Below are 288,358 nucleotides of genomic sequence, written 5' to 3' on the forward strand. Positions count from 1 at the left end.
TATGGGCCACATGTGGGGCAGGCTCTGAATGGGTGTTCCTTCAGTCTCTGTTTTAATCTTTGCCTCTCCCTTCCCTGCCAAGGGTATTCTTTTTCCTCATTTAAAGAAGGAGTGAAGCATTCACATTTTGATCATCCGTCTTGAGTTTCGTTTGTTCTAGGGATCTAGGGTAATTCAAGCATTTGGGCTAATAGCCACTTATCAATGAGTGCATACCATGTATGTCTTTCTGTGATTGGGTTAGCTCACTCAGGATGATATTTTCCAGTTCCCACCATTTGCCTACGAATTTCATAAACTCGTTGTTTTTGATAGTTGAGTAATATTCCATTGTGTAGATGTACCACATTTTCTGTATCCATTCCTCTGTTGAAGGGCATCTGGGTTCTTTCCAGTTTCTGGCTATTATAAATAAGGCTGCAATGAACATAGTGGAGCACGTGTCTCTTTTATATGTTGAGGCATCTTTTGGGTATATGCCAAAGAGAGGTATAGCTGGATCTTCAGGCAGTTCAATGTCCAATTTTCTGAGGAACCTCCAGACTGATTTCCAGAATAGTTGTACCTGGACTGAACCTCTTAACTTGTAAGCTAGTCTCAATTAAATGTTGTCCTTTATAAGAGTTGCCTTGATCATGGTGTCTGTTCAGAGCAGTAAAACCCTAACTAACACACACACACACACACACACACATACACACACACACACACACACACACAAATGCCTAACTGCAATGTATTGAGCATCCCCATGAGTATCAAGCACCTCAGTCTCTCTACGTATGACAGATATCTAGAGAGGAGTATACACTGTGCATCCCTTTGTACCTCTTGCATACACACATATGTACTTACATTATGGAAGCCACTATTCAGCACTTGACAGGTGACTAGTATGAACTGAGTGTGTGTTGAGCATGATATGTAATACCAAATTTCAAAGACAGCATAAAATTAAAAAAAATAGTTCATTAATGTTTGGCAACATGTTAGAATGCTAATATGTTGGATATGTAGAGATAAAATGATACCTTATTCATTACATTAATTCTACTTAAAACGCAGTAGGAAAACTTTAAATTACACATGTCTTCCACTCTGTGGGTGGAATTATTATTTCTGATAGAATATTCTGATCTGTGGTAAATCTGACTTGAAGAGCTTGAGTCCAGCATGGAAAGGGCATTCTCAGGATGGAGGAGGAGAAAGGAAAGGCAGCCCCGACTCTCTTCTTTTCTGTTCTGCAACCATCAGAACCGGTCTGCAGCCACCAGATCTGTCAGAGCTGAGGTGTGCAGGCTGGGGAAGCCAAAGCTGGAGTGTATGGAGCTGTTCACAGGCGGATTCATCTGTGAGCCTCTACTGTTTTGACCATGTGAGAGGGTGGAGTTGGTCACAGGAGGATTCCTGGTTTTCATCTGTGAGCCTCTACCGTTTTGACCATGTAAGAAGGCGGCCAGTCCACTAGGGTAGCACAATGGGCAGGATTCTGCAGGTGTGCTAAGTCTTAGGCTTATCTACAAGACGGTGGTTTTCTCAAGCTTTATCAATTTTTCTGCCTTTCCCGCTAGACTCTAAGATTCTTGAGTAAGTGCTATATGTGTTATCATTACACTGTGCTAAACAACACAAAATGTTTTGGGTGTGAAATATACTCCAGATTTATTTCCTGAATCAAACCAGAATTATTCATACAAACAATTTCCATGGACCCAATAGCTTAATCTCAATCTTTTGGTATAATGAGAAATTAGGACCCTTTATCTTCTTAACTCTGTCCAATATAGAACCTCCCACTGCAAACCAAAATCCAGATTCACTCATTTCGGTCCTGGAGGATACTGGGAGCACCGTTACTACCACAGAACATGAATTAAGAAGCCTTTGGGTATACAATCACTGAAAATGCAAAATGATAATTATAGAGAGATTTGAATGGCTCTGTTACTGGATAAATAGAACCATAACCCTGTGGAAATCTCTTGGGCCCACTTTTCTCTTTATTTTTCTTCCTTTTATACAGCTAACAAATCTACTCACAGATTTCTGGTATTATTAACCATCCACTGAGTAAAGTGTGATATATACCTCAAGATATAGGGGGTGGGTTTTTCTGTCAGCTGCAAATTTTATTATCCTAGATATGTAAACATATATTATATATATTTATATATTTATAAACACACACACACACACACACACATATATATATATACACAGTTTGAAAAAATGGGAAGGTAATGAGTAACATTCATAGCAGTATTTGAAGAGTGTGATATATATTTCCAGGTTATTTAATGTCTCTTACATTTAACTTTTAAACTTTTAAACACATTGATAAGTTCTAGTATCTACGGCCTTCGAAAAAATGCGAGCGAAGCTATGAAAATTCAAGCCTGTCAGACTGCTCAGTAGAAAGGAAATCTTATGTTTTCCTACCTAAGGACATCAAAGTAAATATCCCTGTTGAGATGACATCTGGACCGAGTCACAGATGGTGAGCAGGGTTTGGTTGAAAATAGAATATTAGTTGCAGACGTCTAAAGGGACGAGCTGAGCAGCGGTAAGTCACGGATAAGTCATGGGAGAATGAAGTTTAACTCTTTGAGGGGAGCAGTGGCTCTGAGGTTCCCATGTAAACTTACGTCATGATAATGGTGAGAATTGAAAACTTTGAAGATCTGGGAGCTAAAGCAGCAGCCTGGTAAGTTGCTCAAGTGTTTGTGATGGGAGCTGCAGAAAGCAGTGCACTTTAAGGGAGTCTTGATAGGAGAATTAAGTAGATAATGGGACAAATGTGCAAATCTCGAGAGGGAAGAGAATCACAGAACAACCACCGACGTTTACGCACGTGTGCATTAGGTGACGAGAAATGTGTGAGCCAGGTCCTCTAAACACCGACAAATCAACTCGTGAGACACACACGCTTCCGTTCTCAGCAGCACCACCGTTCTAATTGTCTTTTGGTCACAGACATTTCTTTATCCTTCCTTCTAGTCATAAGATATTTCGTAAAACAGCTGTCATTATATCAAAACGAATTTTGCTTTCAGTGCAGTTTAAAATCTGGTTTCTATTTAGGCGACCTTGCCAGACATTTTTGAACAGAGGTCTTTCATGATTTCTTGGTAGTATACTGGTGTAGATAATTTTTATTACTTATCTTGGGTGGCCTTTTTGATATATTTTGTAATGGAAATTTTTCCACCCCTTTGAACTTTCCTCTATCTTTGCTTCTATCTTCAGGCCGTGGACTATCTGGACATGACTGTGCATTTCTTTCCTATCTGGTCAGTTATTAAAAACAACTGCTCTCACATGGACTGATGTCTGCTTTCTGTTTACAGCTGTTCAGTCTGATATTCTAGTCCACACTTGTATTCTCCTTGTTCCAACCACTGTTTCTAATAGTCTCTGTGTGTGTGTGTGTGTGTGTGTGTGTGTGTGTATGAGAGAGAGTATGTGTATGTGTGTGTATGTGAGTATGTGTGTATGTGTATGTGAGTGTGTGTATGTGTATGTGTGTATGTGAGTGTGTGTACGTGTTGTGAGTGCATGAGTGTGTGTATGTGTTGTCAGTGCTTGAGTGTGTGTTGTGAGTATGTGTTGTGTGTATATGTGTGTGTGAGTGTGTCTATGTATGTGTTGTGAGTGTATGAGAGTGTCTGTGTGTGTGTTGTGAGTGCATGAGTGTGTGTATGTGTTGTGAGTGTGTGTATTGTGTGTGTGAGTGTGTGTATATGTGTTGTGAGTGTATGAGTGTGTTTGTGTGTTGTGAGTGTGTATGTGTATATGTTGTGAGTGCTTGAGTGTGTGTTGTGAGTGTGTGTTGTGTGTATATGTGTGTGTGTGAGTGTGTATATGTATGTGTTGTGAGTGTATGCGTGTTTGTGTGTTGTGAGTGTATGAGTGTGTGTGTTGTGAGTATATGAGTGTGTGTGTGTGTGTGTGTGTGTGTGTGTGTGTGTGTGTGGTGAGTGCCTGTTTGCCTGTTGTGTGTACCTTTGCACCTGCATAGACTTAAGTAATTTCCAGCCAGGCTGGCAGCCACCAAGCCACAGTGCACCTTCTATCTGCTTGCTCTGTGCTGGAGTTGTGGGCTTTAAAAAAATTATTTTCTTTATTTACATTGCAGTTGTTGCTTTCCTTGATCCCCTCTCCTACAGTTTCTCATTCCATTCCTCTTCCCCCTTGCCTTCAAGAGGGTGCTCTTCCTCACCCCACCAGGCCTCTCTCTTCTCTGGGGCCTCAAGTTTCTCAAGGATTAAGTGCATCTTCTTCTATTGAGGCCAGAGCAGGTAGACCACTGCTATATATGGGCCAGGGGCCTCAGACCAGCCCTTGTATGCTCTTGTTTGGTGGCTCAGTCTCTGGGAGCTCCCTGGGGGGTCTGGGCTAATTGAGACTGATGGTCTTTGTGTGGGGTCACTCTCTCTTTCAGATTCTTCAATCCTTTCCCTAGTTCAACTATAGGGGTCTTTGACTTCAGTTCAATGGTTGGGTATAAGTATCTGCTTCTGTCTCAGTCAGCTGCTGGTAGGGCCTCTTAGTGGACAGCCATGGCAGACTCCAGTCTGTAAGCACATCCTGGCATAGTAGTGTCAGGCCTAGTAAAATTCTCACAAACCAAATCCAAGAACGCATCAAAACTGTTAGTCACCATGATCAAGTAGGCTTCATCTCAGGGATGCAGAGATGGTTCAATACATGAAAATCCATCAACATCATACACTATATAAACAAACTCAAAGGAAAAAAAACCACATGATCATCTCATTAGATGCTGAGAAAGCATTTGACAAAAAAACAACACCCCTTCATGTTCAAAGTTCTGGAAAGATCAGGAATTCAAGGCCCATACCTAAACATAATAAAAGCAATATGTAGGAAACCAACAGCCAACATCAAACTAAATGGAGAGAAAATAGAAGCAATCCCACTAAAACCAGGGACAAACACAAGGTTGCCCACTCTCTCCCTATCTATTAAATATAGTACTCAAAGTTCTAGCTAGAGCAACTAGACAATGAAAGGGATACAGATTGGAAAGGAAGGAGTCAAAGTATCACTGTTTGCAGATGATATGATAGTATACATAAGTGACTTCAAAATTCCACCACAGAACTCCTATACCTGATAAACAACTTCAGCAAAGTAGAAGGATATAAATTAACTCAAACAAATCGGTACCTTTCCTTTATATAAATGATAAACAGGCTGAGAGAGAGATTATGGAACAACTCCCTCCACAATAGCCACAGATAATAAAAAATACCCCGGTGTGACTCTTACCAAGCAAGTGAAAGAGCTGTATGACAAGAACTTCAAATCCCTGAAAAAAGAAATCAAAGAAGACCTCAGAAGATGGAAAGATCTCCCATGCTCATGGAGTGGCAGGATTTACATAGTGAAAATGGCCATCTTACCAAAAGCAATCTACAAGTCAATGCAATCCCCCTCAAAATTCCAACACAATTCTTCACAGAAACGGAAAAAGCAATTCTCGACTTCATCTAGAAAAACAAAAAAACCCCCAGGATAGCCAAAACAATTCTCAACCATAAAAGAACTTCTGAGGGAATCATCATCCCTGAGCTCTAGCAGTAGTGATAAAAACTGCACGGTATTGGTACAGAGACAGATAGGTCAGTCAATGGAATAGAATCGAAAATGCAGAAGTAAACCCATACGCCCATGGACATTGATCTTTGACAAAGAAGCCAAAAACATACAGTGGAAAAGAGAAAGCATCTTCAATAAATGGGGCTGGTCTAACTGGCAGTCTGTATGTAGGAAAATGGAAACGGATCCATATTTATCACCTTGCACAAAACTCAAGTACAAGTGGATCAAGGACCTCCACATAAAACTAGATACACTGAATCTAATTGAGAGGAAGTAGGAAAGAGTTCAAACTCATTGGTCCAGGAAAAAATTCCTGAACAGAACACCAATGTCTCAGGCTGTACGAACATCTGCTTATGAAACCAGAAAGCTTCTATAAGACAAAAAACACCATTAATAGGACAAATTGGCAATTTACAGATTGAGAAAAAAAATCTTCACTAGCCCTATATCTAACTGAGGTCTAAAATGCAAAATATATAAAGAATTCAGGAGATTAACCTCCAGAAATTCAATTAACCCAATTTAAAAAATGGGGTACAGAGCTAAACAGAATTCTCAACAAAAGAGTCTTGAATGGCTGAGAAGCACCTAAAGAAATGTTCAAAGTCTTTAGTCATCAGAGAAATGCAAATCAAAACAACCCCGAGATTCCACTTCACACCAATCAAAATGGCTAAGATCAAAAACTCAGGTGACAGCACATGTTAGCAAGGATGTGGAGAAAGAGGAACGCTCCATTGCTGGTGGGATTGCAAATGGGTACAACCACTCGGGAACTCAATCTCGAAGTTCCTCAGAAAATTGGAATTAGTCTACCTGAAGACCCAGTTATACCACTCTTGGGCATATACCCAAAAGACGCCCCACTATACTACAAGGACACATGCTCCACCATATTCATGGCAACCTTATTTTTAATAGCCAGAAGCTGGAAACAACCCAGATGTCTCCCAACCGAAGAATGGATATAAAAAAATGTGGTTCATTTACACAATGAAATACTATTCAGCTTTAAAAAAACTAGTTATGGGTTTTTTCCTGAAAGTTTTTTTTTAAAGATTTATTTATTCATTTATTATATATAAGTACACTGTAGCTGTCTTCAGATACACCAGAAGAGGAAATCGGATCTGTTTACAGATGGTTGTGAGCCACCATGTGGTTGCTGGGAATTGAACTCAGGACCTCTGGAAGAGCAGTCGGGTGCTCTTAACCGCTGAGCCATCTCTCCAGCCTGAAAGTTTTTTATTGGATATTTTCTTCATCTACATTTCAAGTGTTAGCCCCCTTTCCGGTTTCCCCTCCGGAAACCCCGTATCCCATCCCCCAATCCCGGCCTCCATGAGGGTGCTCACCTCACCCAAGCCCCCACTCCCTCCCGCCTCCCTGCCCTGGATTCCCTTACACTGAGGCCTGGAGGCTTCACAGGACCACGGCCTCTCCTCCCATTGAGGCTTGACAAAGCCATCCTCTGCTACATATGCAGCTGGAGCCATGGGTCGCTCCATGTGTACTCTTTAGTTGGTGGTTTAGTCCCTGGGAGCTCTGGGGTGTCTGGTTGGTTGATATTGTTGTTCTTCCTATGGGGTTGCTCAAACCCCTCAGCTACCTCAGGCCTTTCTCTACTTCTCCCCTGGGGACCCTGTGCTCAGTCTGATGGATGGCTGCAAGCATCCAACACTGTACTTGTCAGGCTCTGGCTGAGTCTCTCAGGAGACAGCTCTATCATCCTCCTGTCAGCATGCACCTCTCAGCATTCCCAATATGGGTTTGGTGACTGCATGTGGGATAGATCCCCATGTGTGACAGTCTCTGGATGGCCTTTCCTTCAGTCTCTGCTCCACAGTTTGTCTCTGTATTTTCACCTGTGAGTATTTTGTTCCTCCTTTTAAGAAGGACTGTGGCACCCACACTTTGGTCTTTTTTCTTCTTGAGCTTCATGTGGTCTGTGAATTGTATCTCCAGTATTCTAAGCTTTTGGGCTAATATTCACCTATCAGTGAGTGCCTGCCATGTTAGTTCTTTTGTGACTGGGTTATCATCCCTCAGGATGGTATTTTCTAGTTCCATTCATTTGCCTAAGAATTTCATGAAGTCATTGTTTTTGATAGCTGAGTAGTACTCCATTGTGTAGATGTACCATATTTTCTGTATCCATTCCTCTGTTGAAGGGCATCTGGGTTCTTTCCAGCTTCTGGCTATTATAAATAAGGCTGCTATGAACATAGTGGAGCACGCGTCTTTGTTATATGTTGGAGCATCTTTCGGGTTTATGACTAGGAATAGTATAGCTGGGTCCTCAAGTAGTACTATGTCCAATTATCTGAGGAACAGCCAGACTGATTTCCAGAGTGGTTGTACTGCCTTCAATCCCAACAATGGAGGAATGTTCCTCTTTCTCTACATCCTTGCCAACATCTGTTCTCACCTGAGTTTTTGATCTTAGCCATTCTGACTGATGTGAGGTGGAATCTCAGGTTAGTTCCCTGATGACTAAGGATGTTGAACATTTCTTAGGTACTTCTCAGCCATTTGATATTCCTTAGTTGAGAAATCTTTGTTTAGCTCTGTACCACATTTTTAATAGGGTTATTTGATTCTCTGGAGTCTAACTTCTTGAGTTCTTTGTATTTGTTGGCTATTAGCTCTCTATTGGATGTAGGATTGGTAAAGAACTTTCCCCAATCTGTTGGTTGTCATTTTGTCCTATTGACAGTGTCCCTTACTTTACAGAAACTTTGCAATTTGTCCCATTTGTCTATTGTTGATCTTAGAGCATAAGCCACTGTTCAGGAAATTTTCTCCAGTGCCCATGTGTTCGAGATACTTCCCCACTTTCTCTTTTATTAGTTTGAGTGTATCTGGTTTGGTGTGGAGGTCCTTGATCAACTTGGACTTGAGCTTTGTATAGGGTGATAAGCATGGATCAATCTGCATTCTTCTACATGCTGACCTCCAGTTGAACCAACACTATTTTTTAAAAATGCTGTCCCCCCCCCCAACTGGATGATTTTAGCTCCTTTGTCAAAGATCAAGTGACCATAAGCGTGTAGGTTAATGTCTGGGTCTTCAGTTCTATTCTATTGATTTACCTGCCTGTATCTGTACCAATACCACACAGTTTTTATCACCATTGCTCTGTAATACTGCTTGAGGTCAGGGATGGTGATTCCCCCAGTTCTTTGATTGTTGAGAATAGTTTTCGCTATCCTGTTTTTTGTTTTTTTTTTGTTTTTTGTTTTGTTATTCCCAATGAATTTGCAAATTGCTTTTTCCAACTCCATGAAGAATTCAGTTGGAATTTTGATGGAGATTGCATTGAATCTATAGATTGCTTTCAGCAAAATGGCCATTTTTACTATATTAATCCTGCCAATCCTTGAGCATGGGAGGACTTTCTATCTTCTGAGATCTTCAATTTCTTTCTTCAGAGACTTGAAGTTCTTGTCATACAGATCTTTCACTTTCTTGGCTAGAGTCACTCCAAGGTATTTTATATTATTTGTGACTATTATTCCCTAATTTCTTTCTCAGCCTGATAATCCTTTGAGCAGAGGAAGGCTACTAGTTTGTTGGAGTTAATTTTATATCCAGCCACTTTGATGAATTTGTTTATCAGGTGTAGGAATTCTCTGGTAGAAATTTTGGGGTCACTTACTATACTATCATATCATCTGCAAATAGTGATATTTTTGTTTCTCCCTTTCCAATTTGTATCTCTTTGACCTCCTTTTGTTGTCTAATTGCTCTGGTAAGGACTTTGAGTACTATACCGAATAGGTAGGGAGAGAGTGGGCAGCCTTGTCTTGTCCTGATTTTAGAGGGATTGCTTCTAGTTTCTCTCTGTTTAGTTTGACGTTAGCTACTGATTTGCTGTACATGGCTTTTACTATGTTTAGGTATGAGCCTTGAATTCCTGATCTTTCCAGGACTTTTATCACAAAGAGATATGCTGCACTACCCTTAGCTTGTCACAAGGGGGCTGAGAACTGAACTGCAGGTCTCTAGTTTACAGAATAAGCCTTTTAACCACAGAACTGTTTCTACGTTCAGATACAGTGCTTTTTAAAAGAACTATCATGGGCAGGGATTTTGTTGATGAACCTCAGGGCGGCTTTTCAGCTTTTTCCTGAGCTGTAGTTCCTAGCTGCTCACCAGTTGAGTTAACTTCTTCACACAGACACTTTAATGATAACGTTCTCAAATGGACTCTGCTCAAATTGCTCTTAGTCCTTTATTCCCTTTTTTTTTTTTGAGAACTGGAATGCAGTTCAGGCAGCTAACTATCAATTCCAGAAGCTTTATTTAATTTTGAATTTTGGTGCACACCAAGCAAGACAGCCACATAGAAGTTGTCCTCTATGACGAAGAATTAAATGCTCTATGGAAAGAAATACTAGAAGAAACCTTGTTATTTTCAGTAGAGGTAACTGAAATTTGATAATGCAGATTGGGAACGAAGTACAAACTTTTAGGAGAATGTTATATTTTTATCTTACTTGAGTGTATAGGTTAAACACATGGTCTAAATTTTAGAAATGACAATGTATTTAAATTAAAATATAAATAAATCACAATATATTTTTTCAGAAGTTTTGATTGCTTTCAAGACATTTCCTTGAGATATTGAATAGCCAACATTTAGTTAAAGGATCCCCATTAGTTAAATCATTCACAAACATTTATAGACTAGCTATATTTGTTTGTGTAGCACTGAAGTTTCAATGACTCCCCGATCTGAAGGAGCTCTTTGATTGTAAGAGGCAGATGTAATGGTAGCATCAGGGCACTGAAATAAGCACATCTCAGTTGCAGTCCCTGGAGCCATGAGAAGACCTTGAAAGGGGTAAGCCTGTAAGAATAGACCATTGTGTTTCCCAAAATGTTCTGGGAAGAAAGTACTTTCCTATATCCACAAGCAATTTTGTACCCTATTGTTAATCTTTGCTTGCTTCATATGGTTCAATTATAAACCAGTGTCACAGTTTAAGGGGGGGGAACATTAGAAAAACACAATTGTTTGGCCTTATCTTGATCCTGCTAAAATATTACTCAAAACCCAGCTGGAGGGCTTTCTGATCTGTTTGTCGTTAATCCATGCTTTTGCATTTGCTTCTGTCTTGGTTTCTGTGACAAGGCTATCTTTGTTTCTTTCTTACATATCTAGGCATTTCAGATTTGAAAAATCCGAGTGGGAATATGTATACATAGGTTTCTGTTATGTTGCCCCATGGACTCAAAAGGAAAGTAAACGAAGAAAACTTGAACAAGATTGACGCCTAGCTACAATTCTTTCAATGTTCCTTTCTGAGGATCCAAAGTTTCTTAGGAAGACCAATAGAAATTTGGCCTTGAGTCTACCAAATACGCTAAATAGTTATGTTGTCTTTTCTAAAAGTTATACAATGTTATTTTCTAAGAGTGGGAAGCATGTCATATCACCAAAACCAAGAATAATACCATAAACTCAGAATACTCAACAATGACTACAATATATACTACGTGTATTGTTATAGGAAGCTAATGCACCTTCCGTTTTTACATATTGAGACAAAGGTGCTGTTTGTCGATATCATTTTAAATATCCAGCAAGGAATGACACTCTGAGAACATGAAGTTGCCACAGAAGCTACAACTAGAACTAATTACTTGTGACTAAATTTCGACAGGCTGTTAATTAAAGTCATGAACTTAAGGCTGTCGTGACTGACACTTTACATTGAGATGTTGGAAAGAAGGAAAAATGGTGAAAACTTTAGGGCCAGAGAAAGGTTAAAAAGAATGAAGTCTGAAGGATAAATGCAGACAAGACACTTCATCGTCATTTGAAATATGGTTTCAGGATCTGCCTGCTGAAATGAAAATTCATGTCAATTTCTTAGCCCTCTTTTTCTTTTTTACTCACAGCGTAGCCTGTAGATGTGCTGAGACTCCTCCTGTGTCATTTTTATTCTATAACTACACACATGGAACATCTAAGGGGTGTAAAGTTGTAAGAAATGCAGTCTGGGCTTTGGTGATCTTGAGTGCGGTGCTGCAACGTTGCCCTGTGAGGACGGGGCGGGGGGGAGACAACGGGGAGCAGCATAGATGGTTCCTGGGTGGGCTCTGGGATGTGAAGGTGTCTCTGTGATTTTCATTACCAGGCCGTAACCATTTTAAAAAGCAGAATAGACAAGAATAATGGTTCCCATGAATTAAATTAAAAAATGTTTTGGATGAACCTAGCAAAATGAGAACTCTAATAGTTAAAAAAACAGTAGAATGGAGAAACAAAACATCAAGGTATTTTATTTCCAAACTATCAATGATAGGATTATCACCCGTGATAGGATTATGATCAATGATAAGATCACCATCTGTAAAAGTGGATTGTCTAAACATTTCCATTCAGAAAAGCAATGGTAGCTTTCAACAGTTTTAAAACTCATATGGCCAATAGGTGGCAGTGTCCTCCTGGGTTTCTGTTTAAGCCTCATTTCTCTAGAGGTGACATTTTCAAGCATTTTCTGCCTCTAATGGGCTTTTAAAAGAAAATGCAAGCAACATCATTACTATCACATATACCGAACGGTAATTATAACTGAGTGGGGATGCTTTTCACAAGGACAGTGTTATAGACTTTTTGCACAGACCAATTTGAAATCTTCTGTACGGCACGGAGACAGTAACAACACAGCTAAGGAGTCAGAGAGAGAGGGATAGATGATAGACGATTGGGAGATAGACATTTTACAAACCATTAACCAGTCAACATGCAGGCTTTACACTTTCCAAGGAGTTTGCTATTGTTTATCTTTCTGGGCTTCTACTCATCCCTTGATATAAATCAGTTCGCTGTAACAATATGGGAGCAATGACTGGTTTTCAACTAAGACTAGTCAATGATGGGAGCAATATAAACTTAAACTTTGTGTTCCTGTCAGACAATGCTTTCCCACTATCACGCTCAATTTAGAAGTTTTTTTTCCCCCAAGAAGCAAATAATAAACACTCGACAATAACGAGTAGAATGAAGGCATATGCAAATATCCTTTTCAGAAAATATTGTTACTAATTCTTTGGAAGTTTCATAAATGTTTTGATCGTATTCCCTCCCCTCTTCCAGATCTTTCCAGGTTCACCCTCTTTCCACACCCACCTAACGTTGTGCTCTTCTTCCTGCCACCCTTCAATAGAAATGTGTGCCTGCCCAGATATTCCTGAATGTTCCACTGGAACGTGACTGACTTGCCAATGGCTACATTCTTAGAGAAAACTGAGGCTCCCCTCTCCCAGCTGTAACAGTTGCCATCATTCCTCAGGCTCGGGTAGGACCTTGTATTCACATTTCTCTCTGCACTTGGATTTGGTCTGGCTTGAACTTCCACTGGCCTTGCCTGTGCTGTCACATTGTGATTTTGTATGTGCAGCTGTCCTGCTGTGTTCTGAAAACATTGTTTCCTTGTAGTCATCTGCCGTTTCTGGCTTGTACACTCTTTTTGCCCTCTTCAGCGATGCTTCGGCCTTGGGAGGAAGGCATATGGTACATCCGTTCCATTAGGGCTAAGCATTCTGCAGCATTTGCAATTGGTCCAGTGTGGATCCCTGTGGTAATCACATCCTCTGCAAACAGAAGGTGGGGGTTGAGAGAGCCGTGGCTGTGACAAGGAGTCATTAGAAGTCTGTTTAGTACCATGTTCATTTAGCAGTGTAACAGTTGCATGTTCTCTCTTCGAACCTATGACCTGTTTAGCCATGGGCTTTGGCCCAATAACAGTTGACTGGTATGGTTTCATTTTATGGAGCAGGAGAGATACCTAATCAGAAAGCAGTTGGTTACTCTTATGACACTCAAACTACTGTTACATCAGTGGACAAGCCTAGTCAGGCCTGTCATTATTGTAGCTTATAGAGTTCACGGCCAAGTATGATTGACTACTTTTCTCCTCCCAGCAGCCTGCATAGTGTCTTATGAAAGCTAGCAAGTTTGGATGAAACTTTTTGGAGAGTTGCAGCGCGATTTCTTCATATTCTATGACTTAAACTTGTGACTTTCACAGTAGGGTCTGACTGTCAACTTCTGGAGGGTAGCCACAAACAATGACAATAGCCTGGAATGTTTGGGGGTCTATGAAACGTCACTGGAGAAGTAACACCAAAGACATTTACACAAAATGCTATGTAAACCTACTGCTGTAGACTCTTACACACACACATACATACATACACACACACACATACACACACACAAAGAATAGACACACACACATCCATCCACCCACCCACCCACATCCACATGCACACACTACACACATATATATGTTCACAAAAATAATTAAAAATAAAATTATTCTACAACAGGGCACCTGGGACCTTCCTAGACATAACAGGATAACAAAAGCCTTAGTGCCAGGAATGGGTTACTTCTTTTGTAGTAAATATATTTAAAAAAAATCTTAGTATTATAATAAAAACAACCGAAGGAAATAACTTAAACAAATGATTCTATCCCAATTTCTAAATTTGTTCCAAAATCTTAGATGCTGAAGCAAAATTTAGCCTGAGGCAAACCTCATTTTAAAAGCATTATTCGTCAGAGCCTGTCAGCGTGTGTCAGAGTCTTGCTACAGTGTTGTGAGTCGTCACTATCTTAATTAAAGCTTGGCATCGCAGTTCTAAATCAGCACAAGGAGTTCAGGTTTGAATTTGTCCAAACACCCAGGGACTTTCATTTCTCGTCTCACGCACACGAGGGGAAGCCAAGGATCCTGTTTATTGTGGTTATGTTTGTGAACTTGTGAATTTTATCTACTTCTCTCTACTATATATGAATGGGATAAAATAGGTGTATTTGGAAATCCTAGACAATGTAATCACTGAACTCTTCAAAGCATTTCCAACTTTAAATAAACCTTAAATGAGGTTACCTTGTGCTGGAATGGTAGTTATTTTTAATATTCAATTTTGTGAGAAAGGATCAAGCGCATTCATTTTTTAGTTCTGTGTGCTGGTGACAAAGATTTTTTCTGAGCGATATTTTTATTTTAAAGTCCTTTAACCCCAGAATGTAACCAGCATTTCTAAGGCAGCTCGGGGTAGGCTAGCTTTAATTTTATCTTTCTTCTACTCTTGGCCTCTCAGAGGAAAGAGCCTGAGTGAGAAATTGTCTTTGGTTTGTCAGCGATAGAAAGAAAAATTCAAAGTCAGGAATTGACTCTCTACGTTGGACTCATGCTAGATCCACTTGCCTATACTTAGCATTTCTTAAAAAATTCTTTAATTAAAAAAAGGTGAAACCATCTTTTCAGTTGGGGAGGACTGCATGTTCCATTAGAGCTCCTTCTGTGTATTTGGTAAACCCTGGATAGTGTTGTCATGGGTCACATCGGCAGAAGAAAATGTTTTTGAGATAAATGTTTTGGCTGATTATTTAGGTATAGATAGGATCTTTTCTTTTCTTTTCTTTTTTCCAACACAAGGCTTCTGGATGTCATAAGTGTGATAATACTTAAAGAATTTCATAGACGGGTGTGAAATCTAATGGGACCTGGCAGTATATTTAACCAGGGCCAATTCCCATGCTAAATGTTTTCCTTCTTCTACACTCCCAACTGAAAGTCTTCTCATGCTTCATGGTAAATGACTTCAAATGACCTCATAGTAAATTTTGATTGAAAAATGTCACATATTATATTTCCATGTCACTAATAGTTTTGTTTATCCTAAATGCACAGTAGCATGCTAAATATTTATGATTTCAGTGAAGGTATGAAAATCAAACACCTGCCATGGGAATGTTCTGAATAATACATTACAAATGCAGTTATGGTTGCCCTGTAGTTATAAAAGACTATCCTCATACCGTGTTACTGAGAATCACAATAATCTTCTAAATATATTATTGATAACAAATATTTTAAATAAAGGTAACGGGCGGAGTGATTTTTAGCACATGTAACAAAATAGATGGTAGCAGATGTAGTATATGACCCAATCCTGTGACTCAGAGTGAGTAGAGTCCAGGCCCCCACTGGCCACTATTACACCCTCACTGTCACTTCACTCTATGCATTCGATGTCCCCTTTCCCAGCCCAAAGCTGGTTGTATAATGCTGACTTGTCTAAAGCAGAGAAAATACAGTGTTCCTAAGCTGACTACATCCATCAACGAGAACGGAGAATGTCAGGGCAAGTGCACACTTTAAATTAAACAACTTGTGAGTGATAGAGCAACCTGATAATCAAGTTTTTAAAAATTATTTTCTCCTTTTGCCTTTGCCACTGCACTAGGATTCTGGTGGAACAGATTTGAGATGGACCGTTAAAACTTGTGAGGGAATTTCACGAACGGCTGTTTGTCTTTCAAAAGGTGAGCAGATTGTGCAGAAAGATTACACAATAAAATTCCAGTCTTTTGATACTCACAGACTTGAAAATGTTATCTCAGAGACTGGTATATTCTCTTTCTATGATTGACTGATTAAAAAAGTATAAACATCATCTCTTAGTTTGTTAGTGTAGGAGAATCAATAACAGTAAAAAAGAATTTCAATTTTACTGAGCCATGTACTCCCAGAGATAAGAAATGAAACACTGACACGTAGGAGATAGATTCCCATACATTCTCTCACTGAGTACACTCAATACTCCACAGTAAGAGATTTTTCTCTCATTTTATCTGTGAAGAAGCGGATTCAGTTAAATTACTCTTTCTGGTGACCCTCTCGTTGTGTGTTTCCAAAGACACTCACTCAGAAAGTAAGATGTCAGTTGAGTTTCCTGATTGCAAACATCGTGCAGATTCTTGGTTAAACACTATGCCCTTTACAAGTCCCTTCCACAACTCATGGGTGTGGAGAGAATAAGTAAAAGAAGCAGAGAATTCTACGACATTCTTTAAGCACACATTAAAAACGATAGTTACTAGGTGGGAAGATTCTAGCAGCGTTTGGTTAACTGCAAAGGTAACAGCATCTGTATTACAGATGAGTTTGGTGATCATGCTCTGTAGTTAGTGCTTTGTTTTATCTAAAGGATCTAATATCAATGTATGTGAAAGATTGATATGTCAGTTTGGAGAGGGAATTATGATAACGTGTTCTTGTACTCACCATTGTGGAGCCAAATGCGGTTGACATCAGAAGATTTCAGGACCGGTTCGGTGGCCATTTGTTCCAGTCTGTTTACTGACTATTTTCATACGAATCTTTGTCGAAGGAAGTCTTTCTTACCAATTTGAAAGGCGTTTTTAAAAATATGCTCAAGCCTGGTGGCTAAGTTTATGAATATGGATCACAAGTATTTTCTTTTATGAAAATTTGCTTGTAGGTAATTATGAAACCAAAGCCCTGGACTCGGTTGGTTTAATCTTATCAATTCTTAAGTGAAATTTGTTGATGTTAATGCAGTCATCTGTTTGATATCCAGCTTATAATAGTAAATATCAGCAGCAAAAAAAAAGAAAAACCAAAACTATGTGTAAATAAGTAGTTCCCATAGGGGAAATTCCAGAATGATAGTAGAAACTATAAACAATGAAACTTAATTTTGTTTCCCTAAAAATGCTTGGAAGGTAACATACTATTAATAACCATTATACTTAGAAGAGAAGCTTTCTAGAAAGATATTCAAAAGACTTACAAAGATGTTGATGTGGCACAACAAGTAATTATATTGCATATTAAATTAGAGCCCCGTATTGACACAATGCTCCACCAACAGGATTGAACACGTTGACACTAAGATGCTACACTTCAGCTCAGGGACACTTACTTATTCCAAGTGCAGTCTGCCACTGGCTAAAACTCCAGTCATAGTAAATAATGAGTCATTTCCCTGAGTTTTACTATTTCTACTGTTACGATGTCATTATTTTTATTATTGTTATGACTTTAGCAGTTATTTTTCTAAAGGATTATACCTGTAGCCAAAACCAGTCACCAGTGTTTCTATCCACTTGCAGAGAAGCATCTTAAAAGTAAAGTTTGGGAGAAATCTACTATGAGACCGCAGCTTGGTAACATCGGTGTGGTGCTGAGGAATGTGTGGTTATAGAAGATGAAACGATTCAACGATTCTTGAAGGAAGAAGAAAGAAGGCGGAGAGTGGAATGCCACTCTCTGGGAAGAGGGCTGGTGAAAGGTGAGAGATAAAGAAAACAGTGACACTTGAGAGAGAGTTCTAGATAAGAATTAGAGGGGAGCAGGGTGGAGGGGCTGATAAGGCTTTTAAAATTAGGGCACAGAGATAAAGTTTATTGTAAACGGAGGAACAGATCAAAAAGAGAGAAAATGAAAAGCTGAAAAAGAGAAATAATAGGATTTAAATATAGAAAGTAACTTGAAAGTGAAGATGGGGGAGAGATCCAACGTGAGTGGAAAACGGAGAAGAGACTTAGCACACTATCAGAAACAGGCTCGGACATGCCTCTCTCCAAAACTGGACATATCCAGTACAGGGCACGAAGGTTAGTTTTGTGAGGTCAGATGACTGGTTGTCCAAATGAATTGTGTAATACAAAGGAGGAGGCCTTATGATGTACATGGCAGCTCAAGAAAGAACTGCAAACGAATAGAAGAAAATTGTGTGGTCGACGGATGCCCTTCTGAAAAAGAGATCGATATCTGTATTAGGCCACAGTGCAGACTTTTCATAGGAAACTGCATTATGACTCTGAATTAAGTTTCAGTACCTGAGCAAATCTTTTTACAAGTGCCTGACCTGTAGAAAAACATAGAATATTTATTTTTACAACAGGTCTAGAATAAGCTAATATTTAGCATATGGACGATGAAGATGGTTTTCTGGAATAAACATTGCATATTTACTTGAATAAATAAATCATTTATTAAAAACCATGGAATTTTATTAACAATCAGTGAACAATTAAACAATCTGCCTCTTATTTAGAAACCTTTATCATGACTCTGAAACATACTCCATTTAATGTACAATCATTTACATTCGTTTTAGAATATTTCTTGGGAGTTCTCAACTTTGATTTCATATTAATCATTTAAAGGTGTTAATGTTTGAGTCCCTGTCAAGGATTGTGACTTTCTTGATCTTTGCATAACGCATCATTAGTATTTCTTAATCGACATCCTTGTCTACAAGTGATAATTCTCATATTCAACCTTATCAGAGAGACTTTCATAGGATACAGTTCAAATATTAGTTATTATATGTATTACACAGTATTATATTTCCTAGGATATTGCATATTACAAAGCAAAGCCCATACTCTCTTAATTTCCAGGGGATTTTTGGGTGATATATATGTATATGTGTATGTGTATATGTATATATGATTTTTAAAATTGTTATTGGAGACTTTCTGTGACGTATTTGAGGGTACTTTCTCTATATTTATCTTAAAGCTTTTGAAGAAAATTCTATAAAGTTTTATCACTTTCATGTGTAAGTGTTTTGCCTGTACATATATGAGTGCACCATGTATGTTCCTGGTGCTCACAGAAGCCAGAAGAAGGATCTGGATTCCCTGACTGGATCCAGACACTACACGAATATTGGGAAACCAAACCCTGATTCTCTGTAAGAGCAGTATGTGCTCTTAACCACTGAGCTCTGTCCAGTCCACAGTGAAATATTATGTGTTCACTGTAACAAAAGAAACACTATAGCTATGTATTTAAAGCAATTTTGCACTATGTAATTTTAAATTTTCTTCAAATTGGATCATTTTGGCCATCGATAGTGATGCTTATAAATTTTATTTTCTTCTGAGGATTATCTTGTGGTTAATGGGAATTATTAGGCGGCAACCATACCTGTCATTGAACTGTCACACCTCTGCAAATTTTGAATTGTTCCAGGTATTGGTTAGAGTCAGCCATCTTTAGAGTATAAAGTGTGGGTTTAAGAATGGTGACCTTGTACTCACTTACATGCCTCCTTTGATGCTTTCTCCATGCTCCGCTTTATCTGAGTGTCTTCTGTGCATCTCCACTCTGCTGAGACTTTGCAAGCGATTTTCATTATTGCTGAAATCTAATTAACAAACTGTGGTCATTTTCAGGCTCCTGCATTATAATACAGGCCACGATAACAGCACTGGAGCAAACCATTGCCCTCATCAGAGTTTTGTACAGGAACAGTACGGGTGGAATGAACATTTATTGCAAAGGGGGATTAGTTAGATGTGATTATGTGCTGTGGTTGGAGTAGCCAAACAGTGCCAGTTGTGGTTTGCTGAGGTGGACAACCCAGTGCCTACTTAGTCCACGACATGGTTGGTTCAGCAGTTTCCACTAGACACAACTGGTTTGAGGAGTCCCAGGTTGCTGCTGGTCTTCAGTTCACATTGTAAGACCTAAGAGCTGGGTTTTGGTTGTCAGAAAGCATGGTAACAGCAGCAGCCTCCGTGGAGTAGATGCACGCACCAAAAAGGAGAAGTCAAGCATAGGAAACAGGACTTCGCGGCTACAGTGCCAATCGAAGGTATCGCTCACTCTAGGATAGTTCTTCCCCCTCAGTCAATGATCTAATCGAAGGTATCGCTCGCTCTGGGATAGTTCTCCCCCCTCAGTCAATGATCCAGAAGGTCGTTTGCAGACTCACAGAGAAGCGTATTTCTTAGCTCCCAGATTCTGTCAAGTTGACAACCAAGATTGACCATTCCATAAATAAAACGAGCCATTGTCATTCAAAAGAACGAGGTATCTGTTCACAGAAACAGGTATTAACCACATCTGTCAGGGTTACCATCTTTAATTCAATAGAATTTCAGTGTGATAATATGGCAGAGGGTTTTATGAATGAATGAAACTCACTGCACGACTCTTTTCCTTCTGAGTCAGGGCACTCATTCGATAGAGCTGGAATCTGGTGATTATGGAATCATGAGACTGATGATCTACTAAGAATGTCTACTTTTCAATGGCTAATTGTGGCTTTATTCTCTCAAGAAATAGCTATTATAATTAATATCTACTCTAGTGGACTCATATAAAACAGTGTTAGAAGCATGAATACAAAGCATATTGAAAAATCCTGTTTATATAATCCTGGTTATTCAATAATAACAAACATCTCAAAAGCTTGTTGTTATCTATTATCTTTATTATGTTTCCTAGATTTCCTTTAGTAGCTGATGATCAGATAGAATGTAGACCACCCATGACTACAGTGCCTTTCAGGTCACTGTAAGAAACAAAACAAAACATAACAAAACAAAAACAACCAACCAACCAATCAAAACAAACAACCCGTCAAAAAATGGTTTTGCAGTATTGCTCTGCCTTCCTCTGGACACCGCTGACTCTGTAGATGCCTTCCCAGAATTCTCTTTGCTGCCAGCACCTCCAGTCACCTAAATAGTCTTATGGATACCTACTGACTTTATCTCTTCCAGATACTTTGTTTCTACATCAAAACCCAGCAATAACCATAGTCCAAGAGGAATAAGAAGGATGTCCCATAAAAAATGGGTTACAAATGCTTCAACTGTCTATTGAGAAAGTTTCTTTTGAAAATCTGGGAAAACTGAAATTGATAAATTGGGTATGGTTGCACCACAGATCCAAGAGGGAAAGACATCAGAGTTCAATGAGAAAGGAAACTTTAAAAGAGTAGTGAACTGGAGAGCGTCTTAGCTGGACTCTATCCTTTCTAAAGCGACAAGGGAAGGCGTGGGTCTTTGAGGACGTGCCTCTTGGTGATCTGTAAGAATAATTCTCACGATGAACCAGGTCTTTTCTTCTAACCTTGCTTCTTCTTTCCGGTGTGTGACTCTGTAGCGTGTTTAATCCCTTGTGTAATATGTATTCAGAAATGTGCAGTTTCCCCCTAATTTGTAGATTCAAAATCTACCTTGTCTTTCAAGTTGCTCTCAAACACGTAGGTAGAAATCTATCCAGGAATTGGGATGTGGTAAAGTCATTTACTCTTAATTGAAAGCGATTCTAACTTTTTGCATAGTAGCTAGCATTTCCTGTTTAGTCTTAGGATTTTTTCCTTATTTCTTTTCCCTCCTCATTCATCTTTTGAAAAATCAATGCGGGCTAAATCGAGTCTGTATTAGAAGGAAGTGGGGGTAGAGTAGATAGTAAAATCTGGCCAAGCCTGCTAGCAACTTATTGCCCATACAATGGAAGGCTGTATCCATCTGGGTAAGCAATTAAATTACAATTATACTGATTAGTATTATAAATTACAGTTCAGGAAAAACAGTTTTTGAGGCATGGCATCCAGTCTTATTTTTATTTTTCAAGTATGTTAGAAAAAAACAAATACATGTATATGTAATAAGAACCACTTCTTCCGTCAGTGAGGCTGATTTTACCCTATAACCCCATGGTGCTCCTGAAACAAAGTGAATTCACAGCTTGGAAAATGTACTTTAAAATACGGAGGTTCTCCGTAGCCTACTTGATTCATTTTATAAACACAAGAGTAATTGATCTGAATCTGTACTGATGACCACAATCTGATGTTTGATTTGGATGCTGAGTAAAAAAAAAAAATCTCAGGAATTTTAAAGTTCACACTGTTGCCTGTTGCAGGGGTATGTGGTCACTGCAAGTCTTCATGGCTGCTCTTCCTTGTGACGTCTCTTTTACAACAATGCCCTCTCTGCATGTAGTCTCTGGGCTGCTGTTCTGACTGCAGTGGCATCCTGCAAGGAGGCAGACTTTTCAGTGAGCGGAAAACATTCAACTGCCCTCTCAAGTCTTCCTAGGGAATCTGTACCAGAGAAATGACGTATTCCTTCAGAATCGGAAGCCCCCACAGTCAGTGTCTTGCATTCACTGATGAACTGAAGACCATGAGAAATATGACTGTTTCATTGGCTCAGAGGAAATACGTTAAAAGAAATTAAACAAGAAACGAGACATTTCTCGGCAAAGAAAAGAAAAAAAAATTAGGATTTCAGCACAGCTCTAGAATTGACTGGATAAATTTACCTTGCTATCGGAATGCTGTCCCGGACAATGAAAGCACTGTAAACGCTAAGGTTAAATGCGTGCCTGAGAGGAAAATTATAGCAGGCAGAGAAACCTTGCAGACTTCCAAATTTTAAAGGCATTAACCATTAAGGATAAACACATACTTCACTCATTTCCTTAGATTAGGTATGGCATTTTAGAAAGGTGCACATTTTCTCTATTCTACCCATCAAAGTTCAGGAATTCCACTTCCAATCTGGGTGCAGTCACGCAGGGTATTGATCTTTAGCACAACTGGTGCTTATTTGCACAACTTGAAACAAGTCAAAGTACTGAGCACACGTTGTAATGACTATCTTGTAGTAAGCAAGTCTACATTTCAGTGTAAATGGAGTAAAAGTTAAGAATGATAATACTGTATATAAGGTATTTCTATTTCAGCTGTTGATTTAATCAGAAATAAATATATATTTCTGCTTAAATCTTTTCTACAGGCAATGGGGTTGGAGCTCTCTGATTCTCATCCCTGAATTATAATAAGCTCTTTCTTTGGGGTAGGATATATTTGCTAATGATTCCTTGTCTCCCTTTTTGCTTTAAAATAGCCAGGTGCCCTTAAGAATCAATACGTTTATTCCAATTTTGAAGTTGTCTTTTCAGTTTTTAAGAGGTAAATTTTCATGGCTTTCAAAAGCTAGAAATAATCTCAAGTATGGAACTGAGTCATACCAAGTTAATTTGCTACAACCTGAGACTTAATATAAAAGTGTATTAAATGCATTCCACCAAAAAGAGCTAAAACATTTCTGTATGTCTGGGTGGCAACGTTTTCAGCCTGTTACTTGAAAACTGGCTTTTTATCCTCCCTGGAATGCATACACCCCATATATCACTGTTGTATGTTACATGCATGGCTATAAAACTGCGAAAATGGAGGCTTTTCTGGTAGCGAAAGGGTTAACTTCTTTTTGCTTTACCAGTTTCAAATTACAATGAGAAGCCTCTTCTTTCCAGCAGGGTTGTGCTTACATTTCTCTTTAGATCTCTCTTGAAGAGGGCTGGTACATTTGTGCCTGCTGGAGGTGGAATTAACTGCAAGAAGGAGGAAGAGATTGAGTGGATTTACAGGAAGGATTTCAAGTAAATTCAGGGAAACACATTTACTTGAACATTATAACCTTGGGACTTGTTTTACACTAAGACCACATCATACAAAAGATGTTCAAGTTATCACTAGGCTGCCGGACAAATATAATTCCAACACCAAGGTGCAGATCAGCCTAGATCTGTGATTCAGACCTCAGGATTTGTTTTGGAAAAAGTTCAAGCGTTGAGAAGAAGTCAGAGCAAGTGAAGAGAGCTTGGGAGCTACAGTCTATCAGAAGACCAGCTTTCGTCAGTTCAAATACCAAAGGCCTGATTATCATAAATTCACATAGGAATGCCTAGGTTATTTGATCAAATAATTTTAGCCAGCTTTCGCTACGTCAACACCGCAAAAGTTCTTAACAACTGTGGATAATTAGAAATCTGAATTTCAGCTTTCTTAGAAATAACTACTTTTGACGTGTTCTAAAATACCTAAGGCAGGAGAAGAAAATGGACTAGGGGTGCTGTGTTCAGAAATATCACTGTCATGAAGAATAGGTAAATTTGTTTTTACAGCTACTGGCGAAGTGTACCTCCAAGGAACCTGGATTATTATTTTTTTTTCCAAGTGGACAAGAAGGATTAAAAATATCGACGTTTGCCTTTGTACAAAAATGCATTGGACTGTATTTTTACTTAGGGGTATTGTGGGCTTCCTCTGGAGCAGCTGGGTTCAAGTGGGTTATGCCAAAGGAGGCTTGGGAGACAATCATGTTCACTCCAGTTTTATTTATAGAAGACTACGGAACCACGAAAGACGGGAAATACAGAGGGAAATTCTCTCTATTCTGGGTTTGCCTCACAGACCCAGGCCCTTTTCACCGGGGAAGCAAGCATCTTCTGCACCCCTCTTTATGCTGGATCTGTACAACGCCATGGCCAGCGAAGAAAACCCTGAGGAGTCAGAATATTTAGTGAGGGTATCCCTGGCTGGAGAGGCTAAAGAGACAAGAAAGGGATACCCAGCCTCTCCCAATGGGTATGCACATCGTCTGCACTTACCTCCAAGGATTCCTCTGACTACCCAGAGCCCACCTCTTGCCAGTCTACACGATACCAATTTTCTGAATGATGCTGACATGGTCATGAGTTTTGTCAACCTAGGTATGTCGTTCGTTTATTTGTTCGTCTGTGTTTTTATAAAGAGGAAGTTTTTCTAATGTTAAAGTAGCTTCCTGGTAGGTGGCCACGTTTATATATTCATTCTATAAAACGCCCCTCTGTAGCTTCTGTTTCACTTTTTACATGGATATATGATTTTTGCTTTAGGCTACAGAGTCACATATATTTAACATGGAGAGCTAAAATTAAACGGCCACAATTTGGATAGAATTTGGTCCTTTGAAAGCTTATTAAAATTTAATTTAAAGATGTGCATAAAAGGCAATCTTGTGAAAAGGGAATTTTATTAGGATAGCTATGTTTTGGGCAAAAAGGAAGAAAGAAATGGAAAAAAAAAGCAAGGAACCAGGGTTTATGTGGGAAAATAAAACTAAATTTCCAAACAATTTTTTGTTAGTGATTTAAAGAGCACATGAATAATATTTATATGCTACTTAAAAATTCTCATCTAGGGGAAAAGCCTCTAAATGAAATTAACTAAGATCAAATAAAACTTTAAAATATTAACAATCGAGGGACTTCAGTGAAGAAAATAATAATTTAGAAAAGAAGTTTCAGTCTAACCTTCCCTAAGTGTAGTGGTTAAAATGTGATCATATCTAGCTGCTGTTTGACACAGGCAAGGTAAATATAAAACTTGATTTGATGGTATTCATCTATACCAACTTCTCCTTTGAAATGACATTTTTTTTCCCTAGTTGCTAATTCCTATAAATATCAACAAAGATCATGGGGAAAGGTCTTAAAATTATATTTCATTCAGTACCTGGTGCTTCCTGGTAATTTTTAAACATTGTCCATCTCAAGTGAAAGATCACTACCCAGCATTCCCTCCCCCAAGAATACTAAATAACTTACCTCCTTAAAATGATTTTACAAGGGCTGTCTTAACTTAAAATACTTTAGTAGAAATCAAAGATGAATTGACTATCTTTAGGTGATACAGGAAAGTAACATTAAACATGATTTAGCTTTTAGACTTAGAATTAAGCCAACGAATTTAATAAACTTTAAAGAATCAAGAACCTTATAAAGTAAAACCTTGAAAAATTTTCATTGAAAATGCAATCTGGGTTGACTTCGAGATATCTTACTCTACGCCTAGCAAAAATATCCTTGTATGCTATCTTAGAGGAAATACTTTTTAAGAGGTCAGATAGCAACCAGTCTTGGTGACATGTGGTGAGGTTTGCAATGTATGTTTCTTAATGGGCTGTGCCATTTACCCTCAGCAACGCTGGGCACAGGAGAAGGGGCTTACTAAACCGCATGCTTTGTGTTCCCAGGGACAAAACCCAGCACCGAGCTTTAGAAAGCCATCGTCTCCTACACGTCAGGTGCTCTACAGGTCTTCCACACGACATTTCCTTTTGGACATATAATTAGCAGGCTTCCGTGAGAGCTTTCGAATGAAACCTCAATCTTAAATGGGTCTGATTGTTTCTTTTTAGTGTGAGGGGCATGAACATATTCCTCACTGGACCTTTTACTCTGCAGCTTTTTCAGTCAAGTACATGCATGTCAGTAGAACAGCTCTCACTCAGCATAACTGAATGAGAAGCACAGAATTCATCATATTCAGATGTAAACATTTTATGTGGACTTAGACCACGGGAGCGTCTAAAGATGAAGCAAAATCCATCGTTTCACCTTTAAACTAGTTTAGTGATTTTTTTCACTTGAGAGAGACAAATGTAAATGATCAGACCAACTTATAAGTTTATGCCATCTAAAATGTGACAAATGTAGTTTTAGAGAATTTATTACTAAGAAATAATAGCTCAGACATTGATCTGTCTTAATAATATTTTTCATTAAACTGAATCTCTTGCTCATTTGTAACAGGTACTGCTATTTAAAAATGTTATCAGTTTCTTGAAGTTGTATGCCACTATTTTTACAAATATAGATAAAATAAGAAAACAAACAGAAAAGAATTTATTCAATGATTTCTAGAACCCTGTTGTACCATTAATATTCTTTCTTTTAAATTACTGACATTTTTCTTGTGCTAGTATAATGACACAGCTGTTTTCAAGCTCACTTTCATCAATATAGAATTATTTATTTTATTCTGTGAAATATTAGATTTAAATTTCAGAAACTTTTCTTATTTTGATCCTGCTCAAATACGTAGTTTGGTGTTTTCATCAATAGCAAATCATATATTTTTTCCCTTATTAGTAATCCCTAACTAAACGTCTCATAAGACACGACTAGAAAATGAATTCTGATCCTGGACTAGTTTCTTGTAGTTGTGTTGAAGTAAAACTGAGCTTCAATTTTGTTACTCTTAGAACATGCCTACTCATATAACCAAATGTTGCAGCCAATCACTACTTAGTCTAAAGCTCACTTCTGTGTTTCTTCCATGCATAGGACAAATCAAAGCACACTTGGAAAGACAAGTGCGTAGTATCGTTATAAACCAAACAAAAAATCCTCGCTTTAAACATAACGTTAACCAGCATATATCACCTGCAACTGTGTCTCACACTGTTATGCAGCTCAAGAACAATTTATTTTTTTTTTTAGTATCTCAAAAGAAAAAAAAATGTCAAGGAGACCAAGTCCCAATGAGTGCAGTGAGTAGTAGCAGGGGGTGTGTTTGGAGGAAGTCACCTGGGTGTGTAAGTATGTGGACAGCATCTGTGACATGTCTCATAACTAATTTAACTTAATCCAGATTCAGAATCATATCCAACACAATACTTAGTTTTAAATTGACTTGTGAGTTTGTGTCGTGTTCAAAAGTGAAAAAAAAAGATTATGATTTAGGAAAAGAAAAATGAAATGTAAGTAACAGGACTTGGGCTGTGCAAGGATTTACATCTAAGCCAAACTCCTTGTTTTTACCTTTAAGTCATTTCAGCCCTTCATTCACTTTAAAGAAACAAATCTAGATGGTTTGATCACATTTTGTTCTTGGTATAGCAAGTGACTTACAAGCTAATCCCCTACTTTCAGACTGTTGACTGTCAGTCAAGTTTCTGTTGAATTTGTGGAACAAAATATTATCTTTCTGGTTTTTATTTATTTATTTTTATTTTTTTGCTTTTTATATCTCTTTTTCCAAAATGGTTACTTGGTTTATGTATGAAGTAGTTAACACAAATGAACAATTAGATCGTGTACCTCTAATATTTTAGTACAATTCCATAAAGATGTGCCTGTGGAATATTTAAAAATTAGAAAACAACTAAAATTTTATTTAATTATTTAATGATGCCGAATGGTACAACACTAAATATTTTAGGACAAATCCTAAAAATGGGAAACTTGTGTTATTTATTGCTCATGTATAAGCAATTTTATGAGAGTAAAAACTGGCATTTGTGTTTATTAGCTGGTTTTTGGCTTGTTGATGCATTGACTTCAATTCCTCTTTAGATATATTCCAAGAACATATATTAGCATGTTAGTATAAAGCATAGATGTAACTTAAGACTTTCAAACTTCACAATGTGTTTAGCATGTTAGATATGAAAGGAAAAGTGCAGGGAGCAATAGCTTAAGGCTCCCTCAGTAAATCAAGAAACTGTCCTGATACTGAAAGGATATAATGTCTACGTACCTATTTACGTTATTTCTGCTTTTGGCTGAGTCAAGTGCTCAGTGGAAGGGAACTGACACATAAATAGATATAAAGCTGGTGCCTAAGGCATGGAGTCTCCGTGACAGAGTCATTAACAGGTGTAATATAAACACATCAATAAACGCACACAAGGTTTTAATGTAAATGATGGGTTGGGAGAAAAGATGGTCGGAGACCGCTGTAGCACCTATCCATGGATGATGTCTGAAGCAAGAGATATTCATATTGGGCCAGACAACAATCATTCTTTAAACTTTTTTTCCTGTTTGAAGGAAAAAAAATGATTGCTCAGGACAAAACCATTTCCCTGCTCATCAATGGCCATTCTCGTTTATAGTCAAGACAGCTAGATTATGGTTCTTAAAGCTACTTCATTGCCAAACGACTGGTGCAGCTGCGGGAAGGAGATGACTATAAACATAGTTTAATAAAAAAAAATGGTATCTTAGTGGTCACTTACCAAATAGTTTCAAAAGGCTAATGACAAGTCACTGTGGGTGTAGGGAGGAATGAGGGTATAGATAGAAGGGGTTGGAAAGGCTCCAAGCACGCCTCTAGTTCCTTACTCTCTCACCGTCTATAATTACACACCCTTCCTTCTCCCCCTCTCCCCACTCCAACACTTAATTCTCCCCTTTTTAGTTTTGTAGTTTCTGGAGCCCCGAGGCTCTCTTGGCATGCAGTCTTTACCGCTCCCACCCTTCCTGTGATTTGCCTTTGGTCCTACTTTCTTTATAAGTAAAGGCTTAGATTAGTTGAAAATCAATTAGTTCCAGTTTGAGAGTCTAGGTACGGGCCTCCTGTTTTCTTGGTAGTTGAGAAGGAAAAGGTAATGATGTGTTGGTCAGAGCCTCCACCCACAGGGAGGAGAGCACCCCAGGGCGTTAGAATCCTCAGACTTCTGCTGTCCCACACCCCACACCTCCCCGCCTCCTTTTCTACTCTATTTGAGGCTCCCTTTGACAAAACTTAATTGGTGTTTTTGACTTTACTATTCTTAAAGATAATTAAAATTTTAAAGGAAAAGGATGAAAATGAAGCAAAAGGTTGGAGAGACAACAGCACTGAATAAAACTAATTCGGCATTCACTTCCCACACAACTTTCCTTTATATTATCCTTATTTAAGACTAACGCCGCCAATATTGAGAAATGATTTCCTTTATTAAATTCTCAAGAGGTGACAATGCGCTAGATTAAGGCGCCGTAGACAAGGCTGACAAATAAAGTACTTTTTAAAAAGTACCAAGGAGGACAGCAAGTGAGCAGTTATTCAAAGCTGGTCTTTGAGGTACACAGGTGGAAAATGTTCAGGGAAAAACTCCCGTCTACCTCACGCTGGCACAGGAGCCGTTTAGCATCCCAACCACATTAGCTCTAGCAAAAAGGCCTTTCATCCTTCTGCATTAAAATACTGACTTGGGGAAAAGAAAAGTATATGTCTCAGTATATGTGCATAAGGAACACACAGATCAGCCACTATGTGCAGTCGTAAATAATGTAGTAGCTTGGCCTAAAAAAAAAAAAATAAAAACCCACTGGTCAAAGGGAGAGGCTTCCCTAACAGACAGGGCTGAGATCACGGAGCCACTCACAGGACTGAAGGGAAACAATGAATCCCTTGTTCTAAGTAGTATTTATGAGGGCTTCTTTGCACCTTCAGTTCATATTTTACGAGCTGGGCTGTGGGGTTTCCCCCTTTGCTCATCTCTTAAAATAATACCCGTGACTAAGATATCCTTTAAGCACACCAGCTAGCCTTGTCAGCCAGCTCATTCATTTGGAGGGGGAAGGGGCTTGTTTTCATTTCGTTCTGACACGGGGGAAGTTTAAGGTTCAGCTCATGACGTTTGACAGTAAGATAAAAATAACGATGGGTATATTTATCTACCCACCCCCAGAAATGTTTAAATAATCCACACACACAAGGAGTCATCTTTGTAATTTGTATGAGGGTTGTTCAGACAGTGGTGGATGGATTAAAAAAAAGGAAGAAAGAAAAAAAAATATGTTGACGTTAAAAAGTGTTTAAAGTGTTAGGAAAAGATATCTGTTGATTAATAAGGGTAATGTTTAGTACTTTTGGAAGAATGACACGATATCCCAGGGGGTTGCATTATTCTCAGCTCAGCAGACACATTGCTAAATCAATTTTCTGTGATAGTTAGATGAAAAAGTCGTGGGATTTACAACAGGTATCATAGCAGTTAAAGTAAGAACCTGCAATTCTGTAATTTCTAAGTCTGTGCTGTCGATGTCTTCAGAATATGTCCTTTCTTCTTTCTTTTTCTTCTTCTTCTTCTTCTTTTTTTTTTTTCGGAGCTGGGGACAGAACCCAGGGCCTTGCGCTTGCTAGGCAAGTGCTCTACCACTGAGCTAAATCCCCAACCCTTCTTCTTTCTTTTTATAAGCAGTGGGGTATTAAAGTCCCCCCACCCCCATTTCAGAATGGCCGTCCATGGCAGGTTGCTGTTGTTAAGGTTCATTTGTGAATTCAAGCGCAGAGTTGTCTTTTCTATGACTCCATCACGGAGGTACATGGCACGGAGGAAGTTAGGCTGCCTCATCTGGAAGCCAGTGTTTAAACTGGCAGGCAGTGGAGCCTTGCACAAAGTTGCTTGAGTTCTCTGTGGCTCTGTTCCTGTTACAGGCTGTCAAAGAATGAAATGAATTACTGTGTATATAGCTTCAAGTACAGTGTTTAAAAGACATTAAGGCATGGAAAAGCATCTGGGATTGTTATTTGGGCTGCGTTTGTGTTCAGCATTTATAGCATATTTATAAAAGTGGCTACAATATCTGTGAATCCCAGTGTGGGATAAAACTGCGAGCCCTTTGCAGGGGTGATGACCTCCCCCTCCTCACTCCTTCCCACCCACAGTAGTTGGGAGAGATGGCCCAGAGGTCTTGAGGTCAGGATAACTAGCCCTGCCCTTACTAGCTGTAGCACTTGGGAGAGTGGGCCCTATACCTCACCTGGGCTACACAGCAGAGCTGGTCCTGATGGCGAAGGCACAGGTGAGATGGCTCTGACGAGAGGAGTGCAGGAGAGCGGGTCTAGCCCCTTGCCAGAGTCAGCACTTGGGAGTATGGGCCCTGCCTTGACAACAGCACAGTGGAGGTGGATCTGGAGGCTTGGGTGCAGGTGATCAGGCCCGGAGGGCATGGGAGCATGACCCTGCCTCTCGCCAGCGGCAGCATTGGGTAGCTTAGCTGTTGCAGTGCTAAGAGAGCTTGCCTTGGTGGGGCAGATGAGGGAGAGCTGGTGTCCTGACCAGCTCAGCTCCGTCACAAGCCCAGATCCAGGGCTTTGATTCGGCCCACTCCAAAAATCTACATCACATGTGAACTCTTGGGGCATGTGAAAGGGCTAGGCTTGCGGATCCGAAGCTGCAGGCTCTCCATGACCCAGGACAACAACAGGAAAACCAGGAGTCCCAGTGAGGATCCAGGATTGATGGTGTCACAGAAGCCAGAGATCTCAAACCGGACCAGGGACTCATAGCAATGAATATTTTTGCAAGTGATGATGTGTCGACAGAGGGATATACTGTGGGACACTCTGTGACACATTACAGCTTCCACCATGAGATGCTTTCTATGCTCTGTTAAGTTTGCTTGTTTGTTTATTTATTTTTGTCTTTTGTTTTCTTTTCGTGGGGAGGTTGCAAGGGTAGAGGGCAGACATGAGGGGAGGAGGAGATGAGTGGGATTATGGTGCATGATGTGAAATTCACGAAGAATCAGTAAAAGGTTAAAAACAAGACAAAGCAAAACCAATCAACCATCCAAACAAAACCTGGGAGTCTTTGACTAAAAATGTCTAGCAATTCAAAGAAGGTACCAGAGGAAGGAATATGAGACTAAAAGACAAAGCCCCACTAGGCTTGGTGAGGGGTCTATCTTATCTACACCACGTACACTGGCCTGAATATGGCATTTACCGGTGTTTGAAGTAAGAACCACACCCTATCTATCCCTGTCTTACCCCAATGTTTGTCCAGAATCCCAGAAGGAAAGAGGAAACATTTGTAAGCTGAATCATTTTTGAGGAACATTTGATTAATATTTATATTGTTGTAGTCAGATTGCCTCAACAGAATGTAGGCGATAGTTCAGTAGCCCAGCATAGCTGAGGGCTTCTCATTACCCTTAGGCACATGATAAAAATTGTTACCAGAATGTCTCAGGACAGATATATAGGAAATGGACCTTGAGCAGAACTGTAGCCATGGAAACAAGATGACACCTAGCCAACCCTCTCCTCTGGACACAAACAAATGAACAAAGAATTGGATGCTTGGTCCTTCAGCTTCTCGAAATTCTTTACTTTTAGTATAAGTTACTCACACACATGTTGAATTTTTTTATTAACATAAAATTTAAAGGGAGGATCATATTTTCTCTTGAGAGAGAGTTATTCCAAGAGTTGAAAACAAAGTGGCGAAAGCAACCATCTCATGCTGGGGGGGTGGGAAATAAGGTCTGTAAATTGTATATAGGCTGCTGATTTCAGCATTAAAGAATAAACTGAGTTCTTACAAAGGATGAAGCACACACGGAAAATCCCCAAAAACTGCTAAAGAAGGAGAAATGGCAATATTAGAAAGAGCCTTTGATACTCAGATTGAGTATGGAGCACACAGGAGAACCAGCAGTCAGGGAGGCAAAAGAATGGAGAACATCACGTTTTCCTTCCAAAGGTTTACCTTAAGCCGTTATTTTAAAATGATTCATGTCTGTACATTAGTGCTTGGATTCTGAGTGCAATCATATAATATTCTCACATGCAACATTCACATTCCACAATTAATGTTGCAAGAAAACATAATGTTATGCTAAGGTAAATTGGGATTATTGTCTTTCTGGCTGGCTACCTCTGCTCTCTCCAGGTAGAATTCTTCTGAGTCACAGAAGCAGAATTTAGTAGAACAGCAGACATTTCAGCCATTCGCATCTCATAAATAACCAACCCCTGAGGTTTGAAGCCCAAACCACCTTCCTCTCCTTTAATCATGAAGAAACACACTCTAGAATGCTCACTCCCCGTGTAGGTTAGGTTAGACTTCAAATTTATTAGGTATTATTATTTTACCCCTTAAACTTTTATATTTTGTTTCTTAAAAACGATACATTTACTTTTACTGTATTACTATTTTACCTCTTAAACTTTTTATATTTTGTTTCTTAAAAACGATACATTTACTTTTACTGTATTTTATGTATTTTGCCTGCATGTCTGTGTACTATGTGTGTGCACGGTGCCCCAGGAAACCATTAGAGTCAGAAACTTTGCAACTGGAGTTCCAGATGATTCTTAGCTGCCATGTGGGTGCTGGGAACTAAGCCTGGGACTTATGCAGGAGCAACAAATGCTTTTAAAGGCGGAGGCATTCACCCATCACAACATTTTATATTTTCCTTTCATTTCGAAGCACACAGCAAACGACAGCTCAATTTGAACTTTAATGCAAGTAATTATGTTAATAAACGACACAAGTGAACAGAATGGGAAAAGCAACCGCCCCATCACGTGGGTCAGAACTCCTTAGTGCACTCTTTGAGCTGAGGGAGGAGGGACTATTTCGTTCCCCTTTCCTTGCCAATACTGTTTAAGTGTGATGACTGCAGAGGCTGTAGTAGACAGTTTTGTGTCTGAAAGCTGCATATCTTTGAGCGCACCACTTCACTTTATTGCAACTGTTTTACTTTAACCGTTTAAAGTAAAGATCGTAGGAGAGAATTTGTCAGGAAAGAAGTTGTCAGTTGGACTTATTAAGGTACTGCTGCAGGCCTGTGAACCTACACGAGGTAGTCAATGGGTATTCTCTACTGTTACTCCTACAAGAACAGATGCTAAGGCGTCTAAGGTTCACAGAGAGAGATTCACAGTCCTCCAGGCTTTGGCGAGTAGATGCATCGGATACAAGTAAAACGGAGCCTGGAGTCTCACGGACTGCCTTCATGTTGAAGTGTTAGGGCTTGATGCGCAGTGTGAACACCTGCTCCTGTGTTTGAGCTCGTGCTCCCCAGCAGCTGGTACTGTTCCAGGGGTGTGGAGAGTTCAGATACGGGGACTGACTGGAGGAAGAGTCCTGATGAGGGTGGACACCAATGATTATCCCAATCCTTTGTCAACAAAGACTCTCAGCTTCCTGATGGGAGCTACAAAAGAAGTTGCCACCCACTCTGCAACCAGGAAGCCATTTGCTCTCAAGCTGTCCTTACCCATGAGGGAACAACGGGTCTCTCAAGTCATCAATTGAGCTAAGCCTCTTTTCATACACTGTTTGTGCTACATGCTTGGGTACAAACTTAACTAACCAGTAGGATTCCTGTGCTCCGTAAGCATGGCGGATGAAGTCAGCCTCGAAACTCCTTCAGGAGACCTACGGTGCACTCCCCTTTGAGGCCCATAGGCGTGGATTCTGTGTTAAGCTTCTGATAGGTGCTTTTCACATCACCCTCGTCAGATTCCAGGGACTGTTGTATGATTTTAGCTTTAGCACAGAGATTATGAAGTAGGAGAGAGAAAACAAACCAAAGCTATACAATTAAATGATACTTGATTGAAAGAAAATGGACATTCTCCAAATGGTTCTTTGAAGAAGGGGAAACATAGGCAGTTTTTAATATATGCTTTCCTAAGTCAAATTGTTTTCGATCTTGAGACTTTTTTTTAATGACAGTCTTATGATGAAATTTTGGGCAAACAAACTCTTGACTTTGAAGAAGGAAAGCCCTTGTGCTCAATAATCATGAAGCCCTGAAGGCTTTTATTTTGCCTAATTTCGATTAAGTTTGACTTTCTATTTTCTCATTCAGAACGATTCTCAGTGTCCATTGTATCCTTAATGCAATTTTGTTCTGTTTAGAATTCAGTCTTAAATTTTGTGACTTTGTTAAATTATATGCTTGGAGTAGCCCCACCCCCAGGCCCCCATCTCCAGATAACAGCTAAGTCTTAGGTATTTTAAGTTACAATAACTATCACACTATTTCAAACAGGCTGAGAATTTACAAGTTTGATTCTAAATCACCCAAAAGGCTATCCATGCAGTATATATAACTTAGATCATGGTCAGTTTATCTTGATTCTTGATATTTTATAGTACATTCAGTGGGAAAACATAGATTTGATAAAAATCCTAAAATTAAAATAACCATTTCTAGCTATTAATACATCTCTTAAAATAAAGAATAAGACTATTTATTCAACTTACCAGTAACATTTTCTCTTCCACATTAAATGTTTAAATAAATCCACCATTAAGTAAAACTAAACATGCTAGCAAACCTGTAAAAGAGTGTTTTGTTATTTAAATATCTAGCTTGAATTAATCTCTCATGCATAAAGAAAATACCTTTCAAACCTCAGCCCTTTCTATACACTTGGGTTACCTTGAACGAAACCCAAAGAAGCCTTTTGGTGCAAAGAACAGGAAGCAGTAGAGGCACCGTGCTGCAGCAGAGTTTCTGGCTGTATCACAAAGCTGTGCAGCTAGAGGAGTACACTACTCTGGAGGTTTGGGCCATGCTAAAGCAGGTTTTCATTTCATAGTGGATGGTAACTATACATTCCAGAAAGGCAGAGTTCAAATACTTACTCAAAAGAACATTGGGCTTTTCAAAATTTAGATGTCTGATCTGTTTATATCTTGACCTTTGGTTCTATGTCCTTTGTTTAGTTGTATTTGATTAAACGTTTTAACCCACTTTCTATTGTTAGCTAATTATGATCAATGTTGATTTTGTTGCTTTTATACCATGAACGTGATACAGTTTCAGTTTATAATGAGTCAATGGAAATACATTTCAGAACTTGTAAAACAAAAGAGAGTTCCAAGAATTGGTATGAGGACCTCTTCCTTGTACTCTCTTGAATCTGCTCAAGCTACTGGACATTGAACAGTAATTACTAGTTAATAGTTGAAAAAAAGCTGACTAGTATTCTATGACTGTCTTACTCTTTACTAATGGTTGACTGTTATTGTGGAACAAAATAGCAGCAAATTGTAGATTTAAATGTTTTTATTATTTCACTATTTGTGTGCACACACATGTATGTGTGCGTGTTTGTGTGCATGTATTTTCCTTTTCCCCAAGTGAGACCTGGGAACCAAACTTAGGTATCACAATTAGTAGCAAGGGGCCTTTGTACACTAAGCTACACCATGCCTTAAATTATAGGGCATCACCCTGGTTGTTGGTGTTGACATAATAACTGACAATACAAAATACTGGACTATCAAAGTGAAATGACAGGCGTTTCTGCTCTATCAGACTATATCCAGTGTCTTAAATACATAGCAAGCGTTCTTTGCTTTGAACTACATGACTGACAGTGAGAATCTGAGGTGTTAAGTCACTTGTTGCCAATCATACTTCTAATAGGACATGCTAGACAGAGAGCTCCTACTGTTCCCTGCTGTGTTGCCCTGCCTTTACTAATGCTATTGGAATGGCTGTTGTAGGAATATTGCTTAACCTCTGTGACATTCCATGTGTTTTCCAACAGTATTGTTAATTGGATATGGAATTTTCAACACATCAATAGTGCACATAAAATATTAAACTACAATATAAAATGTTTTAGAAATAAGTCTTTAATTACGAATTTACTGGTCTTCTTGAAGTCTAACTCTTACAGAAGTTGAATAAGTGATGATGTGACTATAGTCTCATGAAGGAAGCAGCCAGTCATGAGGGAGAAGAAAGTGCGCTACAGCCACTGAGGGCAACCACCTTTGTGCCATGCTCTACAACTTGCCAGTTACAAATGATCGATCTACAGTGTTGATTCTGACATTTAAGAGACAAACCTGGCATGGACAAGGAGTAACATTTGGCAAAACAGGAAAGAGCTAGGATGTCAGAGTTGTGAGCAGTAAATCGGCCTTGAAGGGCTGGCTGGAGATTGTGAGGACGGAATAAATCAGTTGGAAGCTGGAAGGGTCCCACTGTGCTGGCTGGTACAGAAGGCCACACAGGAAGAGCTGGTCTGTGGCTAAAGATCCCTGTGGCGTTTCAGTTTCCCTGATCCAGACTGATGGGTGAGTCTCGGGGGAAACCTGCTAGAGTGGAAGCTGAGGGATGTAAGACAGTGGTTGTCTATAAATTAGGAAATTACTGTTTTGGGTAGAAGCAGACAGGCTTGCTCTCATGCACTAGTTGTGCATTGTGTTCTACATAACACTGTCAACTCCACACTTGGTACATCTCTCTTGATTTGTCGTAGTTATAGAGTGGATGCTACTAATATGCAAAGTGGGTTAACTTAGCTTGTTTCTTATCTCTGTACTATACAAATACTAACTTCATTGTCTTTTCCTATCCCTCACATATCTTGTTAACTAAAGGCTGAGATTTAGGGTAATATTTATTTCCTAAAGAAAATATTTCAGAAATAAAAATATTATCCAAAAAAACCAAAGTGCTGACATACTTAAAGAGAATTCACCCATTTGTCTGTAATTCTAATTAGCAAAATGTGAGATGTATTAGTTAATTTTTTAAAATTTTTAAAAATTTTTTCTTTTTTTTCTTTTATTTACCCTAACCCTAACCCTAACCCTAACCCTAACCCTAACCCTAACCCTTGTATTAGTTAACTTATCAACATTTAAAAAAATTATCACCTTTTAACTAAATGTCTGGGAACTAGATGAATAATCTCTGCTTTTAAAAGTATGTCAGGAGAATCTTGGAGGCGGACCTGTGGTCACTTTACTAACTGGTATAATTCCTAGTTATGTTCTAAACATTGTCCTTGTACCATCAGTGTAGTTCCCATCCCTCGTCAAGGAAACTTTTCTTTGAACTTTTTGAAATAACTAAATACAATAAAATAAGATAAAGCAAAACCCAAGACATCAAACTAGGACAAAACGAACAGAGAGAAAAGAGCCCAAGAGACCCGCTTACTCATGTGCTCAGGGATTCAATAAAAACAGTGAACTGGAAGACACAATATATACACAAAGGACCCATTAGGGTAAAGAAGAGAAGAAAAATATAACTAAAATAAAAATAGAAACAGAAGGTAATAAGATAACATTTAAAAAAGGGAAAAGCCATGGCATGGCATTATGAGACAAGGACCCTCCATACATGCTGTTGAGTGAGTTTCTGTTGGTCATGTTGCTGGGCACACGGCCTACCTTTAAGAAGAGTTTGTTTCCTCGTTGGGACTCCCTTGGAGGAAACTAAATTTTCCTCTGCAACTGGTTATCAATTAGAGACAGCTTCTGGGTTAGGGATGGGGGCATGCGTCTACTTCTCCTTTCAGCTCTAAGACCACACCTGGTGCAGACCTATGCAGGCCCTGTGCATGCTGCCTCAGTTTCTCTGAGTTCATATGTGCATGGATCATGTTGACATAGAGGACGGTATCCTCCATCCTCTCTGGAGGTTTTTTTACTCTTCCCGCTTCCTCTTCTGTAGGGATCTCTGAGCTCTAAGGGGAGAGACTTGATGGAGGCATCCTATTCAGGGCTGAGTGTTCCAAGGTCTTTCGCTCTCCATGATGTTTGGCATGAATCTTTGTATTTGTTCTCACCTGCTGCAGGAGGAAGCTTCTGTGATGATGGCCGAGCAAGGAACTGATACATGAGTATCGCAGAATGGCATTAGGAGTCATTTTACTTCTATGTTATTTTATTTATTTTTTAGAAGAGTAGTATTTGTTCCTAGGTCCATGGACTGTGTAGTCCATTTCTTGGTCACCCAGGCCATGTTGGGTATGGATTTGATCTCACAGAGTTAGAAATGGGCCTTTATGTCAAATCAGACTTAAAGGTTGTACCACCACTGTACTTTTCTATCTTGAAAGCAAACACCATTGTAGATCAAAGGCTTTGTGTTTGGCTTCGTGTTCATTTTTCCTTTGGTTGCATTTAGAGTACCTTCCTGTACCCAAGATGGTAGCATACAGAGGTGAAGGTTCTATGTAGGCACCAGGTCAACTTCTCCATGTTCAATGAGTTGCGTAGGTGTTGTCTTCAGCAATGGGGTCTTGCTGTCTGTCTGTGAAGAGCAGCCTATATTACTGGAAACAGCTCGGGTTGTTTAGGGGTTCCCTTTGGCCAGCAACTCAATCAGATATAACCCAGTCCCAGTACTGGAAGCTTCATTTGGTGACAAGAAATGTTCAGTTTGGCCTCTGTCTCCCCCATCATTTGGTGACTTCATTTAGATGTCTTTATTTATGTATATTTTAGGAAACGTCTACTGCATTAAGTCTTCATACAAACCCTCAAATGGCCCTTAGCTTTATCTGTCTCTTCCTGAATTCCCTCCTTGCTTCCCCTCTTCCCTTCCCCTCTCTACTTGATCCTCCCATTCCAATCCTCCCTCCCAAATCTATCCAAAACTACCCACTCTCTTTCCCTTTCTTAGAGAGATCTGTCTTCTCTGCTCCCAGACCCATATTCTATACCTAACCTCTCTAGTTCTATGTACTGTAGCTTGATTGTCATGAACTTATCAGCTAATATCTACATGTAAGTGGATACATAACATGTTTGTCTTTCTGGGTTGCCTCACTCAGGATGATTTTTTTCTAGTTCCATCCATTATCTGTGAATTTAATTTTTTTTAAATGGCCGGGTAACACTGCATTGTGTAAATAATACACTTTCTCTATCCATTGTGCTGCAGAGGGACCTCTAGGTTGCTCTCAGTTTCTACCTTACAATTATAGAAGCAATGGACACGGCTGAGCAGTGTCTCTGTGGCAGATGAGGTATCCTTTGGGTGTGTGGCCAAGAATGGTGTAGCTAGATCTTGGATAGAGCCATTCTAATCGCCCTGAGGAAACATCACATTGATTTCCATGCTGGCTGTTTTCACTCTCACCAGCAATGGATGAGTATTCCCTTATTATGTGTCCTCCTCCTCACCATATGAGCTGTCTGTCATTTGTTTTGCTGGTCTTTGCCATTCTGATGGTGAGATGAAAAGGATTTTTGATTTGCATTTTTCTAATGACTCAGGGTATTGAGCATTTAAGTGTTTCTCAGCCATTTGAGTTTCCTCTTTTGAGAAGTGTCTGTTTATATCTGTACCCCATTATTAATTGGGCTATTTGTTTTCTTAGTATCTAGTTTCTTGAGTTCTTTCTATAGTTTGGATACTAGCCCTTTATCAGATGTGTAGTTGATAAAATCTTCTCCCATTCTGTAGGTTGCCTGAGTGACGGTACCCTTGGGTATGCAACAGATTTTCAGTTTCATGAGGTCTCATTTATTAATTGTTGATCTTAGTGCCTTGCTAAGGGTGTTTTGTTCAGGAAGTTGTCCTGTGTCAGTGAGTTCAAAGCTATTTCTCATTTTCTCTCCTATCAGTTTTATGTTGAGGTCTTTGATCCACTTGGTCTTGACTTTTCTGTAGGGTTAAAAGTACGGGTCTATTTGCATTTTCATTCATGAAGTCATCCAGTTTGACTTAAATTATTTGTTGGGCTATTTTTATAGCTTCCTTATTAAAAATAGGTGTTTATATAGGATTTATGTCTAGATTTTCAATTTGGTTAATATATGCTTTTGTGCCACTGTCATGCCATCATTATTACTATATTTCTGTAGTATAACTTGAAATTGGGAATGACGATACCTTCAACCGTTCTTTTAGTGAGAATTGCTTGAGCTCTCCTAAATTTTTAGTTTCCAGATGAAGCTGAAAATTGTCCTTTCATGGCCTGTGAAAAATTGTGCTGGACTTTTGATGGAGATTTCACTGAATATGTAGATTAATTTTGGTAGGATGGCCACTTTTGCTATGTTATAGCTGCTGGGAACCAAACTCAGGACCAAGCATGCACTTTTAACAGTGGTGCCATCTCTCCAGTTCTTGTTTTTTTTCTTCTTTAAATTGTTTCTAGAAACTTTCAAATTTTCACATTTGAAAATATTCCACTAAAATAACTTCACTAGAAAATTTATCAGAATTTTATTATATTTGATTATAATTTCATAATTATTTGGAATTTTGTGGCTTATTTATATTACTGGTTGATTTGGTATAAATGACTAGCATAATGCTTATTACAAAAAGGTGTAACTGAACTTAAAACTTTCACTATCCATTGTGTCATTGTGCTGTGTTGTGAGTGAGTTTCCACATTGTGTCATAGTGCTGTATTGTGAGCTTTTACAGAATCCAATGTTCATTAGAAGAAAAAATGATAAAAATGTGCCAACTGGCAATTTTTGAACTTGTAACAACATATTTGTTTATACTGGAAGGGATGTTTTATCACTGACATTGTCCAGAGTTATTGAGGCATGATAATGGTAAAAGCAGAGTGAATATAATTGCTTGTGTTCTTGTTTTTAAATTCTCAACAGAAAACAGACCTCTTTCCTGGACCCAGAGTGGCTCATAGGCTAACCTTCTACTCATAATAATCTTAATAAAAATGTAATGGCATTCATTAAAACTTAAAATTGGGTAGGGAGAGGGGGAAGAGTACATATTTATTTATTTTTAATCTTTGAGATTATAATTTGACTGAAACATTTCTCCTTTCCTTTTCCTCTCTCTAAACCTTCCCACGTTCCTCTTCCTGTTCTTCTTCAAGTTCATGGCCTTTTCTTGCTAATTGTTATTGCATACCTATATAAGTATATGTATATACATTCCTAACTATAACAACAGCAGACATTTTAATAGTAAGTACGTGTCTGATAAAACATTCATTTTGAAATTAGAATAAAATTCCTATCTGGAAGAAGAAGGCATTTATTAATCTCAATTCAAATCTTTACACAGACTGTTGTAAAACTATAAAGTCTTTCAATGTCATTGCAGCATATGCAGTGTAGGCTTTGAGTATAACAGGATATTCATGAAGCAGGGTGGTCAGGAAAGAAATGCTAACGCATACAGAAACTACCGTGTAATACGTCATGCTTACAACTAAAGGGGAATTAAGTATTTAATTAATATTTCAATGAATAATATTTGTTTTAGAGTGTTCACTAGGGTAAGTATGAGCTGTTAACAGAAATGGTAAAGTTTTATTAATAGGTTAGATTGGACTAGATCATTACTAAACAATTCCCCCTCCCCCCAAGAAAAAGGAAACCCTTAAAAGGCCAAGGCCAAGTGCTGATCTGATTAAAAACAGAGGATACTTTTAGTTATGTTTGGTGGCTCAATCTTATAATTTTGGGACTCGAGTATTAAAGAGAAGAGAATCAAGTCCAGTGGTTTCTTTATTTTTGATATTATGTAAGTTCTACATATTTTTGCATGCTTTCTTTTTATAATTTTGTTTTCTTTTCACCAAGCACCTAGCATGATTTTTTTCTTTTTTTTCTCCATCTTTATTAACTTGGTATTTCTTATTTACATTTCGATTGTTATTCCCTTTTCCAGTTTCCCGGCCAACATCCCCCTAACCCCTCCCCCTCCCCTTCTGTATGGGTGCTCCCCTCCCAATCCTAACCCCATTACCGCCCTCCCCCCAACAATCACGTTCACTGGGGGTTCAGTCTTGGCAGGACCAAGGGCTTCCCCTTCCACTGGTGCTCTTACTAGGCTATTCATTGCTACTTATGCAGTTTGAGTCCAGGGTCAGTCCATGTATAGTCTTTAGGTAGTGGCTTAGTCCCTGGAAGCTCTGGTTGGTTGGCATTGTTGTTCATATGGGGTCGAGAGACCCTTCAAGCTCTTCCAGTTCTTTCTCTGGTTCCTTCAACGGGGGTCCCATTCTCAGTTCAGTGGTTTGCTGCTGGCATTCGCCTCTGTGTTTGCTGTATTCTGGCTGTGTCTCTCAGGAGAGATTGACATCCAGTTCCTGTCAGTCTGCACTTCTTTGTTTCATCCTTATCTAGTTTGGTGGCTGTATATGTATGGGCCACATGTGGGGCAGGCTCTGAATGGGTGTTCCTTCAGCCTCTGTTCTAAACTTTGCCTTCCTATTCCCTCCCAAGGGTATTCTTGTTCCCCTTTTAAAGAAGGAGTGAAGCATTCGCATTTTGGTCATCCTTCTTGAGTTTCATGTGTTCTGTGAGCAGCATGATTTTAAGTATCATATTTTCTGTATTGGAGTTATTCTATACAGTGAAGGTAAGTAGAAATATAAGTAATAAAGATCAAAACTGTTGAACTATTAAGTAATTGGTACATAAGAACGCATAGCTTTTTCGGTTTGTTTGTATCATTGGTGACAGGCATTCAAAGTTGAGTTACAACTACTCTTTGAGTTTACTAAAATTATTATGAATTCTTTAACTGCGTTTTAGAGTCACGCATTCAAGATATCTTTGTAATGAAATGTATTTCTTAAAGCATAAAGTTTTAGAAGGCTGTTCATTCTTCTGACTTTTGTAGGAAATACTTCAGGCTTCCCTGTTTCCTAAGCCCCCAGAATTCTCTGGAGTCCAGTTGCTCTGATGCCTTCTTTTCAGTGATGCTCTGGTGGCGTCTATGCTGACGTTTCCCTCTGTACTACTTCCGGGACTGCCCCCTACTTGGTGAAGAAAATGACCCTGCAGGGTCGCCAGCTCTACTTACTGCTCCTTCCTATCTCTTGCTTGAAACACTCAGTCAACTCTTCCCTGTCCCTGATGTGTGTACAGTGCAATCTGTCCTAAAACATGCTAGAAGGATATTTTGGTTTGATTTTTGCCTTGTTTGGCTTTAATAAGTAGCTTCTGTTATAAAACATAACTATCTCCTGAAAGAAACAACACAAAGACCTCTTAAGTTGCTAAGGACGGGAAAAGGAAAACCAAGGAAAACAAACAAACAAACAAACAAACAAACAACAAAACAACTTTCCTTTTCCTTATTCTATTGAAGTAACAAAGAAAGTAAGCAAAACATGGAAGTAAAATTTGATGACGTGGTGCCCTGGCTGTAAAGATTGTACAGAAACGACAGGGAATTTCTTCAGAGAAATGCAATTTTTTTATCATAAAGTTAAAACAAATGTGGAAATAACTATGACCTTTTAAGATGTCTGCGGCAATCCATACATTTCTAATGTATGGATTATACACACACACACACACACGTGTGTGTGTGTGTGTGTGTGTGTGTGTGTGTGTGTGTGTATCTTCTTATTTAAACCATTTTAAGCCCTGTAAGGTAAGTTGACAATGAGAAACTTGTAGTTTGGACTTGCTAGTATTATACGACTAGTAAGAAAAGGCATTGAAACATATTCTCTGAGTATTATATTTGTATTTGTCATATTAAATATTAATATAACATGTAACATGTAAGATATGATATACTCATATAACATGTGCTAGTATATAATTATATTCTATCAGAGAATTTTTTCAGAGAGAGAGACAGAGAGAGAGAGAGAAAGAGAGAGAGAGAGAGAGAGAGAGAGAGAGAGAGAGAGAGAGAGAGAGAGAAAGTGAGTGATTACGAATACATATTTGCTGAAGGGATTTCTAGCTTGATCCAGGCTAGCAGATGACACCTGACATTTGAATCCCAATCACTTTGAATCAGAAAGAATAAATGTCTTTTAAAGATAAATACTAAGTTCTGCTCTAGTTCGAGATAAAAATATAACCCTAACAGTCCTTGAAAAGTAATGTATGCAAAAGGTTTAAAAGTTGACTGCACATTCAAGAAAATACATGTTTCACCAGAAATGTAATTTGAATGCAGGCTTTGTCGACACGAAGATTATCAAGAGTAAATGGAAATCATTCTGTTCTCCTGGTTTCAAAGAAAGATCTGAGATTATTTTCACTTACTTTTGGTCACCATGGTTTTAAAATATGTGTATGGAAAGTACAGTAAGTTAATAGGGACTGAATGAATGCAGATTGTGAGTCTGTTTCAAATCATTTAAGTGGTTTAGGAGCACTTGACAGAAGCCTTTCAAAGGTTTTCCATCATTAAAAACATAACATCCAAGCTCCTTGGTATGTTGTACATAGACCTAGACCCTAGGCAGCACTCTTGTCTTTTCTCTCCACTCTGCTGATGGGCCACAGCTCCAAGTGACATATTCTTCAGAAAGCCAACCGCTCTCCTTCCTTGGGACCTATGCACCTGCCATTCGCATTGCCCAAGCAGTGTGGTCTCCTCTCACTTGATTAGACCATCATTACCTCAGAGAGTTCCTCCCTCATCACCTTACCTGAAACAGCACCCCTGTTGCTCTCTTTGCTTTTATACAGCCCTGGATGTGTGTTCGTGTACAGAGGATGGCTCCAACCAACATGGGATACGTATGTTTGTCAACTATTCACTGCTGTGACTGCAGATTTCCACGGGAGACAATGATTTCCATAACAATAATTCATCACTGTCTTCCCAATCCTCAGAAGTGTGCTGCCCACTCAGTAGGCTCATGATAGAGATCAAATGGACAAATAATTTACCTTTTAACTTAGAAAAGGGGAACAACAGTGGTGATAATTGCTGTCTCAAAATATGTGAGTTATTGCCTGGGTGTGCATCTGGGCATCCTCTAGGATGCAGTCAGGTCACTGATGGTCTCATTTGGGGTTGAGGCAATGTGGATACACAGGTGATATTCACTCTGCTACTGATTCCTTCAACTTTTTAGGTACAATTTAAAGGGACCCACAGTTGGTCTACATGAAATTAAAAGATGTGGTTTTTTTTTTTTGTTTTGTTTTTTGTTTAATGATTGGAAAGAAAAGGAATACAACCATGTGCGTGTATTAGTTCTTTGATAATTTTGTAAATTGTTTTAGTCATATTTATCCCTCCCCCAACTCTTCCCAGATCCACATCTCCCTCCTCCTTCCCCACCCACATAACACTCTCTCTCTCTCTCTCTCTCTCTCTCTCTCTCTCTCTCTCTCATCACATCAAATTTGTGTTGTTTATATATTCTTTTTTTCAGAGCTGGGGACCGAACCCAGGGCCTTGCATTTGCTAGGCAACTGCTCTACCACTGAGCTAAATCCCCTGTTTATATATTCTTGAATGTGTGACCTTCTACTGGACCATGGTCAATATACAAATTGCCATATTCTTAGAGAAGACTGATCCTCCTTCTTCCACTATCTGCCCATAGCTCCTTGGCCAGTGATGGGATTCTACTAGCTCTCCTATTAGACGTGGGACTCAGTGCCTGACTCCAGCTTTCAAGGTGCCTGTCCCTGTTGTCACAACTGGCACGAATTCCTATGTGCAGCTGTCCTGTTGTGTCCTCATTCTTTATTGTTACCAACTGCTTTACACTCTTTGCTTTCCCTCTTCTGCAAACATCCGAGATCTGTAGGGTAGGGGCTATAATATAGATTTCTCATTTAGGTTTGGCCTGCTACAATCTCTTATTCTTTACTTGTTGGCCAATTGGAGTTCCTTTCTTAGTCTACTGAAAAGGAAGCTTCCCTTGGGTGGGTTGAGAGATGATTAACCTGTGGGTATAAAGATACATCATTAGGAATCAGTCTAATAATATGTACATTTGCCAGAATATTAGTTGTAAGTTCTTTCCTAAGGCCTATGATCTGTTTAATCACAGAGTCTTGGTCTGTTAATGGTGCCATGTGTGAGTCTCAGAATAGCACTCGCTGTCCTGAAACTTGTTATGTCAACGTAATAGCCTCAAATTCAAGAGACCTGCTTTCTTCTACCTCTGAAGTGCTGGGCTTAAAGGTAGGCACCACTAGTCCAGAACTCAGAAAAGCTTTCCTGGCTGAGAATCCAGCTCAAACTGCTTAGTTAGTCTTAACTGCAAGTGCCCCAGAGAGCATCAGTTTTCAACACAGATGTCACAGAAGCAAACCAAATTACCAAGGACCTCTTTCCTCTTTGGGATGCCGTTTACTCTCCAGTAGCAGAATATGATTTGATTTGTGAGCTGTATGAATATATTGAATTATGAGCGGTGTGCCAGTCAACTAACTCATGTGTGCCACTGCTAAGTGAAAGCAGGAAGTGAACTGCAGTAGCTGGGTTGCGGTGTTTTTGTTTTGTTTACATATTTGCATTCTTTCGGTGATTGAGTGATTATAACAAACCCGCCACAATTGGTCAGCCAGAAACCAGGAGTCAGCCAGATGTTTGCAAGGTGTTTATTCTTGAGTTCGGGTGGTCTTCCAGGAAGCAGGGCAGCAAACAGCATTTTACAGGCAGTGCGACGGAAGTATACACAAAGACGGTTCTGGATTAAATAGAGACTTTGACCTCGTGCAAGGAAGTGTAAACACACCAGTGGTTTTCACAGAGTAAATAAGAGTTTTTAAAAAGTAGTTTCATAAAGTCCTAACTATCTGCGTTAGAAGCATTTATCGGTCTTACTCCCCGTGAACTGGAACATGACTAACATGGCTGTCTCCAAGAGTGTTCTGGTTCAGATAAAAAACACAGAAGTCCTGTGATTTACTTTGGGAAAGTTTGTAGTGATGTTTCACTGTTAGGATATTACGATGTAGCAGCAGTATTTATTTCCCAAGAAAAGTACCATAGGGCCGGTGAGGCAGTTCATCAGGTAAGGATGCTTGCTGCTATGCCCTTATAACCTGAGATCCATCCCTGGGACCCACATGGCGGAAGGATAGAACAGGCTCCATAGAAGATAACAGAAAGTTATCTTCTGAACTCCACGTGAGTGTCTGGCATGCGTGTGCGTAAATGCGTGTGTTCTTGAGCATATACATGCACAGACCCCCTTCCTCCCCACACACTAATTTAATTTACAAAATAAAAAACCCCTTAAAGAATAGAAACTGTATAAAAACAGACAGTTGATACAAGGAATCGTCTCACATAAACATCTAAATGTCTGAGTGGCACGGGAATATTGGAACAGGATTGAGAAAAATGGAGCCTTTCTCATTGCAGGGAGCTAGGTCTCAGAAAACTCAAGGAATACCAAAGCCAACCCTAGCCGGTGGCTTTGGGGTTCTCATCTCACAGATTCGAAGAATCAAATTCTCAGGCCACAGCAGGTAGGAAGTTAGGGAAAAGTTTATTATGGCTTCATAGGTGGAATCTTAGGAGGGAGGGAGAGGAAAAGAAGAGTTCCTACAGACAGGGGTTCCAGGAAACAATGAACCAAGGAGCTGCAAGTTTGGGAGACTTTTAAAGAATTTAGGCCTGAAACTGAGGTGAAGGATTGGGAAGGAGATGGGTGGGTGAGGCCATTGAACTAATCAGGTGTCTAGGTGCCTCCTTGAAATTCCAGCCCTCATATCTGGCCTTTAATGCAGAAGTTTTCAGTCAGCTAAGGAAGAAAGAAGAAGCAGGAAACAGACCTGTCTTTGGGCATCCTTGACTTCTACCAAGGACAGTGTGTGTGTGTGTGTGTGTGTGTGTGTGTGTGTGTGTGTGTGTCTGAACCTCTGTCCTACATGGTAAATTTTTATCTCTTGTTCTTATCACAAAGGGAAAATCATGTATGTATCCTGTTTATTGTTACATGGTATCCATGTAACACTATGTTTAATAAATATGCATAAATATCATGTATTTAAAAAAGTAAAAAAAGGGTCACAAATATCTGAATGTATAAATTGAGAGGAAAATAAATAACCAGACACTGGATCAGCTACACGTGGACAGAGAAAGAGGGTGGCAATTACTATGTAGAGTGCAAGTTTAATGAAGACAGAGATAAATGACAGGGCAATGGTCTGCTACTGCAGGGCAGAGATGGGTAGCGGTTAGTGTCTGAAATGAGGGCGGATATAATGCTCTGGGCTGCCACCTCGTCCAAAATGCTTTGAGTCACGTTTTCTTTCTAATGGTATAACAAGGACCATCTGCAGCCATGATCATGTGTCTATAAAAATAAGCCGGCAGCAAGTAAGAGCTACAAAACCGACAGCTGAGTGTCCTTTTCTAAGTTATTTATTGTCCGCATACAGCATTTAAATCGTTCATTGGGAACAGGGAGGAGAAAGTAACTAAAAATCATAAGGCAATGACTTAGCTCCTTTCCGGCGTTTCTTTCCTTGTTGAACTTCCAGATCAGCTCCCACAAAAACCTCTTCATTGCTACTGAATACTAAAGGACGAGCGACTTGTAGTTACGGGTTTTAATCTGCTGCCGAGACATTCAAAGACAGTGTAGGGCCCACGACAATTCTTCACTACAGGGGACTTATATTTCAAAAAATCCCTTGCTTTTCCCATAGAATTCTGATGCTCCATGAAATTTGAAACTGTTTTACAGGACAGCACTACTGCTTCTGACTTTTTTTTTTTTTTTTTAGCAAGAGATGACAGGTAGGGGTGAATGTCAGGGAGACATCGGGTTTGGTGTTCATGCTGGGTTTGACACCTTATTCTACATCAGTAAACAAATGGAGACTTAAAATAATCAGCTCTTGCTTCTCTATGGTCCTGGGAAGGACTCCTGTAATACTTTCATGGTAGGCTGTTAGCCTCATCTTTAACCAAGATGAACAAACATAAGTGGTTTTGTAAGGTCTATTAAAATCAATAGTTGCTATTGCTCAAGAATTTGCACAGTAATGAAAACCATGATAAAGCAGTAGTAGACATTTCACAGTCAGTGAACAGATGGGAACTAATTGACACGATCCAATCCATTAATGCAAGCTGCCTTCTGATGACGTCATCACACCAAACCTCTCACAGCATCATTATCTTGTAGGCGTTGCTCCACAGACTCATTTTAAAATTAGGCAAGTTTTCTATCAAGTTTCTCATTTACTTCCTGGAGGTAGCAAGTAAATTGTATTGTAAAAAAATCCTACCTTGGAACATACAGAAAGTTTCATGTTTGTCTCCCATTGTCTCAGCATACCTGTGGTGAAACTCAGACTTCTTGGCAAAAATATAAATCTCATTATAAAAGTCCGTTGAACTAAATATGACAGCTCTGTTTCCTATTATGTGCATGTGCAGCGTAAAGATATTAGCCATAAAATTTGGTGAATGTCCTCTGGGGGATTTAAAATTTTACTATGCTGCAAATAACTCGCAGAATAGAATTTGTTTATGGGCTTTCATGTGTATAGGAAATAATAAATACAATTGACAGTCATGTACATGGTGAATTAAACTGAAGCTATGTGATATATATATATATATATATATATATATATATATATATATATATATATACAAGGTGTCACTCTTTTGCCTTTGAAATAAACTCGAATTAAATGTGACAAAGTCAATATTTCAAAGTGTACATTTTAGATAAACATCCTAGTCCTTTGGAAAATATTTGGTTGGTGTTGATTACCATTAATATTTTTGTCGACGTAACTTTTTCGACTATTTCATTTACATAAAGTCTTCGTGACTAATTTTGTGGGCATCCAAGAGAACTGTGGCAAAAGCTAAAGATACCAGATTTAAAGGAACAAGAAAGTAAACTTTCAGAATGTATATCTAAAAAGAAAAAGTGAAAGTATTGGCTTTCTATTTATTAAACACACATTGAATTTTAATGATTGTCTATGACCTGTTTCGGAGCCTCAAGTTTGGATAATACTTGTATATATTGATTTATAAAACTCATGAGGTCCAGTTCAAGTAAAGAGTTCATCAAAAACTCAAATTAGTTCTAGCTTTTATACCCGCCTTCAAAAATGTATCAAAGATTCACAGTCTAATTATAAAACTGCACTTTCATAAGATATCTTTCCTACAAAACCACCATTGGTTCTGTTTTTTTTCCTTAAAATTTTATTTTCCTGATGTTTCAGAAAACTAGTGTTGGCATTGTTTCCATCTGATTGATGAATTGAGATTGAGATTTATGGAGTCTGATGGGAGCCACACAATTAGCAGTGGAGGGCAGCCATGGCTGGGTCATCTCCAAACTCGGATTCTTGCTTAGAGTCTAAAATCCTTTTACTGGGAGAAATGACTTAATCCAGGAGGCAGAATAATCGGCTCATATGCCCAAGCTGCGTTAAGATACATAATCTGAAGTTTTATCTAGAGGGTGGGCAGAAAGCACTTTAACTCTGAAGGAATGCCTCTGGAATGTAGAGGCAGATTCAAGGAAAGTTATTGGCGGCCGTTTCTACAGCGCATGCGCTATTTACAAACCTGCGTTCAGACAGACATGACTTATAAGAAATCATGATTGATAACAAATTATAATTTAAGAAAATGTCCTTTTAACCAAGTAAAACTGCACTATTTCAAATTTAAAATTACGTAGAGAATTCATCACTCTGTTTGGTTCTGTTTTGTTTTGCAAGGAAGTGTAGTAAAAGAATTTTTTTTGGGGGCCAGGCAGTCCTGCATTTGACTCTCAGCTCAAGAACTTTGAAAAGTCTTTTTAATTTATTCACTGTGTGGTTGTTAAGGGAATACTGGGCATCAAAGGTTGTATCTGACAGGATAATATACCAGGTAAAATGCTTCTGTCACTTCAGACGAGTATTCCTGGTCAAGGGCAGATCCACTGTGCAGTGAGAATCGGGTTTCTTCTATAACATTTAATGAAATAATTCCACAAAACTTTATTTTATAAATTGCCCAATTGTTAAGTTATTCTAAGACTTCAACATCTGCACAGTAGAAATTAGATTACAGTTTATTTCTGACTTGCACTTAACATTGAAGTACTAAAACCTGAAGCTCTCTAAATGAATTTGTCAGATCTTTTCCAAAGTATCTTTAGATAGCAGCTTCTTATAGACCTTATTATGGCAGACTTTATCTTCATTCAGTCTTTTCCTGAATGTTTATGCTTACTGATATTCTAGTTTTTCCACTCAAATCCTTGTGAATCAGCCTTTCAGAATTAAATTAACTCAGAAAACAACATAACTCTGAATTGGGGCAAAAAGAAAATTCCAAGCAAAATCAAATGAAAGATGTGATATGCAGGAATTTAGTTCCAATGGACAAAATAGAGATAAGCCATTGTTGGTTAAATTTACTGACTTAAAACGTAGTTTAGTTTATCTAGCTTTAGAAAGGCTAAATATTTAAAAGAAACTGAAAGTTTTTATGCTTTTTCCAAGAAGCAAACAAAGATAGCCTGTGTATGTTAAAATTTAATTATTTACCTAAAGATGATTTAACGTGGACTGAGGATGCAGCTCGGCTGGCTGCATGCCTCTCCGCCCTGCACAAAGTCCTGACTGGATCCTCAGCATCCCCTCAACTAGTGTGGTGGGTCATAGCCCAGAGAGGAAGGAGGATCAGAAGTCTAAGGTCCTTCTCAGTTGCATACCAAGTTCTAAGAGAGGATGTTATTCCTGAGACACTGTCTCATAAACAAACAAACAAACAAACAAAACACCAGAGAGGTGGTGTCTTTAGGAGAAAGAATGACTAAGATAGGATCATGACCTAGAACTAAAGAACTTCAGCAAATTCATCCTAAGAAATTATATTAATAAAATATTCTGAGGTATTGAGAAGAATCAGACATTTATCTCAACCAGAACAAAGTTTAACATCCTTTAAAGAATGGGAACCGGGGCTGGGGATTTAGCTCAGTGGTAGAGCGCTTACCTTGGAAGCGCAAGGCCCTGGGTTCGGTCCCCAGCTCCGAAAAAAAAGAACCAAAAAAAAAAAAAAAAGAATGGGAACATACAGACTCTCTCCCATTGTCTAACTAAATGAAGGAAAATGTGGCGTAGTCATAACCAAATCAATAGAAATTAACTCAATGATGCCATACCTTGTCACATCAACCTTAAGCCTTAAAAACCACAGGTGAAGGTTATTGAAAGCAGCCAGAGGAGAACAGATACACTACAGTCAGTAAGAGAATGATTTGAGAGATGCCTGACTTCTCATCCCACGAAATGAAACACAGATGACCAACGAATAGAATCTCTAAAATAATGAACTAAGTCAAACTGGCATTTCAATATCAAAACGTGGTTAGAGTAAACACATTTGTTTTGTATGAGTGAAAACCGAGATTCTTCAAATAAGGAAATATAACCTGTAACTTTAGGCACAGATAAGATGCTTGAGGATGTTGGGGATGGAGAGATGGTTTAGCGATTAAGAGAGCATATCGCTCTTGCAGAGAATACAGTTGAAGCACCTCTCTCAGGTGGTCCATAACAACTCCATGCAATCTTTACTCATCACACACACACATACACATACACACACACACACACACAGAGAGAGAGAGAGAGAGAGAGAGAGAGAGAGAGAGAGACAGAGAGAGAAATAAAAGCAATAAATTTAAAATTTCAGTATATTGAATAAACATACCAATATCACAAAAATGTCTACATACAATTTTATACCAGAAGATTAGGCAAGAAGATAGGCAGATGAGAGATAAAATGAGGCAAACTATGGCCACTGCCAACTCAACATTGCACTGGTAATCCAAGCCAGAAAATAAATCAAAAGAAATAAAAGGCATAAAAATGAAAAAGGAAGTAAGATAGTCTTATTTTTGATTAATATACATACGTAGTCTCCAAAGAAGTTCAATAAAATCAATAAAAGGAAGAATAAAATTGTACTGTAAAAACTATAAAATTAGTGAAAATAAAGACTTGAACAACTGAATAGGTATATCAACTTTAGGACTTAGATAGCCCAAGGCTCTTCCTTGAGTTGACTTGTAGATCCAATATCAAAATTCAAATATTAAAAGGTTTTAAAGAGATGTAAGTTGATGAATGGCTCTTAAGTGGTCTATGTAAATGTGAGCACTCTAGAATATTCAAAATAGCCTTGAAAAAGCTAGAAGAGTTTTCTTATCTATTTTCAGAATTTTGAATAAAGTCACAATGACCAAGAGAGTGAAGAAACAAAAAGAATAGATGGATGTATCAATGATGTAGAACAGAGTCCCAAAATAACCTCATAGAACTGTAATGGTTCAAGGAGGAAAGAAACTTGCATGTGTCAAAGAAGTCCTTCTCAACAAGTGACTGGCACAGCCGGACAAACACACACAGAAAGAAATGGCTTTCAACCATTAGTTTCTACTGTATGTGTATGATACTAAGAGATAAATGGAATGCTCAAACTATCATGCCTAGTAAATAAAAACACAAAATTGTCTTCATGACTTAGAATAGAATAACCATTTTAAAAATAAATGATTGGATTTCATTAAAATGAAAAATTTCCAACCATAAGTTAGCATTAAGTATGTAAGTAGGAGGTTGGGGAAATGGCTTCTTTGGTTAAATGTTTGCTGCACATGCACAGGGCGTTGAGTTTCATCTCAGCACCTTTGTGACAAGCCAAGAGCTGCAGCATTTACTTCCAATCCCACACTAGGGAGGCAGAAGCAAGAGGATACAGGTGCTAGCTATCCAGACAGCATAGCAGAATAGTGAACTCCAGCTTCAGCTAGAGATCCTTTCTCAAAATCAAGAAGGTAGACAGTAATCGAGGAAAACACTAGATGTTGAACTCTGACCTCCACTCTCATGTACACACGACACATCCACAAACACTCATGAATACGAGTGCATGCACATATATACAAAGAAATAAAAGTAAAATGTATGTTAATTTTATAAGCATGTTTATCAATACAGAAATTAAAATTGAGTTGTTACTTCAAAAGTCACATGATTGACAAAAATATGAGGATGTATTCCATACTCAATGGGGGAAATATAAGTTGTAATTATATAGAATAGAATAGCAAATTCTAACCAGAATGACAACATCAATGTTAGTCCCATGACTGGAACTCTTGCTGACTGCTGGAAAGACTATAACATGGTTTTACTATTTTGGAACACTGTCAAGTAGCCCTTCCCCCAAATTAAATATGTACCTATTAGAAATTCATTCAACTTAGGCATCATTCAAGAGATACAAATAGCCTATGCTTACAAAAACATTTCAAATAAATGTATATAGATTTATAGAGAAATTTTAGTCCAGCAACATGACTGCTCTGGAAAGTGATCATATCCAAAGTCCTTCTAGGTCTATATGATCTGACCAGAGTGCAGACACATCCTAGTATACATCTTTAATCCATAACATCGAAGGTGAAATTAGTTTGAAGAAGGAAGCAGCCATGTTTGAAAGTGATGTTTACTTCAGGGGCAGACAAAGTGATGAATCAGAGAAAGACTTGACAGAATGAGTGTGAGATAGAATACAGACAACACTCACATAACAGCACAGGAGATGCTGCTTAAGAGCATCAAGAGAGAAAGGTGTGTGTGTGTGTGTGTGTGTGTGTGTGTGTGTGTGTGTGTGTGCGCGCGCGCATGCGCGCATGTACATGTGCGTGTGGGTGTGCATGGTCGTTTTTACCAAGACAGTTTTACAGATATAAGTTACAGAGAGAATAAGCTAGACACAGGTAAAGACAGAATACACCAGAGAAAGAGAAGGAGCCTGAAGATTAGAACATATCGCCAGAATTAGCATGATGCCAAGCAGAGCAATTCAGTCAGAAGCCAAGAGAAGCTGGATTGAATCAGTCGCCTGTGTATATTAGTTGTATGGGGGACTAGAAGCCTAGGCCAAATGATAGTTAGAACAGAGAAAGAAACACTTTGGGCTCAGCTCAAGTCGTGTATTGGCACTTTTTGAGTACAGCTCTCATCTTATCAGCATCTGAGGAAATAAAAGTAACATTTGCATAGGTTAATTCATCTCAGCTTCCTGTTTTATATGAGTATAGGCCTATCACTAGGCTTAAACAGCTCCAATGTGTTTAACGTATTCACAAAGTGAAGTTGAGTAAGAGCACTAATGCATAGGCTTGAATGTATGAACAGGACTGCATTTCTCTTTTTTTTCTTTTTTTTTTCTTTTTTTTTTTTTCGGAGCTGGGGACCGAACCCAGGGCCTTGCGCTTGCTAGGCAAGCGCTCTACCACTGAGATAAATCCCCAACCCCAGGACTGCATTTCTAAAACACCACTGAGCAGCAGCAAACTCTGTCTTCACTGCTGTTTCCCTATCGTGACTGTACTGATTTGTTCAGATTCATCAAACTGTATGATTAACAACTGTGTTTTTTGCTATATTTAGGAAGACAGAAGCATAGACAGGCTTGATTTTTACCCCAAACCATCTAGATGCTATTTCATTAGATATTGCTTTAAACACTTCTGAGAGTATTTTTCAAGTCTTGATCTTCTCCAAGTCATTTGTCCCATTAAGCTCCATTAAAAAGCTTCAGTATATGAATTCGAACAACATATTCCTCAGTTCTCTTTACAACCCTGAAAGCAACATAGTTCGGTATAGATAAATAGGCCAGCATGTAGTTTATGTGTGCTATTTAAATGTGGGTGTCTCCTAGCATCTGTAAGTGCCTCACAGCAATGTAAAGCAGGCAAGCAGTTTGGGTATACCAAGGGAGCCTGCCTGTGTGTCTGTGTATATGTAGGTGGTTGAGATGGGAGTGTTTGTTGTTTTTTCTATTTTGTGTAAATCATATGGACAATAGATTCTGTTGGGTTGTTCTTCTATTCTTTTGAATTTTCTCTGCCTAAGCAGTCCAATACAACCACAGTCTAAGTGAGGTAAAGAATTGTCTTAGGCCTTTTCTGCTGAGAACAGACACCATGACCAAGACAACTCTTACAAGGACAACATTTAATCAGGGCAGGCTTCCAGGTTCAGAGGTTCAGTCCATGATAGTCAAGGCAGGAGCATGGCAGTGATCAGGCAGACATGATGCAGGAGGAGCTGAGAGTTCTGCATCTTCATCTGAAGGCCGCTAGGAGAAGACTGACTTCTAGACAGCTGGGATGAGGGTCTTAAAGTCTATGCTCACAGTGTCACACTTCCTCCAACAAGGTCACACCCACTCCAACAAGGCCACACCTTCAAATAGTGCCACCCCCAGGCCAAGCATATTCAAACCACTACAAGAATATAATCAATTATTTCAAATGCATTGTTTAAATATATTCTATGCTTATTTAGATACATTTAAAAGTTAAAGTTTTTTTTCTTGAGATTTGGTGAAATTATAAAACACAGCCACAGTGAGAAGAGATACGGATTTTATTGTTTATTGCTTGATTTAATGTGCGACGTGGGTGTGGCTTAAGCATCCCAGGACACTGTGACTTTAGAGAAGTTTCTCTAGGGTAATAATGGGTCCAAAAGAATGTTTCAAAAGATATAAATGACTTGGAGAGGCTCCAGATGTGAGAAACAGTCCCAGAAGGGTTTAAAACAATATTTAATGAAATAGCATTAAAAGACAGATGATTTTAAGTAAAATCAAGTCTGTCTGTGCTTCTGTCTTCTTTGCTCAATTAGTTGTATTTTATGAAGGCATAAATGCTTATTTTAAAACTTTAAAAAGCTCAGGACTTTGTTTAGTGGCTGGGAGAGTTTTCACTGTATGCCGGGCAGTTTGTCAGTGAAATCTACTTTACATTTATTTTTATTAATGTATATTTGACAAAGGTCAGGTGTTAAGTGCTTCACAGCCTAAAACCTGTCAACTGGCAGTTTACAAAGTCCGTAATCAAAGATGACATTCTTATTACTGATCCCCCACATAACTCAATCAAATCCCAGGCTGCTGCTGGACAAGAGAGAAGAGTTTACTTCTAAGTAAGTTTCTCTAGGGTGATGGAGAAAGTTTTGTTTCTTAAATTTTACTTTTTAAGCAGACCTTTCTTTTTTAAAAGTATTTTCACACACATAAATAAGCAACAAACTTTTAAAAACTGATGTTATACTCTTTGGTTCACACTTAGTACTTAAGGCAAGCTCTGCTATTGTAGAAATGAGGTAACTGTGGTTTTTGAGATTATTCTGAACTGTGCCAATTGGTTTTTTAGAAATATTGTGTTAATTAAGACCGTGCATTTGCAGTCTTTATGGTATGGCATTTTCGAACTTTTGGTGGATACCACCTACAATTAAATTATTTGTTCATTTTTCGGATGTTTTAATGCTGATTATGTTGCTTTGTTTGGAGAAATTAAGTCATGCAGCTCATGCTTAGATACACATTTATATGCTCATAATTTAATTTGATATTTAAGAAAGAAGAAAGTCAATACTTCATTATGCCAAATCAAAACACATTGAAAACATACACTTGGTGCTATTGATTATGTGCCGGCTTTTCAAAGCTCTAAAGTAGGGCTGCTTAACTTCAAGTTCATCTCCCACTCTAGCTTTATATTCAAATTGGAAAGTGTTTGTAACTCCTTCTTCTAAATTGTTTCTGACAGAAAATTCCTTTCTTAGTCCCTTGCCATTGATGGGATTTTTCAAGTGTTGCAAATTTCCTTTATCTGTTGCTTTCCCTCTGAACAAAATAAAAGCTATAATTGGCATTCTGGAAGGGAAAAAATGGGTTGGTGGAAACTGGACAGAATCCAAGCCACAGAGAGAGAGAGAGAGAGAGAGAGAGAGAGAGAGAGAGAGAGAGAGAGAGAGAGAGATATGGAAAAATAGAAGCATGTCTCCCATGAGCCCTAAACAATGTGCCTTAGTATGTAGATCAAAAATAGTGTCTATAGATTGAATTCTTGACAATACATGCTGTCCTCTCCTGGCTTTAGTGTGAACACTTTGCATACAATAGGTAGTCAGCGTGAATTACGTTATTTAGTTATTTGCCATTTGGGTTATTTGCAAGTTGATGTGCAGAGCAGAAGATGTGCTAATTTTGCACCACTAAGCTTTTCACATGCACACTGGAAATCAAAGCGATTCTGTCTGTTCACTCACCCTGGCCATTCATTCCATCCACAGTATTCAATTGACTTTAAGTTTTAAAGGACCTTTTAGGCATTACTTTTTCTTTGCTCCGAATTTGATGAAAGTTTGAGACAGGATCTTGGCTTCCATAAAATTAATTGTGAAAAGTATTTCCAGAAATGAGGTTCTCTTTTACCCATTAAATATATTATGCAAGGCAAGATTATGAGTGTTTACATAATTCTTATGAATGTCACTCATGATTTCTGTAACTCCTTTTAATATTTTTATAATTCAGTGAATGTTGTTGGTTATCTCAGTAAGTATGCGCCATGCATTCATTGAGATCCCTTTATCCCATGATTGAATCTGGGTTTCCGATGAGAGAAAATGTTACAGCGGCTACCTCTGGCTTGTTCTATGATTCTGGTGAAGTTAGTTTGCCAGGAAATTACTGAAAAAGGTTTTATGATTTTTATATGTCCATGTAAGGGTGCACTTTTGTTTTATGTAATATTTGGCAATACGGTTGAATAGCCAGTTCTCGTATAAAAACATTTTGATTTTTTATCCCTGCCTATGCATTTGTTTTTCATTTTGGTTTCTAGAAGCTTGTGGAATCTTTTGTTTGCCTCCAGGATCCTAAATTTTCAAACTGTGTGTCCTGTGGGCTAACCATGCGACAGACATATTTACTTATAAAATTCATTATTTCAAATCAATGACTCAAATGATTTTCTTTTTCTTTCTCCTCATTATTAATTGCAGAGACATTACTATCTGGGTGAATTTGGAACACCATTTCCCTGTCTTTTAATCGCACTTTACCATTTTCTTCTTTTGTGAGTATTTTATTTATTTTCCCTATTTTATTAAACATAGATTCTTTTCTTATACAATATAATCTCAATACACTTACCCTCCTTCTCTTCCTCCTCGGTTTTCCCCATTTCCTCCCCCATTTGGATCCACTGTTTTATTCTTTTGCTGAAAAATATTTCAGTCTTTCAAACTGAGCTTGATAGTCATTGTATTCTTCTTCCAAGAGATCAATTTTGTCCTCCCTCTCTCCCTCCCTCTCTCCCTCCCTCCTTCCCTCCCTCCCTCTTTCCCTCCCTCTCTCCTTCCCTCCCCACCCTCCCTCCCTCCCTCCCTCCTTCCTCCCTCTCCCCCTCTTCCTTTGTCTCCTTTCCTTTTCCATTTGCGGTATGGATACAGTAGTTTCTTAACACATGAAGGATACTGATCAGTTCTTCAGCTGAGCTCGTGTCTATTTAACCAAACATCTATACCAACTGGACTAATATTAAATAAATAAGGGATATGTGTAACTTCAACAACAGTGTCAGAGCACTTTCTGATAGTACTGAGTTGTCTCAGAGATTTAAGAAATAAATAAGTTTGAATACATGAGGAGATCATGTGCAGATGAACTTTGTATTTTCTGGTTAACCTTAAATTCCAGCATAGAAGTGCCTGGGAATGTGAAACCAGATCAGCCCACGAGGATCCCTTGGCCCCTTTACAGTGTAGTCTCCTTTGATAAGATGTAGGGCAGTCATGTGAGTGCTTTTACAGATTCTGACACCTGGTGTATTTTTATTAAACTGTTCTGAAGTTGGTCTCAGATTATAGAAAATATCTATTAATACTGATGCAGTGATTTAGCTCACCCATAATTTTTTAAAAAATGTGCCAACATGGATTGTTAACCATGTCATGTGCTATGAAGCCAGTTTTCAGTTTTAAATATAAGTGCTGAAACAATAAATATTCACTCTCAACTTAAGACAAGTGAAAATAGCTAGACAAGTTACAATACCATTCTTTTTGGCATTTTTTTCTTTTCCCCTTTTATTGAAAATAGATTATCTTCTTATATACTATATCCCAATCACAGCCCCCCGGTTCTCCGCCCACCTTCTCTCCCCTCTGAATCCGTTCCCTTCTGTCTCTTATTAGAAAAGAACAGGCAGGCCTTTAAGAGAAAGGAAAATATGACAAAATAAAACATAATAAGATAAAACAAAAACTGTCACATCAAGGCTGGACAAGGCAACCCACAGAAGGAAAAGAGCCCCGAGAGCAGACATATGAGTCAGAGACCCAATTGTTCATACACTCAGGAGTCCCATTAAACACTAGGCTGAAAGCTGTAATATATGCAGAGGGCCTGGTGCAGACACAAACAGGCTCTGTGCTTCCTGCTCCAGTCTCTGTGAGCTCATGTGAGCTTTGCACTGTTCTCCTGGTGTCCCCCATTCCCTCTTGCTCCCATATTCTTCTGTCTCCTCTTTTGTGCAATTCTCTGAGCTCTGAGGGGAAGGATTTGATAGAGACATCCCATTTACAGCCGTGTGAAAAGCCCCCACATTTTAATAAACAATTTTCAATAATTTAAAAGGAAGTTTAAAAGTTACAATTATACGAACATATCACACATATATCATGAAAAAATTAACTTAAGTATTTTATGTATATATAAAGGACGGTTAAGGAGAACATAAGGCATAGATTATTTTCAAAATATCTTATCTTCTATAAACTATTCTGTATATGATTCAGAATTTCATTAATTATTGTAACATAAAGGAAACACATTCTTTCAAATAGCGTTTTCTTATCTCCAAATGTAATAAACCCGTAAGGTGTCTTAATGGTTCTACCAGTTTAGAGTAAATTATTAAGTAACAACATAGTGGGAAATATGTATGACATAAGCTACCATTATTTCAAAAATTTCCCAGCAAAAGAAAGGGGAGGGGGATGAATATACTATTTGGAATAGTGTTATTTCCTGAGGCATGAACTCCACTGACTTAAGCAGAGGTGATTGAAAAGCTCTCACTGCCTGAATTCACCACCGTTACGTGATAAGACGCCCCAATTCCAGACCACACATATGCATAGAACAGTCACTGTGGGTCAGGGGTAGAGGAAGGAGCAGAAGGCACACAGTGGGGCTGTCAGAATGCTGTGAAGCCTCACGGTCTCCGGGGTGGGAGGTAGCGCAGGTGCGTATTATCACCTGCAGTCACCAGTGATGTTTGCCTAGACAGAAGTAACAGGTGGGTACTCCTTCGTTTGAGGGCATTCATTTCTAGTATGTTCTTATACTGCATATATCTTCTTTTCATTTATTTACTTTATCTTATTGAGTGCATGGTGGAAGAGGGAAAATGAGTCAAGAGGGAGGGAGGAAGGGAAGGAGGGAGTTAGGGAAGGAGAAAGGGAAGGAGGGAAGGAGGGAAGGAGGGAGGAAGGGAGGGAGGGAAGGCCATCTTCCCATGCTGGGATAATCTATGCCTTGGGAAGGAGGACAGTCAGTCTTTATCCAGTGTATACATCTTAGGGATTTATTTATTTTAATTTTACATGTGTAAGTATTTTTTTTCCTGCATGTATGTAAACCATATATGTGGCTGGTGCCCACAGAACCCTGAGGAGGGTGTCAGAGCCTCAAGGACCAGAGTTATTACAGATCATTGTGAGTCATCTTGACTGCTGAGCCATCTCCCTAGTCCTCACTCCTACAGTTTTATTCCTTATTTTATAAAGCATAGACAGTTAGGTTTGATAAGGGACTCGGGTTGAAAACCCTTTAGTTTCCTGAAAGAAAATTGGAAATAAAATGATAGGAAAACTAGATTTATTTTCCGTTTGGCCAAGCTCAGAAGAGGGAAACCAGGTTTCTTGCTGTCTTTTCTGTAGACCAGTGGTTCTCAACTTTCCTAATGCTGCAATCCTTTTAATACAGTTTCTCACGTTGTGCCCAACCATAAAATTATTTTGTTGCTACTTTGTAACTAATTTTGCTACTGTTATGAATTGTAATGTAAATATCTGGTATGCTGGTTATTTAATATGTGACCCCCAAAGGAGTTGTGACTCATGGGCTGAGAACCACTGTTAGAACCATTTTATAGGAAAGACGAGACACAAGACAAATATGTAAATGTCGTAACTGTGAAGTCTTTTCCTCTAGGGCTAGCTAGTTCCTCCTCTGACTCGCACCAGGGATTCGTCCCTTCTCCCCCCAGCATGGTATACTGAGGGAAATTTTATATTACCCTGGAATCCTTTATATTACTTACCCAGTATCCCAAAGTAGGGCACATGTAAATCTCTTTAGAATATCTCTCCCTGCACAGGGATGTTACACTGTGAACTTTAGATGTCAGTGAGAATAGTCACATTTCTCTGTGCCCGACTATACTGAAAACACAGAGTACACTTTAAAGAAATACCAGCCTGAATTGTAAGTTGAGCTTGAATAAACTCCATGAGTGTTATCAGACAGATTTAACAGTTGAAGTAGCGAATTTGAGAATGGCATTCATTTGTTTGCTTATCTAAAAATAATATACCCTTTAGCTATAGAAACTCTGCCTTACAATTACTTCCTTTATCCCCTATAGAGAGTCTGAACACATTTAACAGAATCGTGAACTATTTATTTTTTCAAGGATTCTTTCATAGGCTATGAGTAGAAGTTCCTATTTTTTTCCCCTAAATAAGTACTGCATATAGTAAAAATGTGGTGTGGAAAGTCTGGAGATAAAGTGCACAAACCCTAGGCACTGACAGAGTCGCAGTGTGTGACTCCACTTGCATACCACGTGTGATAGCCCACACCTCTCGATCGTAACCAAAGGAAGTAAGAGTGGAGGAGTTTGGGCTTGAGAAAGAACTGTCTGGGAGAATGGAATTTTACGTCTAATTTTTCACAGTAGCACAATAGCTACTAGGTCTTGTAACTCATGTAACTAAACATGAGTACTGAGTCAGGGGCTTCTCTATCACTCACCCATATGATGCTCCTGTTCTGCCTTTACAACGTCAGCTTATTAGAGAAGCCACAGAGTGATTTTAGAAGAAAACGCACCAAACTTTTATCTGTGTTTGTCAGACCATCGCAAATATTCACTATGGATAAACTGCTATCTTATCATTTTCAAGATGTAAAACAACTTTTTTTTTTTGGGTTCTGCATGACCTTACTATAAGCCATATCATTTTCAGTTGGTTAAAATGGAATGTTCTATTTTAAGACTTCTCAAGGTCATTCTGTGGAATTCAGTGGAATCATTGGTGACCTCAAGGGACAGGCAATTTATCAAAGGATACAGTTTTTCATCAGAGAGACTATAGGAATTAAACTCTAAACATTTGCTAAAAGGTGCCTATAAGAAAGCTGTGCCTTTGTGCTGTTCTCAAATATATTTTGCATACTGATACCATAGTCCCTTACTTAGAGTAATATGGTTATTGATTATTATGAAACCATTTTATTATATAAAATTTGCTAATCAAATATTTTGTATTATTTTTTATTAATTTTCATATTAGTATTGATATAAGGATTTAATTCATAAATATGAATATTTGTCTTTAATCTCTAATTAATAATTATTTTTATAAAATGTTCACAATTTAAGAAGAAAACAGTTTTCATACACTAGACTATAGTCACATTGTTATTTTTTTCTTATTTAACAAAATTTTATTCTTTTTAAAGAAACCATTATTCGGATACTTAACTTTAATTGACCATTTAATGTTGGTGTAAATCAAGAAACATATCAAGAAAGCAGAAAAATAGAAAGCAGAGATAAATCTTTTGAGCATGTGATAGGTATAAGGCAACATAATAATAATGCAGGAGGAAAGATTCTTTTGTGAGAACTCTCCCTCCATCCTTCTCTTCCTCTGCCCTTCCCTCTCTCTCCTCCCTTCTTTCTCCTCCTTTCTAACTCTATATTCCATTTCCCCCTACTTTGTATGAAAAAAAATGGCATGTTATTTTTATAACAATACATTGAAAAAGACCATTCTTCTTAATTGTCCTGGGGTCTTTTCTGATTTCTTCTGTCTCCTTGACCATTACGGTTTGTTTTAGAATATGTCAGGAGTGATTATTCTCTAATTGGATACACACATTGCATACAGTAGCTGTTTTAGGAAAAGCAGGATGAATGAGGGGAGTGGGAAAGAGGACGAAGTGGCAAAGTCAGGACTTAGCCTGGACCTGTGAGCTCAGACGGCAGTTGCTGTGTGCTGCTGGCATAGTTCAGGTGAGTGGAAACAGAACCACGGGACAGCAGCAATGGACAAAAGTCCTCGGTGACAATGAGGGAGGATGAAGGATAAGAGGTTTGATCATATCTCAGAATGACTGTGCGTCATATCCCATTGTAGACTGTAATACTAGGTACTGTTTCCTTACCAGCTGTAGCTCTATTGTGTCTCCCTAATTACTATGTCAAATGGTAAAGTTGCTTGTTCTTCTAGAAAGGAAGAAGTAATTGAGTTGAGCAAAGGGGCTTCCATGTGTAGTGTCGGCCCTCTGGAGGCTAAGCCAGGGTCATCATGAACTAGAGGTCAGCGTGGGTTACATTGCCCAGACAGGGTAACAAAACAAAACAAACAACCTCCTGGAGTCTTGTCCCAAATCATCTGTCATACATCCATGAGACTTTTCTAATATTCCTGTCCCTGTATCATTTGCCTACTACATATATTGAAAAAAGTCAGTAAATCCAACTTTGTTCACATAGAAGTGTTTCCAGGGCTTTGCTGTGTCCTGGGCATTGATAAAAAGAGGAGGAAAAGGCTGAATGCATAGAAGGAGGAGCATGATAAAAATGAAGACACGAGCACGTAGACATGTTAGTCTTGGAAAATTTTAGGCTGAGTCAGAATTAGTCATCATAATTAGGTGAAACTGTATGGACAGGATGGTGCGGCTTACCTGTATAATCCTTTGGGCAGGAAGATTACAAATTTCATGCCAGTCATGTCAGAAACTCAAAAACTAAGCAAACAGTAACACAACAACTTCAGGAGCTTCGGTGCAAAGAATATCAAACAAGGACTTATAAGACTTACAGACTATTCTTTGCTCTGTGATTGGCTAACATTTGAGTGTTGAGGAAGTTCGTAATTTACCTAAATTACAGGAAGAAAATGAAGATGCTGCTTTGTTGTTTCACGTAAGGGGGAAGCAAAATTTGAAACATTAATTTTACTAAACCAGTCATCAGTTTGTTTGTTGCTTTCATTGTTTATGATCAATTATTGAGGCAATAATAGATGTTTATAGCATATTGTCACAGTATTCTGTCAACACTTTCCTTAGGATTAATCACTCATGCCAATAAATTGTTAACAGTTTTAAAACAAAATATTATGTGAATATTGGATCATTAATTGAGTGTTACTTTTCAAAATTTCATTCATCTAAATTTGCAGGGGTTATCTCTTGTGCACTGTGTGCAGGCATCACCTGCCAATAAAAAGCCGAAGGCTATGAGCGAAGGTCAGGAAGGAGAAGGTGAGAGCTCCTGTAGAGAGACTGGAATTCTGGTAGACAGCCAGAGGTGGGAGCTTTGCCCTGGACTCAGAGGAAGTTGGATGGGTTATATAAATTGCAAGCTAGTCACGGAATGAGCCAAGGCTTGTGGTCAAGGCATTCATTCTTAAATAAGCCTCTGAATTGTAATATGAGAACTTGGGTGTGGGTAGGAAAGCCCAAGAGTACATGGAGTCATGAGCATCTAGGATTGCAAGCATCAGGGAATATGAGTGCCAACTGATAGTGTGCTTTGCAGCATTTAAGGAGACAACTAATACTTGCAACCACATAACCCAGTGGTGCTAAGAGCTCCAAGGGCTCTGTCCTCTGGGGTTTGCCTCACCTCTGGAATCATTGTCCATTTGTTTACCAACAAACAGGTCTTTATAGGGTCCATTTTATGCTTCTTAGTGGACCAGGAAAGGGATTCTTGTACAGTCATGAAGGTTAGCATTTTCTCTTCCATACTTTCAACATGTGGCCGCCCTCTCGGAGAGTGTTGTCTGGGTCTTGCAGCTACTCACGATATTTCTGTCTTCTCAGGTGTAGCTCATGAGCATGAGATTAAGGCAGACTGCCCAAGGGTGTACTTTTCTAAAACTGTAGATAAATTATTAATAAACTGTTATCTCTTGTCAATCAACTTCAGTCATCGTTATCACAGACATAAAAATATGTAGACCAGGGCTCAGTTTTTTTCCAGTGTCCATCAGTGTTGAAATCATTAGGCAACAATAAATGTCTTTGGCATGTGTATCTTGAGGAGAAGCAGCTTCGTATTTATTTCAGAATCCTGACAATTTACAATTTTAAGCTATAGTATGGTCTGAAGCTTAATCCTGGCAATCGAGAGGCAGACGCTAAGCGGAGAGCCCTGCGAGCTGAGGGCAACTTGGTCTACACAGTGAGCCTGGTCTCAAAGGAGTGGTGGCAGTGGTGAGATTTGTAGGGATGGCTCAGTAATTAAGAGGACTAATTGCTCTTACAAGACTGGGTTTGGTTCCCTCACACATGATGGCTCACAATCACCCATAACTCTAGTTCTAGGAGATTCGGGCCCCTTTTTTGTCCTCTGCTGGCACCAGGCATGTGCATGATACATATGAACACATGCACACAAAACGTTCATACACATAAATAAATAATAAATAAATAAAAAATAATTAAAAAATCTTCTTGTACTATAAGCTCATTTTATCATGGAGTATGAATCTATTGATTTGTATTTTATCTCCTATACACTTTTTTAAAAAAAAGATTTTATTTACTTTATGTATGTGAGTACACTGTTGCTGTCCTCAGACACACCAGAAGAGGGAATCAGATCCCATTACAGATGGTTGTGAGCCACAATGTGGTTGCTGGGAATTGAACTCAGGACATCTGGGAGAGCAAGCAGTCAGTGCTCTTAACCGGTGAGCCATCTCTCCAGCCCCCTCCTATAGACTTTTATATCATCACATTTAAATGTTTGGCTTTAAAACCAGGTATAATAAGAAGTGATTATATAGCATAAGAAGCAGCTTCATATTTGGTCTGGAGTTTCATGTAGATAAAAGTGTTTGGAGCACATATAAAGTTAGAAGCTGAATGATTCTGTGTGTGTGTGTGTGTGTGTGTGTGTGCGCGCGCGCGTGCGCACACACACACACGTGCTCAGTAAAACGAATCATTGGACTTTTTAAAAGATCCATTGACAATCATGATCTCAAATAAACAATTCTATGTTGATGAATTTATTGGTAATTCCTTATGTTACCATGTGCAATTGCCTACATAGGAACACATAGGGTGACCTCTCTGTCATATACCACACGAGAGCCTTTTTTCAATTTGAAACATTCCTGTGACTTGAGTGGTAAGGTAACAAGAGAAGAATGTGTCACAAAGTATAGTCCATATGTGATTGTTAGTCAAATGCTCTCTGCTGAGTTTTGACATACATCATCAGACACAAACATTTACAAAGGCTGCAGTGCTCTTTTCAAATAAAATGATCTAGAAGAGCTGACTGATACAGTGGGTTTTAAGTGGAGTTATAGTTCAATACACTGATACAATGCGCTTCAGATGTAGTTATGTTTTTCCTAATAGTTTCAATTTTGCTTCATACAAAAGAAATAATATGTATAAGTTTGGGGAATGGAATTGTTTTCTCTAGGACATAGTGTTATATTATGTGTTCTCAAATTCATATTGACAAATCTGAGTTTGGCTTCAATGAGCTAAATCCATTGATGTTGGTGGTTTTGTTTTAAGATTTGATGCTTTCATTATCATATATTAATTATACATAATAATGGGTTTCAGCATTGCAGTAAATGTACATGACATATATGATCAGTCATATTTACCTCAGTTTTCTCCTGGGTGCTCTTTTAACTCTAACTAATCTTCATAAACCTCCTGACATTCATGTCTCTCTATCTACTCATGTCTTTTAATAAAAGCTTTATTTTATTTTGACACTTACATGTATAAAGCACATATATTACATCTATACTTATATTTATAATATATTTTTATGTATATATATATTTCTGCATGTGTGTGTGTGTCTGTCTGTCTGTCTGTGTGAGAGTTTGTGCATGGAATTAATGTCTGCCGAGGCCAGAAGAGGTTGCTTGATGCCCTGTAGCTGAAGTTACAGACGATTGTGAGCTACCCAATATGGTTATAGGAACCAAACTCCACAAAACCCCTAAACATGCTAAACCCCTTAGTCATCTTTCCAGCCTTCTTTCATGCATGTCTTTTTCTTTCTCCCACCTACCTAATGACTGAACAAGTTTCATCAGACATCGAGATTGCTTATAGGAGCAAGGAGCTTATAGGTAAGAGTTTGTTTACAGGATCATAGGTATCTCTCCAGGGAAGGAAATGTTTCTCTTGTCATTAACCATCATTTGCTGGATAAATCACAGAGTGGTAGGGTGCTATGAACCCTCCAGGTTACATAACAGGGTGTCAAAGTGCCCAGTTTTGTGTGGATCATAAGGCAAGTAACCACAGCTTCTGTGTGTTCAAGAATGAAACATCCTCACAGCACCCTCAGCTTTATTCTGCATTAACTTGAAGAAGACAAAGCACATAGTGATTGAATTGTTGCAATTCACTGGTGTCCTGGAGGTGCTAGGAAAATGTCTATGTTCCTTAATGTGGTTACTGTATTGCAGTAAAGTCCAGGAATTTAGAATTGAGACAGAAGTGTGGGGGAAGAGGATGAGGTACAGAAAGGCACAGCATTCAAAACTGGCCTATGGCAGATACTTATTGGCAAAGAAGTAGTGTGGAACCCTAGCCAAGGCGTCAATATGCAACATATGCTCAGACATCTATGCAAATGACTTATCAAAGTTCCAATATTTTATGAACTGGACCTTTGAGATCCCAAACTTCCTCCAAGCTCCTGCTTGATGTCTCCTTGAAAGTGTGTTCTTCCTTAGTCCGTTGCCTCTGCTTCTGCTAACACTCACCACCGACAGAAGCACACAGCAGAAGTCGGTGTCCCAGCCCTCTCCTTTCCTTTTACCTTCCCCTCCCCATCTATCTTTGCTGTGATCTTACATTCCTTCCACACCTTCTTTAATATTTCCTGAGCTTTGGAGGGGATTATATAGATGAAAGAACTCCCTTTCCTCAGCAAAATAGGATTATGGATTTTATAGTGATTTGACCTTTTTATTTTAGTGAAACAGACTTTATTAAATATGATAGGATGAAGGGTTAAGGAAACACCTTGCATTTAGTTGATTCAACAAGTATAGGAAGAAGCAAATGAAAGAAAAGATTTTGTATAATACAAATATAAAAGCTAACAACAGAAGAATTATTTCTGATTTTTGCTCTTGCTTACTTTTCCTTTCAAGTTTTCCAAGCCATTTAACATATAATGTGTTGTGACCCATTAAAATGCTTAGTATGTACTAAATTGTTGTAACATGAAGAGGTAAGACTTTGCCTTTAAGAAGCTTGTGTCTGAGAATATTAATTGTATATATACTTCTGTTAAAAACTACTTTGGTTTTTCAAAGGGATCTCATGAAAAAATTAGAGATACAGAGCAATCCAGCTAAAGAGTTACACATTATTTTAAAATTGAAAGCAGTTACAACTCAAAATATAATTATCCAACAAAATGAATATCCAGCACAAGTGTAGTGTTGGATGTCTTTATTTGGATTTCTGAAAGATGTAGAGTGATGTTTGGAAGACAGAAGCTTGATACTACCTAGTTGTCATTATCTAATTTCTTATGTACAATTTAGAGATATTAATATTTGCCACCTTTCTAGAATTACTTTTTGTAGGAACCTGAATCACCATGTTGGATTTTTAGTGGGCATCATTTCGAGTTGAAGGCCATATAAATAGGTCTTCCATCACTAGCTTCGATGTCTCCTGGAATTTCTATTGCTATTCTGATCAGAGAATCTAGGAACATTTACAATGCAACTTGACTCTGTGTGGTATACTTAATACAAATTTTATTCAACTCTGAAAGTTTATCTTTTTGAGGGCTAAACAGACTAGACTCCAGAACAATAGATGCTTAAACATGAGTACAAATTATCTGCAGTTTGGAAATGCATACTGTAGATTGGAATCTATAAAGGTCACATATCAGCTCTCATATCTAGGATTATGGTATGAGTTTTGACATAAATTTCAAAAAGAATATTTGATTATGGTTAACACTGAATACAGCCTCCTTGAAGAATGGAATAAAAATATTTGTGAATGTCCTGTGGGCACTTATCATAAATAGAACTAATTATATAGAGTCTAAGAGGGGGTTACTTTGGTAAATACATAAACTTACTATAGAAAAACAATAAAAATCTAGATGAACCGGGACAGGTAGAGACTTTATGTCATTTTATATCACTTGATTTCCAGTTTAGTCACCAAATGAGGCCAAAACAAATCTTCATTTTACAAATTTTTTAGAGTTGTTAATTCTGGATTTTATTCCAAATCCTCATGAAACTGAAAAGCTTCTGTAAGGCCAAGGACACTTTCTTTTTTTTTAAATTTAATTTAATTTAATTTTTTTAATTTATTTTTTATTAACTTGAGTATTTCTTATTTACATTTTGAGTGTTATTCCCTTTCCCGGTTTCCGGGCAAACATCCCCCTAATCCCTCCCCCTCCCCTTCTTTATGGGTGCTCCCCTCCCCATCCTCCCCCCATTGCCACCCTCCCCCCAACAATCTAGTTCACTGGGGGTTCACAAGGACACTTTCAATAGGACAAACCAACATCCTACTGATTGGGAAAAAAACTTCACTAATCCTGGTAGAGAGCTAATATCCAAATTATATAAAGAACTCAAGAAGCTAACCTCCAAAACAAACAAAACAAAACAAAACAAAACAAAAAAAACCCCACCACCAACAAAGCCCAAAAACCCAAACAACCCAATCAGCAAATGGGGTATAGAACTAAACAGAGAATTCACAAAGAGGTATCTTGAATGACTGAGAAGCACTAAAGAAATGTTCAAAGTCCTTAGTGATCAGGGAAATGCAAATCAAAACAACTCTGAGATTCCACCTTTCACCAATCAGAATGGCTAAGATCAAAAAGTCAGGTGACAGCACATGTTGTTGAGAATGTGGAGAAAGAGGAACACTCCTCCATTGTTGAGGGGATTGCAAACTGGTACAACCACTCTGGAAATTAATCTGGAGGTTCCTCAGAAAATTGGAAATAGATCTATCTGAAGACCCAGCCATATCACTCTTGGGCATAAACCCAAAAGATGCCCCACCATGCCACAGGGGCACGTGCTCCACTGTGTTCATAGCAGCCTTATCTGTGATAGCCAGAAGCTGGAAACAGCCCAGATGTCCCACAAAGGAAGAATGTAAACAGAAAATGTGGTTCGTTTACACAGTGGAATACTACTCAGCTATTAAGAAGGAGGACATCGGGGTTGGGGATTTGGCTCAGTGGTAGAGCACTTGCCTAGCAAGCGCAAGGCCCTGGGTTCAGTCCCCGGCTCAAAAAAAAAAAAAAAAAAAAAAAAAAGAACCAAAAAAAAAAAAAAAGAAAAAGAAAAAAGGAAGGAGGACATCATGAGTTGAGTGAGTTATCTCAGACCCAAAAGGATATGCATGGATGCACTCACTAATAAGTGGTATAGACAAAAAAGTACAGCTTACCCAGGATGTAATCCACAGGACCCAAAAAGGTTAACAAGCTGAAGAGCCCAAGTAATGTTGTTGTAAAAGTATAAAAATAAAGAAGTAGAGTTGTCTTTTACCCTGCTAGGTCTGCACCTTGGTGCCCCAAGATATCTGCTAGATATCTTGGCGGAAACTCACCCAACTCCACGGCGGCCCAGACCAGTCGCCACACACTCCATTACATTACTTAAATCTACACATTAAAGAACACACAACACAATAATCTTTGATCCAATTGATAAGATATAATTGCCCACTTAAACATACAAAGCCGGGTACCATCCATCCCTTAGGAACACTGATAACAACCTGTAAATACACAGAGCAGAATCTTAACATCACCTGTCATGGCTTCTCACCCTCTCCGCGTCCTCTCTCTCTCTTTCTCTCTTCCAGTCTCCTCCTCTTCCTTCAAACTTTTCTCCCGCCCATCCTTCCTTCTCATCCAATGACAGGCCTCCTTTTATCTTGTGATATCACATGTGATATCATCCTACAAAGTAAGGATGCTTCAATCCCATTGGGAGGGAGAAGAAAACATAGGGCAGAGAGAGGGAGGGACTTAGGTGGGAGAGAGGAGGGGGAGGGAAAAAGGGGAACATGATCAAGGTACTGGGGACAGAACAGGGGTGAAGCCCTGAGGGACAGTGGTATGAATGGAAATATGCAACTTCAGGAGGTGGGAGGTGGAGACACCCCCTAGAATGTACCAGAGACTTGGGAGGTGAGAGACCCTCAGTACTCAAAGGGAGGGACCTCAGATGAAATGCCCAACAGTGGGTAGAGGGAAGTTGTAGAGCTCACCTCCAGCAGAAAGACAGGAAATAGACAAGTGGAGGGATGGGGATGCCATCCCACAGTCAAAAACTCTGACCCAGAATTGTTCCTGTTTAAAAGAATTGCAGGGACAAAAATGGAGAAGGAACTGAGGGAAAAGAGGTTCAGTGACAGGCCCAAATTGGGACCCATATCCAGGGGAGGCTCCAAGGCCTGACACTATTACTGATTCTATGGTGTACCTAGCATGGCTACCATCAGAGAGGCCCAACTAGTAGCTGACTGAGACAGATACAGATACTTACGCCCAACTAATGGACTGAAGTCGGGACCCCTGTAGTTGAATTAGGGAAAGGCTGGAAGAAGTTGAGGAGGAGGGCAACCCCTTAGGAAGACCAGCAGTATCAACTAACCTCAATCCTGGAGATCTCTCAGACACTGAGCCACCAACCAGGCAGTATACGCTAGCTGGTCTGAGTCCCCCGACACATAGACAGCAGAGGATGCCTGGTTTGGCTTCAGTGAGAGAAGATGAACCTAACCCTTGAGAGACTTGAGGCCTCAGGGTGTGGGGAGGTTTGGAGGGGTGTGTGTGTGTTTGGGTGGCATGGAGATAGCCTCTTGGAGATGGGGGAGGAGGAACGGGATGAAGAACTATTGGGGGGCAGAATGGGAGGGGGTAAAGACTGAATTGTAAAAATGTTTAAAGATAATAATGATAATGATAATAATAATAATGATAATATAATGTATGAAACTGGTAAAAAAGAGGATAATATTTTAAGAGAACAAACTTCATTAGATCATGTTAAGTAGCACTAGTGTGAGTCACACAGCCCCAAATAATCATTCTGGCGAGCTCCAGAGCACAGGAATGGCTCTAAGTCTCTCTTATTTTCAGAGGCTAATCATAGTGCCCGAGCAGGCAGAGGCCCCCTCATTTCCTAAATCACCTACTTTGGTGGAAAATAAACAGGAAATTCTTTTGGGTAAGGAGGGCAAGGGATGCTATGTGTTTTAGTCGTGACTCTGACTTTGGAGCACAAATATCTCCATATCTCAATTCCTCAGTGTCGTAACTAAACAGTCATGATTTCCTCTACCAGTTGTAAACCTTCCTCTGGCTTAGAGTCCCGTGTTTTGACTATTTACAATAGTATAGGGATCATGTCAACTAATCCAAAGAGCTTTTTGTAACCTAACACAATTTTAAAAATTTTAAGTCTAGCACGTGTGTGTGTGTGTGTGTGTGTGTGTGTGTGTGTGTGTGTGTGTGTGTTTAAACCTTTTTGTAATAAAATTTTAGGAATGAAACAAGTCATTTTAAAACATCTAAATTACTGTTGATAATTATAAAGTGCCTTGGATATTGTGTATTATAGCAATTTTTTCATGGTACTATATCATAGTATCCTAAATAATTAAGATTTTGAAAATTAAAAAAAAAAACAGAGAAGCTAAGCCATTAAGTAACAGCGAATGTCTCTAACTGAATCCTTGATATAGCTAGCTCACTAGGAACCCTGAGGTTGCCACTAGGAAGAGACTGTCAGACAGTACACCAAGTCATATCATGTTGCAGTGTATTTGAAATGTATTGTTCTAAATCCTTCAGAATTTTTTACTATTCTCAGGAGGGCTATACCTTTTATTTCATTTGGTAGAAAGGCATTTGGAAGGGCAGAACCTGGTTCTCACTTCGCTCTGAGGAGATGTTATGCCTCACCAGAGCAAGGTTACGCATCACCAGGGCAATCATCCATGACAGAGCCTTAGAATAGAGGCAAGCTATTTCATTCTCATAAAATAAATAAATAAATAAATAAATAAATAAATAAATAAATAAATAATTCTCATCTGGGGCAGTCACTTCAGAAGTGATTTTTCTTGTGGCATACGTTGTAGTCAGGTGGAGAAAGCTGTCCTGGTACGTTGTCCCACTGAAGTACGGATGTTGCTTATTCTATGCTTCATAATCTGGAAGAAGGAATCTTAGGTGACTTGCTCTAAAGGAACGGTCCCCATTAGAGGCCGTGTATTTAGCCTGACTGAAACATTAGACAGCGTATACCTCAGAATTGCACAATCGAAGCTTCATGCCATGATGCAAATTCTGCTTTGTACAGATCAGCAAAGAGCAAATTTGTCTTAAATCAGAAAAGAACTTGCTTTACTCATTTGCCTACAAAAATGACACATGGTGTCCTGTGTTACAGACCCTCAGCCCTCCTCCCCTCTTTGCTCTGTGGCTTCCTCCTTCCTCTGACTTCACTTGAAACTCTGGAGGCTTTTGTAACATCTTTTTTATTTCTGTATAAAGCCTATGTTCTGGTACTTGATGCATATTGGAAATCACTTTACAACCTTCACTTTAAAAAACATGTTTTGGATAGTCTTCCCGTTTAGGATCCAGGAATTTGTATAAAACCAGACGGTTATACTGCATTTGAACCAAAAGGCTATTGGTTTGTGGAATTTCCTTTAACTGGAAACACGTATGAGTCTGTGGTTTTAGTGTTTTCACAGTTTTATACAATCCTACTTGTTTTTACTTTTAGAGGCGGAGAATTTATCATTAATTTCCGTATTTCATAAAGAGCTAACCTTTTCTTCATTCCTTAATTTTTCTTTTCAGTTGAAAGAGACAAAGACTTTTCTCATCAGAGAAGGCATTACAAAGAATTTCGGTTTGATCTGACCCAAATTCCACATGGAGAAGCAGTGACGGCAGCTGAATTCCGGATTTATAAGGACAAAAGCAACCATCGGTTTGAAAATGAAACAATTAAGATTAGCATATATCAGATCATCAAGGAATACACAAATAGGTATCAACTTTATATTGACTATTTAACCTAACAAGGACTGAATTTTAGTTAAAAAGCCGTTGATAGCTTATACAATTTCCTGGGTGAAGGGAGATTCTGAGGCAGGTAAAGAATATTGAAAAGTAAGAACAAGGGGCTGCTGAAATGGTCCAGCAGTTGAGAGCTCTCAGCCTTGTAGAGGACCATAATTTGGCTCCTGACAACCATGTCAGGCAGGCCACAACCACCTTTAACTATGGGCTCTCTCTTCTGACCAACCTCCTTTGGCACCTGATATGCATGTGCATACACACACACACACACACACATACACACACACACACACACACACACACACACACACACTCACACAAATAAAATTTGAATATAAGTCTAAAAATGAAAAGAAGCCAATAAGTATTAAGTATTCCTCTTACATTTTACAGAATTTTCTACTATTGACCAATCCGTGTATGAATTGGCATCATCATGTCTCTCTATGTTCTTTCTTGGTCTTTTGTCTCATTTTTATGAATTTGCCTTTCAATCCAGAAAGTTTGCATTTTATTATACCTACACTAAATTTTATATAAAATTATTTTTATGGCATAGTATTGTGTAAACAAGAGAAGTTTTCTAGATAAGGTGTGAGTGGTTATACGACTAGTTAAGTGTGTTTTGAAAGAAGATGGTTCTACTTATTAGAATCTGACGACCAGTACATATCCATTCAAAAGATATTTGAGAAGGGTGTGAAAACAGATGATAGATTGAAATGTTCGAAGTCTGAAAATGTTAAAATAATGGATGGATACAAAATGAATCAAGTATGAACTATAGAGGGACCTTAAACATGTCCTCTGACCTTTAATCTAACACAGAATTCTTTCAGTTGGTCATCTTTGTGGTGATTAGTTATTTTTGTTGGACAGTTGACTTGTTATAGCCAGACGCTCTTCTGTTGCCAGTAGCTTCTATTCATGGGACCAAAACTTTCTTATGGTGAACTTCTATGGACCTTGGTAAATTCTTAAGGTTTCGTGTTTAGTCACTCTTTACCTTGATAACTCTTTATAGTTCCCCAATGTTTAGGTTTTTCTTGATCTAATTGTAATTGTTTCCCAAAGAACATTCTACTTAGTCTCTCACAATACTCACTGAAGATAAAAAACTGAGGTCAGATACCTTTGTTCGACAACCTGTAGGAGGCTTATGATGCAAGACAGAAACTCACATGGTTAAAAAGGTCCCAAGGGTAAAAAAAATGTTTTAGCTGGCCTTCTTTAAAATTATTTGTTGACTGGGTTTTAGACGTGTAGCACTTATTAATATCCCATGAAACACCAGTTAAGGAGGATCATTTCAATAAATTTTTGCTCTATATGCACTGCTATTTTAAGACAACTAATAAGAAGGCAGAAAGATCTGTGTTATTTTTTTTAATAGTAATTATTGGTCACAGGTGAGTTGTATTTTTAAAAAGTCCGGCTATAGTGGTGCTTTCCATCATTGATTTTCATTGTTGTTCTTATAGTTACAATGTCTTGCCTGTAGTCCAGGCTAGTTTAGAACTTACGGATCTTATGTCTCTGCCTATCAAGTGATGGAATTTCAAGGGTGGCCCATAATGTCTAGCTAGTCGTTCTCCTTACAATGGAGGCACAGGACCTGCATATATAATTAGACCTAAAAACATTTGTTTGCATTAAATAATGGTATACCTTTCAAAGCTACGTGACATTGAAAATAGTATTTTGAACATTACTTAATATTTCTACAAGTATAATTTTATTTTACTTATAACTAGTTTTTTCTACAGTGGAAGGAAGAATGTTATAAACATTTCTTTTTATCCCTGGTTTACTAAGTTGTTTGATCTGGATTAATATTTTGACATCACTGTTATTTATGATTGAGGAGAGTCTGCTGTATTTTGATGGACATTAAGTTGTTTTTGGCTATTTACCATCTCAAGTCATTTTCAGAGGAATCTTTGATACATCTGGTCTTCCTCATTTAGAATATTTTTATTGAATCTAAATATAAAATTTTATATTGACCAAAATAAAAAAGATACCTCATTCAGGTCCTGTTATAGTTTTGAGGTTAAATGCTTCTTAATGACCCATATGTTAAGGTGTGACCTTCAGAAGGGAACAGTTGAGGCTCCCCAGGTGCTCCAGGCCTCTAAGAGGTGACAGGAACTTTGTCAGAGATCCTTAGTCTACTGGGGGTGGAGTGGATGTGGCCTCTAAAGTTTGACTGTCACCCAGTGTTTGTTCATGCTTTGCCTCATGACTGGTGGGTACTTTGTTCAGCCACAGAACCCTACCACAATGTGTTCCTTCATACAAGGCTCCAGTGACCTTTTTTGGGCTACTTGATCAGGACTAGAATTGGTAAAACCACAAATCCAAATATCTTTTTTCCATTTATATATTCATTATTTTAACTATTTCATTGTAGTAATGGAAATTCGACCAATACAAGCCCATTATTCTTTGTGCGTATGATGTTTTTGTACACACACACACACACGAAGAGAAAGAGGGCTAGAGAAAGGGATAGAAGGAAGTAACTTTATACTGTATATATGCTATGTAGAATTCCCAACTACTCCTCCATAAGGATGAATGTCAAAATATTAGGATTTAAAAATAAGTTTCTCTTATATTTTTAAGCTATGGAAGGAATTTTCCCCAATGAAATTTAAGAACTAATATTTTCTCTTTATTTATTTTATTGAAATTTTTAATGCTAATTTGACTTTAATTCTATGAGACAGAAACCAAGGTAAAAAACCACATTCCACAGTATATGATCACAGTTAAAAGAGAAAGAATTGCAATACAAAAAAGTAATTTTAAAATTTAAATAAATCTCCAAAATCATTTGCTGTGTGTAGCTTCTCATATATATGCACATATGCATAATATATACATGCTGTCCCTTAAATAACTAGAGGTAGGAAAAGAAAATAGTCATTTCTTACAATTTCAAAATGTATGTCACTCTCAAAGCTTTTCAGAAAAATTTACACCAGAATTGTACATTTTTAAAAAAAGTAATATTCATTTATTTTATGTATATACTCATATACATACAGTGCTCTGTGACTGTCTTCAGACACACCAGAAGAGGGCATCGGATCCCATTACAGATGGTTGTGAGCCACCATGTGGTTGCTGGGAATTGAACTCAGGACCTCTGGAAGAGCAGCCAGTGCTCTTAACCACTGAGCTATCTCTCCAGCCTCAGAATTGTAAATTTTTAATGTAGTGTTTCAGAAGCAGTTGGGATTCTTATTGGTTGGACTTTTTGGTTCAGCGCATTTAATAACATATATGCACTATCTCCTATGGGAGCTCACTGTACCTACGGTCCTGCCTCCACATGTGTGCGTGGAGAAACTGTGCTATCACTTAGACTGATGTTTGATATGTTTCACGTTTGAGACCTTAGCGGATATATGAGCCAGCTAGCCTGCTAATCCTCTATCCATGTTGAGCAATCAGATTGAAAAGTGGACAGAGCCATGATGTCATCTCCATCCTCACTCGTTTCATGTATATAACCTCCAACTCTTTCCAGGATAGATTTTATTCCTACCGTCTCTGACATGCCTGATTTATGCTTATGCCCATTTAAATGTGTGCAATTTAAAGTCTTCTGATAGGCATCCAAGTCTTTATTTTTCCTGCTAAAGAGGTAACACATTTTTCTATCATTTCATTTATTTTAATCATTTTATATAAAACCAACAACCCCGAATCTCATATAGAATGCACCGCTCTTCAGTCACACCTCATATATTGACATGATTGAGAAATGAGGTTTCCACACTATTAAATTTTCCAGATCATGCAGCTGAGAGCCACACGCACGCTTTTGTTGAGCGAGCACAGAGGACCTAAGGCAGAGTAAATAAGATCTCAAAAGCTTATAGCCTGGGGGACATAGGATGGAGACAGCTCGCCTCACACAGACTTTAATAACAATAATACAATGTGCTAAGAGCTATGACGTAAGCATGCACTAAGTGATGGGGAAATGTGGATGAAGGGAAATGACTTCTTCATGTGGGTGGGGGACGGGCTTTGGGGAAGGGCTACGGGGCTTACTCTTCAGGGTGTATAGTAACTTCCAATAGGCAGACAAAGGGTGGAGTTTAGCTTTAAACTACTATACATTAAAATGTTCAAAGCCTAAATATGTTATTAATTAAATCATATTATACAAACAAAATGATTAACAGCAACATAGGTAGTGATAGTGCATTTAAAAGACACACGAGTCTGGTGCTGTACTAAAGTGATACATTTGAATTAAAAATTGCATACATACATACACACACGAATGGCCTTTTTAGTAGTCTAATGCTCTATGGGCATACATTTCTGTACTCCGCTGCACAAACATTTAGGCTAGACTGCCCGATGTCATTAGCTGGCTTCCCTCCTTGGTGTATTTAGCTCAGCTGTCATCATTTCAGTCCACAGTCAGCTTCCATTTACACCATCTCTCCCCGTTTTTGCTGTTTTAAGATTTGAGATTCTTCTGTAGACATTCTCCCAAATAAATGTATGTTGACAGTTTCTACACTGGAAGATTTCCTGGCCTCATGAGAACAGCAGAACAGAGAAGGACTCTCGAAGGAGACTGAGTTGATTCTGCTAGTGCAAGATAGCAGTCAAGCACAGCTTACATTTCCTGGTATACAGGGATCAAGCTTTATTCTGTCAGCGGTTCTCAACTGGGACCACATGGCTCCCTAGGGAACATCTGTCAATGTCTGGATGTATTTTTGGTTGTCGCGTTGATGGGGATGGTGTGGGATCTGGGTGGATACTATAGCATTGAATGTGTGGTTATGCTGAGTTTGTCTAGTGGGTCCTGCTAAACCTTCTAAAAGACTCAGGGCATCTCCTTTAACCAACAAAGAATGATCTCATCCCAAGTGCTCATTTTTTAAAATCTCAAAATTAAAAATATGACACAGAATCAGACATTCTGGAATATTGATACTCATGATTTTCAGAATTTTAGAAGTCCATGTTTGTTTCATATGAAATAGTAATGGTCATCTAAGAACATCTAAAAAGAGCACACAGTCTAAACTTTTATTTTCCCCTCCATGTGTTTCTTTAGTCTTTGAGATTATAATATTAATTAGATCATTTCCATTCCCTTTCCTCCCTTCAAGTCCTCCCATATCCTCCTTCTGCTGTGTTTCAAGTCCTTGGCATTTTTCATTGTTGTTATATGCATATATGTAGATATATCACATGTGTATATATAGGTTGTATTTAATATATTATATATAATATTATAATAGAAAATATAAACACACAAAAATTTATATATAAATATATGTATAGTACATATCATTATATATAATATATTCCTAAATACAACCTACTATATCTATAACTATATATACAATGCATATGTAGAGCATACACACATATATATGTATATATATACACACATGCATATATATTCCTATATACAACCTACTCAGTGTGCCTAATGTTACTTGTGTATATGCTTTCAGGGCTGACTATTTGATATTGGGTAATCAACTGTGATACTTTTCCCCTTAAAAATTATTTCTCTTACTCTCCCCCTATTTAGTTGCCTGTTCTTTGTGTAAGGCTATGGGGCTTCACCCATCCTCGTTGGCTCATCCGTTTGAATTATCCTTGTTTGGCTCATGTTTAGGCAGTCAAATTGGTGCGATTTCAAGAATGTAGCCTCTGGCAATACAGCATCTCAAAAACAAACTTCATGATCCTCTTATGATCTTTGTATCTTCTCTTCTGCTGTGTTCCCTGAGCCTTAGGTGTTGGGGTATCTTGTAGATGTATTCATTGGAGACTGGGCAAACTGCTAACTTTATGACAACGTTCAGAAACTGTAATTTATTACTGTGACATGTTTAGTTAATGAGCTCAGTGCTAGATTAATTCCTCAGGAGTACGGTGGGTAATATTTATGTGACGAGACAGATGAGAATTTTTTTTTTGGTTTGGTAACTAATTATCTCACCAATTTTGAGTTCCTGACTCAGTAATTTCCTTCCCTCGTAAACTGTGATATGTATGTCATGTAAGTGAATTATTATTTTTCTAGAATTGATAAGTTATTCAAAGAAAAATAGTCAAAAAGAAAATGAAAGAGTCTCAATTCAAGAAAGCCCGGGTGGTGTGGATATGTGACTGTGCCTTGTAGAGATGCAAACTCTTCTTGGCTACTCTGTTGCAATATAAAATGTCCCTCTTAGAGTCATGCATTTGAATATTTGTCCTCCAGCTGGTAGAGTTCTTTTGCTAGAATATGAAATCTTTATTCTGAAAGTTTCTTTTGACCACAGTGTTTTATCACTGCAATGGAAACTTTAACTAAGACACAGAGAATCCAAAAATCTTACACTCCTGCTTTAGGTTGTGGGAAAATATCATCGTAAAATGTGTGTCAGTCACATTGAGAAGAAAGCAAGAAAATACATTATCCGAGAACCTCTCTTACTTGATTCTGTTGTCCCGTAGCCCCCAAAATTACATGGCATTTTTCTTCTTTAATCCTGCCACTTTCCCATTCACTTCTCAGCCAATTGCAATTGGATTTCTAAAACTCCATTAATGTTTCCTATCATCCACTGATAGCCTCACTGTCCAAGGGTCTTATAGACATGCTTTCGTTCTTCTTGTTTCCCTTAGTACTTTATATTTGTGAATTCTCTGTTTCATGTGGGAAGTCTTCCAATTCAATGAGTGTGTGGATTCCTTGAAGTTGCTATAGCAAACTACTCAAAGTGTGGGTACCTTAAAACAACAAGAATTTCTTCTCTTTCAGTCAAAGTACTAGCACAGTGTCAGAGCTCTTGACCAGCAGGCATGAGGTCCTAAATTCAATCCCCAGGAAAAAAGTCAAATGTAACAGGTCTATCGTATACTGTTCATGGGAAATGATAAGGCCTTTAAAAACTATTGTTAGTGATAAAAGTTCTATGTAGAGAAATTTTGTAATCCATGGAATTCACACCCAATTTTGTGTGAACTTAGAGAGGGCTTAATTTAAGTTGCAATTGTGAGTAGTGTTACATGAACGAAGTCCCACGATGGTTGCCTCTGTGTTCATTGATAATTCACGTTATTACCCTAAAGCAACTTTTTTTTTGTCTGGAGATAATGTGGAAGATTTTATATAAGCAGAAAAAGGAGAAACAAAAGACATGATCAGAATAAAATAGTTTTGTTCAAGAATAGGAAAACATGTTGATACCTACGAAGTCAGTTGACTGCCCAAACCCTTCAGAGGTAAACTAGAAGGGATGGCTGTTCAAACTACCCTTGCAGTTTGTCACTGAAATGCATATGTTTCGAGCTTGCACAAGTTCTGTGGCATGATTTACCCACCTAAACATATGCATTAAATCTATACTTATTAACTACAATGGACACATTAGAAAGATTTGTGACTTGACCTTAGATGTTTTCTCATTTATGGAAAGATGATGTAATACAGTTTTAAAATAATAGAAAATATACGTCTAATTGGTTACCTATAGAACTTCGTTGATGTAACCTATCAAAATTTCCCTATTGTGGGTTCTGGGGCGACATCATTGTTGGTAAAGTGTTTGCCCGAAGACTTGAGTTGGGGCCTTCATACCCACGCCAAAAAAAAAAAAAATAAAAATAAGAAGCCGGGTGAGGTGATGCCCAGCAGCGATTTCAGTGCTGGGGGCAGAAGCAGGACAGATTCCGTCTCAGAAAACAAGAGGGGGTGATCGAGGAAAGTACGTGATATGAAGTTTCAGCCTCCAAATGCATGCATGTACACTTACATGGACATATGCACATCATCATGTACACGTACATACACTGTACATACAAAGCTACCTCTTTGTAATCCACTGTTTCTCAAGTGCTTCAATGATTGGGGCCATGGGCTTTGAAGAAATGATTGGGAAACTATATCATATTTCAAAAAGCAGCCCGAAAGCTGTGTAGCTTTTGAGTCTTTTCCGACTTGTGTTTCAGAAGTGAGTAGAGTGGTTAGTTAAAAAGATTACAACCTCGGAGATGATTAGCACATAGCTGAAAACTATGAGGAATCCTAACTGTTTTATAATTTACTTAGTCTATATATTTAGTGGCCTTCCCAAGTTAGGAGATGAAAAAAATTGATGATGGTTAGTGTGAATGAATGAAATGGGTCCTGAAAACTTGTGTACTATGTGAATCTTCCTGCCTCACATTTCCTGCTCATCATAAGTCTGTAAATGTGAAGCTATATCCTGCATCAGACTTCATTATGTCGGCAGCCTTTCTCTGCTAAGCACTTTGAATTCTTATGGTGCAATATTTGGTAACTAGATGATTTGATTGTCCTATTCACTTACCTTAATTTCTCTGATCACTCAGTGAGTGGTATAAACCAAGTAAAATTAACAAGATGACTATGAAGTGCCTAAAATATTTATTTAGAGTTTCACTTTCACTTTTGCTAGAAATACTTCAATTTTCGATTATTCTAAATCCATCTCTGTGATGTACTTAAAATTTCGTATTTTTGAGACTTCTTTGAAGAGACACGGACTTCATTACAGCCTAGCTCTACATTTCTCTTCATATAATATGTTCTCTAATAAAAGCATTCAAAGCAGTAGAAAAGTTCATTTAAAAAATGATACTACTGGATTTTTTTATGTTGGAAGCATTTCAGCATTTTACAACAATTAATTTGAGCCCCACTTTCATTAATGTAAAGGTATACTTGAAAGATAAAATACCAGGACCAGGCAACATTCAGTTTGCAGTAGTAGGAGAACACACTCCACTCTTCTCTGTAATTTGACAAACATATGTTCATAAACTTAATTAGGAGTCGACATGCATTCACAAATGCTAATGATCACGACATTGTTCGGATTGTTCTAGTGCACAGGCATTCCTGTTCACTGCCATGATCGTTCCAAGGGAACGTAAGCTCACAGGGGAAGGACACGCATGTCACTGTGGGTTGTGTCTCTCCACTCACAAGATTTGCCTTTTCATGGAGTGGTACACTTAATGACTCCTTCTGGACCTCACTATCCGCAAAACTATTATATTGAAAATATAAAGTACAGATCAATGATCCCAAAACAGATGCCGACACCTCCCCTGCCTGCGCTCCTCCGAGAGTCCGCGGGCGTCCAAATTGGAGCCGTTACTTCCAGTTCTGTCTCAATTCATTTTCTTTTCCTTTTCTCTTTCCGCTAAGGGGTGCATACTTACAGATGTTTGTTGGAGGGAGAGCCCTGATGACCAGGGACCAAATTAGGGCCATTAAGTTAGCATGAAATGACAATGAGAAACAGAAAGGTGGAAATGACTTTCAGAGAGTCTTACTAAGTCCCGGGTTTGGCTCGGGAGGTGAGCAATGGACTTCTTACTGCTCGTTGTCAGAATCACCCGTTTCTCTGTTCCTTAATTAACTCCTGTTGCTTTTAAAGCGCTTTTAAAAATATATTCACTTTCTTATGATACGTTATGTCCTTCGTTCAAACCCTTAATTTATTTTTCATTCCTCTCTCCTTAGGGACGCAGATCTTTTTCTGCTAGATACAAGGAAGGCACAAGCTTTAGATGTGGGTTGGCTTGTCTTTGATATCACCGTGACCAGCAATCATTGGGTGATTAATCCACAGAACAATTTGGGCTTACAGCTCTGCGCAGAGACGGGGGATGGTAAGTCCTGACCTGAATGTTTTTAATGGGGCTTTGCTTAGACCCATGGCTTTTTGTGTTGTTTCATAGAAGCTTTATTACTTAAGGACAAGGCAACACATTTCTCAGGATAATGCAAAATATCGATAAATCAATACATAGAATTGTATTTATCTTCTATATATGAACTGCCTGGCTTTGAGCAGGGATGGGAGAGCATAGGTACCACTTCTGCCATCAGGATGTTAAAGCCGCACGTGGAAACTCATAGACTACTGCAATATGACAACATGACAAGTGCTGTGGACCCTGGCTTGGTTGTGGTTTTTGGGGACACACACATATTTTTATCGGAACATGTGTCTAAAAAGAAAATGTTTATTGGATGTGGTCAGGAAATAGAAGAACTGGCAATAAATAATACAAGGGAGGAGAGAGGATGCTGATGTCACACAGTGTAATATCAGGGACTTGTTAACAAGCTGTGATATTCGGTCAATGATAATTGCTCTAGCGTCACCCGTGGAAGGGGTCACGTTAGGAACCTTGGACAAAATTCTGATTCTGCTGCACACAAGTGTTCACCAAGGACCTAGTATGTGCAGTATACTTTATGCCAGAGATACAGTGGCAGTAAGCAAATGCAGAAGCGGCATCCCAAAGTGATGTTACTGAGTCTGCTACGGTGTGGGGGAAGAATACAGTGAGTGGAACTGAGCTGTATTTCAAAAGACAAGGAAGGTGGTAGACCTTGTAGGGATGGACTTTTCAGACAAATGGACTGACTTCTGTAGACTCTACAGAAAAACACTGGCACAATCCAATAAGGGAAGGGAAGCCTTAGACACTATTTTTTTCAGAACCTTGTCAGCCCTTGATCATATAAAGTCCATATACTATGATTTAAACCCATACTTTTAGACTGCTCAAAATTATATCCGTCATGATAGGAGGGTAGAGCATAATGATTCAATAGTATGTTACCTTGTTTTGTAATTTTTAAGAATTTCAGACTACCCTATGTAGATGTCTGTTATCTACTGCCCTACGTCTTTCTAGTGTTACACATAGGTTCAGAAGGCATGAGGTTCAAAGTGCTTACTGAGCAGATGATAGCTTTATTAAAGCCTCACTGCCCTTAGTGCCTGCCAGAATCAGGCACAGGACATTGCATCTAGAATGTGACTCACCTAGTTCTGTAGTACTAGTCTCTTGCCGTGACGGACTGCACACTTAAACCCAGTTAGCGTCTGTCTGGGGTCTCTCAACGTAAGTAACAGCTGCATGCGCTAAGATTTCCTGATGATCCTGTTTCTCCTATAACCAGCTTCATAGCCTGTCTGTGACACCATAAACAATGTCGTGACTCCAAGCATTGTTATCTATGGAATGAGGTTGACAGTCACAAATCAAATATGTTACAAGGTTCATCAAACAGATGTTTCATGTGCCCCCAAATCCTGATCTAAAACAAAACAGTTCTCATTGGAAGTGCTATTTATTAGATAAAGTCCTGGGCTCTCCTGCCCCCAAGTAAAAACTTTCCTACAGATTTGTCATTTGTGATACCGAATTTAAAAATTTTGAAAGCAATTCCATTAGGTTGCATTGTAGGATGCTTCCTAGTTAAGGAGTTAAGGATTTGAAATTACTGTTGAAAATCATCACGTTTCAGCATCACGAATGTAAACCAAGGGAAAAATGCGTTTAAATGAGTTTCCAATAATTCTCACAATCTTAGAAGACTGTATACTTATGATCAGAATTGTGACTGGGAGATCAGCTTTGTGGGGGTGGAGTCAATTGTTTCTTCCTTGGTATGTGGCCCAAAGGAGAAGAAATTAAATTAGTGGTGTGTACTTATCCCAGTGTTCTCCCAGGGGACACGCCTGAAATGTCTAACTAAACAAATCAAGAATCTATGAAACATGATCAGCCTGTTTGTTTCCTTTAATTCCTTCCCCTTCTCACACTGCACACACATTTTCTGAAGGTTTGCTCTCCCCCCCCACCTTCCCCCACCACTGCCTTTCTATTTCTTTCACTATTTATACAATTTAATTTTGTTTTACTGTCGATTTCTTCCCTCTCCAAGAACTCTCTTTTTCATTCATTCATTCATTCATTCATTCATTCACTTTACATCCCTATGACCTGATCACAGACCCCTCTCAGCACCCCTCACATCTTCTTCCCTATGCCCCCTTCTCCTCTGAGAAGGGGAGATCTTCCCCTGGGGATCACTCCACCTAGGCACATCGAGTCTCTGAAAAACTAGGCACATCCTCTCCCACTGAGGCCACACAAAGCTGCCCATTTAGAGGAACAGGATCCATCGACAGGCAACAGATTCAGGAAAAGCCCCCACTCCAGCTGTTGTGGGACCTGCATGAAGACCAAGCTGCACATCTGCTCTGTATGTGTGGGAGTCTTAGGTCCAGCCTATGCTTGCTCTTTGGTTGGTGGTTCAGTCTCTGGGAGGCCCTTTGGGTTCAGGTTAGTCGACTCTATTGGTCTTCTTGTGGAGTCCCTGTTCCCTTCAGGTTCCCCAGTCCTTCCTCCAACTCTTCCAAAAGACTTCCCCAGCTCCATGTAATATTTGGCTGTGGGTCACTGCATCTGTTTTCATTGGCTGCTGGGTGGAGCTCTCAGAGGACAGTTACGTTAGACTCCTGTCTGCAAGCATAACAGAGTATCATTAATAGTGTCAGGGATTGGTTTTTACCTTTATATATTGAGTTTCTAACTGTCCCTGATTTATTTCTCTTATATTTCATGAGCAATTATATCTTAAAACCATTAAAGTGTTTATCATTTGAGCCCAAAATAAACTAGCATTAACCTCTTCTCAAATACTTCAAATTTTTAGAATTTAAATTTAGGTTTGGATCTTACCTTCTGTGCTTTTCAAAATTTCTCTAGTAGTCAATTGGGAAGATATTAAAATAGTCAAATGTGCCAGGCTAGCTTCTCTTTTGTGCTCAAGTAATTTTTTAAGCAAGATTTTTAAGATAACAAAAGCCAGAAAGGAAAGATTTATTTGATGTAGCCACAGTGGCAAGAGGGACAAAGACATCCAGTGACTCCTGTCCACTTCAGTCTATCGTCAGGGTCTTGACATGAGGATAAGATTTGATTTGGAAACAAGAGGTACACTTAACGAAGCAGGATCACTAGGTGTGGTCACCTGCCCAGCACTGTCTCAGATCCAAGTTTCTTTTTTGAAGTTATTCTTTACTTCAAGATCCTCTGACAAATTTCTTCTCTGGCTTCAGCCCTTTCTTCTCAGAACTGGAGGTTTTTTCCTCATGTCCATTCTTTTAACAGTATGATAGCCAAAGAGGGGAGTGTAATGGCCTATTTAGATCATATATTAATCCCACCCCTATACAGGTTAGATATGTTTTTCCAATTTTGAAGTAAACAGCCTGTGTCTGGTGTCTGGAGAGATGGCTCAGCCATTTGCCATCACCCACATGACAGCTCACAGCAGTCTGTAACTCTCATTTTGGGGGATCTGATGCCCTCTTCTGTGTACTCCGTTCATGTGGTACATGGACCTACATGCAAGCAAACCAACCATACTCACAAAAACAAAAATAAACAAGTCTTTAAAGAAATATGCCTCCGTCTTAAGCAAATATCACGAACAGAGTATAAGTAGGCGTCAACATGAGAACATGTTCAGGTAGTATCAAGCTGCCCTGCATAAGAATCATGTTTGCAGAAGCTCTTGGCTGGACCATCTTGTTAGTGTGACATAGGGTCTCCCAGTGAAGTCTAGGCTACCTTTAAACATATGGTCCTGCTTCAGTTCCCAGTGTTGAGATTGCAGGTACGTGTTCCCATGTTCAACATGACTTCATCTCATTCTAGCAACTTCCTTCCTTGTGTCTGATCGGTATTCACAAAGACTTAGCAGGGATTAACTCTGGTAGCTTCTTTTCTATGGTCCCTCATAGTTGGGACCAGATTTGATCTTAACGAGAAGTGAGATATACATGACCTTGAAGACTGACGACCTTCATGTTACTTTAGTTTTAGTCACTGCATCCTCATAGCAAATATGCATGTGATATTATTTTTTTATAGACAGAAATAACCAGACCTTTTGGATCTTCAAATTTTTGCTCATCCCCAATGAAGATGTGTGTTCTTTTATCCTCTCTTGCAAAAAAAAAAAAAAAAAACCAAAAAAAACCAAAAAAAAAAACCCAAAAAACCTGAAAAACAGGATATTACTTCAAACAGAGTCAACAGATCACTTTTTATTTGCAGCATTAGATCATGACTGTACTTTTTAAAGTAAAAACCTATGTTTTGTTGGGGCCAGACCTTTGTGTCCCACTGACCTCCGATGAGATGCCCAATGAGATGTTCATCATCTCGTCCTCCTGCCTCCACTTTAATACCTAAAGTTGAGATCAGAGAAATGTGCCACCCTCCAGGTATATGTGGTGTTGGATTAGAGTTCAGGGTTCCCCGTATGCTAGACAATCATCTACCATTGGCTGGCAGCTACACCCCTGGCTTTGGGGTAGGATCTTAAGAAACGGAGGTGAAGAGGAAGAGAGAAAGAATTTTGGGGCTGTGAGGAGGAGTCGCCATGGAAACTGGAGGGGTGATTTATTCCTGGAAGGAGAAACAATGTTAGTAAATGAAGAGAATGACCATGATGGTGTGTTTAGGGAAAAGTTAACCATCTAGAATTGAGCAGAACAACTTTCATGTATAAAATGGCTACAGGCACTGTTAAGAAAGTGAAGAGAGTTGTGGAAGGAGCATGGAATCTGAGTTAAGTATAGTATACTGTTGCAACTGGATATGAGTCAGAGGAAATTATAGTTGTTGTTTTAATCAACCACAGGAACCTATCTGTGATTGTTCGTTTGAATAAATGTCAGTTTCATGGTGTCAGGAATTGTGTATCTCTCATTTTCAGTTGTATCTACCGTGCTTGGCACAGTGCAGGACACATGTATTAAAACAAAACAAAACAAATCAAAAACTGCCTTGAGGGATAATGAAGTGATTCAGTGGGTAAAAGTCACTTTATGCCAGACCAGTGGCTTGACTTCAATCCCCAAGTTCCCATGCCGGAGAAGGAATGAACTGATTCTTGCAAGCCGCTCTCCAACCTCCATGAATGTGCCATGGTATGCACAGCCCCCCAAACATATACATATACACCCAAAAGTAAGTGAATAAAATGTAATAAGCTATACTTAAAAAACTATCTTGAAAACTAAATAAGGCCTTCGTATCCCACATGTCAACAAGAGTAAACCACAGTCCAGTGGTTAAATAGCTTCAATCACAAAATGAGGAGAAAGTCAGAGAGATATATTATTAAATTTTATTTATTCTCCCCTGTAAAGAAAAAATGGAAACCAGGTCTAAATATATCTTGGAAATCAAAAGGCTATTGAAATAAAAAGCAGCATTGTGACTCAGAGAAACTGTGGAAAATAAGTCTGTCTGTGACGACATAGTCTTAGAAATTTGACAAGTGAACTGCGATGGATCTGTCATGAGACTTTAAGGATATTTTACTGATATTTTTCATGCTTTATGAATGCTTTTCCATTTGTTTGTCTCTACAAAGCAAAGCAAACATTTCAAACACGTCTCCCTTTTTTCCTTGCAAAACCCAGAGACTTCAGATAAGTTATTTATGCAATGTACAAAATAATTTTCAAAGTCGTCCAGCATTCCTTCATGATGGCTACTTGCCTCTATAATGAAAAGAGGCACTATTTTTTAAAACAGAGTAAATAGGCTTAGATATTTTATTACTTAAAGATATTCAGTCCTCTAAATTGTAAAGATAGAATTCTCAGACTTACTAGGTAGTCATGAGCATTTCTAACACGTATATTAAATTTTTACACACATGTGTACATAGTTTATTAGATAGTAATTTCATCTAACTTTGAAGACTTACATCTCCCTCCAACATCCCAGCCTGGTAATTTTCCATTGTTTGGTACTTTGTGTGTTTAAATCTTCCAAGTAAATTAATTCCTTCTTTTTAAAACACACATTTATAGAATAACTTAAGGATGAAAAAACAAAGTTAGTATTTTGGTGTTCATTAGAATGTTGGTTTAAAAGCCCCCCTTTTTAGCATTTTATATTTGGCAATACTCAGGTTGAATTTTGCCAATGACTTTTTCTTTTTTTTTCAAACCTGTTTGTGTGTCAAGAAAAATCCGACCCATATGTTTCTGATTCACTTGTATTCAAACCATCCAAATGCTGCTTAGTTAGTATACTGTTTAATGTCCCAAAATAATATAAAGTGCTTTTAAAAATAAGCCCATAAAGTCCATTGGCTTATGAAGAAAGTCATTATCCATTATGTCAAAGTAAAACTTTGGGCTTACAGTAGGAATTTACAAACATCCCTAAATTTTGTATCCCTATCACAAAAAGACCACTGGAGTATAAATCAAAAATTAAATTCTATTGTGATCGATTCATGGCAAAGACAGAAATTTAGTGATAGCTTATAGATGAGTTATAGTTTTAACTTTTGACAATTAATTTATAGAAGATGAAAACTGAACAAGCTAACTACTCCATAGATAGGGACTATAAGAAGAAATTAGGAAAATAGATGATATAGTTTGGGTTTCTGTTGTTGTGATAGACATGAGACAAAAAGCAACTTGGGGAGGAAAGGATTTGTTTCAGTTTGTAGTTCCACATCATAGCTGATTATTGATGGATGTCAGGGCAGGAACCTGGATGCAGAAGCTGATGCAGAGGTCACGGAGGAGTACTGCTTACTGGCTTCCTCCTCATGGCTAGTTTGCTCAACCTGCTTTTTTATGCAGGCCAGGGCCACCTGCCTAGGGGGCGGCACCACTCATAATGGACTAGGCCTCCCATGTCAATTGTTAATCAAGAAAATGCCCAACAGGCTTGCCTTCATGCCAATGTACTGGGGAATTTTTGTCAATTGAGGTTCTTTTTTCCCCCTAATGACTCTAGGTTGTGTCAATTTGCCAAAGTTCTAGCCAGAACAACTGACCTCTTGTCAACTTCATACAAACACACACACACACACACACACACACACACACACACACACACACACACACACACACAACTATTCAGTTACAATCTTTCCTTTCTCACTGGTTCCCAAGGTAGTTGTTAATATTAATATTTTTATATAAAATATTATCTTAAATTTTAAAAGTCATACAGTATTTAAAAATGCAAACCCTTTAAAAGGCCATTCCCTTTAAAATATACAAAGTCTTTCTAATATGCCAAAATCCTCCGAAAATTGCAGTCTCTTTTAAGGGCTCCAAGTCTTTCAACTGTGGGCTCTTTCAAATCAAAAGTAACAAGCTGAAGACTTTATTTCAAGAGGAAAGGTACAGTCACAATCAAATAAAAGCAAAGCCACACTGTAAACACTTCAAACAAAACTGTAAAAACTTCAGTGTTGAGGTCTGGACCCACCCACAACCCTTGGAGCCCAAAGAGCTCCATCTCTCCACCGTTGCATTTTGCAGTACATGCAGTTTGTCTGACAGTCCCAGGGTGGCCTCACTCCGTGCCTGCTGCTGTCCTTGGAGGTCATCCCATGGTACTGGCATCTCCTATATGTTGGGGTATCTGCTGCAACTGGACTGCACCTCACTGAGAACCTTTCACGGGATCTCTTCAGAGACCCTGCCCCATAGTATCAATCCTCAACTTTCCCTGACCTCTTCAATTCTGGGGCTTTTTACTGTAAGCGAGACTGCATGTTCAACAATGGCCTCTTACAGTTCTAAGCCTCAGTTGATGTCCAGGAACCCTTTATGCCTCCCAAGGAGTATGCCTTGGGAGATTCTTACACATTGCCAAGTTAGGCTGCTTGTCCAATGTATAGCCTTGTTGTGTGCTGACCCCAAGGACACACACACAGACACACACAGACACACAGACACAGACACACACACACACACACACACACACACACACAGATTTGTCCTCTATTAAGTCGGTCTATTCTTAATCACAGCTGATTCTCAGCCACAGTTATCCAGTATCAATTTTCCCAGCAATGCAAAGTAGTTCTGAATTCAATATCTATCTATCTATCTATCTATCTATCTATCTATCTATCTATCTATCTATCTATCTATCTACCTACCTACCTACCTACCTACCTACCTATCTATCTATCTATCTATCTATCTATCTATCTATCTATCTATCTATCTATCTATCTATCATCTCTCTCTCTCTCTCTCTCTCTCTCTCTCTCTCTCTCTCTCTCTCTCTCTCTCTCTCTCTTCCGGAGAGTCTTTCAGGGACTCTTAAACTTCCCTCTGAAGCCTCACCGGTCAGTTGTCCATCAGCTTCAGTAGTCTCAGGACTACTAAGTTCCCACAAGAGCTCATTAAACTTTGAACACTCAATGGCCTTTCTAGCCCCAAATTTGAAAGTCATTCCATAATTCTCCCTGAAAACAGGTGGTCAGGTCTGTCATAGGAGTATCACAATCTTGGTACCAATTTCTGTCATAGTTGAAGTTTCTGCTGTTCTGATACAACACCGTGCTGAAAAAGGAACTTGGGGAGGAAAGGGGTTATTTCAGCTCAGAGTTCCACATTACAGTCCGTCGCTGAGGGGAAGCCAGGGGAGGGATCGGATGCAGGAGCTGATTGATTCAGAGCTCACGAAGGAGTGCTGCTTACTGATGCTCCTTGTGGCTTACTCAGCCTCATTTATTTTCCACCCAAGATCACACCAGCCCAGGGGTTGAACCATCCACAGTGATTTGGGCCTTTCCACATCAATCATCGTTCAAGAAAATGCCCCCAAAAGGCTGGCCTACATGCCAGTCTGGTGGGAAAATTTCTCAGTTGAGATTTTCTTTTCCCAAATGACTAGTTTGTGTAAAGTTGAAAAAAAAACCCAACCATTAGCCAGCACCATAGATTAAAATATTAACCATGACAACAACAATGGATTAGCGGGGTGATGATCCCTCTGAAAGACGTGTGGAGCTGTGTTCGATGGGAGTAGCTGGCACACAGTAGGGCAGGAATCAAAGTTCCTTGCTCTGCATTTGGGTGGAGCTAACTGTCAGTGGCGTGACTTTATGGTAGGGAAAGCTCTTTCATTGCAGTGGTAGGAAAGATTAACCAAATGTGTTTTTTCCTTGGGTAAATTTACAAAGGATAGCCATTCCTAGAGGAACAGTAGCGTTGGTAACATTGATCACACAGACACACATTTGTCTATTCAGATGTTACCACTTTCCCTGGTTCACAAAGCTTTCCTTACAATTTTACCTTAATAGTAAAAAAAGAATTCGTCCCCCAAGATTACTGTGAAAACTTAAATGTCTTTAGCTTCTCAGACAATAAAGTTGGAATATCTCAAAACTTTTATTTCCTAGGATTTTCCCCTGTTCTCTAGCCCTTAACTTATAATTTTTATTTTTAATCACTGTGATTCCACAACTATTATAATGATGCCAATAAGGGCCAGTATTTGTCTCTTTCTGTAACCTTGAGGAATTTAAAATATTATATATTAATATATAATATATGCAGGATATTGCTAATCCTTAATATATGCAGGATATTGTAACACACCAATAAATTATTTCCCCAATACTACATTGTCCTATATCTTCTAAATATGTTCTGTTAACATTAGAATTTTCAGAAGTTTCATGGTGACTTTTGGTATGTATCTTATTAATAATCAGAAACAAATATGACAGCATCTAGTGGTTTCATGTGCCTCAAGCCAATGTGCAAATTATCAAATTTACATTATAAAATGTAAGCAAGTTTGTGTGAGTCAAAATCGAATCTGTTTTTTTTTTCTTTCCTGAATCTATTTTTTTAAAATAGAATTGTCTGGTTAAGAAAATTACCCTTACCATACATGGGACTGTCACTGAAGCCTCAGGCGAAGACATCCGTCTATTATTTTGTGTTGCCAAATGACTATTGATCTGTTTCAAGGGCCAGATGATCTATGTCACTGATTAATATCTTGAAATATCTTTTGACAGTGCAAATAAGTAGCAGAAGAAATTATAGACCGAGGGTGATGGTTTCCTTTTGACCCCATTGTTTTGAATGCAGTATGTCCCTATCAGTTAACGAAGTTCAAACAGTTGAATTATATCCACTGAAGGATTTTAGAAAACATTTTAAGATTTAATAGCATTCCTATCCATTATCTGAATCTTATCTTAGAAAGAAGTCACAGTCATTTAGAACCTCTCCCCTCTGGTAAATTTATAGTAATGAACATGACTGCTGGCCTCAAATAAATAAATAGGGAGCCTCTAAATCTCAGACCTGACACAAATCACACATCCTGCTCACTGTTCCAGATGGAAAAGGAATATTTACGACCGTGCTTTGTTCTAGATGAGTATGATCTCTGTGTATTGTCTAATGTTGGGATAATTAGATTGTGAGTTTTGAATGAATATATAAGAACAAATGAAGAGGGTAATTGGAGACGATTTATCTTTAACTACTTTAAGAAACAGAATGTATAGACAAAAGTAGACATTTTCTTTATAGTCCAGAAATTAACATGTGAAATAAGCAGATTTTAGGGCTCAAATACTAGAAAAAAAGTCTGAAAAATAACAGCTAATGCATGGGGTTGTTCTGTTAGGTAATGAACTACGCGCTACCGGGGATTCCTTCCATTGAGTTGACCTTTATTTACAATATAAGTCACTAAATCACAAGATCAGCACTCAGGCCTTTCTAAGATCATATCAGATAGCAACGAGCCAACTGTAACCTTACCTTTCAGACACCACGCGTGCTTAAGTACCGTACACAGGAAGAACGAAATGCATAGACACCCATCATCTTAAACAGGCCACATTAGTCAAAATATTTTCTTGTATAAGTCAGTGATGGAGACATCAGTGGAGACCATGGAAGAAAGAAAGGTCACACAGCCTTTCTTGCATGTTTAGAGGAGAACTACCAAGCATACACACATTCTCAAGTAGTCATATAAGAGACCGCATAGACGTTTGTAATTGGAAATCTAAATCGTTAACATTTCTAGAGAAACCTTACAGCATCCACCAACTTAATATTCTCTTTCTTCATAGGATCTTAGGAAAGCTTTCATTGGCAAAGCAAAACATAAAGTTCAGCCTAAAAATTTCCAAATTTCTGAATAGTTCGTATCATATTTTTATATCATTTAAAAGCCACTAAGGCACGACCTACCATAATGCATTAAGTTTTGGAAATGAAATTTTTGTTTGAGTGAAGTCCTTAGATATTTTAAAGGCAGTCAAAGGACACAAGCACACTGCTCATTTTAACATTAATATTTGTAAACTTATCCAATGAGAAAAACCCATGTACATTCATGGTAAAAATGGCAAGATTTCTCCTCAAAAATAGATATGATTGAGATTTTCTCTGACGTTTGAGGTCAGTATTTTTTTTTTAGCTTCTCAAAGCCATGTAAGTTGACACTCAAGGGTTTTACAAGTGGGATAACATCTTAGAGCTCATCACAGAGTACGGATCTCTCATTTTTGTTTCAATTGCCCTCTGTCCACTGCAAAAGAATGAATAAATCTCAGTTTGCCTTTTGCTTCTTATGAATATTTAAGGAAACCTGATGATTACTGTTAAATGTCTGCATCGTCCAACCAAACAGCACATTGTGATTTTCATAAACTACACATGCTTTATTCTATTAAATCACATTTTTGTTCTTTATAAATCTCTGCTTCTGCATGTTCTCATCCCGGGCACAGCTCATACTGGCACCAATCATTCTTCTGTGCTAATACTCCATATTTTTTAATCCTACAAAGCAATTAAAGGTTTTACCTCCCAGGACTACCTTGAATTCATTTACAATTATTACGTTAATTTGTTTCTTTTGTTTGTGTGTGGGGTGTCAGGGTAACATGTCTGCCACTTTGTGAGTGTGGAGTCACAGGACGCCTCGCAGGAATCCGTTCTGTCCTTGCACTGTGTGGACCCTCAGGTTTGGCAGCAACTACTTTTACCCACTGAGAGTCTTACCAGCCTATTAATTCATCTAAAGTAAATATACAAATAAAATAGCTGAGATCCTATTAATAATATTAATGAACCTTAACATTAGCCAGGAGTTTACTAATAGCAAGCATTACGTCGAGTTTCTAAAATCAGGTTTTTAAAAATCTCATTTGTTCTTTGCTTCTGAATATGAGGATACTTAGTTGTAGGTACAACAAGAATCTTGCTCATTAACTAAAACCATTTTCAGATCTAGTTTCTTTGTCTTCAGCTGTGCACTTTAGAGCATTCTTGTGCAAGATCCAAAGTGAAAAAATAATCTTCTAATAAAACAGTGGTATTGAAATAACCATTACAGGAGAATAATGAATTTTAGACGAGCTCTACAAGAAATGGCCTCTGAGTTCTTATACTTTCTCCCTGTATTATGATTTGTCCCCTGCAAAATGACAGCATTCCTGGTATGTTTTCTTTTTCAAAATTAAACTACTTCAATATTTCTTTCAGCTTCTTATATCATCATGATTTTCTGAATTCATAAATTAGAAGAAAAATATTTTTCTTCTGTCAGTCATTCACTCCAACGTTAAATAAAGCCTAATTTAACTTATTACCAATTTGATAGTGAGCCTCTCTCATTTTTGTGCTGATGAATAATGTTTTTTGATTGATTTACTTTCTTTTTTTTTTCTTCTTTTTTTCGGAGCTGGGGACTGATCCCAGGGCCTTGCGCTTGCTATGCAAGTGCTCTACCACTGAGCTAAATCCCCAACCCCTTACTTTCTTTTTTTAATTTAAAGGTTTTATTTTTTTGAGAATTTCATGTATGAGTATGGTATTTACATAATTTCCATCCCTCCCTCTCCTTACTACAATTCCTCCCTCATCTCCCTTTCAAATTATTTATTATCACACATACACACACACATACGCACACTCACAACACACAACTTACTGAGTCAATTTTAGTGTTGCTTGTGCATACAAGGGTATAGGATGACTACTTGGGATTAGGTAATTTATCAGGGTGCAGAGTTGAAGAAAACTGATTTTCTCTCTTAGCAACCACTGAGTGCCTGAAACTCATCTAGGAGTGGGGCTTTGATAAGTTCCCCCTTTTTGTTGGCATGTTTTCTGGTGATGTCACATAGGCCTTGTTTAGACAGCTATAGTGTGAAGATTCCATGGGTGCCAGCATCCCTGTCATATCTAAGATACTGTCTTGCAGCAGGAATCCTGGTTCTCTGGCTTTTATAATCTTTCTCATCTTTCCACCATGATGATCTCTGAGTCTTAGGTGAAGGGGTTGGATTGTAGATGTATCATTTGGGGCTGGGCATCCCATGGTGCATTTCAGCCAGTTGTGGATCTTTGTAATAATTTCCATCTGCTGCAAAAGAGATCTAGGAGGTCTCCAGATCAGTACAGGATACTGACATTGGCTTTGGTCATCTCCCAGAACTTTCAGATAAGACTTTCTGGCTGAAGGCTCCATGTACTTCAGAAACAGTTTAGAGAAATGGAGCTGGAACTGACCTGCTCTCTGATAACGAGTTTTCAGAGTATTTAGTAGCAGAAGATAGAACAAACACGGATAACATGCTTGCAGAAAACAACCAGTCCTATCCAGATGAAAAGCCAAGAAATCTCAATGGTGCAGTACTGGCATTTCTGCCTTGGGGTCAACAATGATAGTCTAGTTGGATTTCAGTCTTGTTCAACGAGAGGGATATCATGCCTGGTGTTATAAGCCCAGACAACTACCAGTGGCTAGAGAAGACATGTGCCCTAGAACAGAACCTACTATTACCATTCTCCTAAAACACCGTAATCGTATTATTTCTTTTGAAACATCCCTTCTAGGCTGGCACATTTATTACTGGTGAGGATCCTACAAGGATTCACAGTTACCCATAGATTACATTAAGTCTCACTTTTAGTTTGTAATCTGTGGATTTGAGAAAATCTTATAATGAGATAAATCTGTCATTCTATTATCAGAGAGTAGTTTACCCACAGAGTCTATGCTCTGTCCAATGACTGCCTGCCCATGCATTCCACAGTGCTGGACAGTTGTCGATTTCTAAATTTCACCACTGTTTACCTTCTTAGGCATGTAACACAGTTAGAATCACGCAGGACATAGTCTTTTAGTGTAGCTTATTTCACATAGGACCATGCATTTCCATTGGTTGATACCTCATTTCTTTGTAATCACTGAATATTATTCTACCGTCTGGATATACTATAGCCTATTTACCCATTCATCTAACGAAGCATATCATGGTTGCTTCCAACTTCAATTTGGCACATTTAATAAAGCATCTGTAAATTTTTTTTTGCCAAGGTTTGTAGCATCATGTAGTAAAAGCACGTTTAGCATTGAGATGGACTTGGTGGCACAGGCTTGGGATCACAGCCATTTAGGATGCTGAGGAACTACCATGGTAAGTTCAAGGATTGCCCGGACTGTGCAAAAGGCTCAAGACTGACTAGCAAAACTCAGATAAGCCCTGTCTTAAACACAAACAAAGGGGCTGCGAATATAGCTTAGCGATAGTATGTTTGCACTGCCTGAGGGCCCATGTTCTATCCTTATAAGCTATGAAATATTTTGTAAGAATTTACCAAACTTTTTCCAAAGGTGTTGTACAGTTGTACAATTCTTTATTGCCACAAATGTGGCATAAGTGCTCTCCTGAATCTGGCTGTTCTAGTAAGTGTGCATATCTTGAGGGCACTGGATGTGGACATCTCTTCACAGGCCTCTGATTGCCCTCTTTGGTATAGGGTCCACTAAGGCCCTCTTTGGTATAGGGTTCACTAAGGCCCTCTTTGGTATAGGGTCCACTAAGTCACTGCCCCGCTTTTTGCTTCTGTTTTGAGACAGAGATCCTGAACATACCTCACAGTGTCCTTCACCTTCCGATCTTCCTGTTTCCATGTCTGCAGTGCTGGGTTGCAGTATATAACACCACTCCTGGTTTACATTCTTTCCTTGTTGACTTTTAAGGAGGTTATTTTGAATTCTGAATGCTAGTCCCTGAACATTTTCTCCATGTCCGTAAGTTGTCTATCATTACCTTGACAGGAGAGGAAATTTCTTTTTAGATTTATCTATTTATTTTATATATGTGAGTACACTGTCGCTGTCTTCAGACCCACTGGAAGAGGGCAATGGATTCCATTACAGATGGTTGTGAGCCACCATGCGGTTGCTGGGATTTGAACTCAGGACCTCTGGAGGAGCAGTCAGTGCTCTTAACCGCTGAGCTATCTCTTCAGTCCATTAGAGAAATATTTATCCTAATGAAGTTCAGTTTATCAGTTCTTTCATTTTATGGATCCCACCACTCCACATTCATGTAACATACCAATAAACACTCAGGCTTGTGGTTTATCCAGTGAAAGAAATTTCACTCTGAAAGTGGTCCAACATGCAGTTTCTAAAACGGATAATCCTTCCACAAAAAGTCAACCTTGAATCTACCCTGTTCCCTCTCTCACCTTCCATCCACCCAACACCCAAGCTAAGAGGCAGACAGTGACATCCCTGGTCTTGGGATCTTGGCTACTAAGATTATGTTTGGGAAAGCAACATATCAGAAAATGTTTTCTGCAAAAATGTTGAAAAGAAAGTTCTGATTTTACTGGTTAGCATGCTTGGATATTTTTATCCCCCAAGAAGAATTGTTGTTTTGAAATCATCTTATTCTGAGCAGGATCACTGATGATATAGAATCATGATTCTAATTTTTAAAAATCTGTGTTTTGCTACGTATTCTTTTTATTACCCAATACTTGTAAACATACTGTATTTGTGGTCTGTTTTATGTATATACTTTTTTCTAATAGGAAATAGCTTATTCTTTAATTTTTGAGGTTATAATTACAATTCACCCTTCCCCTTCCTGCCTTCAAATTCTCACACACCCCTCCTCACTCTCTTTCATAGCTTCTTTCATTAACTGCTATTGCATGCATACATACTCATACATATACATATATATATGTGTGTATATATATATGCATATTTGTAAATGGATGTAAATTTGGTCAGTTAATACAATGTTACTTGTATGTATGTTTCTAAGACTGACCTTTTGGCACTGGGCAACCAATTAGTATGCTCTTCCCTAGGGAAGACCTCCCCTCCCACTCCCATCTTTCCTCAGTTGTCTGTAGATTTTGTGTAGAGTTGAGGCCTCTGGGACTGTCCCCCGTCCATAATACTCATTGGTGCCAACCTTGTTCAGTTCACATTGAGTAATCATGTTCATGAGACTTTGTGGGTGCAGCTCCTGTCATTCTTAGGAGACACAATTGTATAACAAACTCCCTGATCCTCTGGCTCATACAAGGTCTTTGCCCCTGCCCCCACCCCTTTCACTGTTGCCTGAGACTTAGGTGTGGAGGTGTTTTGCAAATGTATCCATTGTGAATAGATGTGATAGAATATATTTCAATAGTCTATTAAAACTGTGAAGTTGCTGGGAGTGGAAGTACATACCTGTAGCGACAGCATCTGGGAGGTGGAGGCAGGAAAACCAGACATTTGAAGTCATTCTCACTTGTGTATTGAGGCCAGCTGGACCATATGAGACATTGTATAAAAAAACAAAACAAAATAATTGAACAAGCCAAAAAAGGGAACATCTCTAGCTATTTTTATCATGTTCATACAATTTAACAGCTAGATTTTAAAAGCAAAGTCTTACATTTTAATTCATAATAGATTTATAATTGAATGAAGGCTATAATCCACATTTACTTGCCCAAAGTTTAGCATCACAACTCAAGAACACACAAGGAAATAGGTTTTAAAAGCAGCAATTTAAAGATAAATGTAACTTAGCACTGGTGGATTTAAAAAGCTGTTGAAAGGTACAGTTCACTATTAAAATTTATTTTATGTGTATAGGTGCTTTCTGCATTATGTCTGCCCCACAGGAATTCCTCAAGCCCATTCAGGCAAGAAGAGGTTGTTGGGTCCCCTAGACTATAGTTACAGATATTTGTGAGACGTTGGGTGCTAGAAATTGAACCTGAGTCATCTGGAAGAGCATTTAGTACTCTATACCACACTGAGCCACCTCTCCAGGTCATTTCAGCATTTTAAAGCTTTCATTTAATGAAAATGGATATGAAGGTATTCTGCTAAATCTCTATTTTGTGTTTTATTTTCCAAAAATTCAAAAAAAGTAGCTATGGAGCAACATGCTCGACAAACAGTATGTCAAGACCATCTCCCTGTGCTTCTCACGGCCCATCCTGGGCTCTTCACTATGCTCTACTGAAGCTCTGACGGGAAAATGTTTTTCACAGTAATGCCATCTCATAAACGCTGTGAAATAGTTAAACAAGATACCACATCACTGAGTTTCCTCTATTCTTTACATGATTTTAACTTCTTGATGATACCTAAGATTCCAAAGTAAATTATAAATTAACTACAGTGCTGGTGTCTGCATGCTTTACAGACAGCACACTGGGAAGAAGAAAGAAAAATTTCATCAGAGCCAGACTTTTCAGGGGTTCTGCGTTGCTGAGTTCAACCTACAGCCTGCCGCAGGTTCACAAAGTCAAGGGGGAAAATCTCAAAATGTTGACAAACAAAAAACCAACATGAGAAGTCAATAGCATGATTATTAATACTTAGAGTAGAGAATAGTGATTGGAAGCTCACATGTAACACACCCATGCAAAGGGCTATTATTCTCTCTGTAGAGTGATGTGTTCATTTCTAAGAAATAGACATTTGGGGAAATAATCTGCCTTTCTAGGACTGGTGATTTTTGAATTATAAATGTTGTTAATGTTGTCATTTACATGGTCACTGATAGACTGTGATGAGAGTTGTCATTGTTCTTCACAGTGTGGGAAGTATTTTTATAGAGAGACGTGAGAGAAAAACATAAATTACTAGCATCAAGTGGGGAAAAGATGCTACTTTAGGGTTAAAAGTGCTCTTAGAATACGACCTTGCTCTCCATCCACAATGGAGGAGCTATTTATTGACAGTGATGGCTACTGGAGAGAGTCACTTTACCCTAGGAGTGTGGCTGTTGGTAGGAAGCCCATGCCTAAGGGGGTGACATACCACCATGTATTAGCGCCACCATTGATTAGCACCAATCAAACTCAGTGGGTAAATTATAACAATTAATTACTAATAATTAATTTAGAAGGAGGACACGGTCTTAGGAGGGAGACGTGATGAGAGTATCTGAGGAGTAGTTGGAGGGATTTGCAGAAGAAAGTGGACATGATCAGGATACCTTGTACACATGTGTGAAAATTTCATAGAATAAATTATAAGTATTATTTTAAAATCTGACCACTCTTTGAGTCTTATTTTAGTGATTTTAAAAAGATGCAACCATTGCTTTGTGAGGAATAGATATGGGGATGCTTGTTAAGGAACAGATAAATTACCGGTTGCTTTTGCTTTAGCACCAGAAGTGTTAAGTTGACTGAGTACAGAAAAACTGCCTGCGAAAGTTTGCGTCTTCTTTTCCAAGAAGAATACTTGTTATCTTGCTAATTCACCTTTATGAAGGAAATGAAAGAAATGGCTTCTAAAAGCATTTCTGTTCACGTACTTGTTTGTGCTGGAGAAAGCACATTGCTGTGTAGCTCAGGCTGGCCTCAAACTGAAAACAGCTCACACGTTTTGGGTCAACCCTGAATCCTAGATCCCAGGAATGCATCCCTATATCTGGCTTTCTGGGTTTCAAGTCACTGTGTGGGCAGGAGTTAAATGTGGACACTTACTCTTCATTAGGTATTTGGTGTCTGTTCTCTTCATTTATTTTGTTTTCTCATTGTTAAAATGTTTTATTGATCTTCTACCCTCATGGTAGCAGCTTATAATCGTGTATAGAGTGTCAGATTAAGGTCAAATCTTTAACGAACTCTTCTGCTCTCCGTGATAAAAGTGTTCTGGATAAGTGAGTACAAAGTGACGCTTTCTTCAGACACTCAGTTTACCATCACGGCATTGAGTGCTTTTCCAAGACCGTTGTCACCGTGTAAACCAAACACCAAGCATTAAGCAAATCTTACGGCGGATACACGTGAACATAAATAAATTCATTTCAATTCTAAAAGCACGTCTGTATGGATACCACGACTCATCGAGAGTTTAAAGACCTTTGTTGATCCTTGCTAGTATGTGGTTTACTGCGGCTTTATTCACGTCTCCTATTCTTTTTAAGGAAAGAGTTTTCTCAGTGTAATACTTTTTTTTCTTAATATAAAAAGTCACGTAATTGGAAAGAAGACTAAAAAGAATTCATTCTTCTTATGGTTTGGTGAAAAGAATGTTTCTGCTTTCTTAAAATAAAGGAGGGCCATAAGACAAAATGCTAGCCAGTCTTTCTGGGGTATGAGAGGGATGATGTCTGCAAGGCTCATAGGACCCCAGGGGAATGGAGCTATATAAAGACAAGAGCTATTAAAAGCTAAGAGCTTTTGTGAAGATAAACTGCAATTTTTGGTCTGAGATTCATATTTTCATCAGATGAAAATTGGGGCCAAGGAAGAAGTATTTGGTGGGCTTGCCATGCGGGAGGAAGCGTCCCTCTCATTTCAGGCTGAGCTCATGGAAGGAGACGTACTTGATTTTCTACTACCACAGCTCTGCTCTCCAGACTGTAAAATATTTGAATTTGCTGAAAAGCATCCACCATGGACACAGACCTCTGGCTCTAGTCCTGTGTGTCTCAGCCTTTCTTTCCCCGGGTCTTCCTTTCCTAGGGTCTCCTGAGCTTTGGTTCTCAAGAATTGTGTTTCCGGCCACATCCCAGTTACTTGCCAATATTTCTGCTCACATGCATTAACGTCTTTTTCCAGCCCCCCCTCACATCTCAGAACGAAGGCATCAGATGCAAAGTGCTTAGTGATAGAAGTAACCTCTGGTGAAAACTCATTCCCTTTCAGGCTTCTCTGAATGTGCCCAGTCACAGAGGGAAATGACTTTCTTCAAAAGTGTTATGTTACTTGGAATTGTAACTATTTCCCTTTCAATTAAAAAATTTTAAGTTAAAATATTATTATATAATTTTCCCCCTTCCACCAAATGCTCCATGGTGATTGAGTGTATCCTTCCCTGTGTGAATGCGTGTTGTTGACACATGTTAGTCCACCAGCAAGTCGTTTCATGGAAATGGCATGACTCCCCCCAGGTCAGGCTGGTGTGGGGGATTGGGGAGAGAATGGCAAGGTCTTCCCCAGTCCAAGTATGGATACTGATGAATGGTTAACTTTTGGTTAAAAGCAGCACATGCAAAGAGTACTATCCACACAAGAACTACCACTAGAAAATTCCCTTCTTCAGCTGTGTGTCCTAAACCTGCCTCCTTGTCTAGCTGTGCATTAGAAATGCAGTAAGTTTCTGGAAGCTGGTGCATTTCTATTAGAGTATCCATCCACTCAATTTTCTTGTAAACTAGTCTGATGATTCTTCTTTGCCAGGTCAATCCCAAAGCTGTGCAGGTCTTGGCAATTCCTCCCTCCAAACTTTCTCATGTCATTTCCTTACTTCTAGAAATCAAGACTATTTTCCCCATGATTAATGTGTGTGTTTATGTGTAAATATGTAAATAAAATCTGCAGAGTCAGTTATGCATTGCTAGTATGTATACAATTTCAGGGATGACTAGTTGGTATCGGGAACCAGCTAGGGATCTGATTCCTGGGGAAGACTAACTCTCTTGCTTGCAGTAGTCTTTGGTTGCCTGCTGTTCTTTGCTGGGGCAGGCCTGGTTATGGTCTCCCCTCTTGTGATAGCATGTTCATTAGTTTTGTCTTAGTTCGGGTCTTTCCTAGGCAGCTATACTACTGTGGTATCATAGATGTAACTTTCCTATAATTTCGAGGAGACACAAACTTACTATGAATTCCTGGTCTTTTGGTTCTTATGACATTCATGCCCTTTGTCTGCAACATTCTCTGGTGTATGTGTAGTGTACTAGATGTGTCCGCTGAGCCTGGGCATCCCCAAATCAGTTGATCTCTGTGTTACTACCAGTTGTAGATTTCTGTAATGGTCTCTGTGTGATGCAAAGAGGAGATTTTTTTGATGAGAGGTAAGAGCTACCCTTACCTGAGAGTATGAGGATAATTATTTAGAGCACAGTTAGAAACTATACTGGTTTAGTAAAGGAGCAGTAACAGGTTCTCCTCTAAGATCCATAATCTTATTAACCCTGAGTAGTTGCCTAGGTTTCCACTACCAGGCAAAGTTCTTCTTTTGTGGAGGAGCTGTTGGTTACGGCCATGATATGAGTGCCACTATTGCACCTTTGAGTACATCATGGCGGTCTAGTTATCATTGTGGTTCAGAGGCATCGCAGATCGATGCTTGCAGCTTGGCAGCTTGCAGAGTACCGTCTGGTACTGTGAAAGGTAGACCTAAACCTCAGGAAGGAAGCCTTCAGTTCTGATCCGTTTCAAATCTTCTGAGTCTTACACCCTAAGTGACATCTCCAGTTATAGAAACGTAACTTCACCCTCTGGGAGGCAACCAAGGGAAATAGAAATAGCATATATTTTTGGCATCTCTTAGACTATCCTGATCAACTTGAAAGGAAGTTCCTCATGCCTGGTACTTTTGTTGATGTTAGCATAGTTCTTGTGTGGAACATTATCAGCACAAGTAGGCAGCATAACTTCATTTAAGTGATATTATATATATATATATATATATATACATACATATATATATATTAATTTTAGGTGAATACAAAAATGATTTTCTAAGGATTTTCATCCCTCTCTCTCCCTCTCCTTCTGTGTTGATTTCCCTTCTCCCTCTCCAGTTGAAGACCCATCTCTGCATTTGCTTCCCCTCATCTCACCTAGATCTGATGAGTTCCATCTCTAGTTTCCTGCTCCATGCTCCTTTCCACTTGACTGGATTCTCTGGTCACTTCAGGTTTTATACTCACATCTCAAGCTGTGAAGCTTTGAACCATAGATGGGAGAACTCGGGGCATCTGCCTTTCCTGATCTGGGTTTCCTCTGTCAAAACCATTTTCCCAGGGAGGGACCCCCCCCTTCTCAGAGATGAAGGGGGATGGCAGAGGGGCCATGTGAAGGGGGAACTGGGAGGAGAGGGGAAGCTGTGATCAGGATGTAAGGGGAATAAATAAATACATGGGAGAGAAAAACTCCTAATTTTCAGTTCTATTCATTTGCCTGAAAACGTCATGATTTCGGTTTTCTTTATTGCTGTTGTGTATATGTGCTACGTGTATATGTATTTTCATATAATGTTCTTCTGTTGCAGGATATTTAGGTTGCTTCCATTTTCTTGGTATCATGAATAGATTAGCAATTAACACTGAGAGCAAGGGGCATACAGTAGGTTTATTCTCAGCTTCTTGAGGATTCTTTATAGTGTTCAGAGTAGCTGTACCACTTTGTATTCCTACCAGGCTTTTCTTTTTGTTTTTACCCTCCTTCTATCTTCTTTGTATTTACCCCCACCCTCTTCTTTAAGAGTCCCTTTTCTTTACTTTATAACTACTTTTGTTGTTGTGTGAGGTAGGGGCTTGCTATGCAGCACTTGCTGACGTGATATCGACTATACGGTTGACCTCAACTCATAGCACATGAGGAGGGGGTTGGTTTGGCCCCTAAAAGTCAGTACAAGACATACTCAGACACCAAATTCTCAGCACAGGGGAGATTTATTACCCTAGAGGAACAAGTCGTGGTGAGGCCTCTGGATTGAGCAAAGGCAGGCAGCAGGTGCTTTTTTTTTCCCCCTTCAGGAGTGGGTTTTTTTCCATTAAATCATTTTATTTATTTACATTCCAAAGGTTGTCCCCCTTCCCTGTCTCCCGAGTTCTTCACCCCATTCCCCACCTCTGAGAGGGTGCTCTCTCACCCACCCTCATCTCACCCCTACCAGCATCCCTCTTCCCCATGGCACCAAGGTTAGGAGAATAGGTGGAGTCTGTGCTAGGGTGAACTGGTAAATTCTGGTTGGACATGTTAACTAAATAATGAATTTTGATTGTTGGAGCATGATATTTTGTCTCAGGAATGAGTCAATGGCCAAATAAGGGAATGGACTTTGGGGACTAGCTTTAGGAATGCCGTCTACAAGTTCAGCAAACTGGAGAAGAGTAAAGGACTCAGCCTGTCAGGTTCAGGCCTGTTAAGAGAGTCCTTCCTCTTAGTCTAATCTTTCTTTCCTCCTTCCTTCCTTCCTTCCTTCTTCCTTTCTTCCTTCCTTCCTTCCTTCTTCCCTCCTTCCCTCCCTCCTTCCCTTCCTTCCTTCTTTTTCCTTCTTTCATTCTTTTTCCTTCCTTCCTTCCCTTTTTGAGATAAAGTTTCACTATATAGCGATGGCTGTCCTGGAACTCACTATGTAAAACAGGCTAGCCTTGACTTACAGAAGTCTGTCTGCCTTTATCTCTCCAGAGTGCTTGAATGAGCCATGCACCACCACACTGAACATCCAGCTGTCATATTTATTAACCACAGGCAATTTCCACCTCTTAGGACATTTCAGGGTGTCAAGACATGCTTGTCAATATTTTTGAGACTTCTGTATTATGAATATTTGAAAATATGTGTGTGCTTCTGTGACTATGTTTACATGTGTGTGTGTATGTGTGCATGTGCATGTGTGTCTGTTGCCTGTTCGGATACATGTAAAGATGACAAACAGGTAATCAGATCCCTCAGGATGGAATTACAGACATTTGTCAGCTATCCTACATGTTAAATAAGTACTGTGAGGTTCCTAACTCTGGTCCTTATGGTAACACAGAAAGAAATCTGAACCACTAAGTTACTTCTCCAGCCCCTCGAGAGGCCGTTTTACCTCACAGAGTCCTGCACCTGTTTGGCAGATTAGTCCATTCATTCCATCTTTTGCTTTTGATGTATTTGAAAATGTCACATAATTGTAAATGTATAATACATAAAGGAGAATGATTAGTTTAAAATTGCTCCTTTAAATGTTGCTCTAAAGATGATAGCCCAAAGTTTCTGGAAAGAAATTATTCTTTAACTTTACATATTAAGCAACGTTGCGAAGTAATATGAAGAACTGTTAAAAGAAATTATCTTACCTTGTGATCTAAAGTTAAAAGAAAATTTGAAATACCACTTACCTTCCAGGTTCCAGTAACATCGAAATAGTTTAAAAACTATGCTTTTTTTGGTTTGTGTTTGAATTTATGAGTAAGTGTGAATCATGTGAAAACGAGAAGCCATGTTAAGTCATGTTTGTATGTTTATATCTGGAACAAGGTCTGCATTTCTGTCATACAACTCAAGCTATGCATATTTTCATCAAAGCTGAAGTCTGTAGCTAGATTATAAGATTCATAATTTAAGGCCACACTGACTTTACATATGTATGGAATTCAAATAGATAAAATTATATCTTTTTTTCACTTTTTACTCTTCTTTATTAATATAGAAAAGAAGCCAGAGGCAGCTGAACCAGTAGTATAAAATTATATCTTGACTATAGTGCTTAGAATGCAATGTGAGCATAATTTAGTGTATATGGTAGGCAGAAAACTCTTTACTAAAAATTAAATAATAATTAAATAAAAATAACTCTTTATTTAAAATAATTTGTTTCCAAAAATGGCAAAATTCGAGTCTATTTTAGAGTTACTGAGTCAGCAGTAACAGGTGCTGTATGTCTTGCCCCAAAGAAAGGGAAGTTAATTGGTTCATATTGCATCACAGGTGTTCTGGGTTAGTCGGTCATTGGCAAATATGTTTATAGGAAGACTTAAAGAATTCATCCCAATGTCTCATAGTGTTATCAACACTTACACTCTGATAAATTCCTAAATGAATGCTTTTCAGATTGTGTATCCTCCAGGGGAACGGAGTGCACTGATTGAGAAGCACTTAGCAGTGGACTGGCCTGATTCTGCTTTCCGTCAGAATATCTTTAATAACCCTGTTTTGAAAGAATTAAAGATGTTTGACTTTATTTATTTTTTTTCCAGAAGGATTCATCCAGAAATACAAGGCAGGAAGTTTAGGATGGCTCTTTGGTAAAGTACAGTGTCTAACTTCTCTGCCACTGTAAGGCTGAAATCGCCTCAGCTGGGTTCTTGGTGAATTCGCCTTAATCCTCTGTTCTCAGAACTTACTCAAACCAGTAAGGTGCGAGTGGTCCAAGCTGAGATCTTAAATTTCCATTCTCAGTTATAAAACAAAATTTAGTAGAGTGGATTTCAGTCTCATTATTTTTCTAATAATTTCTATTTGAGGGCAAGAATGCGTCCTTTAGTAGACACCTTTATTCTGGTTTCTTTGCCCACCCTGTAATTAATAAAGCAATGAAAAAGGTCCATGTATTTGCTAACAATTTCTCCTTTCTTTTTTTCCTCACCTGAGACCTGCATAACAATTTTAAGGTGAAAAAAGGATGACTTTTTGCATACAGACATTGGGCACTCTTTATTCTACAGTCAAAAAGATAATACTAGTGCCATCATAAAATTCTAGGCTCCTATACTTTAAAAAAATTAATTACTGTGCTTCATAAACCAAGTATTTTATTAAACATCAGCTGAGTTTCTTCTTCACAAATGGCATCCCTTTTTTTCTAGAAGGCTTTGGTGAGAGCACTGGAAGGCTGCCACATTCCTCTGTGAGCCTTCAACCCTCTTAACCCCTCTCCCCTTCTTCTTCACATGTGGGAGAGCACACGTGCATCTAAACTTGGACAACTCCTTGCAACCCAGTTCTTTCCCTCCCGCTACCCTCTCATTGCATCCCTGACCCTTCCCAGCACAAAGCTTTGCTACACGGTAACTCACAAGGGAGCTATTTTCTCACTTAGCACTATCTCTTGCATTAGTACGGAAGCTACTCATGTCTTCTGATGGTTGCTCTATTAACCTAGAGAGCACCTCTGATTCTTTGAGGTCTCTGTTGACTCTGATTCTGATGCAGAAGACTATTTTAGACCTCATTCTGTTGTTGCTGCCATCCCTCTCACACTAATATGTTTTCTCTTCTGTGTCACTCTGCTAACCAGGTCCCAAAGTAGGACTACCTCCTCGTGTTTTACAGAAACTTGTGTTTAAAAGGCTTGCTGCATTTTTCTCTTCGTTTCTAGGATTAGAGATGAATTGACTGTAGTAAAGCTAGAAACAACCCTGACTTACAGACTCAAAGGCCACTTCTTCTTTACAGTCTTCAGTGCCCTCTCTAAATCGCTCCTTCCTCCCCAATCCTCTATAGAAAGTAAATGTCTTTTCATCACATAATATATCCTGATTGTGGTTTCCCCTTCCTTCACTCCCAATTCTTTCCTGTTTCCCCTCCTATCCAGATCCATCCCCTTTCTGTCTCTCATTAGAAAACAAATGGGCTTCTAAGGGATACTAATAAAATACATTAAAATAAGATAAAACAAAAACTAACGCATTGGAATGGGACAAAACCAACAAGCAGAAGTAAGAAAACCCAAGAGAAGGCACAAAAAAACAGAGACACAGTCATTTGCACACTCAGGAATCCCATAAAAACTGGAAGCCATAATGTATACGCAAATATATGCTGCAGTGTATAAAGAGGAAATATATAAAATATATAACATTCTTTCAAGAGGAAAAGCCCTGACATGACACTAAGAGACACTATGACATTTGGGGACAGGAGCCTCCGAAGATGCCCCTGAGTTTGTTTTCTATTAGCCATCTAAGGCTGGGCATGCACCTTGCATTTAAATATAGTTTGTTTTCCCTAATGAGTCTCCCTTGGAGGAAAGAGAAAATTTTATTTGCAAGTGGTTGTCAATTGGACATTGCTTCTGGGTTAAGGATAGGGACCTGTGTCTTCTCCTTTCAGCTCTAGGACCCCATCTGGTGCAGACCCCTGCAGACGCCTGCAGGCCCTGTGCACACTGCTGCTTCAGTCTCTGAATTCATTTGTAATTCGATCATGTTGACTAGAGAGCCTTGTTTCCTTGGTGGTCTCCATCCCCCTGGTTCTTACACTCTTTTTGTTTCTTCTTCTACAGGTCTCCCTGAGCTCCAAGGGAAGGGTTTGATGGAGACATCCTGTTTAGGACTGAGAGTTCCAAGGTTTCTTTCTCTGCTGTGTGGCTGTTGTTCTTTGTGTTTGTTCCCATCTGTGCAGGAGGAAGCTTCTTTGATGAGGACTGAACAAGACACTGATTTATGAGTAGAACAGAATGTCATTACGAGTCCTCCCCGGCTACTTTTTAAACAGTGGCATTTGGTTTTAAACCAGGTCCCTGCGCTCTCTAGTCTCAGGTTCTTGGTCACCCAAGCTGTATGGAGTATGGGTTTGAGCAGGGCCTTACGTCAGATATTGGCTGGTTATTTTCAGTTTTGTGCTGTCATTTCACTAACATATCTTGCATGCAGGAGACCATTGTAGATCAAAGGGTTTGTAGCTGGCTTGGTGTTTACGTTCTGTCTGTTGGAAGTGTGCAGAGTACCTTCCTGTCCTAAGAAGCTAGAACACTGGGGAGAACGCTCTGTATAGGCACCAGGTCACCTTCTCCATGTTGGCAACATCCTAAGTTGTTTGGGGGATTCCCATGGGGTCCTTTTGGCCAATAACCAAATTTGATACAACCCAATCTTGGTACTGGAAGCTTCATTTGGTGACAAAAGAGGTTCAGCTGGGGTTCTGTCTCCTGTTATTTGGTCATTTATTTAGATTGCTTTCATATATGTGTATATTTTAGGAAGCTTCTATGGTAGTAGGTTTCCATACTACCCCTCAAATGACTAATTTTTAGCTGTTTCTCCTCATATTCCCTCATCTGCCCCTTACTTCTCTACTAGATCATCCCATTCCAGCCTGTCCCAGTCATTCCTCAACTATGTATCCTATTTTCTTTTCCTAGGGAGATTTATCTGTCTTTCCTAGTCTCTTACCCTATATTAACATCGATGGTCCTATGGATTCTAGCTTGATTATCATTGATTTGACAACTAATATTCATATAGAAGCTAATACATACAGCAATTGCCCTGGTTCTGGGTTACCTCACTCAGGATGATGTTTTCTAGTTCCATCCACTGTCCGGTAACTTTCACGATTTCATATTTTTAAGGACTGAGTATTACTCCATTGTGTAAATGGACCACATTTCTTTACACATTCATTCGTTGAGGGACATGTAGCTTGTTTCCCTGGCTGGCTAATATAAATAGAGCAGCAGTGAATACAGTTGAGCAAGTGTCTGTGGTAGGATGAAGGGAACTCTGGGTATCCTCTCAAGAGTGGTGTAGCTGGATCTTGGGGTAGAGCAGTTCCTGTCTTCCTGAGGAGCCATGGATAACTGACTGTACAAGTTTGCACCCCTATCAGCAATGGGTGGATGTCCCCCTTTCTCCACATCCTCGCCCGCATGAGCTTTCTTTTGTGGTGTTGACCTTAGCCATTATTTTAGGAGTAAGGATGGAATCTCAAGTGGTTTGATTTCTATTACCCTGGGGCTAAGGATAGCGAACATTTTAAAAACGTTTCTCGGCCATTTGAATATCCCCATTTAGAATTCTGTTTAAATCTCTATCCCATTTTTAAACGGTTTCATTTGTTTTCTTGCTATATAATTTGGTGAGTTATTTATATAATTTGGATATTATCCCACGACCATATACATAGTTGGTAATTATTTTTCCTCTTCTATAGGCTGTTGCTTTGTCCAAATGGATCCCTGTTTGATTGAACCTGTTAAGCTCTTGCTATTGAGTGATGCATGTGTGAGGCCTAGTGTGCCTAACTGTGGATTAGGGCTGATATCTTTACCTTGCCTATATTAACGGTCATTCAATTTCACATCCCAATTTAATTTCCATTACACATTCAATCTGTTTTCCTGTCATCGTGTCTATCTTTTCTAACTTGGAAACAACTACAAGCAAGGACAGCTTCGAAGAGCCTTGGTGACATAAAAAACACAGTTTTCCTAATTGAAAATGGTCTAGGCTTCATCTATTCCACATTTCTAATACCTAACAGATACTGCACATTTAATCATGAAACAAAACATGATGAAATATATTTTAAAATATTTTGTGCCACATACATTATCTTCTATGGCAAACCCCAAGAAAACTGTTATTTGTAACACACTTCACAATTTTCAAAACATAAATCTTTACAGTAGTATGATTTCTCTATAGCTAAATCCAAAAATACTGAGAATCTCAAGAAACTTTGCAAACCGAAGGAAGCTTGGAATGTGGAATTAAGTGCTTTTTTAATTTACAATGCCTAGTGTAATGACTAGAAAACCAGTTTTTTCGACTGTGAAATCCTTGCAGCAATCTGTTTCAGAATGAGAAAGATCATATATTAAAAATGGTCCCCGCAGTCATCAACATATACAAGTAAAGTCTAAGCTACTGTTAAATTAACACTTCGTTAAAATATCAAAGTAAAAGTTTCAACAAATACTTTTTTATGTTATATTTCAAAACAGGACAAAAAAAAATGAAGAACAGATTGCCAGTTCTATTCCACGGCAGTCAAGTTTCTCGGTTTGCATTTTCTTTTCTTTTGCCGAGCTCTCTGTTGCTGGAAACTCTTAAACCGATTTCAAGGGCTACACCTGAATAAACACATTGTAAAAGTGTTTATGTATTGAAGTGGGTCAGTTCAAGGTATGGTATTTGGCTGGAACTTCTAATTTCTCTTTTTACAGCACAAGGACTGCCAGAAGGAGGAAGTCTGAGCTGAATTAATACATTTGTTACAGTGGAAGTAAAATGGAAACTGCTCTAACCACAAATCAAACTGCCTCTTTCATTTATGCCAATGATCAAGTTTTTCTAAGAAGTATATACACTCTGGCACACAGCCACCATAAGTTTGCATTTGAAAGGAAACCTCGTATGCTTATTTGTTTAAGGTTTACCGCTTGGGTTATTTGTGAGCCCTCCTCCCTGGTAGGACTGACTGCAGAGGGGCTTGGGAGGCAGATGCCCATTTTTGTTCTCATAGACGACTTTTCTCTGCTGTAGGACAATTACTGACAGTACCCCTGTTGCTTGGATTGGTGCAAACTTTCTTTTAAGAACTAGCATCGCAGCACGTGAAGGACCTCTGTGTCCCTCACGACAGCTGCATGCACTCTTGCAACACACGCTTATTTTCTGATGGTAGAAAGTCTCTCCGTACAATTCACGTGCGCAGAAAAACTGTTTATGCTGCCAAAGTACACTCTGCTAAAAACAAGGTCTTATTTTGGTCGAATGCCACGGATGCCATCTCAGGGATTTGCTTCCCTTTTCTTTATTCTATGGTTAGTTTGGTCTTGAAGTGGACCTCGTAGTGGAGGTTGCTTCATAGTCTTGGCTGAATAAATATTTTAAGAAAACATGCACATTTCTCAAGGGGCAAGCCGGAGTCAATCGTGCACATATTTCAAGCCATGTTATATATTACCCTTACAGGATTAGTAACTTCATATCTATACTAGTAACTGCAATAAGTCTGAGTAATTTCCATGTAAAGTTGCAGGAGAAAACTAAATAGTTCACCTTTTTTGGGGGTGATTTCCATGGAACTAGAAACTAATCAATGGTTTTCTTTGTGTATAGAGGTATAGAATATATATTAACTACATATATTATATACATCATCTAGTTACATAATATATAAACATATAATTTAAAGTGACAATTACTTTAAATGGGGAGCTTAGTAATAACTAACTCCTATAGTGTTTGTGAAACCATATCTAAATAATGCATAGGAAGCACCCAGCAAATTATATAGTATACTCAGAGGAAGCACTCCAAATATTGTAGTACAAATATACATATTATTGCTACTCCAAGGGGAGGCAGTTTAAGTCACCTCAGTTTCTAGAGACTAGGACATCGGTTTCTCCCTCTTTCTTTGGTGTGCAATCCCATGTACAGACTAACAAGGATCCTTAGATGTAAACTAAGTACAAATCAAGCAAACATTAATAAGCTCATGGAGAACTTTCTTCTCTGTATTGAAGAGTCACCAGACTTCATTTGAGTCTTCTGAAATCTCAGGCAACTTTCAGTTTATGGAAACTCGCTGGGAGAGGAATTTAGAAATTTCCACATTCCCGAGGCCAGCTTTCTGGCACTGACCAGGCAAGATGCAGGGCTGCTCTCCTGAGTGCCCGTCCAGCCCCTCACCTGGGCAAAGTCAGGGAACACACCCTGGTGCTGTGGGTGTAGGAGAGCTGGTAGGTTGACCAAATTCAGCTACTGCCTTGGCCTAGATCCAAGGCTTTGTTGGCCCACTCCACTGTCTACCCCATCTATGAACTGCTGAAGCATGTGAAGGGGCCTCTCCTGCAGATCCAAAGTTGCAGGATCTCCATGACACAGATTAGCAACAGGATATCCATGAGGAGTCTCAGTGAGGATCCCGTATTGGTGGTACAGCAGAAGTCAGAGGCCTTGAACCAGACCAATGACTCATTGCCATGAACATTTGCAAGATGTATGGACAAAGGCTATACTGTGTGACACAGAGACACACAACAGCATCCACAGCAAGATGTTTATCTATCTGTCTGTCTATCTGTCTGTCTGACAATTTTGTTTTCTTTTGGTGGGGAGTCTGTAAAGGTGGAGCGTGGGTATGAAGCAATGGGGCGATAAGTGAAATTTGGGTGCATGATGTGAAGAATCAGTAAAAAGTTAAAAAATTCCACATCTGTTCAAAAATATTTTACAATAAGAACGGAGTTCACAAGTTCTGTATTTCCAGAAGTCTCCCACAATGATGGGAAGAATGTTAATGGTAGAGAAAGCAGCTTTGGGAAGTTTACTGACATTGGCCAGAAGTGAGGCGGGAAAGGCTAGTGGTTATCGATTTACCTGAGAAAGGCTGAAACTGGCTGGAAAAAGTAGAAATCCCTTTCAGGCATTCAATCTTTATCACTTAGAGAAAAAAATTATAGGGCCTTTAATACAGAAAAGCCCAGAGTTGACTTTGGAAGCTGTATATGATGTGGGAATTTCTAGACTGATGGATAAGCAAGTCTATCACTTTCCTTGTACTCTGTAAAGGTGTCAGTGAACTAGGACAGTCGTGGGATGTCACCTTGTGTGCCTCTCCTCTGTGTGTTCTATGCTTTGGTGGAGGAAGAGGACAGACAAATATACCTAAGTATTTATTCAATCATAAATATTAACGTTCATGAGAATCTAACCCTGAGTTTATAAAGTCTATAGAGAAAACATTCTGATAATGCTTAAACTGTTTTCTCCTTTTTGAAATACTACAGAGCTCATTCACGCCACTGTACTCTCTTTCTCATAAACCAAATCTTTATGTATTATGTCCTAGGACGCAGCATCAATGTAAAATCTGCCGGTCTCGTGGGAAGACACGGGCCTCAGTCAAAGCAGCCGTTCATGGTGGCCTTCTTCAAGGCAAGTGAGGTTCTTCTTCGATCTGTGAGAGCAGCCAGCAAACGGAAAAACCAAAACCGCAATAAATCCAGCTCTCATCAGGACCCCTCCAGGATTCCCAGTGCTGGAGGTAAGATAGAATGAGAGTGACAGTTGTGGTCCGAGAATTATTGGGTCATATGTTGCAAGTCAAGTTGCCACAATAAATTTGCCAGCTGCATATACCTTCGTTTGGTCTATTAAATCATCTAAGTGATGTTTCTAGCATCCCCAGAATGTTTCACCAGTGAATCACTCAGTAATTCATTTAAAAATAACTATGATGTGCCTTCATGTGTTGAAAGATTCCATTCAAATTAAAATCAAGCTGGCAGTAATAAAGTTATGAAATGGCTAAGTCAACAAAGTCTAGCCAAAATGAAATGACACAGTTTGCAGGCTGACTTCCTCAAGGAATGGTGAACCAGGTGAACACAGCATACAGCTCTTTCTTTAGTGTTTAGGTGTGAATCATGTAGCTCTTTCTAGAAGCAGGAACAGGGCAGACTGTCACGTAGTCAGAATGTACTTGTTTTTCCCATAATTATCGGGCGGGCTGATATGTGGACTATCCAATCTCAAGCATACATAAAACTTTTCAGCAAAACATTGCAGATGTGCAGCTGATAGCAATCTACTTTGGTTTTAATTTAATCTCCTTTTGATTGGAAGAGGAGATTAGCCTTTTGATCACTAATGAGAAAGTAGGCAACTGCCCATGACTTACTTTATGTCAAGAAGGACCTTGGTTAGTCTAGGCTACAAGCATGTTTCATATGAGGTGAAATTGATGTCTATATTATTAAAAGAATCTATTTCCATCTATGAAAAATAGATTTGGAGCTTGACTAAGCCTAGCACATGTTTACTGATGTATATGGGTCTACGTCTACAGCCACCATATATGTACAGTACTTGGCAAGGCACAATGGATAGGCAGATGCGCCGGATAGCCACGAGTCTCACTAACAGCATTTCAGCAAACTAGAACTCTAATTTCAAATGGCCTTTACTAACATTTTTAAAATCTTAAATTTGTGAGGTTTACTTCAATGTAACAAATCTCCCAGAACCTGAGAGTCTCAAAAGATGAAATTTATTTGCCCTCCTAAAGTGTGGTCGCCAGATTAATCATGCTACGCAGAAATTAGTTTGGTATGTCTAGAAACAGAAGCTATAGGAGAGAATTATATATGGTACTATATTTTGTTGGATTAAATGCTACATATATAAAATGAATCTTTCAAAGAGAGTTCTATTGAAGAATAATGGTAGTTTTATACTACTTTGTTAAAGACCCTCACAAAATATTTAGCTTGGCAAAAAACTATAGTCTCTAAATATGAAAATGGAGAAAAATAATCTAAGCCCCCTTTCCTTGCAAATACTACCTTGTCAAAGTTATATATATATATATATATATATATATATATATATATATTCAGATAGAAAGTTTCTGAATTTGACTGAAATGCTTTTAGCTTAATGCAGCATTGTACATCAAGAAAGGAGTTTTCTAAAACTGAATAAATAGTCAATAATTTCTGAGGAATCTGGAAAGCACAAAGGACAGCCACACTCTTGTTATTCAAGCTTCTAATTACTCTGGCAGAAGTTTCCAGCAACCAGAATCATCAAAGTCCTTCTCCCTGCAGGCCAACTCTATTTATCTTCTCCTCTGACCACAAAGTAACAAATATCCTTCTATCACCATCGATGAATAAAACATATGGCGCAGGTCGGGAGCCTTTTCACCAGTTTCCCAACACGTTTAGTGTGTGCACTTATTATAGTATAGACCAGTGTTTCTGCTTTGCAAGGTTTGTCCTTGGCAAGCATCTCTGTAAAATATGTGGTAGATGGTTGAAGCCCATTCCTATTTTGATAATAAGAAAGTAGCTGGTTTTCTGGGAGGCTTAACCTTTCAATAGGTAATAATCAAGCTGACTGGAAAAGCCTCTTAGGATTTGGGCTAAAAGGTGGGGCTGAAAGGGAGGGAATGGTAATATAAACAGAACACTTGATACTTGGGAGGCTCGAAATGCCAGGGAAAATGTAAAATTATCCAAATATAAATAATGGATGTCATAATAGTACCAAGCTTTTATGATAAACGAAGGAACGAAGGCTCCCTGACTAATACACGCTAGAGGCAGGTTAAAGAAAGTAATGATAGGAGTTTGTCAAATTGCAGTTTTAAATGTATCTCATAAAATGCTGGAAGTCTGCAAAAGCACTAGGCATAGGAGAATTAAAATCCAGGACAGGCCATTTTGACTATTTTAGTTCACCTTTGTTCTGTTTCAGAGTCATATACTGGACCTCATGGGGAAGTTGTGTAATCCCTTTACTTAGGAGGCTGGGGCTAGAAATCCAGAATTCCAAGCCAACCTGAGTTCTCTAGGGATTGCGTAAAAAAAAAAGAACACAAAGTGGAGGGAGAAAGGGAGTAGAGAAGCAAAGAGGGATGATAAAAAGAAGGTATGAAAGGAGGGAGGGAGGGAGGGAGAAAAGGGGAGGGCAAAGGAAAAAATTAAGATTCCTTCCTTAGGACTTCTCAACGTTTTCTGTCCTGTACATAGTCCTACAGGAGAGCCTAGAAGAGAATCTAAAACAAATATGTGCCCATCAGATACTTACTAGACAAATGAACATGTTGATTGTGTCTGCAAAACCAACTTCCTAATTCAAATGAATATTTGTAGAATTATTGCTTTCAGAGTTTTCAGAGATTGCCAGTCTCAGGTCCTTTGGCAAGAAGGTTGGACAAGGATCCTGCAGAAGATAGGGATAATGTCACATTGACCATACACAATGAATTTCTATCTTTGAAATTTGGATGGCAGAGGAAAGAAGAAAAGACATTAGCTATGTTTTAAGTCAGCCAATCTTGAGGATACAAAGACTTTAGGTTGATAAGGTTTTCAAGGAACCCGGGGACCATGATGTTGTTTCAAGAGTTACATAAAGTGCTCCAAACAGCAGACTATTAGGAGACTGTGAAAGCTAACAGGAAATATGCCAAGTCGCAGCTCATGCCAGAACTCTGGAAAACATTTTACCACATGCTTAGTAAAAGCGTCCTTGAAAGCGGATCTGGTCGTGTGGTGGTCCTGCCTAAAGCTTTGATGGTGTCTCGGGGTCATTCTCTCACACAGTTAATCCTAACTCAAACCTTCTGCATGTATTCTCAAATCAAATAAACATTACCTCTTGTCTAATGTATACAACGGAGGCATACCTTTTGAAACATCAATCCAAACAAGAGGCTAGAATTGATTAAATTATCTAGGATGCTTTATAATATGTCAGCAGTAAAACATCACAAATGATACATTATATGTGTTTTAGATGTAATTTAGTCATATTCCTAGCAAAATGACCTGATTCTTTTAAAATGTCACAGCGTTTTTAATAAAGCTAGAATTAGTATAGTTAATCATATAATTTTAAGTGAACATTTTGCTTGTTTCTGAATGGAGTCTCTAAAGTAAATACTGTACTGAAAAATCTCACAGTGTGGGTGAGCCAGCCCTGAGGGTGTGAGTGAACCACTTGTCTGTCAGATGATGACTTGGGCGAAGGATAGATGCCCCCCGCCCGCCCTTGCTACCAATGGCAGGGAGGAGAGCTGACTCCAAAGATATCAGAGCAGGACTGGCTGTACCCCTCACCTGCCTCAGCACTTGGGAGAGCAGGACTGCACCTCACCTAAGCAGCACAGTATTGCTGGCGCTGAATGTCGATGAGCCAGCTCCTAGGGTATGAGATGGGGAGAACCAGCAGGCTGACCAGCTCAGATAACTGTCAAGCACAGATCCGGGTCTTTGAATTGGTCTCCTCCATTGATGAACTACTGGATCCTACAGATCCAAACTACAGGGTATCCTATGTCATAGGGCAGCAACAGGATATCTGTGAGGAGTCCCAGTGAGGTTATAGTAATGATAGAGTAGCAGAAGTCAGAGGCCTTATACTAGACCAATGAGTCAATGAATATTTGCAAGCAAAGGAGTGCGGACAAAAGGGTATACTGTGGAACACGCTGTGACACACTGCAGTTTCCACAATGAGGTTTTTTTTTTTTTGTCTATAGAGGGGGAGGTTGCTAGAAGGGGAGAGTGGGTAGAGGGCAGGGAGGAGATGAGATTGCAATTGAGATGCATGATGTGAAAAGAACCAATGAGAAGTTAAAACAAGGAAAATCCCACAAGGCTACTTACATAAAAATGTTTCTATCGACATGAGCTGTAGAGATATTAACATTCAAAATTGATTATTCTGTGAATTGTGAAAGGTTTTAGAAACCTTTCCCAGGGAGTTACTCTGGCATATCCAGTACGTCATTAGCTAGTCCTATTTCTTTTTCTTCCTTTCTTTATTTTTTCAAAACACTTTTATTGGATATTTTATGTATTTACCTTTCAAATGTTATTCCCTTTCCCCCTCTCCCATCCCCCTCCACCTGCTTCTATGAAGATGCTCCCACTCCCACCCACTGCCACCTCCCCGCCCTGGCATTCCCCTACAGTAGGGCATTGAGCCTTCACAGAGCCAAGGGCTTCTCCTCCTGTTGATGCCAGACAATGCCATCCTCTGCTACATATGCAGCTGGAGCCATGGGTCTCTCCATGTGTACTCTTTGGTTGGTGGTTTAGTTCCTGGGAACTGTGGTAGGGTGGGTTGGTTGGTATTGTTGTTCTTCCTATGGGGTTTCAAACCCTTTCAGGTCCTTCCAGTCCTTTCCCTAGTTCCTCTATTGTGGTCCCTGTGCTTAGTCCAATGCTTAGCTGCAAGTATCCTCATCTGTATCAGTCAGGCTCTAGTAGAGTCTTTCAGAAGACATCCACATCAGACTCCTGTCAGCAAGCACTTCTTGGCATCAGCAACAGTGACTGGGTTTGGTGGCTGCATATGGGATGAATCCCCAGGTAGAATAGTCTCTGGAAGACTTTTTCTTCAGTCCCTGCTCCACTCTTTGTCCCTGTATTTCCTCTGGAGAGTATTTTGTTCTCCCTTGTAAGAAGGACTGAAGCACCCACATTTTGGTCTTCTTCTTGAACTTCATGTGGTCTGTGAATGGTATCTTGGGTTTTCTAAGCTTTTGGGTTAATATCCACTTAACAGTGAGTGCATACCTTATGTATTCTTTTGTGGTTGGGTTATCATATTCGGGATGATATTTTCAAGTTCCATCCATTTACCTAAGAATTTCATGAAGTCATTGTTTTTAATAGCTGAGTAGTACTCTATTGCGTAAATGTACCACATTTTCTGTATCCATTCCTCTGTCAGAGGACATCTGGGTGCTTTCCAGCGTCTAGCTATTATAATTAAGGTTGTTATGAACATAGTGGAGCATGTGTCTTTGTTGTATGTTGGAGTATCTTTTGGGTGTATGCCCAAGAGTGTTATAGCTGGGTCCTCAGGTAGCACTATGTCTAATTTTCTGAGGAACCGCCAGACTTATTTCCAGAGTGGTTGTACCATCTTGCAATCCCACCAATAATGGAGGAGTGTTCCTATTTCTCTACATCCTCACCAGCATCTGCTGTAACCTGAGATTTTGGTCTTAGCCCTTCTGACAGGTGTGAGGTAGAATCTCAGGGTTGTTTTTTGATTTGCATTTCTCTGATGACTAAGGATATTGAACATTTCTTTAGGTGGATCTCGATGATTTGGTATTCTTTGGTTGAGAATTCCTTGTTCAGCTGTGCACCCCATTTTTTCATAGGGTTATTTGGTTCTCTGGAGTCTAACTTCTTGAGTTCTTTGTATATATTAGATATTAGCTCTCTATCAGATGTTGGCTTGGTAAAGACCTTTTCCCAATCTGTTGGTTGCCCTTCTGAACTTTTGACAGTGTCCTTTAAATTGCAGAAGCTTTGCAATTTTATGAGGTCCCATTTGTCAATTGTTGATCTTAGAGCATAAGCCATTGGTGTTCTGTTCAGGAAAATTTCCCCTGTGCCTATGTGTTCTTCCGCACTTTCTCTTCTATTAGTTTCAGTTTGTCTGGTTTTATGTGGCGGTCTTTGATCCACTTGGACTTGAAAAGTCTGGAGGAAATGGAAAATTTTCTATACAGATACCAGGTACCAAAATTAAATCAGGATCAGATAAATCATCTAAACAGTCCCATAACTCCTAAAGAAACAGAAGCAATCATTAAAAGCCTCCCAACTCTAAAAAGCCTAGGACCAGGTAGGTTTAGTGCAGAATTCTATCAGACCTTCAAAGAAGACTTAATACCAATACTTTTCAACTCTTCCACAAAGTAGAAACAGAAGGGACACTACCCAATTCATTTGTTGAAGCCACACAAAGACCTTACAAAGAAAGAGAACTTCAGACTAGTTTCCCTCATGAATATTGATGCAAAAATAATCAATAAATTTCTTACAAACTGCATCCAAGGACACATCAAAATCATCATCACCCTGATCAAATAGGATTCATCCCAAGGATACAAGGATGGTTTGATGTATGGAAATCTGTCAACATAATCCACTATATAAACAAAATCAAAGAAAAAAACATATGATCATTTCATTAGATGCTGAGAAATCATTTGACAAAATTCAATACCCCTTCATGATAAAAGTCTTGGAAAGATCAGGAGTTCAAGGCCCATATCTAAACACAGTAAAAGCAATATACAACAACTCAGTAGCCAACATCAAACTAAATGGAGAGAAACTTGAAGCAATCCCACTAAATCAGGGACTAGACAAGACTGCCCACTCTCTCCCTATTTATTCAATAGAGACTCAAAGTCCTAGCCAGATCAATCAGACAACAAAAAGAGGTCAAAGGAATACAAATTGGAAGGAAGAAGTCAAAATATCACTATTTTCAGATGATATGATACTATACTTAAGTGACCCCAAAAATTGCATCAGAGAACTCCTAAACCTGATAAATAACTTCAGCAAAGTGGCTGGATATAAAGTTAACTCAAACAAATCAGTAACCTTCCTCTACTCAAAGGATAAACAGGCTGAGAAAGAAATGAGGGAAATGACACCCTTCAAAATAGCCACAAATAATATAAAATACCTTGGTGTAATTCTAACCAAGCAAGTGAAAGATCTGTAATATTAGAACGTTAAGTCTCTGAAGAAAGAAATTGAAGATCTCAGCAGGTGGAAAGATCTCCCATGCTCATGGATTAGCAGGATTAATATAGTAAAAGTGGCCATTTTACCAAAAGCAATCTACAGATTCAATGCAATCCCCATCAAAATTCCAATTCAATTTTTCATAGAGTTAGAAAGAACAATTTGCAAATTCATTTGGAATAACAAAAAAAAAAACCCAGGATAGCACAAACTATTCTCAATAAATGAACTTCTGGGGAAATCACCACCCCTGATCTCAAGGTGTATTACAGAGCAATCTTGATAAAAACCCCATGGTATTGGTACAGAGGCAGGCAGGTAGATCAATGGAGTAGAACTGAAGATCCAGAAATGAACTCACACACCTATGGTCACTTAATCTTTGACAAAGGAGAGAAAAACATCCAGTGGAAAAAAGACAGCATTTTCAACAAATGGTGCTGGTTCAGCTGGAGGTCAGCATGTAGAAGAGTGCAAATCGATCCATTCTAATCTCCGTGCTAGCTCTTTTTTTTTTTATTGGCACATTTTGTTTTCTATCATCTATCCATTATTGGTGACTACATCACTTACTAGTTGTGTATGTTTTGGGTATGACCACTAGGCCTGTGTTGATTCTATTTACTCAGAGTTTGCATGAAATCAAAGCTGAGACCAGATGTACGAATAGTGAGCGGGAGACATTTGGGAGGTTTTCATCTAGAGTTTAGCAGATAGTCGGGATCTAAAGGTTGTAGATAAAATTTATGTCTCTAAGGACGTGGTTCTCAACCTTTCCAGTGCCTCAGCCTTTAAATCAGTTCCTTATGTTATGATGACTCTCAACCACAATGCTATTTCATAGCTAATTTTGTCATAGCCTGGAATCATAATTTAGATATCTTATATGCAGTATATCTGATGAGCAGTTGTGAAAGGGTCACTGAACTCCTAAAGGGGTTGTGAACCACAAGTTGAATATAGCTACGCAAAGGTGAAGATGCCATTTGTATGGTTACGGCAATGCTTGGCTAAACAGAATTAAGGAAACATTTCAGGTAGCTGTTAATTTATTGGTTACTGTTCTGTGTCACAAATTTATTACGTCCCCAAAGCTCATATATCCCTGTATAAACCAATGGCAGCAATCCCTCTGGGTTGGGTTGTACATATTCAACTTGGTAGTTCACATGGTGTAGCCTGTCTCTCTTTTCAGGTTTATCGAAAAGTACCCTGAAGAATATATAAGATTCACTTTATTGAACAGTCTATTTTGAGCTTCATTAGGCTGCATCCATCATTTTCTGTGAATAAATTAATTTTTGTCCCAATTCTCTGCTTACTTCCTCCCTTTGAAAACTAAAAAAAAGAAAGTTAGAAAATTATCTTTTGCTTTGAAAGAAAAATTTTAACATCTTAGCTCATTTAACCTGTTTTCAAGCTTAAATATTGTTCTGTTTTGAATCTCTCTCTATATAAAATATGTCTACATGTTGATATCTTCTGTCTACTATTAACTATTTGTAGCATCTACCTGCTATATATCATTTAGAAGAGTTATCTTTCATAACAGTTAAATGAAACATTGTTGATTCATATATAGAATTTTTAAACTTAATTTAGTCAATTACCATTTAATTTGTATACTCAGGCCAGTCTATCTTGATTTACAATTATATATATTCATATACAATTATACATATACATATATATATAAATAATTTGGGAATATCACATCATGCACCCCGATCACTCTCATTTCCCAGTTTTTCCATGTTTGTCCTCCTCCCTTGTGACCTCCCCCCAAAAATTAAAAATTAAAAACAATAATAATAATACAAAACAAACAAAACAACAACAAAACAAATCCAATATGTGCTATCCATAAGCTCACTGGAGCATGGTCAAACTCTTAGTGGCCTCCCTTAAGTAAAACAGTCCTTTTCCTCCTACACCCCCACCAGAAGCTACCAACTGTGGGGAGCTGACCTCAGCATCCCTATCCTACTTCCTAAGGGTTCTCTAAGACGGGTGCCTGTTTAGACTCTGACTCTTCAGCACGGTGACAGATATAGCCCCCAGATGCGATAGGACCAGGGAACTAGGCAAGGCCCTCGGAGGCAGCCTGGACCACGGACATCAGTGCTGTATATCAGTGCCACTATCGCACTTTGGGGACTAACTTCCCTTGAGGTTTGTTGTGATGTTATAGGCTTGACAGCTAGGTGTGACTATTAGCGCTTGCTCCCTTGGCAGTTTACTAGACTGTGGAAGTTAGTCTCCAGAGAGGTGGCTCTCTGGTCAGATCCAGCTTGCGTCTTCCAAGTCCTGTGTCCTGCATGTGTAGTGTTATCAGTGTCAAGGACCTACCTTCAACCTCTGGGAGGCAACCGAGGGTATAATTGGATTGACCAACAACTCAAAAGAGGGTTTCTCATGAGTAGCATTGGGGTTTTTATTAGACAGACTAGGGCTATTCAGGAGCATTGTTGGCCCAAGAGGCTTAAATTCATTTAAAATGCACATCTATATGTAAATATACAAGTGTATGCAATTTAGGAAAAAAAAATAGCATGTTTCCCTGTGGCTCTACCAAACATCTTTAGTGGTTTTTGTTTTTTTTTTCCTTTTACCTCCTTCTTCCCACTCCTTCTGTATTGACCAACTCACCACTCCCCAAATAAGTCCTTCCTCGGGTCCTTTGCACCTTACGTGTCCTGCTACTCTAGTCTCTAGTGGTCCTTCTTCCTTCCTGTGTGTACCTTTTTGATCTCCGAGCTTCTATGGTTTTTTCAGGTTATGAAACAGATGTGACACTATGGAGCCAGGAACCTCAGGAGGGACATGTAGCATTTGTCTTTCTGAGTCTGGCTTATCTCATTCAGTAGAGATTATTTTCTAGTTCTATTCATTGCCTTATTCTGCCTGGGATGGTATAAAACCTCAAGCTGCTTTATTTATTTGATTGCTTTTGACCCATTCGTTATTCAAAAAGTGAGTTTAATTTCCATGGGTTTGTGCACTAACTAGAGACTTGTCAAGTTTTATTGCATTATGGTCAGATAGGATACGGAGGGTTATTTCACAGTTTCTGAATTTTTGAACAGTTTTCTGTCTCAGCATGTACTTTTTAGACAGAACCTTCCACTGGGTTTAGGATGCAATATTCTGTAGATACCTGTTAGCTCCATCCAATGCATGTCATTTAGTTATGATGTTTCTGTTATTTTTTCATCCAGATGACCTATCTATTGGAGAAAGTGGGATATTAAAGTCACATACTATTAATAGTTTGATGCTAATCTGTTTCTTTAATTCCAGTAGTAAACTCTGTAAATGAAGTTGTTTTCACCAGAGCTTGGTGCACATGTATTTGGGATTGCAACGGAGTGTCCTGTCTATCTACTCTGACACGTCTTCGTTTGTAGTCTATTTTGTCAGCCATTGGGAGAGCAGTGCTTGTTTGATTCCTGCTCCCTTGGTACTGGGATTTTTCTTTCTATCCTTTCGTTTTGGGGGACATATCTATCTTTAAACCTGAGTTTCTTGGGGACAACAGAAAGGTAAAGTTTTAAAAATCCATTCAAATAAGCCATTATCTTTTGACTAGAGAGTTAAGGCCACTAATATTTAAAGTTATTATTGAAAGATAAGTGTTGATTGTAGTTATCTTTTTTTTTTTTTTTTGCTGGTTTTAGTCACACTTTGTGTCTGAGTAATTATGGGAGTTTCTTAAGTCTCTTGGTTTTGCTTACTCCTTTCTTCCGTCCAAAGTACTTCTTTCCATATTTTACTTAGAGTTGTCTGATGGTTATGAATATCTTAGCCTATTTGGGTCATGGAAAAATTTTCTTTTTCCTTCAGCTCGGGCACATGATTTTTTTTTTTTTTTGGGTGCAGTAATCTTGACTGACAGTTGTGCTATTTAGATCTTGGAATTCATTGCTTCAGGTTCTTCTGGGCTTCAAAGTTTCCACTGAGGAGTTTGCTGTATTTTTTTTCTAGTGGGATTTCCCTCTCTATGTGATTTGTGTTCTTTCTTTTTGCACCTTTCAAGAATCTTTTCCTGTGTATTTAGTGACATAACTATGATTTACCACAGGGTCCTCTCTGGCATGTCTGTTGGGGTTCTGTGTGCTTTTTACATTTCTATGAATATGATTTCCCTTAGTTTATGGAAATCTTCTATGATTTTATTGAAGATCTGGTTTTTGCCATTGACCTTTTCTGTGGTTAAAAAATTGTCGTTCTCTTCTAGTTTTTTTTCTAGCTCCTCTACCCATCTTCCAGTCCTAACATTCTATCTCCTACCTGCTCTACTCTACTGATGGAATCCCCTGACTTTTCTAGTTGAGTGACTTAGTTTCTCAACTTCCATTTCAGCTCGCGTTCTTGCCAATGGTTTCTCTCTCTTCATTGAATCCAGTCATTTCATTCAGACTGATGTTTGTGCTTTCTTGCATATTCTTCATGTGCTTTCTCACTTTTAGTTTATTCTTTATAATTTTACTGAACTGTTTGTGTCTTCCTTAAATTCCTCGTTTTTTTTTTCTTTTTTGGTAAAGTTATTTGTATAGGCTTGTGATCCTTTGCTGGTTATATCTGACGTGGACACAGTAGGTTGAGCTGGGGCTTACGATGTGCCACCTGGTCTGTAGCTGGAGCTTTGGAGAGATATCAGGCTGTGAGTTCAGGTGTAGGCCTTGGAATTGAATAATGTACAGGCAGGATAGGGTCAGGCATACTCACCAGGCTTGCCCTGTGCACAGGATGTGTGGGCCTGGCTGAGCCTGAAGAGGGATCCGGCACAGATAGCTCATGGTGATCAGAACTGGGAGAGGTTGTGAAGGGGAGCACAGATGTGTTGCACAGACCTTCATGCAATGTGGCCTGGAGGGTCTGGGTCTGGTGATTTATAATGTGGGGTAAGGGGTCTCAGGAGAATGTCAAGATTCCTGGCAATCTGTGGTCATACTGGAGTTGGGCATATGACTTCATCTGTAGACCTGTACATCAACAGCAGGATTATGTCCATTTTATTTAATCTCCTAAGGACTGCCAGTTGGTATTTTTAAAGCTATGAAGATCATTTCCTAGACCTTCTTCCTGCAGCTTACTCTGCCAACTATTGAGAGGGAACCTAGCTGTAGATTTTGCTGATTTGGGTAAAATATTTACTTCACTCAGTGCCCATTAATTTTTATTTCTGACAGAATAAGCATACAGGTATAACTCTATGACATCAGACTCTCGGAACAAGAATCCATTATAAATTTAATTGCTCATTACCTTTATGTATACACACACATATCACTTAGTCTTTATGAAACTATATTAATGAAACAAGATATTTGGTCTTTAAACTTTTATTCAGTTTCTTTTTTATAAACATAGAATTCTAATAACCATACGTATAGTTTATATTTATTATCTACCTATATTCTTCCTGTTTGTATCATCTACCTATCTATCTGCCTATCTATCTATCTAATTTATAAATGTGTGTATGTAATGTATTCATTTTATATTTATGGTTAAAAACATACTCATTCACTGCCTGAATAAAACTGTTTGGATTATTATTCAGATTAAGGTAGAAGTTTCCCTGAAAATGAGAGGACAGAAACGGAAACAAAATTTTCTTTATTTCTGACTATTAACATATATTTCTTCAATTATGACATAGGGGCAATTCTACTACCTCATTTTCTAATCAGATATCAAACAAATAGTCATTGGAAAGAACATAGATAATAGAGTCACCCTTTGTTTTCTGGTTCAAGACTATTTCATCAGCAACTCAGTCATTAAGTTAGAAGGTGAAATAGCGACACAAAATTCCTTTGAAGGAAGGTATATATATTTCTCTTTCGTTTCCCTCTTTCACATTGGGAATAATACAAATCTTTTAGAATGTGTTTGTAAAAAGTGGGAGAGAATTTCAGAGACAATATAAAAAATGTTCTGTAAAGTTTTGCATTATAAATGCGTTTTACTTCATTTCAGATGCAAAATAGAATTTTATGTTTATATTTAATTTGTTAAAGCAATTATACAAATTTTAATGTTTTTAAAATACATTGCAAATTATATAATATAAATAATGTATGGCTTAAATTACTCACGGAAAACTGTAGGGAATAAGTACATTAATTCTCCAAATATTTATGAAGTGTATATTATTTATCGATTGCTATTTCTAGTACTTGGTATACATCAATGAACCGGATTTAACAGGTTTTCTGACTTGGTGAAGATTTATGCTAGGGGGAGAACAGAGATGAGAAGTAATACATGTTATGAATAACCCATGACAGAGGAAGTCACAGAGTGTAAGTGAAACTTAAATTGCTTGTTTATGTGATCAGAGTAATGGGGACTATTGGAATCAGAGTTACAATACTAAAAGTGCTAGTTAGTGAACAACCCATTTAGAGAGATGGTGCGTGAAAATTACTGGACAATACAGCACTTAGCGGTGTTGATGTCTGTGCAAAGAAAAATGCCAGGAAAAGAGCAGAGCAGTGTCAGGGCCCTGAAAGAGGTCCAAATTCAACTGTGTGTACAACAGGAGGAGGTGTTATAAGTAGGGCAAGGTACAGGGGGAGAAGAATTACCGGAAATGATGAGCAAGGCAATGGGACCAGCTCACAGCAAGCCTGTAGCCATTCTGCCGATGTCTCATGTCTGGTGACTCTAGAACCATAGCAGAGCTTCTTTCAGACAAATGCATGGCTAATTTGATAAAAGCCCACTTACCACTTTATTGTAGGAGTACAAGGGGACAAAGACTACCACTCACGATATGGAAGTAGTCCTGGCCAGTGACGGTGACTTGGTCCAGGAGCAATGTAGGAGACTGTGAGAAAGTGGGTTTGAAATCTATTTGAAAGTTGCATGGGAGATCTCCTGACAGATTGGAGGTGAAGTTGAATAGAAAATGGAGTGGGTTGCCTGAGCTATTCATCTGATTAATTTGGGGGGGGGGGGCTGAGTATGTCCATTAGCCATGAAAAAAGATGCCTAAAGTGAATATGCATTTGAGTGATGATCAGAAACTCAAAATGGAGTCGCTTATAATGATGACACTTATTTAAGTAAACTCTCCAAAGACATTTGGCATCTGCTCCAAAAGTATCATGCAGAAGATATTGTGAAAATATGCCTCACATAGTTATAGAAAGTGCCACCATAGTAGGAGTGAATTAACAGATGATCACACAGCTACTAGGACTTGGTGAATGGCAGCACCAGCCTACGCCTGACACACAGGTGGCAATAGAAATCTCTTCGGAACTTTACAAAGCCAATGATATTATCTATGTGCTTCATATGAAAATTGATCGACAGCCAAAATCCTCAGTCAAGTGTCGAATTCATGTTTTACACCTTCAGATACAATCTCCTCCAGAAACTTTATCTATGTATCATCTCATAACAGAAATTGTATTCCTCCCTACCTAATGGGCAGTCGTTTGTTTAAAACCTGGGTGTTTGCTTTTCTTTGATCTGCAGATTATAATACCAGTGAACAGAAACAAGCTTGCAAGAAGCACGAGCTCTATGTGAGTTTCCGCGATCTGGGATGGCAGGTAAGATCGCTCTACTCGGGCACTTCTCTCCTGTTTTATCTTAAATCCGTGGTAAGTCCAGTATAATAACCGTCTTGAAGACCATTCAGCATGTGGTTCACACACATCATTTTCATTTCCTTATTATTTTCCCCTTATTGGAATATAATGAGTTGGCTTAACAACCATCTAGGGAAATATCAATTCTTAAACGTAACATTTAAGAACGGATTAAAAACAACACTGTCCTTTAATTATCCCAGGTCTTTTGTTTTGCACGAGTCAGAATCTCACTGTGCAGCTCAAGATGTCTTCGATTCCTTCTTCTGCTTCAGTGTCCCATGGACTAGGACTCTAGGCATGTGCCACCATGCTCTGCATATGTAATAAACATTTACTAACGTGTTTATTTTTGTATCCTTGAGCGCGGTTGTCTGTGAGCATATGTATAGACTAGAAGAGACCGTCGTGTGTCCGGCCCCATCGATTTCCACCTTACTCTTTGAAATAGTTAATCTTTCAACCGAGTCTGGAGCTTGTTGGCTTTGGGCTATGATATTTGCCAAGAAAGGCCAGTGATTGTCATGGCTCTCCTACTTCAATGCAGAAAACGCCGGGATTACAAGCAAGCATGACTGTAGCAGTAAATTGTTAAACAGCTCTGAGCTCCTGGTGGACGGTCACGCTTCTTGCCACCGCTGGAGTTCTCTGGATTTGCTAATGAAAAGACACACATGCGCGGTGTTATTTTTAATATGCCTTACTGGCTCCATGACTGGGCCACTGCTGAACCTCCGTGTGGCTGTCACACTCCCCTCCGATATTCCTGAGTTGATACTTGCCAAATCTATATTTCATCTCTGCTACCCCAGACCCAATAGGGGGAGTGATTCTTGGGGCCACTTTCCTGGATTCTTACTTGTCCGAAGGCTCCCATCTCTGCTTCCCCTTCATGGCGATCCTGCTCCTTCTTCCTCTACATCTCTTTCCCAGGAATCCCAAAGGTCCCACTTCAGTCCCTCTGCCCATAGCTGCTGGCTCTTTATTGACCTGTTAAAAAAAACAACTGTTGGCAGGGACCTGCAGCAGACGTGTGAACTTCCATGTAAGCACAAATCAAGCCCCCAACACATGGCAGACTTGTCCCTCGGCTCCCTGGGTGTTGGGTGTCCAAACTCAGGCCCCTGTGCGTTCCCAGTCAGTGCGCTTACACACTGAGCCTTCCTCACAGCATCTCTAGAGCTTTTAATTTTATGAAGATAAAATGCGTTTGGATTATTATAAATATCTACATTAGCTCTAATACCATCACAGTTCTGTTTAGGAAATTCCAACTATAAAGTTTAAATCATAAGCCAGGTTTGCAAGAATGCTTTTCTTTTACTTGAAACTCCTATTTTTTTTAATATGAGGTAAAGAGGAAATTTAGAAAAAAATTTTTTACTGGCTTTGAAAAAAATATGAAGTTTTCAGATGTCTTTTGGTCTATTGTCTGTCACAACAAATTCTCAGTAGATGAGTCACCTTCGTAGGATTATATTCACAGAATTAAAATAATGACACAAAATAATAATGAGATGAAACTATTTGTTTTTATTGTTTTTGTTTTTAAATATTTTATTAGTTCCTTGAAATTTTCATTAGCATATTTTGATCATATTCACTCTCTTTCCTCAACTCTTCCCAGGTCCAACCCACTTCCTTACTCTTCCAACTTTCGGTTTCTTAAAAAAAAGAAACTAAGATCAATTTATGCTGCTCAAATATTTTAATAGCAGCTTGTTTCAGGGTGGGATTATGTTCACAATTCCCTTCTCCATGATGAGAGTTCCTCTTGCTTTGGGTCTTGTTCATGCTGTCACAACTACTACAAATTGTGTCTTTACCCTACTATGTCCAGAAGACAGTTAGTTTCCTTGTAGTCGTCCACAGCCTCTGGCTTTTAATATCTTTCTACTCTTACTTCCACAGCGTGAGCTTTGGAAGGAGGTGGCCACAGTACATATGTTCCGTTTAGGGCTGGCCATTCCACAGTCTCGTGCCTAGTATGGGACGTCTGTGTTAATCACTATCTACTGTGATACAAACTTTTGTAATGAGGAATGAGAGGTACAGTAGCCAGTGGGCATAGCGAGTCAGTAGGAATTGGTTAGCATTGTATCCACATAGCAGCACGTTATCAGTAGATCTTCCCCTAGAGACAGGTAAATTTCATCTTGCAGAATGTGGCAGCTGGAAAGTGGTTGGTCATTCCTGTAGCGTTAGGACCACTATTGCACCAGTGGGCATGTCTTGGCAGGCCAGTCATCATTGTATCTGATACAGTTCACAGTTGAGTAGGATGAATGATTTCTTTTATCCTTCAGTAATATGGATAGAACCTTCTAGCACTAAGCTAGCCAGTAAAAATGAAGCATTTAGGTCAATCGCACTAGGTGTCTCAATGTTTTATGACTTATGTGTGTGGTATTTGCAGCAACAGAGTCATATTGTCAAGTTCTGGAAGGTAACCAAGAGTACTGATAGAGAATATCTTGTAATGTTCAGAGCTCCTTAGGATCTCACTGGTGACAGCTCTTAAAGAAGCCGCCCACCCCTGGCCCTGGGCTTCTTTATTTGTTAGCTTGCCTTGTTTAGTAGGGACATTGTTTAAGGTAACTCCATTTTAAAACCTTCTGTATATATAAGTATATATACATATACATTGGGAGATTCTACAGTGATATATTTCTATATGGCATTTAAGAAAAGGTCTTTAATATTATATATATACCATCTACTACCCTGCCATCCTCACTTCCACTCAAATTCAACATTTTCTGTTCCATTAATCCCATTTAGCACTTTATACCAATGCACTGCATCTCATTTTTCTTAAAAGTTCCTCCCCATATCTCCTAGTAATTTCCTGGCTTCTGTGGATATTTCAAATAAAACACACGTATCTGAAGATTCAAAGGTAGCATTCATAAATAAGGGAAAACATGTGATACTTGTCTTTCTGGCCTGAATTACTTCATTCATAGCGATTGCTTCCAGACTCATCCATTTACCTCTTAATTTCATTTGTCTTAAAAGCAGAATGATATTCAATAATATAAATATACTACAATTTTATTTTCCATTTGTCAGTTGGTGGGCATCTAGGCTGTTTTGATTTTATAGCTATTATAAATAGTGAATATTGATGAGTAGACATCTCTATAGTTGGATATAGAGTTCTTTGGTTTTATGCCCAAGAGTACTATGCTGGGGTTGGGGATTTAGCTCAGTGGTAGAGCGCTTGCCTAGCAACTGCAAGGCCCTGGGTTCGGTCCCCAGCTCCAAAAAAAAAAAAAAAAAAAAAGAAAAAAGAAAAAAGAAAAAAAAAGAGTGCTATGCTGAGTTATGTGGTAGATATGCTTTAAGTTCTTTGAGGAATCTCAGTGATGATAGTCACAGTGATTGTATCAGTGTCTTTCTCACCAGCAGTGAATAAATGTTCCTCTTTCTCCCCATATATGTCAGCATTTGTCGTTTATGTTTGCTTTTTACTTTAAGAATTATAGCTACTATAAGGTGAAATTTCAAAAAATTTTCATTTTCATTTTTCTGGTGGCTAAGAATGTTGAATATTAAAAATAGTTTAAGTATTTGTGTTTTGAGAACCAAAGTTTTTTTTCCCAGTTTTTAATTTGAGATTCTTATGTTCTTAGTGTTTAATTGTTTTGATTCTTTATACAGTCTAGATATTAATCCTTTGTTAGATACATAGCTGATAAAGACTTTTCTCCATTCTGTAGGTTGCTCCTTTAATGGAGTGATGATGTCCTCTGCTACATAAAAAGTCAATTTTTATGATTAAAATTTCATTTCCCCTCCTCTGGGAATGGAGAAATCATAAGACACCTGTTGAAAAAGATTTATTTATTTATTTAACGTGAGTGCACTCTCACTCTCTTCACACACATCAGAAGAGGGCATCGGATCCCATTACAGATGGTTGTGAGCCACCATGTGGTTGCCAGGAATTGAACTCAGGACCTTTGGAAGAGCAGTCTGTGGTTTTTTTTTTCTTTTTTTTTTTTTTTTTGTTCCTTTTTTTTCCGGAGCTGGGGACCGAACCCAGGGCCTTGCGCTTCCTAGGCAAGCGGCAGTCAGTGTTCTTAACCACTGAGTCATCTCTCCAGCCCCATGGGACACTTTTTGACTTCCTAACACTTTTCATGTACACTGTTCAGGAACTTGCTCTAATTAATTTTGTCTAAAAAGATTGTAGATTAATATAAGGATGAAAAGAAAACCAGGAGATAAAACAGATGGCAAAGCTTCATCAGCTTGCAAGATCCTTAACAGTAGGAACGAGTTGTGGAGCAGAGCTGAGAATGAGCTCAGTTCTATTCTCCATGTCTTTTCCCACTGAAGCCTGCATGGGTTTTGGATTTGACCCAATTAGGACAACAGGACAATGAAGAAATGACAGATGTGCTCATTGAGAAGTCAGGATCAACGTGTGAGCTGTGAAAACGTGTGAGCTGTGTGCTCTGATGGAGACACACCAGCGGCGGTCCAGAAACTCAGCCCACTTACGAAGCATGAATGAAGGAGGGGGTAGCTAATTCATGCGCGTGTGTGTGTGTGTGTGTGTGTGTGTGTGTGTGTGTGTGTGTGTGTGTGCATGTGTGTGTGCGTGTGTGTGTGTGGTCTCTGTAGGGAAGCTGACTCAGGCTGCAGTTATCTTTGAGGAGGAAGCTGCACCCGATGCCTCCTGCATAAACTGCAAACATCTGTACTTATACCAACAGAAGGCCATGTGCTTGTTAGTAATAAACATTCACTCCGGACTTCATTTGTCTCTCATGTCTCTTCATTTCTTATTACTTAGAAGTTCAGGGTGTCTTTACTTTTAATCCCAAGGTGTTCTGTTGAATGCTCAATACCAGACTCTAAGGGTGACAGAAAGAAAGAACAAACAGCCACTATGCTCAACAACAGCCTTGAAGCTCACCATCAAGGATAGTTCTTGTAATATTAGCAGTGGGGATAATTTGCCCCTAAGACTTTTGGATTTCTAAGGGTGTGCCAATGTAGTTGGCAATGTAATCTGAAGTATTGCCTTTCAAACACCCTGGCAGTGGGTTTCAATTGATTACCAATTATATTTGCTTTCAGTATAAGAGCTGCTGTCACACATATGTATTGATAATCTGTATAACATATCAAATCTTGTCTGGTCTCAGGGCTGCAACCCTCCTTTATCTACACTGAGTGCACTGAGATCAGCAATTGACTGGTAATATTAAAAAGGTTGGTGACAGCTACCGATTTCCATTGTTTCATACAGATCCTTTGTCTAGATGAGATTGGGTGAATGCCATCATAATGTACCATTACTTCTCTGGAGCCATTAGTGGACTATTGAATGACATTATTGTCAATAATATTTGTGTGTGTGAGTGGTGTCAATAAGGAATGTCTTCAGGAAGCATAGCCTGGTGCCTGTTAAAAACTAAGTTTTCTAGGGTTTTTCAGTGAGGGTGTGTGATGAGAGCCATTATATACTGTGGAGGTCTCAAGTTCTAGGGTTTCTGTTTTTTTTTTTTCATATTTAACATGGCTACCATTCCATAGCAGGGTGGCTTTCCAGGTCTCTTTTAAAGGAATGCTCCAAGGGGATGATAAATGAAAAACATTTGGGCAAAGTTATAGCCCACTCCAAATAGTTGAATGGAGCTCATGGGGACTTCCTGTTGTTAGAGGAGTGTCCCCAACAAATGTACAGAGTCATCAATACAAACAGGTGACCAAGCCACTGGGTGGATACATAGATCCAGATGGATTCTCTTGGAACTAGAGTTATGTGCATGGGCACAATCACTAGACATATCAGAAATAAAATAAAATAAAATAAAATAAAATAAAATACCCTTGGGATATTTCCCAATCCCAGACCTCATGCTCCTTCCTCTGACATTGACATTTGGTTTTGATTCTGTGGATCAGGTTGCCCCCAAACAGGAGAGCAGTTAAAACCATTAGCATCTCCATCTGGATCTCTTGCCCTAAAGATCTTGCTGTCAAGGAGTAAGTTTACTCTCCTTAACCCTTGCTGCAACCCACATCCTTCAATTCTGTCTTGGGTTTGAAGAATGAATTGTCATTGTCCCTTTCCTCAGTAGGAGTGTCTGGGCATGTCTTCTCAATATAGTCTAAACATGGATGCAGTCATAATGTTTTTACCTTTTCCCACAGTTCCTCAAAATCCACCTTAAAGCACAAACTGTCTTATCTCCAGGTTCTCCCCATCCTGACTTACAGAGATGTTTTCTTTATGCACTTGCACTGGCCTCTGCAGTTTCCCCTGGCCTGACCAATGTGTGTTCCCTGCAATTGAGGACCCACACTGGATATCACTTGCCTCAGCCTGCAGGGCTTTTGAATGAAGTGACAGGTGTATAAACAGAAAAGCTGGGATCGGGTGGGTCATGTGCTTTGATGGAGATGTACCAGCAACAGCCATCCAACTCAGAACTTGTTATATCCAGGTGAACTAGATGGAGGTGTGCTAACTAATCCTGACAGGAAGGGTGCAGTCTCAGCCTGTATTCATCCTGGAGGAAGAAGCTGTGGCTGATACTTTCTGCACATGTTGTCAACATTCATACTTCAACTTGGGGAGGCTTTACCATTCCTCTAAGGTTGACGAAAGGGACATCTTGCCACTCCTCTAGTCTATCCCAGGGAAGTTCGTGCTATTTCCATGAATCACTGGGGTCCTTGACATGGCTGTGCTCATGTCAGTAACACAGGTTCCCTCAAGACTTCATCCACTCCCCACATTTTCTGGTTCAATTGAATGCCCCAGCGTTGATCATTCCCAGTTTAAGCAATATTCAGAATGCTATTTTGTGATTAGAGTTTTATTCTCAAATGCAGAGTGATTAATGCATACTAAGTTTTATATAGTAAGCTCTTGGAAGATTAGAAAGGACATTTTTTTGTGAAAACATTTATACTTCAGTTGAAAATGTCAACTAAAAAATAAAAGATGTAGGAGAAGCAGAACTTTTAGAGTAATTGTTGGACTAAGAAAGGAAACATATTCAGGTTGAGTATCTTTGAGTGCTACTTAAGAATGATCTGTCTTTATGCCATCTGAATGATACGATTTTTTCTTGCTTTTGTACATTTCAGGACTGGATCATAGCACCAGAAGGATATGCCGCATTTTATTGCGATGGAGAATGTTCTTTTCCACTTAACGCCCACATGAATGCCACTAACCATGCCATAGTCCAGACTCTGGTATGTTATATGCTTGTGGGACAAAAAAATGGCTTATAATGCAAACAAAGTATAGAGTTGCTTTAGAGAAAATCTAATTATCAACCTCAAGTTCTTAAATTCCTTTGTAACTTGTAGCTGGGGTAACAATTGTGGGTAGAGTAAGAAATTAAGATTGACCTAAATCAATAATCCTGGTCTCGGAATTGGTACAAATTCAGCTGGGAAAACTGAAGTAATTAAATAGTGTTGCTGCCCTGCATAGATTTTATTACTACATGGTGATTAGCCAGATGAGTTTTTAAACTAGAAATTCACTCTTTACTGAAAGTACTCTTTACTGAAACATTGAATAACAGCTCTGTGATCTTCATCTGAGAGATCTTGATATAATTATTTTAGGCAAGTTCTTGATATACTTTTGGACTATAGTCACTGAAAATACTATATAAACAATAGAATAATTCCTATTGCTTTTTTCTTATCCTTACTTCCTCTTCTGTTAGTTTTCAAAGGAAAATTACCTTCCTGTTTTCTTCTTCCACACTTCCAAATATTTAGAAACGATTGAATTTCTAGTATCCTCGGCATATACTTGTGCATAAGATAGGGACACGTTGACTCGGTGACATATCCAGCCTTTCCAACCATCCTGATGTGTCATTGGGATGGTCTCTGGAAATCAGCATCTCTTAGGAGGTGCACTAGATGATGTTATAGGATTGCTATTTAGTGTCTGGGTCAACATGAAAACCATGATTATGTATCTTGGAGAAAAAGAAGAGAACACGACTTTAGAATCATGAAGCTGTGATAGAAGTACGGTTGTTTTGCTGATGGCGGAATGACGCTATCGTTTGAGAGGGGCTTATTTAGGAAGTTCTGCTCCAAACTCTTAGAATTTGCAATTGACCTTGAAATTTTACTTTTTCCCTTCATCCGTTTAAGCTCAAAAGCTGATGGACAGAGTAGCTAGTTTCTAAGTAAGGATTCGTATAGATATAATATAAAAATATAATATATAAACAAGCATATCAAGTACTTAAATACATTGATGCTTACCTGGGATTACTCTCCTTTTGAAGATTCATTTTTACTCAGGGAAGATGTTCTGCAGTACCCTGGAGCTGGGCTTACAAGTGGTTGGGAGCCTCCCATCCTGGGTTCTGGGATCTGAACCCCTGCAAAATGAATATGCTCTCTTACCCACTGAGCCTCCTCTCCAGTCCCATGCCCAGTTTCTTCACTTGCGTGCTTGTTTTGAGTGCTGAGGAATCAAACTCAGGTCTCCATGCTTTCAGAGCAAGCGTTTTACCAACTAAGCCATTTCCCTGCCCCCTCTCACACTTGTCTGCTAGGTCAGTTCTCTCTTTTAGACTTAATCCTCCTTTGCTTGATCCTTACATTGGACTGAACCTCCTACTCTGCCTTCTCATGAACTCAGCATTCACCATTCTGCAAGCTCATCACGGCAGCTGATGGGTCTGGCCCTCCCAGTGTGCCTTTACCGTTCTTTGGTTTGTCACCTTTACCCCTCTCTCTGTACACTCACAAGTGTTACACAGGTGGCCCACAGTACATGTTAGCTGAGCTCGGGGGAGCCAATGGTGTATTTCCTGGGAAATCCTTTTCATTTCCTGGGATCACCCTTTACTTAAAGACACTGTAGACTAGCCTGTCCTGGAGTGCTTGTCTATGGTGGGTAAGCATGAATTTGATTAAAAATTTTAGAAACAAAATTGGGGAGAGGAAAAGAAAGCAAATTATTTCGATAGCCACATATAAAATGTTCTTATCATGGGATAGGCTACTTTAATGATAGCATGTGAGGCATAAAGTAAGTCCCTGGGGAGATTGAAAGTCAGATGCGCCTTCTCATAAATACTTTCATTATGGGTTAGTATCCTTGAGCTATGGAAGCAGGCAGGCTCTGTGAAGAAGCTGTACCCAGACTTCTGTTGGCAGACTGTGAGACATGCTACCGATCCAGCTTTTGAAGGGACAGTATGGCCACTATGTACGTAGTGACATAGAGGAACAGCTGCTTTCACTTTATGTGCTGAATGGTCTTATGTCACCTCGACACAGCTAGAATTGTGTCAGATTGCCTTGTGTCAAAGCCAGGGGTGCATTGTCTTGATGGATGATTGACATGGCAGGGTTCAGCTCAGTGTGGGTGGGCCACCTCTGGGCTGATGGGATGGGGTGCTAAGAGAGAGCAGGCTGAGCAAGCATGATGGGCAAGCCAGAAGGCAACATCTCTCTATGGCCTCTGCCTCAGCTCTTGCCTCCAGACTCGTGCCCTGACTTCCTTGGATGGTGGACTACAGGTTGTAAAATGCAATAATCACTTTTCTGTCCAAGTTGCCTTGGGTTCACATTGCACTGGTGCAGCAATAGAATCTCTAATAAGACAGTCTATAAAACAATGCTGCTCGATTTCTCAAAAAGGTCTTGATGTTTTTGTTTTCATTTGTATGCCTGAGTAAGAAGACTGAATTCTGCTTCTTTAGGCATATATTCAGTGTATCAAAGTTCTCTCAGGCTAAGCATGACTACTAATAAAAAGTCTTTTGTCAAATCGTCCTCTTTCCTGATTTACTTGATTTTTTTTCTTGTAAATATATAAATAAGTCTTTTTGTTTTTATGGTTATAGTCTAGAAGTATTGAAGGAAAAGCAAAAGAAATCTTGACGTGGAGTTTGAACTGTTCTCTGTCTCGATTATTGCCCTGCTATATTAGACACATCATTATAAAACTCGAGTTCATGGACAAGCTTCACTTTAGTGTTTCTGGCATTGGGAACGTTTCTACATTTGTTCTGTGAAAGATATGGGACAATACAGGCGTGCTCTTTGTTAAAGACCATGATAGCGACTAATACATTCAGAGAATCATTCGAGAACAATCCATTTTGTTTGGACGTGCTGCTTATTAAGGCTGCCAAGGCCACCAAAACCTGGGGCTTATCCGTCATGCCTGTGAGGGTTATGGGCGATAAGGCTGATGAGGAATATGACCCGCATCTGAAATCCGGAAAGGCTCTCCAACTTTTAGTTTTATGAGGTCTTAGGAAATTTCAAGGTCATGTGGGATCATTCATTTGTCCTGGGTTTCTGCTCACACGTAGGCCTCTTAGACTATTTCAGCCAGAACACTGTGAAGCCAAAATTTTAAGAGGCTGTGTGTGCTCTTTTGTAGATCCCTTAAGGCTCCTCATGGGGACTTCCCATAAACTCCTTTGGGGAAAGGGCCAGAGTAGGTGGGAGCCATATTCTGACTTCTAGCTCAACTAGTATAACTTAAGGCAAACTTCCAGTGTGATTGAAATGAGCCCCAAGTTTTTATTTAAGCATTGCACTTTTCCACGCGGCTACATTTTCAATCTCTCAAGGAGAATGGATATTCAATTTGTGAACTATCTGGATCCCTTGCTTCAGTTTCAGCTTGCTTTTTGGCAGTTTTCTGCGGAGTGTACAGGGAAAGGAAAACAATGTTAAACTCCCATCAGTCTTGAAATCATGGCTCTAAGACAAGTACTAGATTTTTTTTTAATTCTTTTCCTCTCATATATAACATCAACACCATAGTTCTCCTTCCTCACAGCCCTTCCCCCACCTCTTCCCTTCCCCCACCTCCTCTCTCCCACAGATCCACTCCTTCTGTTTCTCTGAGAGAGAGAGAGAGAGAGAGAGAGAGAGAGAGAGAGAGAGAGAGAGAGAGAGAGAGAGAGATCCCAGGGATATTCATTGAACCTGACCTAACAAGACTGGGCACGAACCCACACATCATGTTTGGCTATAACAATCCAGTAGGAGGAAAAGGGTCCCAAGTTCAGGCAAAACAAATATAGATTTTATTTCATTGTGGTTTTTAGCTTATCTTTCCCATGGAAGAGTAAAAGTTGGCACAATGTTTACGATGTATCCTTTAACTATCCTGTTACAATATTTTGCAGACTTAGAACTTTCTGTAATCCAAGTGTGTCTTCACCGGCTTGAGCCTATAGCTTCTGTTACTCTGGTAGTGTATGTAGAAGAAGACACTGGGTCAATTTCAGGCAGGACAATACAAAATGCTATGCTTTTCCCTCAGAAAAATTCTGATGAATATTACTTACAGAGATCGCGTTATTTGATGAACTATATTTCAAGACCCCCCACCCCCCAGCTTACTTAGAGCTGTTTGTTTGATTCTTATTGACTGTTGATTGAGGATAGGTCCTGTCTATCAGTCCCCAGCCCAGTCATCTATTGGGTGTAAAGGAGGAAGGCAATGATTCCCTCGTCAAAGAGTTGTGATATCAACATCATATTCTTAAAGATGTAAATAAAATGCTTACCCCATTTCTCTAAAAGACACATTTTCTTTCTTTTTTTCTTTCCTTCTCTTTTTGCCAGGTACACCTGATGTTTCCTGACCATGTTCCCAAGCCCTGTTGTGCTCCAACCAAACTAAATGCCATCTCGGTCCTGTACTTTGATGACAGCTCCAATGTAATTTTGAAAAAGTACAGAAATATGGTAGTCCGTTCATGTGGCTGCCACTAGCTGGACGTTCTAGTGATAACAATGAAACAGATCTGTGTTATGTTTATGACCGCAATAAAAAGCAGGGAAATGGGGAATTTCCTAAAATCGATCTGGGTCATTTCATCTCTATGTATGATAATCATGTATATACACTTCTTATTTATTTAAAATGATATATTCTCTTTCGGATGCCTTACCAGTAAAATCTGTTAAAGATCCCCATATTATATAATAGATTCCTATTCTAGCTTTCGTTGGGGTGTGATGAGTCCAGTTTAATTCTATGCCAACATTTTTCTCAATGCTAATATAAATGATTTTCTGATATTAAGTAGAGCTCCTCTGAGAGTTTAATGTTGAAGGGAAATGAATGCATTTGACATGTTGCACTAACTCAAACTAAAATGGAATATCTAGAAAGAAAGTTGCTAACAGCCAAAATTATAAAAACCACATTGTTTACCATTTGTGCTTCTTTGGTAAAGGTAAAATGTTGAACTGGATTTGAATTAGTGAACGGTAGGCTGGGGACAGAGGTTGGAAGACTGCGTAATTCTTTTAACTCTTCCCTTTGATGGCGTTGGTGGGACTCTCGCAGCGTGCTGCTCCTTGCTTCTGACCGGCAGATTTTGTTATGTTTTTGCAAGAAGTCGGAAGCTTCAGGCTTGGGTCTAGGTCCACCTGGTTCCAAACCGACACTCCAAAGTACAATACAACCTTACCTCAATGAACCGTCTGACCATTGTCTACACCACTACCACAACAGTGGGTTTCTTTCTTGTTTCAAACGTAAGCCAAAGTTAAAGAGATAATCGCATGTGCTCCACTTCACTCCCTACAGACAAGAGTCACTTCATGCATAAAATGTGCTGGGACTCGTCACGCCAACACAGTCTCTTGCTGTCCTTTATAATGGACGTTACCAGTTGATGTGCTATAAGGGACTGTATTCTGGGTGAGAGCGTTGACATTAAGCTGAAAGAAAAAAAATCACCAAATGGCTTTGACAGAACCATCATTTTAAAACAGCTAAATGCCATTTCTCCATGTTTTTTGAGAAGAAGCTCAGTGAAAAACCCAATTTTACAAAGGGATTTTGGAAACCTTCCTCCTAGCATGAATAAGTACGATAGGGACAGTTCTGGGGTGGTATAAAAGAGAGAGAGAGAGAGAGAGAGAGAGTGTGTGTGTGTGTGTGTGTGTGTGTGAATATGTGTGTCTGTGCATGTGTGCATGTGTGTGTGTATGTGTGAATGTGTGTGAATATGTATGTCTGTGCATGTATGTATATGTGTGTGTGAATGTGTGCAAGTGTGTGTGTATGTATGTGTATGTGTGAATGTGTGTGTGTGAATATGTGTGTCTGTGCACGTGTGCATATGTGCATGTGTGTGTATGTGTGAATGTGTGTGTGAATATGTATGTCTATGCATGTATGTATATGTGTGTGTGAATGTGTGTGTATGTGTGCATGTGTGTGTATGTGTGAATGTGTGTGTGAATATGTATGTCTATGCATGTATGTATATGTGTGTGTGAATGTGTGTGTATGTGTGCATGTGTGTGTATATGTGTGAATGTGTGTGTGAATGTGTGCATGTGTTTGTGTGTGAATGTGTGTGTATGTGTGTGTATGTGCGTGTGTGTGTGTGTGTGTGTGTGTGCACATGCCCATGCTTTTCTCTCTGATGTTTATTTATTTTATCTCTATTGGAATGGTGACTGGCTACTAAGGTCTTTCTCCAGCCCACACTGACTTTCTGAGGAGTGGGTCTCTAGTTAATCATTTACTACTGTTTGTAAGTTCCATGGTAAGGCTTGTAGTAGTCGACTGAAAATGTCCACCACGAAGCACCATTTCCAGTATATCGTTTATAGCTTTCAAGTGAGGACCCATTGTTAATAATCTCCAAACATTGTGGCTTGTTTGTAATTCAGATATTTTACAATGTTGTTTTAAAACAGTTTACAGTATAGAAACTGTGGTATTAATGATATTGGGGGATGTGTTAAGTAATATATTTTTAGTTAATAAGTTAATAGTGTACCAATGAGGATAAGACTAGAGATTAAGAAATAGAATTCTATTATATTATTCTTTAAATGTACTACTTGAATATATGTTTACATTTAAAATATATTAAACTCATGATGCCAAACTCTGTTGCGGTTTGTGTGTGTGTATGTGTGTGGCATAGTTCTTTATTAAAAAATGTAAATGCATCCTAGACTAAAATATTTATCAGATACAAAATACTTTTAATTACATAGGTCATTAAATGCTTTCAGTTGATGATGCTCTTTTGTACTTCTCATAATTAACTCACTAATAAGTGCACAAAACAATCTCTGATTTATAGCTGTTTAAAAAAATTGTCTAAACTTTAAAGACATTTAAAATAGCAAGAATAATTAAGAATGGGAAAACATCTTATTTTTTCCTTGTTAATATTGAACAAGAAATTAGGAGGGGATAGTAGGGACCATGGAGATGACTCAGTGGAGTGCTTCGTGGATGTGTGTGGCGCTGAGTTCAGTCCCCGGAACCAGCTGGATGCTGTGGTGTGCACGTACATTCTCAGTGCTGGGAAAATGGAGAATCACCGAATTCCCAACCCACCCGGTTGGTGAGACTCAGGTCCCAGTGAAAGATCCTGTCTCAAAAACCAGCATTGGCGTCTCCTCAGCAAGGATGCCTGAGTTGACCTCTGGCTTCCACATGTACGTGCACTCATGCGTACCTGAAAACACAGGGGGCACACACACGCACACATACATAGAAACACTCTAATTGACACCGACTCTGCATCTTCCAAAACTTACGTGTGTGTGCATTCACGATGGTCTCAAATAGTTGTCTCAAGTTCTTAATGCTATTTTAGTAATATTCTAGCTATTACCAGAAACAAAAAATTTAGTTTTTTGGGTTTAAGTCTTTACAAGTAGCTAGGGTGCTGGTGTTTCTGTGCATGTTGGAAATGTTTCTACTTTGCACATGTTCTGCTTCATGAAAGAGCTTTATCCAGTTTGGAAAGAAGAGGACATAAATCATAAATATTCAAGTTTTTTTTTAAAAAAAGAAGCCAAGGCTAAAAAATTTCTGCATCGAGCTAAAGAAAACAGACTGAAAAAAAATCAAAATTATTTTTCAGCTGAAGAACCATCACTTCATATTCCCTGTATCATCGTCATCGAATCTGAGCCAGAGCCTGCTGGCGACTCACCAGTCTGGCAACTGTGATCTCTCAAGACATTTACAATGAATAATTAGCTTACGCTGTAGTGCTGCTCAGAGCAGCAGAAATCCTCCTTCTCAAACACAGGCAGCCACCTCTTAGCTGTCCAGTCTAGTGCTCCATCTATCTTTCAGATTCCGTCTTGAGTTACATGTTCTCTTGTGCTTTCCCATTCCCCCTGTTTGAGGGGAGGCAAGCTGGAAAGTTTGAAATGAGGAGTGAAGATACAGAGGCTGATAAAGCAGGCACATCACTGAGCCTACATCTGTGTTATATCAAGTTGGAGAAGATGAAAAGAGGAGAAAGCATGAAGAATTGTGAGCAATGCCAGTATTTCCTCTTATTTAGGTATAAAGCAAGGCTACCCTTGCCTTAGGGATAAAGGTGGCCGCTGCAGAAGGGACCAGGGCGCTCAGAAGATCAGCTCCACTGCGATACCCGTTGATGGCATCTGAACGACAGTGCTCTCAGAGAGGGAAATTAAGAGAACCCACAGCTTTTATAAATCACAAAATTTCAGAAAAGTAAAACCCCAAATTAAATTTTGCCCCTTGACTTTCAATTTTAATAAAAAGTCAATGTTTATACACAACCGAACTACACCTTCAGTTCTAGAAAGAGTGTGTGTGAGTGTGTGTGTGTGTATGTGTGTGAGAGAGAGAGACAGACAGAGAGACAGATAGACAGACAGAGACAGAGAGACAGAGAGAGACAAACAGACAGAGACAGAGACAGAAAGACTACACACACACACTCACACACACACTCACACACACTCACACACACTCACACACACTCACACACACTCACACACACTCACACACACTCACACACTCACACACACACTCACACACACACTCTCACACACACACACACACACACACACACACACACACACACACACAAGGATACTGCATTAGGTGCTTCACGACATTGCCAGTGCTGAGATAGAAGTTGCCCTGACTTAGGGGATTGTGAGTAATAGTTTGTCCTTTCAGCATGCATGGCTACTAATGAATAGTGAAATACAGTAAAAGAGAATTTAAATTGTAGATTATATTTGTTTTCCTGAAAAATATCCCGGAAAGAGCAATTTTTAAAACTTGAGCTGCATGATCAGTAAGGTAGCTTAAGTTACAGAGTAATCATTATTCTGTCTGCAATAAGATATACCCACTTCCAGACGTACGTGTGTGTGTGTGTGTGTGTGTGTGTGTGTGTGTGTGTATTACTCTTTTTAAACATATGTATTTTGTTTAAAATAATTTTAAATTTAAATATATTTTGATAATATTCCAAGTCCTTCTAGATCCTCCCTCACTCACCCCAACTTGAAGTTCTTTCTCAAAAAACAAACATAAACCCAATAAAACAACAAAACCCCCAAACCAAGAAAACAAAATAAGACCACCTCTCCAAAACAAAAAACAAAAAACAGCGAACCGTAATCAAATAAAAGCACACATTCACAAAACTGTGGAGTCCATTGTATGCTGGCCAACTCCTGCTAAGCAGGAGTGCCCTGGAGTGGTAGGAATACCGAGTCTCACTTTATTGGAGAAAACCGACTTTTTTTCTCCCGGTCGGTATAAATGACATTTCAGTTGTTAACTTTTCCCCTAGTGGCTAGGCAGCTATTTCTCTAATTATTCATTCATTGAAAATATAATGAGATAAAACGAAAACCATCACACTGAGGTTGGACAGGACAAACCAAGAGAAGGAAAAGAACCCAAGAGAAGACACAAGAATCAGAGATTTTATTAGTATGCTAGGGAATACCATAACGAACACCGAATCGGAAGTCATAACATCTAAGCAGAGGACCTGATGCAGACTGGGGCAGGTCCTGCACAGGCTGAGTTCCTGTGAGCATTGCTCATGTTGATTTAGAGGGCCTTGTTTTCTTGGTGTCCTCCGTCTCTTTTGGCTTTTATGCTCTTTCCACGTCCTTTCCCTCATGATTCCCTGAGCTCTTAGGGGAGAGATTTGAGAGCAACATCCCCTTTAAGGCGGAGTGTTCCGAAGTTTTCAACTCTCTGCACAGTGTCTGGTCTCTGTATTCCTCTGTCTGCTGCAGGACGAAGCACCTCTGATGATGGTTGAGCAAGGTACTAATCTATAAAACACACTCTTAAACGCATTGCAAGGTTGTAAACAAAGGAAAGGCATTGTTAAAAGCAAGGTATAAATCCATGGAGGCCAGATGTAACAGGCTGATACAATCCAGTGAGTGGAGCGTCCACTGTGGCCTGCAGCTTTGGTCTTTAGCCACCAAGCCTTCTAGGCAGGAACAAATGCTGCCTGTGCAGTCAAAGGGGCCGTATCAGAGACTACTATGGAAATCCAAAAATCAAGCAGAACCAGATAGCAAAGAAATTTGTTCTGTCTCTGCATGGTGACAGGAAAAGAGCCTTCTGGGATATTCGTGGGAACTCGTGACCTGAAATCACACTTGTGAATTTTCACGATCCTCTGGTGAATCAGAAAATGCACTGGAGAAAGAACAGGAGGATCCAGTCTGGAGACGGCAGTGCCATCCCAGGTCCTTGAGGACCACCCACCAGAAACAGGAGAAGCTCATAGCCAGAAAGGCCTGCAGGAAGTTCTCTGAGGGTTAATCGAAAGAACAAAGGTAGCACAAATCCGAGAGTTATCGAGCTGTTGAGTATATACTTGATAATATGTTAGCTGTTATGTGCTTTTTGAGGAAACCAAAATCTTACATATGAAATATTTTAAATGGACTGATAGATCCAAGAAGGAAAAAAAAATGAAACTTCATCAGATGTGCTGGTTTAGTGAGTTAGATGAACTAGAAGTTAGATCTGCAGACATCTTCCCTAAGACGACAGCGAGATAGATGAAGAGAGGGCAGTTCACCAGGGAACTGAAAGTGCTTATGTATCCAAGGATACCCTGCCATGTGTTTATTTCAGAGAACTGAAGGTACATTCTGGGCTAATAATTGGCCCATCAATCAAAGCTTGATACTCAAATTGGAAATCGGTCAACATATACTTCCTGTCTTTGAAATTTTGTGAAGAAAAAATAGTCATTTAGAGTTATGAATTTAGCCAAAATTATCTTCCAAAACCTTGGGCAATATAAAAACATTGCAAGGCAAATCAAGCAGGATGCTAAAAGAAAAGTTAGTATTAAAAGCAAAGCTGTTGCTAAAAGATGTACCTTAAAAAGAAGGAACAATTGTATTGTTTGAAATAGAGTTGAGATAGAATGAATAGCACTATCATCATAAAAGACACGTGCTGTGATGCCGGTGATTGAAGAGGATTTTTGTCATTTGCTTGCCACAGCAACTATCCTGAGATGGTAGATTATATAGTTTTGAGGTTTATCTAATGATGGCTAAATAAACATCTTCAGTTTTCTGCCCACAATTCACAGTGAAGTTTCCAGATCAAATCAGACCTGAAAACCAAAATGTACCATCTAGACCAGAGTCAGACATTTCTATACAAAGTGTGCTGGGGCTGCAGAGAGGGCTCAGGGGTTAAGAGCACTGACTGCTCTTCCAGAGGTCCTGAGTTCCATTCCCAGCAACCACATGGTGGCTCACAACCATCTGTAGTGAGATCCGATGCCTTCTTCTGGTGTCTGAAGAGAGCAACAGGGTACTCACATACATAAAATAATTAAATCTTAAAAAACAGAAAACAAAGCTAATGACTTTTTAGGCTTTCGTGTTTCTGACGTAACTACTCAAACTTGCTTCTCTATTTTCAAAGTAGTTAAGGAAATTACTTAAAGGAAGGAAGATAGCTGTGCCATAGCAGAAACAAGGTATGGATGATGTTGGTCTCGAGCAAATTATTCTAATAGCCATTTTATATCAGCATGGGAGGTAGTCACAGTGTCATACAATGCAATCAGCTCACACAAATATAATAGGAAAGGAGAGGAAAGAAATGTGTGCAAAGGGTAAAACAGTACATACAGAAGCAGAGCAGAAAGGGGTCCAGATGATAATCATATAATGTTGAATGCAACCAGACTAAAGCAACCATTGCTGCCCTGGTTGTTTATGATGTGCTATTAAAAAGAAATGTGCCTAAAATTTAAAACTACAGGAAAGACGAGGATAACACAAAGGGACACACAAATACTAGAACAGTATCCACTAAAGGAAACCAGGTAATTATAGTAATAAAATATATTACACTACAATTTTAAAAATCTTTATTAGAGGCAAGGATATCACATCATGGTTTTCAACATCATCTCCTCTTAAAAGTTTAATGTGCCTAATACTATAAAATTGGGGGCTGGAGAGAGGGCTCTGTGGTTAAGAGCACTTGTTGCTCTTTCAAAAGATCCCAAGTCCAGCATCTCTGTTTGGCTAGATGTAGGAGGATTTGACTCCCTCTTCTGGTCTCTTTGGGCACTGCACTCATGTGCGCAAATCTGTGCCCAAACTATGCACACATAGTTAATTGTAAAAACTTTAAATAAATAAGAAAGTTATTAGATTAACAAAGACAGAATGTAACCTTTCACTGTAAAACTTTTAGCAAATTTCTTATAAGAATTTATAGACTAGCAAGAAAAAAAGTATAGGATCACTTGGAAGAGAGCAAATGTACCTGGTTAGCAAATATGATTTAGTAGTCAAGCATAGAACAACCATGATATATAGTGCCTTCAACTAAATGTTTTACCCAACTTCAAAACATAAATTCAGCAACTTAAAGAACACTTTTGGCAAGAATATATGAGTATACTGAAGCAATTTATCTTTTCTTTTGTCCCTGAAATGTATAAATAAAATCTGAACAAAGTTTGTCCTGTAGAAAAAACTATAATTGTAGGTAGTGTGTTTCCTCTTAAATGTGAGGTATATGGGTTTTGGTTATATAAGGTCATAAGGCATTGCCTATATTGACGTTACTATCCAGTAACAATAAGCTGGGTGGGGTCATACACTTATTGCCCAACAGGTCAGAGGCAGGAGAACTACAAGTTCAGGGTCAATTGACCTTCATGGCAAGTTCCAAAAAAATAAATGTTAATGTTAGCATCATCTCAGGATATATCATCTAATTTTTAAGGTTACTTGCACTCTATTTATTATTTATGTTTCAAGAACCCATGGATGTAGTCAAGGCTGTCCTCTTTCTCTCATCGGACTTCCGGCTCACGTGCTGGCATTATGCTAACTACAGCATCTTGTTTTAAAGTCAATGTAAGCCATTGGCTGCTGGGCGGAGTCTCTTAGAGGACACTTATGCTAGGCTCCTGTCATAGCGTAACTATATGAGGTATATGTCCAGCATAACAGAGTATCGGTGATAGTGTCAGGGGTTGTTTCTTTCCTGTGGGATGAGTCTCAATTTGGGGCAGTCATCAGTTGGCCATTTCCTCAGTCTCTGCTCTGTCTTTGTCTCTGCACCTCTTGTAGGCAGGACACACTTCCAGTTGAAAGTTTTGTGATGGGTTGCTGTCCTTATCCCTGCATTGAGAGTCCTGCCTGGCTACAGGAAGTGGCCCCTTCAGGATCCATATCCCTAGCTCACTCTCTCTTCTCTCTTCTCTCTTCTCTCTTCTCTCTTTTCTCTCTCTCTCTCTCTCTCTCTCTCTCTCTCTCTCTCTCTCTCTCTTCATATATATATATCCCTATTATTAGTTTCTCTGTGTCGCCCTGGCCATCCTGGAACTCGCTTTGTAAAGCAGTCTGGGTTAGAACTTACAGAGCTCGGCTTACCTCTGCTTCCTGAGTGCTGGAAATGAAGGTAGGTGCCACCGCACTGGCCCTTTTTAACTAGTTTGTATTCACCAACCCTAATACATGGAAACAGCTTGTGGGCCTTGAGAATACTATTTATTTACTGCAAATGCTTTCCTAAGGTCTGCTTGTCTTTTTAATTAGTTCCTAGGGATCCTTCTCATTTCCCACTACCTCCAGAGAGAGTAAATAAGAGTTATCAAAGGGACATGCCTGAGCTTCCAGATAAGGCCCTGCTGCCCATAGAGTTAGTGCTGAGATTGACTAGGGAAAGAATTTCTGTTAAATAATTCACTAATTCCTCCATGGCTAAGGAAAGAAATTCTGCTGTTAAATAATTCACTAATTCCTTCAAAAAGTCATCACAATTGATGCCCTCAGAGTGGAGGCAAATTAGATAATTTGCAAATGGATACAATGTAGATTTACTTGTAATTTTTATAGAAAAAATGTTACACTTGAAAGGAATGCTGTCAGACTGGAAACAGCCAGGGGACTACATTCTTATTTTAAAATCTATGGCCCCAAAGGGCAGTTCACAATCTGGGCAGGTTTCCTTCTACTGAGGTGTTTTTTGATTCAGGTTTTTACTGTTTACTGAGAAAGGTCAATAGTAACTTTCAATTTAAGAGTTTCTTTTTTACAATGTTTTCTTGGAGTAGTAACACTTTTTTAAAATGATTAATTAGTTTATTTACATCCTAAATGTCCTCCTTTCCAGTTTCCCCTCATTAAACCCCCCTCCTCATCCCCCTCCTCTTTGCCTTTAAGACAGTGTCTCCCTGCCCTACCCCTGGCTCACCCCTACAGTATCCCCCTTCCCTGGGGCAACAAGCCTCCACAGGACCAAGCACCTCCCCCTCACTGATGTCAGATAAGTCAATCCTCTGCTACTTATGTAATGGGAGCCATGGCCTGGCCCATATATACTCTTTGGTTGGTGGTTTAGTCCCTGGGAACTCTGTGGAGTCCGGTTAGTTGATGTTGTTCTTCCAATAGAGTTGACATCCCCTTCAGCTCCTTCAGTCCTTCCCCTAGCTCTTCTGTTGGGGTCCCTGGGCTCAGTCCAATGGCTGACTGTGAGTATCTGCATCTGTCTTAGTCAGGTGCTGGCAGAACCTCTCAGGGAACAGCCATAGCAGGCCCCTGTCACCAAATGCTTCTTGGCATCAGCAATAGTGTCAGGGTTTGGTGTCTGCAGATGGGGTGGATCCCTCGGTGGGACAGTCTCTGGATGGCCTTTCTTCCAGTCTCTGCTCCACCTTTTGCCCCTGTGTTTCCTTTAGACAGGAACAATTCTGGGCTAAAAATTTTGAGATGGGTGGGTGGCCCCATCCCTCTACTGGGGGCGGGGATATCTATCTACTGGAGGTGGTCTCTTCAGGTTCTATCTCCCCACTGTTGGGTATTTCTGCTACTGTCATCCTCACTGGGTCCTGGAGCCTCTTGCTTCCCTAGCATCTGGGACTTTCTAGTAGTTCCCCAAGTTCCCCGCCCTCCACTGGAACACACTTCTATTTCTTCTCCTGGCCCTCTGGACTTCTCTTCTGTCTCTTCACATACCTGGCCCTGTCCCCTTTCTCCTTTCTCCCTTATCCAAACCTGGTCCCTTCCTCCCTCTACCTCTCATGATTATTTTTTCCCCATTCTAAGTGGGATTGAAGCATCCACACTTTGGCCTTCCTTGTTAAGCTTCATATCGCCTGTAAGTTGTATCATAGGTATTCTGAGTTTTTGGGCTAATATCCACTTAACAGTGAATACATACCATGTATGTCCTTTTGGGTCTGGGTTTCCTCACTCAGGATGACATTTTCTAGTTTCATTCATTTGCCTACAAAATTAATGAAGCCGTCATTTTTAATAGCTGCTTAGTATTCTATTGTGTAAACATGCAGAGAGCCATATTGGATTTGGGCCTGGCCGTTTTGTGACTGCATAGCTCAAGGTGGCTACTTGACTCTGGGCTGCATGGCCACAGAGGTTCAACCTTGAAATGACTGCCATACAGACTTGAGATTGTTGAACTAAGAGCCTCTCCCAGGAAGACCCTGGGAGCAATGACAGGATGTTTCAGCCTGAGGAAAACACCGGATGTCCCTGAGCGGATTCCTAAGAAGGGTTCGACCTTTTGAAAGAACAGGTCCCCGGAAGACTGTTGCCTCTTTGTTATAGGAGGATATCTTGCAGTGTAGTGATTCACCTTATATCCTTGGGCGCTTCCCAAACTCCCCCACCCTAAGCTTCAGTTCCTGCTTCTATTCCTGCCTCAGCACTTTAAATGCTGTACATTTCTCTCAATAAACGAGACCTTGACAACAGAATCTTGCTTGGTCTCCTTCTTCTCTTCACCCCCATTTTGGCCCACAGGTAGAAAGCCTCTTCGGGACCCTGAATAACTGGGTCCCCGCTGGCGGGGACATAAACATACCATTTTTTCTGTATCCACTCTTCCATTGAGGGAAGAACTGGGTTGTTTCCAGCTTCTGGCTATTACAAATAAGGCTGTTGTGAACATAGTGGAGCACACATCCTTGGTATATGTTGGAGCATCTTTTGGGTCTATGCCCAGGAGTGGTATAGCTGGGTCTTCAGGTAGAACTATTTCCAATTTTCTGAGGAACCACTAGATTGGTTTCCAGAGTGGTTGTACCAGCAAAGGAGGCGTGTTCTTCTTTTCTGTACATTCTTGCCAGCATGTGCTGTCACCTGAGTTTTTGATCTTAGCCATTATGATTGGTGTGAGGTGGAATCTCAGGGTCATTTTTTTTGTTTTGTTTTGTTTTCCGGAGCTGGGGACCAAACCCAGGGCCTTGCGCTTGCTAGGCAAGCGCTCTACCGCTGAGCTAAATCCCCAACCCCTCATTTTTTTTTTTATTTGCATTTCCCTGTTGACTAAGGTGGTTGAGCATTTTTAGGTGCTTCTTGGCCTTTGGAGATTCCTCTGTTGAGAACTCTTTGTTTAGCTCTGTCCTCCATTTTTAATTGGGCTATTTGGTTTCCTGGAGCCTTTGTATATTTTGGATATTAGCCCTCTATCAGATGTCAGGTTGGTAAAGATCTTTTACCAATCTGTAGGGTGCTGTTTTATTTTATTGACAGTGTCCCTTGCCCTATTGTTTATACCTAGTTGTTTAATTTGTTTCCTTTATTAAATAAGGAAAGATCCTTATATTTTGTGTTGTATGCCCTTGTACCTAACCACGTGAGTTCAATATTTAGTATTTACATTTGTGGGGATTTCTTTTCTTTAAATTTTCAAATTTTTAATTCATGATCAACCTCTCAATTTTTATTTCCTTATACTACTTACACTGTTTCACAACACTGGAAAATATTTATGACTCAATCATGCATACGTTGTTTAAATATGCCCTCAGAGGAGGGGAGAAACAATGTAAAAGATATAATGGAAAATATAACCACTAACTTAAGTGTGAAACAAGGAATTAACAGACCTTTCCATATTTCTAATAGGTTTATTCTGGGACTTCTCAAACCTTGGCCCAACTGACTTTTTTTTTTTTTTTTTTTTTTTTGTGGGTGTCTGTTCTCTGAAGGATGAGATATTGGTTAACATTAACCACTTTTACCCATGAGATCCTACAACATTTCTCACAGCCCTGACAAGTTAAAATCTCTCCAGATCCTCCCATGTACTTCCCATGGGAAGATTATCGTCAGAAATGCTGGCTTTGTTCAATGAGATAGATGGGAATTTTACATCAAGAAGTTAACAGCAGATCATAAATAACTCCTCCCCCAATTACCTATGAGTACACAAATAGTAAGAAATAAACATTATCTCCAAAAGTTGAGGCAAATCTTGCAAATGGAATACATGGATCGGGTGGAAATGGTAGCTAATGATACACGATTAAGAAATAAAGACCTTCCACCTAATGCAGAACTCAAGATAGACTTAGGGAAAAGTCGGCAGATCGCCATGACGACCTAAGACATCGGACAGCAGAGAAGAGGGAAGAGGTTATGGAAACCAAATAAGCAATAAAAGGAAATGTCCCTAAACTACAGTAAGATACCGCGAGCTGCCAAACAGATGGACAACAGGATGTCTGTGTCTGTAGCACAGCTGAAGCAGGGCAGTGGAGGAGGCTGCAGAGAGTAGGAAATACTCAGAGGGGGTTTTGCAAGGCCACAGGGAACGTGTGGTAGCTGGCTGGATTAAGTCGTACTTACCAGCTCCTAACAATCCATAGCAAGTCACTATCAAGCAAGGGATTTTATGCTAAGTGGCATCAGCACTGGTATCCTTAGCTTGCATTGTGCTTCATGGGCTCTGCACGCAGCATCAGAAACATTGCCTTTCACACACAAGTAGGGAAGCAAGTGCACCACCTTGGGAGTAGCTCTTGTGTACCCAGATTCCAGTGGCCTTCAGATGACAGACCAGGCTTGTTGTTGCTGCTTTTATTTGCTAAGACAACGGTGTAAAATGCCTACTTTTGTCAATAGTCATGTGAACCCTAATGGTTTTTTAGTAAAAAAAGTAGAATTCCAAAGTCCTTTAGCCACGATGAAATCGTTCATAAAGGAACATGCTTAAGGCATCAGGGGACCAGGAACCACAGCTATGCTGACATCCAATGTCATCCAGTCAGAACAATGTTATCAAGGAAATAAAAAACAGCAAATATTTGGGAGCAATTTTTAGGTACTGCTAATATCAACATAAACCACTACAGCCATTCCATAATCTCAGAGCACAACTGTCACATGACCTCAGCACAGCATCATCTGAAGGGGTTGAAGGCAGCACAAAGGTTTAGTGGCATTGTCCACAGCTGCTCTTACACAACTAGCCTTGTAGCTCAAGTAATGAAAGGATAAAGAAAACGAGGCAAGGGATTATCAGTCAACCGTTAGGAGAACAAAAACCACACCGTTTGCAGGATCATGAATGGAACCATAGATCACCAAGGCTAAGCAAAATTAGCCAGCGTCAGGAAAACAACTATCAAGTATGTCCTCCTGTATGTAGAATAGAAAACAAAGCAAAGCAAAGACAAAACAAAACCAATATCTAAAAAAAACCCCTATAAACAGGTATAGCCAGAGTAAACCATCACACGTACACAAACGTGGACACAGGAGGGGATGCTCAGAGAATAGGAAGAAGTGGGGGAGAGTGTGTTATGTTCAGGTACCTAATGTGTATACATAAAATACCTCAATGAAACCCACTGCTGATTTCAATTATTATGTACTAATAAAAAGACCCCTGACCTATAGCTGTACTACAGAGCAATAGTGATGAAAACTGCATGGTATTGGTACAGAGACAGGCAGGTAGATCAATGGGATAGAACTGAAGACACAGAAATGAACCCACACACCTATGCTCACTTGATCTTTGACAAAGGAGCTGAACGGGACACACGCAGCGGTAACACTGAATGCAGCAACAGCAACATCTCTGTGATGACAAAAGATGAGGGGGAATCTTCCATCTTCCTCTCAGGGCAGAGGAATGACTCCAGAGACCCGAATCACGAGAGCTGAATCTTCATGCAACCAGGATCAGCAAGTCTCAGCAACCACCTCTGGCAGCTGGCATACTCTTATAGCATCCTGTAGAAAAGACACAAAGATTCCCTCTTCCCCATATAAAATACCTGAACAGGATCATGCCAATATGTGGATCTCTCTATATCACCTAGGCAGAAGTATGCCTAATGTAGGGTGCCATAAACTCAGAGTGTTCCTTGGCACCCAAATTTTAAAATTGAAATAAAAGGAGCATTATTTAGCATACAGGGATAACTCCCCCTTTTTATTTATTAAGATATAATAAAGATATTATTTATTAAGGTAAGTCCTCGAGGATTAAATTGAGGACACTGAGCACTTGTATTTATAAATTGACTTGTATATCAAATTATTGTCTCCAGCATTATTGTTTTGGATATATAAAGAATGAGATTTTTTGACTAATTGTTCTTATGTAAGGCCTATAATCTGTCTGGTATCATTGCCCTCCCTTGTTAAGGAGCCCAGGCAATCCAGTTTGAGTTCTTAAAAGGAACAGTATTTAGTGTTCTTAACCACTAAGCCATCTCTCCAGCACCTCACAAACTTTATTTACCTAAACATAAGCATTAAATAGAAATGTCAAATCCTGTAAATATTGTCTAGATTCAGTCATATTAGAAATCGCTGAGCTGGCAGGGCGAGGCTGGGAATTTAAAGTAAGCAAATGGAGTCTTCCTCTTTTCATATCAACTCTATTACCATTTTCAAAGAGCTGGGTCTATGGTTTTGTTTAGTTGTCTGAGCAGAGCACTGAAAGGATAGTGAGTTGTCAGACAATTTACACTGAAATCATCACTCACTGATTTCATGTAGAAAACTTGCCTCTAGTAAAGTATTAAGTAATTGAAATCAATTGTAAACCACAAGCCACACATTGGCTAACAGTATGTGAATTGAAAGCTTGATTTAAAAACAGTGGCTAAACCACGGAATTTAATAATCTGTGTTGAAGCAACAGAAACTCAAGAGAATAAACAAGTGATTTAATCATATGTGTAGCCTTTTTATTAGATGAACCACCTATAAATATAGTAAGCGCATTTCCTATGGGTTGTATGTACAAATATACAGGAAGTACAAAAGCACGTAAAGAGTAAAATTATCAATTTTGTCTGAAAAATTTTGTATATGTAATAGGCCAAATATCAGTATTTTGTAATAACCAATTAACTGTTGTTTGGCTTTTTAAAATACTTCCATGACTCTAGCCTACAATTCTGTATTAACACAACTGAAGCTTTATCTCCAATGAGGATAACAAACAAAGACCTAAGTCCTCTGGTAAGGTGAGGTACTTAGCCAACTAACATATCCTTAGTAGCTTAAAATTAGTTTTAAATATTCTTTTCTGGAGTAGTCTAACAGCTACTCCCCAAATATTAAAGCTCATTTTGAGAGCAAAAGTTTGTAGTAAAAATTTCTATATACACTGAAAGATTTAAAGTTCTAACTTCTTACATTGAAGAAGCGACAAGATTATATAATACAAGGCTGTTAGCCATTTTTTTGTAAAATTTTTAATGATATCACTTTATGGGCTCTCTAAAATTATAAGCAAGCTCACGAAATGAAAACTCACAATCGCCAGGACGTAAACAAATTGTATAAAAATAATCCTCTAAATCTATCTTGAAATGGCAGTTGGAGTAAGCAAACTGGCTGTAATGCTCTCACAAGTTCCAAAACCTCATCAATCCTTCGTAAATCCTGTAACAATCTCTACCTGTTTGATTTTTTCTTAATTACAAATAAGTTTGAGTTAGTCAATGTAACACTGGCAATCCTTAATCACAATCTTTAAGTTCTCTTTGTAACACCAGAACACAGCCACAACTTTGGAAAGTCACCTGAGTTCTGAGTACTGACTAGCAGCTGTTCTTGGGGCAGTGAAATTAGCATCAAAATATAGATAACTTCGGGGCAAACCACAACTTTGGAAAGCAAAACTCAACCTCTAACAAGCTAGTCTCCAAAATCTAGTCTCCAAATCACCCCAAGTCTATCTTTTATGTTACAAAGTTTGACTGTCAATTCTTATATTTGATGAGGTCTCTAATACCTCAAAACAAAGAGACATTATCTTAAATTCTTTTAGAAGCCTGGTTTCTAGAATAAGAATTCCATAAAAAATATTATCTCAATTTAGACCTGTTTCCCTAGGTTGGCCCATGTCACATGTTGTCTAGAATGACTTTATCCAAATTACAGTTTTAAGCCAACTTTCTGTTACCAATGTCATACCTTTTTAACCATATCTAATAACTTAAAAGCCAATAGTACATAACCAAGGCGTGTAGAGCTTATTTATACATTTAAAACCAATCAGAAACAAAATTGAAGTGGCTACACATGTCTTTAATATTTACACCAAGCACCATTTTTAGTTTTCTAGCTGTGATTTTAAGAGAAGCACCTTGTCACCTGTTGAGTCTAATAGTCACAGTCAAAGATTTTTCTAAGATTAACAGCCATCAGTTTCATTACCATAGAAGCTTTGAAGCTCCTGGTGCCTTTAGGATTGGCTAGTATAAACATTTAGCCACCCCCTGGGGTGCTTGCCCAGAGGACTTAGGCTTCTAGCTACAGATATAGGCTCTAAAACTCAATTGAAACTGTTTTTTATTTATTGTTCCCTTCTTGAAGCGAGTTAAAACCAAGTCAAGGTGTGAACGACTGGCAGATAATGTTTTTACCATTTTTTCTTTTGAATACGAAACATAAAACATTTAAACAATGAGAAACAAAAATCACAGACATAAACTGACAGACATGGACAGCTTGGTGCACCAAGGACAGACAATAGACAAAGAGGGAAAAAACTAGATGGTGTCCCACGATAGGGACCCACATATCCTACCTATGGAACCCAGAACTAGAAATAAGCATTTCTCCAATAGGAGCCAGCAGAGCTCTGAAAAGTTTTTCTTTCTCCAAAGCATCTGCGGAGAGTCCGGCAGGACTGTTTCTCCCAAGCCCATTCTCTCTCATGTCTAGGGTGTAAACTATCTCTAGTCGGGGTCCAAAGACTAAAACATGACTCTAAAAGAATGCATATGTAAAAACGCTTTACTATTACCTTGTCCCATTTATATGACAAGTTTTACTCAGGCTAGCCCAAATCATCCAGGCCTTTTCTGGCCCATCTTACCCCAATCCGTCCCTGCTTCTATGACGGCCGGGCTCCCAGGACGTCCCAACAGTACTCCTTTCTTCTCCGATCTCGGGGGAACCTCCACTTGTCGGCGCCTGCACTGACACGGTACCGAGAATCGAGAATCGGGGGGAAAGCCTGTGGGATGAAAGAAACACACACACACAGGTTATTCCTGTCAAGCCAGAAGAGGAAGAGCACCTCTGGTTTCTTTGTTGACCAACTATATATCCCAAGTACAGCACTTAGCAGGTATCTGCCAAGCACAGTGGGGAACCCTGGCTGAGACTACAGTAACAAAGGACTGTGTGGCCTGAATAAATTAGGGAAATAACCAGGAATGCCAGCCTAATTCTGACTCAGGTGAGAAGTACCTGGCCAGACTGCCAGTTGGGAACAAAAGGCTTCCACATGGAAGGGCAGGGCTCAGCAGGGGTCAAACCTTGCTGGAGACCCAGAAGGGTCTTGTAAAACATTCTGTGAATGCAAACTTCTTGTGCGGTAAATTACAGGGAGAGGCTTTTGATCCTACAATCTAAGACTAAGGCCAAACAGTGATAAAGCAACCAGGCCCAAATCCAATATGGCTCCCACAGAAACCACCCAGTGGAAGAAAGATAACATTTTCAACAAATGGTGATGGTTCAACTGGAGGTCAGCATACAGAAGAATGCAAATTGATCCATGCTTATCATCTTGTACAAAGCTCAAGTCTAAGTGGATCAAGATACACTAATAGAAAAGAAAGTGGGTAAGAGCTTCAAACACATGGGCACAGGAGATAATTTCCTGAACAGAACACAAATGGCTTATGCTCTAATATCAAGAATCAACAAGTGGGACCTCGTGAAATTGCAAAGGTTCTTTAAGGCAAAGGACATTATCAATAGGGCAAAACGGCAAACAACAGATTGGGAAAAGATCTTTACCAATCCTCCATCCAATAGAGGGCTAATATCTAACATATACAAAGAACTCAAGAAGTTAGACTGCAGGGAGACAAATAACCCTATTAAAAGTGGGGTATGGAGCTAAACAAAGGATTCTCAGCTGAGGAATATCCAATGGCTGAGAAACACCTAAAGAAATGTTCAGCATCCTTAGTCATCAGGAAAATGCAAATCAAAACAACCCTGAGATTCCACCTCACACCAGTCAGAATGGCTAAGATCAAAAACTCAGGTGACAGCAGATGATGGCAAGGATGTGGAGAAAGAAGAACACTTCTCCATTGTTGGTGGGATTGCAGACTGGTACAACCACTCTGGAAATCAGTCCAGCAGTTCTTCAGGAAATTGGACATAGCTGAGGATCCAGCTATACCACTCCTGGGCATATACCCAAAAGATGCTTCAACATGTAACAAGGACCCATGCTCCACTATGTTCATAGCAGCCTTATTTATAGTAGCCAGAAGCTGGAAAGAACCCAGATGTCCTTCAACAGAGGAATGGATACAGAAAATGTGGTACATCTACACAAAAACAATGACTTCATGAAATTCTTAGGCAAATGGAGGGAACTAGAAAATATCATTCTGAGTGAGGTAACTCAATCACAAAAGAACACATATGATATGTACTCACAGATAAGTGGATGTTAGCCCAAAAGCTTGGAATATCCAAGATACAATTTACAGACTACATGAAGCTCAAGAAGAAGAAAGACAAAAGAGTGGATGCTTCAGTCCTTCTTAGAAGGAGGAACAGAATACAGGAGGAAATACAGGGACAAAGAAAGGAGCAGAGACTGAAGGAAAGGCCATCCAGAGACTGCCACACATGAGGATCCATTCCACATGCAGTCACCAAACCCAGTATCTATTGGGGATACTGAGAAGTGCATGCTGACAGGAGCCTGACAAATACAGAGGCAGATACTTGCAGGCAATCATTGGACTGAGAACAATGTTTCCAATGGAAGAGTTAGAAAAAGGACTGAGGTAACTGAGGGTGTTTGCAACCCCATAGGAAAAATAACAATATCAACCAATCAGAGCTCCCAGGGACTAAACCACCAACCAGAGAGTATACGTGGAATGACCCATGGCTTCAGCCACATTTGTAGCAAAGGATGGGCCTTGTCAGGCATCAATGAGAGGAGAGGGCCATGGTCCTGTGAGGGCTCGATGCCCCAGTGTAGGGGAATGCTAGGGCAGGGAGGCAGGAGGGAGCAGGTGAGTGGATGGGGGAACATCCTTATGGAGGCAGGGGTTGGGGGGATAGGATGGGGAGTTTCTGGAGGGGAAACCAGGAAAAGGGATAACATTTGAAATGTAAATAACAAAAATATCCAATAAAAGAAGAAAAAGAAATGTCAAAATAAAGATATTGACAACAACAGCAAAAGCGGATAGTAGGAGAATTTAAAATTATTACTGTTTCTTTTTAAAATATTTGAAATTTATAACTCTATACTGATCTACCATCAAGGAAGTGAACATAAGATAAAGACCTTAAAATTTCATAATTTAGAATATTTCCCCCTTCAGCATCCTTAAAATGTTAATTTAAGAATAGTGAAAAAAAAAGGCACTGTACAGAGAGGCCAGCAAGATGGCTCAGGGTTTTGGATGCTTACACCAAGGCAGATAACCTGAGCTCAGTTGCTGGTAACTGTCAAGTGGGAGAAAACCAACTCATGCAAAGTGTCCTTTGATCTCCACAGTGTGCTGTGCACACACACACACACACACACACACACACACACACACACACACACACACAGACAAATGAGTAAATATCAAACGTCAGAATAATAGTAGCTAACATTTGTGAGGACCTCAGTGTGGAACATTATTGCTTTGCAAGATTTCATGACAGACGACACTGGGGTTTTAATAATGTCTCTTAATTTGTCACGGAATTTTATTTATGCACTCACAATTCACTAAATCCTGCTTATGTTTAAAATATTCAATATGAAAAGATACAAAGTAACAGGACAGGGCATTCTCATTACTTTTGCTTGTTTTAAGCACACCCAGTATTATCCGCAAGGTATTGGCTATATACCTTATTGAAAAAAATAATAGCAGAAAAGATGTAAGTATTTTCTAACAGCTTTGCTTCTTCTGTTTGTTTGGGGCACTGAATTCATCCAGCTATCAAACTTGGGCAAAGCTGACTTAATATGACTAACATCAACGCAATATAGAATTTTGCCAAGCCGACAAATATATAAAACTCACATTACTTGGTCGTGACGTCAATCAAACAGGGAGGCAGAATTCTGATGCTCCTTTTGGGAGCTTTGAAAAATATTTTTTTACAAAATATACTTTATTTAGAAACTCAAAGATGGGAAAAGATGAAAAAGATTCAAGATAAACCGTTTAAGATTTTTTATAAGCATAAATAAATGTAGACAGAATGCTGAAATAATAAAATATAACAATGTGGACAAAATGCAGCTATAACATATTGCTGGCCCTAAACCTAGCAATCTTAAGCAACAACATTGTTCTGTCTCCTGCTTCTGAGAAATGGCTGGGCTCAGCCAGTTCTTCACTCTGGGTCTCTCCTGTGGTTATAGGCAGACAATGGCTGGCACTGGAGTCATCACGGAGACTTCCTCAGATGTCTGGCGGTTGATCCTGGCTGTCAGCTAGGACCTCAGCTGGATCTGTTGGCTGGAACATCGACACATGACCTCTCCTTGTGCTCTGGGTTTCCTCAGAGCACGATGGATACATTCCAGGAAAGAACATCCCCAGAGAATCATGAGAAAGCTGTTTTGTCTTTTATTGCCGACCCTTAGAAGTCAAGTAGCGTCGATTCTGCTGTTTCCAAATGCATGTGAGAATCAGGGGAGGAACAAATATTCCATGTCTCAACTAGAAAGAAAGTTTTGCTGTGTCTGATGAGGGATGGGATAGCTTAATGCAGCTATCCTGAAAAAAGTACAATCTGACAAGGTCACCAATGTACTGGGGGGTAAGGAAGTGGAGAGGGTGATGAAGTGTGGCTTGGGTAAATTCTTTTCTTCTTAGGTAGTTAAGCAATGGATACATTCTACATCAGAACAACGGCATGAAAATGTACTATTTAAGTAAGGATGAAAAAAATCAGGATATAGCAGTTTGATGTGGGCATCTGGGGATAATGAAATGAATGACAATAAGGTTTGTGTTTTAAACAGTATTCTTTAAGGATGCTATATTAATTTGTATTTTAATGTAAGATTAAGTGTAAAAATAAATGACTTTTTACTAATATAGTTAAAAATAAAGCTGGAAAGAATGTGACAAGTCAAACGTTTAACAATTATAGATATTTATCAGAACTGTTCACAGAGCTCCAGCTGTCTACGGGCCTCTATACTAGAGACGTGGGGATAGCTAGAGAAGGAAGCTGGCATTCGTTTGCTGTGCAGGGGAAACTGTCAAAAGAAATGCAAAGCAGAGGCTTGTTTTGCCCAGCACCACTCCTGTCTTCGTTAGTGCAATGGCTCTAAGCACTAAAGATGTTGCTCTAAGACTTCCATTCTGTGCAGTAATTTAAGGACTACTCAGGGCCTCATTGTGGGATCTTAAGATAGAATTTGGGTGGCTACTCAGATGACTGTAGGAAAGGGAGACGACCTGGACCATCTTGATGGATCCAAGTAATCACTTGAAGTCTTAAAATCAAGCGGTGGAGACAGAAGAGCCGGAAAGTCACGTGACTCATCACCATCGTCATCATCATCGTTGCGGTCTTCGTCGTCCGTGTCAGCAACAGTAACAAGAGCAGCAACAGCAGCAATGGCAAAATGAAAAGGTGAAGCCAGAAAGGAGATTAAATTGTGCAAAGGCAATGTTGGTTCTGAGGACGGAGGAGTAAGACAAATTGGGTGAATCCGAGAAAGAACCATCAAACCCAACCGGTGAGCAACGAGAACCCCATTGTTTCTGTAGCGAGAAACTGGATGCTGCCGAGGAGAACATGGAGCCAGGATCTCCTGAGTCTCTCAGTACTGCTGCTCATCGGTTGCCTTATGAGGCTCAGAGGCGCTGGTTGAGCAAACCCAGACTCCTGAATTTAGAGCTAATAAGTTTGTGGGGCTAATTGATGTGTGTAACAACACAGTTCTCAGCTTTTATAAAAAAAAGTGTCCCTTTCTCTTGCTATACAGATGCTTCTCTTTGTTTGATATCACATATAAACTGAATCTGTATCTATATTAGTAATGTAAGTATGTTGTTACTAGTTTTTAACACACAGGGAAGAAAGTTACATGGAAGTTTTAAGCAGCCAATGTCAAGTGTTCAGAAGGTCTGTGGACACTTAATTAGTCTCTCCGTTTTCTATCAGCGATTTCATTTGTACCTTTTACTTCTAAACAGATGGTTCAAAGGTAAAACGGTGCCTGCTACCTCTTTTGTTCACGTTGAAATTTTCCTTAGAACAGATTAAGTGTTTGCAAAAATCTATATTAATGCTCCTGGGCTGTCTCAGCCAAAAGTATAGAGTCCCAAAACATTATGGTCCGGATTCTTCCGTCCTTTTATTTATTCCAGCACCTCTCCCTATAAATCACCTGTGTGAGCTGTGTGGCAGCTCATTATTTTGTCCATATGGGAAAAACAAAATAAAACTAACAAACAAACAAAAGTATCAAGTACTATCAGCCTCAAAACTCTGAAACTTTAAGGTGGTTTTCTGTTCACACAGACTTTCTAAGAATCTTTCAAACTCACTCTGTTTAGCTGTATAGTTAACTGATATTTCTTGAATAAGTAAAGATACTTGTTTAAATTTTAAGTATTTTAATTGATTAAAACATATCCTATTTAAATCAATTTATTCATTCGCTTTCCTCCCTCCTTCCCTCTTTCCCCTCCTTTCTTCCTTCTTTCCTACCTTCTTTCTTTTTTCTTTTTTGAGACTGGTTCTTACTTTGCACCAAGGGCTGACTGGAGCTTGGTACGTTGCCCAGGCTGTTGTCAATCTGTGCCAATCTCCATGTGTCTAAGACTCCAACGTATGGGGACTGTAAGTGTGACACAACACCCCTATCTTAAATAGTTCCTTTTAGTTGCTGTTTTGAGCGTTCAACACTCATCAGTAAATTTATTTAGAAATGCCACTGCCATGGCTGCCATGTGAAGAATCAAACTAATCTGAGTGTGAATTGTGTTTGGTATTGATATTATCAACTGAAAATTATATCCTCCGGAAGGATTCTGAGGTACTTTAACAGTGAAAAAATATTACTGTTATGAGTATATTTTTCTTCAGGAAAAGAGAGTGTGAGAATTGAAATTGAAATTTGAAAAATAAATTTTGTGCTCAAATTGGAGGCCAAAAGTGAAGAATTGTGAGTGAATCTCTTCGGAACTGGTGGTTCTTTCTGTGCGTAGGTTCAAATGTGGGAATTATGATAGCAACCGGACACGATACGTAATGTTGTCTTAGATTCATAAGTTCTGTTGACTTAATTTAAAGCAAATATTTTATTTTTGTATTATAGAAATTCTCTAGCAAGCTAATTGAAGTAAAGAATTTCTAGATTATTACTACATAAATTGAAATTACCATTTCAATAAGCTGTTAATATGTGTATAAGTGTGTGTACGAAATGCTGAATCATAAAATTAATTGTTAGTACAATTGATTCGTTACCATTTGCTAACCTGTATTCAATGCCTTCTGTTTATCTTCACAACCCACCTTCTTATATCTGTCTTCTACCTGTGTCAAACACCTTCCTTTCCCACAATCATGTCTTTTAGCTTTGTCTTATGCCCTACCAAGTTTAACCAGGGCTGTAGGTTGACCACAGGCATGGGATTCTCCAGTGGAGGCTGGTGGGCTCATCAGTGTCTATTACTACTGAAGAAACGACTCTGCTTCCCCTACACATATATCAACAGCCAAGAGCTCCCTGGGAAGGGTATGTCCCGTCAAATCTCAGCCTGATTGTTGGACTATTATGTTGAAAGGGTGGCAGGAAATAAGGAGAGGAGATTGCATACATAGGTGGGAAACATAGGTAGAAGTCCATTAAGTATATAATTAATGTATAATTAAGAATAAAATTAATAATTAATAAGAAATCCAACCAACTAGCCAACCAACCATACCACCCAACCAACAACTAATCAAACCAACCAACCAAACAATGAAACAACCAAACAACCAATTAAATAGCTCAGCTCTAAGTATGTTCAGATATAAATTTCTGTAACGATTGCTGTGGATCGTTAATCCTTGTATATAAACCTGATGACTATGATGGTCCTCTTGTCACAGGTATCATTGAAAGTCAGGAATGAAAAGTTAATATTTCATGTGATGATAGAAATATATTCTAGACCACTGATATTCCAATGTTTAAAAAATTATGCTCTTTGATTTTATAGCATGATTATAAAATATATGCACTTTTATTTATGTGTAAATTATATATATACATATATATGACATTCAAATAAGTAGCAGGCCATAACCATTGTGCAATGAATATATATATATATATATATATATATACACACATACATATATATGTGTGTATAATTACATATATAAAATATGTTAATATGTTTAGATGGGTGACATAACTGGAAACACTTGCAAATTGGTAAGAATTTTAATGAAAAGAACTAGTATACTTGAAACAAACTTTAATGAGTTCTAAATTTTTGCTGAAATTTGGGCATAAAGTTCCATCTCCCTAAATACCAACAGTTTATTATGCTGTTGATGTTGGACTACTTTACTAAGTTTTGCATTAAAAATACACTTTACTACGTTTTTCTGGAAAAGGTTTAAAGTACCTTATCATTGGCCACAACATTTCTTTTGACAAATGAAACATTTTCTAGGATGAGGTTTACAGATTCACTTTTAGCACTCTTTCCTATTAGTAACACGTATTCCATCTACAGATTACAGGTCGCAGGCTTCATTGGGACATTTTCAAACTTATGCATCAAGTGATGTGGTCGTGCTCAACAGCCTCTTGACCCTCCACCACCCCCGCAGCTCTCTTTGCAAATGATCATCCTCCTTTCACACCATTTTTATACAATCTTGTTCCACACATAGGAAAGAATATCTGGGTTATTTTGCATAAAATGACAATTTCCGGTTTTCTACTTTCTTGAAAGTGCTGAAATTTTGTTCTTTACGGCTGTGTAAACTTCACTGCCGGCATGTACACACATCTCCTTTCCTTGCTTCTCTTTTTATCTATTATTAGTGTGTGTACAGTGTGTGCGTATATGTATGAGTGTAGCATGTGTGTGAGGCACACATCTGGAGGTCAGAGGACAAGTCTCAGGAGTCAGCTCTCTCCCTCCTTCTCAGGTTACAGGGATCAAACTCAGGTCATCAGTCCTGCACAGCAATGCTTTTACCCATTGAGAAAGACTTCCTTCATTATGTATCAGTGGGCATAGAGACTAGGTCAAATTTGGGCTGCTGTGGAGAACGTAACAATAAATAAGAACTTGTCGGGGTGTCTGGTGTGCTGACCCAAGAGTCGAACAGCTGGATCATACAGTATTCCTGTTGTTGGTTTCTTGGGAAACCTTTTTACTGATTCCCTTAGCAGCTGCAGCCTGCAGAAACTTCGAGCCACAGTGCACACATTTTCTTTCCCCACACAGCCTCAGTAGCTTTTGTCGAGGTTTATTTCTTGATGGTATCTGATTTAACTGAATGACCTAGACTCACCCTGCAGTTTAACTTGAATTGGCACATATCTAAGGATTTCAAACCTCTCTTTTTATATTGATTGACCATTAATACCTCTTCTTTAGAGAGTGAATTTATTTTATTTTTATTTATTGCTTAGATGATTTGGCGTTTGTTCTTGATTTGTTTGATTTCTTCATATAATATTGTTGAGAAATAGGCTTGCATGAGGTTTTAAAGCTTCTGTACAGCAATGGAAACAAAAGGCAGAGTAAAGACACAACACAGAAAGGGAGAAAAATGTTGCCAGCTATGCATCAGATAGGGAATGAACATGTATAACCTATAAAGAATTGTCAATGTTTCTTTATAAACGCCTCCCTCGCCTTGAAAGCCATTTTTGATGGTTCTATCTTGGCTGTCCACTTGACTGCTCCTGGAATCAACTGAAACATGTAGCTGCTGAGCACCTCTGTGAGGGATTTTCTTAATCAGATTATCTGAAGCAGGAAGACATGATCTGAATGTGAGGGTGGCATCTCCTGTGAACAGCCCAAATGAAAGGACTTAGAAGAAAGATCTTTGATTTTAGTGGCTAACCTCACTCTCATGGGCAAGTTCACCTACCTGCTGGTTGCTGCATTTTTCTTCCCCAGTGTTAGAAACATCTTCAGGATTCTATCATAGACAAAGGACCAGCAGCTCCCCAGGAATCCTCCAGGTCTCCAGTGCCAGATTGGGACTTCTGGGACACTCAGTCCTGTGGACTGAGAAAATACTGGATTCTCTACCTCTCCAATGTGAGACAATGGTTAGATATACTAAAGAGTATATTTGGTATATATGTACACACACACACACACACACACACACACGCACGCACGCACATTTCTGTCATTCCTTTTGGTAATCCTAATACATGATGTAACTGTGTTTCCAGTGTCTATGCTCAGATGTCTTTTGTAACACACACACATTTGCTGGTTATAGCAAAAGTTGTGATTTTTTATTTATTTTTATTTTTTATTAGATATAATTCTTTACTTATATTTCAAATGTTATTCTCTTTCCTGGTTTCCTCTACATAAGCCCCCAACCCCTCCCACTCCTTGTTTGGAAGAATATCACTTTTTGTAATTATGTAATAGCTATTCAAAGTGAATAAAATGCACATCTAATTTTAAAGTAAGTTTAATGAAAATGAGTATATACACACTATCAAACTGAAAAAATAAAATGCATTAGACACATATCTAACCTCCTTTCAGTGACATTCCCCATCATAGTCAACCTTGATATATTTATATATTATAATATCATAGTGTAAACCTCAGAGGCAAGCAAAAATATGGCATTTGGGGTAGTTGATGAAAATGTTTTTGTCTTTGTGATATATTCTTTTAAATATACAAAGTCATTTAACTTAACAGTTATAAAAGGTTAAACTTTTAGGGAATAACACTGTATCTCAAGAAAAGTTTTTTAACAAAGAATTAAGCAGATTCTGGAGCAGAAGGGCATTAGAAGGGCAGAGCTCCAGTGACAAATGTGAGCTGTGTGGGAAGGATCGCTACTCTTACCTCAGGCTTCTGATTTGAGCATCAGTGGTTGTGATACAAGTTATATTGAAGATAGTTAGTTTCTTTCATGTAATGTAAAAGAATCTTCTTCTTCTTTTCCCTTTCTCTCCCTTCCCTTCCTCTCCCCTCCCCTCTCTTCCCTGCCCCTTCTCTCTCTTGTTTATTTGTTTTGGTTTTTGACACTGGGTTTCTCTGTGTAGCTCTGGCTGTCCTGGAACTTGCTCTGTAGACCAGGCTGCCTCAAACTCAGAGATCTCTCTGCCTCTTCCTCTCAGGTGCTGATATTAAAGGCGTATGCCACGACCACCCAGCAGTCTTTCTTTTATCTTTTCTTTTAAAAATTTGCTTATTTATTTATTCATTTAATTTTACACTCCAGACTTTATTTCCCTCCAGATCCACCCCCGAGAGTTCCACATCCCATACCTCCTCCCCGCCCTCCCCTACTTCCCCCCCATCTGCACAAGGATGTCTCCACACACATACACACACGCTTACATTCACACACACACACACACTTACACTCACACGCATACTCTCACACACATTCCATAAATCACATATTCTGCATACACTACATATATTCCATACATATATACATTCCATATATTATATATTCTTTCTATACATTATATGTATCACATCCATATATATAATAAACATATGTTTTTTTAAAAAAATCTGTAAAGGATTTCTCTTTTTCAAAAAATTTAAGCCCGATTGTCCAATTTTCCTTTTGTATTCATTTCCTTATTGAGGGAGCTCAAGCATTTCCATGTGTGCAGCACATTACAGAAAAGAAATCAAAACATGCCTTGAAACATGAATTGTATTTAGGGAACATGTACCTGCTGCTATAGCTTTCAAGGCCCAGGAAAAACAGATTCTAACCCAGTTTCCCTGGGTTCCGTTCTCCTGTTACCCCTGTTTTCCCGTCTTCTGTGGGGGTAGGAAGCAGCTCATTGTCACCCAGGGCCCTTGTCCTTGCTGCTTTGTCTGTGGGGACTGCTTCAGCTCAAAGCTTCTTGGTGATGGATTAACTCTCAACATGAAGTGCTAGGTCTGGCAGCACCGACACTCGCGACTTCTTCCTTGTCCAAATGTTAATAGTCTGCTCACGTCGGTCACCCTCAATTGCTTTGTTCCTTGTCTGTTTAGTAGCAAACCCCAAATGAACTTTGTCATTTCTCAGGAGCATCCAGTAGTCTTCACCTGAGCCGGTAGAATCATGGATTCTCTCGTTCTCTCCATGCCTGCGCGGAGAGTCCGATCTTAAATAATATTGATTGAACAGGTCAAAGTTCCTCGTTAGATAAAAGCAATTAAAATGCCAACTAAGGGTATGAAATTTTATATGTAATATTGTGGTGTGCATTATTTTCCTAAAATAACAGTAATACTACAACACGAAAATGAAAAATAACAAAAAACGTGAACTAAAACATTTAACAAACTACTTCCAATTTTTCTTTGTAACAGTGGTCACCATTTTCTTCCGGGTGACCACTGTTCTTCCGTGCGTCAATACCAGGCCTGCGCGGAGAGTCCGATCTTAAATAATATTGATTGAACAGGTCAAAGTTCCTCGTTAGATAAAAGCATTTAAAATGCCAACTAAGGGTATGAAATTTTATATGTAATATTGTGGTGTGCATTATTTTCCTAAAATAACAGTAATACTACAACACGAAAATGAAAAATAACAAAAAACGTGAACTAAAACATTTAACAAACTACTTCCAATTTTCCTTTGTAACAGTGGTCACCCTTTTCTTCCGGCTGAAACATTGGGCATGTTCCTTGAATATTATTATTCTTTTCGTGGACAAATTATTGAAAAAGTGTACTAATACATATGCGCATGCGCAGCTCTTAGCTTTTTCTGTTTGGTGTCCGCAGATGGGATATTTCCTTTCTCTGCACCTCGGCGTGCTCGGCCCTGCTTTGCTATTGTTTGAAATTCTGAGACTGTTTTACACACATTTACAAAGAAAAATGTTTGGCCCCCGATAAACTAATGACAAGCTGATATGCAGACAGGAGGACGGTCAGTGAGGTTCTGGGCAGGGAGATCTGCATGTTTGGCCTCAGCTGTGCAGCTACTCATAAGAAATGACTAATCCTGACTTGGCCGAAGTCAGTAATTATTTTTACTGTTGATGTGAAGATCAAAGGCTATTCCAGGAAGTAAGGCTGGGACAGTGTACTTTGCTATCTGACAACACCGGGATTTATCAACGCTATCATTTGGGTCATGGTTTGCACATTATCTTGGTGCCGTTGCCTGTGGGTCATGGAACGATGTAAACATCCTTCCCGTGCTACCACTGTAATTGGCTAAAAGTAAACAAATCTATTGCATTGGGGTCATCTCTGTCCTTTTTGCAAGCATCACGTCCCAACTCTAAATGTCAGGGAAGCAGGGTCATCCTTTTAACAGTGTGTCATTGTTTAACATTATCACTACTGAAAAATTCGACCCTTTTACCATTAATTCGTTTTTCACCAAAAATTTCTTTAAGAGTTGCCTCGGGTGAGAGTAGACTAATGCTCGAAGGGATTATAACAATTGAAAATTCACTAGAAATCTTAAATGTGTAAGTGTTCAATGATATTCATTTATGTATACATTTCCCCCCAGACACGGATGAACTCTCAACTGGGACACAGTCCTAAAACGTACTGCTCCCTCCCTCCATGCTTCTCTCCACTTCTAATACGTGTGCAGGTCCTGTCTCCAACGGAGTGTCAGGTTGAGCCTAGAGGATCAAGAGTGAAGACAGAGAAAGTGTTGCCTCCGAATAAGAATTTGGTTTCTAAATCCTAGACTCCACCTTGGACATGTACGATACATTGTCTACTCAGTGTCTGCTATTCAAAGCGAGCTTTATCATCTTCATTTCTAGGTAGGCGAACTGCAGCTCGCTAAATGACATGTAAAGGCTGCCTTACAATAGATACCTGCTGTAACTCAAAACGAGTCTTTCAAAAGAATACACAGCATGGTCCTTAGCAAGCCTATCGGTGTTGACGTATGTGTGTTTGTGTGTGTTTGTGTGTGTGTTCAGTTTGTTGTTGAATAGCTGACATTGGTATTTCTGAGAGATTTTGACAAGTTGTTTTTGCATTTTTCAGACATTTTTATTTTACAAGTCTGGTTCCTGACCCTATAGTATTTGTTCTTTATCCTAGTAGGATATATTAAATACATGGCAATGGACCTAGACAAGAAACATCGATATTATTAAGATATATTTCTACAAGGATCTGTCAGTGACCAAGAAGCTGCAAGACACTGAAAAGAAATGGGAACATTTGAAACATGACTGACTTTTGGCTACACAAACACTCTGAGTAAAGTCTGCATATGTAACATTTATTATCTTTTATTTACTATTGTGATTTTAGACTTTGTATTATGTATGTTACCCTACATTTTTAAACTAAGAATTTACATTAATATATTTTTCAAATAAATCATAATTACTCCATTTCGGCTTCCCTTCTCTTAATCTCTGCCATATATGCTTTTGTTCTCTCTCAAGTTCTTCATTTTTAATTACATTTATAATCTACATATATTCCTCAATATATAAATACAACCTGATTAGCTTGTACAATATTATTTTATGTACATATGTAGGTGATGCACTCTCACAGCACACTTCTGGATCCTCTGGTTCTTACATTTCTCCTTCTCCTGCTTGTATGATGATCCCTGAGACTTTGGTGCACAACTTATGTTGTAAGTGGATCAGCCAGAGCTGGGCACCAACAACCATCCACTCCCTGTATTTTTATGGGTTTCTGTTTTTGTAATGCTGTTTGTCCTTGGTAAACAGAAGTTTGGTTGTTTTTTTTTTTTTTTTTTGCTTTTTTTTATTGATTTATTTGTTTACTTTACACCCCAATCTTCCCTTCCATCCTCTTCCCCGAGTCTCTCTCTCTCCCCTACTCTACTCTATTTCCCCCCTCTTTCTCTTCAGAAAAAAGGAGGTCTCTCATGGATATCAACCTGCCTTGGTGTATAAAGTCACAGTTGGATTAGGCATGCCTTCTCCTATTGAGGCTAGACCAGGTAGAGCAGTTAGGAGAAACTGATCCAAGTGCAGTCAATAGAATCGGACACAGCCCCTGCTCTGGTTGTTAGGGATCCCACATGACGACCAAACTGCACATGTGTTACATATGTAGAGAGGTGTAGGTTCGTCTCATGCATGCTCTCTGGTTGGTGGTTCAGCCTCTGTGAGTTCTTATGTGCTCAGGTTAGTTGATTCTTTTAAGTGTTCTTGTACTGTCCTTATTCTCTTTGGCTCCTTCAATTCTTCCTTCCCTTGTTCCGCAGGGTTCCCACAGATCCACCTAATGTTTGGCTGCATCAGTCGCTGGATTAAGCCTCTCAGATGGCAGTTATGCTAGGCTCCTGTCTGTAACTGTAACAGAATATTAATAATAGCGTCAGGGGTGGGTTCTCTCATGTCAAGGGTCTCAAGCTGGGCAGTCATTGGTTGGCCATTCCTTCAGTCTCTGCTACATCTTTATCCCTGCCTCTGTTGAAGGCAGGACTGATTGTGAGTCGATGTTTGTGGATGGATTGGTGTCCCCATCTCTCCGTTGGAAGTCTTGTCTGGTTACAGGAGATGTCTGTTTAAGGTTCCATATTCTCCATTACTATGAGTCTTAACTAGGGTCACCTCAAAGATTCCTAGGACTTTCTATTGTCCTAGGCTTATAGTTTGTCCCAAAGATGTTATCTCCTGGTTAGTTTTCTCTCCCAGTTCTCTCACCCTCCATTCTCTTCACAGTTGATTCTTCCTGGTCCCCTCCTTCTCCCCTCCCTACATCTGCCCCTGATGTCTATTGTATTTCTTCTTAGTGAGACTCAAGCATCTCCTTTCGGATTCTCCTTCTTAGCTTTTTGGGGTCTGGATTGTAGCATGGCTATCCTGTACTTTATAGCTAATATCCACTTATAAGTGATTACATATCATGTTTGTATTTTGGGGGCCTGGATTATTACAATTCTTTTCTAGTTTTATCCATTTGCCCGAAACGGAAGATCTTTCCATCTTTTGAGGTCTTTCTCAATTTCCTTTTTCAAAGATTTCAAGTTCTTATCATACAGGACTTTTACTTGCTTAGTTACACCAAGATATTTTATATTATTTGTGCTATTATGAAGGATGTTTTTTCCCCTAATTTCTTTCTCAGCCCTCATAGTATTTGTATAAAGGAGGGGTAATGATTTTTTAAAGTTAATTTTTCAATCCAGCCACTTTGCTGAAGGTGTTTAATAGCTGTAGGACATCCTAGGAAGAATTATTGTATAGTGACAATGTCATCTGTGAATAGCAATACTTTGACTTCTTCATTTCCAATTTGTATCCCCTTGATCTCTATTATTGTCTTATTCCTCTAACTAAAACTTTAAATGCTATACTGAAAGATGCTGAGAGAGTAGACACTCTTATCTTGTCCCTCACATTAGTGGAATTGCTTTAATTTTCTCTCCATTTAATTTGATGTTGGCTATTGTTGTATTTATTGCATTTATGTATGTGCTTTGTATCCCTGATCTTTCCAACACTTTTATCATGACGGGGTATTGAATCCAGTCAATGGCTATTTCAGCATCTAATGAGATGATATGCAATTTTTTTGTGGTGGATTTCATTTATGGAGTTTCATATGGAGTTTCATTTATGGAGTTGAACCATCTCTGCATCCCTGGGATGAAGCCTACTTGACTATGGTGGATTTTTTTTATGTGTCATTGAATTTTGTTTTTGAGTAATTTATTGATGATTTTTACATAAGATTTCTAGGGAAACTGGTATGAAATCCTTTGTTGAGTCTTTGTGTGGCTTAGGTATCAGGTTGACTTTGACCTTATAAATCAAATCTCAAAATGTTCCTTCAGTTTACATTTTGTGGATTAACTTAAGGAATATTAGTATGAGCTCTTCTTTGCAAGTCTGGTAAAATTCTGCTCTCAAACCACTTGGCCCTGTGCTTTTTCTTTTTTCTTTTTTGGTTGAGAGACTTTTAATGACTACTTACATTTCCTTATGTGTTATATAGGTCTATTTAAATTGCTTACCTAATCTTGATTTAACTTTGGTAAATGTTATCTACCAAGAAAATTGTCCATTTCATTTAGATTTTCCAATTTTGTGGAATAGAGGTTTTTGAAGTAAGACCTAATGATGTTTGGATTTCCTCTGTGTCTGTTGTTATGTCCCCCTTTCCATTTCTGATTTTCATAATTTGTATATTTTCTTTCTCTGCCTTTGAGTTATTTTGGCTAAGGGTTTGTCTATCTTGTTGATTTTCTTAAAGAACCAGCTCTTGGTTGCATTGATTCTTTGTATTATCTTTGTTCCTAATTTATTGGTTTTAGCCATGTGTTTGACTTCTTCCTGCCATCTACTCTTCTTGGGTGTGCGTGATTCTTTTTGTTCTAGAGCTTTTAGGTGTGCTGTTAAGTCGATAGTATAAGATCTCTCCGATTTCTTTATGAAGTCCTTTAGTACTATGAACTTTCCTCTTTGCACTGCTTTCCTGTGTCTCGGGAGTTTGGGTATGTCATATATTCATTTTCCTTGAATTCTCTGATTTCTTTATTTCTCGAACCAGTGGTCGTTGAGTAAAGAGTTGTTCAGTTTCCATTAGTTTTAGGCTTTCTGTTGTTTCTGTTGTTATCGAAGTCCAGCTTTAATCCATAATGGTGAGATAAAATACAGGGAATCATTTCAATTTCTTTGTATCTGTTGAGACTTGCTTTGTGACCGATGATATGGTCAATTTTGAAGAAGGCTGCATGAAGTAGTGAGAAGAAGGTATATTCTTTTGTGTTTGGGTAAAATGTTTTGTAGATGTCTACTAGGTCCATTTGATTCATAATGCCTGTTAGTTTATATAATTTCTCTGTTTAATTTCTGTCTTGATAACTTGTCCATTGATGAGAGTGGGGTGTTGAAGTCTCACACTATTAATGTGTGGGTTTTGATGTGTGATATAAGCTTTAGTAATTTTTTTAAACAAATGTGGGTCCCCTTGCATTTAGGGCATAGATACTGAGAATTGAAATATCATTTTGGTGGATTTTTCCTTTGATGAGTATGAAATATCTTTCTCCATCTCTTTTGATTAATTTTGGTTGAAAATCTATTTTCTTAGATATTAGAATAGCTTCTTCAGTTTGCTTTTTGAATCTGTTTGCTTGGAAAGTCTTTTCCAGCCCTTTACTCCGAGATAATGTTTGTCTTTGATGCTGAGGTGTGTTTCTTGTATGCACCAGAATGATGGATCCTGTTTTCTCATCCATTCTGTTAGCTCATGTCTTTTTATTGGGGAAGTGAGTCCATTGATATTGAGAAATATTAATGACCAACAATTGCTAATTCCTGTTATCTCGATGTTGGTAGTGATAGTATGTGTGTGTGTATGTGCATGTTTCTCTTAGTTTTGTTGGTGTGGAATTACTTATCTCCTGTGTTTTTGTGGGTGTAGTTAACCTACTTCGGTTGGAGTTTTCCTTCTAGTATCTTCTTTTGGGCTGGATTTGTGGACAGATGCTGTTTCATTTGGTGTTTTCATGGAATATCTTATTTTCCCCATCTACAGTGACAGGAAGTTTTGCTCAGTAGAGTAGTTTGGGCTGGCATCTCTGGTCTCTTAGAGAATGGGGGACATCTGCCCTGGCCTTTCTGGTTTTTCAACTCTCTGTTGAGAAGTTGGATGTAATTCTAATAGGTCTGCTTTTATAGGCTACTTGGCCTTTTCCTTTGCAATTAATATTCTTTTTTAAGTTTTTTTGTTCAGTACACTTAGTATTTTAATTATTATGTGGCAGGAAGAGCTAATCTATTTGTTGTTCTGTAAGTTTCTGGTATGTTTATAGGCATCTCTTTCATTAGGTTGCAGACATTTTCTTCTATGATTTTGTTGAAAATATTTTCTGGTTCTTTGACCTGGGAATCTTCTTCCTGTTATTCTTAGATTCGGTCCTTTCATAATTTTCTGGATATTCTGTGTCAGGAGCTTTTTAGTGCTGACATTTTTCTTTGACTGATGTATTTCTAGCATATCTTCTACATCTGAGATTCTTTCTTCTATGTCTTGTATTCTGTTGGCGATGCTTGAATCTATGGTTCCTGTTCTCTTCCTAAGTTTTCCATCTGTAGGATTCCCTTAGTTTGTGCTTTCCTTATTGCTTCTATTTCCATTTTTAGTTCTTGAACAGTTGTACTCGTTTCCTTCACCTATTTGATTGTATTTTCCTGTATTTCCTTAAGAGATTTATTAAAAGGGATTATTTCCTCTTTAAAGGTCTCTAACGTCTCCATAAGATTAGATTTATGGTTCTTTGTTTTGTGCTTCAGCCATGCTAGGATGCGTAACACTTGTTGTAGTAGGATAGCTGAATCCAGTTATGCCATGTTACCCTGGTTGTTGCTGATTGTGTTGTCAAGTTGGCCTCTGGCCACGTGGGGTTTGTGGTTATTTTAGGCTCCGTGCTGATTTCTGAGTTTATCTTTGTTGGATAAGCAGTCTTTGAATGTTTTCTTCCCTTGGTTTCTGTTTTCTCTCAGTCTTCTGATCTGGGTAGCCTGGAGTTCTACTGACCAGAGAATCATAAGAACAGTAGGGTGTCTCCACTGGGGGGTTTGTGGCCTGTCTGGGCTCTGGTTTTGTGTCCTAAAGTTGCTCTGAGGTCCCTATTACCAGCATGATCTCTGATCCCTGGGGCCTGTGTGACCTCCAGAAAGAAGACAGGGTTGTGTGGCAAGAAATGGAGTGCAGGGTATGGGGGCAGTTTATTAGTCTTGCGTGTGCTTTCATGGAGTTAGTGAGAAAGGGCTTGGGGCAGAGTTTGCAGGTGGTGTCTCTGATGCAAGCAGGCCTCCAGAAAAGTAGGCAGAGTGATGGAGCAGAAAATGGAGCTCAGCCAAAATGATGATTTTAGTTCTATGTATACCCTACATTATGTTAGAAAATGTGAGTTAGCCTTTCCAGAGTTGGTCTTAGAACTCCGCACAGAGCAGGCATTGAACAATTTCAGTAAATATTTATACAATGAATAAAATTTCTAGAAGAATTTTTAAATATACCAAGTATTTAAAGGCCACTTTAGTATATATTTTTAATGCTCCTAATTGTTTACATGGTAGTAAGCACATTTGGACATGAGACTCTCTTCTTTGTTCATTCTATAATTTAGTTTTAATCTCTTTTTCAAAGATCCCTTCATAAAGATTTTCTTGACTTAAGTCAAATGAAATATGGTACCTTGTAAAAGTTTACAAATGTCTTTCATGAGGACAGGACTCATGGTTGATGGCAACTAGACACAACTGACTTAGGCATATATGAGGCTGCATGAGAGTCAAAAGTGCTTGCAGGGCATATTTCCTGGAAGTGCAGTGAGGAGCTACACCAAAGCCTCTCTTTGTCCTCCACAGAACCATCTTCTACTGAGACAAAAATTGTTTAGAGACTACAGAACCTATGAAATAACAAATATAGCCTTATATTCATTTTCATTGCAGTCAAGTAAATGTATGAAGTGTACAGACATTTACCCGTTTGCTTAAACCCATTCAATAATGTCTATTGTCCTTAAGATGAGGACAGAATTCCTTCAGATGGCAGACAGGTCATTCTAATCTGGTCTCTCTCTACCTGTCGAGTCTTAAGTAGCACCATGGTCCTTCACATCCCACCATTGAGATTATATACCTTCATAAGAAATTGTATTAATCGTTCTCTTGGCCAGAGAGACTTTACACATATCCTCCTTTTTTCTTGTCTTTTCATTTTCTAGGTCACCGGACCATTTCAAGCACTGTTTGGTCATCTTCTTTTGAATTAGGGGCAAAGAATAAAGAATAAGTGGAAAGAATATGACAACTTCTATCACTGCCACACTACAACCATATTGGCCAACACAGCTTCCCTTGCAGACATAGGTCATGAATTAGCTAATATTCACAGTAAGCTTGACAAGTCAATAAATAAAAGGTCATGAATTAGCTAATATTCACAATAAGCTTGACAAGTCAGTCATTTTATTTATTGGAAATTAAATCTCAGGTTGATGCAATAATTTAGGTAGTAAAGTAGGAGGGACATGGTTCAAACTAATAAGTTAACCATCAAACACCCAAGATCTTATAAGATGTAACTTTAAAAGTTCAAAGTCTCACCAACATGACAGCCTATACATGAGCTGAACAAGGACAACCACAGACATGACAAGATAGTCCGGGAACTCTTAACTCTACATAAAGAATTGTAGGCAGCTAAGGGATACTGAGGATAGGAGAAACAGTGTTCTACAGGGAAGAGCACATCAACTGTCTGCTTATCCAATACCAAATGGTAAACCCAGGAAGTGTACATACAAGTTACATTATACTGACTGAACAGGTAATATTTATGCATTTAGGAATATTCTTGCACCTACATGTATGTGTGTAAACAATTAATAAAAAAAGAGGCCATGACTTTAAAAGAGAGCAAGGAGAGGTATATGGGAAGGTTTGGGGGGATGGAAAGGGAAAAGAAAAATGATGTAATAATATTCCAATGTCAAATAAATGGTAAAGGAAATAATTTTTTAAAGCGCAAATAAGGAAATCACATATATCCTGGGTGCCAAGGTATTGCTGCTGTTCAAATTCTGCTTGTCAAAGGCAACATGTCTGATGCTATTTCCGTTTCTTGTGTGTGAGACAGAGGCAATGAGAGCAACATATTTCTTAAAGTATGAAGATCATACAAGAAAACAGACTACAATGGCTGCCTGTTTTACCAGCATAGAATATTATAAACTTCTGTCAAGCATTTAAATTTTCATAGTAGGCTCTTTTAGATCTAGCATCTATTACATCATCACTTGTCGCCATTATCTAATTTTTCCTTCTAAAAGTACTACAGATATTGAAATCTCATATGTTCAACACTCCAAACAAATAAAATAAGAAAAGAAAATTAAAATTGGTTATGTTGTGTTTCTTAAAAAGTCAAATAGTTTGACTGGCCTAACTCCAGCCTTTTGCTCCTGAGCCAGATTTGACTAAAGAGCACCTCCCCCAACCCCCTTGGGCCCAGATCAAATCAATAGTTCACGTATCAGCTCTACCTGGTCTGCTGTGGCCAAGAAGCTCCTGTAGGTTAGAATCTCACATCGCATGCGCAATCAAAGAAAGAAGTCCATATGCCCAGAGCAACGTGCTCATATTCTAAAAGGCCATAACCACTAACCTAGACTACAGTATTCATCAAAATTATCAGCCGTAGTTTGGGGGGTAGGGAGGGAGGGAGGGAGGGAGAGAGAGAGAGAGAGAGACAGAGACAGAGAGAGACAGAGAGAGAGACAGACAAAGAGAGAGAGAGAAAGAGAGAGAGAGAGAGCATTTTTCATGATTCAAAGAGACTATAAAAGAGTTTATATCAGGCAGACAAACTAAACATAGTGGAAGCAACATTTCACACAAAGATCTACAGGCTACTGAGGAATTAATCTTCTCCTGGGATAAACTTCTCAACTTGTTGTCCAATACCAAGTGGCCAGCCCTGAAATTATGCACATATAAATAACATGAAGACTCATCAGGTGGTATATATAGTTTTACAAATATAATACACACACACATACACATATATCAAAAAATAATTTAAGGAGTGAGGTAGGAACATGAGCATGGTGGAAAGAGAAAGGGAAAAGATATTATTATGTTTAACTTTTAAAAATGTCAAACAGATAGCTAGATGATAAAACAATTAATTGATATAGCTTTTTGATCATCTGATTTTTAAATTCACATTTACTCTAATGGTAGATGAAGTACAAAATCTCTATACCATGGACTCTATATTTAAATGACACAACTAGCCAAGACTGGCATTTTCAGGTAAACTTTTGTTAAATATTTTTTAAACATGTAGGCTATTATTATATATAAAATTTACACTATGAAACTAATTTCAAACTTTCTCCTGGATCAATACTCACATATATATCTGGGGATTATACATCTTTAAATAAATGTCATGGAGTTTGAAGATTATGCACAATTTTTAATTAAGAAAAATTCCGAATTGCAACATAATCAATGGCTGGTTACTCATGAATTTCTGGTTAGAGACAGCTTGTAGAAAGACATCTGCTTCTGGAAAGAGTATAATGGTGAGGGAACAAACAAGAAGCGCGTATGAGTGAGTTATGCAGTCCAGAATTCAGTTTTGGATGAGAAGGGAATTTGGAAATATCTAGGCTGAGGAAACTTTTAGTACGACTATGAAGTAATATGTTTTCATAATGAAGATGTCCAGAGCTTCATAGCTTTTAACCTAGGAAATAATAAACAGGAAGTTATGATGGCTTGGTACTAACACAGTAGTTGAAAACAAAAACAGAGGGAAAAGATTACTAAGATTCCAAAGGTTGGGTGTTTGCGCTGTTAAAATAGTCTAACATCATTTGGGTATGAAACCAACACACTCATTAAACAGGAATAAAGGCTCTTACTGTGAATGAAGTTTATGGAATAACAAGGTTGGAATTCCCTGAAATTATCAACCATTCAATCTTTTATTTCCGTCTTATGAGATTTACAGACAACAGGTGTGATTCTGCCCCTTTTTCTGGCAGTTTTATACCTAGAACTTTAAGCATAATGATAGCTCTTGTTTTTTCCTTTTAAATACAAAACGTTTTCTCTATTGTGTCTTATAAGAATGTAGAGAAAGGGGTCATAGTGACTTAATTTCCTTTAATCCCCCCTTTGCCATCAAATCAACTTCAAGCCATTCAGTGTTGTTTTATGTTGTTGTTTAAGGGCTCAAAGGATACAATCATAGGCTTGAATTTTATAAGAATGTTTTGCTGGTTTTGGTGCTTTCTACTTTTATTTGTTTTTGTTGGCTTTTACACATTTGTATTATCATAATACTTTGGGGAATAAAAAAGAAATTTGTACCAGGAACCTGAATGATAATTTAAACCTTGCTTTTTAAAAAACCAAAACACCAAAAAAACCCTTTAGTTCATATGCTAAGGTTTAGGCCTAGGGAAGCCATGATTCTTACTAAACAACCCCCTAGCTTCTGAAATCTAGAAGCATTATCTTTTGACTGCAAAAATAGCCAATAACATTGTTTATATTTTAATTCAAGCTGTGTAACAGTCTTGTGGACATATTGCTTACATATGAATTTATTTTTCCAATATTACTTTCTAAACCTCTACAGTTTCATTTTGGAGATGTCCGAAAAAACTTTGAGGTCAGGATGCATGAATGCCAGTGGATGTATAAGCAAGGAAATATGATGACTTAAGAGGTGGGTTTTGTTCTCAAACATTCACATTAACCACTTAAACTATTCATGGCCCCTGGATACTTGCCACTTTTCTACTTAGTTATAGGAAGAACTTGCCCATGAGTTTCCTCTTTAAACATTTACGGAAAAGGTCTTTGGGAAAGTTACTTCAGTAAAAGTTACTACAGTTTCAGTACAACTAGTCCTCAATATTCACAGATAGGGTGATTTTTTTTCTTTTTTTCTTTTTCTTTTTCTTTCTTTTTTTAAATTTAAGATTGACTTGAGGTGATACGTGAATATCACATTGAAGGACTCAGATAATAAAGTCGATAGCCTCTTATGCGTCTCACTCAAACATAATGAGTCTGAGATAGCAGAGACCTGTGTATTAAGGGTAACCATCTCTGAGGATGATTTGACTCCACTTCAGATGTTGAATATATCTGATGAGTTTTAAAGTCAGAGTTTCCTCTCACTCTTTTCTCAGGATTGATAATTTGCTCACAGAACTCATATCTGCCATCAGTTTTTTTTTTTTTAATAGAGGATACAGATTAGGAAGAGCCAATAAGGGTCAGACATATAGGGCAGACTGGGGCTTGTGTGCATGTGGGGTCAAGAGGAGGCACAACAGTCATCATGTCCTCTCTGTGAAATCATTTCTCTTTTAAGGCTATCAATGTGTCCAATCTAGAAGCTCCACTATAGATCAAGTCAAGAGACTGATGTTGATCAAAGTATTGACCACAAAATTGGATTCAGGTTTCAGGCTTTCTTCACTTGCCAAAGTTTGGGTTGATGAAAAGTCCCAGACTTTTAAGCACTATTATATAGTTTAGTCTTGTCCAGTGAGCATCTGCCAACAGGAAGTACTATTATCATGTGAGTTTTTATAGGGTCTTGTAGCTCCTCGTGTATTTTATATATTTATCCCATTTATTGTTTGCTTCCTTCTGCACACTTAGCTCCATACATCAGAACATATTTATTTTGTTTGATAGTGTATTCTCTGTACTTAAAGCATTAATTGTCAATAAAATGGATTACAAACAAATTTACTGAATCAATAAATAATCATTAAATGATTCATAAATGATCATTGCCACAGAATACACAATACAGTTCTAGCAAACATCAGCAAATTGAATCAGTTTATGTCACATTAAATGGCATAAAAATAAGTGATAACTGATACAACTTATCATAGACCAAGTTAAGGGCAAAATAAATAATCAATCATTTCCTTAAAATATTTTGTTTAAGTTAGCCATTATAATTAAAATAATTACTAAAGAGAAAAAGATGATCAAGTACAATGATTGATTATTATAATTCCACAAAATTAATAAACTTTTAAGGAATCAATAAGGAATAGAGTTTTTAATTAATATAATCTTATTTATGATGAAATGCTATTATAGACTGTAATACATGAGTAAAAATTGAAGTCCTAGGGGCTGGAGAGATGGCTCAGTGGACAAGAGCACTGACTTCTTTTCCAGAGGTCCTAAGTTCAATTCCCAGCAATCACATGGTGGCTCATAGCCATCTGTAATGGGATCCCATGCCCTCTTCTGGTGGGTCTCAAGAGCTATACTATAGCCACAGAGTACTCAATACATAAAAGTAAATAAATAAAGGTAAAGAAACACTAAGTTCTAGAAAATTATAAAGATTTCTCTAAGTTAGTAAAGAATTAGTAGAAAAATGGAGAAAGAGTTGCAAAGGCAAGCTGTAGAAGAAGAATCAAGAATGATAGTGCACTGTTGATAATTTTGATATTGATACAGGATATAATTATATTCGAGTGCACATAGTCAATGTGATAATTTATTAAAACTTTGAAATATGCATATCCTATGATCTATCTTTTCTATGAATGAAACAGAACAGTAAAGTTTACATGGTTATAATTTTGTGGAGGTAATAGGGAGATGCATTTTGAATTGGGAAAGCTGCAATCTATTTGGTTGTATTGTAGGCCAATTGTGAAGCCTGTGTTTTAAGACATCATAAACAGAGCATATACGGAAGAAACATAAGGACCCAGACCCAGTATTAATGTCTGTACTCTATCCCATTGCAAAGAATGATCAGCGGGAATCAATGTGTCACTGGGCAAATTTATGTGTCATTTGCAGGTTTCTCCATCTTGTTCTACGAATATTTGGGGCTAGATAATTTTGTCATTCTTTGCAATGGAGAAAGGCATGTGAGAATTGCATTTTATACGATGTTGAGCAGAATCTCTGATTTCTACTATCTCCACAGTATCTCTTCATTGTAATAATGAAAAGTGTCTTCAGACATAGCTGGATGGCAGCCATAGAGAGAACTTTGTATTGCTGAGAAGAAACTTATTTTTTTTCCTCATCTTTATTAACTTGGGTATTTCTTATTTACATTTCTAGGTCCACTCCTCTTCTCTCCCTGATTAGAAAAGGACAAGCTTCTAAAAAATGACATTTAAACATGACAAACTAAAATATATAAGATGAAGCAAAACTATCATACTGAAGTTGGACATGGTAACTCAGGAAAGCAACAGGAAGAGTCCAAAGAGCAGGCATGAGTCAGTGACCCACTTGATCTCATAGTCAGGGGTCCCATAAAAATCCTAAGCTAATAGCTATAATATTTATTCAGAACACTTGGTGCAGTTCCATGGAAGACCTGTGCTTGCTGGTTCAGTCCCTGTTAGTTCATATGATCCTTTCTCAACTTAGTCAGAGGGCCTTGTTCTTCTGGTGTCTTCTGTGCTCTCTGGTTCTTACAATTTCCACAGGCTTCCCTGTGCTCTGAGGGATTTGATGGAGACCTCCCATTTAAACTCTCTTCCCCCCAATGATATGTTCTCATCTGTTGCCAGAGAAAGCCTCACTGATGATCACTGTATAAGGCAGTGATCTATGAGTTTATCAGAATACAAATAGGCATCATTTAATTGATATATTTTTTAAAGAACTGTAGCATTTGGTTTTATTCTAGGTCTCTGGGCTAGCTAGTTTCTGGTTCTTGGTTGGGCATGAGTTCATTCTCAAGGGATGGGTCTTGAGTCAAATCAGACATTGGTTGGCCACTTCCACAAGTTCTTTACCGCCATTGCCCTAGCATATTTTCCCACAGGACAGATTTTTGGTCAAAGGTTTTGTGGCTGAGCTGGTATCCATGTTTCTTTTTTCATAGTTTAAAGACTACCTTCGTTTACCAAAGAGACTAGAAGAACAAAGGGGTGAAGGTTCGATGTAGGCACCAGCTCAACTTCTCCATGTTCGGTGACTTATATTATCCTTGGCAATGGGGCACTACTGACAATTTGAGGAGAGCAACCCTTTGTCTTAGTAACAGCCTGATTTATTTGGGGAATTTCATGGAATTCTTCTGGTCAGCAACTGAAATGCATGCAACCAAGTCCTGCCATTCAAAGCCTCACCTGGTAACGTGAGATGGTCAGCTGAGACTCTCTGTACCCCTACTACTAGGAGTCCTCCTTAGGATGACTTTCATACATTATGGGTAGTTTCCCACTGCACTGTTTCTGGAGATCTCACTATTTCCAATTTTAAATTGCACCACAAAAGTATAGTAATGAAAACCATATGTTATTGGCATAAAAACAGACATATTGATCAATAGAACTGAAGACCCAGACAGAAATCCACACACCTGATTTTTGATAAAGAAGCCAGAAATACACACTAAAAAACAAACAAGGCATAATCTTCAACAAATTGTCCTGATGGAGCTAGATGTCTACATGTAGAAGAATGCAGTTTGATCCATACTTATCTCCTCACCAAAAACTCAAGTCCAAGTGGCTCAAAGACATCAACATAAAATCGGATATACTAAACTTTCTAAAAGAGAAAATGGGGAACACTCTTGAATGCATTTGGTGCAGGAGATGACTTTCTGAACAGAACACTGGTAGCACAAGTGCTAAGATCACAAGAAATAGGATCTCATGAAACTGAAAAACTCTCTTGGATAGCAAATAGCACTGTCATTCGGAGAAAGCAGCATCCTACAGAATGGGTAAAGATTTTTACAAACTACACATCAAGTAGGGGACTAATATCTAAAATAGAATATCCATAAAGAATGCAAGAAACTAGACATTTAAAGAATCCAATTTAAAAAATGGGGAAAATACCTAAACAGAGAATTCTCAATAGAGGAATCTCAAATGACTGAAAAACAAATAAATGATCAACATCCTTAGCCATCAGGGAAGTGCAAATTGAAAGGACTTTGAGATCCTGTCCGGCACCTGTCTGAATGGATAAGATCAATAATACAAGTGACAACTCAGGTGAGGGTGTGTAACAGGGAACACTCCTCCATCCATTGCTGGTGGGAGTGAAAACTTGTACAAACACTTTTGAAATCAATATGGCAGTTCCTTGGAAAGCTGGGAGTCCATCTACTTCAAGATCCAGCTATACCACTCTTGGGTATACACCCATTCTACCACAAAGATACTTAATCAACCATGTTCCTTTCAGCTCTAATCACAAAAGCCAGAAACTGGATACAACCTAGATGTCCCTCAACAGAAGAATGGATAAAGAAAATGTGGTACATGTACATGATGAAGTATTACTCAGGTGTTAGAAGAATGACATCATGAAATTTACAGGCAAATGGATGAAACTAGAAAAAAATCATCCTGAGAGGTAACCAAGATACATTTACACATAAGTGAATATTGTCTGTTAAGTAAATGATAACCAATGCATGGCTCTCCCTGGGAGAGGAAAGTAAAATAGAAGGTGGATTGGGGCAGGTGGGGATAGGTGTGAGGGGATCAGGTGGGAATGGGTGTGAGGGGATCAGGTGGAGATGGGTGTGGGGGGACAAGTGGGGAAAAAGGGTGGAGGGAGAGAGTACAAGGAGAGACAACTGAAACTGGGGGGCATTTGAGATGTAGTGTGCAAATCTAGTACAGTACAAGGTAATTCTAAATGAACTATTTAATGTTTCTCACTTAAGCTGGCCCTAAAAATGCGAAGAATCACTGTGTATTATGGGTTTTATAATTTTACATTTAGAATGTTTTGAAAGAGTTGTAGTCAAAATTGTTTCTAGTAGGTGACTTGTTTGGTATAACTTGAAAATTTCAATATTTGTGTGAATGCCTTACATATATTTCACATATAAATGGTTTCCTTTTAGGTTTCAGATATAGAAAAGGGGCTTTCTACATTGAGATGTTCTACTGTTATATGTTAATCTCTCAAAAGTTATTCTGAGATAATATATAATGATTTTTCTTTACAAACTCCTCGTAATAGAAATATTTTAAAAGTATCAAATGTTAATCATATGAAAGTTAAAAAACATTTTTCTCTTTATGAAAATCTGGTCAATCATCAAAAAGTCAAGGAAATATTTTCCGTAAAATATTGAAATGATGTATGGAAAATCTGAGAGTAAAAGCCCTGTACAATATAACTAAAGTAACTGTATTTATTTATGTAAAATGAAAGTGACTTTTAGAATATAGGCAGTGCTCTTTCTTTTGTTACTGTGGCTTTCTTATATTAAGGAACGCTCTGTGATCTGTCTTCTACTTAATTAAAACATTAATGGGTCTTTCCAGATGTTAGGAGCAGGAGCCTAAGTGTTTTGACATCAGCTGAATGGATGAAGCCACCTGCTAGCTCCGCTCTTGGCTTCGTGGATGATTTGCATTCCTGTGGCCTAGTACTCCACATGAACACTCTCAACACTTCATAGCCCTAAGGTCTGTTTAATATCACCAGTGCCTTCCAGTTATGAGAGCTCTCTTCTATGTTAATCTGAGCACATAACAGCAAGGACCTACTCCTTAATTTCTCTCCTTAAAAATGTTGTGCTTTCATATGATCTCATAGAGGCGGCGGCAGCATGCGCGGGGCCCGCACAAGTCTGGGCCTGATGGGCTTCCAGTGCTGAGAGGCTAAATGGACACAAGTCATCATCCCTCACCCACAAGCTATATCCAATTTGTGAGATAATCATTCACGGATGGAAAAATAATTTTCTCTTCAGTGGAGTCTCACTGGTCATACAAACCATTCCCGTGCTCATCAATGGAAGCCCAAACAAAACAAACTCTATGGCATTTTTGAAGGTTCTTGGTCTCATCATGCTTCATCAGGGCTTTTCTTTCTTTCTTTTTCTTCCCTCCCTCCCTCCCTCCTTCCCTCCCTCCCTTCTCTTTCTCTATCTTTATTTTCTTCTTCTTATCCTCCTCTTTCTCCTCCCTCCTCTTCATTTTCTTTTTTCTCTTATAGGTCTTCAGCACACACACACACACACACACACACACACACACACACACACACACATATACTTCTATGTTTGTATCCTAATGAGAGAAAAAGAAATGGCATGGATTTGGTGGGTGGGGAAGTAGAAAGGATTTGGGAAGAATTGGGGTAGAGAAAACTATAACCAGAATACATTGTATTAAAATCTAATTTCAATGAAAGTATTGTGTTTTTCAAACATCCTGAGTATTATTAATTTGAAAAACACAACATATTATTTTATGTTTACTTAAAATATACTAGTGATGTACTGTTGTATTTGTGTTTATATACAAATAGTTTGCACAAAGTAATACTGGTTGGTGTGACAACGTTCCCCACATGAGTCAGAGACTATCTAAAAGCAAAAACAACAACAACAAAAACCAAAAACCAAACAAAAACAAACAAAAAAACCCCAAAAAAAACCAAAAACCAAAACAAAAACCGCAGTATCTGTTAAGGGGAAATCCTCTTTGAATATGTCAGAAGAGTCTAGGAGATTCACAAAGTAATATAGGCTGTTACTGTGGCCCTTAGTTGACTCTCAGAACTTGAAGATAAGACTCTATTGTTGAAAACATCACTCACTTCAGACACAGGACATGGAACTGACCTGGAAGCCTCCTCTCTGAGGATTAGTTCTTATCATTTCTAAAAGTGAAAGACAAACAGCTGAGCGAGAAAAGCCATCTTACCCATGTGTGAAGTGTACAAACTAAAGTGACGACCAGCTTGGGAAGATACTCCCAAGAGTAACACAGTGGCACTTTGAGGGGTGTCTAATTGCAATTAAGAGGAAATTAATAGGCAAAATGTATATCTGGTTCTAAGTCTAGCCAACTACCCATGCTGGTAAGGCAATGGACCCTAGAGAAAATCCTACTTCTGCCACTTTCCTAAATGAGTATAATTCCTAACTGCATTCTAAACACTTATCTCGACATCTACAGAGAAGTGTAGCACTCACCTCTCATCAAAGAAGCTTCATTTTGTAGCTGACAGAGACCATTACAAAACTCAGAACTAGTCAAATTGCAGGGGCCATCCAAGTGTTGGGTACCCATCTCCAATCCATGCATAGATAATACAACCCCTAGACCTAAGGCTCAGAGAGCAGCCAAAGGACAAGGAAGATTTTAGCAATCAGAGGACCAGGATATCTGCTGTGAGATAATATGTTCTCTCTATAACACGAAAAACACATCCATGAAATCTCAGCTGTATGGTCCTCTGAACAAGACAGGTGTAATGACAATACCAGTTTACCTGGCAGTGTGGATAGGAAAACCACAGAAGGGTGTGTTCTTAGAATGGCCTCTGAGACAGGGAAAATCTTTTTTTTTTTCCAGAAATGAGCCTTCTGATGGGTTAATCGACTCAGCAGGATATGTGCGTGCATGTGTGTGTGTGTGTGTGTGTGTGTGTGTGTGTGTGTGTGTGGCACTCACCTCTCATTCAAGAAGCTTCGTTTTGTAGCCTGCAGAGACCATTGCAGACATACAATAATTAAGGGAGGTCATAGATTGTGGAGGAGGGAGTTGGGATGCGGGGTGATACAGATGCGGAGGAGGGGTACAGATACAGTGCACTCATGCATGAAGTTCTCAAAAAAGTAAGTTAACTTTTTGCTCGATTTAGGCCAACATAAAATAAAATTAAATGCTTTCGATGTGCCAAATTAAGATAAAATAAATTTATTCTTTCCCTAAATTATTAACACGTTATTCTTTCAGAGAGTCAGTGTTCTGTATTTTAAATGAAAAATGATGTATGGGGCTATGCATCTTGACACTGTTATGCACGGCATCTTCCTTTGTCGATTTAGACTATACTGTCCACATGCGTTAAGTTTAAACTTCATGGACCAGAACCAAATTAGTGCGTAAACTTGACATTTCCTGTCCCAGAGAGGGTGGATAGTGGTATAAGAGAAGTTAGGGGAGTGAATTACAGCTCTTTCAGTTGAGAATATAGTACTATAAGTGGAAAAGAAAGACACATTGGGAAGAATTTAATGAACGGTTTATTTTAAATTAGGCTGACACTATTTTTAACAAAAAAATTAAAGTAAAAATACAGGCTGAGGAAATTTCTTAGTGAGTCAAGTACTTGCTGTGCATAAGCATAAGAGTTTGGATTTCCAGAACCCACATAAGCCTCGACACAGTGGCATGTGTCTGTAATTCAGTTTTACAGTGACGTAGGAGGTGGAGACAAGAAAATCCCTGGAAGCTCAAGGGACAACTAGAAAGGTACTCAGTGGTGAACAAGGAATCCAACTTTATATAAGGTAGAAGGTGAGGACTGACATCTTAGGTTGTATACACACACACACACACACACACACACACACACACACACACACACACATACACACATACCTCTCAAAGAGAGGAAGAAAGATAGAGATAGAGAGACAGAGACAGAGAAAAAGAGAGACATAGATAGTTACAAACACAGATACACACACAGACAAATATACAAACACACAGAGACATATATAAAGAGATACACACACACACACACACACACGGACACGGACACACACAGTCACACATCGACACACACATGTAAATATATCATGTGTTAAAAACACGACCTGTGACTGTTGGGAGACACTGGAAAGAAAAACTATTTTAAAAAAAGGAAAACTATTCTGGATTTTCAACATTGGAAAAATAAAAGACAAAAAGCATCATAAAAGCAAAGTGTGAGGAAAAATAAGAAAGAGTGCAGCCAACATCCATAAAATAGAAAGTGAAGTCTACGTAGACCATCAGGACTTAGCACCAGCTGACTGCAATTACAAAGTTGATACATATTTCTTAACAAATTAATTGAGAAAAATTTTTAAAAAGTGAGACAAGGTGCATCTAGATAGGAAACCAACACCATTAGAAAATCTAAAATTATTGATAGTCACTAAGAGAAGGTTATGAACTACTGCATATCAACAGATTTGTCAAATTAGATCAAATAGTCAAGATTTTAATGATATTAGCAATCAATGTTAATCCAAGAAAAATGTTTCACTTCGATACTATGCCCACCAATGAGATGGAATTCAAGTAATAGTATCTTTTACGATGAAAGTCCAGGCCACTATAGCTTTAGAGATGTTCTACAAACGTACAACATTGAATTATTGTTAATTATACACATTCTTCCAGCTCTATAATAGCTCCAATTTAGCTCTCGTTTTAGTATAGAATGAGCAAAACTAAAAATAACTGAAGAAAAAAACATCATAGGCTACTGTTTAATGAACACTAAAATCATAAATTACAAACCAAATTTTAATTTTAACAAAATTTAATCAATCAAATATATATTAAATAGCCACATCTGTATGTATATATGTCTTTATGTATTAACATATTATAACCAATCATATTTTATCCAAAGAATGAAAAGTTTATTTAACATGAAAAAATTAGTGTCATTAACCATGGTAAAAAAAACCCACTAACATGATCATCTTAGCAAACTTATCAAAAGTACGTGACAGAACCAAACTTCGACTCCAAATTTCCAAAATGCCATGTAGTTGACAAAAACAACTCACGATAGATTTTTCAAGTAGGAAAAGACGGAACCATCCTAAAATTGGTAAAGGATGTCTCCAAATAAGTGACTGCTAACCTCATCTGGATGCTCTTTATGCTAAACTCACCGTCAAATCTCGAAAGACAAATGAGCGTCTCACGTATGGTGCTTAACACTGGGTCGAAGGTCCTAGATGTTGCAATAAGGGGAAATAAGTTTGGCCAACAAGCTACAGAAAGGAAAAAAATGAAACCAGAACTCCTGAAACATGCAGAGGAGTAAGAACACTAACAACAAGAAGAAGGGCAATCAATACACTTATAAATACTTTTCTGTCGGCGCCAGCACTGACACGGTACCGAGAATCCGGCAAAAGCCTGCGGGATTAAAGAAACACACACACAGGTTATTCGTGTCAAGCCAAAAGAGGAAGGGCCTCCTATAACTTTATTCACCAAAATATATACCCCAAGTACACCAGGTAGAAAATATCTGGGAAGCACAGTGGGAAACCCTGGCTCGAGACTTCGGTAACAAAAGACTGACTATGTGACCTGAATAAACTAGGGAAATATCCAGGAAGACCAGCCTAAATCTTAAAGACAAAGACCGAGAAGACAAAAGGCAGGTACGAATTGACCACCACCCAGGTGTGTCCATACCAGGCCGGACTGCTCCTTTCTTAGGAACAAAAGGCTTCCTTTTGTATCAGCAGGGCTCAGCAGGGGTCAAACCCTCCAAGAGACCCAGAAGGGTCTTGTGCGGGCTGAAAGCATTCCGCGATTGTTATCTTCTTGTGCCTTAAATTCATAGGAGAGGCTTTTGTCCAACAATCTCAAGACTTTATGGCAGTCATCTTAGGGCTGAGTAACTGTGGCCATTCATAAATATTAATGGCCTCGAGCCCCCAATTAAAATACTTGGGTTAGTTAAACAGGTGAAGTAGCAAAATGCAACTTTTTTCCTTTTTAAAAAATTTTTTTTAAAAAAAATTTAAAATGCATCTCATTTTCAAAAAATGCACCGCACAGGAGTGAAAGGCTGAAAAAGCACTTCTAAGCAGATGGGGACAGGAGACACTCAGGCATCTCTATCCTAACAGCTGATAAAATAGACCTAATAAGTTAATCTGAAGCGATAAAGTAGGATGCTTCATTCTGATAAAGGAAAACTGTTCTAAGATGACATCACCACCTTAAACATTCGTGCACCAAATCCTGGCGTGCCCAATCTTATCAAACGCTTATTACTCGACTTCAAGGCACAGACGAAAATCAACTCAGCAGTAGGTGAATTCAGGACCCCATTTTCTCCTAAAGACTAATCATACAGACAAAAAGAAAGGCAAGGAAAACATCTGAAATAAATGACATCACACATCAAACGTACCTTACAGACATTAGAGACATTCGACCTAAACACAGGATATTAAAGAAACTCAGAATACTGTAAGGGGATGCTTCAAAAATCTGATTCATATTACCTCAGCTGTAGTTCTTCTTTCTTAATGTTCTGGCAATCCAAGAGCTAATGCCCAACCATGGAGGAGTTAATTTTTCTTCACATACGGTAGCTGCCTAGTTATTAGACATCACAGCGATATGCCTGGTTTCAGCAACATACTATGGGAATAGTCTAGTCTCAAGCATGTCCACCTTTATTATAATTACATCACATTAACAGCACCTCCATAGGCAGAGACTAGTGTTAAATGGTGAAGCAGCCACCATACGTAAAGTAGTATGTCTTTATCTTGGCCTCATTGAAAAATGTGAAAGTTAAATGAATATGGTAGCCCTGAAAAGAGGTGTCTATGTCAATATTACTGTTTATATGTTGGGTTTTTATTTCACTTATTCTCAGTGGATTATAAAATTGAACTCCAGTTAGATTGGAATAAGTTATTTGTCAAGATAAATACCTCTTTACATGATAATTTCATGTCAGCCATAGGTTTATGGCAGGAATTTTAATATTCTGCAATTCCCCTATGGCCAGCTTTAATTGCAGAGTTACTCCAGTGGAATCTCTACCCATTAGTCTCAGTGGATTGTAAAACTGAACTTCAAGTAGATTGGAAAGTCATTTGTCAAGATAAGTACCTCTTTATGTGATCATTTAGTGACAGCCATAGGGTTAAAGCAGGAGTTAAAATATTTTGTTACACATTTAAGGCCAGCTTTAATTAAAGAATTACTTTAATGGAATCCCTGGTGAGAAATATAAAGAATTCAGTGTGTGTGTGTGTAGGTTGTGGGGGGAAGAGGGTGTGGGTAATATGGGTGGTGTGGGTGGGTGTGGGCAGGTGTGGGTGTGGGTGTGGGTGTGGGTGTTGTGTATGGGTGGATGTTGTCGCTGGGTATGCGTGTTTAATTCCTCAGTTGCTCCTCCTAAATCGTTTAGATAGGGTCTTTTATACTGAACCTGGAACTCACAGATTCACAGACAGGCATCCTCCTGTCTCTGCCTTCTCAATGCTGAGGTAATATGAATGTGATCGAATGCCTTCCTTGTTTCTACTTCTCTTTTTAAATATGGGTTGAAGGAGATGGAAGTTATGTCCTTGTGATTGTACGGTAAACACGTTACTGATCAAAATCTACCCTTTTGTTTCTTCTATCCTCTACAACAGAAGTCTTTATGATTTGATCAATTTTTACGATTATAAGGAGGACAAATGTGCCATCCCCGCTAAAAGCAATTTGTAGATTCAATGCAATCCCCATCAAAATTTCCACACATGTTTCACAGATCTTGGAAGGCCAATTCTCAACTTTATATGGTGGGGAGTAACTGGATGAAGTAGATGGAAGAGAAACTGTCTTTGGATTATGTGGTATGAGAAAAGACTCTAGGTGTAATAAGAGGAAAAAATGGAAACCTACATCTTTAGCTTGTGAATTCTTACTATACCTCTTTCAGATAAGAAAACGTTAAAATTTCTTTTTGTACCTCATCTTATTAGAGTTTACTAATTATGCAAAAATAGAGTAAATTTATCTTTATTTTTTCTCAAAATGTATAGACTATCAAACAAGAAATATTCATACATTTATGTTCTTTAACTTTCCTATTCCGGAGGCTTGAGAAAACCTTGAAACAGAAGTTATATGATTTTTGCTTCACTCATATATTGAGTATGATGTCACCTTTTTGTGCCACTATAACCATGAGCTAACCTCCCTTGTGTCTAAGTTTATGAAACATATTCGATTGTCAATAAATCTGAAAGCAGGAGTATTTGCCCACACATGAAAACCATCTCATTGTATTTAAATTCCTCAAACGTAAGCAGTTTCAATTGTGTCTAGATCGTCTGTGTTAAGAAAGTCTTTCTTTTATTTTGATTCTTACTTGGAAACCGCACAAATCCTAACATCTTAGAAAACTGGGACTTTTCAGTGAACACTATTTCAGAAATTTTTGAAAGAACCTGTGTAAGCGAATTCCGAATATTTTAAGTACTGCAAAGATTGTGGTCAACATTACCGTCTATGCTGTCCTTGAACAGACAGTTTTCAGTTTACGCAAAGTGAAGGGAGTGCTTGGAAACTGGCCATGGAGCAGGAGTGAGGAAAGAGGAGAAATTTGGATACCACGGTGGCTATCAGCACTTCCTGAATACAGAACAGTTTAATGAGCTGACCATTCATAGACTGGCAGCAGTGTGGAGAAGCTGGAGGTCTGTACTGGAGTAGCCACCTTGCTTTTCACAGTGCCATGTCTTATAAAGGAGTAGGAAGAAGACAGAAGAAGCGTTTGCTGCTGTATTTCCCTAGAACCAGGGCTATACAGATAACAACCTGTCATCTGTGTATCTTTGTCTGCTCTCATGCTGCACATTGAACATGAATATTGATTTTGTGATCTGCCAAGCTTTACTGTATTGATCCATTTAGGATGATATTGGCTTTGGGCTGCCTGTATATTGCCTGTATTATATTGAGATATGTCCGTGGTATCCCTACTCTTTCTAGTACTTCTGTCATAAATTGAATATTGGATTTTATTGAAGAACTTTTATACATTTATTGGGAAATCCTTTAGAATTTATATGGTGGATTACATTTATTAATTTACATAAGTCAAGCCATCCCTGCATCTCTGGGATGAAGCCAAGTTGATGATGATGGATAATATTTTTGATCTGTTCCTAAATTCAATTCCCACATACTTTATTGAGACTTTTTACATCTATAGCCATCATAGATATTAGCCTATAATTTTCTTTTATTTTATTTGTTTTTCTTAAATGTATTGATTCTTAGTCTAGTTTTGGCATCTGGATAGTTCAGACTTCATGAAGCGAATTTGGAAATTGTCCTTCCTTTTTGGTTTAGAAGACTTGTTTGAGGAGTGTGAAGTGAACTTTTTGAAGGGATTCTAGTAGAATTCTACACTGGCTCCATCTAGGACTGGGCAGGTTTTTGTTTTTTTGTTTATCTTGTTTTGTTGTTGTTTTTTGTTGTTATTGTTTTTTAAATTTGGAGATTTTTAATAATGTCTTCTTTCTTACTGAGTATTTCAGGTCTACTTAAATTATTTACTTTATCATGATTTATATTTGGTGGAATACATTTATTTAGAAATTAATTTCTCTCTTTTAGATTTATGTGGTTCAGTGAGATAGGGATTTTTCAAATAAGTTCTCGCGATTCTCTGAATCTCCTCAATGTATGCTGTGATGCTTCCTTTTCATCTCTAACTTTATAAATCTGCACTGTCTTTCTTTTGGTTAGTTTAACTAAAAGTTTGTCAGTCCTTTAATATTTCAAAGGACCAACTTTTTACCTAATCGATATGTTTGGTATTGTTTCCATCTGCTTCATTAATTTCAGCCCAGATTTTGATTATTTCTTCCCTCTACTTATTTTGGACTCTGTTGTTACCCAAGTCCTGAGGATCCTCCATGTGATAAAAATGACCCATTTACGGTCTTTTATTCCCTGCACTTTGTCTGTTTGTGGGTCTGTGTATTAATATTCATCTACTTCTAAAAGATGCTTCTCTGATGAAGACTGAGAGCTGCACTAATCTATGGATATAATGATAAACCTTTAGAAGTCAGTTTAATACTATAGACATTTAGTTGAATAATGGTAGTAAGTTCTCCCCTAAAGTCTATGATCTATCTAGCTGCAGGTTCTTGGCCCTAAAAGTGTTGCTAAATGTGGATTTTTGTCTTTCAGCACCGGCCTCATATCCAATCACATATGACGTTTGTGGTAGCATTGCACCAGTGGGCAGGATTCTCACTGTCACTCCAAAGTTAACGGTTGGATAATATTGCATATTAATTTTTTTCCGCCAGTAGCATGCATAGCACGTTCTAGCACTGTGAAAACTATCTGGAAGGGGTGAAGCTTCCAGGTGAGTGCCAGCTTGATGTCTTCATGTCCAGTAAGTCATCGCTTTAGTGATAGGGTTTTACCCTCAAATTCTGCGGGAGTAACAAGACATTGACAACAGCCTGCTATATTTTGGGGCTCTGCGGGACCTCAATATCCAAATAATAATGAGGTAAATGTGACATTTTCAGATACAAGCATTTCAGATACTTGAGATATTTCAGGTAAAGTATTTGGTCATATTCACCCTTCATTCCCTCGTTGTCTAATGTAGACTTCTGATGGTCATCCTCTGCCAAGCTAGTCTTCTTACTGTAATAGTCTTTTTTCTTTTCTGTGACAGAACAAGTATAGTTTTGGTTCTTTAAATGAGCATGAGAGAGGGGGAGGAGTCATTTACAGAAGCATGGGTAACTTATCAGTGACTGTGTCACTTATACAAATGTCCTCTACCCCAGCAACAATTAGCTGGCTATTCATCTCAGGGCAGAACGGTGTCTAGTAAGTCACCTCTCAACTGTCACCACCCTCCCTCCATCTATGACAGAATATTGACATGCTTGGCTTTACACAAATCTTCTTCAGATAGTAGTCATAGCTCCTGTGAGTGAACATCAATGCTTTGAAGAGAGTTCCCACCACACTCCTTCCTTGTTCTGTCTCTTATGTTCTCTCTGTATCTTCTTTTCCAATGTTCCCTGAGTCTTGGATGGAGTAATATAAACACTCCATTTTGGTCTGAGCAAACGACAGCCATTTGTTTTAGGTCCTTCAAACAATTATGAGTCAGTCCGTGACTCACATGGGTTCAACTATGACTCACTACAGAGGGAAGTTTATCTGACCATAGCTGAGAAAAGTACTAATCTATGGGCATAAACACAGTTATGAGGAATGCAGTCTAACTAGTACACCATGTCCATTTAGCAAAACAACAGAAATAGTTTCCCTAGAAAGAAATATGACTTCTGTAGCAGGCCTCAAAACCAATCATAAAGTGGTTGGTGATCGCCATAACAGAAGTACCACTATTTACCAGTGTGGATACATTTTACTCAGTAAGTCAGTAATACTGCACAGAAAGTTCATACTTGAGTGAGAGAGAGGATGATTTTTCCTACCCTAGCAGACTGCATGTCACCTTAGACATGATGAAAGCTAGCTACCAGGGAGGTAGCTTCAAGCTCGGTTCCAGCTTGATTTCTTTCTGTCTTGTTAGTGATGTTTGTTGTTGATCTTTTACCATGATTTACTGTGAATCATTTCCTGGGCATTTTGAGGGTTATGAAACTCTGGGTTTTGTTTTGTTTAAATTTTGTGAGGTTAATTAATATTTTTGGCTCATCAGGTAATTGACCAATTTTGACCCAGGACACATGCATCAACTTGTTTTGCTTTTTTGTTTGTTTGTTTGTTTGTTTCTTCCTTCCTTTCTTTTCAGTTTTTTTTTAATTTTATTTTTCTTGGATATTTTATGTATTTACATTTCAAATGTTATCCCTTTCCCAACTCTCCCATACCCTCTCCTCTGCTCATCCACCCACCCACCCACTCCCACCTACCTTGGGGAAATGAGCCTTCACAAGACCAAGGGCTTTTCCTCCTATTGATGCTGAACAATACCATCCTCTGCTACATATGTGGCTGGAGTCATGGGTCACTCCATGTGTACTCATTGGTTAGTGTTTTAGTTCCTGGGAGCTCTGGTGGGGTCTGGTTGTTTGATACTATTGTTCTTCCTATGGTGTTGCAAACCCCTTCAGTTCCTTCAGTCTTTTCTCTAACTCCTCCACTGAGGTCCCCTGCTTCTAAGGAAAAGGACACTGTCAATAGACCAAAAACAACAACCAACAAATTGGGGAAATGTCTTTACCAATCCTACATCTGATAGAGGGCTAATATCTAATATTGAGTCTAACTCAAGAAGTTAGACTCCAGAGAATCAAGTAATAATACTATTAAAAAATAGTGTATAAAACTAAACAAAGAATTCTTAACTGAGGAATACTGAACGGCTGATAAGCATCTAAAGAAATGTTCAACATCCTTAGTCATCAGGGAAATGCAAATCAAAACAAGCCTGGGATTCCACCTCACGCCTGTTAGAATGGCTAAGATCAAAAACTCAGGTGACAGCAGATGCTGGTGAGGATGTGGAGAAAAAGGAACACTCTTCCATTGTTGGTGGGATTGCAAACTGGTACAACCACTCTGGAAATCAGTCTGGAGGTTCCTCAGAAAACTGGAAATAGTACTACCTGAGGACCCAGCTATACCACTCCAGGGCATACACCCAAAAGATACTCCAACATACAACAAAGACACATGCTCCACTGTGTTCATAGCAGCCTTACTGATAATAGCCAGAAGCTGGAAAGAACCCAGATGTCCCTCAACAGAGGAATGGATACAGAAAATGTGGTTCATTTACACAATGGAGTACTACTCAGCTATTAAAAACACTGACTGAATGAAATTCTTATGCAAATGGATGGATCCTTCCTTCCTTCCTTCCTTCCTTCCTTTTGCCATGCCTGGTAATGGATTCAAAGAATGTGCATTATACTAGTGATTCCAGGAGTTAAAAAGCACTTTCTCAGATTCTCTTTTTGAGTTCTTCCTGTTCCATTATTTTCTTGGAATTCTGTTTCCCAAAGTTTCATTTGTTTGTTTGTTTGTTTGTTGAATGGAAACTGTCCATTTCTGTTACTGTGCTTTGTCTAAGGCTCTGAGATCAGAGTAGAAGTAGGGAGAAAAGCCTTATTTTGTTGTCTGCCCTTTTTTGCTGTGTACTTTTCTGTGTAAGTATTTATTGCACTGTGCATTCAGTCTGTGCACAGTTTATGGCCATGCTTGGTGACAGGTACAGACTCTCTTGTGTCCATCTTATTCAAAACCAGAATCTCTTTTGGAATTCTTAGAACTAAACAATCCAAGCTGACTTCGCCTAATGAAGAAGCAAATCTCCTTAAAGACGTTATGGAGTCACTTGCTGAATTGGGGGGTATTGAAGACTGGGAGTAGAGGCCACATGAGGAATGATGTCATTAACCCTGTCACAGAGCCTCCTTGATCATGGGACAGCTGTCAATGACAGGAACTGGCATCTACCAGTCTTTCCAAGGAGCCACCGCTGTCAGCAGGGATTTTCCTCCAAAGTCAGAGCTCAAAGCCGTATTCACTTTACCTCCAAACGCTAGTTTGCTACAGCAGTTGTCTTGGAAATCAGTTGTTCATAGATGAGTGCAGTTTGAGCAATGCAAGCACATATCTGGTGTTTTGTTTCTAAGTTGAAAGCCTGTTGAAGTATATTTTATGCATTGTACTCCATGAAAAAAATTTCTAGATAACAGTATTCAAATGGTTCTGGTCAGCCAGGAAACGGGACACAGGTCTGCTGAACATACAGTACATCACATATGATGAAACATATCATCATATATAAAGCCTGAAGAAATACATTTCATGAATTATACTCCATGAAGAGAATGCTTCTAGCATAACAGGGCATTCAAAAGGTGTTAGCTAGCCAGAAAACACGACACAAGTCTGTTGACCTTACACTATCTTGCTTTATTTATTAATAATACCCAGAATTAGTATAACTATGTGGCATTCAAGTCCTGTTGTGTAGCATTGCTTGGAAGCGTTTGAAGAAAACATTACATGCATACCGTCCTCAGAATTTGGACTTCGGATTCTTAATGACATATTTACTTTCTTCTCCCACGAAGGAAACGCAAACTAGATTCTTTCCACACAGGTCACTTAGCGTGTAGCGGTTAAGTGTGTAGCCTTAGCGTGTAGTGATTAAAGATGCAAGCCTCAGGGAAGGAAGCAAGCTCTACTGATCACATAGTTTGTCCTCCACAACACTTACTCTGAAGTGCAAACGCATGCTTTCTTTCCTCGGAGCCACTAAGTAGCTTTCCCTGGGCTACCAGCTTAGTGACCTGGGCGCTCCTTATCTTTGAAATGCAGATAAGGACGGGAGCTCCAAGCCCTCGGAATTGCTGAAAGGATTCAGTGGAGTAAACACAAAGCCTGCTTTGGAATAGACATTTGGTACATTTCAGTTACACTTAGTTTTGTTAATATTGTAAAGCACGTTAATGAAATGTACCTATTTTATCTTCCAAAATTTTCAAAGCTGTTTGTGATTTTGAGTGAGATAAATAGGAGCTGTTTACAATGAATACATCTTCCGTGATTAACGATCCTCTTGGTCTTGGTAAATGATTAGAAAATTGAACAGCTTTCCATTTAAGGCATTCCTTCAACTCTGCTTCTTCAGTGGTCTTAACAGTTGATTAGTATCTGGGCTATCTCTCCTAGATGTCCTTTTGGTTTATCTTAAAACACACTGCACAATGCTCTTTGGAGTTAAGAAGTTAGGGCAAAGGTTAATGGGAACTCAGCTCATGACTTTAATGACCTTTTTCTTTTCTTTCTTTCTTTTTTTTTTAAAGGGATGGTGTAGAAAAGTTTAAACTTTTGAAAAAAATTCTGAAAAAGGGGGAAGGGAATATTTCTTGGCTTCCACATAAAACCCTTTAAAGAAGAAATGGTTTGCAGGGATTCATGACAGTCTCCTGTCGTGTCTAGAGCATGGTCCAGAAAATGTTTTTCAAGACTTATGAAATGTTTGACTAGTACTGCTTTCTAAAGTGCCTGTTACGCATGCAGGATGATTCATTTCCTTTATGTAGAAACCAACCTTTAAGATGATAGGTCTGAGAAGGTGATTTGAATTATATTGCTTTGGGAAAAAAAAATCTGTGTGGGGCCTTTATGTTCTGTGAGTTACACAACACTAAAGGAAAACAAATGAGTCCTGCTGTAAACCATAATTTATGGCTTGTTCCTTCATAATAAAAAGTTAAAACTATAATCTTTATAAGGTTTCAGCATGCCGTATGTAACGCTGTGCTGTTCCCCTGTGGGAAGAAGCGAGGAGAGAGAATGTAACTGTTCTTGCTCAAGGGCACAGAAACAGTACCAACCCTGACAACCCTGGGCATTTTCTGAAGAACAAGTTACTGATCTCTGACACTTTGCGTGTGGTTTTCCATTCAGAGGTTAACTGATTACTGACTATCCCGGGGTTTAATTCTTGAAACACGATCCTGTTGGCATGCACAGGTCTGCTAATGTTTTTTGGTTCTCTTTGGGAGATTATGGCGTGGCTGGGCTAGGTTGGTTCCATTGGTTTTTAGCATACAATTGGGGCTTGCATCAGCGCTTGATCCAGAACCAAACCAACCAACTAAACAAACAAAACAAAATGGTTTATAAAAGTGTATTCCTGCGGGGGAAAAAAATCTGTGAGAAGAAAAGTTATGAGCCAGGGATTCCTGGCTTAGCCTGTTTCTGTTATTTCATTCTCAGAAGTGTATGCTCTAGGCAAAAGAGCTGGTTTTTATGTGGTTATTGTTGAGGCAATATGTGGTCCTTATTGTAGGTGTTAATAGTCTGACTAATCATTTTCCAATCTACCCAACTTCATAGTAGATATATTATGTTACATTGTATTATATTTATTATGTCTTTTAATAAAATGTAACAGAGCTCAGAAAAACAAACGTTTCAATTTAATAACATATCTCACCTATTTTTGCTTTGAGAAATTTTAGGATAGGTTGCAGTAAAGATTTTAAACAATGGTCTAAACACATTTCCTCTTAAAACTAGTTCAGTTAACATGAAGGTATTTTTTCATTAGTGCTGAGATTTGAGGCAAATGACTTTACAATATTGTTTGCATTCTAATTACCTAACCCAATGGGATTTCCAGGGAAAAATAAAAGAAAAGATTTGGACTGGCCTTGGGAAAGGGAATCCATGCTATAGCCTGGAACTTGTTGCAAAGTGGTAGTATTGGGAAGATGGTTGACAGTGTGCGCAGGAAATTATCCAGACACTTGGTCTAGCTTCTCAATCTCTTCCCAAGTCTCTTGCTCTCCCTCTCCCCTCCCCAATTCTCTCTAAGTCAGGATCTTGTTATTAGTGCTGGCTGGCCTTGACTCACTATGTAGACCAAACTACAATGCTTATTTTTAATATTTAAAAATTAACTGTGTATGTGCACACATGTGTGCCTGAGTAATGTGAATGTATGCACCTGTGTGCATGAGACCATGAAGGGCAGAAAAGGTGTCAGATCCCCAGAACTAGAGTTACAGATGGGTTCGAGCCACCATGAGAGCACAGGGAGCTGTACTCAGTTCTCTGCGAGAGCAGCCAGTTCACTTAATTTCTGAGACATCTCTCCAACTGCCCTCCCTAAACCTAATAATCCCCAATAAGCTCTAATCCTACTAAAATATTAATGTTTAGAAGAGAAAGAAATGGGCTTGGAAGGAGCTGGGCGTGTTTCGGTTTGCATGTCTTTAACTACAGGATTTAGCATTAAAATCCCGTTACCTAATATGCTCGATGAGCATATCCCTCAGGTTCTTCTTAAACAGCTATTTGTCAGCCTCTAAAACCTCAATTAGCAAAAATGTTGCTCGAAAATAAACTTAGTGTTTTCACATATTATTGAGATGCAGGTCTATCTTTGGCATATTGATATTCAAAAATATAGAGCAGGAAATTGTTTTTGAGACTTAAATATTTCCATTTGTCTTATTCGTGTTCTTATATTAGCTTGTCTTTATCTCTCTCTGTTTCTGTTATTGTCTCTTGCGAATTCCCTGTACCCCTCTCTCTCCTGAGATACAAGAAGCAGTTGCCATGGCGTGAAGATTTGCTTAGTATATAGAGAAGCTAAGAATTCAGGGCGGCCAACATTTCTATGACTGAGCTTGTAGCAGATGCTTAGTCCTGGTGTCATTTTAAGATGACTACAGCTTGGCCAGTAGATAGACTGCATCTTATGATGCACCAGAGGCCTAACCATTCCGTGTCCAGATTATTGACCAACAGAAGCAGTCAAATCATATGCGTTATGTGCATTGATAAATGAATTTACTTCAAAGCAGTAGACAGCTAAATCAGTATACTTGGTTATTTAAATATATAAACTCTTACTTTATAAAGTTTTAATACTGTTTATTATTTACACAAGTAATTTGTCTTTTAGTTCCAGTGAGTTCTACCTTGTGAGACGGCTTCATACAAATCAGAAAGTAGTTGATTAATTACCCCCATAACATTGGTGTCCCTCTTGTACCCATGGGCATATTTTGTCAGGACAATTCTTTGTGTAGCTCTCAGGGTCCACAAATGGGTGATGCTCTGGGTTGTTTTTATTTTTATTTTTTATTTTTTGGTTCTTTTTTTCGGAGCTGGGGACCGAACCCAGGGCCTTGCGCTTCCTAGGCAAGCGCTCTACCGCTGAGCTAAATCCCCAGCCCCTCTGGGTTGTTTTTAATCATCTAGTAGTGCACAAAAGACCATCCAGAACTATAAAAGCTATCTAAGAGAGAGAAAACTTCCATATTAGTACCAATGTAATAATTCTGTGTCCCATGACTCTTATATGTGGTGTATTAGACATAGAGCCTTATAATCAAGATCCAAAGGGTCTCCAAAAACAATGTCAGTGGCTGGTAATACCCGGTGAAAGCTCACTGGCCAACCACTCAAAAAGAGGTACCCACACCCAACTCTGGGCTTTTTGATGGTCTTTCTAAAAGAGGCATTGTCTTTCATTTATAGGATATATATGATTATATCTTAGGAAACTTTAAAATAGTAGCTTTCCACATGGCTTTTCAGAGAACCTACTGCTATTACTGTACCAAACACAGCGTTCAGCTGCTGTTTATTACCTTATATTTATATATTAATAAAGTCCTCAGTCCTCACTGGAGAAGCTTCCTTCCCCCAACAAATGGTTGTTAATTAAGATCCACAATAAGAGAATAAGACATTTAGATTGCTCAGGCTTAACTGTGGTATATGCCATGTGAATTGACAGCAGCTGGAGTATAGCATAATCCCTGCAAAAGAGAAAATCCCAGCTCAGAGGAGGAGAGGCTCACAAGGTCCCACTGCAGTTGAGGTTCTATTGGCAACTTCTGGCCACTGGGACAGGAGTGCATCAGTTTTCTTTAGGGACGCAAGCCGCCGAGAAGCTACCAATGCACCAGATGATGGCCAGATACCTATGTACATCCTGATATCACAAAGTGGGGAGAATATGGGAAGAACAGGAGGGGAAGGAGTTAGGAGTTCTTTGTCAAGGACATAACACAAAGAAGCAAGCTAAGGAATGGGGACTTGTTGCTGAATGAGAAGTTTACATTTAACCCCGCACAGATGGAGTTATCTCGTGTCCCAAAACACTAGTTTGAGGTAAAGTATGATTGAGAAAGAGGAAATCTGGCAAAGAGAAACTCTAGGAATTATGAAACACTGTTAGTAGATGTGTCACTTTCATGGGCATTAAACCATCTAGGGATTGTTTGTAGGGAGAATATCTTTACTGGAGGGAAAGATGTAGAATTCCATGCTGAAGTCTTCCAGCAACCTGAGTCAGGTCCTAGAGGAGATGTGTGCCCATGAACAACATGTCATGCTACACAACATTTAGTTTCCCCTATATGGAGAAATAACTTTGAAGTTTGGCTCCAAAATCCCATTGAATATGGATTAGAAACTTTAGTAAAATAATAAGTTATATACTTACATGTTTTTAACACTATGATGTTAAATACGTCGTGAGACAAATACTAAGTTGGTGCAGATTCAACAATTTCAATATAAGTGAATCAGCTTCAAAGTGGTGCTCTTTGCCCTCCTGTTCCCTCTACTGGGTGACGGGATGTTTTGTCTCTAGGAAAGACACAATTGGTTTGGGTTTATCGGAATGTTCTCTTGCAGGCTCTGTTGAAGTGTACAATACGATGGTTGGTTCTATGGCCTGGCACATTAACTCATACCCAACCTTGCCATGCTCACCGTTTGGAATCTCCCTTCTTCTTGTTATTTTGTGATTTCTTTTCCTCAGGATGTGAAACATCCTCAGCTGGTCCCTTGTATTGTTGGAAGTTTCCTGAGAACACTGAGGATTTCACAGGTCTTCTCTTTCCCCTAGATGATCCATCACTAAGGATGTACTTGAGTGCCATGCTAAAAACTCAACCCCTAGGAGGCCAATTCTTCCTGAATGTTTTTTTTTCCTTTCATAATACATGGCAGGAGAGGTCATTTTACTCAGGGTCCTCTGTACTCTCCCTTCTCAGGCTTCCATTTGGTTATTGTTATCATAAGGGCTTTGTCTGTGGCCAAGATGGGCAAACATTTACTCTCTCTGACTTAATCAACTACACTGGTCATGAAGATATTCCAAATCATTTCTTAAACGATCTAAATTATAAAGGTGGTTTGAGGTTGCACTATTATTTGAAGGTAAGATTTCTGTATTAAAATGGTAATATACCCAAAGACTATACATGGACTGACCCTGGACTCCAACCTCATAGGTAGCAATGAATAGCCAAGTAAAGGCACCAGTAGAATGGGAAGCCATTGGTCCTGCCAAGACTGAATCCCCAGTGAATGTGATTGTTCAGGGGAGGGCGGTAATGGGGGGAGGATGGGGAGAGGAACACCCATAGAGAAGGTGAGGGGGAGGGGTTAGGGGGATGTTGGCCCTGAAACCGGGAAGGGGAATAACAATCAAAATGTAAATAAGAAATACTCAAGTTAATAAAGATGAAAAAATGGTAATAAAAATATTTCTCTAAGATGTTTCTGCTCTGTGCTTCATGGTTGTATTTAAAATTATATTTTTATTCCTTAATATCAACTCATTCCATTGTTTACACTCATGATAGCGTTTATTCTTCTAGAGCAGATTATTGTCATGCAATACACATGGTGAGGGAGGAAATTATTAGCTTAAAATTTGATCTTGCTACAACAGAAACAAAGCAGTTTATCATGTGAACCAAGGCAGAGCAGAGTTTTCTGGTTTCTGGTTGTTGTTTTTATTATAACATTGGGGCAAAGAAATTAGGGCACGAAGGAAGCAGAATTGGGAACTTGGATTTGGATTTCATTATTTTTCCTTCAGAGTGTGGGATTTTGTCTACAAGAGACTTTGGGGGAAGATAATGATTTCAAAATAAAACAGTGAATCAAAGCAAATGGTTAAAAAGTAAGGCAGGAGATGGCTGTTTTATTGGCTGAGCTAACAGTAACACCTTTACCTGCTGGTAAGTGAAATGGTCTACTTAAAAGTTTACATCCAAAATATAGCATGGACCATGAAGGCTAAGGTCGGCCTTAATTTATTCCCCATCGTCATTTTTTCACGAGTTTCCCATTTTTATCATGATTATAGAAGTTTTTCTTTTGTGAGATTATAATTTAATATAACATTTCTCATTTTCTTTTCTCCTTCCAAACCCTCCCACATAACTGTTCCCTTTTCAAATTCATGGACTCTTTTTAAAAAAAAATTTAAGGGTTGGGGATTTGGCTCACTGGTAGAGCGCTTGCCTAGCAAGCACAAAGTCCTGGGTTCGGTCCCCAGCTCCGAAAAAAAGAAGAAAATTATTTTTGACATTTTCTAGTCAAAGTTTAAATTATACATCGTTTCCCCCCTTTTATTGAAAATAGATTTTTCTTGCATAAATATCCTGATCACAGTTTTCCCTCCCTCTACTCCTCCCAGTCCCTGCCCACCTCCGCTCCCATCCGGATGCACTGTCTTGTCTTTCTGTCTCTCATTAGAAAACAAGCGGGCTTCTAAGGGGCAATAATAAAACAACAAAGTGAAACATAATAGATAAAACGAAAAAGGTCGCACTGGCGTCGGGCAAGGCAAGCAAACAGAAGGAAGAAAGCCACAGAAAACACACAAAAATCAGAGATGAACTCGTTCCAACACTCAGGAATTCCATAAAAACACTAAACTCGAAGGCATACTATATGTGCAGAGGACCTGTCACGGAGCTGAGCATACTGCCGCCGTCTCTGTGAGCTCATGTGAGCTTAGATCGTGTTGGTGTAGATTCTAGAGGGCCTTCTTGGTGTCCTCCATCCCGTCTGGCTCTTAAACTCTTGCAGTCCCTTTTTCCCCTCTTCTTGAGTTCCCTGAGCCCTGAGGGTAGGGATTAGAGGGAAACAGTCCCCTTTAGGGTTGAGTGTTTCAAGGTCCCTTGCTCTGCATGCCTGGCTGTGGTTATCTGTATTCCGTTCCCATCTGCTAGAGTAGAAAGCTTCTCTGGAGCAAATCACAGCGGTGATCTATGAGGATAGCAGAATGTCATTAGAGGTCATTTTATCTCTATGCTCTTGTTGTTTGTTTATTTTCTTCTTTTATTGGTTATGTATGTTTCACTTTTCAAATGTTATCCCCCTTCCAGTTTCCCCTCCTCAAATCCTCTATCCCATCCCCCGACCCCCTGCTTCTATGAGGTGCTCCCCCACCCACCCACGCCTGCCTCACTGCCCTAGCATTCCCCTATGCTGGAGCATAGAGCCTCCGCAGGACAAAGGGCCTCCTGTCCCATTGATGTCAAATAAGGCCATCCTCTGCTACATATGCAGCTGGAGCCATGGGTCCCTCCATGTGTACTCTTTGGTTGGTGGTTTAGTCCCTGAGAGCTCAGGGGTGGGGCGTTCTGGTTAGTTGATATTGTTGTTCTTCCTATGTGGTTGCAGACCCATTTTGCATCTTTAGTCCTTCCCTTAACTCTTCCATTGGGGTCCCTGGTCTCAGTCCAGTGGTTGCCTGTGAGTATCTGCATCTGCCTTAGTCAGGTGCTGGCAGAACCTCTCAGGAGACAGCCATACCAGATTCTTGTTTGTAAGCACTTCTTGGCATCAGCATTAGTGACTGGGTTTGGTGTCTGGGAACGAGATGGATACAAGGTGGGGCTGTCTCTGGATGGCCTTTCCATCAATCTCTGCTCCATTTTTTTTTGTCCGTGTTTCCTTTAGACAGGAAACATTCTGGGTTAAAAAATTTGAGGTGGGTGGGTGGCCCCATTCCTCCACTGGGGGGCCATATCTATCTACTGGAGGTGGTTTCTTCAGGTTCTGTCTCCCCGACACACATTATTCAGGGGAAATCAAGACAGGAAGTTAAAGCATGGAATTTACAGTTATGGGGTGAGAGAGAGTACAAGCATGGATCTGGCTTGCTGTTTAGTGCTCTCTTTCCTCATTCACAGTCCTGGGACCAGCCCATGTAGTGCCATGCTCAATGGGTGCCTTCACACCTCAACCAAAACACTCTTCCAACCCAGACATGCCCCAGGGGCCAGCGTGGGCAGTGACTTACATAATTCCTCATTAAGACATCCTCGCTGGGCGATTCTAGGCTATGGCAGGTCGCCACTAGAGCTGACTGCACAACTTCAGTAATCCTGATCCTCATGATTCCCATAAGGTCTCTAACAGCTCTCTTCACAGGTTATCTGACTGAAACAAAGGCTCCATTGGATTGTCAAGGACCCGAAGAGGAAGAAGAGATTCAGAGATCATATATATATATATATATATATATATATATATATATTATATATGTCAATGTATTTGTTTTTTAAAAGTTGGCTTTTTAAGAAATCAATCTTCAAATAAACTTTTGTTTGAGAAATAATTTTGTTACCCTCATCTGTCCTTGGAGGAACATTAGATGAAGGTTTTTCAGTACCACTGGAACCTTCTTATATGGTCCTACACTCCAAGTGGTTATATCCTATTAGAACGATGATAAAGGGAACATATTTTACAATTCATCATCACAGAGCTTTTCCCATTCTGTTAAACTTGATAAACATCTATCACCTTCTCCTCTAAGCTTTTATCTTTATTATTGTACAGATTCAAAAGTGATAACATTTTTGCCTATAATTGTAATGATAAAATTGCTTTGGAGACCCGAAGTGAGGATGTGACATCACCTTTGTTAAAACTGTAGAAATGCTCTTGTGTTAGTGTGACACGTTACTACATCCCTAAGGGGAACAACTCTCCCTAGTGTTGGGAAATAGGAACTCCTACACTAATCCATAAGCTATTTAGCTTATCAGCAATTAAATTTAAAAGATTGTTTCTGTGTTCAACTATAACATGCATTTATATATGTGTTATATATAATATGCCTATAAATGCATTAGAAACATGCATTTCTAATAATAAGGGTATATATAAATTTGAATGATTACTAATGACATAGGTGAGAAAGCTAGACACTTTGTTTTTGTGAGAATATTTTGTTCTTATTTGGTTGGTTTTAATTTTAATGTCTATGAATATTAGGCTGAATAGATTTATGTACAGCATGTGTGTGCAGGAGCCCCCAGAGATCAGAAAAGCATGTTGGAACTCCAAGAACTGGAGATACAAATGGTTATGAGCCACCACACATTCTAGGAACTGAGCTCAGATCCTCTGCAAGAGTAATAAGCTTTCTTAACTGCTCTTCTGTGTCTTCATTACCCTTACTTGGAGACTCAATGATATTTGGTCAAAACTGTTTCTGAATATGTTTATGTATATCCCACTGCAGTTTAGCAATTTCATTCAAGATAAAAGAACCCACCTTAGAGGGAAGCTTAAGATGCAGGATACTAAAATGAGGTGAAACAATATGATGTTGAGGTGAAACATTTCATCCTATATAGATGCACTTGAGTTGTCTCGTATGGACAACTCATAAGTTTTCAGGAAGTCCCTGAAATTGAGCAGATTCACTATTCTCCAATACCTCTAAAACATACACAAACAGTGAAAGACATGGACTGAGAGACATGCTTAAAACACTTGAATTGTCTGGAAGAAACAGAGATCAAACAATCTGCCAGCAAAAGGCCTCAGACTCATCAAGTTGCATTGAAATAAAACCCCAACTGGATCAGCTGTGCTATAACCCCCAAATTTCTTCCATGAGCTGTTATAAATGTTGGAATGATCTTGGTACTATTGCTGTCTTTGAGTAATTCTGCTCCTTTAGGTACCTTCTAATCTACTATATCAGGTTTTTGTTTGTTTGTTTGTTTGTTTTTAATTGATGTGATAAAACCACATGACCAAGGCAGTATGTAGAAGGTAAGATTTATTTGAGTTTATGGTTTCAGAGAGATAACAGTTTTGTTACCATCAGGAGAGAGAAGTATGGTGGCAGATGGGTGTGATGGCTGGCTGGAGCTGGGAAGGTCAGCACTTAAACTACAAGCAGGAGAGAGAGAGAGAGAGAGAGAGAGAAACTCAGAATGTCATTTGGGTTTTGAAACCTTAAAGCCCACCTCCAGTAACATAATTTCTCCATCAAGACCACACTTCTTAAAAACTTACCCAAACACTACTACTAATTAGAGAGCAAGTATGCCAATGCCTGAGCATTATGACTAGCAAAAAATGATCGCAGTGAGGTAAGACAGAAACTCGGTTAAGCTCAACTCTGTTAGTAGGCACTGCTGCAAACTTCTGGAGTCTGATGCCAAGAGGTTTATTTTTTATGTATTTAAACACAGCAAAGCTTTGCGAAAAATTTCCTTGTGACAACTATCAAAACAAAGCTTTAGGCATGGCTACATTGAAACTCTCTTGCAAAGGACATCTCTTTAGTTTTGCAAAGCATCTGTGACCATTCCCATAAGAATGAGTTCTATTGGCTAATAATCAGTTCTCAAGATAAGGTCTTAGGGAGGAAGGGTTTATATTAAAGATGGGTTCTGTTGATTGAGAGATAGTACTCAGGACTCTGGGTCTAGAGAGAAAGTGTTTGTAGTAAGTGTAACAGCAAACTCCTTTTCAAACTCCATGGAACCTTTTACATGAAGATAGATTCTATTGATTGAGAAATAACACTCAGTATTCTGTGGGATTCCAGTTGGGGCTGGCTCCATAGACTAACAAAAGATCATCAGGTTATCAAACAGCATCCAAGGGAACAGGTGTCAATTTTTCATTAAAGGAAAAAGCCTATGTGTTTAATAATTCTAGTTTTTCTAGTGCTTATTTGCAAGCATGTGGACTTTTTGTCCTTCTACAGGGGATATCCCATTCAAACCACATTCTACTATACTACTTGGCTCACATAGGCTTGTGGACATATCATAATGCAAAGTGCATTTTATCTAGCTCCAAAAAGTATCATAGTCTTTTACAGTTTCAATAGTATTTAGAAATCCAAAGTCTTTTCCAAGGCTGTAGGAAATTTCTTAGTTGTAAGCATATATAACATTAAAAAAAAAGCAAATTATATGCTCCCAACACATAATGGCAAAGTATATATATTACTTTTTCCAAGGCAGAATTAGGGGTGGAAACAAGAAGAAACTGTGTCTGCAAAGACTGATTGATTAGAGCTTCAGTGGTTGGTGAGATTGGAATGTTTCAGGTCCAGAGGCTAATCACCTTATCTTGGGCCAACTAAACCCCATAAATAGCCAGTCCTTGCCTATCCCTGTGTCAGAACTAACATCCTGCAACTGATAGATAAAAGCCTTTTTTTGAAACTTATTGACTTATCAGTTAACTAGCTTCCACTAACTGAAGAGCTAAGGGTGTATCAGACAACACATGAGGTCTCTAGAAAAGCTTCCCCCACATTGCTGAAACCACTTCCTTGATGTACCTACCAATGTATTTATACTTGCTTTGATTTATGACTTTTTTGTTTGGTAAAGCTATACAACTTCATGAAGCCAACTCCACCTTGGAACATGGAATTTGGAATAATCTAAATCTGTTAACCGAGGGCACTCTTATTCCCTTCAATGTAAATGAGGGTGTTGATTTGTTGGATTTCTTCCTTCCTTTCTTCCTTCCTTCCTTTCTTCCTTTCTTTCTTTCTTTCTTTCTTTCTTTCTTTCTTTCTTTCTTTCTTTCTTTCTTTCCTCCCTTCCTCCCTCTCCCTCCCTCCCTCCCTGTCTGTCTGTCTGTCCAAAGCAAGACTGGAACTTATGAGGTCTAAGGCTGGTCTTTCAGGGTCTTCAAAGCCTGTCCCCAGTGACAGCAGCAGGACCACACCCCCTAAACCTACCCAAATACCACCAGCACCTGGAGATGAGGTAATAAAATGCTTTAGATTTGGGGGAAATGCCATTCAAACCACTACATCCATATCCCTATAAGAATATTGTTTTTCTAAGTTGGATTTGGTGGTATCCGTACTTTGGTCTGTTGTCCAAATTAGCTCAATAGATTACATGAGAAGTGAAGTTGTTTGTCTCCCCAGGAATAGTATCATACAACACCTGCATGATACTTAACAGACTGTTATTGACAAAACAGTATTTTAATGATGCCTTCAAATGATTTTTCCCAACTGTAAAATGCCTCTTCATCACTCTTTGATTATATTTCTTTTAGTACAGTCTTCCTTTCTTTCTTTCTTTCTTTCTTTCTTTCTTTCTTTCTTTCTTTCTTCCTTTCTTTCTTTCTTCCTTTGTTCCTTCCTTCCTTCCTTTTCTTTTCCTTCCTCTCCTTTCTTTTTTTTAAGATAGGGTTTCTCTGTGTAGCCTGGCTGTCCAGAAACTCACTCTGTAAACCAGGCTGGCCTTGAACTCACAGCTCTATGCCTGTCCCTGCCTCCTGAGTGCTGGGATTAAAGGCGAGTGCCACCACTGCCTGGCACCTCCATTCTTATTAATATGGGATAAAGAGTAGGTTCTGTGTGATGCTCTATGCTGTGAAAATTAAACAAATGCCCCACAGCCAGCGGTTCACTTGAGTAGGAGAGTTACTGTCTTTCAAAACAGAATCTTTTTTTTTCCTCTCTAGTCCTTTAGTATCTTAGACTTTCATTTACTTCTGATATACTAACATCAGGGTCAGATCATGGGTGGTACCAGCAGAGCTGTGTTACCACCAAAACTTCAGAGAAAAAACTACGTTTTGGCCGTATAGTTTCTCCGGAATGTTACGCTCATCTTCAGATAACACTTTTTTATTAAACACCAACGTTCCTTACATTCAGAAATGGCCCACATAAACAGGACCCACACTAAGAATTTCCCTATTGGTTTCCTGTCCTCACAGCTTTCTCAAAAACTCCTGTCCCCAAAGCTTTGTGCATGATTTCCAGCCTGTTATTTTCCTGGTGACTAAATAAAGAGAGAGATCCATTCAGTACCTGAGAAATGAACCAAAATAGTGCAATTTTAGCTAACTTATGCAGAAAAAGAAACATGCAGACACTCAGCCTCATAATGTTTGAAATTTTTGTTATAGCAACTGTATTCTACTAAGACAAAGGGACTTTTTCTTAGCTAAGAGTTTTTTGGTCTTTGGTCAGCAAGTTCTTTGCTATAACTTCATGTTTCGTGTGAAGTTATGAATTTGAACTTCTTTCAGCTTTACAGTCACATAAAATGTATAACCGTATGAAATATACTTTACCCTTCATTTTTATTTTATTTATTTCAATTTTACATTTATACATTTTTCTCTGTTTTGTCAGGGACGTATGGTCTTTTTATGGAAGCTACTTGCAGGCCCTAGGAATGTCATGGAAAGTATTAGCTGGAATTTAGTAATTTTGACCATCCATTTATTTGGAGTTTTGTTAACTCGGGATATGTGTGTCTTAACAGGTAATAAATTATTAGCACTTAGAAATCCTCACTTTCAAAATTTCTCCACAGAATGTAACTTTATCTACACATGCATGAGATTGAGTTGACTTTATTCACAAAAGGCCCAATTAGGAGGTAAGCTAAGGAAGCAGAGCATTCTATAATCTAAAACTCCCCTCTAAGGAACCCTCCTTCCTCAGATATAAATCCAGTATCCAATACGGGGGATTCAATGTGCCACAAGGGTTCTTATTATTTCCAACCAGTAAAATTTTAAAAATTGGAAAGATAGCAACCGATTGATCTACATGGAAGGAAATTTGAAGTGTTCACATTCATTATGGTGGGCACCCATATGTAAGGACACTGCAATTTTTAGTAATTTTATAAGTGCCATTTATAATTCCTTATTACATAGAGTAAAACATTTGCAGTCTGTCTTGGGTGCTTTTCACCCCTCTCTCTAAACTTGACACGGCTAGAGTTATCTGAGAGGAGGGAATACAACTGAGAAGATATCTCTGTAAGATTAGCCTTTGGGGATTCTCTTGGTTTGTGATTAATGTGGAAGGATCCAGTTCACTGTGGAAGGTGCCCGGCTTGTGCCATGTATAAGAAAACAGGCGGAGCAGGTCGTGGATGAGAACCAGTGAGAAGCATTCTTCTACAGCCTCTCCTTCAGTTCCTGCTTCCAGTTTCCTGTCTTGACTTCCTGCCTTGGCTTTCCTCAACTGTGGTCCAGGATGTGTAAGGCAAACAGACCTTTCCTCCCTAAATTACTTTTTGCTGTGGTGTTTTATCCTAGCAGTCACCTTGGAAGAAAGCGTTAAAGTAGCCCAAGCTTACTTGGAGAACCTGGGAATGAAACTTACAGTTGCTTCTGTGTCTCTCCTTCCTGTTCATTTCTCCTCTTACTCTAGTTGGATGCGGTGGCTGAGCAGATGTTCCAGCAAACAATCCATTTCACGATGCACACAACTTTTCACCAAATATCTAAATCTACTGCTAATGTCTGTCTTCCGGCTAGACTGTGGTCTCTGTTCCTAGCTGCACTTTGAATCAAGGGCACCATGCTGTAGGACGTCAACATCGTTCTCTACGGTGGGTGAAGCTCAGAGCTGTCTTCAAAAAAATTCTCATCTTCTTTTAGCTAAAATCAAGTGATGTTCAGAGTACAAACAGGAAAAGCACAGATCCTCAATGTGGGTGAAGAGATTAAATATAACAAGATACATGGGTGCGTAATTGATTTGCTAGATACTTTTTATCACAAGTGAAAAGGTTGGAAATTTACAAACTGGCTCAGAAGGATGTTTATGAAATCTGCGCAAATTCAGTTGAGCGATATGTTTCTTGTCTTTATTCGCGTTTCCATATTCTGTTGGGATTTTGAGCAATGAAACCATTTCAGTACCTTTGAGGTTTCTATCTTCCTCTTGACTTCCTCTTTGCTGCTCTAGTCATTTCATTTTCCTGATGATTGTTCCTGCTGCCACGTTCTAATCTCCTTGGTACGTTAAGCTCATCAAGGTGGGGTTTGCCTTGTGGAGCAAGACTGCGTGCTTATAGCATTTCCAAGCTGGAAAACCAATTGCCTCCAGGATGAATTTCTCAAATTACCATCGATGTAGCTATGGTTCTTTTTAATAAAAATAGATCCTCTATAGTTTCCTGGCTTTGGTTTTAGATATATTTTAGTTGTGTTTGATTTTTTTTTTGCTATTTTTTGAGTATTCTTAATTTATCTTTGAGACTACGTGATACCCACATTTATGATTGTGAGTCTCTCTTTATTCTAGTACATGCTTTTACAGTGCTAACTAAAGGCATATTTTCCATGAAGAATGAAAAGATTTATAAAAAACAATAAGTGGGTTTATTAAATATCGTAACTGAAAGGGACATGTGAGTTGTGTTAGGTCACAGATATTCTTGTACTTATATTAATGGTTTTTACTTTTTTGCAAGAACACAAAAATTTCATACATTTTTTTTCTATATAAGTTCATGGGTGCTACATAAATTTGAATCACACATAACTTGAAGTGAATATAGGCCAGTTAGAAACTTACTGGTAAGTACATGGGCTAGCACATAACTTCTCCAGTGTGTTCACATTTACAGTATTAAATGTAAAGTATTAAACTTTTTTTCTTATGTGAAACGTAGCATCCAAATACAAGCGCTTCCCTATGTAGAGCTACAAATGGACTCTCAGTGATTCCTTTAGAAACGTCAGGGGTGTACATGCAGGAGTTATATGGCTTTCCTACTGCTTTATGCATCACCATCTCTTATCCCTGGTCAGTTCATAAAAATCATGAGAGTGGACCAGCATTGGACCTATCCCTCAATTCTTGTAAAGTTCTAGAAAAATATGATTATGACCTTACTAAAGCAAGGGCATACATTGCTTACTAACTATGGCATTTAATACTGTAAATATCTCATCCAGCTTCAGAGCATGACTGTTCCTTATGATATATGATACACTTAAGCACAAAGTTCACTTGTTTCTGAGTTGATAAGATACATAGATACATTTGAGTATGCTATTACCCTAACCTAGATTTTTGTTATATAAATCTAAAACTAATTAAAGACTTGTTTCAGTTGTGTGGATCAAAATTAATGTCTTTCCTATTTTGAGATTTTATTGGTAAGAGTAACCTATTTTGAATTAATAAAAAGTATTGACTATGCATAATTGCATATTAAGTATTTGTTAACGAATGCTAATTGATGATGAACTTTGGTAACCTCTACTGATTCAATTGGATATCATGGCTGTATCTGAATTATTTTGGTTTATAATGATTAACTATATTTGTTTGACTTTCTTTCGTCATCTGAGTACTTACATTTGACAGTAGACATTTGTTTTCAGGATTATTAAAGCTATTATATTTTTGTTCTGGTCCTCTAACTGCAATGTATGATGCTCATGTTGGCTATGTTGTACTTTGGGTTTTCTGTTCTTTGTCTTTATCTCTCTGAAGGACTTATTGATGCTTTTCAGTCATGGCTTTGCCTCGAATTCCTTTTATGTAAAGACTAGAAGGGAATCCAGGTATATTGGCATGGGCCTGTAATATTAATCAGCAATTGCCAGTTGTAAGTTGGAGGGTCAACTGAAAATCATCTCAATTAAACAAGAAGCTCCAGGCTGGCCTCTAATACATAAGGTATAAGTAAGACTGTGTCTCAAACAATAACAACAAAGAAAATTAAAAGAATGAAAGGAAGTAAAAAAAAATAAGGAAATGAAACAAACAGAAATTACAAAAATTCACCATAATTCACGGTAGGCCATTTTTTCCTCTCTCCTTTTTTTTTTTTTTTTTTTTACTTTTTTGCTTGGTTCCCAGCCTCATTTTATTAGGCTTGACAATGGAAAAATCGGGATCAGACCATTATTTAACCAAACTTGACCATACAGATGTGTTCTTTTATGTACCATGTGCTACTTGGGACTCACCAGTCTCACAATGAGGTAGGACGTAGGCCTGGTAGTTGTATGGAAGAACAAAAAACATTATTATATTCCTGAAGCAATAGATGAGAAGATTGACCTTGATCTTCTCAGAATGCTCTTCTAGGAGCAGGAGACTTCATGGGACACGCACCATGCTGTGGGGAGTTGTGAATACCAGAGGAGGTCACAGTCTGTTCTTGGGTCAGACCTTACTGATTTTCTAGGATTAATTTTTGTCTCTAGGGTTGATGGGGTAAAATAATTATTATGAAATATTTACTTAGTGTGTTGAAGAAACGGATGGATGTAATTGATGAATTTTAAAGATAGCCTATTGCAACTTCCCATTCTTATCTTAGGATTCAGTTTAAAATATATAAAATCATTAGAATTTAATTTTATCTCTTTAAAAGTAGTATATATTGAAAATAAATAATAGCATTTTCTCAAACTACTTTTTTTTTTAAGTCCCTGGGAACTCTGGGGGTCTGGTTGGTTGACAGTGTTGTTCTTCCTATGGGGTTGCAACCCCTTTCAGCTCCTTCAGTCCTTTCTCTAACTCCTTCATTGGTGTCCCCATGCACAGTCTGATGGCCAGCTGGAAGCATCTTAATCTGTATCAGTAGGGATCTGGCAGAGCCTCTCAGGAGACATCCATATCAGGCTCCTGTCAGCAAGCACTTCTTGGCATCAGCAAGAGTGACTGGGTTTGGTCACTGCATATGGCATGGATCCCCAGGTAGGGAAGTTTCTAGATGGCCTTTCCTTCAGTCTCTGCTCTACTCATTGTCCCTGTTTTTCCTCCATGACTATTTAGTTAGCCCTGACACATCCACACTTTGGTCTTCCTTCTTGAGCTTCACATGGTCTATGAATATTATCTTGGGTATTCCAAGCTTTTGAGCTAATATCCACTTATCAGTGAGTGCATACCATGTGTGTTCTTCTGTGACTGGGTTAACTCACTCAGGATGATATTCTCTAGTTCCATCAATTTGCCTAAGAATTTCACGAAGATATTGTTTTTGATAGCTGAGTAGTACTCCATTGTGTAAATGTACCACATTATCTGTATCCATTCCTCTGTTGAAGGGCATCTGGGTTCTTTCCAGCTTCTGGCTATTATAAATAAGGCTGCTATGAACATAGTGGAGCATGTGTCTTTGTTCTATGTTGGGGCATCTTTTGGGTATATGCCCAAGAGAGGTATAGCTGGGTCCTCAGATAGCAGTATGTTCAGTTTTCTGAGGAACCACCAGACTGATTTCCAGAGTGGTTGTACCAGCTTGCAATCCCACCAATAATGGAAGAGTGTTCCTCTTTCTCCACATCCTCACCAGCATCTGTTATCACCTGAGTTTTTGATCTTAGCCATTCTGACTTGTTTGAGGTAGAATCTCAGGAATGCTTTGATTTGCATTTTCCTGATGACTAAGGATGTTGAACATTTCTTTAGATGTTTCTCAGCCATTCAATATTCCTCAGCTGAGAATTCTTTGTTTAGCTCTGTACCCCACTTTTTTCATAGGATTATTTGATTCTCTGTAGTCTTAACTTCTTGAGTTCTTAGATATTAGCTCTCTATTTGATGTATGATTGGTAAAGGTCTTTCCCCAATCTGTTGGTTGCCCTTTTGGCCTATTGACAGTGTTCTTGCCTTGCAGAAGCTTTGCAATTTTATAAGGTCTCATTTGTCGATTCCTGATCTTAGAGCATAAGCAATTGGTGTTCTGTTCAGGATATTTTCTCCAGTGCCCATGTGTTCGAGGCTCTTCCCCACTTTCTCTTCTATTAGTTTGAGTGTATGTGGTTTTATGTGGAGGCCTTTGATCCACTCAGACTTGAGTTTTAATAGGGAGATAAGAATGGGTCGATCTGCATTCTTCTATATGCTGACCTCCAGTTGAACCAGCACCATTTGTTGAAAATGCTGTCTTTTTTCCACTTGTCAAAAAACAAGTGACCATAGGTATGTGGGTTCATTTCTGGGTCTTCAATTCTATTCCACTGGTCTATCTGTCTGTCTCTGTACCAATACCATGCAGTTTTAATCACTATTGCTCTGTAATACTGCTTGAAGTTGCAGATTATGATTCCCCCAGCAGTGCTTTTATTGTTGAGAATTGTTTTCACTATCTTGGGATTTTTGTTATTCCAGATGAATTTGCAAATTTCTCTTTCCAACCCTATGAAGAATTGACTTGGAATTTTTATGGGGATTGTATTGAATCTGTAGATTGCTTTTGGCAAAATGGCCATTTTCACTATATTAATCCTGCCGATCCATGAGCATGGGAGATCTTTCCATCCTCTGAGATCTTCTTCGATTTCTTTCTTCAGAGACTTGAAGTTCTTACCATACATATCTTTCATTTGCATGGTCAGAGTCACACCGAGGTATTTTATATTATTTGGAACTATTGTGAAGGGTGTTATTTCCTTAATGTCTATCTCAGCCTGTTTATCCTTTGAGTAGAGGAAGGCTACTATTTATTTGAGTTAATTTTATATCCAGCCACTTTGCTGAAGTTTTTTTAATCGGGTTTAGGAGTTCTCTGTTGAAATTTTTGGGGTCTCTTAGTTATATTATCATATCATCTGCAAATAGTGATATTTTGACTTCTTCCTTTGCAATTTGTAGTTCTTTGATCTCTTTTTGTTGTCTAATTGCTCTGGTTAGGACTTCAAGAACTATATTGAATAGGTAGGGAGAGAGTTGGCTAATCTCTAATTTTAGTGGGATTGCTTCAAGTTTCTCTCCATTTAGTTTGATGTTGGCTACTGGTTTGCTGTATATTGGTTTTACTATGTTCAGGTATGGGCCTTGAATTCCTGATCTTTCCCAGACTTTCACCATAAAGGAGTGTTGAATTTTGTCAAATGCTTTCTCAGCATCTAATGAGATGAAACTGTGGGTTTTTTCCTTGACTTTGTTTATATAATGGATTATGTTGATGGATTCTGTATACTGAACCACCCCTGCATCCCTGCTATGAAGCCTACTTGATCATGGTGAATGATCATTTAGATGTGCCCTTGGATTCGGTTTGCAAGAATTTTTTTTGAGTATTTTGCATTGATTTTCATAAGGGAAATTGGTCTGAAGTTCTCTTTCTTTGTTGGGTCTTTGTGTGGTTTAGGTATAAGTGTAATTGTGAGCTCAAAGAACAAATTTGGGTAGTGTTCCTTCTGTTTCTATTTTGTGGAATCGTCTGAAGAGTATTGGTATTAGGTCTTCTTTTAAGGTCTGATAGAATTCTGCACTAAACCCATCTGGTCCTGGGCTCTTTTTGGTTGGGAGACTTTTAATAACTGCTTCCATTTCTTTAAGAGTTATGGGGTTATTTAGATGGTTTATCTGGTCCTGATTTAACTTTGGTACCTGGTATACATCTAGAAAAGTGTCCATTCCCTCCAGATTTTCCAGTTTTGTTGAGTATAGGCTTTTATAGTAGAATCTGATAATTTTTTGAATTTCCTCAGTTTCTGTTGTTTTCTCTCCCTTTTTATTTCTGATTTTGTTAATTTGTATACTTTCTCTGTGCCATCTGGTTAGTCTGGCTAAGGGTTTGTCTTTCTTGTTGATTTTCTCACAGAACCATTGTGCAGGCAATCTACATTTAATGCATAAACAACATATTTTTAAGACATCTTACTCATTATTGTGTTTGTTTATATGATGATGTATATGTGAGCATACATGTCCATTCATGTGAGGTCAGGAAACAAGTCTGTGGAGTCAATTGCCTCCATTTATATTTATATGGGTTCCAGGATTTGAACTTAAATCTCTGGGTTTGTACAGCAAATACCTTTACATTCTGACTTATCTTTCTACAGAGTGACTTTCTAAGCCAAAGTGATTTTCACTAGAAGAAGTTCATGGTTTTAACCTTATACATGCATATGTGCACATACAAAGCATGGGCATTCTTTTTCTTTCCCTTCTATACTATCCTGGTATTCTTTTTCTTTTTTTTTTTTAAATTTCTTTACCCTCCAGATTTTATTCCCCTCCCAGTCCACCCTCTGACTATTCCACATTTCATACTTCCTCCCATGCACCCTTGTCTCCATGAGGATGTCCTCACCTCCAACTCCCACCCACCAGACCTCTAAACTCCCTGGGGCTTCCAGTCTATTGAGGGTTAGGTGCATCTCCTCTGACTGAACCAAGACCTGGCTGTCCTCTGCTGTATGTGTGTTGGGGGCCTCATATCAGCTGGTGTATGCTGCCTGGCTGGTGGTCCAATGCCCTAGAGATCTTGCGGGCCCAGGTTAATTGAGACTGCCGGTTCTCCTACAGGGTTGCCCTTTTCCTCAGCTTCTTCCAGCTTTCCCCTAATTCAACCAGAGGAGTCAGAAGCTTCTGTTCATTGGTTGGATGCAAATATCTGCATCTGACTCTTTCAGCTGCTTGTTTCGTCTTTCGGAGGGCAGTCATGATAGGCCCCTTTTTGAGTTCTCCATAGACTCAGTAATAGGGTTGGGCCTTGAGGCTTCCCTTGAGTTGGATCCCACTTTGGGCCTGTCGCTGGACCTTCTTTTCCTCAGTCTCTTCTCCATTTCCATCCCTGTATTTCTTTCAGACAGGAACAATTGTGGGTCAGAGTTTTGACTGTGGGATAGCAACCCCATCCCTCACTTGATGTCCTGTCTTTCTGCTGGAGGTGGATTCAGTAAGTTCCCTCTCCCCACTGTAGGACATTTTATCTAGGGTTCTCCCCTTTGAGTCCTGAGAGTCTCTCACTTCCCAGGTCTCTGGTACATTCTAGAGGGTCCTCCCAACCTCCTTCTTCCTGTGGTCTCCTGTTTTCATTCTTTTTAATGACCCTCACCCAATATTAGATAATATTTCCCTGTCCCTCAAGTCCCACCCCCTTTCCCTCCACTGTCTCTCTCTCTCTCCTCCCTTGTGGTTGCTTTCTTGTCCCTCCCAAGTGAGTCTGAGGTGTCCTGCTTGTTCTTGTTGACCTTTTTGAGTTTGTGGACTTTATCTTGGGTATTATGTACTTTTTTTTTATAATATCCACTTATTAGAGACCATACTGGGCATGTTCTTTTAGGTCTGAGTTACCTCACTCAGGATGATATTTTCTAGTTCCATCCATTTTCATGCAAATCTCAGGATGCCCTCATTCTTAATAGCTGAGTAGTATTCCATTGTGTAAATGTACCACATTTTCTGTATCCATTCTTCTGTCATGGGACATCTGGGTTGTTTCCAGCTTCTGACTATCACAAATAAGGCCACTATGAACATAGTGGAACACTTGTGCCTGTGGCATGGCGGGGCATCTTTTGGGTATATTCCCAAGAGTGTTATTGCTCGATCTTCTGGTAGACCTATCACGGAAATGCAAATCAAAATGACCCTGAGATTCCACCTTACACCAACCAGAATGGATAAGATCAAAACCTCAGGTGACAACACATGTTGGCAAGGAATTGGAGAAAGAGGAGCACTCTCCATTGCTGGTGGAATTGCAAACTGGTGCAAGCAATCTGGGGATTTCTCAGAAAATTGGAAATAGATCTATCCTGGTATTCTATTGGTGTTGTTTTTTTATGTCCTTTGAGCTCCTTCTGCCATCCAGTTGGCTTGCTGACTTGCAGAAGGTTTCTGCAATTCTGTAATGGGGCCATTTTTTCCTGGAATACATCTCTTCGGCCTTGATTTTCCTTTTGATTCATTTTTTTTCTTTTGACGAACTATCTCCTGTAGTGACTTCCTGAGAAAAGATGTATGGACAGTAAAAGCTTTAAAACCTGCACAGCCGAGAATCTCATTAGTAGCTCTCATATTTGATAACTTGATTTTCCAGTTGGGAATTATTTCTCTTCGAACTTTTTAAGGTGTTTAGCTTTTGGTGTCCTTTAGTTATTAGTTTTAGTTATTAACATTTGTATAACCAGTAAGGTGAAATTTGTCCATAAACCTTGATAAAAGGCAGCTAGGAATTTACCCATTCACAGTCCCACAGATGGCTCAGTTTAGGTGCTTTGAATAACATTGTCCTTTCTTTTCCTTTCATAAGCTTTTTCAGTTTTGCCCTTGATTGTCAACTTTTGAAACTTCAAAATCATAAATCTTGTTTTGGTTTTTGAAACTAGCATAGGCATTAATGTTTTCTGTTTCTTAAAAAGAATTATGTATTGACAATTTCTTCTCTTTCTCTGTTCTTTCTGAAATGTTGCTCTTCATATTTAAATTCTCAAACTGATAAATAAACGTTCTTATTATTTTTAAACTTTTATTAATTCTTTGTGAATTTCATATCATGCACCACAATTCCACTTATCTCCTTACCCCTTTATATCTACCCTCCACTCAGACAACCCTTTCCCCAAAAGAAAAACCAAAAAACCAAAATTCCTGCCTTGAAAGGTGTGGTGTGTCGCACAGTACACCCTCTTGCCCAAACAGCTTTTCCTGCAAATGCTCCCTGCAGTGAGTCATTGGTCAGTTCAAGGCCTCTGGCTTCTGCTACTCTATCAATATTGGATCCTCACTAGAACTTCTCTGGGATAACATGTTGTTGCCCTGTGCCATGAAGAGCTTGCAGCCTTGGTTCCAAAGACTAGGGCCTTCAGAGGCCTCAGCAGTTCACAGATGTGTAGAAGTTGGGGTGTGCGAACTCAAAGCCCTGGCTCTGGTCTTGAGTGCTAACTAAGTTGGTCAGCCTGACCTCTCTCTGGAAGCTCATGTCACCTGGGGCCAGCTCTCTTCCCTTCCTAGGTTGGGGGAAGGTTCCTCTCTCCAAAGTGCTGGATTTGGTGAGGGCTGGGGCCAGCTCACACCCTCAGGGCGTCTCACCCATGCCCACTCCAGGTTCCTAATGTTTTTTAATCTCTGTTTTCCTTATCTATTTTCGCATTCAGATCTTGTGACAGTGTCCTCTATTTTCCCATTTCTACAATTGCATTTTAAAATCTCCAAGAACTTTTTGTTGTGGTTGTTGTTCTGTTTACATTTTTTTAATAAACTTATATTGTTACAGATTAAAAAAATCATGCCACTCTGACAGTTTGAAGTTTCAAAAAGTTTAATCTTTGCATTTTATTGGCTTTGTTTTCTACTAATTCTTTTAAATTAAAATAAAAACAACCAGTCTTACTCTTTTGATTTTTCTTTATATGAGTTGAGTGCATGTGATTATTTTTCTAATTAAAAAATGACAATAGAATGGCCATGTAGAGAAATTCAAAATAAACAGCTTAAATAAATAACCATAAAATATGAGACAAACAGTTGTTATTTTAAGCTATCTATCTTAGATTAGATTCCCCTACAACAGACTCTACAGGATACAGTAAGTGGCTGTTTTACAGTAATAACCACAGTGATTTCGATGAGAATCATTCTTGAACACAATTCCCCACTTATAAAATAGGATCTGGTTCTTAAAGGACTCAGCTGATTTATTTTGTCTCCTTCATACGTCTGTAATCAGCAGCTGGCAGGTGGATGGTCTAGGACCTCATGGGCTGGAGTTGGCAGTGTGTTGTCCAAGACACTTTGCTTTTTTTCTGTTCTTGCAGGCTTGGGCTTATTTATATGATATTCTTAGCATCTCAAGTGCAGTTGGAGAGTAAGTCCTAATGCGCGAGTGGCTTATAAGCATCTGTTTTGTATTGTGCTTATAAATGTTCTTTTGGCCAAAGCAAACTACAAACCAAGCCCAGATACACAGGGTGGAGAAATTGCTCCCATCTCTAAGTGGGAGTATCTGTAACGTTAGGCAGCAAGATGTATGTGCAGACTCTGTGATTGTGTTTATCATCTGCAGAGGAATGGCTCCCAGCTGTTACATGGAGGATTTTCAAATATCATATTCCAGAAGTATTTCAGGAACATTTTACCAAGAGTGAATTTTAAAGGATGTAAGTCTGACTACCTAAGTCCAGTTGAGAGAAAGAGCTGGAAAAGCAACACCACTCACTAATAATAAATTTCTTGGGAACTCCCTGCACCTATTTGCACCCCCATACTCTTTTTCCTCTATTGATGTTAGAGCAGTAGACCCTCTCACTTAACATCTCCAGGTAGTAAGTATCTGATCTTCTGCTAGTGAGATGTAGCGAATAGATTTGGCTAGCAAAAGCCTTAAAATGAGAAATAAAAAAAAAAAAGATGCCGGATTTCAGCTGATACTGAAATGTGTTAAGACTGAAAAACTGACCTAACAGGTAAGAGCAGGTGCTGCTCTGGCAGAGGACCCAAGACCGGTTCTGAGAGCCTACATCAGACGGATCACAAGAACCTATAACCCAATGCTAGGCCTGTTTGCCTTCATAGACACCTGCACTAATATACTCAGACTCCCACACAGACAAAACCTCACATACATAATTAAAAGCACAATAAATCTTTATTTTGAAAAATGAGCTTTGAAGTAAGATTTTCCTGATGATATTATTCAGAAATATTTGGGGGATAAGTTTTTCTATTATTGTGCAAAATCCAAGTGCTGTGGGTTTCTTGCATCAAACACTAAATTAACACTCAAGCTAATCCACCAGCATCTCGCCAGTCATCCAATAATGGAGTTGGAAGCGCTCATGATGGTGGCCAGCAAACCCCTCTGTCTTTCGCTTTCCTTGTATCCACTTTTTCTTTTTGAGACAAGGTGTGTTGGTTTGAATGAGATGTCCTCTACAATCTCAGGCACACGAACACTTGGAACTTGGTTGGTTACTCTGCTGGACGAGGTTGAGGAGGTGTGACTTGTTGGGGGACACATCATCGGTAAGGGCTTTGAGTCACTTGCCATTCCTGCTTGCAGCTTAAGATGTGAGTTTTCAGTTGTTCTTGCCCCCATGCCAACTGATACCAGGCTTCTTCCCAGGGATGGTGATAGATTCGTAACCCCCTGGAATCACAAGCTCAAAGTAAGTATTCCTTCTGTAAGTTGCTTCAAAGGTGGCGTTTTATCACAGCAATGAAACGTGGCTAACATAAAAGGCCTCAGTTTAGTTCTGGCAAGTCAAGAACTCCCTGTGTGGACAAGAATGGTGGAAAACTCACAGAGTTCTGCCTGCCTCCGTCTCCTGAGATTAAAGGTGTGCACCACTGCAATGTCGCATACATTTTAAAAAGTGCATCGAATACCTTTCAACTTTCTCTGATGCTTCCTTAACGTTAGCTCTGACTTGGCTCTTCTCAGGTTCTGAGATGCAGTTAACATCCATGTGTTTGCTTGTTTTTTTCTCTCTCTCTTTTTTCTTTTTTTCGGAGCTGGGGACTGAACCCATGGCCTTCGCTTGCTAGGCAAGCGCTCTACCACTGAGCTAAATCTCCAACCCCCATGTGTTTGCTTTTTAACCTGCTCTGGAGTCGTCTCTTCTGCTGTTTCGTTTTTGTGGGTTTTAATAATAAATTTTAGCTAGGAAATAGAGGGTACAGACAGGTTGGTAGGCTGTTACCCTTTTCATTTTATCTTATTTCTTTGAACGATTTAATAATTATTTCCACATCTCCTGGTGTTAGAAAATTATTTTGGATATAGTAAAAACCACTTAGAAGACCCAGGTGCTTTATAAATGCAAAATTCAACTCATTGATATTACTTTTACACACATATTTAATAGACTACAGATTGAATGTTTCCATTTAATAGAACAGTTGACCACTTTTAGGGCTATCAGTTGCTGTTGGTTAAACTAAATGATAGTTTTCTCAGTATAAACATTAATATTCTATAATGATAACCTTAATTAAAGTTCTGGCAAATTGTAGAATTCGAAAATAATACTTTAAACTTTCTTTAAGCAACAAGAATTAGTGAAAACAAAAATACTGGCCGCATTATTTTTTTAAATAGCAAATTAAAATTTTTCAAAATTTTGATTATAGTCATTCCTCTCGCTCTGTAGCTCCTGCCTTTATCACTGTGTCCACTCTTGCATTCCTTCCCACACCACTTTGAGATTATTTCTTTTTTTTTCATTTTCCATTGAGAACAGTTTGTATTGTCCTGCTATGCTTGCCAGGGGTCTGTGCTGATGTGGGGCTACCCTACCAGGGGTCATTTTATTAAAGAAAACTGGGGCTGGAGAGATGGCTCAGTAGTTAAGGGCACTGCCCTCTTCTGGTGTGTCTGAAGACAGCGGCAATGTGCTCACATAAACAAACAAATATTAACAAACAAACAAACCAAAACCCTTGTTCTCACTATCCAAGCAACTGCCAAATGTCAGTATCTCCTCCACTAGTGATAATGTTTTATGTCTGCCAACCCCTCTATGCTGAGATCGCAGGACTTGTACAAGTCTTATGCATTCTCAGTGAGTTCATTTGTGCAATTGCCCTGAAGTGTTTGGAAACTCTTTTACTTCTTACAATCTATCCACTCTTCTGCAGACATCTGTGAGCCTTTCGGGAATGGATATTGTATGAATATCCTATTTGGTGACGAGCACCATAGGCTTAATTCTCTTCATGTTGACCAGGTGGGATTCTGTGTTAGTTGATATCTCCTGCAAAGAATGTTGGGAGTGCTCTGATCCATGGGTGACAATAAGTTATTAAGAGTTATTTTAGTACTATGTCTATTACCAGAATACTCTTTGGTTCTCCTTTAAAGCTCTAAAGCATATATATCTATATATAAATAAGCCTGTATCTTCAGGTTCTTGGAAACCTTAATAGCTCCAGATACGGATTCCATCTCATGGAGTGGGCCTTAGATACAATCAAAGAATGATTGGTTAATTGTAACATTCGTGCCACAGTAGGGCCAGTGGTTAAATTTTCTCAGATCAGTCATTGTTGTGGTTTGCAGGGTTGGTTCACAGCTGGGAGAGATTGAGTAACGCTTCTCTTTTCTAGCAGTGTGCATAGCACCATCCGGCAACAGCAAACATGAGCCCATATGGATGAAACTTTCAGATGAGTGCCAGCCAGATGTTTCCAGGTTTTGTGTCTCAAGTATGTAGTATGTTTAGCAATACGGTCTTATTGACAAATTCTGGGTGGTAATGTTTAAGGGTCTATGGGGTCCCATTAGTCAAAGTTTTTTTTTTAAATCTGTCTGTCTGTCTGTCTGTCTGTCTCCCTGTTTTTGTTGCTGAGGCTTTTATTTCCTTTCATAAAGTGTTTAGTTAGGGTTGTGCCCCTCTAATTGTAGGGTAGCACCATTAACACCCTCCTCCTCTCTCTGTCTCCCTATGCCTCTTTGTCTCTCCATAGTTCTCATTCGAGCACTTATTCATATCTTCTTTAAGTTTTTTTGAAAATATTTATAATTGCTGTTTTGAAATAATTGCCTGTATATTAATTAAGTTGCTTCTCTCTCCGAATAGGACAATGTAGCTGCTAATTGCTGGAGGAGAAATATTGTATTCTTTTTCACTATTTTTTTTTTTGCATTTGGACTTAAGTATCTAGAATTAGGCCTTTGAAGTGGCTCTTACTATGGACATCTGATAGCCCCTTTGTTGATATTCCTCAACCTGAAAAGTTGTGAAAGAATTGAATGGTACTTGGTTTTAGTGTTCCTGCCCTGAGTCCTGCTCTAGCTTACCTCAGTGATGGAGTGTGACTTGAGAGCTGAAATAAACTCTTTCCTTCTCAAGTGGCTTTCTTGTTCTTGGTGTTTGATCACAGCACTAGAAACCCTAATTATGACAGTCTTTCTAATGCAATTTATTTACATATGCATCAACATATTTCAGCATATAGACACATATCTATAGAGTGACTAGAAAAACATTACAGAGAATAAAATTTTAATAATTATTCGAGTAGATTTATTCTGTAGGCTTGACAGTGTTTTAGAAATCGTTTTACATAAGAATGGAAAGAAATCATTTTTCTATATTTCTGCACATGCAGTGTATGGTAAAAGATTAGAAAAAGTCATGAGAGCAGGGTAAATCAAACTTATTCTGTAGAGTTTACTGCAATTTTATGACTGGTCTTCTTGGCTGCCCTAATATCAACTTTCTTTGAATCCGATTAGTTTAGTGCCTGCTCCTAAATTTTGTTCTGAAAATTTTATCTAAAGAATGTCTGATTTCCTTAGCAAAGACACAAACCTTGGCAAGGCCCGCCCCTAAATATGGATTAGGGGAAAGAGAGAAATCAAAGCATTCACATATTTCCCTGTCGCCACTGTCTTATCCATCCAATAAACTTTTTTTTTTTTTTATTAACTTGAGTATTTCTTATATACATTTCGAGTGTTATTCCCTTTCCCGGTTTCCGGGCAAACATCCCCCTCCCCCCTCCCCTTCCTTATGGGTGTTCCCCTCCCAACCCTCCCCCCATTGCCGCCCTCCCCCCATAGACTAGTTCACTGGGGGTTCAGTCTTAGCAGGACCCAGGGCTTCCACTTCCACTGGTGCTCTTACTAGGATATTCATTGCTACCTAAGAGATCAGAGTCCAGGGTCAGTCCATGTATAGTCTTTAGGTAGTGGCTTAGTCCCTGGAAGCTCTGGTTGCTTGGCATTGTTGTACATATGGGGTCTTGAGCCCCTTCAAGCTCTTCCAGTTCTTTCTCTGATTCCTTCAACGGGGGACCTATTCTCAGTTCAGTGGTTTGCTGCTGGCATTCGCCTATGTATTTGCTGTATTCTGGCTGTGTCTCTCGGGAGAGATCTACATCCGGCTCCTGTCGGTCTGCACTTCTTTGCTTCATCCATCTTGTCTAATTGGGTGGCTGTATATGTATGGGCCACATGTGGGGCAGACTCTGAATGGGTGTTCCTTCAGTCTCTGTTTTAATCTTTGCCTCTCTCTTCCCTGCCAAGGGTATTCTTGTTCACCTTTTAAAGAAGGAGTGAAGCATTCACATTTTGATCATCCGTCTTGAGTTTCATTTGTTCTAGGCATCTAGGGTAATTCAAGCATTTGGGCTAATAGCCACTTATCAATGAGTGCATACCATGTATGTCTTTCTGGAATTGGGTTAGCTCACTCAGGATGATGTTTTCCAGCTCCAACCATTTGCCTACGAATTTCATAAAGTCGTTGTTTTTGATAGCTGAGTAATATTCCATTGTGTAGATGTACCACATTTTCTGTATCCATTCCTCTGTTGAAGGGCATCTGGGTTCTTTCCAGCTTCTGGCTATTATAAACAAGGCTGCAATGAACATAGTGGAGCACGTGTCTTTTTTATATGTTGGGGCATCTTTTGGGTATATGCCCAAGAGAGGTATAGCTGGATCCTCAGGCAGTTCAATGTCCAATTTTCTGAGGATCCTCCAGACTGATTTCCAGAATGGTTGTACCAGTTTGCAATCCCACCAACAATGGAGGAGTGTTCCTCTTTCTCCACATCCTCACCAGCATCTGTTGTCCCCTGAGTTTTTGATCTTAGCCATTCTCACTGGTGTGAGGTGAAATTTCAGGGTTGTTTTGATTTGCATTTCCCTTATGACTAAAGATGTTGAACATTTCTTTAGGTGTTTCTCAGCCATTTGGCATTCCTCAGCTGTGAATTCTTTGTTTAGCTCTGAACCCCATTTTTTGATAGGGTTATTTGTTTCCCTGCGGTCTAACTTCTTGAGTTCTTTGTATATTTTGGATATAAGCCCTCTATCTGTTGTAGGATTGGTAAAGATCTTTTCCCAATCTGTTGGTTGCCGTTTTGTCCTAACCACAGTGTCCTTTGCCTTACAGAAGCTTTGCAGTTTTATGAGATCCCATTTGTCGATTCTTGATCTTAGAGCGTAAGCCATTGGTGTTTTGTTTAGGAAATTTTTTCCAGTGCCCATGTGTTCCAGATGCTTCCCTAGTTTTTCTTCTATTAGTTTGAGTGTGTCTGGTTTGATGTGGAGGTCCTTGATCCACTTGGACTTAAGCTTTGTACAGGGTGATAAGCATGGATCGATCTGCATTCTTCTACATTTGACCTCCAGTTGAACCAGCACCATTTGCTGAAAATGCTATCTTTTTTCCATTGGATGGTTTTGGCTCCTTTGTCAAAAATCAAGTGACCATAGGTGTGTGGGTTCATTTCTGGGTCTTCAATTCTATTCCATTGGTCTATCTGTCTGTCTCTGTACCAATACCATGCAGTTTTTATCACTATTGCTCTGTAATACTGCTTGAGTTCAGGGATAGTGATTCCCCCTGAAGTCCTTTTATTGTTGAGGATAGCTTTAGCTATCCTGGGTTTTTTGTTATTCCAGATGGATTTGCAAATTGTTCTGTCTAACTCTTTGAAGAATTGGATTGGTATTTTGATGGGGATTGCATTGAATCTGTAGATTGCTTTTGGTAAAATGGCCATTTTTACTATATTAATCCTGCCAATCCATGAGCATGGGAGATCTTTCCATATTTAGAGGTCTTCTTCAATTTCTTTCTTCAGTGTTTTGAAGTTCTTATTGTACAAATCTTTTACTTGCTTGGTTAAAGTCACACCGAGGTACTTTATATTATTTGGGTCTATTATGAAGGGTGTCGTTTCCCTAATTTCTCTCTCGGCTTGTTTCTCTTTTGTATAGAGGAAGGCAACTGATTTATTTGAGTTAATTTTATACCCAGGCACTTTGCTGAAGTTGTTTATCAGCTTTAGTAGTTCTCTGGTGGAGCTTTTGGGATCACTTAAATATACTATCATATCATCTGCAAATAGTGCTATTTTGACTTCTTCTTTTCCGATCTGTATCCCCTTGACCTCCTTTTGTTGTCTGATTGCTCTGGCTAGAACTTCAAGAACTATATTGAATAAGTAGGGAGAGAGTGGGCAGCCTTGTCTAGTCCCTGATTTTAGTGGGATTGCTTCAAGTTTCTCTCCATTTAGTTTAATGTTAGCAACTGGTTTGCTGTATATGGCTTTTACTATGTTCAGGTATGGGCCTTGAATTCCTATTCTTTCCAGGACTTTTATCATGAAGGGGTGTTGAATTTTGTCAAATGCTTTCTCAGCGTCTAATGAAATGATCATGTGGTTTTGTTCTTTCAGTTTGTTTATATAATGGATCACGTTGATGGTTTTCCGTATATTAAACCATCCCTGCATGCCTGGGATGAAGCCTACTTGGTCATGGTGGATGATTGTTTTGATGTGCTCTTGGATTCGGTTTGCCAGAATTTTGTTGAGTATTTTTGCGTCGATATTCATAAGGGAAATTGGTCTGAAGTTCTCTTTCTTTGTTGTGTCTTTGTGTGGTTTAGGTATAAGAGTAATTGTGGCTTCGTAGAAGGTATTCGGTAGTGATCCATCTGTTTCAATTTTGTGGAATAGTTTGGATAATATTGGTATGAGGTCTTCTCTGAAGGTTTGATAGAATTCTGCACTAAACCCGTCTGGACCTGGGCTCTTTTTGGTTGGGAGACCTTTAATGACTGCTTCTATTTCCTTAGGAGTTATGGGGTTGTTTAACTGGTTTATCTGTTCCTGATTTAACTTCGGTACCTGGTATCTGTCTAGGAAATTGTCCATTTCCTGAAGATTTTCAAGTTTTGTTGAATATAGGTTTTTATAGTAAGATCTGATGATTTTTGGAATTTCCTCTGAATCTGTTGTTATGTCTCCCTTTTCATTTCTGATTTTGTTAATTTGGATGCACTCTCTGTGTCCTCTCGTTAGTCTGGCTAAGGGTTTATCTATCTTGTTGATTTTCTCAAAGAACCAACTTTTGGTTCTGTTGATTCTTTCTATGGTCCTTTTTGTTTCTACTTGGTTGATTTCAGCTCTGAGTTTGATTATTTCCTGCCTTCTACTCCTCCTGGGTGTATTTGCTTCTTTTTGTTCTAGAGCTTTTAGGTGTGCTGTCAAGCTGCTGATATACGCTCTTTCCTGTTTCTTTCTGCAGGCACTCAGCGCTATGAGTTTTCCTCTTAGCACAGCTTTCATTGTGTCCCATAAGTTTGGGTATGTTGTACCTTCATTTTCATTAAATTCTAAAAAGTTTTTAATTTCTTTCTTTATTTCTTCCTTGACCAGGTTATCATTGAGTAGAGCATTGTTCAATTTCCAAGTATATGTGGGCATTCTTCCTTGATTGTTATTGAAGACCAGTTTTAGGCCGTGGTGGTCCGATAGCACGCATGGGATTATTTCTATCTTTCTGTACCTGTTGAGGCCCGTTTTTTGACCAATTATATGGTCAATTTTGGAGAAAGTACCATGAGGAGCTGCGAGGAAGGTATATCCTTTTGCTTTAGGATAGAATGTTCTATAAATATCCGTTAAGTCCATTTGGCTCATGACTTCTCTTAGTCTGTCTACATCTCTGTTTAATTTCTGTTTCCATGATCTGTCTACTGATGAGAGTGGGGTGTTGAAATCTCCCACTATTATTGTGTGAGGTGCAATGTGTGTTTTGAGCTTTAGTAAGGTTTCTTTTACGTATGTAGGTGCCCTTGTATTTGGGGCATAGGTATTTAGGATTGAGAGTTCATCTTGGTGGATTTTTCCTTTGATGAATATGAAGTGTCCTTCCTTATCTTTTTTGATGACTTTTAGTTGAAAATTGATTTTATTTGATATTAGAATGGCTACTCCAGCTTGCTTCTTCTGACCATTTGCTTGGAAATTTGTTTTCCAGCCTTTCACTCTGAGGTAATGTCTGTCTTTGTCTCTGAGGTGTGTTTCCTGTAGGCAGCAGAATGCAGGGTCCTCGTTGCGTATCCAGTTTGTTAATCTATGTCTTTTTATTGGGGAGTTGAGGCCATTGATGTTGAGAGATATTAAGGAATAGTGATTATTGCTTCCCGTTATATTCATATTTGGATGTGAGGTTATGTTTGTGTGCTTTCATTCTCTTTGTTTTGTTGCCAAGACGATTAGTTTCTTGCTTCTTCTAGGGTATAGCTTGCCTCCTTATGTTGGGCTTTACCATTTATTATCCTTTGTAGTGCTGGATTTGTAGAAACATATTGTGTAAATTTGGTTTTGTCATGGAATATCTTGGTTTCTCCATCAATGTTAATTGAGAGTTTTGCAGGATACAGTAACCTGGGCTGGCATTTGTGTTCTCTTAGGGTCTGTATGACATCAGTCCAGGATCTTCTGGCCTTCATAGTTTCTGGCGAGAAGTCTGGTGTGATTCTGATAGGTCTGCCTTTATATGTTACTTGACCTTTTTCCCTTACTGCTTTTAATATTCTTTCTTTATTTTGTGCGTTTGGTGTTTTGACTATTATGTGACGGGAGGTGTTTCTTTTCTGGTCCAATCTATTTGGAGTTCTGTAGGCTTCTTGTATGCCTATGGGTATCTCTTTTTTTAGATTAGGGAAGTTTTCTTCTATGATTTTGTTGAAGATATTTACTGGTCCTTTGAGCTGGGAGTCTTCACTCTCTTCTATACCTATTATCCTTAGGTTTGATCTTCTCATTGAGTCCTGGATTTCCTGTATGTTTTGGACCAGTAGCTTTTTCCGCTTTACATTATCTTTGACAGTTGAGTCAATGATTTCTATGGAATCTTCTGCTCCTGAGATTCTCTCTTCCATCTCTTGTATTCTGTTGGTGAAGCTTGTATCTACAGCTCCTTGTCTCTTCTTTTGGTTTTCTATATCCAGGGTTGTTTCCATGTGTTCTTTCTTGATTGCTTCTATTTCCATTTTTAATTCCTTCAACTGTTTGATTGTGTTTTCCTGGAATTCTTTCAGGGATTTTTGCGATTCCTCTCTGTAGGCTTCTACTTGTTTATTAATGTTTTCCTGTGTTTCCCTAAGTGTGTTCATGTCTTTCTTGAAGTCCTCCAGCATCAGGATCAAATATGATTTTGAAACTAGATCTTGCTTTTCTGGTGTGTTTGGATATTCCATGTTTGTTTTGGTGGCAGAATTGGGCTCCGATGATGCCAAGTAGTCTTGGTTTCTGTTGCTTGGGTTCCTGCGCTTGCCTCTCGCCATCAGATCATCTCTAGTGTTACTTTGTTCTGCTATTTCTGACAGTGGCTAGACTGTCCTATGAGCCTGTGTGTCAGGAGTGCTGTAGACCTGTTTTCCTCTCTTTCAGTCAGTTCTGGGGACAGAGTGTTCTGCTTTCGGGCGTGTAGTTTTTCCTCTCTACAGGTCTTCAGCTGTTCCTGTGGGCCTGTGTCTTGAGTTCACCAGGCAGCTTTCTTGCAGCAGAAAAGTTGGTCTTACCTGTGGTCCTGAGGCTCAAGTTTGCTCGCGGGGTGCTGCCCACGGGCTCTCTGCAGTGGCAGCAACCAGGAAGACCTGTGCCGCCCCTTCTGGGAGCTTCAGTGCACCAGGGTTCCAGATGGCCTTTGGTGTTTTCCTCTGGCGTCCGAGATGTATGTACAGAGAGCAGTCTCTTCTGGTTTCCCAGGCTTGTCTGCCTCTCTGAAGGTTCAGCTCTCCCTCCCATGGGATTTGGGTGCAGAGAACTGTTTATCCGGTCTGTTTCCTTCAGGTTCCGGCGGTGTCTCAGGCAGGGGTCCTGCCGCTCCTGGGCTCACCCGCACGGGAGCCCAGAGGCCTTATACAGTTTCCTCTTGGGCCAGGGATGTGGGCAGGGGTGGGCAGTGTTGGTGGTCTCTTCCGCTCTGCAGCCTCAGGAGTGCCCACCTGACCAGGTGGTGAGGTCTCTCCCAATAAACTTTTTATGTGATAGAGACTCATGTAGGTTGCTAACTTCTTTAAAGATGCACATACTATATATGTTACACAGAAATTTATGAAAGAAAGGCATTTTCATCACATCCCCGAAGAAGGGGAAGAAACTAAGTAGGGAAAGTCGGTTCTAATTGACGAAGAACAGGGTTTTTTTTCTTTTTTCTTTTTTTCGGAGCTGGGGACCGATCCCAGGGCCTTGCGGTTGCTAGGCAAGCGCTCTACCACTGAGCTAAATCTCCAACCCCGACGAAGAACAAACTATATAATACTTAAGAAAACTGAGGAGGGACTCATTGTTTATCATAAATATTTACTAATAGTATGAGAAATAAATTTAATGTGTTAATATGAAAAGCAATGGTCTTGTAGTATCAGGAAAGAAAAAAAGATTGGGATTAACAGCATTAAATGAACAGAAGTGAGCCATAAGTAAGCAAAGAATGGTTGGGTGGTTGTACATTCTTATAGTACGGGCATACAGAAAGCTGAGTCAGGCGCCTCAGAGGATGAGACCAGTCTAAGCTAGTGAGATCCTGTCCTCTTTCCATTCAGGTACTTCAATGCTATCTTTCATATGGGAGAATAAAAGTTAGAAATGTACCTTTGTAGTGTGTGTGTGTGGGGGTGTTGGTGCTTTTTTTTTCTCTTACAGAGTAATTAACTGATGGAAAAGAAAGTCATTCTGCAGCTCACTAACATTCAACAGCAAACAAGGAAGTAGGTTTCCATGAATCCTGTCTCTTATAAATTGGATTCTGGAGCAAGCGGGTCCTTAGGGCAGAGTTTGGCATCAGGATGTTAACTAAAGTAGGCATTTGAGATCAACACCCGAGAAAGGCAAAATGAAGTAAGAGTGACTGGAAGAGAAAGTAGTCCTAGAGATAGCCACACTGTACTAGCTACAGACACTATCCAAAGTGGGGCAAAAATACCAGCCCTTTGTCCGCATGGGCCATGCTGGAAAGGGCATAGTCATGGTGGTTCTCTGTAGCTGATGTTGACAATAAATGGTCTATAAGCTGCAATTGTCTGTTGTCCTCATCCTGGAGCCTAGTGCAGCAATCTGTTTCTGATGAATGATTTGAAAACATAAGCCAGTGTCTTCCACACTACCCTCTCTTCAAACTCCCTTTTGCAACCTTCAGATGATGGAGCCACTTCCCTTTATGGTAATGATTTATTTTCCAAGCTACGGTAGGGAATGCATTTGAGTACAAGGGGTAAGCATTATTCTCTCATAAACATTGCATGGCAGTATTCTGCTATAATATACAAAGTTTAACTTCATATGCCACCCCATTAACAGGTAATATTAGCACTAAATTTTGTGGATCATAAAAAATATTCATATCTCTACTCCAAGTATATGAGGAAAAAATGAGCCACTCTAGCTCACTTCATCCCTTACACCTGAAGGAGTCTGCAGAAATGCAAGCACAAAGTATATTCTTTGTTGCTTTATAACTAAATATTAGAAGCTTAATTTCTATCAGCTTCAGAAAATTATATTATAGTTTGTGTGTTAAAATCTCAAATGAGTCACAGTTGGTTAAAATAAGTAACATATTTTCATCTTTCTCTGTCTCTTTTGCTCTCTCTCTCTCTCTCTCTCTCTCTCTCTCTCTCTCTCTCTCTCTCCCCTCTTGTTTCTCCTTCACCACCACCACCTCCTCCTCCTCTTCCTTCTCCTCTTCTTCCTCCTCCTCCTTCTCCTCCTCCCCCCTCTATTGTCATAGTTCCTTTGATTTTTGACTCTTCTGCTTCTTCTGAGTCCCTCTTTAACACTTAATCTATGATAATCATTTCATTCAAACTCGCAATAGCACATGCAAATCTTTGTCATGTTAAGGGGACATATTCTCAAGGTTTGGTGATTAGTGCATGGATATTCTGAGAATTGGCACATTATTCTCTTTACATCCTAGAGAAAACCTGATTTTAGTGAGACTTAGTTTTGGATCATAGAGGACTCCTTTTAGGGAAATGTGCCAAGAAGTCCTTACAAGTATTTACTTAACTGTGAGTATGACAGATTAAAAGGACTGTGAGTAGTGTAAATGTTACTTTCATTCACCAGACATAATTGTTGTCTCAGAGGCTTACTGCTGAATAAATTTACACTTTCTAGCTCTTTCTGAACTCTGCCTGGCTGCTTCAATTCAGCTGTTCTGGCTGAAACTCCTCTCCAAGTAGACGGATTCAAATTGGTTCCTTTCAGCTTCTCACTGAATTGCTCTGCTTGGCCTCAAACTAACTCTGGCAATTGGTTCTAATTTTCTGGTTTCTTCTTATTTTCTGACTCATTCTGTCTTCACCTGCAGAATGGAAGTCCAAAGGTAGTCAATGAATTATAGAAAAACAGGTACCAAAATGCATTATTTGAAATTTTGCTTCTGCCAGTAACTATTAAAATTATATCTTAAATAAATTGTACTAGGATTTCTATTGCTGTGATAAAATACCATCACCAAAAGAAACCTAGGAGAAAAAGCTGTACTTCAGCTTACACTTCCTGGAAACAATTCATTACTGAAGGAATTTCATTACTGAAGGCTGTCAGGGCAAAATTTCAAAACAGGAACCTATAAACAGGAACTGAGAAGGAAGTGTTGTGTGACAAAACTTTTCCTGGAGAGTCACAACACATGTCTACTCACCCCAGGTAGGGGACTCAGAACAGATCAGGGAATGGGTATTACTCACGTCTTGGTAAAACGATGGGTTTTATTGGGGTTAGTTGTAGCAATAAGGGGGAGGAGTTACTTATGGGGCAGAAATGGCTCAGAGACTGTTGTATCACCAAAGCCCACACCAGCATGGGCAAAAGTTCACAAACTCTTCCAGGCATCTTGGCTTGTTTCTGCTTCTTCCAGGTACCATATTGGGCCTCACTGCTATTTTGAGTTGTTTCCTTCTTGTTTAAAGAGTTTCCTTGCAGGATATAGTATTTTACTGTAGGAGGAAACCATTACACAAGAGGCAATGAAGAAATGCTGCCTCCTGTCTTGCTCCTTATGGCTTGCTCAGCCTGCTTTCTTACAGCATCCAACACCACCAGCCCAGGGATGGTACCATCCACAGTGAGCTGATCCAGTTCCCACATGAACTATCAATCAGGAAAGTATACCTTAGCTTTGGTCACGGGTCCTTCTGGTGGGGGCATTTTCTCAGTTGAGATTCCCTCTTCCAAAATGACTCTAGTTTGTGTTAAATTGACATAAAACTTGGCCAGCACAACTGACCCCTTGTCAACTTGACACCCAAATGCATCAGTTATACCATTACCTTTCCTTTTTTAAAAGTCCTCATAGCATAACCAACTCATCTCCAAGCGCTCAACTCTTTCTCCAACTCAAATGTCCATGAAGCATGATCGTCCCCAAAGTGGAGTTAGATCCATTACAGCAGTATTCCAGGGCCTGGAGCCAGTATCTGTCTTAGAGATTCTATTGCTGTGATTAAACACCAGGACCAAATGAAACGTGGGGAGGAAAATGTTTCTTTCAGGTAACACTTTTACCCTGAAAGCAAGTCACAGCAGGAATATAAGGTGGAGATAGAGAGACAGGAACTATGCAGAAGCCATGGAGAAGATGCATTGCAGACATTGTTTGGGGGACATTCTCTCAGTTGAGGCTCCCTCCTCCAACATAATTCTAGCTTGTTTACACTTGACATAACACTATCCAGTATGCTAGCCTACCCAATAATAAAATGATAAAAAGGAACACATTGCTCTATTTCATCTCTTTCAAAAAGAAAAATAATATAGGACAATATATTGCTATTTTGTCAGAGGAGAATTATAATAAACCAATAACACAGGGTTTATATAACAAATATGAGTTTTGAAAAAAAGAAGTGGTATTTGAACCACATCTCTCTGGAGTTAGAGAGTTGACATGGAGATAACATTTATTGGACTCTCTCTGTTACTGCAGAAATTGACACTGTTGAAAATGGAAATTGATCTACAGTTTGTAGTGAGACTTTAAATTATAGTGTTATTGTGAATATATATTTTACTATGTTAGGAAAATCTTCAGAAAAATAGAATCCTAAAATCAAGAAATATTAACCACCAAGTAAAATATATCATCATAACCATTTGAGTATAAATTTTTATCGATGTAAATAAACACAAATGCACTTATGTACTACGTGGACATATCATTCATTGCAGGCTAGGTTTAAGGCAGATGTTGAGATGGAGATTGGTAGGTGAGACATGTATTATGAAGTATTCTTGGGATCCCAGTCTGTGGAAGAGAGAAGGAAACAGGAGTGACTTGAGCGAATTGTCAAATTTAGGTGTTAAGGCTGAGTATAGCCTTTGGCGCTGTGGGTGGTCAGATTTGGGCGATTTTTAAATGGAGTAGCTAAAGTGTTTAACCTTTGTCCCCATTATTCATTGAATGAAGTGCTTCCCGCGGAGGAAACAGTTCTTTATACTAAAATAGACAGCAGTACCAGTGCTGTCACCGGAAGCTTACCTGCCAGTAGCACTTCTAGAAGCTGGGGCTTCACTGGGAATGTCAAAACTCTATTTAAAAACCATGTTGTGTGTATTGGTGTGAAGGCATGGGATCCCGCTGGAACTGGAGTTAGACGGTAGTTGTAAACTGCCACGTGGTTGCTGGAGATTGAACCTGAGTCTTCTGAAGGAGCAGCCAATGCTTTTAACCACTCAGTCTTCTCTTCGGCTCTCCCCTGCTTAAAATAAAACTCCATTTTAAAAAATTACAGAGCATATTATAGGTTTCAATATCATTATAGTAAATGATGTAATATAGCTTTCCCTCATTAAGAGTTATTGAGGTTTTTGTCCCTGGGATTCCTTTAGACAGGAATAATTCTGAGTTAAAAATTTTGAGATGGGTGGGTGGCTCCATCTCTCAATTGGGGACCACGCCTATCTACTGGAGGTGGTCTTCACAGGTTCCATCTACTTCTGTTGGGTATTTTGGCAAATGTCATCCCTGTTAGGCAGAGACTCAAGGAAAGGCCATCTAGAGATCGCCCCTCCTTGGGATCTATCCCATCAGCAGACACTAAACCCTGACATTATTGTTGATGCCAAGAAGTGCTTGCAGACAGGAGCCTAGTATGGCTGTCCTCTGAGAGGCTCCACCAGCATCTCACTAAAACATGCAGACGCAGCCAACCATCAGACTGAGCTCGGAGACCCCAATGAAGAGTTAAGGGAAGGACTAAAGGAGCTCAAGGGAATTGCAACAATAGGAAGACCAACAATATCATCTAACTAGACCCTCCAGAGCTCCCAGCGACTAAACCACCAACCAAAGAGTACACATGGAGGGACTCATGGCTCTAGGCCCATATGTAGCAGAGGATTGCCTTATCTGGCATCAAAGGGAGGGGAGGCCCTTGGTTCTGTGGAGGCTCGATGCCCCAGTGTAGGGGGATGTTAGAGGGGTGAGGTAGGAGTCAGTGGGTGGGGGAAGCACCCCCTTAGAGTCAAAGAGAAGATGTATGGGGAGTTTGCAGAGGGGAGACCACAAAGGGGGACAACATTTGAAGTGTAAATAAAGTAAGCAATTAATAAAAACTTACTGAATTTAATCTATGTAAATAAATTAAGAATATTCCCTGAAATGTAGTGGCAACTGTGAGTATAAAATATCAATATAGTTTCCTGTATCCAGAAAGGCTATAATCTTTATGATTATCACCATTTTAACAATAATCTCTTCTATAGATTTAGATTTCCTGGTAGGTGGAAAGTTTTCAATAAAACATTTCATACATAATTAATTTCAAAAGTAAAATAAACTCTTAAAACTGCATATGTATCTGCCAATATCCTTTGAATTTTTCATTGTATTTTTAATAAATTTACCTAGTATAAACATATTAGCAATTAAAATTTCCTTTTGTCTTCACCTAAAGAATCTGGAAATTATATGCACAGTCTTTAAAAAGTACTTCAAAAAGCATTTTTAAAATATCAACCTACAAAACTTAAGAAATGGGAAGTTATTTAAACTAATCTAGAAAGATAAATGCAGTTTTAAGTCTTTTTATTCTAATTTGTAGCGACTTTTGTATGCTTGCCAAATACTTTGGCATAAGTAGGAGCGAATTGTTTTGTTTCAAAATAATTATGGAAGTTGGAGAATGTGTACAGTTTTCATCTCCTCCAGCTAATTTATATGTAATATTTGTTTTCTGATGAATTGACTTCAAGGTTCATATTTCAGGGCTTCTCTGTCAGTAGGAAACTTGGCAAGACCTCTGTCGATAAAGCATTCACTGGTGTTGGAGCCTGAAGCAGCGACTGGATCAACTCCCATCTAGTGCTTAGCTTTGCTCTAAAAGGTTTCTTTTGAAAGAAAAAATAGAGGTGGGGGGGGGAGGAAAATTTTGGATGAGACAGTTTAGTGAATGAACTTTCCCTCCACCCAAACTTCTCTATTCCCCTAGCTATTGAATCAATAGGACATTTGTGTGTTACCATGGGACAAAATCATTATTTTTAATGAATATTTTTATGGAGAGAAATGTAGATTAAGTGCAGGAGAGAACCCAGAGATGGTACACACTTGGACTTGTCAGTCTGTTTCCAGGGAAAGAATGTGTCTTGTTGGATAAATAGTAATCTGTGGAAAAATATTACGTGATTTTTATATAACTTTAAAAATTATTACATTATTATGTGGTGTGTGTGTGTGTGTGTGTGTGTGTGTGTGTGTGTGCGCAGAAGTGTGCAGTGTGTGTCAAGGCATATATGTGTGAAGGCCAGAGACTTGTAAGACTCATTGTTTCTTTCCTTCTACCGTGTGGTTGCCAGGGACTGAAGGAAGGTCTTTAGGCTTGGGTGCAGATGCCTTCACTGCTAAGCCATCTTGATGACTCTCATTTAACTTTTAAAGATGTATAGTACTCTAAAATCGCTGTCAGATCTCATGTCTTATATTTTTGAATTTCCAAAAGGATGTAGTTTAAACCTTAGCTGTTGACTTTATTAGCAACAGCCGACGATGTCAAAGGTCTGTGACTTTTAATGAGTTTTAAAAGGTTAGCAAGTTCAGTAGCCTAACAGCTTTTATAGACCAGTGAGCTGTGTAGATGCAGTAATAGACAATAAGGTCAACGATGAACCACAGGAAACAGAGGACTTCTCCCACATGAAGATCTATGGCTACCCAACATAGAACATTGAGTAATTTACTCAAATAAGCTGTAGACAGGAGATTCTAGAATAACAAACGATACCATTTTCACACCATTTCGCACATCCTTAAATCAACAGTGTTCAAAGTTGACCAGCAGCATAAACATACGGTACTTGTGAAAAAAATTCACACTCCAGGATCTTATATCAGAACAGCTAAATCAAAGCACTTGTCTAAGGCTCATTAATTCATATTTTAGCAGCTCCCTGTGTGATTCCAAGACGTACTGAAGACCCTCGCTTTTGAAAAGACTCACGTACTTTCGCTAAAATTGCACTGATTCCCACCTTTTATCCGCGTTTCAAATAACGTGTAGCTTAGGCACTGGCTTAGTCAGTACCAGTTGGTTTCATGTACAAGGATGCCAGTGGCTCACCACCCTCAAGTTCCTCATCTGTATTTAAGAATTTGCTTGTAACATTGATGAGTGCAATTACTTTGTTATTTTTTGCTTCCTTATTCAAAGACCACAAAACTGAAAAGTACCAAAATGCTGATAGTATTAAGTTTTAATTCAGGCAAATTTTATGCAAAATAATACCCGCTGGTTTGCATCTAATCATGATTACCAAGGTCGCAAATACTTAGTGTCACCTAGACACCTAACGTCACTTGACCCTACTGATCCTGTGTTTATTTATTAAATGATGACGCTGGGCATTGGCCTGCAGGCTTTGTGTGTGCTCCTTGCCTTCTCCATCCCCGAGCTGGTTTTTTGTTCTATTGTGGAAGGAAATGCAAACTTTGAAAAACAAATTTAGGCGATATGCCATCAAAGATGGTGACTTCAAATACAAGACTTCCAGTATGTATGCTTTTGTCTGTCTGGGAACCAAAGGCTCCTTTTCATAAATGTGAAGCTGTCATTCATTTGGAAAGGGAAGAAGTAAGGCTCCTGTTGACTTGTGAGTTTCAGGGCATGTGAATGGATTTGGCTTTACTTCACCAATTAATGGTAGTTATATGTCATGACTTGGGCCTCCAGCCAAAAACAGCCTCCTTTGTTTCTCTTCTTGGCTATGAAAAGCAAGTCCTTTTAAATCTCAGTCCCCCGGTAGGTCTTTCAGCCAGGACAGCCGGAAACGCTGTAAGAGCCTGTCCAGCTCCTAATGTATGGATTATGTCTTTCCACCGGGTGGTGCCACTTAAGTCATTTAAGCACCCATGATTGTGACAGAAAAATAGCTCTTTGAAATTTTTGTAACTTCTTTGTCATCCACTGAATACAAGACATTTAGGGCATGCTGTCAGGACATGAGGTAGAGCAGGACCTAGCACACAATCATCCGATTTGGTTATGTCTGAATGTAGCAAACACTTGGCAGCTGTAGATAACTGACAGAAGAATCCAAAGCAGGAGTTGTGTTTGCTGTGTCCTGATATTTGACCACATTTAGTGATGAAAACCCATCTCCCGAAGCTGGAAGCTGGGAAGATTAGTTGTACAAATTAGCTCACCATGAACTCAATGCAGAAAGCTACTCTTTATTACCACAAATGTGGGATTTTTTAAAATCATGAATCCAAACTCTAATCTATGTACCTCCACACATGAAATGTAAGAAATCCCCCAGACATTTCCTGTTAATCATAATATTGCTTTGGGACTCTTACCTTTTAAAGGAGGTGTGTCAATGTTCTTGATACTTTTGTCTTACCTAATTAGACAGTCCAGAAAGTGAGTTTAGTACAGAGGGATATATTTGTGTGTGTGCCCACACTCGCGCACACATTGTTGTTGTTGTTGTTGTTATTGGTGGTGGTGGTGGCGGTGATGGTGTTCTTGTTGTTGTTGTTGTTGTTGTTTTGTGTGTGTCTGTGTGTGTATGTGTGGTGAAGTTGTGCTGGGCACTGAAGAATGTTTCTATTTGATGTTCTTACCCCATTTATAATTTCAACTAGCATCCTTCTTCAGATGAATAGTGTAAGCCCTTAGGCTTTAAGTAGTGACTTCATCTTGACCATTTCAATTGATATTTCCTTTCTATCACTTTTTACCAGTAAAGGAAAAAGTTAATTTGGGGTTTTGTTTTAGTTTTTCATTTCATGTAGAACCAAGACATATAATTTTCTGGGCCATAAGCCCTGAGCCTTCACAACCTTCCCCTTTTACAACGTATTCATACATTTAGTTTTAAGTTCCTTCCTGTCAACCTCTGAATTCTTTTCAATCACATCTCTGGAAATCTGGGATTCATTTTTCATCGAACAGTCTTGTTGTGGGAGAAGTTATGTCTTCATAGATAGACTGTACTTGTGAAGCATATCTAAATACTTTGCTATACTATGACTTTAGTACATTATAAAAGTCTATGGGGTATCAAAGGTTTTCTAGTTTCTTTATTAATATCTTATTAAGTTTGTTGACATGGTATGTGCACTAGAAATCCCAAATCACAATATTTTCACTTCCATGTCATGGGTTCCAAGGAAGATTTTACATTATTCATAACGTTTAAATACTGCAACTCAACCTTGAAATGAAATCCAAACAAAATGTGGAGAAGCAAATGGTGTCCACATCTGCTCGCTGAGCACAGGAAACTTTGAGTTTTGTATATAAAAATTTATTTTTTTACGCACAACATGACATTTTAATCTATTTTTCATTTAAATGGTAATATTTAATTTAAAATTTGTGCATGTTGATAAGTTAACAACTGGTTTTAATTATAGGTTATATATACTTAGTGTTCTTCATTGATTTTCGATGTCTGTGTAGAAAATACAATTGTCACAGATGTTTTAAATATAAAATATTTAAGTAGGCAAGTAACAGTTTAACACGGAATTGAATCTTTCAGGATATAAACTTCATGAACTAATTTGAAAGTAACTTCTGGTATCTTACATGAAAGAAAATGTTTTTTAAAGTGTGTCTAGTCAAAATGCATAAAAACATGACTTGAAAATATTTTAAAGTGATAACATTAACTTTTCAGAGTTTTCTTGCTTTTCTCGATTTATCCTAAGCACTTTGAGTTATATGAGAGTTTTGCAAACTTAACAATTTCAACCAAAGCTTGAGGTCTTCATGTTTTAATACGATTGCTGTATAAAAACTAAAGCAAAAGGAAAGAGGTTTTGAGCTTCCAGTCATACACAACGTCATTGTAACAAACACTGGGGAAAAAATTTCCAAGAGCTCATAAAGGAAATGTTTATTTTGGCTTACAGTTTTAGAGATCTCTGCCCAAGGCCGGCTTTTTCCATTGTTGTGAACCAAGAGTAGACAGCCCATCTTTGTAGCAAGAGAAGATTACTCATCTCAGTTGTGTCTGTGGAGGAGGAGAGGGACAGAAGGGGAAGAAGGGAGGAGAGGAGAAGCAGCTGAGGAAAGGAGAAAGAAAACACAGTGTGGCAGGTTATATAAACCCTTCAAAGGCCTGTGGCCCTCTATGACCTACTTTCTCAGACTAGATCCTACCTCCTATTAGCCCATTCAGATAAATTCATCAGTGATTAATCCACGGATAAACTGCTCATGATCTAGGCCCCACCTCCACATACTGCCATAGTGAGGGTCAAGCCTTTAATTCTGCATTTTCAGGGGACATTTCAGATCCAATCCACCATCATAACAGTTCATTCTGTTTATAGACCTTGTGGATTGATGTTTAAGAAAGGGCTTAAATAAAGAGGGCAAATATTACTTGCTCCACAATGTCTGGTTCCTCTGCTGGAACGACTAAAAGGGTAACTATGTCCTTGAAAAGTGTGGGGGCTGGGACGCCTATTTGAAAGATGAAGTCTACTTGAAATTGGACATCTGGGCTGAGGCTGTTGACTTGAGTGTTTACACGTGGCTTCTTTATATGGTGCGAATTCCTCCAAGTATGTTAAGTGGATTCTCAAAGGGCTTGTCACAAGGGAGGTCTCTGCGAGAATAATAGAAGCGAGTCAAAGAATGGGTGATTCTTTCTAAGTAGTTTTGCAAGTCACTACACATCAGCAGCACGTCTGTACAGTAGAAATTGAAGCCATTAAGATTAACCTTGAGTCAAAGATGTGGAACACAGGAAGGGGCACAAAATGATCAAACTTTATTATTATTATTATTATTATTATTATTATTATTATTTATATACATGTTTGTATGTGTAAGTTCACATGTGTGTGGAGGTAACCATGAATGTAAAATGACAGGCTGGCCATTGGTTTTGTTTTTCCAGGTACTGTTGACCCCTCTAAGAGTCTCTAGCAGCCGGGAGTTTACCAGGTAGGTGAGGCTGGCTTGCCAGAAAGCACCAGAGATCTGCTTGTTTCTGTCTTCTCAGGGCTGCAATTACAAGTATGTGCCACCATGCCTAGCTTTGAAATGAGTGGTGGGCATTGAACTCATGTCTGTATGCTTGTACAGTAGACACTTTATCAGCTGAGCTATCTCCCTAATTGTAAATGTGTGCCAATATTTTAAAACTATCCCCCCCAAAGCTAACACATTACTTTCCAACACATTACTGTTTTCTCTATATTGTTCAAATTTTATTTTACTTTTCTCTCTCTCTCTCTCTCTCTCTCTCTCTCTCTCTCTCTCTGAATTTAGATCTTACTTGAGACCAGCACACTCTCTTAACCACTGGGTTGTCTCTTTAGCCCCAGATCGATCTATCTATCTATCTATCTATCTATCTATCTATCTATCTATCTATCTATCTATCGATCTATCTTTTCTTCTTTCTCTTTTGGATAAAATGAGAAATGTCTGATATAGCCTACGTCAACACTCCCAAATTCTAGAATTTACATCTTTGTGCACGGAATAACCATAGGCCTCTTTCTCTGTGAGTATAGCACGGAGCAAGGGATTCTTGGGTGCCACAGAGCAAGGGATTGTGGGTTCTTATTGGAGGGAGCATTTCAAATCCAGCCTAGAGCTTTGACACACCTGTAGCTTTCTGTTACTATACATCAAAATCAGAACTCTGTTTCAGGCTGCCTTGAAGCTAGCCCCACCGAGGCACTGAACTTGTGATCCTCTGACCTCAGCCACCAGAGTGAGAAAAGCAGGATGAATACTTTTCAGGTGTGGTGTTTTTACTTCACAGTAGTTTTACTTTCCAAATAAATTTCCAGGCAGAACTCATTAGACATGCTGTGTCTGTCAGTTATTGTTAACAATTCAATGTGTGTGTGTGTGTGTGTGTGTGTGTGTGTGTGTGTGTCTACAAACACTTATATTCTATCCAGGACACACTTTGTTGCCGATTTCAAATGAAAGGTCAGAAGGGTACAAGCTCTGCCACTAAATTTAATTTTATTCTCATTTATAAGACAACCACAAAAATGGCTAATAAAACACCTTTCCCCAAATTCCAACCACTCCAAATCCCACTCATATAATTTCAGATTTAAATCTTTAACATCACTTTAGACTCATTTAGTTAAAGTAGTAAAGATAAATATGAATTGTTTCTTTGTCTTTCAAATCTCTTGGAGCAAAACATTATCATTTTACAGAGGAAGGCTTAGCAGGAGCATCCAGGACCACGCCAGGCCAGGCTGACACTGATCCAGAGTCTCTGAAATCAGATTAAAGTTCACGAGTGAGGAGTGAGCACTGACTGCCTTTTTACAATGAAGCTTTTTCTTCTTTTGGTTTTCGACATCAGTTCATTGTAAGACAACCGTAGATCAGTGATACATTTCCTAATGTGCATAGTTTGGTTTCCCACCCATATTATTACAGTGATGATTGGAACCTCCCACAGGTGCCTTTGTCTCCTTCATTAAGAAGTAATCCAAAAGATAGAAATAATCCCATGCGTGCTATCAGACCACCACGGCCTAAAACTGGTCTTCAATAACAATAAGGGAAGAATGCCCACATATACGTGGAAATTGAACAATGCTCTACTCAATGATAACCTGGTCAAGGAAGAAATAAAGAAAGAAATTAAAAACTTTTTAGAATTTAATGAAAATGAGGATACAACATACTCAAACTTATGGGACACAATGAAAGCTGTGCTAAGAGGAAAACTCATAGCGCTGAGTGCCTGCAGAAAGAAACAGGAAAGAGCATATGTCAGCAGCTTGACAGCACACCTAAAAGCTCTAGAACAAAAAGAAACAAATACACCCAGGAGGAGTAGAAGGCAGGAAATAATCAAACTCAGAGCTGAAATCAACCAAGTAGAAACAAAAAGGGCCATAGAAAGAATCAACAGGACCAAAAGTTGGTTCTTTGAGAAAATCAACAAGATAGATAAACCCTTAGCCAGACTAACGAGAGGACACAGAGAGTGCGTCCAAATTAACAAAATCAGAAATGAAAAGGGAGACATAACTACAGATTCAGAGGAAATTCAAAAAATCATCAGATCTTACTATAAAAACCTATATTCAACAAAATTTGAAAATCTTCAGGAAATGGACAATTTCCTAGACAGATACCAGGTATCAAAGTTAAATCAGGAACAGATAAACCAGTTAAACAACCCCATAACTCCTAAGGAAATAGAAGCAGTCATTAAAGGTCTCCCAACCAAAAAGAGCCCAGGTCCAGATGGGTTTAGTGCAGAATTCTATCAAACCTTCATAGAAGACCTCATACCAATATTATCCAAACTATTCCACAAAATTGAAACAGATGGAGCCCTACCAAATTCCTTCTACGAAGCTACAATTACTCTTATACCTAAACCACACAAAGACACAACAAAGAAAGAGAACTTCAGACCAATTTCCCTTATGAATATCGACGCAAAAATACTCAATAAAATTCTGGCAAACCGAATTCAAGAGCACATCAAAACAATCATCCACCATGATCAAGTAGGCTTCATCCCAGGCATGCAGGGATGGTTTAATATACGGAAAACCATCAACGTGATCCATTATATAAACAAACTGAAAGAACAGAACCACATGATCATTTCATTAGATGCTGAGAAAGCATTTGACAAAATTCAGCACCCCTTCATGATAAAAGTCCTGGAAAGAATAGGAATTCAAGGCCCATACCTAAACATAGTAAAAGCCATATACAGCAAACCAGTTGCTAACATTAAACTAAATGGAGAGAAACTTGAAGCAATCCCACTAAAATCAGGGACTAGACAAGGCTGCCCACTCTCTCCCTACTTATTCAATATAGTTCTTGAAGTTCTACCCAGAGCAATCAGACAACAAAAGGAGATCAAAGGGATACAGATCGGAAAAGAAGAGGTCAAAATATCACTATTTGCAGATGATATGATAGTATATTTAAGTGATCCCAAAAGTTCCACCAGAGAACTACTAAAGCTGATAAACAACTTCAGCAAAGTGGCTGGGTATAAAATTAACTCAAATAAATCAGTTGCCTTCCTCTATACAAAAGAGAAACAAGCCGAGAAAGAAATTAGGGAAACGACACCCTTCATAATAGACCCAAATAATATAAAGTACCTCGGTGTGACTTTAACCAAGCAAGTAAAAGATCTGTACAATAAGAACTTCAAGACACTGAAGAAAGAAATTGAAGAAGACCTCAGAAGATGGAAAGATCTCCCATGCTCATGGATTGGCAGGATTAATATAGTAAAAATGGCCATTTTACCAAAAGCGATCTACAGATTCAATGCAATCCCCATCAAAATACCAATCCAATTCTTCAAAGAGTTAGACAGAACAATTTGCAAATTCATCTGGAATAACAAAAAACCCAGGATAGCTAAAACTATCCTCAACAATAAAAGGACTTCAGGGGGAATCACTATCCCTGAACTCAAGCAGTATTACAGAGCAATAGTGATAAAAACTGCATGGTATTGGTACAGAGACAGACAGATAGACCAATGGAATAGAATTGAAGACCCAGAAATGAACCCACACACCTATGGTCACTTGATTTTTGACAAAGGAGCCAAAACCATCCATTGGAAAAAAGATAGCATTTTCAGCAAATGGTGCTGGTTCAACTGGAGGGCAACATGTAGAAGAATGCAGATCGATCCATGCTTATCACCCTGTACAAAGCTTAAGTCCAAGTGGATCAAGGACCTCCACATCAAACCAGACACACTCAAACTAATAGAAGAAAAACTAGGGAAGCATCTGGAACACATGGGCACTGGAAAAAATTTCCTGAACAAAACACCAATGGCTTATGCTCTAAGATCAAGAATTGACAAATGGGATCTCATAAAACTGCAAAGCTTCTGTAAGGCAAAGGACACTGTGGTTAGGACAAAACGGCAACCAACAGATTGGGAAAAGATCTTTACCAACCCTACAACAGATAGAGGCCTTATATCCAAAATATACAAAGAACTCAAGAAGTTAGACCGCAGGGAAACAAATAACCCTATTAAAAAATGGGGTTCAGAGCTAAACAAAGAATTCACAGCTGAGGAATGCCGAATGGCTGAGAAACACCTAAAGAAATGTTCAACATCTTTAGTCATAAGGGAAATGCAAATCAAAACAACCCTGAGATTTCACCTCACACCAGTGCGATTGGCTAAGATCAAAAACTCAGGTGACAGCAGATGCTGGCGAGGATGTGGAGAAAGAGGAACACTCCTCCATTGTTGGTGGGATTGCAGACTGGTAAAACCATTCTGGAAATCAGTCTGGAGGTTCCTTAGAAAATTGGACATTGAACTGCCTGAGGATCCAGCTATACCTCTCTTGGGCATATACCCAAAAGATGCCTCAACATATAAAAGAGACACGTGCTCCACTATGTTCATTGCAGCCTTATTTATAATAGCCAGAAAATGGAAAGAACCCAGATGCCCTTCAACAGAGGAATGGATACAGAAAATGTGGTACATCTACACAATGGAATATTACTCAGCTATCAAAAACAACGAGTTTATGAAATTCGTAGGCAAATGGTTGGAACTGGAAAATATCATCCTGAGTGAACTAACCCAATCACAGAAAGACATACATGGTATGCACTCATTGATAAGTGGCTATTAGCCCAAATGCTTGAATTACCCTAGATCGCTAGAACAAACGAAACTCAAGACGGATGATCAAAATGTGAATGCTTCACTCCTTCTTTAAATGAGGAAAAAGAATACCCTTGGCAGGGAAGGGAGAGGCAAAGATTAAAACAGAGACTGAAGGAACACCCATTCAGAGCCTGTCCCACATTTGGCCCATACATATACAGCCACCCAATTGGACTAGATGGATGAAGCAAAGAAGTGCAGACCGACAGGAGCCGGATGTAGATCGCTCCTGAGAGACACAGCCAGAATACAGCAAATACAGAGGCGAATGCCAGCAGCAAACCACTGAACTGAGAATAGGTCCCCTATTGAAGGAATCAGAGAAAGAACTGGAAGAGCTTGAAGGGGCTCGAGACCCCAAAAGTACAACAATGCCAAGCAACCAGAGCCTCCAGGGACTAAGCCACTACCTAAAGACTATACATGGACTGACCCTGGACTCTGACCCCATAGGTAGCAATGAATATACTAGTAAGAGCACCAGTGGAAGGGGAAGCCCTGGGTCCTGCTAAGACTGAACCCCCAGTGAACTAGTCTATGGGGGGAGGGCGGCAATGGTGGGAGGGTTGGGAGGGGAACACCCATAAGGAAGGGGAGGGGGGAGGGGGATGTTTGCCCGGAAACCGGGAAAGGGAATAACACTCGAAATGTATATAAGAAATACTCAAGTTAATAAAAAAAAAAAAAGAAAGAAAAAAAAAAAAAAAAGAAATACCCAGGTTAATAAAGATGGGGGAAAAAAAGAAAGCAAAAAAAAAATTCTCAAAATGATCCTAATTTAGGAATAAAGTTTATGTCATAAGAATAAGGAAAAAATCTGAAGTAGACCCAATCTAACAATACATAAAACCGAGTTTCCAGCTATTCTGGGTAATATATTAGTGATTAAAGTTCCTAAAAAATCAAAACCCAAAATTCTCCAGGGATAATAACAGCCCAGAGTCTCTCTAACATGTCATTCCAAATATTTGGTCCATAGTAAAATATTAACATGCCTGAGCAGAAACAGGAAAGTGATGTCACAACCAAGAGAATATAACTTTATGAATCTCAAATGTTGACCTGAAAATTTATCACTATAGAATAACTATAATTAATATATTTTAAAGTCTGTAGGAAGTAGAAATACCAGTCTAGAACTGAAAGCAACCAAAATATTCTGAAATAGAAGAGAGATTAGACGAGGTATAGGACATTCATACCATAAATACTATTTCGGTTAAGGTTTCTACTGCTGTGATAAAACACCATGACCAAAAGCAACTTGGAGAGGAAGGGGCTCATTTCAGCTTACATGTCCCAATTGAAAGCATGAAAGAAAATGGATGTAAGTCACGGGCTTGAACATGGCATTCGATGGACTAATATTGCAGTCCGTGGTGTAGAAGGGATTAGTTCCAGTTCCATCACTCTGCTTCTTACAAAGCTCACCGGCCTTTGGAGATGCCTGAACTGGAACCACAATTCTGCTTGTACTTACTTCCTCTGTTCACTGTCCCCAAGGAACCCTACACTTCTGCTGTCGGACTGCCATAGTAGCATGTGTTGGTATCATTGTTCGTTAGCATCTTTCTCTTGTTAGACTAATTTTCCATGAGAGACAACAGGGCTTTGTCTAGTGTATTTACTATTCTTTCCTCAATGGCTACAATGGGGTAGAACTGGAATAAGGATGTCTTTAGGGAGTGGATGAGTATCAGACAAACCTTCTCCATTAAAGTTTTTAGAGCTCAAAAAAAAAAAAAAAAAAAAAAAAAAAAAAAAAAAAGAAGTAATCGACCTGTGCCAGCATCACCAAGGAACTACCTCTCAGGAAGGGCTCATGTTTAAAGAGATAGGAGGAATAATTATGCCTGTAAGGAGACAGTGTGCCTTTCCGTCCTCAAATCTTTGCCTTTACTGTAGTCTCTAAAAGCCAACGTGAGGGTTTTTTTTTGGGGGGGGTGTCTACTCACATTTCTGAGTCCTGAGAAACATTCAGCTTTCTGTTTTTCTTCTCTTCTGTTTCTTAAGAGCACTGGCCAGAGCTTAATTACTCATTTTTCTAGAACTCCTGAGCTTTCTTACCCAGAAGCACCTCCCCCACTCTTTGCCACCAGCTGCTCGTCAGCCATAAGTGGTTCATCTCCACATCCAACACAAACAGTGCTCGCCTTCCCCCTCTTCAGCTCTGGTCTGTAAATCTAGAATAACACACTGCTCTCTAAATCTCCTCCTCAGGGTCTTTTGAGTTTCATTTGTCAGCTCTGGAAGAAGAGAATCTGAAAGTCACTGGTTGCAGGTGGCTTCAGTAGCCATCAAGTTTCCGGGACCCTAGCTCACAGAGACACACTCTGTCGTTCTCAATATTCCTTATTAGCATTTCAGTGGTAACTAGAAGACTATTTCTCTGAGTTGTTCACATTCATGGATTGTTGAGGCGTTCCATCCAGTTCTCGTCCAGTTGTTTCACCGACTCTGAACAAGGGTTTGATTTATCTTATATGTCTGTGCTTGACAAAAACATTTTGCTTGTATCAAGATGGCAAAAATTAAATAATTTTATTTCCAGTGTTGAGCAAATTAATAGTAGCACCCTAAATAAAATCAGATCTTTTCCTCTGGTGCAATAGAAGCTTAACAGACTTCCTTTGATTCCTAGAATCCATTGAAAACAACTTTCATTATAACGGGCTATACCATGATTCTACTGAAAACCCAGGACCATGTAACAAATACAAATGTCTTACTAAAGGGCTTATTGTTCATGGAACAGACTAAAGAACTCTTCTATGCAAATGACAGCAGCAGGAATAGGCCTCTTGGAATGTGACTAGGTAGGATTGACTTAAAATAGATTTTTTTTTTAAAATCCTGGTTCAGGCTTAGCAGATGGGTTCTGGTTAATTCCAGGTCTGTGCTTCAATGAGTTCAGTCTTGTCTTCCTGACAGCCTATATTTTAGTAAGAACTTTGTATCTTCTGACTTTGTTACAAAATAAAAAAGTAGTAACAGAGAGAAAAACAAAGTTAATATAAACTGAATATTTGCAGTATAGTCTGGTGGAAAAAAACAAAAAAACCCAAACCACTGTGTATCCCAAGTGCTGACTTCTCCCTGCCATGTGTGGCGGACCGCTCATCCTTTATCATGCTGTTTATGTATACATAATTGAAAATAGTTCCTTGATTCAGCTTCAGAGAAGTCACAGGACAATCGGGAGCCAAACTGGCTGGTGGAACAAAGGACTGTCAGCGTGATGGGCTGGGTTTATCCTTCACCATCAGCACCCAAGATCAGAGAGAGTTAGGACCCCCTCGCTGCCTGTCTCAAAACACATTTCATTTTGTCAGCTGGCATTCTGCTCGCTGACTCTGAACGGGAGATAGCGGAGATGCTGCATCTGGAAGAGATCAAGCAAAGAAGAAGCTCACCAGGGTCATCTTGCAGATGTAATCATGTGCTAAACTGAGAACTCCATTCTCAGAACACATGCCTCACACACTGCAGGAAGAGGCTGGACAGAAGCTGGAAAGCGTCACGCTGTGAGGATCCGTTCACCCTCTTTGTTTTATTCAGCTATTAAATAAGTCTCTTTGCTAAAATGGACGAGTTTGGCTAATTCTAAACGGGACGGAAATGGTATCAACTAAGACTGGACCAGGTGAATCGGGATGTATCTTCTCAATGACACAGGTTGTGAGCAGCCAGGAACAGAGAGGCACAGTTCCACACTGCCACCCTCAGAAGCCCAGAGGAGCTCCCTAATCGTTTAAGGACCTCAACTCAGTGGAAAAGGATCTTCGGCTTAGATGCAGGAAAGACAGTGACGGGGAGGCATCGTAAAGCAGAGTATGAGTTTATTAAAAATATAAAGGTATTAAGGGAAAAAATTAAAGCACATCAGAGAGAACGGGTATGGGCTTTTCAGAGAATAGGAACAGACTATTAAAATAGATATGATATGGGTATTCATAAAGTGTATTCTGAGAGAGAGAGAGAGAGAGAGAGAGAGAGAGAGAGAGAGGAATGAGGGACAATATGCATTTGTGTGTCTGTGTTAGCTGCCTTCTATTGTTTCCCACGTTATTTACTGAGGCAGGGTTTGCCACTGAACTTGGAGCTAGCCTGTTTTGTCTAGGCTAGCCAGCTCGATCTAAGGATCTTTCTCTGCCTCCCGAGTGCTGGGATTATAGACAACTGCCTTACCTATCTGGCTTTTAAGTAAGTTTTAGGCATGTGAACTCTTTCTCACCCTTGTATTGTGAATGCTGCACGTAAAGCGCCATCTCACCAGCCTTATTTTTAATACAGGTTTGATGTGCCTTAGCGTGATCCCTACAAAGCAGTGCGGCTCTCAAATGATATCTCAGAGGGTTGCTAAGAAACATTTAATCCACCCATTTCTCTTACTGTTTGGTAGATGAAATTATGGTGTGGCCCTGAAAGGGCCTTGGATGGGATTGTAATTTGATAAGGTAAAAGTCAGAACCACTAAGGTCATTTGATCTCTGGATAAGTCTTTTTACCATACCGAATCAGTTATGGTAGGTAAATCAGGTAGTAAGATTCTTGTTAAACTGCAGACTCAGAGCTCAGAAAGGAGAAGGGCTTTACTCAAATGTTAACTATGCTGGGATTATGATTATTCTTGTCAGCTGGCAAGAGGCTTTATCCAGACGTCCAGGTCAGGGATTGATTTCGTCCTTCCCATGCCCCTATCACTTCCCATCTTTCCATTCTGGTTCAAGGCAATATGAAACAGCCTGGAGATGGGGAGAGGTCTGGAGATAGAGTTTTGTGGTTAAAGCACACTTGCTGTCTCTCAGAGGAGCAGAGATCAGTTTCCTGCACTCACATAGCCAATTCCAAGGAATTATGCTCCTTCCTCTGGGCTCTGTGGGCACTAGGTACATCTATATATAGCGCACTTATATCCGTACAGCAAAACACTCGAAGATACACATGAACACACACACACACACACACACACACACACACTTTTTTTTTTGAGACAGGGTTTCTCTGTGTAGTCTTTGCTCTCCTGGAACTCACTCTGTGGCCCTGAACTCACAGAGACCAACTTGCCTCTGACTCCCTAGTGTTGAGATTAAAGATCTGAACCATCGCTGCCCAGCTTAGATAAACCTTTTGAAAAATAAAGGCATGGGGCAGAATGACAGAAGAATTAATGACAGCAGAAGAAGGCAAGTAAGTTAAGCATATGAATGATAGTTTAGAATTATTGGCTTTGAGATTATCTTAAACATTAATTTATTCATAAAGTGTTGTAGCCTGTGCCGTCAAGAATTTCACAGATGGTATAGCTTAAATAGATAAATAAATTTTTCCTACTTCGTGTGAGAGACATGTTCTAATAATCTGTCAGTCATGATGAGGGAGATGGTAGTAATCCCTCTGCTCTATTACAAGGGCAGTCTACATAAGCTGCAAACAAGAACGCTTTGGTGCCAATAACTGTGTCTATGGACAATTGAATCATTGGGTGGATCTATCAATTAAATCATGACTGGGTCTATAGACAATTGAATCATTGGGTGGATCTATCACTTATGTCATGACTGGGTCTATAGACAGCTGAGTCACTGGATGGATGGGTCACTTCGGTCATGGGAAATCTATACAACGGCTGAATCATTGGCTAACTCTATCACATTGGTCAAGACTGAGTCTGTAGACAGCTGTGTCACTAGGGAGATGGGTTGCTTTGGTTCTGACTAGGCCTGTAGACAGTGGAGTCATTAGATATGTTGATCACTTGGTCACTTTTGGTTGGTGTTTTTGTAACTCTCATTCTCCACATCCAAAATGGCTGTATTACAGAAGCCTATGTAAGGAGACTGTTACAAAGATTACACGAATTAGCACATGAAAAAAATCTATGCTAATGTGTAGTATACTGAAACCATCGGATAATGAGTCAAGTATAGATTACTGTCATTGTTACTTTTCTCATCTACTTCCTTAGAAATTGAAAGTTGCATTTCAAATAATAGAAATTATATGATTAGATTTAAAAATTCCGTCCTTAGTATTCTTTGTAACATTCTGTCGTCAGCCTGGAACTATTTAAAACATGATTTCTGATCAGAAGGGGGAAACAAATTACAGTTTTCTAAAGGTATAGCAATCCAAACAGGGCAAAACCTTTATTTTTGTTATTTGCCCTGTGCTAACTATATCTTTTTACGCTTGCATACAGAAAGTAAGATTGTTCAGGGTTCAACCCTACATGGGACGTACACATCATACTCTGACCCCCAGGCCTCAGGGAAGAGAGAGCACTAAGATAGTAAGAACCACAGGCAGAGGATAACATCAAGAAAATAGTGTTTCCCAGGTACAACAGGGCAATTGCAAAGACAAATTCATAGCAAGTGTTAACAGCATTCGCAAGACCAGCACAAACTCCACTCAGACAAAACCCTGGTGTAGAGCGGGAAATACGGCTATGAAATCCTACCCGGCCGAGTAGCTATTGGCATGTGATAGGTGCTTACAGAGGGAGAGTCAGTCGCGCACACACCGGGGCAGCTCCCTTTCTCAAGAACAGCTGGGCAACACCAACTGGACTTGGTGGGGAAAGAAAAATGTGAAAAGATATCTTAAACTTGGACAGAAGGGATGGAGACGGTGGTTGTGACTACTTAGGGGACAGGGAGTGAATGTGTTCAAAATCTCTTGGATGAAAATCTCAAAGAATTAATAAAATATTCTTTATCCAATCTGGATGATGAATCCCTTCAAAATGTGTCCATATTATTTCTCAGAAGTTAATTGTATACACGATCATTTGTGCAAACGTGCGCACCTGTGTGTTGTTGAGTCTTACTAGCTGTGGAAACAGTAGGGCCAGCTAGCATCCTGTCCACAGACACCTACCATCCAGGAGAGTGCAGTCACCCTGCACAAGACTATTGATGATTGTGTATTATTAGCTTCAAGCTATGGACTCCACACGGAAAAGTCTGCCATCTAAGTGTGCTTACGAAGTAGGCAGATGAAGCAGGGGTTGTCTGGTTCCAAGGCTACCGTATAAATCTAAAAGTTTATATTTATAATATACAAATTTATATATAAATTAAAACTATTTCATATAAACCATATAAATGTATTTATATTATTTATAAATATTTTATAAATAAATTAAAATTTATTTAATTTATAAATAGTTCTAATTTCTGACGACTTGTTTTTGTTTGAATGAAAGGAAAGCCTTCAGGGATTTAGTTATTGCCCAATTTCTTTTTAAGAATTAGTTCTTGATACCCAGGGAATATGAAAGTAAAGAGGCTTGTTGGTGAGGTCGAAGCAGACAGTTGAGTTCTGTCCCTGACTCCGGTGTGGTGGTGGAAGGAGATAGCCACTAAAATCAGTAAACGTAAAACAGAGAAAAAGAATTCAGCATTTCAACATTTATCTCGCACCATCGGCTTTTCTGACAACTTGGTTTGCTGTTCACCTCTCATATGCACCCCCCTCCAATTTAGGGTTTATGCTTTTTAATACTGCAAAGCGCCTTAGCAATTTTAAACAGAGTTTTGACCTGAGACATAAACTCCAAACGGATTCATAGTGCCAACCCTACAGGCTGGTGGCTGGGAAGGAAAGAATGTCTGTAGAGAGCCCTGTGCTTCTTCCTTTCTGAGGCCTGGGTCCTGCCCCCAGAGTCTGACTCAGGCGAGGTGGTCGGTGGGTGAGCACCTGCGGACAATCAGCCCTCAGAGCTCCATGTTCTATGGAGAGAAAGAGAAAAAAGTGCCACCCTGCCTCAATTAACTGTTCCTACCCGGGCTCTGGGTCTCGGCGCGGGACTCAGGTGCCCGCTGCACCCCTGCTTGGGCGTTGCCCAGAACCGCGCCGCCGCAGTGCAGCTCGGACCCCGGGCACCCGCGGGACGCGCTCCCGGCTTCCACCCCGCTCCCGGCTCGGCTCGGGCCGCGGGATCCAGCACCGCCCGCGGCACCAAGGCTGCTGCCATGGGGAATCTACCATCTGCTGCGAAGCACTGCCTCAACTACCAGCAGCTTCTCCGCGAGCATCTCTGGAGCGGAGAATCAGTGGCAGGGGCGCTGGACCCGGCGCAGGTACCACCTCGCGGCCTAGGGCGCCTCCACCCCCCATCAACCTCACCCTCATCCCCCTGTGTCTCTGTCACCTCTGTATGGCAGGGTCCTGGCCCAGGCCCATTCTATTGTCACCCTGTGGGTCTGTAGCTGAAAAGCCTTTCATCCTCTCGGCTGTGAACAGCAGGCTCATCCTTGCAGGCCTAGTAGTTTCCCTACCCCAGGCCTTTTGCAGGTCGCCTATAGGAGTGATCTTGTCTGTGTTCTTGGAAGGGCGGTGCCTTTGTTCTCCAGTTCTTCCTTGTAATGTGTAACAGACTACAAACGTGTCACCTTGTGTGGTAGAAAGAGGATGAAGCTAGGGCACACTAGGAAGGCATACGACGATTAAAATCACATGATGTGTTAGAGCATTGACTACAGTGTTTTTTGTGTTAACAAAATTAAGCAAACTTGAATAAAAACATTACCGAATAAAATTATTCCAGCATTTTCCTGAGAGCTGCGAAAAGCCAACTCAGTGTTTATTATTTATGATTCCATGTACTATCAACAGATGTGCTAGCTAGGTGAGCATAAGTAAATAAATTTCCTTTTCGCATAAAAGGTTAAACTTCAAACATAAAACGACAGTAATGATCATTACTTAAATGTTGAGAACTGTTATGAGTCAAGGGCTTTGTGAAGCCTTAGGTATTAGCCTTTTTAATTCTAGGTGCCTGTTCCCTTTGTGAACAGTGTAGTTCTCGTTAATTTTGTATTTTAGTGGGCTAGGCTAGCTTTACTATATGATATCACACCAGCCATTTTAACAGTAGCTATTCATATTATGGCAGGGTCTCAGCTCAATGTTACAACATGTGAAATTGAAGCCTTCGATCCACAAGTAAGACTTAGCATTCGTGGGTGGTTTTATAAATCGTTTTCGCCCTATTAATTAGAGTATGACTGGAGCTATTTTCAAGAGCCCTAGGATGAGCTCACTGTCTACCAACAGATGGATGGATCCAGTACAGAAGATACAGCATAATTACCCAATGGTTTATTATTCAGAGAGATGAACAAAATCATGTCATTCGTAGGTAGATGCCTAGAAATAACCCAGAGCCCAATCAACTAATACTGCCCATTTTCTGTCGCCCAAGGATGGGTCATACATGACGGGAGTAGAAAGGGGAGGGTTAGGAGACTTGAAAAGCACGAGGAGGAAGGAGCTGATGAGTGGGGTAATGAGGCTGTGAATACGATCACAGTATACAGTATGTATACGTGCAAGGGCCACAACGAATCTGCTATTTTCTACCAGTAATACCAATAAGAAGGCACAGAAGGATTGACCAGGACCCCCTGCTCAAACCTGATCGTGACAACAGTGACGTGGGAAGCAAGACTTCTATCTTGCTTCTAATCTCCTTCTCTGTCCCCACGGCTGATTTCCACGTAGTCTGGTTTGAACTTCCTGGAATGTTGTCAACATTCTTTAGTGGTCAGTTTGTCTTACACAACCAAGAATCCCTAACATTTACTTTCCCTGGGTTGAAATCACATGACTTTATTGCTTGGGTGGTCCGTAGAGTGGTGTGTATGCCCCAGTGCTCTGGTTTGTATGTTTTGTGTGCTTGGTGGATGATGAAGAGGAGGAGGATGATGGAGGGTGGTGTCTACTTCACCGGTTAAGAGGAAGAAACGGGGAAAATGAAAACTTTCTAAGATTATAGCTGAGGCAGAATAAGGACACGGCTTTCAGACTCTTACGTGCTTTTCTGGAAGTCTTAAAACAATGATTAGCACATTATAATATATAATACATAGTTGTTCAGTGAGTTCAAATCGAATGAGAACGACTACATGCTATCCATTGAGTCTTGTCTTAGTACCAGTATCCACTGGGTGTTGTTACTGTTTGGAAATCATCTTTTTAATACGTAGCTTGCTGACAGGATTTGATAGTCAAGAAAACAGGCGAATGAAATTTGAATGTTGTTCAGGAACTTTACCACTTACTTGTTGTAGAATGTGGTAGATAAGATGACATATAGGGCCAGGTGATGTGTTAGGACCTGATGTGGTTGCAGTTGGGATTCATAGAAACTTCTTTAAGGGAGAGAATGTCACGCTAAATAATAAAAGGCTAGAAAACAAGGTTCTGTTTCTCCTTTCTCCATTTCCCCACACCCAATATATCACAGCACTCTGCACATCTTAGTAAGTGACTTTATACATAGACTAGCCCACCTCCTTTGTGAAATTTCGTTCTATATATTAAATAGAAAATATCCTGATGAGTTAGAAGTCATCTCTTACATCAATTAATCAGACTAATAAAGTTTAGTTCTAACCTATCTCTGATTTTAAACCCTCCATATGATGTTTCTGCTTGAATTTACTGAAAGGGTAATCTAAACTTTATACATTTTGTTGGTGACCAGGTAGCCTTAGAACACTTACTAAGGAACTCGAGGGGACTGGAGATGAATTTTTAGAAAAAGAAACAACCCCACTGCTTTATATTTATTTTCTATGTTCCTTGTTAACTTGTTCCCAGTCCTTCCTTCATTCTTTTGGTTTGTATTTTTAATTTCCCCACTGAATTAACGTGTCAGTTATATTGTGTTTGTATTATGTTCCTACTTGTTAACTATGTCAACATCTAACCTTGACTTGCTAAAATATAAATATGATCGGTGTTATAACTTATTAAAACTGAAGCTGTAACACTTAATTCCACCGCCGTCTTTTGTCTTTTGGTACTTGTGGTTGTATGCATTTATTCTCCACATGGGATAGTTATAAAATATATTTATTCATTCACTGTCAATGAATATTTATGCATATATTTTCCCTTCCCCTTGTCCTCCACTGATTTATCCATTTCTAGTCTTGTACGGAGACTATGTTTCTTCAACCAAGACTATTCACTTCAGTCTCCTCTTCATTGAAAAATCTACTGGTCTGAAGGCTAGTATGATGGCTTAGTGGGCAAAGGCAGCTGCAATCAAGCCCGGTGACCTCAGTGCAGTCTTGGGACCCACCTGGTATAAGTAGAGAACCGATTTCCTCTGACCTGCACGCACAGTCCACAGACACTAAGTAAATGAATACAACTTCACATTTCTTTCTGTATTTTTATTCTTTCCTTTCCTTGTTCAGCGTGTTCATTTCCTTCTTACATTTCTTGGTACCGGTTCCGTCTGCAGCTCTGTCTAACTCTGGGTCCATCGAATTTGTTGAATTCTATGATTTTAGGTTTCACAGTTTTTATGTGTGCCTATATGTGTGTGCATACATGATGTGAATGTTTGTGTTTTAAGTATTTGAGTGTGTGTATGCCCATGTGTGTATCCAGGTCCACGTCCGTGTGTATGCAAGTGTTTGGAGCCTAGAGGTTAACACCAAATGTCGTTCTTGGTCTTTCTCTACTTGATGCACTGAGACAGGGTCTCTTACTTAAACAACTATGAGTTTACCAATTTTGCTAGTTTTTCAGAATTTCAAATTATACAGCCAATGTATCACTCATTGATCAACCTTTAAGATACATTTTCATTTTGAAATTTCCACTCCTGTTATATTCTAGTTCTGTCAATGTGTATCTGTCTGCCTGTCTCTCATCACACTACTAGTTGCTTCTTTTTGCTACATGTATACGATGATATCTCTTTTTACACCTATGCGATATGCTAGCAAATGCTTCTTTTGTATCCTGTGTTTGTGTTATTTTGCTCTAAGTATCTCTTTAAGATCCAGGACTTTGATTACTCACTACTTTAAGGTAAATTTAACTTTGACAGTGTTTGAATTGACCCTCAGACTGTTTTCAGCCATATGCATCATCTTCACCACTCCAAAATTCTTTAACGATGTTCATGTGTCTCCAGGGATATTCAAATAAATACTATTGTTGGAAAAAAAGATGTATCTCAAATAAAGAATTTGCTTACTTTAAAAGTTGCTTCATTCTCTTTTTAATGATGAGAGTTTGACCTATCATCTCCCAGGGAAAAATGATTATTATGTTTTTAATTAAAAATTTTTGAATGTTTCATATGTGAGTACTATATAGTTTCTAGCCCTCCTTCTCCTGAAAAGGCCTGTGTCTGTCTCAATTTCTCTAAAACTTATGACATCCTCTTCTTTAATTATTATTGCATATATATCTATATATATGTAAATAAAACTAACTGAGTACATTAATGTTTTCCATATAACATATCAGATGTCTTATTCCTGGGGAAGTTCATACTCTCTCTCTCTCTCTCTCTCTCTCTCTCTCTCTCTCTCTCTCTCTCTCCCTCCCTCCCCCCCTTTCTCTCTCTCCTATTAATTACCTGTGGCTCTCCATCTAGGTTTGGGGCTTTGATAGCCCTCTTCCATATTGGCATGGCACATCTACTGGTATTGCCATAGCAATGGCTTTATTTAGGGGACTAGATTTTTGAAATAACATGGACAGAGAATCCCTGCCATATTGAGAAGGCACTGTATGGTAGCAGACATCCTGATCCTCTGGCTCTTAAAACCCTTCTGCCCCCTCTTGTGATGTTCCTTGAGCCACAGGTGTAAGGGTTGTGTTGATAGAAGCTGGGCACCCATGGTCGGTATTCTCTGTATTTTGATCAGTTGTGGATTTCTGAAATTGTCTCTGCCTGGGCAAAAAGAAGCTTCTTTGATGAGATCTAGAATCAGGATAGTGGAATACAGGTAACAGGAAAAGGGAATGGGAAAAAGAGACTACACTGCACACTTTAAATACAGAACTTGCAGAAACTGAGCTGGACCTGGCCTCAGAGCTTCACCCCTGAGGGTTAGCTCTCACAATTTCTGCGGGTGCTATGTATGCAGGATGCCAAGGGAGAAAAGCAATCAATAGTCTTATTCAACTGTTGTGAAACCTGCGAACCACAATGAATGACAGTTCAGCCAGCTATCCCCAAGAGTGCAATAGTGACACACACACCTTAGGGATAGCCAATAACTGTCTAATTGGGCTCAAAGCCTGATCAATGGGGGGGGGGGAGTTCATCTCTCCTATAAGTCTGCCCAGCCCACCAGTTGCTAGTAAAGTCATGGATCATAGAGAAGAGCCTACTAATGCCACTTTCCTAAAGCAGCACAATTTCTAAATGTGTTCTAAATACTTACCCGGAAACCCACAGGAAGAAGGTTCTCCATTCTTACACTGTGACTTTTCAAATAACTTTAGGTCAAATCTGGTCATACTGATTTCTGAATGAGCACGTACGTGTGGAAACAGTAGTAGACACCCTGGCCTGTGTTTTAGCTTCAATCCTATTAGGAAATGTGCTTCTTGGTGTTTTATAAAAAAAAAAAAAGTGTAATAATTCTGTGTCCTCCTCATCCTCTTTAATCAAATCATGTTGTTTTGCATGGGCTTCCTGTTCCAAGCACTTTTTATAGCAGCCACTGTTGGCTGCCGAGTACGGTCCAGGTGCTTCCTGATTGCTTGTTTAATCGGCACAGTGGTCCGCTTTGTAGCGTTCACGTGCATGGCACACAGTGAGTAAACTCCTTAGTTGCTCATTGCCAGCAGCTAGAGAATAGCGGAGTTAGGTTGGGAACTCAGGAAGTTCTACTTCCAGAACATTGAGTTTGCAGGCACGTTTCCACGATAGCTATGAGAGGATTCACTTGAAGAGTTTATCGAGCCTTCCGGAAGCTCTGACTCAGCAGCACTTGCGGTTGGCTCCCAGCTGTCTTTGTTTTCCCTTCGCCCCTTCGTCTTGGTAACCTCTGTGCTGGCTGCTGCCGCCACCCTGCTACCAACTGTACTCCTATCACAGTTCCTTTCCGGTGTCCTTCCTGAGCTCTTGGCTCCTGCTCACTCGAGCGCAGGCTGGGGAGAGACTACTGTGAATTTTGACTTCCCTTCTGCCCTCCCTGAGGTTGAGAGTAGAATTCAGTCTGGAAGAGAATTGCGTTGGATAAAAAAGGAAAAACAACTGGGTTTCCAATAAATTTCCTGTTCCCTTCAATCTTCAATACTTTCTGTCCTTGGATTTCTGTTGGCTCCTGGATTCCTTGCTCTCTCTGATTCCAGCTGGCTTTCACATCCTTCCTTCCCCCTACACTGTGATTTTTTTTTTCTCATCAGCTTCAAGCTCCTCCAAGTCTTCTGGCTTTATGGTTATTCACTCTGTGCTGTAACTTTCTCTGACCCTTCCTTCTGTTTCTCCCCATTACACACTTAGCTTTGAGTTTTATTTCTTCTTCTTTTTTTTCTAGTCAACCAGGAGACCAGACTTCACGGATCCAGAAACGTCATGGGTCACTTGCAGGTGACCTGTAGTGTTTGAGAGGCAAAATCAGACCACATATTTGGATCATTTTAACTGGACTTTGGATTTGAACATTTTTGGGCAGCCTGGTTAAAGTCCTAAGAACAAAAGCAGCTTTTAGGATTCTGCCTTCCTTCTAGTAGCTTGGCAATTGTTTTTCTGTGTAGAGGGGCAGATAGTCCTGTCCAGCTGCCTAGCTGAGAAAATGTTATCCCTGGAAATATTCTATTTGATTGCTCTCCACCTTAAACATGTAAGTATAAAAGAATGCCTTTATACACATTTGTCTTCTAACTGTCCTTGGCATCAGATTGCCTCCTGCGCTCAATGTGATTTGTTTTGGGGATCCTTGGTGGACAGTCACGTGGAAATAGCATGATGAACTTGTTCAAGATGTTTCTATTTTTCCATGTTTCTGTTTTTCATAATCATTTAGCTGGCAAGAAACTGTCGTTAAGGCATCAGAAGCGCGCCATCTTTCCATCTGAGCGCTCTTCCTTTTCCCAAATAATCAGAATTCGGTCCAAAAGTAATACTCAAGAGTTTTTAATTTCTCCTCTTAGATTGAACCATTTTTATAACCCATTTTGACACTGTTTTCTTACAGAAATACTAATTAGTGAATCCTGTCCTCAAAACATTTATTATAAAATGAAGCTATTTAAAAACAATTCTAAATAGAAACTTTAAAAATTACCTGGACCTATGAAGGCTTGAGTTTTAATTTATTCACAAATTCATAATTAATATTAATGTCAAGAAGTTAGACACACTCAATAGAGAAATAAATTTAAAAGGCTTATGTGTAGCTCAGTGCTAGAGCCCTTGTCTAGTATATGGAAGCTCTGATTTTAATGCTCTGAATTAAGAAAGAACTTTAAAAGCTGTTCTGTCATCTCTGCATAGCCATAGAGGGTTAGCTGTGGGTTCTTTTTTACATTTTATTTTTAAATTTAAAGTCTCTTTTATGCAATATATTTTGATCACATCCTTCCCCCTTCTCAAACTTCTCCAATATCTTTCCACTTCCCTAATCCATCCAATTCCATATTTTTCTCTCCCTTCCTGCTCCTCCCTCCACATACAGAGAGAGAGAAGACCAAACCAAACCAAACCAATCAACAGATAAACAAAACAATAAGAACGAAGAAGAAGGAGGAGAAGAAGAAGGGGAGGAGGAGGAGGAGAAGGAGGAGGAGGAGGAGGAAGAAGAGGGGGAAGAGGAGAATGAAACAAATGAAGGAAGGAAGGAAGGAAGGAAGGAAGACAGAAAGACAGATAAAGAATTTGTTTTATATTGTCAACCACTCATGGGCATGGGGCCTACCCTGGAGTGTGCTGATTTACCCAGTGACACTTTGTAGAAAACTTATTTTTCTTGTTCTCAGTAGGCATCAATTTCAAGCAGCTTCTTGGGTAGAACATTATGTCCATTTCCCTCCTTAGTTTTCAGACTCTGTCTGGCTTGAACCTGTGCAGGTCTTGTGCTTACTGTCCCAGTCTCTATGCGTTCATAAATACTTCGGTCCTGCTGTGTCTAGAAGTGCTCTTTCCTTGGAGCTATCCATCACCTATGGCTCACACAAGCTTTCTGCCTCCTCTTCCACTTGGATCCCTGAGCCTTGAGGGCACAAGTTTGATGAAGACATCCCATTTAGAACTGAGTATGCCCAAGTCTCTCATTCCCTGCACATTGTAAAGTTGTGGGTCTCTGTGTTAATTACTATCCACTGTAATAAGAAACTTCTCTAATGAAGGTTAAGCGATGCCCTGATCTATGCATATAGCAATATGTCATTAGGAGCCATTTTATTTTTATATTTCTTTAGCAGAATAATAGTAAGTTTTCCCCTGAGCCCCTAACATCTCTAGTCTCAGGTTCCTAGCCATTCTTGCAGTCTCGGGAGTGTGTTTTATCCCTTGCAGTGGGCATTACAACCAAGCAGAAAGCGGTTGGTTTCTTCCACATCAACTGTGCCACTGTTACACAAATATATCTTGATGGCAAGTCATAGGTGTCTTTCAGTCCAAAAACCCACAGAGATAATGCACCTAGCAAGAGACCAGGAGAAGGGGATCTGCCAATGACATGGAAAATAGAATATCATGTTTTAAAGAGATAAAGGGGGAACCAGAAAAAGGAAAGGAGGGGATGTGCAGAGGGATAATAAACACTCAGCTGTGAGTTCTAATCGTGATTTTCATAGAAAGAACTGCTGCTTACTTTCCTGTTCTAGAAATTCCTCCTCCAGCAATTGCAGTGTTGTGAATAGCAGGAAGAAAGAATGAGGTCTGGCTCTCTGATACAAGCATGGTGAGGACCACTGAGGGAAAGAGGAACAGAGATTTATGGGAAATAAAACATCTAGAGCTTTTGTCCCAGGACTACATTTTTAAAGATTTATTTTTATTTTAAATTTCTGTGTATGCATGGTTAACCTTCATGTATGTATGTATGTATGTATGTATGTATGTATGTATGTATGTATGTATATCAGGCACATGATTGGTGTGCCCCTAAGTCAGAAGAAGGGGTGAAATTCCTTCAGTACAGGTAGCTAAAGACTCTTGTGAGCTACCATGTGTATGCTGGGAACTGAATATGGGTCTTCTATAAGAGCAGCCAGGGCTCTTAGTGGATTTTTTTCAACTCTCCAAGGTTAAATTTTCATTCTGTGTGGCTCTGTTTAAAATCTAGCTTCTCTATCCTGCATTTTATTTAAGTCGTCATTTTCCATTTTTCTTGCAGTTGAAGGTTTTTATCAGTTATTTTGTTTTAATTATTTGTACATGTGTCTATGTGGTGGTGGGTGCACGTGAGTGTAGGTACCAGGTGAGTTATAGGCAAGGGTCTCTGAGTCCCTGGAGCTGGAGTTACAAGTGGCTGGTTGTGAGCTGCCTTTTGTGGATGCTGGGAAACAAACTCAGATCTTTTGTAGAGAAACAAATGTTTTAAATTGTTGAGCCATCTCTCCAGACCCTGTAGTTACATTAAAAAAATCATAGATCCATAAACTTATTTTAAATAGATATGTGAGAATAGCAGTTTGTATGGAAATGGTAGATTTGAGGGTCAAATAAAATTTGAATAGATAATGCATTTCTGGTCAAAGTAAAATGTGTAGAGTTAATAGACTGAAATATGGAAAGTTATTTCTTTTTTAGAATACATTTTAATTAAACTATAATTACTCCATTTTCCTATTCCCTTTCCCCAACTGACCCTTCCCATGTTCCCCCATTACTCCTTCTCAATTGATGATGAACTCTTTATTTTTATTAATACTGTCACGTGTGTGTGTCTGTGCGTGTGTATACATGTGTGTATGTGTGTGTATGTATGTATGTGTGTGTGCATGTGTGTGTACATATGTGTGTGCATGTGTATATGTGTGTGTATGTGTGTGTGTGTGTGTAGACATAAAATACAATGTGTTGACTTCATTGTTTATGCATTGACAATTTCAGGTTTGACTGCTTTGCACTGAATAACAGTTAGGGGTTCATTCTTGGGAGGGGCTAGTTCCTTCTCAGCAGTCATTGGTCGCCTGTTTTGCACATAATTATTTGTCTAGCCTTGTGTGATTCCCCCACTCCCTTCTTTAGCATGTTCAGACTTTGTCTCGGCAGTCACTTCTAGGAGACAGAGCCTTACAGAGTAGACTTCTTGGCCTTCTGGATCTCATAATCTTTCCGTTCCCCCTTGTGATACATTTCCTGAAGGAGCAGGAGTTAGAGTGCTTTTTCTGTAGTGGTTCCCATTTGGTGTGGAGAAGCTTCTTTAGTGTGTGTGTGTCGGGATGGGGTGAGAACTGCCCTTTGTGTAGGTACAAGGATATGGTTTAGAATGAAGTTAGGGATTATACTGCTCTAGTAGGGTGATAGATAGCAGTAGGTTCTGTTCTAAGAGCCATGTCCTCACTAACCTTGCCTAGTTGCCTAGGTTTCCAGCACCAGGCATGATTTTCTTCTGTTCAGGAGGCTGCAAGTCCACTTAGAGATGTTGTTCCCAGCAATATTCAAGTACCATTATTGTACTCTTAGGGATAGGGTATCTTTCTATGCTGGCCACTGCTCTGAGTCATAGATATTACAACTGTTTAGGACTCCCAAAAGAAAACAATTGAGAACAATAATTTTAAATCTTGCTCTATTGTGTGATTTTGGTTTGAAATGAGATTAGATACTTTTTGGTTTTTGTATATTAATACTGCTGTACTTCATGTATACTGTAACACACTTTAACTCCCTTCTAGCCCCAGTTTGTAGGAAACATGTTAACCGGTCCCATCCATGTATTCTTCATCGACACAGACGTCCTTACCATGTGTGGTTAAATAGATAAAAATATCTCTATATTAAATATATTTTTTGTGTGTCTGAGTTCCTTAATGGTTTCAGCATTGTCTTATTTTTCTTCCTGTTATTTAGTGGCCTAACTTTTAAACCTTCATTAAGTGTTTATAGAAACCAATAGTTTGTGTTTGGTGGGGACAGTAGACGTCTATGATTTAAATGATAATGGCCTTTTATATTTACTTTCCTTTTGGGGAAATATATTTAGTTTTATTAAATATATTGCTATTATTATAGAATATTATTAAGTACATTTTAAGCTAGAATTTGTGAGTTTTCTTGTTATTTTTCATCTACTCCTTATTTTTAAGTCTTAGTACAACAGGAGTCCAAAGTCTGTTTCCCTTTCTCCTTTTGTGGCCACTGTTGAAAAATCAGAGGAATTGGGGTCTAGTTTTCATTCCTTTTCCATAGTGGTGTTTTTACTGAGTTAATTGATACTGTGTATAATGTTTTATCTCCCCCTTCCTCTCCCTTGTCCCAGAAGAGAAAGCGTGAAGAACCGGAAGTGCTCTCCGAAGAGCTGAGCCTCTTTCTGTTGTTGAGGCTAAGCTCTGGTCTGCTGACCAGGAGCCAGCGTTGGGGCTCAGTATCCCATTGATGGTGCATAGAACACCTCATGGTTGTGATTTTCTAAGTCGTGTTTCTTTGGATTTGTGAAGTAGGGAAGGACAGATGGCAGGAAACTTCAAGTGCATTATAAAGTTCTTGAATGCATGCTTTACTCTTAGAAATCAGTGTTCATAAAGTCTCTTTGTTGAACTTTATTAACAAGCAATGGGGTCTAGGAAGCTTGGCAAACGAGGCCGCTGGAAACCCCAGAGAATTTGTCTGTCAGACGTCTTTCCTTCTGGGGTTTCCTTCCAAATGTTTTTTGGACTTTAAAGGAAGTAGAGTGGCTCTCTGCCACCGCGTTTCTCCATCTGTAACCCACTGGGTGTACAGAGTCTGGCATTCGCTTTTAAAATTCTTCACTCAATATGTATTCATTTCACTGTGAAATGGGAGTTGATCATAGGTTAACGTCGGAGTCAAAATAGGAATCTTATTTTCATTAGACACAATTTCTACTCTTTGAGAGTTTTTATTTAGGGGGCCAAGATTTCTCTGACTTTTAAAGTGATATGGAATGGCTCTAACCTTACATTGTCCAGAAAGTGGTGGACTCGCTCAGACGTTACGGTACAAGGTAATCTGGCGCTCCGTTTGCCTCAGCTTTAGGGCTGTGCTTAAATGGCATTTCCAAGGTCTGTGGAGAAACAGATGGACTTCTTCAGGACTTCACTCACGGATGTCTGCTATCACTTAGCCCTCGTTCCCTTATGGCATGATTTTAATATTTAATTTAATTCTGCTGAATGTATGCTCTAGCAAATATGGAAGGAAAGCTTCGGCTAAAGAAGACGGAACATAAAGTTTGCATAAATGCTCATCTGTGAAGAGCCAATCTGCTTGCTCTTTGAGATATTTATACAGCTGTTGACCTTTTAATGGGAAAGATATAGTGACGATTTATTAAATTGAACGTCAATTGTCTTAATCAAAATATATTGTATATGGGAGTAGTATATCTTATAGCATGCTTGCTGTGGATTTGCAGCTGATTTATTACATGGAACAGATCAAAGAGTGTATGTGATAAAATGGTAGAAATGTTAAATATTAGAAATTAGTAACATGAGTTTCTTTAATTATATAATAATAATAACTGTTCTATCAGATAATTGAAATAATTCCAATAACTTTTCTAAATAGCATATATGACTTCTACAAAGACATATTGTTATTCTCAGTTCCAAGATGAAGCAATAGAATCTCTGGGAGTTAATAAATCTTTTCTCAGGCCATTAACCTGGAAGCATTGGATTTAACCTCATGTCGAGCTGCACAGCCTCTTTTCCTTCTGTCTTATCCTGGCCGTGAGAATTGACAAGCAGGACTAGCACTAAGAAGGCAGTGGCCTTCTCGGTGACCCGCTGAGAAGTTTCTGGGCTTCTGCTCTTACAGAAGAGGAATAAAAGTATTTAGTTATCATTGGAAGATTTTCCTTAAAAAACAACAACAATCAGATGTGTTACTTGTTAAACAACCTCCACTGACTACAAGTGGTTAGGATGACAACTTTATTGGTCTTCCATTATTAATTCCCTTTGGGACCCAATATTTCCAATGTGAGATTGAAGAGACATGGATAAATCAAATACACTGATCCTCAAAATGCCTTATTCTGTGTCATTAAGAGCAAATAGATTTACAGGACAATTCTGTAAATCCTTCTTCAGTTCTTCAGTAGATAGCTAAGATTCAGGGTGAATCCAGTTGACTCAGTCATTATAAAGCTAGAATATATATGACATGTTATTATACTTATTCCTAATACTAAGCACAGAATTCTTATATAGAGAACTTCCTGGAGAGGTTCTATTGGAAAAAAATCTATTTTCTTTAACCATTGAGTCTTCATTCTACCAGAGTTTTTCAACCCGCTGGTCGTGATTCCTTTGGGGACATCAAATGACCCTTTCACAGTGGTTGCATATCTGATATCCTGTATGTCAGATGTTTCAGTTATGATTCATAACAGTAGCAAAATTACAGTTATAAAATAGCAAAGAAAATAATTTTATACTGGGGGGGGTCACCACAGTTGTATTACAAGGTTGCAGCATTACAGAGGTTGAGAACCACTGTTCTAAGAGGTCACCTGAGCACAGTGTTTAGAGTAAGATCACAAATTTCAGCCACCTGCAGGGTGTGGAAGTAGGTATTATTGTGATATTTTAAAGTTTATAATTACTTTTCATTCATTTATCATTATATACACAAAAGCAACACAGTGAAACTAATTTAATGATAGATGATATAACAGATAGTATATGCGGATGAAAAGGTGGTAAGGCACAGTAGTGCTAAAATCCAACAATCTGCCCCTAATGTCATGGCTTCAGTGTGTCTCCAGTTGCAACCAAGGAGAAGCAGGAACCCTGTGTCAGGTGCACCCTGACATATCCTTGAATCAGTGGATCTCAGAATGAACTTTCATGAGGTTTATGTTCTCTGAAGATTGCTGGAAGTGATGTGTGTTGGGTGGTCAGGACTTCCCATGCTGTAGAGGTCCCTCCCTCTCCTTCTTTCCCCAAAGGAGACTTTGAAGCTCATCCAGGGCTCTGAACAAACTGAACCTTGTGATAGCTGGTACCACTGGGCTTTCTTTGTCTAAACCAGTATTGTCTGAATCCTGTAGTACAGCCCTTTCTTGTTATGGTGACACCCAATCATACCTTGTTTGTCGTTGCTGCTTTATAACTGTGAACTTGCTACAGTTTCGAGCCATATGTAAATAGCGAATATGCAGGATATCTGATATATGACCCCTGTGAAAGGTTCACTTGAAGGGGTCCCCTGGGTCTAAAAGCAAGCTCAGAAGCTCAGCAACTCCTCGACCTGCTGGGAATAGAGAATAAACACATAATCCTAATAATTTCCTTCACGGGGGCTCCTATTTGATGGTCTTCATAAAGCCACAGTTAAAGCTCTGTCAGGGTCTTCCATCGCTCAAAGCAGAGCAGTTAGCTGTCCTGCCTGTAAACTCCCCATGAAGCTGCGGACATGCTCTCTTAGAGAGAACGTGTTATGAGCACCGAGAGAAGTTATTACACTCAGTGTTACTTAAAAAATAAACTGAGTCATGCTAAAAGCAATTATATCTTATTAAACGTCAGTGTAAGATCAATGCTATCTGTCATACATAAAATATGCAGTTTCTGTGTGTTGTTCAAGTTATAGAAATTGAACGTCAGGAAACCAGAGACGTCTGACACGTTTGCTGTAGTTTTACAGCTATGGCTGGGGATGTTCTTATTGGGTCTATGAAGTGTATCTTTTCTATTTTGCATTTGTGCCTTAACAGCACATATAAAAACTATTGTAGATAATTAATTTACAAATTATTAGTCATCAATAAGACGTCCTGACTACTGGTTAAGAGTCTGCATACTTTAGTTGGTTAATTTTTTGCATGGTTAGACATTTATTCCTTATTATTTATTTGTGTAAATATGAACATATGTATTAGCATACTGTGTATAGACGTATACTCACTGATGTTTGTGGATTTGTATGAGGCTAGACCTTCTAATGTTTAGGTCTTAGGACAATTGACAGCATCCACGCATGTGATTGATACAATGAGAATTGAGATAGACGGCTCAAGAGCAGGTGCACAGGCGATGGCATTTGGAGGCACCGGTTACCATAGGTTCTCTGCAGGGTCCTCTTACCTGTTTCATTTACCTTGTAATTAACTACTCAGTCTGTATTCCTGATCCTCAAAACACAATTTCTGTAAATTGTCAAATGACCATTTCAAGTTACTTGATTTGTTCCTAAGTGACATTAGGCAGTAGGTTCCTTTCTTACTATAATTAGATCCAACTTTTGTAAGTTGAGTACTGGTACCCTAATTCCTTCCTTCCAAAGAATTGGAGAAAGACTCCCCAAAGACGGCAGGATATGTGGTGGTGGAGGCTAATCATGAGAACTTTCCTGGAGAGTCAGCCTCCCTCTATCACTGGAAAGTATTTAGCATTAGTAACAGCGTCTCTTTGTATGTTTCATTTATCTGTAACATATATTATATTTATTAGATTATATATAATGCACATACAAATATATGAACACAATATATACATATATTTTAATATAAGTACCACTAGCATGCCATTATATACTTGAAAGAAGTGTAGAAAAATGTTAAAATAATTTGAAGTTTCTAAAATTGCCAAAGATGTTGTTCTTAGAGGACATGTTTGGAATATTCCAAGTGAAGAAAGAATTCATTCACACTGGAAAACAAAATGGAAGTCTATAGTGGGAGAGTTGGAAAAGTGTTACTTAAAGTACGGTATAGAGCCTAATATTATTGCAAACACTGGACCCTAATTTTTAATTTTTGCTACATTGACAGTGCAATTTAATTGATGTTTCAGTTCATAGCAATGGATATTGTTTAAGCACAATCATACATTGTTTTTACAAAGTTGGCTTAAGCTACAATTCTGTTTTTCAATTTGTTACTCTGGTCAGTGTTGGCATCACCTCTGTGAGCTAATTAGAAATTGAAATTCACCAACACAGCCTGTCCTAATGAATCATCCTCTCTGGAACTGACCCGGGGGAAGCTGGGTTAACAAACTCTGCAGGAGATTTAGATGCATGTTAAATGTTAAGAACTCCGATCTGAAAAACCCATGACTAAAAACCATTATGATCTACACAGGAAACAGCTGGGCACTTAGAGGTAAAGGTTTGATTCAGCCTTATTTTCCTATTCCCTAAAAAGTGTCTTCATTTACTGAGATTGTAGGATAAATAGGTCCAAAGTCGTAATTAATTTTTGTAATAGGTTGCTTATACTTATTTCTATCAATGTGTTCTAGGAATAAATAACTTTGGTAAACTTCACAAAGTATGTACTTAAAATAATCAGTTCAGTGGAATATTTTAGTTTATTCCTTCATTTAAATCAACTGTATATACAAAGAATAAACTTGAACTTTAGAGGAAGTGATAGTGTGTAAGACTTTGGTTTTTCAAAATATAGTTCACTTAGCTGGGAGACATAAAAACTAATTAGTAATTGCAAGTACATGTTTGTTAATTATCCCTTGGAGAGGAAGTTGAAATTTGCCACTACGGTTTATTCACTCGAAACTGAACAGAAGGTTGATGTATAGCCTTAGGATGGCCGATAAAGTCTTCATCCAAGCTTAGAAGAATTGTGCAAAATCTTTTTTTGCTGTTTTGATGCTTCAGTCTGCAGATGTTCGATGTTTTGTGAGGAAATAATGGTGTTAGCTCTGAGGTTTCTTGGAAAGAAAGTGCTTAAAAGCTTCGGAGCGCTGGGATCAGAGTCTGCACAGCCAAATGAGTGTGGCTGGAATTCTAGGTGAGGTCTACCGGGAGCCATTCTACGGCAGCATCTGGAAGGAAACAATAAGCGACTGCGGGTTCAGTTTTCAGGCAAATGATTAAGAGGTGATTAAATGGAGGTGTTAGGATGTGAGGGGCGGGAAGGAAGCACTGATGGTGTGTATAGAATACGGAATGGGGGGCGGTGTTGTGGAAAAGGCTTGGAGCGAACTGTAGATCACAGTGGAGTTTGTAAGATGGGAGTTGGATGCTTTTCAGAACAACTTGTAGGTATCACTTGAAACAGAACGTAGACTCATAGAACACACATCCATGCATTGGGAATCGGTATTTTGGAAAAGCAAAGAGCAGCGATGGTGTCTAGTTATTCAGGGCCGCTGGAGACCGTATTTAGGACTGGACCAACATCCTGTGAAGCTTCATTGTCTTCTCCAATCATATCAGTCCCTCTTTAAAAGCCTAACAAAGCTTTAGGCTTTGAAAAAGGAGACCCAAAGCTTTGATCAAGTGAGCAGTTTTGGTTTGGCAGTAGCTCGGTACTGACTTGCTCATGATACAGCAGGCAGTGCTGCTTTGAATGACTTCAAACAAACATTTCCATTGCGAGCAGTCCATCAGGCCTTCCTGTCCAGTCTCATTCATAAGAAGACAAACGAGCTAATCATTGAGTAGAGGGATACATTTCTCTTTAAACTACAAGAAGAGTTAATAACCATTTCCCCCCCGAAAGGTTACATTTACCTTTAAAAGAAAAATCAAGTTTGCCCTTGGACATGGTTTTGTCCTTGATGCCAGGCATTGTAGCATCTTAGAAAAATGAGAAATTTTTAACAGGTATTTGGTAGCATAGAATTGGTGTCTTTCGCTGTAGGCATGGCTCCTAGCAATCACTTTGAATGTCCTTTAGTCATTAGGATTTTGAAAATATAATGTTTAGTCACTGTGCTTCTGATCCTCACATTTCATTAGCCACGATATCGAACTTGTGTGACAACCAAGCCTGCATCTAAATCAACAAAGCTCGTTTATTGCTCAAATCAAATGTGGAAGTTGTGGTCATTATGGGACCCAGCCTCTTCCTTGTGCCCCTGTTTCTAAGTCCTTCCTAATTTGCTGAGTGATAGGGAAAGAGACCATGGAAAAGACACACCTGCATCCTACCATAGCATTCAAGAACTCACATGATTGTTCATCATTCCTTGTCATTCAATTAGTAGATCCCGGGTGTGTGAATGGTGGGAGACTCTGGGCCAGCCAGGTTCACAAGGCTTGTGTAATGTGACCATCATAAAAGATATCCAGGTGGCATTTCTTTTTTAATTAATTAGTTAATTAATTAATTAATTTCTAAAAAAAATACATCCCGACTGCAGTTTCCCTGTCCTCCACTCTTTCTGGTTCCTACCCCATCCCCTACTCCCCCAGATCCACTGCTCCTCTGTTTCCCCAGGGATATCAACCCATGACGGCATAACAAGATGCAGCAAGACTAGGCCCAACCCTTCACATAAAGGCTTGACTAGGCAACCTGCTAGGAGGAAAAGGGTCTTGAGCAGGCAAAAGAGTCAGACACCCTAACTCCCGCTGTTAGGAGTCCCACAAAATCCTAAGCTAAACAACCACAACGTATGTGCAGAGGACCGACTGCAGACCCACACAGGCTCTGTGATTACTCCTTCAGTCTCCATGAGTCCCTATGAGCCCTGCTTAGATGGTTCTCTGGGTTGAACCACTTGGTGTTCTTGACCCCTTTGGTGCCTACAATACTTCCTCCCCTTCTTCCTGGGTTCAACCTACACTCTGTCCTGCCTACAAGATGGGCTGTGGAAATGATGGCTCAAAGTTTGTGGAAGTGGTCAACCAATAACTGGACTAACTTAAGCCTCATGCCACGAGAGGAAGAACATGCCTAGAGGTCCAGGGACCAGAAGCTGGCTGCCCTGGAGACCTTGGGTAGAACCAAACATGACTGGCCAAAAATGATTCCTAACGGTATTCTGCCGTACTCAAAGGTTGGGGCCTACCCAATCATCATCAGAGAGCTTCCTCTGGTGGACAGTGGGAACGGGTGCAGAGACCCACAGCTTTTTGTTCTTGATAGTAAGGAAATGTAAAAGGAATTTTTCACAGGGAGGGACAGAGTGACTGGGAGAGTTAAGTAGAGGGCTGTAAATGAACATTTGTTGCATAAGTTTTTGAAGAACAAAACTTTGGCGCTTTAAAAAGAATTTAACTTAACTCTATTTAAACTTGTTCCCATACCTTTAGTGTTCTCTCTGCCTCAGGATGGATGACTGTTTCATTAATGGGTCTGAACAGTCAAAACTTCAAGGGTTCTAAGCTGTTAAAATGTGATTAAGGTTAATTACATTGGTTGTAAAGCATCTAGAACGTCTTACAGTCCCCATATTTGTTCTGAGCTACCCTGTGGTAAATATCATTTCCATAACCAAGATGGTGCATGACTCTTTTGGACTGTAACAAGCTTTAATGGGATTTAGAAAGAGCAACAGCTTTGATGCCTTTGATAGTGGTAGATTGTAGAGAGATGGAAAGAAAGCAAAATTTAAGACAAAAGGATCAAATCTGGGGGAAGGCAGAGCTGGGAACAAGGCTCTTGTTTCGTGTTCTCCCCCAGTTTACCCTGTAACAGTCCTCTGGACACTTAGACATATGGAAACACAGAGGTTGCCAGGGTCTCGGTCTCTGGGGCACTCATGTGCTGGGATGAAGGATTGTGGACTGGGAGGTTTCTGTTCTTGCTCATCATCACATGGATGGATTGTATGTAGATACCTCGTGACTCTGAGATCTCTGTGCTTTCAGAGGGCTGGAATTGCCCTATAATACGATTAACTGTGTCTTCTTTAGCCTTTATTAAATTTAATGTAATTGATAGTCAAAAAATAATAAAGACACTTTAAGGGTAAAAGGGGATAAGCTGCCTTGGACAACCAGGTGTGGATGGGGAGTTATATTCCAACAGCGGGATACTCAGCAACCTCTCTCAGACACTGCCCTTTCAACCCGCAGCTTAACTTTAAGCCCATGTTAAATAAATTCTGATAGAAAAGGGAACTTTGGTTGGTAACCCGACACACCCCTAAGCAGTAGAATCACTTGCCATTTCTCTATGAGCAAGATTAAATACCCTCGCCGCCTCCAGCTAGCCCTGCCCGCTCCTAAACCCGCTGTTTTAGTCATCGTTCATACCCCACAGATGTTCTCTTTAAGGAGTCTGTACCATGTCTGGCTTTCCTAGGTTCCTACCAAATCCTCACTGAGGTGGGAATCCTTCAGACTGACCACAAACTGCAAAACATTTGCCTCTGTGTCCTCTTGTTAACTTGCTTAGGACAGAACGTTGTGGAACCAATTAGGCACAGTCTTTACAATGGGCACCAGCTGTGCTTGCACAGTCGACATAACTGATCGGGTAGCCCCTACTTCCCAGTATGTGGAGAGAGCATTTGCACAGGGCCGGATTTAGATTTACATGGGACGAATGAAAAAAATACACATGCTACGATTTAAGAGCGATTTAAAATGCAGTGGCCCCTGGACCACCCCTCATCAGCCTGTTTACATTCCCAACATTAGAGACACCTCTGGGGTTCAGGATATGGCGAGTCTGAAATAAAATAGGCCACCTGGAAAGCAATGTATAATAAAGCCAGTAGCAGCCTCCTCAGCAGTACACAACACAAATTTTAATTAGAATGAGGGCCAGGAAGGGGGGCTGTGTGAAAGCCGAGCCAGGTGAGGAGTCAGTCAGTGAGACTCAGAGTGCATAGCAGTCACTGAAAATTAAAGGGAGGTTGCTGACAGCTTCTGCCAGGAGACACAGACAGGTTGCCAGGCAACCTGAAGCATGGTTGTTTTCCTGGGTTGGCCAGGGTTTGGATGTTAGAGGCGATGAGACAAAGGAGCTTAGGTTCCGATACTCATCAGTGGGAAATGGGTTAAACAGTGATATAATTTAAAGGTAGATTGGGGGCCACTTTTATAAGGATGTTTAGAATAAATTAGTGTCTGTAAGTGAGTTTTCAGTCTTCAGACCTTGTAAATAAAATGGAGAGAGCAAAATCTTGGCATCATTAGGGTGACTGAATCTAACTTTATAAAGTGTGAGGTAGCTTCCTGTAGGAAAATATTTAGTACTGTTCTGGGGAAGGTAGGAAAAGAGTTTAATGGAGATGTAAGTTTTAAATAAATTTAACAACTTACTTTTCCTTACATTTGGGACCATTTCCCCCTCATAAATATTCTTACTTTGTATGCATTTTACACAGTTAAACTTCTAGAGGAAATCGGTATCTAAGACACACACATCTGCTGGGGAGAGCCCAGGAATCAGGAGACTTGCTTTTAGGATTAAAACCTATATTATTAGGGTTGAGTCTTGCCCCTGAAGCACTCTCCTCTGTGCTACCAAGTTATCCTATGACTTCCTGATTTGTAGTCTCACTGTTTCGACCCAGCTCCCCTACTATTCGTCTTTAATAGCTAGAGATAGTGCAACCAACAGTACCTCAGGCCACCTCATTCTACCTCCAAAGTTGCTCCTCTCCACCACCCCCCAGCTTTCATTTGCCCAGGAATAAGAATTTTCTCCTGGGACCTCTTAAAACCTGCAGTCCTGATATTTTAAGTTATCCTTTCTACCGCTCCCCTATTTAATCCTTGCCTTCTGCCTCTTCTTGGAACAGTTAGTACCTGGGCTCATTTTCCCCAGTCATCTCCAAAACACTGAGCTGACTGTTCTCCAATAGCGTGGAGCTTGGCATCCTTCCTTATCACCTACCTCATTTTGTTCTAACTCAAAGCCTACCTTTTTATGTGGGAACTGTAATGTGGCTGCTGTCTGCCCAGCTTCTCCCCACTTTCTTGAGTTCTTTATTGCCATACATTACAGTTCTTGCAATTTCAATGTCATCTAGAAGTTATGCAAAGAAAGAGCCTTGCTATGTGCCAAGGTGTTCCAATGAAATAAACGAGAGAGTCCAGTTTATGAATGCCCACAGACGCCACAGTCAATTCTGCTGTCTTTGACAACCAGCTCTCAAGACCTGCAGTATCTATCCTGGGAATCTGTGACTGTGGCCTAACATATTTGTAGATGACAGCATCCTATTGCAATATCCAAAGGCTGAATATTCTTATTTACCTTCTCTGATTTCAAGTGATCCTGCAGAGTGATAAGATTGTAGAACTTTAGTATTAAAAATTTTGGTATGTCATCACCGTCTATAATGTCTGCTCCACCCTGCTTAGCAGGACCCTCACACCTGAAACAAGAACATTCATTTAGATACAGGACTTTCTTTCCTTTGGAAAATACATTTCAGCCTGGTCTTGTTTTGAGGCTTCAATACCACACATAGCTCTCATCCAAAGTGTTGTTTAAGGCTCTCCTTGGACTTGTAATGCGTAACAGTTGTCTTTTCCAGTTTGTAATTGAGTTTTATTTTAAAATCTAACTCATATCCTTTGTTAGACAAGCATTAAATAGTTGAACATCTGTGAATTCTGGGTGGGACACATACATTTATTTTGTAATGTTTATTGAGGATCTTCTTCATGCCAGGCTCTATTCTAAGAGGTTGATACGCACTGAAACAAGTGTGCGTTAGCTATATGAGCTCCATTCTAGGGAAAGAAATGAACAATCAACAAGGTATGCATATGTCACACACTCATTGTGGATGAGTGCTGGAAGCAGCTATTTTCTCCATGTTGAGACATTTCCTCCTGGAGGCAGGAAGGAGGCTCTTAAGACAGGAAGTAAGCAGGATGATAGTTTATATTTTATATCAACTGTCACTGTGATGAGATGTAGAATAGCTTTGGAGACAGAAACCTTTGTACATGCCTATAGTGGATTTCCCAGATGAGGTTAATAGGGATGGAACATCCACTGGCAGACTGGATTGAAAGGAGAAGGTAAGAGAAGCACTGGGTTTCATCCCTCTGTTTCCCAATTGTGGATGCTGCCTAAACCTTCCACAATGGCTGTTCGTTCTTTCAGTTGCTGTTGTTACAAGGCACAAGAAGCTCTTACAATTTCACAATTGACAAGGACTCTTCCTGTTTCTTATATAAATGGTAACAATGTCCAGGAGAGGAGACTCTACCAGCAGGGATGCCTGCGAGTTAGCAGGAAGACTCCAGGCATGCAGCTTTTGTGAACAATTGTCTTCATTGGGGTGGACTTTCAGTGATGAAGTTGCCTGGTGTAAGTCCGAGTCCCTGGTACTCTCTGTTCCATTGTAAATTACCTAAATAAACCCAGTGGTTCGCCAATTTGATCTTTGCTTGAACCATTTCCTTTGTGTAGTTTGGTACTGTATTTAAGGTAAACAGACACCTGTTTGTTTCCTTAGGAAAGTTAGACAACAGTGATTAAGGATGGCAGGCAGTAGAAAGGGGTTTCTTTGTTATATGTTATTCCTTTTCATATTATTTTGTAACAAGATTTTAGGATTCAGGAAGTAAACCACAGAGATGTAGCAGAGAAACAGTGAAGTGCGAATGTTCAAGTATTCACTAACAGCAGAGAACTCAGTGTCACGGAAGTGTCACCTGTCAATGTCAGGTGAAGAGCAACTGGGAGAGGATGTCAGGTGCTCAAAGGACACAAGGTCATGAGACACATTCATAGCCATGACAAAGACTAGATTTCTCACCAAGGGAAGTTATAGGTGTTGAAGAGAGCAGTGACGTGATTTGAAACATTAGCAAGGTGACTTCATACCTCAGAGTAGAGTAAGAATGGAAGGGAAGAGGCTGCTACAGTTTTCTTGTAAGAATACAGAAAAGAAATTGTTTCCAAGAAAATAAAACTGTGACTAAAAAAGAATCCATATGTGGCTTTTCAGTGAAAGAAGCAATCAGTCAGTGAGGAGTCCCCATGTATATCCTGACAGCTTAATAAATGTGTACCAGACTTTTAAAAAAACATTAATACCAATACTCCTCAAATTATTCTACACAATAAAAATAAGAATG

At 39.1% G+C, this 288,358-nt stretch overlaps 2 protein-coding genes across 7 annotated transcripts in view; both read left to right on the top strand.

The window, feature by feature from the left end:
* Nucleotides 1-24,260: 24,260 nt before the first annotated feature.
* On the top strand, nucleotides 24,261-147,006 carry Bmp5 (bone morphogenetic protein 5). Its single transcript, NM_001108168.1, has 7 exons — nucleotides 24,261-24,770; nucleotides 75,868-76,060; nucleotides 85,628-85,776; nucleotides 118,095-118,289; nucleotides 132,814-132,890; nucleotides 140,043-140,153; nucleotides 144,534-147,006. The coding sequence occupies exons 1-7, from the start codon at nucleotides 24,281-24,283 to the stop codon at nucleotides 144,681-144,683; spliced, it is 1,365 nt and encodes a 454-aa protein (NP_001101638.1). The 5' UTR covers nucleotides 24,261-24,280; the 3' UTR covers nucleotides 144,684-147,006.
* A 117,333-nt stretch (nucleotides 147,007-264,339) lies between these two features.
* Hmgcll1 (3-hydroxy-3-methylglutaryl-CoA lyase like 1) overlaps nucleotides 264,340-288,358 on the top strand; it is a 162,052-nt gene continuing 138,033 nt past the window's right edge. For 2 of the 6 annotated variants that reach the window (XM_006243415.5, XM_039081879.2), the window contains exon 1: nucleotides 264,346-264,788. In XM_006243415.5, coding sequence (XP_006243477.1) covers nucleotides 264,681-264,788 — 108 coding nt within the window. In that variant the 5' untranslated portion in view covers nucleotides 264,346-264,680. Of the gene's footprint in view, nucleotides 271,317-288,358 lie in introns of all 6 variants that reach the window. The other 4 variants (XR_010054009.1, XM_063265886.1, XM_063265885.1 and 1 more) reach the window with 4 other exon arrangements.

Source organism: Rattus norvegicus, chromosome 8 (assembly GCF_036323735.1).
Source record: "Rattus norvegicus strain BN/NHsdMcwi chromosome 8, GRCr8, whole genome shotgun sequence".
NCBI lineage: Eukaryota > Metazoa > Chordata > Mammalia > Rodentia > Muridae > Rattus > Rattus norvegicus.

What these genes read in the sequence shown, in the direction of transcription:
- Bmp5 (NM_001108168.1), top strand. Translation starts at nt 24,281, where the DNA reads ATGCATTGGACTGTATTTTTACTTAGGGGTATTGTGGGCTTCCTCTGG. An exon ending in ATCAAGGAATACACAAATAG is followed by an intron (nt 76,061 to 85,627) that starts GTATCAACTTTA and finishes CTCTCTCCTTAG; the next exon opens with GGACGCAGATCTTTTTCTGC. An exon ending in TCCGCGATCTGGGATGGCAG is followed by an intron (nt 132,891 to 140,042) that starts GTAAGATCGCTC and finishes TGTACATTTCAG; the next exon opens with GACTGGATCATAGCACCAGA.